Below are 288,358 nucleotides of genomic sequence, written 5' to 3' on the forward strand. Positions count from 1 at the left end.
ATGGAAGTGAGAGCTGGACCATAAAGAAGGCTGATCACCGAATAATTGATGCTTTTGAATTATGGTGCTGGAGGAGACTCTTGAGAGTCCCATGGACTGCAAGAAGATCAAACGTATCCATTCTGAAGGAAATCAGCCCTGAGTGCTCACTGGAAGGACAAATCCTGAAGCTGAGGCTCCAATACTTTGGCCACCTCATGAGAAGAGAAGACTCCCTTGAAAAGACGCTGATGTTGGGAAAGATGGAGGGCACAAGGAGAAGGGGACAACAGAGGACTAGATGGTTGGATAGTGTTCTTGAAGCTACTAACATGAGTTTGACCAAACTGCGGGAGGCCATGGAAGACAGGAGTGCCTGGTGTGCTCTGATCCATGGGATCACGAAGAGTCGGACACGACTAAGCGATTAAACAACAAATTATTATTATTTTAAGTGAAATGTTTTGAAATGTTTTCAAGGTTATTGTTCTTTACAATACAGAAAACTATTTTTTTCTGCTGCAAATACTTCCCAACTTTTCCATCATAAACATGCCAGAACCCCTTCACAGATAAAAGCAAACAAAGTTATGAACCGATCATATAACTTGCGTTACACCTGACATCTGTTGTGTAAGGCCACCCATACAGCTCTTTGTTACCCTTTATTCTGGTATTTCTGTTTTCCTCTTAAAAGCAAAGTTAATCATTTGGACAGAGGGACCGTCAGCTTTTGCAGTTCTAGGGAAGCATCTGGTGGGGACATAAGTGAATAATGGAAAAATGAGCCCCAGTGGACTTTTTGATTATTACTGTTAAGTGAAAGTCATAGATAAGTCACAGCCACTTGGAACAGATGATGGTGGTGCACTTTCAAGGCAGGGAAAGGCATGCTGGTACCTCAAGGAAGAGTAATTCAGAGACATATAGAGTTGGCTAAGCTGTAGAAATAAATACAGATAGATATTATATATAAATACTACTGTAGTATTTACCACCTCATATGTTGTGTTCATTATCCTCAATATTCTAGTAATATTTCCAGGCCTTAGTAGTCTAAGAAATTGTGATGGCCTAACCAATGCTAGCTGTTTGTTTATTTATTTACTTACTTACTTATTTAGCGATTGCCCTAGAACTCATGTGTTTTGGTTAGAAATGAGCAGGGACTTCCTAAGTGCAGGATTTCTTTGGCAGGAGAGCTTTGGGAATCACAACTAGATTAGAAATTATCCATCTGCCCTTCTCATGGGTTTGTTTAAGTGCAATAGTTCCACCCTGTCCATCATTGTCTTGCATGAGGTGGAAGGAGATCTTCCAAAGTGAGGGACCTCCTGGTTTTCTAGGGTTCTAAAATTCTCAGGGAGCCTCTGTGAGTATATGAAACTGTCTGCTTCAGAAGAGTGTTCTTCCAGCTGTGGGAACATCTGTGGGAATATCTAGACAACCCACTCTTACATGATTACTTAACACTAACCTAGAATGCATGAAGAGAGCTTGGGTTGTTCACAGAATAAAAACAGGAACAAATTTGCTATGTTTCCTTTAAAATTCCCTAGATGTTTACCTAGGAAGAAATCCCAAATTTAGGTTGAACTTTGTCAGTAACTTAACAGAAATTATTGGGGACCCTATAAATCTCAGCAGGGAGTCAAGATCCCTAGCACCACCATTTACATGTGGATATGCTTGATGAAGGAATAATCAGAGGTTTGTAACACCCAGAGATAGTCCTTGGAGGGATTTTCTTAACTTTAAAATTTGTTCTTATCTTGGATGCCTAAGTGATCCTTGTGAGTAAATGCAAAGCAAAACAAAACAGGACAATAACTGAAGTGTTATGAAAGTTTGTGAAAACTGGAGCCTCTGTCACTTATCTGATTGTGAGTTCAGAGTTTGTTAGCATCCAAAAACAATGAAACAAAGCAAACCCCAAAGAAACAGAGAGAAAATAGAAGGAAAGCAGAACACTCTTTTGTCTGTCATAGCTTTTCAGTATAGAATAAAGTATAATCACAGAGTGTGTGGCACACACAGAACTCCGTGAGCATTGTGCCAAACAGAACACACCACGGGATCTCTTAGCCCTCACAGCCGCAACACATAAGAGCCCATTCTCAATGTGTTTGATTCACTGTTGAGGGAAAAAAAGAAGAAGAAGCAATGGACGTAAATGAAGGCATAAAAGAACATTTGAGGGTGGGTAGTGGGTGGGAAATCAGTATCGTTCAAATTAACCGAAGCACAGAAATGGACAGCAAATCTGCAGTGATTTTGAGCTTGACTATGGTGGTAATTCATTGTGTTTATGAAGTACAGTGCCAAAGCAAAAGAGATTTAGCATGCATCTCGCTGGCTTCATTGGTACTGGAAGCATCCCAGAAGTGGTATCAGATTGAGCCTGTACCACTTGGAAAAGAAGCAAAAATACTAGTTCTGTGATGAAAATGTATACCGCTTCCCCCCTGATGATTCTCTATCACTTTGTGAGAGTGGCATTCTGTTTGGGATATTCTGTTCCAAATTAAAAGGGAAAACAATAGGCTGCTGAAGGCCTCTTTGGTGCTGTTTGCTGTAGCTACAAATCTCTCTCTCTCTCTCTCTCTCTGTGTGTGTGTGTGTGTGCATGTGCGAGCATGCATGTGTCTGTGTGTGCAAGAGGAGAAACATTTTGCTAACCCATTTTTAATGGTAAGCGATGCTCCCTACTCCCTCAAAAATCATCACATTCCTGACTCATTTCTTACCTCTCACCCACTTCCCAAAATCTATTGAAATGTCAAGGCTAAGTACTTTGGCCCAGCACCACATTACCCTGATGCCCACAAGTGCTCCTGCAAATTAGTAAAACACCACAGAAACATATAATTGATATAGTGGAGTAAGTTTGGTTTTTGGGATGCACATACGTAATTTAGGGGGGAGGAGATGAATGAACCAAAGATACAGAAAGCTAAGACAAACTGCACCTGCACCACCCTCTGTGGGAAAAGAAAAAAGGAAAAGAAAGAAAGAAAAGAAACCAAGGAATGATTCGGAAAAAGCAAGTTGGTTGAAATTGGACCTGATAGTTTAGAACACGAAGACCATGTAGAAATCAGGGGATAGACTCCACCTACCTCCACTGAAAATATTGCCCAAATTTTATGAGAAGGATCTTGATTATAAAAATGAGTGTGTTCCCCAAATTATTATTTCTATTCCAATAAATTTCAATGCTGGGTGGACGGATCGCCTCAAGGAGAGGCAGTGGCATATTTCGAAATTTATCTGGCAGGGGGAAAGACCTTGAATTAAACACCAAATCTTAACTGATATTAAGGACAGAGGAGTCTTTTCCCTGCTGGATCTAAGACTGTATTGTGAGGTGGCATGTCTCATCTGGATAAAGGAGTGGTGCACACTCAAAAATTCAGAACTGCTGGACTTGGAGGGGTACAGCAACAGGTTTGGCTGTCATGCGTACCTAGGCTACAGAAAGGTCAGAGTTCATAAGAACTTTTTGAATCACATCATCAGAAAATCCCTTTACACTGTTTGAGAAAAGTATAAAGTCCTTCAGGAACCAAAGGTGCCATGGTGGATCTCGCCAACTGAAGCACTTGCAGTTAAAAGGAAGAACACAAATGGAAATTGGCCTGTCTATACATCATTATTAATAGAAGAAGAGAACCAGTTAAATTTTTTAAAAAATTCAAAGAAATAAGAGACCAAGTTTCGGATTGGTTTCAATATCATCAATTATTTGAAACCTTTAAGGGTGATAAAAACAAAGGATTTTTGATGGAGAGTTCCAAATTTGAATTGTATCTAGTAAACTCTAAAACTAAAACCCTTTCTAAAACATATCGACTTCCCAGTCAAGGAGGAGATGGTCAAATCAGCAATGATTATATGGGCCCAAGACTTCGGTCACAATATAGAGATGAGCCAATGGGAACACCTATGGAAAGTAAATTGGAAGTTTAAGGCATGCTATACGTTAAGGGAGAACCTTCAAAAGATGTTATACTGTTGGTATTTAACCCCTAGTAAACTCTCCAAAATGTATAAAAGCGTCCCTAATACATGCTGGAGGTGTGGAGAACCAGGTGGAACCATGCTCCATATGTGGTGGGTCTGCAAAAAGATCAAAACTTTTTGGAATGATATATATATATATATATATCCAGCTCCAAACAATGTTAAATGTCTCTTTTCCAAAAAACCACACCCCAGAATCATTTTTATTGGGTGTTACAGGACCAGATATAGCCAGGAAGATAAGAAAAGTCTTTCTGTATGCCACCACCGCCACAAGAGTACTCAATAGCAAAACACTGGAAGAGCGACAAAATCCCCACCAGATCAGAATGGCTATTAAAGCTGGTAGAATATGCTGAATTAGATAGTCTCCTGGAAAAGTTCAAAGACAAGCCAAAACAGGAGTTCACTGATAACTGGGAACCTCTGAGTTATTTAAAGAATAAGTGTTGTAATTTAAATTTGGTTGCAGCTTTTGAGTAATCCCTGTAAATAATTAAGGTTAAAAGGGTAAAAAATAGATATATATACACACGTACATTATTTTTTTTAAAATGAATACATTGAAAAGTTTAGGCAATAGGTTTACTAGAGTGAAAAGATGCCGAAAAGTCAAATTTATGTACTAAATTTATACTAGGAAGACATATTATTTTGTTGGAATTTTTGTTCTGATAAGTTTGATTTACAGATGGTAATATGTCTTTGATGTATGGATGCAATTATGGATAATAGAGCATAATAATAAAAAAGAAAGAAATTAGGGGATACACTCCACCGACCTCCATGGAAAATCTTGCCCAAATTGGGGTGGGCACGTTCCTTAACAAAAGCATATTTCAGAATTTTTTACTTTTTTAATGCTGTATATGTAATGTGCTGTCAGATCAGCTTTCCCCAATGTTTTAGACTGCAACTTCCATCATTCTATGGAAAATAGTTGGAGATGGTGGGAGTTGCAGTCCAAAAGATCTGAAGGGCACCACACTGGGGAAGGCTGTGTTAAACCCTAAGAAGCACTCGTCTGTGGCTGGATCATGCCCAATGTTTTTGTCAAGGCAATAAACAACTATTTTACTTTTAAAAGACAACTGAAGGAAGCCCTCTTTAGGGAAGTTTTTAATGTCTAATGCTGTATTGTTTTTAATAATCAGTTGGAAGCCGCCCAGAGTGGCTGGGGAAACCCAGCCAGATGGGTGGGGTATAAATAATATATTACTATTACTATTACTATTACTATTACTATTACTATTACTATTACTATTACTATTACTATTACTATTATTTGTGGGGATTCATATTGCCTTTAATGGACCATGAAAAGGACTGCAACCCAAACCCATCTTTACACTGTAATGACTTCTGAAAGGGGAGATTATTTTGACGCATATCATGCAAAAACAGGAATTGTAAATTTTAAATTTCTAGCATTTTGTGCTCCCATCCAAATGTAAACATCTTTATGGGAAATTAATATGTTTGGGTTTCTTTTTATTTGTATTGTTTGCTTTCAAGCACTGCATGGTGATCTCCACCAAGAAAACCTTGCTTATTTGAATAATGAAAACACAAATATTCTATCCTAGCTCATTGCAGTTTAAGACACAATACTATCAATCATTTCAGCGGATCAGATTCTCCCAATGAATAATACAATTGTTTCTGCTGACTGGGTAGCTAGCTCCCTCCCCCCCCCAAAAAAAAGTGTAATGAAAGTAAAACAATGACATTTTTATTTTTTTATTTTTGGGTATATTATACACAAAGTGCAAGAGAACGAAAAACAATTTTACAGCCCAGTCTCTTCTCACTGCAAACAGCAGATATGAGAGGTTGTGCTTCAGATCAGAATGACCGTGGCAAAGGGTTAAGAAAGGTATAACATCAAAGCAGAGGGGAAATATGGGAGAAACACACTTTGAAAATGTTGTCTATAAGGATACAGGTGAAACTCGGAAAATTAGAATATCGTGGAAAAGTTCATTTATTTCAGTAATTCAACTTAAAAGATGAAACTAATATATGAAATAGACTCATGACATGCAAAGCGAGATATGTCAAGCCTTTATTTGTTATAAGTGTGATGATCATGGCGTACAGCTGATGAAAACCCCAAATTAACAATCTCAGAAAATTAGAATATTAAATGAAATCAGCAAAACAAGGATTGCAAATGGAGCAATATTGGACCTCTGAGAAGTTGAAGCATGCATATGTACTCAGTACTTGGTTTGGGCCCCTTTTGCATCATTTACTGCCTCAATGTGGTGTGGCATGGATGCTATCAGCCTGTAGCGCTGCTGAGGTGTTATGGAAGACCAGGATGCTTCAATAGCAGCCTTCAGCTCTTCTGCATTGCTCGGTCTCATGTCTCTCATCTGTCTCTTGGCAATGCCCCATAGATTCTCTATGGGGTTCAGGTCAGGCGAGTTTGCTGGCCAATCAAGCACAGTAATCCCATGGGCATTGAACCAGGTTTTGGTACTTTTGGCAGTGTGGGCAGGTGCCAAAGTCCTGCTGGAAAATGAAGTCAGCATCCCCATAAAGCTCATCAGTGGAAGGAAGCATGAAGTGCTCCAAAATCTCCTGGTAGATGGCTGTGTTGACACTGGACTTAATGAAGCACAGTGGACCAACACCAGTTGATGACATGGCTCCCCAAATCTCTTTTCTGATGAGAGCAGCTTTTGCATCTGTAGTAAAGTTAGTACTGTTTAGAAATTATTCTTTGGTCAAGTGAAGGGAGTGAAGCCTTGTGGGAATCTCATCGGCCACAAGGACCCTGGGAAAGAGGTTGTGTTTCTTTAAACTCCAGACTAGCAGGCTCCTTGGCGTGAAAGGTTTATTGGGATAAAGGAAGCCTTGATTTAATGAAAGGGCTGACACCTGGGTCTAAGAGAGTGAATACCTCCCCCCAATGATGTTATCTGTCCTTGAATTGCTTGGGAATGTATATCTGCGAAGTTTCCACGGAAGGGAGGAAACCCTTTGATTTGAGTTCTGGATTCTAAATTGACCCAGCTGCCAAAGGGTAGATTGATTGACTAGCAAGCCAGTCATTGGTGAGTTCAAAAATTAATTAAGACTTATGATTGGCTTGAGAGTTACGACGCCAAGTGTGAATTGTGAATAAAAGATCTGGGGATTGTCTGAGAAGTTGCTCTCTGCCTTTGCTCACTGCAATCCGCAAAGATGCCCGGCTATTGACGTTCCATCTAATAGCCGTCGTTTCGTCTTTTGAAATGGAGATCTACGAAAGCCTTCAATTTGCGGACTTTTGAAAAGGACTCTAACTATCCTATTTGTGTTTGACTTTGTGAGTATGTAAGTTAGTTAGACTATGCAATGTCTTTATTTTCTTATCTGTGAACTTCAAAAGATGTGCCTGCTTCTTTTAGCATGTTTACAAGTGTTATTTTAAAATAAACTTTTAAGAAAGAAACTGTTTTAGTTTGTGTGCCTTCCCGGGGGAATAGCTAAGTCCTAGCCTTACGCTTGGTACGCTCTACCGTAGAATTTCTGTCTGCAAGTCTGTGGAAACAACTTGTAGAGTGGGGGATAGCCAGTGATAACGGGTCACAGCCTTCTCCCTGGGTTGTGGTTCTGGGTCCCCTGGAACAGAGGGAGTGGTAGCAGCCCTACCTGGTCGATTTCGTTCTGTTTTGCAAAAAGTAATGTGCCTGCCAACCCTGCCCTAGGAGACCTAGTCTGGCCGGAGAGGAGAGACAGGCAAGGGAGGGGCAAGCGGCTGGGGGCCGACATTACTACAGCATCTCATTTGGAAACCAAGGAACCAGAGTCTGGAGGAAGAACGGGGAGGCACACAATGCCAGACGCTTTAAGTCCAGTGTGAAGTTTCCACAGTCTGTGTTGATTTGGGGAGCCATGTCATCAGCTGGTGTTGGTCCACTGTGCTTCATTAAGTACAGGTGCAAGGGCTCATTTTTTTATCTACCTGGAAACGCTCCATTTGCACCGACAAATTTTACAGTGCACGACTTGCAAGTGTTTGGCGACATTTTCAAGAGAATCAGACAATGTCAGAATTTTGGTGAAAACTGTGGTCAAGGTATTTTGGTGAAAACTGTGATCCATGTGTAAGGACACTGAGGGCTCATTTTTTGGTCTACATAGAAACACAGCATATGCAGTGCAAAACATTGCCATTTTGAAATGAATTGGACGATGCCAGAATTTTGGCAAAACTGTGACCTGTGAGTAAGGGCACAAGGGTTCATTTTTTGGTCTACATACAAACATGGCATTTTCTGTACATCCCCTCTGGAGGGGGCCATTCCGTACAGGACTTGTACGATACACATCCAGTGGAACCTGTGTGCACGTGTTAGCAAAGCTGAGCAGAAAGTCAGACTGTGTAGGAATGTGGCTTCAAGAAAATATTTATTAGTTACAGAAAATTAAAACAAAATAACATGGCTAGTGTGAACAGCATCTCACACACACGTCTCCTCTGTCGGAGAGCAGAGAACAAAGAACAGAAGTTCAAAAGCCTTACTTCCGTTTCCACTGATATAACAGTAAGGAATGTAAACGGGATCACATGATCCAGTGATGAGAGAATGCAATACTGACAGGCATATGTGGTGCAAAACATTGGAGGGGGCAATTTGCAAATGTTTGCCACTGTTTTTGAGAGAACTGGACGATACTGGAATTTTGGTGAAAACCGTGGCAGATTGAGAAGAGGATTGTAAGAAAAAAACTGGGGGCTAATTTGAATAGTAGAGTGCTTGGTAGTAGAGTGATTAGTAGAGTAATAGTAGAGTGATTGGTGGGCAATCCAATCCTTTATTTCCACATTGTGGCTCCAGACCAAATAATCTGTCAGGAGACTATGAACTATCGCCTGGCCAAATGCAAGGAGAAGGCCCCTGCAATGTTTGGTGTTGAAAACTCCACGTTTCACAGTGCCCTCCAAAATGAGCCCTCAATGCCCTAACCCGCGAGGTCAAAATTTCACTGAAAATCCATCGTCATCAGATTCACTCCAAAGCAGCATGAAACGTCGGGATAAGACCCCTGCAATGTTTGGTGGTTGAAACCCGATGTTTCAAGGCACCTCACAACATGGCCCCTTAGTGCCCTAATCCACAGTCAAGATTTCACAGAAAATCCTACGTCGTTCAATTCACTCCAAAGCATTGCCAATCACGGGGACAAGGCTCCCTTCAATGTCAAAACTCCTCATTTCACAGGAAAGCAATCAGAGCTTGTGTTTTGTTTTATATAAAAGCAGCACAAAGAAAACAATGCGTGTACAGGCATAAGTATAGTAGTGGAGCTGAAGAATGCTAAATGACCTATTAGATCAATCAGTCCAATCCTCTTGCCAGCATGAGCTCATTCTTTGCTGAACATCTTCAAAACACATTGTGGAGCAAATTACTTGACTGATGGGAACTTCATCATTGCAAATCTGTCCCATAAACTAATTGACTCTATAATTTAAAAGTATTCTATTTCTTTGTGTAGAAAATTGCCATTGTTTGCTCTCCTCTTTTCTAATAGTTGCATTTGTGGTCCCCGAAAAGCTAGCTTTATCCAACTTTTGTTTTGGGAAAAATTATGGAAGGAAGACTTAAAATTTACAGCGTGAAGGAAAACTATATGAAAATGATGCATAGTCGGTGTTTAACACCAGTAAAAATTAGCAAAAACGTATAGAAGTGCTTCTAATGTATGTTGAAAATTTTAAGATGGTGGTGGATGTGCAAGATAACTAAAGCGTTCTGGGAATTGATATATAATGAATTGAAGAAAATGTTTAAAATAACATCTGTGAAAGAAGCAGAGGCATTTTTGTTAGGCATTTTAGGTATAGAGATTCAGAAAGAGCAGAAATTTATGGATGCAATGACAGCAGCAAGAATATTACTGGCCCAGAGATAGAAAGAAGATAAAGTTCCAACCAGAGAAGAATAGCTAACGAAGATGATGGACTATGCCGAAATGGCAAAACTGACCGGAAGAATCAGAGACCAGGATGAGAAGAAGTTTAAGAAAGAATGGGGGGAAATATATAATTTATTGAAGAGAACACTGTAAATTAAAAACTTTGGCAGGATTAGACTAATACTTGTAATGTACAAAATACAAAATACAATAGAAAAAGGTAATAATATTGGGTTTCCCCAGCCACTCGGGTGGCTCCCAACAGAATATTAAAAACACGATAAAAAAAATTAAAAATTTCCCTAAACAGGGCTGGCTTCAGTTGTCTTCTAAAAGTCGGATAGTTGTTTATTTCCTTGACATCTGATGGGAAGGCGTTCCACAGGGCAGGCGCCACTACTGAGAAGGCCCTCTGGCTGGTTCCCTGTAACCTCACTTCTCGCAGTCAGGGAACCACCAGAAGGCCCTTGGTGCTGGACCTCAGTGTCCGGACTGAACAGTGGGGGCGGAGACGCTTCTTCAGGTATACTGGGCCGAGGCCGTTTAGGGCTTTAAAGGTCAGCACCAACACTTTGAATTGTGCTTGGAAACGTAGGCTACACCAAGTCAGGTACTTAAGAAGTACCTGCTCCTTCAGTGGAGTGGGACACCATGAGGAACAGATCATACATCGAGTTTCCACATCCAAGGATTACCTGCCTCAGTACATTCATCTTGTCAAGATTCACTCTCACTTCATTGACCCTCATGCAGCCCATTCCCACCTCTGGACACTGGTCCAACACTTGTGTGGCTTCACCTAATTCACATGTTATTAAAAGATGGAGATCACAAGGGGAAAGATGATTAGTCTCCTAGTCTCAGCCCTCCATAGCCCCAACCTCATTTGCATTTCTAAAAACATTTAAGCAATTCAAAGAGACACATTTAGCTTCAGATGCAGACAAAACAACACGGACTCTTGAGAAGCAGCCTTAGGGAACTGTACCCTGAAATAAACCCTACCTTACACAAAACAATGTTGTCCTTTATTTTACTTTCTAAGAACTTGTCACATATCAGAAAGAAATCTATCTCATGATGCAACAATAGGCGTAACTGCCACAGAAATAGATTAGAAATTGCCCTATGTGCCCCAGTGAATTTCTGTTATTATGGGCACACGTGCCATTGATGTTATATTTAACAGCATTTTTGCACTTTTTTCATCTCCCCCCCCCCCTCACATAAAGCACACCAATGCACACAGTAGATCATTATTGGTAATGCTGTCAATGGCATATACAATGGGATATATATATATATATATATATATATATATATATATATATATATGGGGGAATCCCAGTGGTGCAGTGGTAAGGCCCAGGAATACAGAAATGGTAATACCTGAGAAATAAGATACGTTCAAGGAAGATTTTATTATGCGAAAGCACAGGAGGGCAAAATTAATGTTCCTCAATCAACCTTCATTTACATTTCTTAACTTTAAATTCACAAACTTAATATTCATGTAAATTTTAATTAGTTTTCAAGTCAGATAAAAGTGAGAAAGACAATCCCTGCACACTTCTAATGAACCAGCATGTTGTTCAAACAACTCAGCAAGATTAGCTAACTCTGCCAGAATTTAGAATAATTCATGCATTGCTGGTAGACTTTCCAGAATGTTCAGACTATTTCCACAAATACTAGTGCCCTAATTATCTAATTAAATAGGATAGGCACTCCAATTATAAATCTTACATTCGCCCTAGGAGCACAATTTCTTTTTTCTTTTTTTAGAAGAAACTTTAGCCCGGTTTTATACCTTTGACTTTTCCATTGGAGGGTCCCAAAACGATTAGCTTTACTTGGTAATTAAGCCTTACAGGGTGATTTTGGCCTTCATTAAGGGCTTTAACTCTGATATTTAGTGCAGGCATGGGCTGGCAGAGAGGCGAAATAAGTCTGTGCATAGGTTCAGCAAAGCACATACCATTCTATAACTGTTCTCTCCTGTGTAAATTAATGCAGCAACAGTATCTCTATGTGAATACCAATTCAAGTCTTCCTGTGATTAGGACCGACCCTACCATGGGGCAGAGTGAAGCAGAAGGGGGAAAGTACTAGGGATGCGAGTCCCAGAAATAGCCCCATAGTAATTTAAAGGCATGGACTGTTGGATGGGTGGGGGGGAGGAAAAACACCTGGGTAGGAGGAAGCATAGAATGGCTGGAAAAGGAGGACAGCCAGCCAGCCAGCCAGCCAGCCAGCCAGCCAGCCACACACACACACACACACACACACACACACACACACACACTGTTGTCTGGATGGGCCAATTCCTGGTTCATGTTGAGAAGCTGTTTTGAAATGTCCTCATGTACAGAACTGAGAGCTACTCTTAGAAATCAATGGAGAAATCCAATATTTTAATATTGCTGGAATTGGGCCCCACATCTAATCCCACCCATCCCCCCTTTTTTAAAAAAAACAACTCTAAAAGGTTAAAGCAAAGATGAAAAAGTCTCTGCCCTTTCCAACTCAGCTCTAATGTAGTGTTAAATTTTCTTAACAAAAACTGGTCAATGCAAATTCTAAAGCAAATGTGATTCATTATCCCCAGATTCCATTGGAAGTAGCTGTTTCTGTAAGAGAAAGGCATATGGTGGTTCTGTGGTTTGTTCCACACTAAATACTGCTAGTGAGGCTTTGAGTGGTTTAAAATTACTTCACAGTGATGACCAGAGGTATGAGACCCCCTGTTGCAGGTTGGGCTGAATACAGGAAGGTACACGAAGCTGCAGTGTTATCTGCAGGTGGGACTAAAAGAATCAGGCAGGTTTGGATTCCAATAAAAAAACTCCAGACCTCTCAGGTTGGAACAAAGTCCACAATCTATTTACACTTCCCACATACCTCCTCCCTGCACAAATCAATTGTATTCAGAAGCCACGTGCAGATTCACTGTGTTTTTTAAATGTTCAAAAATGAGATGGGGGCTGAGATAGAGAAATGAAAGAAAAACAGCTTTCACATGTAAGTAAGGCCTAAGATAGAACAGGGCAACCTGTCTTCTGTGGTAACTTCTGTTTTTTTCCTCACCACCCAAAACTACAGACTAAGGTCACCCTTTTGTTTCAGAGTCCCACTTGCCTGTGTTAGCTCCTACTGTATATGTGGAATTGCCCATTACATGGTGGGGAAATTGTCCATTTCACGATGTGAGACCACTTAGTGTAAAGAAACACTTTTCTTTCATAACTGGATGGAATTTTAGTCCATTTCATGAAAAGGAGACCATGTTTCTCTCCATAATGCAACTCTTTTGGTCATAACTTTATTGATGTCGCCAAAGGCATCTTTGAGAAACTGCAGAGAGTGGATGGAGGTCCTCTCTTCCGGAGCCCAAAGACTCTCAGGAAACTGGAGGTCTGGACCCAGAGCAAATCAGAGACAAATTTCAGAGTTTCTCAGGCTTCTACGTGTTACTACTAACAGAATACAAAATAAAAAAAATAGATCAGTAAACACTCCCCAAGCTGTTCTGGAAATACTTCAGAGAAACTAGACTATTTACCTAGATGTTTTACCTTAGTTGGTACACTGGATGTCTAAAATGCCATACCTGTTGTTCAAAAACCTCTTGTAGCAAGGCATGAGGATGCTCCCCCTGCTAACTGAATCTTCCCTATATCCACCAAGTTCCACTTCATTTTTCATAAGTCTCAGTCCAGAACCATCTTTACCAAGCATGAATCTTGGGGATATGAAGTCTGTTTGGAGCTGGTCATCCTGCCGACTGCCTATCTAGTGTATACTGAACCATGGTGGCAGCTTTGTAAATAAGTGATCTACAAAATGTGGCAGTGCAGTTTCTCATAGGGCTTACAATCACCAACAGCCTTCCTCGGCTGCCCTCCAAATGCTTTGGACTGTAACTCCCATCAGTCCCAGCCAGCATGGCCAGTTGTCAGGAATGATGGGGCTTATAGTCCAAAACAACTGGAGGGCATCAGCAGGGCCAGAATAAGACATTTAGGGGTCCTAAGCACTGAAATGATTATGCCCCCCAGATCCCGTCAACTTTTCTCTGATAAAAATAGGGGTGGCTTTTTCCATTACAGTAGTACCTTGGTTGTCAAACAGCTTGGCTCCTGAACAAATTGGCTCCCGAATGCCGCAAACTTGGAAGTGAGTGTTCCAGTTTGCAAATGTTTTTCGGAAGCCAAACGTCCGACACAGCTTCCACGGCTTCCGATTGAGTGCAGGAAGCTCCTGCAGCAAATCGGAAGTCGCACCTTGGTTTTAGAACCGTTCCAGGAGTCTGTTTGACATAGCTGTCAACCTTCCCTTTTTTTGTGGGAAATTCCCTTATTCCAGCGCCGTTTCCCGCAGCTATCCCGGATTGTTAGATATCCCGTAGACTGTCCCCGGGACAGGTGAGGCTGCTGATCCCTTATTTTCAAATTTGAAAGTTGACAGATATGCTTTTGACAACCAAGGTACTACTGTATTATTATTATTATTATTATTATTATTATTATTATTATTGCTGCTGTTGTTGTTGTTTTGTTGTTGTTGTTGTTGTTGTTGTTATTGTTATTATTAATAGGGACATTCTACCATACCCTCCAACATTTCTCCGATGAAAATAGGGACATCCTAAGGAAAGCGGGACATTCCAGCATCAAATCAGAGACCAGGACAGCTTCTATAAATCCAGGACTGTCTCTGGAAAATAGGGGCACTTGGAGTGACTGTCCCTGTACGTGATTCAAAGTAAAAACAATACTAATCTGTAAATTTAAAAGTAGTTGTTTGCAATAACACAAAGCGTTCATTTCTGCTGAAATTAAAATAGCTTCTTTCTAGATTTTCTGATTGCAAAATTCTGGATAAATTCATCTAAGCTCAGTCAACAAAGCATGTCTATTTCCGCACACAGCAGGGAAAGTAAATTGAGTCTGTCTTGATACAATGTTGTTCTCTGAAGGTTTTTTAAAATATTCTTTTCTGTTGAGAAAATGAGTATTCTATGGAGCAGGTAGTAATCCTCAGTGTTAGAAAAACGATGATCACTTTGATGCTCTTTTGAAATATCAAATGTCAAATTCTTTTTTTTAAAAAAGTAAATCTCTTTGTACGTGTGTTCTTCTGCTTTGCTGGTGCCTTAAGTATGTGTTTGGTCTGCATGTTGGGTGACCAGTCTGTGAAGAGATGATCTGTGGCATATGGACCAATAGTTCATGATGGTTGACTCTGGGTAGAGATAAGGCTGCAACTTAACAATACAAAACTTCAGTTCTAGAATACCTGTAGGCATCATAGCAAACAATGATTGCTAGCAGTGGTGTAATATATTTTCTTGAATTTTAGATAACCATTTGTTACACAAATGCACCCAGAGCAACAAGTGTTAGTGATTAGCCTGGTCAAAATGCTACAATATTAGCAAAATATGAACTTTGGTTCATTGGTTGTTTTTTGCTTTATATATTATAATATCTTCAAGCAACGCAGTGAAAGCAAACATTTTTATATAAGAAGATGTGACCACAAAGGTCTGATTATTTCTCTTCTAGCAATTATGGTTTAGAAAACCACAGTAAATCGAAATATATTTGCTTTGCTCTATCTGCAGCAGATAGACTTTTTGAAAACATATTGCAGGGGGAAAATGATTTTCTTTACCTTATTTTATACACTTTAATTCCCAGTGGCATTAACACTCTCATTTATATTTATAATGTTACAAAATGTACCATCTGTCATGCTAGCTGTGGGAGGCCAGATTATAGTACAGAATAATATGATTCATTTTTAATAGAAATCACTACTGGTTAATTATAATGCGAAGTGTCTCTTGGAAATGGAGCAATTATTTCACTGGTATTTTTGAGGCTGGCAAGTCAGACGGACCCATACTTCCCTTTGTCATCTTCAGTTTTGCTGAAAATGGTACAATATGATTCAAAATTAGCTTTCACCTGCTCTTTGCAAACAGTTTTCGATTTCTAGAAGTGAGTGATAATTTCTATGTAAAAACATTCACAGTTGGGTGACTTCATTGGCTGTTGTTGTATCTGGTACTCTTGCCATGCAGATGAATCTCAACTCTAGCACTATTCAGCTATGACCTGTTCCTTTTCAACCAGTCTGCATTTATTTCTTCATTGTTTTCCTGATCTCTTTCATAGGTGAATGGCTGACTTTCTTCTGGTAAAATGTTACAAGAGATCAATTCTCCCCTTGCCACTTTGCTCAGTTCCCTCCCCTCCCTGCTCATTTTCACATTGCTGCCACTGCAAACACTGAAGAATGATCACTCCAGCAGGGGCATAGGAAGAAATATTGCAAACTAGGGGTGAGGGGCAAAAAAAGAAAAAGAAAAAGAAAGCACACTCCCTTCGGGCAGATGGCTCATTATGAAACCTGTTTTGTTAGGTCTCCTTTCTGCATGGAACCCTCACAGCGAAGTGCCCTGTTAAGTAGGAAGCAAAAAGCTTCTAGGGAGCACATCAGTTTCTTTTGATGATCACAGAAAAAAAGAGAGGGAGGGGTTGATGTGGGGGGAAATGGATAATTCTATTTTGTTTGTATTTTTACAAGAAACTAACACATTTTTCTTTCAAAATTTGCACATCTTCAAATTCTAATACAGCATAAAATGACTTAAAAATGAACCAATCAATGTATTTATTATGGTTAACCACCATTATTCAGAAAGAAACTTTGTACAAATATATAAAATAATTCAAAACGAAACAAAGAAAATGAATTATATTAGGGGAAATCCCTTGCAAGAACTTGCTTATTAGTCAAAACTGTGCACAAAAATGTGTAGGGGAAATTCACACAGAAATGCTGATGGATGAGTTTGTTTGTTTGTTTTTAAAAAAGCTCTGGAAAAAATGGAAACTGAGGGAAACCAAAATTGACTGACTTGTCAGGCCCTAATGTCTTATTATTTTCCCACATCAAAAACTAATGGCAAACTTCTTTAGACCATTGATAAACACTGCTTATGTCCATGGAATATTCTGATCTTACTTTTTTTATATATTGTTCTGTTTTCCCCATTTTCATTAAAATTATTTACAGTGACTACATTTGGGCAAGAAGGAGCCTAGTCTCCTGCTGGGCTCAAATGCTCCTCTCCATCCTTGACTTCTTGTGTAGCTACAAAGAGATCGGAATATTCTATTCTAGATTAACCACAGTTTAGTGTGTCATGCTTCTACTAACCATAGTCCAGAAGATTAACCACAGCTTGTCTGGGTTTGGATGCTGCAGCAAACTGCAGTTAATCATGAACAGAAGCAATCATGAACAGGGACTCATTCTTGTAACTGTAAATTATGGGTTAGCAGTATCTCTGAAGAAGTACGGCATGTGTCTTATCTCTCTTTGAGCTCCCTTGACGAATCTGGGGGCACCACACAAGATTATTTATGGATCTATGAATAATTTCTGCTCCCCTCACTTTCTTATCTTTTTAGTTTACAACCATTCATTTTCATGGCCGGTTTGGCACATGGCTAATCCAGAAGATAAACTTGAAATCCCTGCCATCGTTTATGGGAAAACAAGCAACAGTGATATTTCCCCCTGCCTAGAAGAACAGCTGATCACTTCAGACAAACACCAAATAAAGCACTCACCAGCAGATGGGGCTTCAGGAATAACTGGGTCCCTTTCATTACCTGCCACTCATCTGTCACATATCATTTCAAGATTTCCCCATCTGACAAATGGGGGAAAAACTTTCATATTGCTATATATAATTCAGGGATTGATGTGAGCAGCAATAATAGTTCCTGCAACATGTCCAGGGTGACCAACATTCCAAAATCCTCATGTGGTCACATGGTACATCTATTGCTGTTGTTGAATTGGTTCTTATTAGGGGCTCTCTTCAAAATCTGACACAATGACTGCTTCTGTAAAACAATGGGGTGTTGGAGGAGGAGCTGGATCTCCTGTTGCCATTGGTGGATTGGGGAACAACATGGGTATGAACGCATGGCAACAGGAGCATCCCTCTTGACACTGGTCCAACAGTGGAGATAGGGCAGGAAGCAGTAGGATGGATGGCTTGCCTATAGGCATTAAAGGCAGGCAACTCTAGACAGAGAATGACTGCATTGTGACTTCCGGTGCACTCTAGAGCACTCTTCTTCAACCTCTGGTCACCATATGTTGTTGGTCTATGAGTCTGATCATCTAAGTCACCTATGTCAAAGGTTAGGGATGATGGGAATTGTAGCTGACCACTTGGGGACACAAGGCTGAAGAACACTGCTCCAATGTGTTTATTTGCCTTCTTAAATTTCTATCTGACCACTCTTCCTATCATGGAACCCAAGATGGTGTACAGTGGTTCCCAAGCAGTAACCCATCCAGGCACTAACCAGACCAAGACCTGCTTAGCTTCAGCAAGGGAGTGGCCTCATGTGCACCCAGACCATCTTCTGGAAGAATAGCACAATTCAATCCCTGCCTTCTAAGAGCTGAGGCCTGTACTTGTAGGCTACAACAGTATTTCATGCCTATTGTGTGCTAGCAACTGTACAAAGTATTAATGCTACAACCGTACACACACTCACCTATGAATAAAGTCCATTGAGTTAGGTGGGACTTACTTCTGAGTAAATGCCTCCTTCTCCTTTATTTTCTGGCATGAGGTAGGGTGTGTGATGTCATGAACCCTTAAAATTCCACGTCCTAACCAGAAGTAGCCAATGAAATGGAACAGGCATGGGAAAGTGTGCAGCATGGTAATATTATATTATACTTTATACATTACTAATTATTAGTAGAAGAAAAAGGAAGAGGTGGAGATAAGGAGGAAAAAATGAGGCTTCTGTTTGCTACAGCAGCCACCCATCTCCCAGAATATCTAGTGTAGAGAAAGCACCAATTCAATTTTGTTCATGTTTAAAGTAGAACTTTTCTAATTGCACTTTCTGAAACACAGTCATTCCATGCGATTCACATGTCTCTGAATTTTTGCAATGGCGTTCTCCGCCCGAGCAACGTGTACAAAAAAAGTCAGTGTGCATCAAATTACACATATTAGCGAGAAGAAGGTACAAAAAATGTGTTATATTAGGGAAAATTGCCTACAAACGTTTGTGTATTGGGAGAAGTACATTGTTGACTTTGCATGGGAACTTCACAAATTCACAAACTGATGCAAAATTGTGGAGAACTGAATTTAAGATTGGAACAATGAGTTACTGAGAGAAATTGAAATGGACTGATTCATTCATCCTTCAGCTAGTGCCAGTTTGAGTTTATTCAAGATAAGAAAGCTACCTATGTAGAGAGAATCTCATTTGTTGTTCTTCGTTTTGCTGTTGTTGTTTTAAAAAATATTTCAAATAGCATATGACAACACAAAACTTGTAGTGCATTCACCCTGTGATCTACAATCAAGGGTCAAATGTTAAATAACACTGAACCTCTGTATTTGTGAAGCAGAGGCAGATGATTCTGAAACTTGAGAGTATATTGGTGGGGGGGATGTTCTGACTTGAAACACTTTTTGTGGTTTTGAAAAGCTGGACCCATGATGTAAAAGCTCATTTAGAACTGGCATTACCCTTCCTTCCTTCTCACGTGTCACATGATTTTCTTGGCATAACTCTTTTTGTAATGCTGGTACCCAAGCCATTTCATTTATCAGTGAAACTGGGCTTTTGTTATATGTAATACAATTAACATCAGTATGTTCATCAGTATTCGTATGAATATTCGTATGAATATTCGGATGAATATCAGTATTCGGTGTTCATCAGTATGCGGATGATACCCAGCTCTACCTCTCTTTTAAATCAGAACCAGTGAGGGCGGTGAAGGTCCTGTGTGAGTGTCTGGAGGCGGTTGGAGGATGGATGGCAGCTAACAGATTGAGGTTGAATCCTGACAAGACAGAAGTACTGTTTTGGGGGGACAGGAGGCGGGCAGGTGTGGAGGATTCCCTGGTCCTGAATGGGGTAACTGTGCCCCTGAAGGACCAGGTGCGCAGCCTGGGAGTCATTTTGGACTCACAGATGTCCATGGAAGCACAGGTCAAATCTGTGTCCATGGCAGCTGTTTACCAGCTCCATCTGGTATGTAGGCTGAGACCCTATCTGCCTGCGGACTGTCTCGCCAGAGTGGTGCATGCTCTGGTTATCTCCCGCTTGGACTACTGCAATGCACTCTACGTGGGGCTACCTTTGAAGGTGACTCGGAAACTACAACTAATCCAGAATGCGGCAGCTAGACTGGTGACTGGGAGCGGCCGCCGAGACCATATAACACCGGTCTTGAAAGACCTACATTGGCTCCCAGTATGTTTCCGAGCACAATTCAAAGTGTTGGTGCTGACCTTTAAAGCCCTAAACGGCCTCGGTCCAGTATACCTGAAGGAGCGTCTCCACCCCCATCATTCTGCCTGGAGGCTGAGGTTCAGCGCCGAGGGCCTTCTGGCGGTTCCCTCATTGCGAGAAGCAAAGCTATAGGGAACCAGGCAGAGGGCCTTCTCGGTAGTGGCGCCTGCCCTGTGGAACGCCCTTCCAGCAGATGTCAAAGTGATAAACAACTACCTGACATTCAGAAGACATCTTAAGGCAGCCCTGTTCAGGGAAGTTTTTAACGTGTGATATTTTACTGTATTTTTGGTTTTTATGTAAGCCGCCCAGAGTGGCTGGGGAGGCCCAGCCAGATGGGCGGGGTATAAATAATAAATTATTATTATTATTATTATTATTATTATTATTATTATTATTATTATTATTATTATAACAGGAAAGCTTTGTGAGGATGTGTCAACATATTCTTCTCCTTTCCAACCTTTCCCCCAATTCCTACCCTTAAGAACATTTTCACCATTCCAAAAGAACTCATTTTCTCTCTTTTTTTAACATAAACATTAGGAAGACTAGCCTGATTGTCTGATTTAGTAACAAATAACATCTGGACATTTAGCTCATCTATCAACCAAAGAAATAAAAATATCATCCTTATACAAGTATACCACTCATTATGGTAAATACCAGTCTCAATGATATTTACACTGATTTTGTGCTCTTATATAATATGATCTCTTAAGGCTGAATTCAAAGTCTACTATTTGCCAAACTGCACTCCCCCTTTTAAAAAAGAAATAGGGGCAACTGTTTATCACAGGGTTGCCATGTGTATTCTTTTTCCAGGACACATCCTCTTTCTTCAGGGGAAAAATGTGAGACAAATCATTGTGTCCTCTTTTTTGCTCTTCAAACTATGGCAACCCTAGTTTATTGTGGTCTTACAAAAATATTTCCTTATCTCTTAACCACTGAAAAACATTTAATTCTGTGTTAGCTTATGGAGTCAGTCAGCTGCCTTTTGGGGACTTCAGTTGAGAGCCCTCTATGTGTTGATCAGGAGGGGGGAAAGTACAAAGAAACTGGGGCATGGGAATAGTTTCTTGAATCCACCAGCTGCTTATACATCATGCCAAGCATTATATATACTTGCAGGTGGATATAATCCCCTTTATTAATCCCTTTAAACTTGTAAAGCAGCATCAAAGGCAAAGGCTGATGTAAAAGTGTTGTAAATATGTTTCTACCTATGACTCCACATAAAACTGTTTTAAATGACTCCTTTATGCAGGCATTGATTTTCAGGTGACTGACAAATGACATCATTCTTTGTTGTTAGTAGAGAGCAAAATGAAAGCCTGCCTGACTGCTGGCACCCTTAGTATGGAACAAGGTGAGAGGTAGTGGAAGTGGAATAACCTTGTATGCCACTCAGTTCTCATTGTTATTTAGCTATTAAGGCATGGGTAGGCAAACCAAGACCCGGGGGCCGGATCCGGCCCAATTGCCTTCTAAATCCGGCCCGCGGACAGTCTGTGAATCAACATGTTTTTACATGAGTAGAATGTGTCCTTTTATTTAAAATGCATCTCTGGGTTATTTGTGGGGCATAGTAATTCGTTCATTTTTATTTTTTTTCCAAAATATAGTCCGGCCCCCCATAAGGTCTGAGGGACAGTGGACCAGCCCCCTGCTAAAAAAGTTTGCTGACCCCTGTATTATGGTCATGAAGGGAAGGACTTATCTCCTGCAAGCACCATTATATTGCCTTAGCACAGTGATGGCCAAACTTGGTCCTCCAGCTGTTTTGGGACTATAACTCCCATCATCCCTAGCTAGCAGGACCAGTAGTCAGGGATGATGGGAATTGTAGTCCCAAAACAGCTGGAGGACCAAGTTTGGCCATCACTACACTGCCTTAGCCTGCCATACTGAAAGACAGATTATTATTTTTATTTTTGTGCTAAAACAGTTGGCAGCCCTTCTATTTACCCAAATAATTTTCCTATATAAGGCAACCTGGTGGGTGACTCCCATTACTGGATCCATTATGATTCTCCTGGCAGTTCGTCCTGATGCCACTTACTGGGAGAGAGGCCAGTGTAAGTCTCCCAAAAGGGGCATTTCAGGAGTCGGACCAGAAGACTTAGGCTGGATTCTGAGCCTTTTCAACTTGGTCATGTGACTTGTCAATTGTAAAGGCTTGTTTTCCCTCTGCCAGTCTTATGCCAAATAGCTGCAGGCACCCCATTGCTGAACGGGGATAGGATCCACAGTAACTTGACACAACTTTGACTTACACCAGCTTGCTTTATGCTAGAATGCTCCCTAGGTGTGCTTCCACTCTGTGCTGGAATGTATTCCCTCAAAGTTTTATGCTGATGTAAGCCTGCTGGATTAATTTTACTTTCTGCAGAATACATTGCTATATTGCATGGGTAGGCAAACTTAGGCCTGGGGGCCAGATCTGGCCCAATCGCCTTCTAAATCTGACTTGTGGATGGATGGTCCGGGAATCAGCGTGTTTTTACATGAGTATAATGTGTCCTTTTATTTAAAATGCATCTCAGAGTTATTTGTGGGACCTGCCTGGTGTTTTTACACGAGTAGAATGTGTGCTTTTATTTAAAATGCATCTCTGGGGCCATGGAGACTATTACTGCACGCTACTCCCTCCCAGATCTGGACACGCTGTCAGCTTGGGATCAACATAAAATCCGGGCCTGGATTCTTACTAGAGACGAGACCATGGACCGGGCACAGTCCACCACAGCTCGCCTCTCCATGTGGCTCCCTAAAGTGAAAGTGGTAAGATCACTTGCCAACTACTTGATAGACCTGACGGAGCCCAATTTGAGAAGAGTGTTTACCATGGCCCGTTTCCATTCTATACCCACGGCCTTCCTGCAGGGGATTTACTCTAAGACCCCTATTACTCAGCGTCTATGTCCATGCACAATGAATGAAGTAGAGGACTTCATACATTTCTTTTTCTACTGCCCTATTTATGAGCTAATAAGAACTAAGCTCCTCCTCTTGATCCCGTCCACCATCACATCTAAGGAAGACTGTTTGAAATCGCTTCTTGTGGACGCAAATCCCCAAGTTACACGTGGGGTGGCAATCTTTATAGTGCAGGCCTTGAAACTCAGGGTTACTCTGACGGGGTAGTGTGTCCTAGACCTGGAGCTGTCTTAATTCTTTTATTACCTTTTTAACCTAATGTCCCGAGCCTATTTTGGGGCCATTATATGCTTTATATACATTCGCAGTAATATCGCTTTGAATTTTGTTTGGTTGTTTGTCTCTAGCATTTTTATTTTTATTTTTATTTTATTTTTTATCCTGCTATGGCTGTATGCTAATGCAATAAAGGTTTGATTGATTGATTGATTGATTGATTGCATCTCTGGGTTATTTGTGGGGCATAGGAATTCGTTCATTTCCCCCCAAAAAATATAGTCCGGCCCCTCACAAGGTCTGAGGGACAGTGGAGTGGCCCCCTGCTGAAAATGTTTGCTGACCCCTGCTATATTGCCTGACACCGATCTTTTAGCTACCGTGAAACCACAATTTGCAGTGCTTTAGAAAGGAAGAAAGCACAGTAGTTCTGCAACCTTGTTTAGCCATGTTTTCTCGTACTAAGTGGAGAGGCATTGATTACTTTTGAGCATTTATCCAAGAAGACAAAGGGACCAAATTGCTTCAAAAGATGCTGTAAAGACGGCAAGAATAATTAATAAAACCAATGGAAAGACCTTAATCTGCATGTGTTTGTTCCCCGATATATTTAGAACGGTATGTGCACCACAAAGCCGTCAGCCCGCCATTTATCTTCTGACTAGCTCAAATGAATACTTTTTAAAAGGAGGCAAACCCATTTGTCAGCCAAATAAGAACCTTAGTTAGATCATCAATACAAGGCACATAACCTCAAACTACAAGATGTGAAGTTGCGTGGAAACCAATTTGATATTCCTTGCATTCATAGCCTTTAAATGATTGTTGCAATTTGAGGACACTCATTTGACTTCTTGCTCCCATTTAAAATGTATTAGATCCAATTGTGATGACTAAAGGTAAAAGTCATTAACTTTAAGTGGAAGACCAGACCCTATAATCAGGAGGTTAATTGTGTTGGTTTTATTTGTCCTCCATCCTTCAAATATTCTCTGGTACTGACATTTTTCAAATTTAAGTTAAAAGTTTTTTGGAACCTCAAATTAATTTATCGTGAAACCCGTCCATGCCCACTAGTTCAAGCTTTCCAAACTAGCCATTACCTAGTAACCCTGAACTCTTAGCAAGTATTTTGAAGAGCAAAGGTTATTAAAAGTGTAGTGAGTATTTTAAAACTCCTCAGAGCAAAAAGCATGTGAATATATTATAAAAGCCACATGTTAGATATCTCCACAGCTATCCCAAAAGACAGGGACGTGGGTGGTGCTATGGGTTAAACCACAGAGCCTAGGACTTGCCGATCAGAAGGTTGGTGGTTCAAATCCCATGGCGGGGTGAGCTCCTGTTATTTGGTCCCTGCTCCTGCCAACCTAGCAGCTCGAAAGCACGTCAAAGTGCAAGTAGATAAATAGGTACCGCTCCAGCAGGAAGGTAAACGGTGTTTCTGTGTACTGCTCTGGTTCGCCAGAAGCGGCTTAGTCATGCTGGCCACATGACCCGGAAGCTGTCTGTGGACAAACGCCAGCTCCCTTGGCCAATAAAGCGAGATGAGCGCCACAACCCCAGAGTCGGTCACGACTGGACCTAATGATCAGAGGTCCCTTTACCTTTACCTTTATCCCAAAAGACTAGAGGCCTGCTTATATAGGCAGAATTCACGCAGAAGGCATTGGATTTCTATACCACTTATTCAGTTGGAGATGCAGGTTATGTTCAAGAGCCCCACTACATCTCTCTCTCTCTCTCTCTCTCTCTCTCTCTCTCTCTCTCTCTCTCACACACACACACACACAGTGCAATCCTATGCATGCCTATTCAAAAGGAATTCCCAGTTATTTCAATGGGACATTTTGCCAGATAAATGTGGGCAGGATTACAAGCTAAAAATAGTACCACCTATACATTTATGAAAAAAAAAAAAATGTAAAAAATGTAAAGGACCCCTGGATGGTCAAGTCCAGTCAAAGACGACTATGGAGTTGCAGTGCTCATCTCCGCTTTCAGGCCAAGGGAGCTGACGTTTGTCCACAGACAGCTTTCCAGGTCATGTGGCCAGCAGGACTAAACCACTTCTGGCACAAAGGAAAACCGTGACAGAAGCCAGAGCGCACAGAAATGCCATTTAGCTTCCCGCCACAGAGGTATCTATTTATCTACTTGCGCTGGTATGCTTTTGAAGTGCTAGGCTGGCAGGAGCTGGGGCAGAGCGACAGGAGCTCACCCTGTTGGGGGATTCGAACCGCCGACTTTCCGATCGGCAAGCCCAAGAGGCTCAGTGATTTAGACCACAGCGCTACCCATGTTCCTTTAGATGTATTCATAGTAATTATTACAGAATACAGTGGTACCTTGGTTTAAGAACAGCTTAGTTTATGAACAGCTTGGATTAAGAATGCTGCAAACCCAGAAGTAGGTGTTTTGGTTTGTGAACTTTGCCTTGTAAGCAGAACATGTTCCGCTTCCAGTTTAGTGTGTTCTATTTGTAAATTGAGTCCTCCGCTGCTATGGGAAAGCACACCTTGGTTTAAGAACGCTTTGGTTTAAGAACGGACTTCCGGAACGGATTAAGTTCGTAAACCAAGGTACCACAGGATAGGAATACTTTTAAAACACTGTTCCCCATCCCATCCAGGGATCTAATGTCAGCTATTTTGCACACTCTGAAGAGCAGAGTTCTAAGTCATTATGTTCTGGGGCATCTCATCAACAGCACTGCTTTCCGTTGACTCTGGGATCTCATATCCTTTGATTATTATGGTCCCATCTTCCTGCTGTCAGTCCACTGTCAGACCCTATTGGCTCCTCCTTCATATGTATACCAAATGCCTTTCAGAACTAAGAAATTGATGGGCCTTGTACCATAGAATGGCAAAATTCACTCCCTCTCAATCCCAGATCTTAGGGTTTCCTATCTACCCTTATCAATGACCATTTCTGCCTTAGTTGGGCTTCCCTTTCTTTTGCAGACCCTCCAAGTGTCCCTGTTTTCCAGGGACATCCCTGATTTCCAGGGACATCCCTGATTTCCAGGGACGTCCCTGATTTAGAGAAGCCATCCCAGTTTCTGATTTGAGCCCAAAATGTCCCACTTTTCCTTAGAATGACCCTATTCTCATTGGAAAAAGGTTGAAGGGTATGGAGTTATCCAATCCCTAAGCCATCTGATGACAATCCTGCATAGGGAAGTTTTTATGTTTAATGTTTTGTTATGTTTTTATATATGTTGTAAGCTGCCCAGAGTGGCTGTGGCAACCCAGTAAGATGTGTGGGGTATGAATAGTAAAATTATCATTATGGAATGGGACGTCCCTATTTTCATCAGAGAAATGTTGGAGGGTATGAGAGAGATAGAGAGATGGTTTCACATCACTCTACATGCAAACTGAGTCTGACAATCTCCATTCTGCTTCATAACAGAATGTGATACTCAGTTGGAACAGTATCTCTCCCATAGAAAATAAAATAAAATAAAGCTCTTAGAAATCCATTGTGCACACACTGGGCACACATGCACTTTCCCATTGGTTTTGTATATGAGACAGAAGCACAACCTAGTTTTAACAGCAACAGTAGTGCTGTTGCAGACTAATAATTTTCCAACTGTACCTGATCATCACTCTTCCCAAATGAAATGAACACGCTCACCACAAAACACCATGCTAGTGCATTTCATTAGCTGTAATCAACTTGTCTTGCCTTTGCTGATTTATTGTGCCTTTTGCTCCTTTCTCTGAAAATGCTACGCATAGGTTTGCTGCCAGGGACAGTTTTACAGATTTCAGTAAAGGAGGCAATGCTTCTTCTCTTTCTTTCTATAGAAGTAACATTCAGATGGGGAAGGGAGATTACATGGCTGACTCTTGGATTGGAAGAATCCTCCAGGAATCAGGGCTTTGGAACTTGGTAGAAGAGGGTAGAAGTAGAACTTGGTAGAAGAGAGCATCTTAAAAAGCAGAGACATCACCTTGCCAACAAAGGTCCGTATAGTTAAAGCTATGGTTTTCCCAGTAGTGATGTATGGAAGTGAGAGTTGGACCATAAAGAAGGCTGATCGTTGAAGAATTGATGCTTTCGAATTATGGTGCTGGAGGAGACCCTTGAGAGTCCCATGGACTGCAAGAAGATCAAACCTATCCATTCTGAAGGAAATCAGCCCTGAGTGCTCACATTGCTCTGTCCCAGCTTCTGCCAACCTAGAAGTTTGAAAGCATGCCAGTGCAAGTAGACAAATAGGTATCATTGTGGCAGGAAGGTAAATGGTGTTTCTTTGCGCTCAAACCAAATACTCAGACCACACCTCAGGGCAAGTGGGTGGGTGGGGAAGGACAGTTCCCTTGCATTGCCAATGGCTCTCAATGGCCCTTTATTGTTTCTTAATGGCCCTGGACCATAAAGAAGGCTGATCACCGAAGAATTGATGCTTTTGAATTATGGTGCTGGAGGAGACTCTTGAGAGTCCCATGGACTGCAAGAAGATCAAACCTATCCATTCTTAAGGAAATCAGCCCTGAGTGCTCACTGGAAGGACAGATCCTGAAGCTGAGGTTCCAATACTTTGGCCACCTCATGAGAAGAGAAGACTCCCTGGAAAAGACCCTGATGTTGGGAAAGATGGAGGGCACAAGGAGAAGGGGACGACAGAGGACGAGATGGTTGGATAGTGTTCTCGAAGCTACCCGCATGAGTTTGACCAAACTGCGGGAGGCAGTGGAAGACAGAAGTGCCTGGCGTGCTCTGGTCCATGGGGTCACGAAGAGTCGGACATGACTAAACGACTAAACAACAACAACAGAAGAGAGTTGTTGAGTCCTTTATTCTTTTCACGCAATGTTCAGGACTCTCACTCAGCTCAACTCTGTACTTGCACCTTAAAGAAATCACCATGCAGACCTCTATGTCAGCTTTTGAAGTCCCCCTCCTTTTAAAACCCCACATCCTATATTCCTTTTCTGGTCACACTCTTAAACTACTTTGGGAATTGCAGCTCTGTGAGGGTATTGGGGACTCCTAACAACTCTCAACTCTTATGCGGCCTAGGACCCACGTATCTACGGGACCGCCTCTCCTGGTATGCCCCGCGGAGGACCTTAAGGTCCACAAATGACAACATTTTGGAGATCCCAAGTCGCAAAGTGGTTAGATTGGTCTTAACTTGGGCCAGTGCCTTTTCAGTGCTGGCCCCGCCTTGGTGGAACACTGTGACAAGAGACTAGGGCCCTGCAGGACTTGACATCTTTCCACAGGGCCTGCAGACAGAGCTGTTCGCCTGGCCTTTGGTTTGGACTCAGTCTGACCCTTATGTTTCCCTCCCCTTATGGTTTTGATTTATGGGCTACTTTTAAAATGAGGCTGCATTTTAAATTGCATTTTAACCTGTATTTTAAATTGGTTCCCCCCTCCCCATTATGTTTTTACTGTAATTTTACTGGTCTTAGCTGCCCTGAGCCCGGCTCTAGCCGGGGAGGGCAGGGGATAAATAATATTTATTTATTTATTTGTTGTTGTTGTTGTTGTTGTTGTTGTTGTTGTTGTTGTTGTTGTTGTTATTTATGGAGACTACAGTTTCCATAAATATTTAGAGGGAGCCATGACTGTTTAACGTGGTATGGCATTGTTTTAAACATATAGTGACAATAGGGCCTTAGGTAGCAAGCGATAAGTCGATTCCATACAACTACTTTGAGGAACACATTGTTACTGATAAAAACAACAACTAATTCCTCATTATTATTATTTTTCATTTTCTCGAGGTTACAAAGAATGGGAATTTACAAAGGTTGAGGGAGCTGTGTATGTTTAGCCTGGAAAATAGGAGACCAAGAGAAGATATGGATTTTTTTTAAGGAGAGGTTGGACGGCCATGAATGCTTTAGTTGAGATTCCTACATTGCAGGGGGTTGGACTAGATGACCGTGAAGGTCCCTTCCAACTCTGCAATTCTGTGATTCTATGAAAACCTCAAATGTTTGCACCTTCCTGTGCAAGGAAAGTTGTTCTGACCCCTTGATCGTGTTAACTGGCATTTTCCGTACGTTTTCCAGCCCAGTGGCCTGATCCAGCCCGACATTTCTTAGGCTACAGTGCCTCAACATTAGTAAACAAATGTGAATGTTTTGATTTCAATCACATTTCTATGATTATTGCACACAGGCCCAAAGTAAATACCCCCCTCTATCTTATTTGCTTGGCCATAAGTATACGCTGCCAGCTTTCGTTAAACTTAATCAATTCACTTTTGTATGGCTTATTACACATAGTTAAGCCCGTATTTTAAAAAGACGGGGGGGGGGGGCCGGTAAATAACCACACATACTTTAAAATGAAGATATCACGAAATGTTGTGTGACATTTCACGTTGTACTCTGTCAGGGCCCTTCCTTCCTGCAATCATTATTGTCTCTAACCTTTGCTCAGTTCCATTCTGTTTGGGAGCAGTCAAAACCTTATCAATTTGCCATCATTTCCCTCCAACTAATATATTTGCGAGAATCTAAATGGCAGGGACCCCTTCCAAGGAAACTCATTTGCTTAGAATCACAATGCCTGCTTACCATCCTGGCATACAGGAGAAAAGTGCAGTTGCCTCGAGTCTGTTTACAACACAGGTCACACCCCCACCGTACATTGAAAGCACATTTGAAGTGCATGGCTTCCTGCAAAGAATCCTGAGAACTGTAGTTTACCCCTTATGGGGCCTCAATACCCAGCACACTCAACAAACTGCAGTTCCCAATATTCTTTGGAGAAACCATGCAACTTAAAGTTATGGTGTGGATCAGCCTACAGTATAGAATCCACCAAGGCAAGTCCAGCCCACAAACCACAATTTGTGGCCTTCCACATGCTCAAACCACCCCACTCTCCTTATAAGGGTGGGCAGCAACAAACAAACAAACCACAATACCCCTCACCCCCCAAAAAGGACAGGGGTAGAGCTGTCCTGCATGACTGGTGGGATGTGTTTGGCTCAGCGGGTCTAGATCCATAGGAATTTTCCAAGTGATTGCTACATCGGTAGCCGCAGGCAAATGCTACCAATATTGTATTTTCAGCAACTTGCTCTTTAAATACAACATGATAGATAGAGAGCAATGACTTTCATTTGGCTGAAGCAATCTTGAAACCAAATAGCTCCCAGGCTGCTGATTATGGGCCCTGGCCCTGAGTGTCTCTGAACTCAATTGATGACATGGGAGCTTTTTATTTCTCCCGCCAAATGTTAGAGATTAATTAAGCTGATATATGTTATGAAAGTTGTATCACTCTACCCATACTATACAACACCACAAAAATATGAACTAATGCACTGAGCTTCTAAGTAGAGTATAATGTTACAGACGTGCTTCTGATGGTACTACAACAATTGCTTATATGTATCTTTTTGGAAAACGAAGAAACAAAATCCTCAATGGTTCTTTAAACCATCTATTCACCAATTAACAAATGGTTAAACAATCACAATATTTTGCAGAGAAAACCATGCAGGGTGAGAGAAGATCCAGCCAGCTGTTTTCACCTGTCCATGTATATACTGGAGGATTACCTCCTCATCAAATGCACTTTAACCAAGTTTTTCTGTATGCAAGTCCAGGATTATTTCTCATGCTACACTCTTAATAGATATAGCTCTAGTTCTGATACTCATTTGACCATGTGGATAAGAGCCTTCCAGCCATCTGGAATTCAAAAGTCTCTGATTCATCAGCATCTAAACAGTTAGCAGCTCAGGAGTGTGACTTATCTGATTATCTAATTACTTGCCTTGCAATCTCTCAGGTCTAGGGGCCGGCCCACCCACGAGGCAAGGTGAGGTGACTGCCTCAGGTGGCAGATCCACAGTGGTGGCAGATTTGTCCTCCAAAGAAAGCATCTCCCACTGTTGCTTCCATGGTAGCAGCAGTGGCTGCAGCACCCATTAGATCTGGTGTCTCCTTGGCAGACCCCCACCCAATGCCACCACTCCAGTGTACTGCCTCTCAGCAAATAGGAGGCACTGCACCAACCCTCACTTCTATTATGGTCTTTGATATAACCAGATAAACAATCAGGTAAGGTTGTTTTGATTCCCACCCACCCCCTGTTCCTGATGTAGATCTTCACTTACCCCCTGGGTGACAGATTTGGGGAGGTACAAGCAGTTTCCCTGCACAGAGCATCTAGCCAAGGGGGCACAAAATTGAGAAGATCCACAATTGAGATCTATTTGGGGGGCACCAAATTTTGGACTTCCATAGGACACCATATTATGAAAGATTACCAAAGTTTGCCCCTGACCCCTTTGTCCCTGATGCACATCTTTATTCCCCGCTTGTATTCCTGATGTGGATCTTTAATGGGGGACCAGCATTTTGTGTTTCACCTCAGGTGCCAAAATGTCCTGGGCTGGCCCTTCTCAGACCTAATCTACAGGCATGCACATATATACACAACAGGAGAATTCAAAAAGAGCAATATGCCCAACCTCAAGGTGAGCTCCAATTTTCAGGGAGCAGCTGTCGTCTATATTTCTCAGACTGCCCCCTGACATCCTCATTCAAGGGTACTGTGAGAAATTTAAATGATGACTGCCTGACTGCAAAAAACAAAACAAAAACAAAGAGAGGTCCAGACACACATTTTTCCAGGAATCTAGTAGCTGCATTTAGGGTGTAACAGGAAAGAAGAGCTTTTAGGAAACCTAGAATTGCATTGGTTAGTGGTGAACCAGGCGGGGAAAGGTGTCTATCATGATGCACTGCTATCAAGGGTTATTTTTCCACTTTTGGAGGCATTATGCTTCTGAAGACCATGGGTTGGACATCATAGGAGGGGAGAGTGCTGCTGCTCTTAGGACCTGCTTGGAGGCTTCCCATAGGATTAGATGGCCTGACCCAGAAGGCTCTTCTTAGGTTCTTTTGTTATTATGAATGTGTAAATCTGGCCTTAGAACACTGGGAGCACCAAGGTTTCCTAGGTATAAAAGGTAAAAGATCCCTGGATGGTTAAGTCCAGTCAAAGGCAACTATGGGGTTGTGGCGCTCATATCTCACTTTCAGGCTGAGTTTGTCCACAGACAGCTTTCCAGGTCATGTGGCCAGCAGGGCTAAACTGCTTCTGGCACAACAGAACACTGTGACATGAACCAGAGTGCATGGAAATGCCGTTTACCTTCCTGCCACAGCAGTACCTATTTATCTGCTTGCACTGGTATGCTTTCAAACTGCTAGGTTGGCAGAAGTTAGGAAAGAGCAATAGGAGCTGACTCCGTCACAGGGATTTGAACCACCAACCTTCTGACTGGCAAGCCCAAGAAGCTCAGTGGTTTAGACCACAGTGCCACCCGCGTCCTAGGTATAGTCCTCATCCAAAACCCATCATTATTTGGTCATAGTCTTTCCACATTAGGTAAAATTAAAATCCTCCCTCAACTCCCTAAAAATCCCAACAAATAAGTTTGATATTACCCAACTGAATATTATTGAATTCATTCAAAAAGTACCCTGATTATTCCATTAGGGCCCTTTGGGGATCCAAGGTCATCTTTCGCTAAACCATTTCCAGTGTCATCTCCCAACCTTATTAGAATATCTGAGCTTATGTTGCTGGAGCGGATTCCCCTCTGCTGCCATGGTGCCAGTGCTACCACTTTATGTGGCACTGAACTCCATTCTCCTGTTCTCATATTAAAGCTGCTTATTATTTATACTAAAAGGTTTACCCTTGCCGAGAATCAGAAATATGTGGCTTGTTGCACTACTGGAAACATTCCAGTAGGAGTGGATCGGGGAGCGAGGGCTGTTTACTCATAAAACAAACACGGGCATTTGGGCATTATTTTTTATTATTATTCATCTGCTTCAATTCTCTGAGAAAGTGTGTGGCTGTCCATATCCTATATTCTTTATTCTTCTTTCCTCAAGGTTTTATATCCACTAATTTGTTTCTTTTACGACAGCTGAAATTGGGAATGAGGAGGAAATTCTTTCTCCATCTCACTGCAGTATAGCTGGCAGTTATTTAATGTACTTACTGGATATGCATAACTTTCAAGTCACACTTCTGGGGATGTTGACAGTAACCATTTTCTTCCCATGTGACAGGATACATCAATAGGCAAATATGACCTTTCGCAGACTGTTAAAAATGTGATGAAAGCAAAATATTTTGGTTACAAACCTCTGTACAATGTCCAATGAACCACAGGATGCGTTGCTGTAATGTACATTTTGTCACTCAAATTGATTTGTTAGGACTTATTTATGTGTAAAGAGGAAAATTGTCTTTCAGTGCCCCTCTCCTCCACACCCCCCAACATACTCCTTTGAATCATTTTGTACAGATAAAACCATCTTTCCGAGGAAATTGGGCAGACAACTGATTTCATGGGTTTGCCAGGGTAAAATGGCAAGCTTAACAGGTTGTTGACGATTAACTGCAAAAAGATACAGTGGTACCTCGGGTTAAGAACACAATTCATTCTGGCGGTCCGTACTTAACTTGAAACTGTTCTTAGCCTGAGGTACCACTTTAGTTAATGGGGCCTCCTGCTGCCACCGCACTGCCGCTGCGTGATTTCTTTTCTCATCCTGAAGCAAAGTTCTTAACCTGAGGTACTATTTCTGGGTTAGCAGAGCCTGTAACCTGAAGCATCTGTAACCTGAAGCGTCTATAACCCGAGGTACCACTGTATGTGGAAGTAATCCAGAAGTAACTGCCTCAATATGCTAATGATATTGGCTGTCTGCTTGAAGGGTTGTTGCAAAGAAGGGGGGGGGGGGAGAAAAGGAAAGTGAGCTTAAGCACAAGAATGGACATTTCCAACTTGAAGTTAAAGATCTCCTCTGCACTGGGTTTTTGACACAATACATTTAAAGCACTCTTATGCCACTTTAACATTGGGACACGGGTGGCGCTGTGGGTTAAATGACGGAGCCTAGGACTTGCTGATCAGAGGGTCGGCAGTTTGAATCCCCGTGACATGGTGAGCTCCCGTTGCTCGGTCCCTGCTCCTGCCAACCTAGCAGTTCGAAAGCACATCAAAGTGCAAGTAGATAAATAGGTACCACTCTGGTGGGAAGGTAAACGGCGTTTCTGTGCGCTGCTCTGGTTCGCCAGAAGCGGCTTAGTCATGCTGGCCACATGACCCAGAAGCTGCATGCCGGCTCCCTCGGCCAATAAAGCGAGATGAGCGCCACAACCCAGAGTTGGTCACGACTGGACCTAATGGTCAAGGGTCCCTTTACCTATACCTTATGCCACTTTAACAGGATTGTCCCAAAGAATCCTGGGAACTGTAGAACATTAAAAGTGCTGAGAGTTGTTAGGAAATCCTTCATAGAGCTATAATTCCCAGCCCCCTTGAAAAAAACTCACAGGGCAAAAAACAGGACCTCCATACTTGGCTTTCATACATCAGGTATAGCATTCGAACATCGAAACCAGAAAGCAGATATTTAGGCAGAAGATGTTTGTCCAGTGGGGTGTGGCAACAATGCATGGAATCACTGCTTCTTACCAGGAGAGAGGGAAGAAGGGAAGATCGATGCTTAGGAGGCACATAGCAGGAGCCCCGTGTTGCTAGCATTGCAACTCTGCCCAACCGGTTGAGTCACTTCAGCATCAAGATGAATAAGATGTGCCACATACATCCTACAGGATAAAATTCATCACCAAACCCCAGTTCTTATGGAAGAAATGTTGGTACCCCCCATGCCTTGCTGTTATTACTAGTAACCATCAACTCTTTTCATGCGAGCTTGCTGTGCTAAAATTAGTAGGGCATTCTGTGATGGACCCATAGAGAACTGGAAACCACATTACACCTATGACAGAAGAGCTAGACCCAAATCTTAATTGAGCAGGAACTTCATAATGGGCTGTCATTATGTAGATACATATCTCTGTAATTAGATGGTACAAAGGACAGACCTTTTGAGATACTGGAAAGAGGAGGCATTGCTTGAAATCTGATGTCACATTAATGTGCTTTTCTCTTCAGCATGATCATTTAAGTACAATGTTTCCATAGTCACATCTCCTAGCTTTTTCCTCAACTCCCTTTCTTTTTCACATCACTCCCACACGAGGCAACAATTGTGCTTAAGGGCCAAAATGTGTTTTTTCTTCTTCAAAAAAAACCTGATGAAAAATCTGCAGTGAAAATCCACACAATCATCATTAACTTCACTTCCCAATACAGGTGTCCTCCAAACCTAAGAGCTGGGAGAACCTCCTGTTTCTATATTAGCTGGTGACTCCACTCTGGCTCCCAGTACTGTGCCATGTGATAACCTGACCAGTTTCTTTCTTCAACTTCCTTTCTTCAACTTCTTTCTTCAGCTGCCTGCTTCATCATAGCCTAACTCGACAGCCTTAGATAGGGCATATCTATCATGGCCTAAGGGTAGCTCCATTCCCACAACCCCTTGAGCTGGCTGGCAATGAAAAGTAGCTGTATGAGTTGCCCTGTTTAGGTCTGAGGAGCAGACAATGGGACTCTGTGAGAGATCCCATCACAGTGAGGGATTCTGAAGAGGCTGATGTGATACTCAGTTTCAAAGACATCTTCCCAACCATCTCTGAAGGGGTTGTGGTGGACTTGTTGGGAAATCCAGAGCCAACAGGGGAGCACACTTCTAGTTGATTGGACACCTCCACATTAGTTGCTTACTGAGGATAAGGGAGAAGCCAGAAAGGGGCTAGGTATACCTTGTAACCCAGCTAATAACTATGAAGAAAAGGAGTTGGCTATAGAAGTATAAATCTCTCAGTCTCTCCTGGACCTGTGCTGGGTTAGCAGCCTTCGGGTTTAGTGTCTCCATCATCAGGGCAACCATGCTTGTGGGCCACATCTGGTCCAGCTTCAGTTTAACTTGCCCCAATGTCTGGAAGGGCAACAAATGTAATGATGAGATTTTGGATGCCAAATGATGGTGCAAGTCAGTGCAGACAATACTCAGGTAGAAGGCCTGATTTTGGTATAAGGCAGCTACTTAACTATGACACGAAGGTGTGAGATGCATGAATTCAGTTTGAATATTTGAAAGTCTGGGGTAATCACAGTTTCAGTGATAGAAGATAAAACTCCCTTATGTAGTATGAGAGAGGCAGAATTGCAAATTAATGATGCTTCTTTCTATATAGAACTTAGAATAAATAAAAAGTTTTTGTTGCATTTGCCATTAATCTCACTTAGTTTTGCATCTCCCATTGCATTTTTTAGGGGTTGGGTTTTTCTTTCCTCCTACCTCCATCTTTGTTGATTAACTGACTGTATTAAGTTGCCAGAGAAAAATAAGATAGATTTAGCTGGCTCATAAGAGGGAATAATTCACAACCAATTGAGCCAATGGAGTTCCAGACTTAATGTTGGTACATAATTCTCAGCAGAGGGATAAAGATGATCTGTTGTGTTGCCAAGAGCTGTTAATCAACTTGTTTATGGTAACTTCTACAACATAAAATAGGAGGCTGTCAACAAGTTAAAATATTTTAAAATGACCCTTTGACAAGCAGATTGTAGTAACCCAGTGTGATTATCATTCTCTTACATTTCCAGTATTTCAAGCAAAAAGAACAATTCAAAATAGCAGTAAATCTACAGGTTATGCTCCCAGCTGCATACAATTCACAGTTATGGCTATGCCTCTTACATTTCCCCCTTAAAAAGTATATAATTTATTGCTGATATGGCTGAAGATATAAAACTGCTAATAAGTTTCAATATACAACTCTAAGAACACTAAGAGGAACAACAAAAAGTGATGAATTTTCACTGATGTGAGTTTTAAAGTGGAAGCCAAGTAAAAACACACACATGTGTGTCTTATGTTTGATATGTAGCCATCATGCACTCTGTCAGGTACAATATCAGGACTGGTGGTCTGGAAGCAAGCAGGTACTGACCAAACAGAAAGTTGAGCTGGGAGCCCATAAATGAAAACCAGCCAGTCTTATAACACAGTCCTATTGAAGGTGATGGGACTTAATTTGACTAAAGTTTGCTGGATTGTTGGCATTGTGATCTATTATAACTATTGTAACTGGTACAGCACACCTCTAGTATCATATCTACTCAAAGGAACAGGAAAACACACATCACTATACCAGTTACATTTAATATCTACCTTGCTTTAGGACAGAAGTAGCCAATATGATAAGGGACGCGGGTGGCGCTGTGATCTAAACCACAGAGCCTAGGGCTTGCCGATCAGAAGGTTGGTGTTAAGTTGTGGATTGACATAGCAGACGACACAGCGATTTCTCCAAAGCAGCTCTTTATTTTGTAAGCTGGAATAGAACTTACTAGCAAACAGCTCAGCCGGCCTGCTTTTATAGGCAGCCGGCTGTCAACATTGTAGCAACAACAAGCCAGAGTTTCCCGCCTAAAATAACTGACGTGGACCTGAGTGAAAACTATCTACAGTATCCCCCTGCTGGCCCAGGGTGAAACTTCACTACATAACAGTTGGTGGTTTGAATCCCCACGACGGGGTGAGCTCCCATTGCTCGGTCCCTGCTCCTGCCAACCTAGCAGTTCAAAAGCACGTCAAAGTACAAGTAGATAAATAGGTACCACTCCATTGGGAGGGTAAACTGTGTTTCCGTGCGCTGCTATGGTTTGCCAGAAGCGACTTAGTCATGCTGGCCACATGACCCGGAAGCTGTCTGCGAACAAACGCCGGCTCCCTCGGCCACTAAAGTGAAAAGCGCGCTGCAGCCCCAGAGTCATCCACGACCGGACTTAAGGGTCAGGGGTCCCTTTACCTTTACTTTTGGCCAATATGTCAGTCAGTCAGTGAGTCAAGTTTATTGTTTATAGCCAAAGGCTGCTGCAATGTATACAATGTCATTCAATAAAATATATACTAGTTTGATACAAAAACTTAAAACATTTGTATTGTCAAAACATGTCCTAATCTGCACAAAGCTATAGAAGCTCCTTAATATAAAAATTGAAACATTAGACAATAAAATTTATAAGCTAAAATCACAGCGGGGCCACTAATATATTAAAAGTAATGTTAAATAATACAATAGACAATTATATACAAGGTTTGGTAATAAAGATGCAGATTGATGTAGATGGGGTCAAATAAATTCATCTCCTTTACAGTTGATAGCTATCTCGGCTATATAATTTCTTCTAATTTTCCTGGCGGCAGTTGCAAAAAGTGCTACACACCAGGTCACATACTTACCTATGTCTGTGAGGAGATAAAGAATCATGTCAGAAGGATTCTGGCCAGGGTCCTTGTCATTATAGGTGTCAAAAACCATTCTCTTGCTTCATTATATAAGGGGCAGCATAAGGTATAATGCGTAAGGTCCTCTAATTCAGGGCACCCCCTAATACAAACAGTTTAACCAATATGATGCTTTCTTGATGTTTGTCCTGCAGGATGGGGCTGGTGTGAGTTGGACTCCAAAGACAGCTTGAAGGTGCTGCACTGACTTACCTGTAGGATATAAATAAATAAATAGCATTTTGATGATAGCCATTTCTCAACTATGAATGAACTGTATTCCCATACGTTATCGAAATCACTTCTGAAAATGCTCTTGCTCCTTTTTTAGGAGTGGATCTAAGTGGATCCTCAAAGGAACTAACTCTTTTCTGAAAATTTGCTCTGGTGGCACACCCTGACTGGAATTCATTCTTCGATTGCATGAGTAGAATCCTCAATTTTTGCTTAGTGTGTTGACTCAGCAAGGCCAACAGAAGAGAAAGCAGATGTCTCTGCATATCCATAGAGAACAATCTGCTGAGAAACAAGATGTCAGTTTGGGTAAGAACAAAGCTTGACATTCAAGGCATACTAAGAGTCATGTTGTGAAAGACCTTAGGATGTATGTATGTCTAGGGGGGTGGAATACAGCAGAGTCCACATCATCCCGAGCAAGTCATAAAGCAGACGATGTTGCCAGTGTTTCATCTGATAATGTGAATCAACAACAAAATATCTTTGGGACTGGCACATGGCAGGGTGGCCCGTAGCCATCACCAGCAGCCATATGTTTTGAGAGAATCTTAATTTCTGTCAGATCACGTTGCATGATATGAATGGTTATAAAATAATAATAGAGTGTATGCTAGTGCTGTAGCTTATGTGGAAAAACTCTTGATAACTCTTGATGAGCACTAATTAGATTGGATCCAGGCACAATAGCTAGCTGGTCTCTGATTTGAATGGTGAATGATGAGGAACTAATTAGACCAGATGGATGCACAATGAGAGAGAACTGCAAAACCTACCCAGACAACTCTGAGAAGGCTTCAAGGGTTGTCTAATGCAAATTCCATTGTGATCACAGGATATGCTATGTATCATCCCAAACAGATGCTCATTCGACATTATATAGTTGCTAGCTGGTTCCCTAAAGCTGCTCCCAGCCATATATAATGCATGGATCTGGTCTAGGCTAGTGTCCATCAATTCCTCATTTAAACAACAGGGCTTTTTTGTTTTCCTCTGGGCTCTTGCTCCTTGAGTACCTCTATTTTTCAAGAGGATCTGAGAAACCATAGAAAACCTGTGTTAGTTTAGGAGCAGAGGAGACTGGTCCATAGGTAAATAGGGACATTGCTCCAACAACATCAGTCTGTCCTAAGCCAGCCCTAAACAAAGGGGGTGGTGCTGGTGCTGGTTGTCACCTTCCTCCTCCTTAGTCCTCAGTGTTGACTTTGTAGACCTCAACAGGGAGGAGGAGGAGGACAAAGCCACAATTAGTTGGCTCTGGCTCCACCTACTGTTGACCTCCTTGCCTTTCAGCCCACCAGCCCCAACGGATCCCTGCTCCCATTATTTAGGACAATATTCTGCAGCTTCGAACATGTAAATAATAATGCACAACAGCAACCACATATTGGATTATTTCATTTCTGGAATTAAAAAAAAAACAAAGTTTCATATTGAATTTTGTAATATTTTGCGGGTACATTAAAACTATCAGTTCAAAGATCTCTAATCATGACCTGGTTCAGAGAGAGATTTCCCACCATTTTTTCTCCCTCTGAAGCATACTGACAATTACAGTCATAGCCTGAAAAAAGGGGTGTATTTGATGTTAGGGGAGGGTGTAGTATCTCTGGTGTGGATCATACCATGCTCCTTCTAGGGTAATTTGTCTGCCTTTTCCCTCCATCCAGTACTCAGCTCTTATCTATGGCTTCAAGAACTGTCAGCATGTGACAGTGCCACACTCTGGGAACAGCTTTGACTGGTTGGCTAAACCAGGTGGGGGTAGCTGATGGGTCTTAAATCCTTGGTCAGTTTGGGATTTGTCTATCTCCTGCATGCAAAGACAGGCTCCAGTGGCCTGACCAATGGTGGCTCCAACAGTCAAGGAGGTGGTCTCTGCACATGTGGTAGAGGGAAGTGAGGGGCAGATGGGGCTTGTCGATCTGGGAAGGTAGCCCATCCAGGAAAAGGAAAACTCTGATCCTAAATCTCCACTGCCTTGTGGGATATCTTCAGGAGAAGAAAGGGTTCAGGACTTAACCCTACACAAATCCAGAGTGGAGTCTCTAAGATGGTTGGCTGGTACCACATCCACCTCCTTCCAGCAACTCCTGCAGCCCAGCTCATGCCAAAAATATTGCTCTGCTTTCCTTTGGACCACATCTGTGAGGCCAAGACAGCAGGCGGTCTTGTTGTCTGGGCAGCCCAGGACCTCCATACACACTGCCCAGGCTTGCAACTCGAGGAGGGCAAGTGAATACTGCTAACACAGCAGTTTGACTTTACCCTGGAGGCACACTCCATTGTCTCTTGAGACAGACAGATGCCAACAACAAGAGCCTGAAAAACTCAATCTGAAATACCTTTGGTTCATACATCTTTTTCTCCCTGCAATCCTAGCCCATGGAGCAATGCCTTGGTAAATCAGACCTACTTTTGTAGACTTCTGAACTCAGCACCAGTAGTTAGCATTAGAATGCTTCTCATATGCTTCTCATATATTTTGTACCCAAACTAATACGTGTAAACCCACAAGTGTTCCTATAATTTTAACAAATGTTTATGCATTTATACCACAAAATTCCTATACACTGTCACATTATATATTCCAGGGAGTTACTTTTTAATAAAATGTCTGTCTTCATTAAAAGTGCATTAAAATGAATGAGGGTAAAAATGATGTTCAGTGAGCAATTAGGCTGATTTAAGTGTACTTGACAAGAGTCTGGGAAAAAAATAATAATGAAGCAGCAAGTCAGTGTGCTCTTGCATAGACATATCAAAACAGATTTGAATAGACACTAAAGCACAGGCACACACACAAAATACACATAGTTAAAGGAACAGCTCCATATTACTAATTGTGTTGTGTACTGCTAATATATTTTCATGATAATAGCACTCACACCAAGTGTGTGTTGAAGGGGGGGGAAGCAAGTTGTTTAAAGTGGCAGCTTTACATTAATATCTTTGAGACGTGGCTTTATTACATATCCACGCACGGTACCCGATTTTTAATGAACTGATTAAGTACGTAAAGGCAATTATTATGCTGCATAATGAAACAATATGCACTTGTAAAATGTTATTACCAGAAAATAGTTATAAATGGAGCTTCTGTTACCATCGCGCTGTTAATTATGAGGAAGCATTACTGCTTATTTTGCTCACATAAACCAGGAGCACCTCGCAAATGCTGATCAGTTACACTATTAATTATGTGAATCAAGATGTATTATAATACGCGGCAAAATTCTGTTACACTCAGGAGAGATTCAGAATTGCTTCGGTGACAGAATTCTCTCCACCGCCATTCCAAGCCATGTATGTTTATCAATGTGTGTTATATTATTAGTAGTATTAATTGAATTTATTAGATGCTTTTTCTTGCTGCACGCAACTCAAAGCATCCTTAAGAAACAAACAATAACCCCACACATTCATTAAAAACAAGGGGGGCATTAAGCACACACACACACATACTGCTTTAAAAGACCACGGGTTAGCTGTAAGGCTACACTTTGGGCTGAATTTCCCAAGGTAGTCTCTCTCATCTTACTCTCGAGTTTCTCCTGCCTCAAATTCTCCTTCAGCATAAAGTAAGTTCAGCTAGGGTTGCCATATTTCAAAAAGTATAATTCCTGACAACCGCAAAATTGTTGAGCCTTTTTTTTTAAGGAAACAACCAAAATTGAGATTTTTGGGGGGAACAAACCCAAACTGTTGAGCTTCCCCAAAAAACCTTTCCCTAAAATAGTGATTTTAAGCTTTTTGGAACTGTTTCCAGTGTGTTTTCCATCATGTTGCCATACATCCACATTGTCCCTGACTTTGCCGATTTGTCAAAATTCCTCCGACGCCATTTTTACACCCCAAAACCAGGACATGTCACAATTTTTTCTGGTGTAGGACAAACCTAGTTCAACCACCAGGAGTGAAAGAGCTAAGCACAAACATCCCAGTGATAGTGTTGATTAATTTGGTGACAAAACTGTGACATTTATGATTTACCATGATGTTCACCATCTGGCTCTAGGGAGAGTTGGCTCAGTTTCTGATCAGGCCTGCCGGCAACCCCCACAGTGTGGTTGGTGAACCTGACCTGTACTAAGATGCTTACAAGAGGCATTTGGAGAGACATTCTTGGCTTCTCTGGAGTTCCTCAGAGACTCTTCCGTGCTGGAAGTAATTTTAACCCCATCCTTATAGAAATGGAACCTTTGCTCTGTGTGGCTCCCAGTGCCTTAAATACAGGAATCCATCTTTGTTTGCCATTCCAGAAAGAAGATCCACTGTCAGCACCAGGGGAGAAGGATGTGGAATGTATGTAGAGTACTTTTGGGGCCAGTTCAGCAAATTCTGCTCATGCTGAAATGTGGGAGCAAATCTGTTGTTGTGTGATCCAACAGCTATACCTGTAAATCTAGGTTTGATGGCACCTTGCTAACATATTTCATCTATCACAAACAAGGGATGATGGCAAATATGCACATTTGAATGGGATCACTTGATATGTTATAAATACCACACAGAAAAGTGGCAAAATTGGGAAGAGGACCAATTTTAAAACCACTCTAAGAATTGTAGCTCTGTGGGGAGAATAGGGACTCTTAACAACTCTCAACATCCTTAACAAATCACGGTTTCCATGATTCTTTGGGGGATGCCATGTGTGTTAAATTGGAATAATTGGTATGCTTTGCATGTATAGTGTGGATGTGAACAGAGTGCTTTTCAAACCCCTCAACAGCCGATTTTTTGCTGTAAATATACAAAAGGGTTTGGGATATAGCTCTGTTTGAAAAAAAAAGTCAAATAAAATAAAATTTCCTGGGGGGATTAAAAAGAAGAGGGAGAGTTTCGGATTGGAATAGTTTGCTTTTGTAACACATGTGTATAAGAAAATGAAAGATGCAATGCTGTTATCTCAGTATGCTACTTTGTGGAACTCACTGTAGTTTGTTTAACAGTAAGTATGTTCTCCTTCATGGAGAGCACGTGTTGTGGTGGGGGCCACCAGGACACTCCAAAGTTGTGGGGTGGGCTAATTGATCGTTGGCCACTGATGCGATTGGGCTTCCCTTGTTGTTGGGAAGAAGTTGATGTTTCCATTTGTTGACTGACAGCCAGAAATGCTAAAACTCCTTGAACGAGGCTAGGGCTTCCTCTATTTGCCCGTTCCCCCCTCCCTATATTTAGGGTTGTTCGCTTTGACCTTGCTATGCCTGTCTTGGGGTCGTCTGCTCTTGGGGCAGGGGCCTGGTAGGAATTTTGTCCATCTGGCTGATTGGCTGGGGCCATTTGGTTTTTGCCTACTGCGTAGCAAATCATCACAGCTTGTAAGGTTGCGGTTAGGCATTGGTTTATGATTTGGTTGGTTGAGGGGCATGGATTGGCTGTGCCTGCCCCTCTAATGCTGCTGCCAGGGAGTCCGTTAAAGGAATCAGGGGCTAACTAATGCTTGTCCACCCTGTCAAGGGGGCTCGGGCCATTGCAAGAGTTCCTGGTTGCATTTGGGCTGAGGTCAGGTTCCCTGCTCTGTCACTACCCCCAAGTGTATTCCCCTTTTCTGACTTTTGCAGGCGTGCAGAATGTCAGTCTGTCCCCCATGGTGGGGGCATATAGTTGCAACCAATGCCTAAGCAACCACTCACATTTTTGTATTTTAATAAAGTTGTGGCCAAAATTATGCCAAAAACCTTAAACAAGAATTTCTGTGTGATGTGTGAGTTATTGGGGTGGCCCTGGGGACCTCGACATGCAAATAACTAAAATGCAAAGAGGGGAACATAATCAAGGAACAGTATTGTTTATTCCTTAAAAACAACATGATAATATATTTTTATGCATAAATAAATGCAAAATGCACTTAGGAAAGAATTACAATAAATATTGGTTCACAGGGCTAATGCTAGCTGACCAACAGCATGGAAATGATGCACCAGAGGTCTATAGAAGTTCAGTACGTAACTTTGGGAAAACAAAGAGGTTGATGGATTGGGATAATCAGTCACTTAACATACTTCAAAAGATTTTCATTATGAGCTGATTTCCAAACAAAACATCAGCAATCCATGGGAGGGCTTTACCCTGAAAGTCACTCTAGAAATATTTAATAATAAAGCACTTAATCATTACACTTCATTAGAGGACATATATTTTGAAAAGTGCAATAACTATACTGAAACTTCCCAGTCCTGGCAATGTGATCACACACACTGTGCGAGTGTTGTCAGCATGTTGTGGTGTGTGCGCGCACCGCAGAAGCACACTGCTGGATGTTGTATGTGCATGCTGCGGGCTGTGTATGCATGGTGTGCTGACACTGTGCAGCCCTGGCCTCATAAATCGTGGGGACAAAGTGGCACGCATGCGTAGGATAGTTTTGAGGGGATCACACTGATGTAGTGAGAAAGTCGGTCTGCCTTCACTGTACATAAAATGTCACATGTGATGTGTGCTTTCATCTCTATTGGCATTTGCTCAGTTAGTGTGATCTTTCCCTTCTTCTTTTTTGGGTGGAAAGATTGTGGAAGTCAGTTGTGTATGCGTATGTGCACTTGGCTAGACAAGCTATCCACCCAAAATTCCACATGATTGTTTGTTGAGAGAGACCTGCTTTCTCCACAACAGCCCATAAGGGTTCCCTGGTGAGTGAGATAGCTCTATGATTGTCATTGTGGTGGACCAGAAAGACAGTAAATTCCTGAGCTACGCAATAACTTATCATTTAAAAGTCCTTCAGAGAAAAAGTAGCTCTATTTCCTTGTGCTTTGCATAAACAAGTATAACCATGCACATTTCCCCCCTGAACTCGGCAGAGGAACGAAATGAGTTGAGCATTCATATTATTCTTCAAAGACAGTTCTCAGCAAAGTCCCATTATACTTTGGATATGCAGAACCCCCCTCCCCCCTCCCAAGCAGAAAAACAACACCCGGATGAATGCTTATTTTGGTATTTCCATTATGATTTATAAATTCCCCCATTCTCTCTCAACCCTGCACATATTTATTCAATTTGGGAAATGATCCCGAGTCTGTAATTGCCAGAGCTAGAAATCCTTCATGGGTCAAAGGACATTTACAACCAATATGCTGAATTTGGGAAACAGATAATACACCTGTGATGAGGTTTATTCCAATATTGTGCCAGGTAAAGTGAACAGTGTGCTAAAGCCTTTGTGATAAACAGAAGACATTTCAAGTATTTCTTGGAGGAAATAAATATATTTTAACTCTGAGGGGCAAAGAGGCCATAGAGTTTGACACCAAGATACCTGAGACTGGGTAAAGGAAAACTGATTATTTTCAGAATAGAAACATTTGAATGCTATTTCTGAGAAGTCACCATTCAAGAATTAAATTTTAAAATATTATTGCCAAAAGGTAGATCAACTTGTCCTTTCAAAAAGCCCACATACTTTGTCTTACACTGCTTGCTGCCTCTTACTCCAGTTCATTCCAAATTGAGGTCTTCTGAGCAGCAATTTCATTTGCAGCTTCTTCAAATAGCCCTGAATGATCAAATTCCATACTGAAAGCTAAGACTAGTAGGATGGTCTATATTGTGATCAGGCAGCTGGCGGGCAAGAGGCTAAATGAAGCCTCCATGGATTTCCATTGTGGCACCCAATGTAGCTGTCAAGGACTCTCACACCTTTATCTGTCACCTCCAGTATTTTCATAGAATCATAGAATCATAGAGTTGGAAGAGACCACAAGGGCCATCGAGTCCAACCCCCTGCCAAGCAGGAAACACCATTAGAGCACTCCTGACATATGGTTGTCAAGCCTCTGCTTAAAGACCTCCAAAGAAGGAGACTCCACCACACTCCTTGGCAGCAAATTCCACTGTCGAACAGCTCTTACTGTCAGGAAGTTCTTCCTAATGTTTAGGTGGAATCTTTTTTCTTGTAGTTTGGAACCATTGCTCCATGTCCGCTTCTCTGGAGCAGCAGAAAACAACCTTTCTCCCTCCTCTATGTGACATCCTTTTATATATTTGAACATGGCTATCATATCACCCCTTAACCTCCTCTTCTCCAGGCTAAACATGCCCAGCTCCCTTAGCCGTTCCTCATAAGGCATCGTTTCCAGGCCTTTGACCATTTTGGTTGCCCTCCTCTGGACACGTTCCAGTTTGTCAGTGTCCTTCTTGAACTGTGGTGCCCAGAACTGGACACAGTACTCCAGGTGAGGTCTGACCAGAGCAGAATACAGTGGCACTATTACTTCCCTTGATCTAGATGCAATACTCCTATTGATGCAGCCCAGAATTGCATTGGCTTTTTAAGCTGCCACGTCACACTGTTGGCTCATGTCAAGTTTGTGGTCAAGCAAGACTCCTAGATCCTTTTCACATGTACTGCTCTCAAGCCAGGTGTCACCCATCTTGTATTTGTGCCTCTCGTTTTTTTTGCCCAAGTGCAATACTTTACATTTCTCCCTATTAAAATTCATCTTGTTTGTTTTGGCCCAGTTCTCTAATCTGTCAAGGTCGTTTTGAAGTGTGATCCTGTCCTCTGGGGTGTTAGCCACCCCTCCCAGTTTGGTGTCATCTGCAAATTTGATCAGGATGCCCTTGAGTCCATCATCCAAGTCGTTGATAAAGATGTTGAATAAGACCGGACCCAAGACAGAACCCTGTGGCACCCCACTAGTCACTCTTCTCCAGGATGAAGAGGAACCATTGATAAGCACCCTTTGGGTTCGGTCAGTCAGTCAGTTACAAATGCACTGAGTGGTAGCATAGTCAAGACCGCATTTTACCAGCTTCTTTACAAGAATATCATGGGGCACCTTGTCAAATGCCTTGCTGAAATCAAGGTAGGCTACATCCACTGCGTTCCCTTCATCTACCAGGCTTGTAATTCTGTCAAAAAACGAGATCAGGTTAAAACAAAACAAATTCCTTCCAGTAGCACCTTAAAGACCAACTAAGTCAGTTCTTTTTTTCTAAGAACTAACTAAGACCAACTAAGTCAGTTCTTTTTTCTTTTCAGTTTTCTTTTTTCTAAGGCTCATACCAAGAACTGACTTAGTTGGTGTTTAAGGTGCTACTGGAAGGAATTTGTTTTGTTTTGACTATGGCAGACCAACACGGCTACCTATCTGTAACGAGATCAGGTTAGTCTGACATGACTTATTTTTCAGAAATCCACGCTGACTATTGGTGATCACAGCATTCCTTTCTAGGTGCTCACAGTGTTTGCTTAATGATCTGCTCCAGAATCTTCCCTGGTATTGATGTCAGACCGACTGGGCGGTAATTATTTGGATCCTCTCTTTTCCCCTTTTTGAAAATAGGGACAACATTTGCCCTCCTCCAGTCTGCCGGGACTTCGCCTGTTCTCCAGGAATTCTCGAAGATGACTGCCAGTGGTTCTGAGATCACATCTGCCAGTTCTTTTAATACTCTTGGATGCAGTTCATCTGGCCCTGGAGACTTGAATACATCTAAACTAGCCAAGTATTCTTGTACTATCTCCTTAGTTATTCTGGGCTGTGTTTCCTCTGCTGAATCATTTGCTCCAAATTCTTCAGGTCGGGCATTGTTTTCTTTATTGGAGAAGACTGAGGCAAAGAAGGCATTGAGGAGTTCAGCCCTTTCTGTGTCCCCTGTTTGCATTACACCATCTTCTCCTCTGAGTGACCCCACTGTTTCTTTGTTCTTCCTTTTGCTACGAACATACCCATAAAAGCCTTTTTTGTTGCTTTTAACCTCTCTAGCAAGCCTGAGTTCATTCTGTGCTTTAGGGATCTCACCCAGCACTTCCCTAAGTTTTATAAAGTCGGCTTTCCTAAAGTCAAGAAATTGAGTCCTAGTATGCTTGGCTGCTCCTTTCCGCTGTATAGTAAACTTCAGAAGAGCATGATCACTCGCGCCTAATGATCCTTCCACTTCTACCCCACTAACCAGGTCATCAACATTGGTTAGGACCAGATCTAAAATGGCTGTTCCTCTTGTTGCTTCTCCCACTTTCTGGACAATGAAGTTGTCTGCAAGGCCAGTGAGGAATCTGTTTGACCTTATGCTCTTGGCTGAGTTTGACATCCAGCAAATATCCGGGTAATTGAAGTCCCCCATTACTACTATCTCCCTTCCTTTTGCATGCTTGGCCATCTGTTCCAGGAAGGCATCATCTATGTCCTCCGTTTGGCTTGGGGATCTATAGTAAACTTCCACAATGAGGTCCCTGTTATTCTTCTCTCCCTTAATTTTGACCCAAATGCTCTCACTTTGGCTTTGAGGTTCTAAATCTTGGATCTCTTCACAGGTATACACATCTGTCAGGGTTTCTGGGAGAAGTGAGGAGATGGCAGAGGAGACGGAAAGCGAGTGGGAGGAGGGAGAGAGAGACGAGGAAGAAGATGACGGAATTCGAAGGGAATCTATGAGCCTAAGCAGTGAGTCAGAGGATTCCCAAAAGGGAGCTAGCATGATCAGGCGAAAAGCAGGAGAAGAGAGAAGCTGTGAAAAGTCAGGGAAGGAGGGGAGAAAGCCCAGTGAAGCACAGACGCTGTCAGAGGGGTCTCAGCCGGAACGGAGTAAAGGGGGTGGAGTTGTCAGCCTCTCGGAGGGAGGAGGAACAGGAGAAAACAGAGAGAGGGGGTTGGAGCAAGGTGTTCAGCCGGAAAGGGTAGAGAGTGGAACAGGGGGCAGTATAGAGGACGAAGGAAAGGTCAAAAGCAACGTACGCGCGCCAAGTTCAAACATAGAGGCGCGCGGAAGTGGGGAAAGCTCAGAGGAGGAGCCCGGCCCCAAAGCCAGAAGGAGGGGGCAGGAGGCGGCAGAGGATTCAGCCTCAGGCGAATCCCGGAAAGAGAGAACCCAGGGGGGCAGAAAGACCCTGCGGAAAAGAAAGGAGAGGAAGAGGTGGTCTAGAGCCAGGCTATTAAGTTGGTGTGGAGGAGGGGAGGAGTCAGAGGGGGACTTCGGCGGTCTAACGTGACAGACGTACAGCCACAATGCTGAACTGTGAAAGAAGCAATTATCTTCAATAAACTTTTCCTGTAAGTAAACTACAACGGAGTAAGGTCTCTCGTGAGCTGGGACCCACCTGGGTGGCTGTGACAGAAAGTCCCCCTCCCTCTGAAAGCAAAAATTTTTTTTTTGCGAAGCTCACGAACGGGGCAGCCATGAGTGCTGAGGAACAGCTGGCTGCACTCCGGGATCAGATTACCACTCTCACAACGGCAGTCATTGCTTCGCAGAAGAAGAATGCTGACTTGGAGAAAGCCTGCCAGGATTTGCAAGCAAGGTGGGAAAATGCGGACAAGGCGGGGACCCCGGGCTCCAGAGCGGAGGGCATTGCGCTTGGAAGGAGGGGGGGTGCCCTAGTTTCGCATTTTAATGGCAACTTGCAAGACTATCCCAACTTCAGGGCAGATGTCGTGTATGCACTGCATTTACTCCGTCATGATTTTAGAGATGAGGAGGAGAGAGTGGGATTTATTGTTTCGCACCTGCATGGGGAGGCCAGGGCTTGGCTACGCAATCTGTGGCGCGAAGATGGACCAGCCCGTCGCAATGCAGATGCGTTTATCAAGGCAATGGATGCTTGTTTTCAATCCTCTGTGGATAAGGACATTGCGCGCCGGCAGATGCACGGGCTGAGGCAGGGGAGAGCCACTGTACGCCAATATCATTCTAAATTTTTTGCATTGCTCACCGCCTTAGATTGGCCGAAGGACAGTCTACCGGTCAGGGATCTTTTTTGGGAGGGATTGAGCCCCTCCGTCAAGGATGAGATCGCAAGGGGGGACAGACCCCAGACCCTGGAAGACGTGGTGCAACGGGCTTTGGCTATAGGAATTCGACATGAGGGACGTCCGTGGCACGAGGAGGGGGGGCCCCAAGCGCGCGCGCAAGCAAAAGCTCTCCCTTTTGTGCACAGGGATTTCAGCCGTGCGCACCCCTCACCAATGGGGAAGGAAGGCGAAGAGCCAATGGAGATTGGTGGTGCTAGGGCTCAAAAGCCATCCCAGAGCCCCATCCCTGCTGCAGCCAAAGCGAAGCCTCCTAGAGGGACCAGGAAGTGTTACATCTGCGACAGTGCACACCATATGGCGAAAGAGTGCCCCCAGAGGCTCCAGAAGCACACTGCAGCACTAGCAACTGTGACAGCAGAGGTGCAATCAGAGGAGCAGCTTCAGGGAAACTGCAGTGCCTGGCTGGAAGCAGAGCTACTGGGGCTCAGCCAGGCGGATCTGTAGAGAAGTCCCCAGCATCCTTGCAGCGCATGGACCCTTTACCTCCCAAACCAGCAGTTTTACTCACAGCAACACTCCAGCTGCCTGATGGGCGACTTCTCGAGGTTCCAACAACCATCGATTCGGGAAGCAACGCCGATTTCGTGGGATTACAATTCGTCAAGCAGCATAACATAGCGCTCCTGCCTGCAACGACGCCTCTGAACGTGGTCACGGTAGACGGCAGGAAGTTGCTGGGGGGGCAAGTGGTGCAGCAAACCCCTCCCATGATGATGCAAATTGGAGACCATCGAGAGCTTATTAGTTTCAATGTCACCCACTTATCGGACACGCCCATCGTGTTGGGCATGAGTTGGCTGGACAGGCACAGTCCCGCGGTTGCTTGGTACCAGAGGCAGATCACCTTTTGTTCATCGTATTGCGCCCAGAATTGCATCCAAACCGATCAAGGAGGAGAAGCCGAACAGCAGCTGCATCTGAGTATGGTGCAAGCGGTTCCTCACAAGTACGCGGAGTTCTTGGAGGTTTTCTGCGAAAAGGAAGCTGACAAATTGCCGCCTCACAGACCTTACGACTGCGCGATTGACTTAGTGCCAGGCGCGCAGTTGCCAACTGCCAAGCTGTACTCCATGTCGGAAGACGAGCTGCAAGAGCTTCGGGAGTTCATAGAACACAACCTCAAGCGCGGATTCATCCAGGAATCTAAAGCAGCGGGAGGCAGTCCTGTTTTCTTTGTGAAAAAGAAAGACACGCCCCAGAAGAGGCTCATTGTGGACTACCGGTTCATAAACAGACTAACTAAGCCCAAGGCCTTCCCCATGCCCAAAATTGACGACCTTTTGGCTACAGTCAGGAGGGGGAAGATTTTTACCAAGCTGGATTTACGTGGAGCTTACAACCTCATCCGCATCAGGAAGGGCGACGAGTGGAAGACGGCCATGTTCACTCCTTTGGGCACGTACGAATACAGAGTTATGCCCTTCGGTCTACAAAATGGCAGCCATGTTTTCCAAGCATTCATGCATCACGTCCTGGCAGGTCTCCTCTACAAGAAGTGTGTCTGTTTTCTCGACGATATCCTGATTTTCTCGGAATCGCCAGAGGATCACGATAAGGACGTGAAGGAAGTTCTGCAGAGGCTGAAGGAACACAGGCTGTACGCCAAGTTGGAGAAGTGCCAGTTTGATGTGAGAGAGGTAGATTTCCTTGGCTACAAGCTGTCCGACGAGGGACTGGCCATGGACAAGACTAAAGTCCAAGCGCTGTTGGACTGGAAAAGCCCTCGAAATCGGAAGGAGGTCCAGAGGTTCATCGGCTTTGCCAATTTTTATCGCAAGTTTATTAAAGGTTTTGCAAACGCGACGGCGGCAATCACTGACACCCTCAGTTCCAAGAAGAAGAAGTTCGTCTGGACCGAACAAGCAGAGCGATCCTTTCGGAAGCTTAAAAGCCTTTTCGCCTCCGAGGAGCAGCTGCTGCACGTGAATCCTGGCAGGCCCATGCGGGTAGAGACAGATGCATCAGACAGAGCAGTTGGGGCCGTCCTCTTGCAAGAGGATTCGCAAGGCAACTGGAGACCGGGTGCATTCTACTCCCGGAAGCTCAGCAAGACGGAGCGCAACTACACCATATGGGACAGGGAGTTGTTGGCCATTCATGCAGCTTTCAAAGCGTGGCGACACTTCTTGATAGGAGCCAAGCACACGGTGCAGGTCCGCACGGATCACAAGAACTTGGAGTATTGGCGAACGGCTAAATTGCAAACCCAACGACACATGCGCTGGGCGGAATTCTTTGCGGATTTCGATTTCAAAATAGAATACATCCCTGGAGACTCCAATGTTATAGCAGACGCGCTGTCCCGAAAGCCTCAATACCTGGAGGAAGTAGCTCCAATCGCAGCGAAGTACATTTTCGCACCGCAGGCGTGGACGTGCGCTACCATCGCAGTCGACCTGGACGCGGTGCGACGCGCGCTGCAAGAGGATCAGTTTGCACAATCCAAGATGGAGGAGCTCCGCAGAGGGTCGCCTGACAACAATGAGTTTCAGTTGCAGGATGGACTTTTGACTCGCAAGGGCGCCCTTTACGTGCCCACCGACGAGCTTCGCGCCACGGTTTTGCAACAATTGCACGATGCCCCGAGTGCGGGCCATTTCGGCAAAGAGAAGACGATGGAGTTGGTGGCAAGGGACTTTTGGTGGCCCCAGATGAGAGGAGAGGTGGCGGACTACGTAGCCAGGTGCGATATCTGCCAGAGGTCCAAACCAGTGCATCAGAAGCAGGCGGGATTGTTAGAACCGCTGGAGACACCGCAGCAACCGTGGGAGAGGGTAGCGTTGGACTTTGTTACAGACCTGCCCAGCTCCAGAGGTAAGACGGCGGTGTTAGTGGTTGTGGACTTGTTCACCAAGATGGCGCACTTCATTCCTTGTGCCAAGGTGGCGACGGCAGAACAGACCGCAAAGCTCTTCATCGATCACGTCTTCAGAGTGCATGGACTACCGCAGTCCGTCTTGTCCGACAGGGGGCGCCAATTTGTTTCCACTTTCTGGCGGAAGCTTCTGGGTATCTTGCACGTCAAGATCAACCTGACGTCGGCGAGGCATCCACAGACCAACGGTCAAGCGGAGAGGGTCAACGCGATCATGCAGCAGTACCTACGGTGTTACGCCAACCAGCGACCCGCGGCGTGGGTGGACTACCTGCCGATGGCTGAGTTCGCCTACAACAACACGAAGCACGCATCCACCGGGGTGACGCCTTTCTTCGCGAACTATGGACGTCATCCCAGAACCTTCCCGAGCTTTACAGCACCTGAAGGGGGGGGACCTCAAAATGCCGACCAGTTTGCAGCAGAGTTGCAAGAGGTGCACGAGGAGCTGCGGAGACATTTGGAGCTGGCAAAGCAGGCGTATAAGGTGCAAGCCGACAAACACAGAAGGGCGGGGGAAGACATTCAGGTTGGGGACTGGGTATGGTTAGCAGCCCACGCGATGCCGGCCAGGTCGTTGGCCAAAAAGAAGTTAGAACACAGGCAGCTAGGACCATATCAAGTTGAGGCTAAGATCAATCCGGTGGCTTTTCGCCTAGCCCTTCCGGAGGGCTCCAGGGTGCACCCGGTCTTTCATAGGTCGGTGCTCACTCCCTACAAAGCCCCACACAGGTTTCAAGAGTCAGGAGCACCTCCAGAGCCACGTAGAAGGGCGCCTGAGAGAGGGGAGTCGCCAAGACCAGAACCTCTTAATGAGGTCACAGAGATACTGGATTCACGATGGGGGGAGGAGGGAGTTGAATATTTTCTCGCCAGGGAAGGCACTCCAGTCTCTGCAAATAGCTGGGTGCCGGGTTACGCTTTGGACGAACCCCTGTTGAAGGAGGAGTTTCATGCAATTTTTCCGCACAAACCCATGCCCGAGGAGTATTTTGATGATTGGCTTTTCACGCCCACTTTGTCGGGCAGCACGTTCGGGGGTTTCTCCTCGCCCGAGGGCTCTACGCCCAAAACAAGCCCGACCAGGGATCCCCGCCTGGGGGGGGGAGAGACGAACCCTTATTGGTGGGTGGATCAGCCAAGGGAGGTATGGAGTCAGAGGTGGATGATAGGTCCTTGGCAGGCAGCGCCAGGAGAAGCAGTGAGGGAGGAAGAGACTGTGATGCCTTCAGGGGGGGAACCCGAGTTCGAACACACGTATACGGAGCTGCCAGAGGAGAAGATTGACGTGGACACCCGGTATCCTGAACCGACCCAGGAAGAACCACATTTCCCTCAACCTGCACCCAGCGACCGGGAGGGGGGAAGGGGGGGCTTCGAGGGGGGGATGGATGTCAGGGTTTCTGGGAGAAGTGAGGAGATGGCAGAGGAGACGGAAAGCAAGTGGGAGGAGGGAGAGAGAGACGAGGAAGAAGATGACGGAATTCGAAGGGAATCTATGAGCCTAAGCAGTGAGTCAGAGGATTCCCAAAAGGGAGCTAGCATGATCAGGCGAAAAGCAGGAGAAGAGAGAAGCTGTGAAAAGTCAGGGAAGGAGGGGAGAAAGCCCAGTGAAGCACAGACGCTGTCAGAGGGGTCTCAGCCGGAACGGAGTAAAGGGGGTGGAGTTGTCAGCCTCTCGGAGGGAGGAGGAACAGGAGAAAACAGAGAGAGGGGGTTGGAGCAAGGTGTTCAGCCGGAAAGGGTAGAGAGTGGAACAGGGGGCAGTATAGAGGACGAAGGAAAGGTCAAAAGCAACGTACGCGCGCCAAGTTCAAACATAGAGGCGCGCGGAAGTGGGGAAAGCTCAGAGGAGGAGCCCGGCCCCAAAGCCAGAAGGAGGGGGCAGGAGGCGGCAGAGGATTCAGCCTCAGGCGAATCCCGGAAAGAGAGAACCCAGGGGGGCAGAAAGACCCTGCGGAAAAGAAAGGAGAGGAAGAGGTGGTCTAGAGCCAGGCTATTAAGTTGGTGTGGAGGAGGGGAGGAGTCAGAGGGGGACTTCGGCGGTCTAACGTGACAGACGTACAGCCACAATGCTGAACTGTGAAAGAAGCAATTATCTTCAATAAACTTTTCCTGTAAGTAAACTACAACGGAGTAAGGTCTCTCGTGAGCTGGGACCCACCTGGGTGGCTGTGACAACATCCCTGACATATAACGCCACTCCTCCTCCTTTCTTGTCTGGTCTGTTTCTCTGAAATAGATTGTAACCCTCCATTATTACATTCCAGTCGTGGGACTTATCCCACCAGGTTTCAGTGGTGCCTATTATGTCATATTTAGTTTGCTGTACCAAGAGCTCAAGCTCATCTTGTTTATTACCCATGCTTTGCGCATTAGTGTACAGACATTGAAGTCCATTAATCATTCCCCCGTGTCTCTTATTTAAGGATTTTTTCCTCCCACCACTAGGTCTGCGTGCTGTTTGCTCCATTTGGTCTATGACATTTGGATGATCATCTTCATCAATTGATAGACTCCTACCTTCAGGAGCACTGTCTCCCTCCCCTACATTAGTCAGTTTAAAGCCCTCCTGATGAGGTTTCTGAGATTTTTGGCAAAAACATTCCTCCCAACCGTTGTGAGGTGCAGCCCATCTCTTGCCAGAAGTCCATCTTCAAGAAACTGCAGTCCGTGATCTAAGAATCCAAACCGTTCCTGTTTACACCATTTGCGAAGCCAGCTGTTCACTTCCACTATTTTTCTCTCTCTCCCTGGGCCACGTCGTTCAACTGGGAGGACAGATGAGATGACAATTTGTGCATTTAATTGCTTCAATTTCCTGCCCAGAGCCTCATAGTCTCTTTTGATCTTCTGGAGGCTATTGCTTGCAGTGTCATTGGTTCCCACATGAACCAAGAGGAAGGGGTATTTGTCAGTGGGTTTTATGATTCCTTGCAGTTGTTCAGTTACATCTTGGATCTTAGCCCCGGGGAGACAGCACACTTCCCGAGACATCTTGTCAGGCCCACAGATCACTGCTTCTGTTCCCCTCAGTAGGGAATCCCCTATCACCACTACACGCCTCCTCTTAGGTTTGGTCGGGGTTCTTCTGTGATCTGTCCGTTCCAAGGTCGCCTGCACATTCCCTGAGGACTGACTTTGCTGCTCGTCTTCATATACCTGATCGACTGTAACGAGGGAGAGATCCTCAAATGGAGTCTGCTCTTCGTCTTCCATTCTAGGGGAGAGGACCTCAAAGCGATTGTGTATTTCTAAACAATCAGAGCGAACCCTGGGCCTCCTACTTCTTTTTTATTTATTTTTTTCTGTGCAGGGCAAAAGGCACAGGCAAATCACTGTTTAACAAACACACACCAGCTGCTCACAAGTGGTTCACATGCAAAATTAGAAGAGTGCTCAGTTAAAACATCTGTTCACACCAGGGAGGGTAGGTTAAGGGATTTATATTATATTTTTTTGCCCACATTTAAGCTTATGCGTGTTTAAAAGAAGCCTGCTTCTTGGGGGAAAAGCAATGACAAACCTAGAGAGCATCTTAAAAAGCAGAGACATCACCTTGCCAACAAAGGTCCGTATAGTTAAATCTATGGTTTTCCCAGTAGTGATGTATGGAAGTGAGAGCTGGACCATAGAGAAGGCTGACCGCCAAAGAATTGATGCTTTTGAATTATGGTGCTGGAGGAGACTCTTGAAAGTCCCATGGACTGCAAGAAGATCAAACCTATCCATTCTGAAGGAAATCAGCCCTGAGTACTCACATTGCTCTGTCCCAGCTTCTGCCAACCTAGAAGTTTGAAAGCATACCAGTGCAAGTAGACAAATAGGTATCATTGTGGCAGGAAGGTAAATGGTTTTCTTTGCGCTCAAACCAAATACTCAGACCACACCCTTGGAACCACTCCCATGCAAACATCACTAGTGTGCGAGAGTGTACTGGTGTACTGAGTGTGCCTTGTTTACCTCCCCCCCCATGCCCTGCAGGCAAGGCAGAGAGCTTAAAATCAGTGCTTCATTATATTCCACCTGCAGTTTCATTATCAGTTAGTTTTATTATCTCCAGCTCTTCCAATACCTTCCCAATCAATTTGACTTCAGTCAATTTTCTGTTGTCTTTCTCACCTTTAGCATATAATATCCACACTATTGTGAGTAGACATAATACCTGCATTTGGGGTTCATTTTTCATACTATATTCAATAAATAATAATAATAATAATAATAATAATAATAATAATACTATACTTCACATATTTTTTAATATAAAAAATATGCTCATGGATTCATTGAAAACCCTCATTTATCACTTTAGTCGCCATTTCTCCAAAACTCTGGGAGATCACTTCGTTTTCTCAGTTTCTTATTTATCCAATCTAAAGGAGCAATTGTACAGCAAGATTTGTTGGAATAAATAGAAAAGGATCCAGCTGAGCCAGGAGTTCCCCAATGTAGTCAGGCTATGCTGACCTAACTCCCTTATTTTCTCAGCCGGAAATAAACCAGCATAACTCCCCTATGCCAGCGCAGCCAGGACCTAGGTGGCTGAGCCAATCCCTGTGGATTTTAAGATGGCATAAGCCCTGAAAAAGGTCTGTTCTGTAAGTCAGGTGGGACCAGAGAAGATGAACTTAGGCTGGATCCTAAACCAGTTCACCGCAGTCATGTAAGTCTAGCAACCCAGCTTAAGTTAAGCTGAAAAAAGGGTGGTGTAACTCCAGCACTAGTTTAAAAACCGGGTTTCTCTCTGCCAACCTTAGGCCAGCTCAACCAGGAGTAGCTCTGCTGCTGAACAGAGTTTGGATCTGCAGTAACTTTGCTATGTATAGTAACTTTGCTATACATGGTTTTTTGTATGCAACTTTTGCCTAACATACACATTTTCCCTAATGTGATGCATCTGTGTATGTTATTTTCATAAATATATGCATCTTAAGCAAACCTTATGCAGATTCTGTACAATATACTTTTGGACAGATTTCTTGGCTAGAGAACTGCATTACAAAATATGGAGAAGTGAATTTTAAAGGATAGCTGAAGTTTGGTTCACATATGTTTTTGAAAGTGTGAAATAGTTAGGTTTCCCTTTAAATGCAAACTGAGCCGAATTTCTCTCCCATCTGTACCAAAGCTGTTTATTATGAAAAAGACCTCCACTTTGTGACAATTTCTAGAATCATAAAAGTTTACTACAACCTCTATGGCTTCAATCAGATATATTAACTCCCTGATGTATAATTTGTAACGAAGACTTGTGGATAACTAAAGGATATGCCACACGTTGGCCAAAGAAACTCAAATAACAAGTAAGGCACTCAAGAGGAATAATGCTGAAGAGTGCTCAAAACATGTCTATTTTTATCAACCACCAAAAGATCCAAACGAGTCAATAGAATTCGTAGCTGGAGTTTTCATTTTGAAAGATTGAAATGAGATATACTGTGTATATAAAACCAGCATGGCAAGAAATATACAATCACTTTTCAACCAGAAAAACTCCAACCGTTGATTAACTTTTGATATAAAGGAGATCTGCTAACAATTAACACTGAATACAGTTGAATTTTCAAGCAGTGGTTTTTAGACTGTATTCCAGGGAATCTAGAGGTTCCATAGAAACTTAGCAAGAGTATCAAACTCAGGTAAATATCAACCCTTTTCAGGTATTATTATCTGAAGATAGTAAACACGTGAGAGGGAGCTGCAGGGATGAATATGCCAGCTTCCCCACTGTTACCATTTCTACCCCCTTCCAATTCATGGAAGATGACAGTCTGAATGGGGAACATTTTGCATCTCCCTGCATCCTGGAACCAAAGATGGTATTCAATGGTCAAATATAGGAGTCATGTAAGCAGCTCACTCTTTTCCATGCAGCTTTATTTTCCTGTGACATTCTTTATGGTACAATGTGTGTGTGTGTGTGTGTGTGTGTTTGTTGGTGCTGTTTTCTGCAACTGGAAAAGAAGGGGTGCCAGATGATGCAGAGTTCCTGCAGCATGAAAATCAGATCGCAAAAGTGTCAGGTAGCGTGGTCAGTCAGAGAAATTCAGTCCAAAGTTCTTTCAGTTCAACAAGTTCTGGGAAGCTGGAATGCAGAAAGGCAGGCAGACATGTTGAGCATGCCGCCCAACTTTTATGAGCATAGAGTTGGCGCCATACATGCTGATTCCTAGAGACTGAGGCAGTCCCCCCCCCAAAAAAAGATTTTTTTGAAGGGGGTAGGCCCCTCCAATATTCAAAGGATGTCACACAGCATCACGTGATATCACATCGGGCTCCCTAATCCTCTCAAGAAGCTGGCACCTCTGGTTGGCACTCCTGCAAAGACTTACCCCCTTTTCTGGCGAATAGTGGGATCCTCATGCACTGTCAGCCTTAAATATTGCATTTCAGGTTGTAAGAGATTTAGAAGATATATTGGTGACATATGGAGGGAAGCTATTACCATAGCTTTTTTTAAGGCAATGGGTTGATGTTCACACAGAACATAAAAGACAAAAGCTGTCTATAAAACCTCAGGAACACATTGTGATTAAAGAGGTTTTAGTTGAGGGACAGTCCGTTTTAGGTAAAGAAGACTTCAGAAATATTGGTGCTTAAAAAGAAAAGAAAAGTGGCCAATGCTTGAAATAATAACTAGAAAGCTTAAAAGAAGCCGTTGTGGAAATAAATATGTTATCGTGGGTGTCAGTTGCCTTAAAGTGTGAGGACTTCATCAAATTAAAGCCACTTGCAGAATGTTACGAAATGTGATATAGGTAGCATGGAAAGCGAGGTGAAACTCTTGCCAAAAGCAATTAAAAACTATGTAACGATAAAGAACAGAAGTCCAAGATTGAGAGCTTGCCTCTGTTACATTAAAAACAACACCACAAATTAATACACACATGCCCCCCATGTGTTATATAAGTTATTTATTTAGAATGCTTATAGCTTGCTTTTCAGCAGTGCTCTTACACTTTTGAGAAAGCGTGTTCTCCTTCATAGAGAGCACGTGTTGCGGTGGGGGCTGACAGGCCACCCCTCTGTTGCTGGGTGGGTTAGAATGGATGACCATCCACAGTGATTGGGTGGTTGGGTTACTGGGCAAATTTTGGTGTTGCCATTTAGGGGGACAGACCAAAGGTTATAAAATCAAGTCACGCAGCACTGACTGGGTGCTTTTGCTGTGTGCATCAGATCACCTGCCCACCCTCCACAAACTAGGGCTATTGCGTTGACCTTGCTATGCCTGTCATGGGGTGGTCTGCTTCTGGGGCAGGGGCCTGGTAGGAATTTTGTCCATTTGGCTGATTGGCTGGTGCCATTTGGTTTTTGCCTACTGCGTAGCAAATCGTCACAACTTGTAAGGTTGTGGCTAGGCATTGGTTAAAAAATTGGTTGGTGGAGGGGTAAGGATTGGCCGTGCCTGTCCCTCCAATGCTGCTGCTGCAAGGGAATTCCATTAAAGGAATCCAGGGGCTTGCCATTCTTTCATCCATACCGCTGAATGGGGCTTAGAGCTGCACAAGCCCCTGGGAACATGCAGTGGGGGGGGGGCAGATGAGGGTCTGGTGCCTGGCTCCATGCTCTCCCCAATATTGTTTTCCCTTACTGGCTTTCACTGGAATCCGGAAGTCAGTTGGGTGTGGGGACAGACAGTCATAACCAATACCTAAGCAACCACTCACATTTATGTATTTTAATAAAGCTGTGGCCAAAATTATGCCAAAAACCTTAAACAAAAATTATGTGTGAATTGTGAATTATTTAGGGGTGGCTTGGGGGACCTCGATACGCAAGTCACAATTTTTTTTAAAAAAACAAATAATCATCATTGTAATGATCACAACAAAACATCACACAGTAGACCAATGAAATGAGAGATAGATATAAACCCAGACACTAAAAGGGGGCACGCACATGCACACATACACACACACAGTATTTTCACTTGGAATGGAAAAGAAACCAAAGAAGTTGCTTGGTGCACCTCATGATGGAAGGAATTCTAGTTATTGGCTGCCACAACAGAAAAAGCCATGGCTGGCATTCAACCAAACAGTTTTGCTAGCATCCCTGTCTACTCCCTCTCCTGTCTTTGCACCCCTCTCATGTGCCCAGTACATATTCTATGGGGTTTCCAGAGCAGACTTAGGGACCATGCACTGGGCATGCAAGGAGAGAGAGGGGAAGTTCTATTGCGCAGAAATGCTTTCAATAGCGGAACTGCCCCCTCTTTTTGACACCCACTCCTCCTCAGAGGGGGGGCGATTGGCTTGATCATTGCTACATCATCTAGGTCTTAGCACACCCAGTTTTAAAAGTGAGTAAATTGATATTATTTAACTCCACTCTACAATGCATGCCTTTAATGTGCACAGCTAGAGGAATTGTCGCTTTCATAATGGTCACCACAGACCACCCTTCGCCTCTTCATTTTCCTATAGTTATTCACAATGCTTGGTCTGTGCTCTAATTCCTCTTGAAAACTAGCTAGATATTTCCTAAAGTGAAAAGTTTGCAGAGCAGCATTCCTCTTGAAAGGGTCTATGTATCAATGGGCATAAAAGATACTGAACAATATAAGCACCAGAATGAAAGGATCAGTAGTGCGGCACAAATTTTCTCACAGTATCCAGCACAATAGCTTAACTTTGTATTATGGCGTGATATAGCTTTTGGAATCCCATAGGCTGTTATTAGTTGAATTCCTCATCTATAGTTTAATTTCACTGTATGTGGTTGACAAGTATGTGGATACAATCAGAAGTCATTCACTGCAATATTTTGGCATTTCTCCTTTGCCATGCCAAGGACATGGCATATATTCAAACTGAGTGCATCTGAGTTCATTTTGTCTCCCCTGATTCTTACAACTGCAGACAGATATCCTTTCTAAATAACTTTAATATGTGACTGTGTGCTGTAAACAAATACCAAAGTTCTATTCCACACCATTTTCTAGTTTCATTAGAAACTTATGACTTTTGTAGCACGAGCTTGACTTTAAAGAAAAGATTAACCAAATTGTCCAGGAAGGTGTCAAAATATACCTAAACGCATCACTGCTAGGAACAGGTCCTGGGTGGATTATAGATAATAGATAATAGCTGTCATATGACTAGTTGATATATGTTAGGCAATCACTGGGTGGTGTGTGAGAAATATAGAGTTGTATGCTAGACATGCAATTGATTTGATTTGTGATTGCAACAATGTTTTCTTTGAAATTAATAGCAATTACCAGCAGGAGAAATTTCCTCACTCAATTGCCTGATTTTTGGTGCTACTTGAACATTTTCCCTTTGGTCTTTTCCAGGATAGAATATTGCCAATTACAAAATCTGAAGTCTGTCATTTCCACAGATATTTCCATCTTACTGTGACACTGCATGTTCAATTACAGATATGCTGTTTTCACCGCAGAGTTCTGGATCTGCAGCTCACAGCTCAGGTTATTACCTGCAATAGAGTCAGCTGTGCATTATGCACCCCACTGAGAATGCAGGCATCCTTGTAAACAGTATAATGCCGATCTGGTTAACTGTTGCACATCACATGCTTAACTGTGAAACATCAAGTACACCCAATGCTGCTTGATTTCTCTCCCACCCACCAGTTTGCAAAAAAACACCAGCCAGAATAATTTTTTTGAAATCTGCTGCCCATTTAACATTCCTATCTGCGACGGCAAATGCAGTTTTCACATCAGGAACAGAAAGTCATGGATATTCACTGCATTCCCTTAACCCCAGCTAATCTCTGCTTGACATCTACAGTTTTTTTGCAAGTGAAGTTAATATCACCTCGATAACATCCACATAATACCATCCTAACACTTGGACATGAAGCAGAGACATCAGGGCTTCTTTATTGGGGGCAGGAGCAGGTGTCCAAATGGCATTCTGCCTTGAGCTTGTGATTATTTTCCAGACAAATTACATTCAAGTATTAGATGAGCTCATAGCTCTGTCTATCACAGAGGCAGGATGAGATTAGGAGAGAAGTGTCTCAGGAGCGGCATGCACGCCTGTATTTTGATTGAAGGAGTGTGTGTGTGCAGGGTGGGGAGAAAATGAAGCAATAATAATCCTTCTGGTCCTCTCTCTTTCTGCAAGATGTTTTGGAAGAGCAACACCCCCCCCCCACTCTAATGAAATTTTATTTATCAGATTCCACCCTTCCTCCGAGGAGTCTGAAGCAGCAAGGTCAGCCCTGCTTTAGACTAACACTTGGCGGGAGTGCATCCCGTTTTGCTGTTTGAGGTGTACAGGAAGTGCCACTTTGCCCTGCTGCTGCCATGACCTCCTTGCTGGCACTTCCTGCCTGCTCTGCTGCCAAGATGTGCCCTGTTGCAACTGCCCCCCGGTCAAGAAGCAGAACCACCATCAGTATCGAGGTTGCGTCAATTTGGGCCAAACCCTTGCCAGGGGCAGAGCAAGGTGGGTGCGGTGGGGGAGGTCCGCCCCGGGTGCCATCCCAGAGGGGGTGGGGTTGACAAAATCCTGTCCGGCATGATTGCAGCTGCGCTGGATCATGCCCCCTGGCTGGGCCACTGCACCAGATCGCACCCTCTGGCCTCGCCGCAGTGGCGGATCACACCCCTCGGGCTAGCCACCGCAGCGGAGCGCACCCTACGCCGGGCCGCTAGGCCAGAGTGCACCCCCTGGCTGGGCTGCCGGGCCCGATCATGCCCCCTTGCTGGGTGAGATCGCCCTGTCCCCCTGGGTCAGGAGTCGTGGGGGGCAGCGCACCATTACCCCTGCTCCTGGCTGGCAGGCAGGAGAAAGGACAGGAAGGAGGCTGGAGAGCAAAAATGGAGGCGGGCGGGAATGGGTGCTGCGCGCCCCCTCCTGTACCTCCCTATGGGCAGTTTGCCCTGCCCCAGGTGCCAGAGAGGCTTTGTCTGCCACTGATCCTTGCCTGCTGCGACTCATTCCCCGCCACCACTGGTAACCTGAGTTGTTTGTGATGGTGCCTGAGTATTGATACAGTACGAAGGAATTACACAGGGGAGTCAGAGCATTTGGAGATTGAGCATCTTGCCTTCATCACAAGGCCTGGCATGCCAACTCTAGGGGGGAGAGGTTTCTTTGACCCCCTCAATATTTGTTGGAAGGGGTCCCGGTGTGTGTTGCACACATGAGTGACATCACATGCATTGCACATCACAGCTTCAGCGGCCAGCTCCTCCAGAGCACCCGGCCTCCTCCAGACGACATGAATTGTGTGTGACATCGCATGTGTCAATCTTGGGGGCAACCTGGTGCCTTGGCACAAGGTTGTGTGTATGTGAAAGGGTGGCTCCTCCTTGAATCTGGCACTGCATTCCCTAAGCCCTGAGGGTGGGTGTGTGTGTGGACCCTGCAAGCTTTAATCATTTGTGTGAAGATCTGAAGCTTTGAACATAGCGCTGCATTCTAGGAAAACAATCTGTTCAAGTTGCACTGGTCACCACATGGCAATCAGAGTTTACTCTCCGATACAAGGCTATCACCAGATTATCAAGGGCCACAGCAAGTGCACTGACCTCAAATTGTGCTCTGCAGAGACCCCCCCCCCCATTTTGCTGGTGGCATAAATAAAGCAAACTTTGGCAATCAACTGGATAGAATCCTGAGGGGAGGGGGGGACTGACTGTGCACTGTTTTCATAGTTATCACCTGAGCAATTTCGATAACATTAAAAAATCAAATTACTGAAAGTGTCTAGATAGCCCCAAGAGAACAAATCAGCTTCTTAATGGTTCTCATGGCAAAGGTGATTTGCATATCCACAGCTAATCAGAAAGTGGTTATAACGCGTCTAGACAAGAACAAGATTGGCTAGCTGTTCAGCAGCAATAGATAATATTAAAAAATCTCTCTCTCTCTCTCTCTCTCTCTCTCTCTCAAAAAAAAAAAAAAAAAAAAAAAAAAGGCTGAATGCACACAAGAGCACAGCGTTCTACATATTGCAAAAACTGCTGAAGCCAGAGTAGTTGACTCATTGTCACAGGAGGTGTCAACCTTGGAAATGATGAATACAATGCCGTGTAATGTAACTTGTAGCTGCAGCATGTATAACTGTCACTGTATGAGGTGCCAACCCATACAATTTATAGAAAGAAAGCTGTGCAGAAAATTCTTAGGCATGCATAGCAATATGAACAGGGTGAGGATGGTGATGTGTTTGGAGCTGATATGTTTCTGATAGAACTGCCTTCCTTAATGGATTAATTTACATATCTCCCCCCCCCCCCAAGTATCCATGGACACCAAGAAGGGACTGGATAAAATGATCCTCACCATGTGAGGGTATATTAGACTACGCTGGACTTTTTAATGGTTCTACACTCTGGGTGAGTAGGGGTGATCAAAATGGTTAGTTTCTCATTTTTTTCCAAAATCAAATTCAGTTTTCCGCATTTCTGCAGAAGTTTTCAATAAAAAAACCAGTCTTCACCAAAATTTATCAGCATTTTACTGTACTTCTTCAAATACACACTTTTTTTTTTGCAAAACCCCCATATATAACGCATTTGTCTATTTTTTTTTTACTAATATTTTTATGTACACATGCATATTTGTATACATTATTTGCAGAGCTCCATCACAAAATTTGGACAAGTGTCAAAAGTAGCCCTCTATACAATGCATTAGGTTAATCAAACATAATATGCTTCCCAATTTATGCACTACTAATACAAGCAGTATACATTATCATTAATGTATATGACACTTACATGCCAAAATAGCTTCTGAGTGGTTAGTAAGGAGCGATCTTACTAATGCATACCGCACAGCTGTTCCGTTTTAAGTGGGACTTCCTGGATTTACAGAAGTCACCCCAGCTTCTGATCCCAACCCCACAGAGAACCGAAAGACACATGTTTTATGTTCCCATATTGTGGCACAAGTCCATTGGCTCACTCCAAAAGACATGCCAACGTACCTTGCCCCGGCATGTCTCCCACTCTACTTCCTCCTTCTACCATGGCTTTCCAGCTGGGCTACATTCTCAGATAGCTCAGGCAGTAAAGCATGAGGCTCTTAATCTCAAGAGTTTTGGGTTTGCCTCATGTTTAGCCAGTGGTGTACCGTAGGTTGGCAGCACCCGGGCAAAAGTTTCCTGCATTGCAGGTGGTTGGGTTAGATGACTCTCAGGGTCCCTTCCAACTCTACAATTCCATAATACTTCCAGAAGCCCGCACCACACTTCTGGAAATGGCACTAGCTTTTGGAAATGGGGCACCAGCTTCTAGAAGTATAGCTTCACCGGCAGCGGGTGAAAGTACGAGAAAGGGAGGAAGCCAAGAAGGGGCAGGGACAGAGTGAAAGGGGGCACGGCCTCTGTTGAGGTGTCAAAGGGTCCAGGTTATCCCTGTTCTGCCCAGACACTGAGGTCCAGCTCCAAGGGCCTTCTGGCGGTTCCCTCACTGTGAGAAGCTAAGCTACAGGGAGCCAGGCAGAGGGCCTTCTTGGTAGTGGCACCTGCCCTGTGGAACGCCCTCCCATCAGATGTCAAAGAGACAAACAACTACCTGACATTTAGAAGACATGCTCAGGGAAGTTTTCAATGTGTGACATTTTAATGTATTTTTAATCTTTGTTGGAAGCTGCCCAGAGAGGTTGGGGAAATCCAGCCAGATGGGCAGGGTACAAATAATAAATTACTATTACTATTTCTATAACTGTTCTGGAAAAGGGTTCAGTTGACACACCACCCGAAGCTAATGATTAGGCTGTCTTTATCACAGAGACCGCCCAGTTCTTCATGGCCAAAGATGGTTCCAAGAGCACCTCAAACTGCATACCTGTTCTTTCAGAGAACAGGCAGGCTCCCCAGTTATTAAACCTGGGAACAGCTCAGTGTCTCTTTCTTAGCAGGATTTAGATTCAGTCTACGGACACGATTTTCCCAGTAGTGATGTATGGAAGTGAGAGCTGGACCATAAAGAAGGCTGATCGCCGAAGAATTGATGCTTTTGAATTATGGTGCTGGAGGGTACTCTTGAGAGTCTTATGGACCGCAAGAAGATCAAACCTCTCCATTCTGAAGGAAATCAGCCCTGAGTGCTCACTGGAAGGACAGATCGTGAAGCTGAGGCTCCAATACTTTGGCCACCTCGTGAGAAGAGGACTCCCTGGAAAAGACCCTGATGTTGGGAAAGATGGAGGGCTGAAGGAGAAGGGGATGATGGAGGACGAGATGGTTGGACAGTGTTCTCGAAGCTACCAGCATGAGTTTGACTAAACTGCGGGAGGCAGTGGAAGACAGAAGTGCCTGGCATGCTCTGGTCCATGGGGTCACAAAGAGTCGGACACAACTAAATGACTAAACAACAACAACAACAATGGACACGATTTTCTCCACCACTGCATCCAAACAAGAGTTTGCTTCAGTTTCTTAAAATGATTGCCCTTGGCTTTTAGAGTTACCCTTTGCTCATTCTAACAGTAACATTTCTGAAATGGATTTCTCCTCCCTGCTCCAATTAGATAGCTATTTTTAAAAACAAAACAAAACAAAAACAACCAAACCATTTCAAGATTTATCAGTGGGGGCAGCTAGCCATTCTTTAGATGGATCTGTAGGGTAAGCCTGCAAAGGCTTCTGCCACATTTGGGTGGTGAGGGAGAGAAACCAGATGTTTATTTTTAATGCACTTTTAAATATTATGTTCCATCTTAATCTATGCTATTACCAGTTCTTCCCAGGACCAGTAAAGAATGCTTGGAAATAGCTTGACATTTATGCATTTCCCTTTTGACATTATCAGGGTTAATTAAGTGATAACCTCCCCAGCAGTGGAAATTGTATGAGGCAATAATGTCACCTAGGATCGTAAGAGTGGAGGCTGTATGGGCGAGTGCTTACTGCGGTGTGAAATATGCTGGGCACCTATTATGGAGCAATTTTTGAAAGAGTAAAAGGAAAACAGAAAGCTGGTGTTTTGAATAACTTTAGGATGGTGAACTGCCAAGTGAGAGAGTCAAGCAATATAGTGGTATTGGATTTTCCCCCCACAAAGAACTGTGTAAATACTGAGAAGTCTCTCTTAGCAGCCTGGTCTAAGCTGTGATTCTATAGTTCAGGCCCTTACTTTCCTTGAATAAAGAAGATGCACTATGAGAAAGAAAGCTTGAAAATGCATAGAATCATAGAATTGTAGAGTTGGAAGGGACTCTGAGGGTCATCTAGAACCACCATCTGCAATGCAGGAATCAACTAAGGAATCCATGGCAGATGGTGTCAAAGGGCTGTCAGGAACGCAGGTACATCCACAGGTCAGGAAGAGGACTTGAGACAAGATATTCAATCAGATTTTATTCACAAAAGTGAAGTGCAGCCCCCTGCAATGCAGAAATCTTTTTGTCCAATGTGGGGCTGAAATCCATAACCCTGAGATTAAAAGTCTGTTGAGCTATCCCTGCTAAATATGGACTCCTCACATGGGGATATAGTAACTTTTAAAAGATATTTAAAAATATATGTTGCACCCGCTCCAATTTCTCTGCATTTATACTGCACTGCCACCTCTGCTCACATTGCCTCCCAACCCCAACTAATACCCCCTAATGCCGTGTCAACCTTGCCAATCCCAACCCCTCCCTTTATACCTGACCCAAACTCCCAAATCCCTCACAAGCATTTCCAAGCTATTTCAGTGCTAAGGAATTTCTCCTAAACATTACAGTGAATAATTTTGGTCTAGTGCTAGATTAGAGCTCAGTGGCAAAGAACATACTTTGCACTCAAAAGATAGTTGGCATAATGTTCTGTTGTGGTATCTGTGTAAGAAAGAGAAGATACACACTCTGGATTGCTGAGTAACAAAGAGCTACAGTGGTACCTCGGGTTAAGAACTTAATTTGTTCTGGAGGTCCATTCTTAACCTGAAACTGTTCTTAACCTGAGGTACCACTTTAGCTAATGGGGCCTCCCGCTGCCGCCGCCGCGCCACTGCCGTGCGATTTCTGTTCTCATCCTGAAGCAAAGTTCTTAACCTGAGGTACTATTTCTGGGTTAGTGCAGTCTGTAAACCTGAAGCATCTGTAACCTGAAGCGTCTGTAACCCGAAATACCACTGTACTTCATGTGGTATATCTTATACAGTTATCACTACCGTCAACTAGTGGCAAACTTAGGGTTGCCGTACATCCGGAAATTCCCAGACATATCCTGCATACTGCAGTCGGAAGCAATGAGCACTTTACATCATGGGTGGCCTTTGCGGGATCACGCAGAATGCCACAGTTCCCAGGGAACTTATGGCAAACAGGGGCTGGCCTGCCTCTCAGTGTTAATTTTGAAGGTTTTGGAGGTTCAGTAGTCAAGTTTCATTGCTGGGAGGTGGGGCCAGTCCCATATATATAAGAGGGTAGAGCCAACAATATCCAGGAAGTCGGCTTAGGAGATTCACCCTCCCTCCCCTGCCTTACTTTAATGTTTTCTTGTTTGCAGGTTAACCTTTTCTTCCTGTTTAGCGGGCACTGCTGTGGTCTTTGACTGGTTGCTGTTGAAGGACCGGGATGAAAATTTCCTGCATTGGCAGGTTTTGTCTTCCCCGTAGCAATTCGTCACAACTTTGGCGGTTATGGCCTTGGGTGGAATTCTTTAGTCTTTTCCTCCCAATAATGCGGGCGGGGCGTGAAGTGGTGACTAACCCCCCTGTGGTGGTGATTCCAGGGTCCCCTCATAAAGGGGTTATATATAATGGGTGTCACTGGCCATACACCGAAAGGTAGTATATAATAATAATAATAATAATAATAATAATAATAATAATAATAATTTATTATTTATACCCCGCCCATCTGGCTGGGCCTCCCCAGCCACTCTGGGCGGCTTCCATAGAAACCAAAAATACAGTAAAATATCACACGTTAAAAACTTCCCTGAACAGGGCTGCCTTAAGATGTCTTCTGAATGTCAGGTAGTTGTTTATCGCTTTGAAATCTGCTGGAAGGGCGTTCCACAGGGCGGGCGCCACTACCGAGAAGGCCCTCTGCCTGGTTCCCTGTAGCTTTGCTTCTCGCAATGAGGGAACCGCCAGAAGGCCCTCGGCGCTGGACCTCAGCGTCCGGGCAGAATGATGGGGGTGGAGACGCTCCTTCAGGTATACTGGACCGAGGCCGTTTAGGGCTTTAAAGGTCAGACCAACACTTTGAATTGTGCTCGGAAACGTACTGGGAGCCAATGTAGGTCTTTCAAGACCGGTGTTATATGGTCTCGGCGGCCGCCCCCAGTCACCAGTCTAGCTGCCGCATTCTGGATTAGTTGTAGTTTCCGAGTCACCTTCAAAGGTAGCCCCACGTAGAGTGCATTGCAGTAGTCCAAGCAGGAGATAACCAGAGCATGCACCACTCTGGCGAGACAGTCTGCAGGCAGATAGGGTCTCAGCCTACGTACCAGATGGAGCTGGTAAACAGCTGCCCTGGGCACAGATTTGACCTGTGCCTCCATGGACAGCTGTGAGTCCAAAATGACTCCCAGGCTGCGCACCTGGTCCTTCAGGGGCACAGTTACCTCATTCAGGACCAGGGAATCCTCCACATCTGCCCGCCTCCTGTCTCCCAAAAACAGTACTTCTGTCTTGTCAGGATTCAACTTCAATCTGTTAGCCGCCATCCATCCTCCAACCGCCAACCAATATGTGCTGGTATGCTACCCTACATGCAGGGATATGTGCTGGGCTGCCTGCTACACTTATGTCTCACAAAGCACCCCCATATCCCATTTACCCTGATGTGCCCCCGTTCCCCTGGCTGGGGAGCTGGGAGGGATACACGCCCAAGGCCTTTGCCAAGGTCTTTCTACATTTGGAAATTTAATAAAGTTGTGGCCTAATTTTAATTCCATATAATATTGTCAGAGTCTTTATTCCTTCCTTATGATCCCTGGGGGTTGGGGCTGTTGCTGCCTGGTCACAAATTGTCAGGTGGAAATTGGAAAAAAAAGGTCTGTGAAAATCCAGACCTATGGCAGTATTTTTCCTTAAAAACAGCTAAAAAACTTCTCTTTTTTTCCAAATTTGCCAGAAAAGCTCAACAACTTTTCTGTCCAAATTTACACTGTTTGAAATATGGCAATCCTAGGCAAACTGTAACTGTACCTACTTTACAACTATCAGATCACATATATAGGCAACTCTCAACTTACGCTGGGGTTACGTTCTGCCTATAAAGCCTAAAGCCAAAATTGGCATATAGCTGAAAAAATTGGGTTCAATGGGAAGTGAAAATGCCAAAAAGTTTTTTGTTTCCTCCCTGGATGCCAGTCCCCCACCCCTTTTACTTATTTATCTGTTTTGCCAAGCACATAAACCTGAAAACACACAAGTTAAATATATTCATTCCAGTAGCACCTTAGAGACCAACTAAGTTAGTTATTGGTATGAGCTTTCGTGTACATGCAAACTTCTTCTGATACCAAACTTAAAACCATGGAGAGACCTGGTCTGAATAGAGACATTGGATACTTACCTCATTATACATGATAAAGCTATTTTTAGCCATCTCACCCCTTGCTTTTTCCTGTAAGACCATTGCAGTTGTTAATAGTCATCAACAGGTTTACCACACCTATCAGCCAATCACCCTTTCCCACTACCCTTCTGAGTAATACCCCTACCCACCCTCTCACTATATATAAGGGTCTGGTGGCTTCTGTATCTGAAGAAGTATGTAAGGTATCTGAAGAAGTGTGAATGCACATGAAAGCTCATACCAATAACTAACTTAGTTGGTCTCTAAGGTGCTACTGGAAGGGATTTTTTTATTTTGTTTCGACTGCAGCAGACTAACACGGCTACCTACCTGTAACAAGTTAAATGGGCATAAGTTGTGAGTTGCCTATACTGTATTAAACTGAGCACCCCCAGGTCCTACTAAGAGTTACCTCTTAGGAGAAATAGCTCTGGTGGCACTGCCACTGGAATAAATAGTCAATATAAGACTAGGTAGAGCAGTGGTCTCTCCAGTTTAAGGCATGCCATGTTCAGAAACTCTCAAATAAAACAGCAAATTGGAAACTGCAGAGGCCTACTTTTCTGTTTAGAACTGATTGCGTTCTGGCAGGTGACACAATAATGAATTGAAATGATTCTTGGCTGGTTCTCTAAATCATTGTTTTCCAGGGATACAATGAAGAGACTTAGCCATGAAACCTTTAGTTGTGACATGAAAAAGACAGGTAACTATTATTGTGGAACTGTATAAAACTCTGAATGGTATCACTTCTCTTTGAATAAAACAAGCCATATTGTGCTGCCTTATACATTGAATCAAAGGGAAATGTAGGTGCTCGAATCTGGTTATAGAAATGTTTCCTGAATACACACATCTTATTGGCCCACTTGATACTGCCAAAAACAACAATTTGCGACCGTTCTTCAACACTGAATTGAATTAGAGTCTATATCTCTGTATAATGCATACACTATCCCGGGTTTCTAGTACCTTTGCACACAATGTGCTTTATAGATGCAGCCTTCAGCTTCACATATAAGAGATTTGCCATTCCACAATTGAGTTGATCTTTAAATGGGTTACCATGATTTTTAACATGTGTCCCACTTCCTGTTTTGTGTGTGAATACTGAATAGGCATATGAGTTGAAAGGCTGAATTGGCTCCTGCCCCATCACAGCCCACCCCCATGCACAAAGCAAGGCTGGCTTTCCTGCAACAAGACATTCCCCTCTCTTCTTCATTAATGTTTAAGTAGTTACCACACTATGGCTACTGGATTGTAGTGCTAGAGAGAAGCCTCTGCAATTGGGTGGGTCCTTTTCCACCCTCTAAAAAAGACGAACGAAAAACAAAACCTAGAAAAAAAATCTTCTTAAAATATTTTGCCTTCCTCTGACATTCCTGCAGCACTTACTTCTCAGTGCAATATCAAAACTCAACATGAATTTCACTGTAGGGTGACATTTGGTGCCAATTCTATTTCTTTCCCATTTGAAATAATGGACACCTTTTAAAGCCATAAAATGCAGGTATGAATCTTCCAAACTAATGATTTGAAACAGACTGGTTTTTATTTGCCTTATATATGAAAAGTGAGCCTCCCCCCCCCCCGCCTGCCCGTACTGTTGGATTTTCTGAAAAATGTCTCAGCAGAGGCAATCCTAGGGCAGTACAGCCTGTTCCTTGCGCAGAGCACTGAGCTGAGGAGGGCACCTTCCTGCCTCCTTTCCAAAGCCTAGTAAGTGCTTGCTTGGGGAGGGAGGTGTGAGGGCTGTGACAGGGTCCTAGAGTCCTTCACCTCCTTTCCAAATGCCTAGTTAGTGATTCATCTTAAAAAGTAGACACATCACCTTGCCGACAAAGGTCCGTATAGTTAAAGCTATGGTTTTCCCTGTAGTGATGTATGGAAGTGAGAGCTGGATCACAAAGAAGGCTGATCGCCGAAGAGTTGATGCTTTTGAATTATGGTGCTGGAGGAGACTCTTGAGAGTCCCATGGACTGCAAGAAGATCAAACCTATCCATTCTTAAGGAAATCAGCCCTGAGTGCTCACTGGAAGGACAGATCCTCAAGCTGAGGCTCCAATACTTTGGCCACCTTGTGAGAAGAGAAGACTCCCTGGAAAAGACCCGGATGTTGGGAAAGATGGAGGGCACAAGGAGAAGGAGGACGATGGAGGATGATGGAGAACGAGATGGTTGGACATTGTTCTTGAAGCTACCAGCATGAGTTTGACTAAACTGCAGGAGGCAGTGGAAGACAGGAGTGCCTGGCGTGCTCTGGTCCATGGGGTCACGAAGAGTCGGACACGACTAAACGACTAAACAACAACATTAGCGCTTGCCCAACTTTGGGAAGGAGATGGGAGGGCTCTAAGACCCTGCCAGAGCCCTCCCATCTCCCTCCCAAAGACTGACACACATCACTTACCCAGTTTTGGAAAGGTGGCACAAGAGCTGGGGAGGGACAACAAATGGAATGTGTGCAGAGAAGTGTGAACAAGATGATAAAGGGCCTGGAAACCAAGCCTTATGAGGGAATTGGGTAGGTTCAGCATGGTAAAGAGGAGACTGAGAGGAGATAGTAAGAATATAATAATTTATTATTTATACCCCGCCCATCTGGCAGGGTTTCCCCAGCCACTCTGGGTGGCTTCCAACTGAATATTAAAAACAATACAGCGTCAGACATGAAAAACTTCCCCAAACAGGGCCGTCTTCAGTTGCCTTTTAAAAGTAAAATAGTTGTTTATTGCCTTGACATCTGCTGGGAGGGCGTTCCACAGGGCGGGTGCCACTACTGAGAAGGCCCTCTGCCTAGTTCCCTGTATCCTCACTTTTTGCAGCAAGGGAACCGCCAGAAGGCCCTTGGTGCGGGACCTCAGTGGATGTTGGCGGTGGAGACGCTCCTTCAGGTGTACAGGACCAAGGTCGTTTAGGGCTTTAAAGATCAGCACCAACACTTTGAATTGTGCTTGGAAATGTACTGGGAGCCAATGAAGATCTTTCAGGAACATCTTCAAATATGATAGTCATCTTCAAATATCTCAAGGGCTGCCACAAAGTCAGAACAATAGTTACACAGGTACAGGGGAAGTTTCAATTTAGCCTCAATTCCACACTCATTCTAATACAATTGCAGCCTGTGACATGTTTGCACCCTGTTGACCCAGGATTCTATTGTTACTACTATGGCATCATCAGGGAGTGATGGACGAGCTCTCCCCTCCCTCTCCCTCTCTCTCCCTCTCCCTCTTCCCATCTGCCCCCATCTCCCTCCCACTGGCCCCATTACAACAACAAGGAAAGAGAGCAGTCAGAACATATATTCATGGGTGGGTGAAGGGGAATGGTTAAACAATGTCTCCCAATGATGTGTCCCAATGAGAATGTGAAAGAATCAAGTTTGACTCATTGGATTTGGAATAAACCAATCTATTTCCAGGGACGCAGGTGATGCTGTGGGTTAAACCACAGAACCTAGGACTTGCTGATCTGAAGGTCGGCGGTTCGAATCCCTGCGATGGAGCGAGCTCCCGTTGCTCGGTCCCTGCTCCGGCCAACCTAGCAGTTCAAAAGCACATCAAAGTGCAAGTACATAAATAGGTACCGCTCCAGCAGAAAGGTAAACGGTGTTTCCGTGCGCTGCTCTGGTTCGCCAGAAGCGGCTTAGTCATGCTGGCCACATAACCCAGAAGCTGTACGCCAGCTCCCTCGGCCAATAAAGCAAGATGAGCACCGCAACCCCAGAGTCGGCCATGACTGAACCTAATGGTCAGGGGTCCCTTTACCTTTACCTAATCTATTTTCACTGGAGGGGAAATAGTTGGGTTATTCCAAACATGAATCAAACCTGGGGTAGGAGTTATCATTTGCCCATCCATATTGTGTACTAATTTAGGCTGGAAACAGTGGCCCATTCCAGAGTGCTGAAGGGGGTTTCAAAGAGGTAACGATGGCTGTGGTATTTATATTCATCTCACTTTGACTATTGGTCAAAATGGTTTTCAGGACATGTGCGTCATTTTGAAAACCTGCTTGAGCAGAGGAGAAATGGAACAAAAGAAAAAAAAAATGTTTGTGGGGCCACAGGATACAAAGCATCTCTTGTGCCAGTTTCAACTCTCTGAAAGAAGTATTGTCTGTCTCCATCTTAAAATGCACAGAGATACAGATAACAGTAGGGAGAATGGAAATAGTTACAGCTTTCTTATTAAGTCATGTTGCAGAAACCTTATTCAGTCAGTACAGATCAATGTTGACAATTCCTTAATGATTGGAGGCTTCAAGGCATTAGAAAACTGAGCTGACTGTCTTTTCCAGCTAATTTCATCTGAGTACGATTCCCTCATCCCCACCCTTCCGTACAGTCCCTACATAAGGTGGCAGTGGAAACAACTGATTAAGGCCACACAAAAAGAATCCACACTCTTAAACCAGAACATAATTGCAAGAGAACGAGCACAGGGGGTTATAGAGGATGCCTTGGAGCGTGTGTTTTTTAAACAAACAAACAAACAAACAAACACAAGCTTTTATATGCCATGTTCTGTTACTTTCCTTCTGCCTTGTCTCACACTGCACCAAGGGAGGCCAGACAAACATAAGAAAATCCAGCTCTGCTGGATTAGGTCAATGGATTATCTAGTCCAGTATTCTGTTCTCACATTGGCCAATACAATGCCTATGGAAGGCCTGCAAGCAAGTCTTGAGTGCAACAGCATTCTCCCCTCCTGCCATTTTCAGGAACTGGTATTGAGAAGCTCTTCTTTTCTTCTTTGGCAATCACTTGTATTTTTTTTTTTTTTTAATATTTTTATTGGATTTTCAAAAATTTTTTTAAACAAACACAAACATATATCATAAACACAAAACACAAAACAGAATATCTGTAGTTTCATACCCTTACAATCATTACCCTCTTTCAGTGACTTCCCCCCACCCCCCCCAGCCACCTTCCCATTTCATTAAATATCTCAGCAAGTTATTTGTTCAAATCTCTTAAATATTATTCATATCTTTTCTTATAATTTATCCTTTATCCATTTTTACTTTAAATCCCATTATACATATTAAGTTGTTTCTCTAAGGTCGGCCTAATTTCTCTCCCACAAATTCCTTACTCTTTATATTAAATCAAAAAACAATAATATTTCTATTCTAAACCCCAGACTTTTACCACTCTGCACTCCCCTCCCCCTCTGTCCCGGTATTTGCCCCTTCCCACATTAATATCCCAAAGAAAAAAAAGACAGATTTAACCCGGATTTCTCACATCAGAGGCCCTTAGGCCCCCGTTAATCACTCTCCAGCAATTTTGTTTATAGTCCTTTTTATTGATCTTCTCTTCTCGAAGGAATTCTGTCACCAGTTCCTCATATTTTTCAAACAAAAACAGTCTTTGTCCAGGATCAACAGATCTCCCATGTTGCAGCTTAAAGAAGAAGTCTCCATCATACTTATTCGTTCTTTCGTAGCTTAATGTTTCAGTTGTTCCAGGGACTTCCATCTTTCTCTCTCTTTGCAGATTTATGATCCATTGGTTGTCTTTTTCACTTCTTTTCCTCCCAAAAGTTACAGATATTTGATTGCTCTCTTCCTCCTGAACTCCTTCTTCTTTTTCTTCTTTTTCCCCCAGTTCTGAAGTTGTCTCTTTTTCTGCAGCTGCAGATTCTTTTTCCATCCGGTTAGCTCCACCAACAGATTTGTTTAGTTTAAGATTGAAGGTCATCAGTTGATCTCTCATGGCTAAGCTCTGCTCTTGCAGAGCTCCCACCAGGGAAAACATTTTTTTTATCTCTGCCAGTAGTTTTCCTTCCGCAGCCATTGCAATGTCTTTAGTTCCCTCCAGGGGGATTTCCATCATAGTTCTTTTCCAACAGTTCGCTACTTTGTTATTCAGAATTAGTTTGTTTCCAGTCAATTTAATGTAACACTTTTAGTCCCAACAATATAGTTATAACACAGTTTTAACTCAATTTCCAAGCTGACGTCCGTTTGACGGCTCTTTTGACAGCTGTCAAACACCTTGTTTTTTCTCTCGGGTTCCCAAGCAGGGCACTGCCCGGGTTCGGGGGGGGGGGGTCCGCCAAAAGCAAAACCTCTGGGATTCCCCTCTCTTCACTCCAGCACAAGTAACTTTTTCAACCAATTTATGAAAGTGTTCTTTCTCCTTTCAACACCAGAGTCTTTCCGACTTAGTGCTCCTCTCCTTGCTTTAAGTCTTTTGGTGGGGGGGGGAGTGTGGACTTCCTTTTTAACACATCCCCCGCTCGTACTCAAATTCAATGATAAAACTTTTAGTGCCAAAATTTCCTTCTACTCACGAGTTGTTTTTTCAGTCCAAATTTCAGGAAGAAAGATAGCGCTCTCCGGTCATGGCTCGCGGCTTCGCTCCGCCAAGGCAGCCATCGACTCTCAGCTCCACGCCACTCTCCGGTCCCCTCCGTAGCCTTTAAAAAGGCTCTTCGCGGGTCGGGGAGGGCGCTTAAGGTGCCCGCCGAGTCTCCATGTCCGCAGGCTTCAGCGCCTGCGGTTTCTAAGGGTCCCCGTGTCGCCGGCACGGCAAGACCCGTCCTTAGCGGAGCCGATTCCCTCCAGAGCTCGGAGGGAATCCGCCATTACCCGTTCGCGCTATCCCGGAAGTCTCACTTGTAGCCAAGTAAGATTGTCTTCCATAAACACAATTTTAAAAGTGAGTCTGTAAGTGACTGTGGAGACCAATTCTGGATCCACAAGTCCTTCCACAGTGGGGACATAGGATTCCAGGCAGGAGTTGATCATGGTGAGGGTTTGCCAAGTGTGTCTTCCTCTTATTGCATTTTCTCCTCTCGTCCTGAGTTTGAGCATCTTCAAACCCCCTGACACCTTTGGCAAAGGCTGTTCTACAGTTGGAGCACTTGCAGGCCAGTGTTTCCCAGTTGTCAGTGTTTAAACTACATTTTTAAGATTTGTCTTGAGAGAGTCTTTGAACCTCTTTTGTTGACCATCAGCATACTGCCTCTGACAGTTCCATAAATTTGTCGAATCCTTCTTTAAAGCCATCCAAGTTGGTGGTCATCACTGCCTGCCATGGAAGAGAATTTCATAGTTTAACTATGAACTCTGAGAAGAATTTCTTTGTGTAGTCTGTTCTGAATCCTCCAACATTCAACTTCACTAACTCACTCTGAGTTCTCATGCTAATGCCGTGTCTAATTTTATATGCTTCTATCGTGTTGCCTTTTCCCTCGATAAAAAAGCCCCAAATGCTGTGGGAAAGAAGATGAATTACTCATCCTTGAGGAAGCCCACCCTAATAAATAATAATAACAACAATATATTTGCATCCTGCTCTTCTAATAAGAGCAGCAAGACTGGCTTACAAGATAACCATAAAGCCATATAATAGAATCCATAAAAATGCCACTATACCAAACAATTTCTAAAATCTATGACAAAATATAACCTACTGTTAAAACAAAGTAAAACACAAACCTGGAAGCAGAAAGAGGAAAATACATTATCGACAACAGAGCCAAATGTTACACATGGAAAACCCACTGAAATAAAATATTTACACTTTCGTGTGAAATTCACCCAAAGCAGTAACCTGATAAACTTCACTTGGGAGGAGAGCCCCGAGTCACAGATAGCGTTGTCAGCTTGCCTCCGCAACAGAGGGTGCCTGGGGCTGTGTCATGTCATCACACCATGTGTGCTTGAAGTCACCCCACAGCAGGCTGGCCGCCACACTTTGGGGTGGGGGGCAGCCCTTTCACTGAATTTTTTGTGGGGCCTGGGCACCCACAGCCCCACATAGATGGCATGTATGGTCACAGGATAACTACTGAGAATGACCAATGGTGATGGAAAGAAAATAAAGTCCCGACCAGAAACGAATGGCTGATGAAGATGATGGACTACGTCGAAATGGCAAAAATGACCGGGAAAATCAGGAACCAAGAAGAGAGAAACTTTAATAAAGAATGGGGGGAAATTACAACTTACCTAAGGGAACACGGTAAACAACTAAAAACGTTGGCAGGATTTGACTAATGCTTGTAATGTACTAAAAACTAAGGTAAAAATGGATTATTTTAAGAGAACTAGCGAAAATATATGATGCAGTTGAAAAAGATTGAAAATGGAAACCATGGAAGGGTGGAGGGAAGTCTAAGGATTCAGGGAATCCTAAACGTTGATGATGATGTCTAATGTTTGAATTTAAATGTGTAGTGTAAATCTGAATAAAAAAGATTATAAAAAAGAGAATGACCAATGGTCAGTGATGGTGGTATTTGTTGCTTAGTAGGTTAGTCACTCTTGCTTTGGACGTCTGCTTCTGGAAAGCTCACATGCATGACAGGAGCAGCTTAGCAAAACAAAACATCATATCTCCTAAAGTTCTCTGAAAGCATAAAGAAATCAAGAGGAGACTGAGAAGAGATATGATAGCCATCTCAAAATATGTAAAGGGCTGTCCCATGGGAGCTTGTTTTCTCCTACTCCAGAGGTCAGGACCCAAACCAATAGTTTCCAGTTTCAAGGAAGGAGATTACAACAAAACACCAGGAAGAACTTTCTGACAGTAAAAGCTATTTGACAGTGGAACAAACTCATCTGGGAGGTGGTAAACTCTTCTTCCTTGGAGTTTTGGATGTCTTGACTATCATGGATGCTTTAGTTGAGATTCCTGCATTGCAGTGGGTTGGACTAGCTGACTCTTCAACTCTGCAACTCTATGATTCTATAGACCCAGGCCATAGATTTTATTGATTTATTATTTTTAATGACAATATGGTATTTTATTTCTAGTCTCCTTAATTTGGCCTTTTCACTCCTGTAGCACATTTCCCCCCCTTTACCTTAATGAAGATTCTTACATCATGTCTATAATCAAACTATTTCTGCTGGAAAACTTTGGAAAGAGCCGCAGGGCCTCTAATATTCTGCTGTGGTACTCAAAAGCATGGTTTGGTATTGACTGTGGTAAAATTATTGCTTAAGCAACCTAATTATTATCCACCTTTTACAACTTTGAATCAATATATTGAATTCTTATCATAGCATGGTGCCCAGTTTGTAAATTTCTAAATGTATCCATTTTTAAAAAGCATCAGATGCCTATAGATAAAATCAGCTATATATTTTAATCCACTAGGCAAATTATGTCAATAAAACTGAGCAGCTATGGTTGATAAAGCAGTTCTACCATGACATACCCAACTAATTATTACCACTTTCAAACTACCTGAGGTTTTCACTGAATATACCTACTCAATGTCCCAAAGCAGGACTGATTTACACTTATTTATTAATATTTTCAACCTCTTCGCTAAGGTTGCAAACCTTTGCCCACTTACCTTACCATAAGATCCCAATGGGGCTTTCTTCTGAGACACATGTGGAATTGTATTGTATTCCCCAAGAATTTAGACAAGCAAAAGAAGTACAAATAAAATACATAATACATAAGAGAACCAGGAAACGTTTCTGACCAAACCAATCAGGCAAAAGATTTGCACATCTTTAATGCGATACTGCAACCTGTCATCACTAGAAAATGGAGATGGAACACTGAGAAATGATTGACTGCAGTTATCAATGTTTATGATTCTTTGTTTGTCTGCAATTAGTTCATAATTCATTGGTTTGGAATATCAATCTCATCAACACCTAAACTCAATTTCTTGGTCTTCCAGGGTTCCAAAACACATGGAGAGCCTATATGATGATATCAGGCTCCCACTGTAAAAGAACTAAATTTAAGACTGGGGGGGAAATAAGAAGCTCTAAAATTGTAAGATTTGTCTATCCCTATTGGTGAAATGAGGGACGCGGGTGGCGCTGTCGGATAAACCACAGAGCCTAGGCCTTGCTGATCAGAAGGCCGGCGGTTCGAATCCCCGCGACGGGGTGAGCTCCTGTTGCTCGGTCCCTGCTCCTGCCAACCTAGCAGTTCCAAAGCACGTCAAAGTGCAAGTAGATAAATAGGTACCGCTCTGGCGGGACGGTAAATGGTGTTTCCGTGCGCTGCTCTGGTTTGCCAGAAGCGGCTTAGTCATGCTGGCCACATGACCCGGAAGCTGTACGCCGGCTCCCTCGGCCAATAAAGCAAGATGAGCGCCACAACCCCAGAATCGGCTACGACTGGACCTAATGGTCAGGGGTACCTTTACCTTTCCCTATTGGTGAAATGCAGAGGACATGGCCCCTGAACATGGTGGGGTATGTGGCCTGAATATATAGGCAGTCATATGAATCCCTCTGATGTTTCTTTTATCACATTGCTGAGATGGGAAATCTCAGGTAAGAGTTAAATAATACAAGCCAAGGATTATTTTTGGAGCATCCTTTCCTTTTTGAGTCATCAACATAATAACACCCTGTTCTTTATAAATACTACTGGTCGGAATGATGAACATTTAGTAGATCTGCCCTTTTTTCGGGGTCTTCTCGCGATTCCTTTTACCACTTCAATTCTTTAGCTAAGTGGAAGAATCTGCTTATGCATTTGTATTCTGCCCAGATCTACAATTTTTGTAAAGGCCAGCTTTCCCATAAAAAAGGGATTATAAATAGTGCAGAAAAATGATGATCCAAGCTGGGCACTTAAAAAACACAACAAAAGCATAAAAGTAAAGGTCATTTTCACAGTTTTTATCTTGAAGGACTACCCAAAGATTATAGTGAGGATTCAAGTCAATTCCATTTATTAGGATACATTTTGCTAGGCTTGTGGGGCCCCCTCCCCATTTCTTACAGTCAAAGAGGTTGTGTTCATCAGAAAACATGATCTTTGAGTCTGCTAAATGAAAGCACTTATTCATTTAGTTCTGACTGGGCCTAAGCAAGGCAAGAGAGTGTCGAGGGGACAAAATTGGCTTTCATTTTTGCAGATGTGGGAATATCTTTATGCATATGTATATATCCTACAGGGATATTCCCTGCAGATTGAAAGATAGCAAATCAGGGACTAAGCTTCTAGTTCTATTAGTCTGCAATTTGGAAAGTTTCTTATTCTTTCAGGTCTAAATATTTGTGAACAATAGCCTTTAAATGCCATCCAATTGTGAGTCCACGCGATAAACCCTGTCCGTGGAGCCTACCCCCCAGAAATGAGACATGACAACAATGTATAGGTTTAAATTAGGCCACAACTTTACTGAATTTCAGGTGTAAGAAACCCTGGCTTAGGCCTTGGAAGGTATTCGTCTCAACCCAATAGGGACTGAGGATGTGCAGGGCAATCAGGAGCAGTGGGAGGGGACAGTTAAGCACGAACTTACACAGCATGCCCTCCCACTTCACCAAGCCAGGAGTTTTACCTATATGCCACCGCTCTAGGGCCAGTGACTCCCACAATCAACCCTTTAATGGGCCCTGCAAACACTGCTGCATGGGGTGCCTGAAGATGTTACCCCCCCATCTCGAAGATAGACTATAGGATACCAAACAAGGCCCAAAACTGCCAAAGTTGTGATGAATGTTCAGTTAAATCATGGGTAGGCAAACTAACGCCCCGGGGCCAGATCCGGCCCAATCACCTTCTAAATCTGGCCTGCAGACAGTCTGGAAATCAGCATGTTTTTACATGAGTAGAATGTGTCCTTTTATTTGAATTGCACCTCTGGGTTATTTGTGGGTCCTGCCTGGTGTTTTTACATGAGTAGAATGTGTGCTTTTATTTAAAATGCATCTCTGGATTATTTGTGGGGCATAGGAATTCATTCATATGTTTCTCCCAAAATATAGTCCTGCCCCCTACAAGGTCTGAGGGATAGTGGACCGGCCCCCTGCTGAAAAAGTTTGCTGACCCCTGAGGATACCGGCCAAGGTCTAAAACCGCCAAAGTTGTGGCAAATTGCTACGGGGAAGGCAAAACCTGCCAATGCAGGGGAATTCCTTCCTGGTTCTGAATTTGCGTGTTGAGTTCCACAGTACCACCCCCCAAAAATTCACACATCACACGTTAATTTTTGTTTAAGGTTTTTGGCATAATTTTGGCCACAACTTTATTCAAATACATCAAATGTGAGTGGTTGCTTAGGCATTGGTTTGACTATCTGTCCTTGCCCCCCAAGGACAGAGCTGGTACTTCTGGGCACCACCAGAAGCCAGCATGGGAAACAAATATTGGGGAGAAATGAGGCTGGGAACCAGTCCAACACCTCTCACCCTCATGTTCCGGTGGGGCTTGCACGGCCCAAGTCCGGCTCCACGGACAAGGACGAAAGAATGGCAAGCCCCTGGATTCCTTTAACGGAATTCCCTTTCAGCATCATTTGGAGGGGTAGGCACTTACCCCTCCAAGAACCAATTTAACCAATGCCTAACCGCCAACCTTACAAGTTGTGACGATTTGCTACGCAGTAGGCAAAAACCAAATGGCACCAGCCAATCAGCCAAATGGCAAAATTCCTACCAGGCCCTCGCTCAAAGGCGAACGACCCCATGACAGGCATAGCAAGGTCAATAAACCAAAGAACCACCCTATAAAAAGGGAGGGGGGGCGGGTGATCCGTTGCAAACGACCAAGAGGCCGTCCTAACCTCTGGCTCCTATATTTATAGCCTCTGACCCCTCCTCCAAATTGGCAACACTCAAAAATCCCCAGCAACCTAATTAACCCTTTAAGGCTTAGGTTCCCACCAAATATGCCTAGTCATGATGGTGGTCTGTTCCCCAACCGCAACACGTGCTCTCTGCTAGTGAGAACACGCTATAGCAACCATCTTATGACCGTAGCAGTGCCCGCTGACCTAGGAAGCAAGAGGTTAGCCTGCAAAAGAAGACCATGTTATATTTTAGGGAGGGTTGGGTGGGTGAATGTGGAAGGAAAACAAAGTGAGTCTTGGCCAAAGAGCATTGGCCCTTTTCCGGGGTCTCTCCCCACCCCCACCCAGCAGCCCATTGTCCTGCCGAGATAGGGGCGGGGCAACAGCCACCGTGCAGCATGGTGGGTGGCACCTGGAGAGGTAAGCCCGCACGGTGTCACAAACCCCGCCCATCTCTTGGAGGGGGTGAGCAGAAATTATTCCCATAAATAATAATAAAGCCTCCTACTTCAAGGACCGTATGATATAGGGGATGGGGTAGTAACAATACTGGTAATAATACTGATTAGTATTAAAATTGTTACTGTTTTTCATTATATTGTTGTTGTTGTTGTTATTTAAACATTTGGTACAGGAAGCAGCAGGAATGGCAGATGACACACGAAGACAATAAGAGTCATGTAAAAAAAGGCAAAGGACCCCTTACAGTTAAGTCCAGTCACGAACGACTCTGGGGTTATGGCACTCATCTCTCTTTACTGGCCGAGGAAGCTGAAGTTTGTCCGCAGACAGTTTTTCCGGGTCATGTGGCCAGCATGACGAAGCCGCTTCTGGCAAAACCAGAGCAGCGCACAGAAATGCCATTTACCTTCCTGCCAGAGCAGTACTTATTTATCTTCTTGCACTTTTGACATGCTTTCGAACTGCTAGGTTGGCAGGAGCTGGGACCAAGCAACGGGAGCTCACCCCGTCGCAGGGATTCGAACCACCAACCTTCCAATCAGCAAGCCCTAGGCTCAGTGGTTTAGACCACAGTGCCACCTACGTCCCAAGAATCATGTAGGGGAACACAAAAAACCCTAAATATTGTGAAGGATGACTGAATCTATATTTTAATTCAGCATCATGGCTTGCGTCTGTTATATATGTATATTCATACACACATACCATTTTGCTCCTGGATCTAATTTGATCTTTAGCTAGCAAATTAAACAGTTCCAGCTTAAGCTTTCAATTTAAATCTTAAAAGTCTGGGACAGGATCCAAATCCGTGATATGCACATCTGTGTGTGTGTCTGTTGAGGAGGAAGAGAAAAAGGCATGCTTAGCCTGATATTCATCTATTTCCCCCCTGTATAGCATTTCCCTCTGCTGAAGAGATAGGCATTTTCATATTTTTAAACAGCACTGGGAATTGCTGCAGGGACAACAAGTAGCAAAGCCCAGCTGTACCTTTCCTGAGCACACATATCACTTCCCTGGATCCCGCCCAGCAATAGAGGGAACAGTAATTGCCAATATCTAGGAAGAATATGACGAGAGACACCAAGGGCAGCTTGTCATGCTGTGTGTGCTGTGCTCAGGTACAGCTTCTTAAGAACAAAGCACAACTTTTAAAAAGTGAACACAGACATGCAGAGAAAGGAAAATGCTAATCCCAAGCCTTTCTTCCCTCTGAGTTATTTTCTTCAATCAAGATGAGATTTTTGAAATTTCCTTTATTTATTTATTTTGAGGTTGGAGGAGGGCAAGAATTCAGCCATGCAATCCTCCACTTACAGTCCTTTGAAGGGCTTCACCATGTCACTTGGTTCAAATCATAGCTCAGTTTTCTGAGACCCAGTGCTCTATTTCTAAAAACGTTGGGGTCTGAATATTCTATATGTGAGGGGCTTGGTGAAGAAAATCTGCAAATGTGTGAAGCTACTCTCTTCTTAAGCATGGTCTCAAAAGGCAGGGTTTTTTTGTTAAACTCAAGTTCTGGCTCAAATTAAAGGCCTGATACTATCCCATGGCTCCATGACCATGTCCAAATAGCAGAGGACCTGGAAAGAACGAACAACTTTTTTGGATTCATGGGCTTCATTCCTAGCATATCTAGACTAAAAAGTCATATTCAGGTGGTAACTCTGCTCCCAGGTTGGGGCTAGTTTGCAAGGAGAGACCCCCTTGATTAGATGCTGGCTGGCGAAGGGACTGAGTGTTGCCAAGTCCATCAGGGGAGCACAACATTTACCGGCAACCCATGCTACACTCCTGGCTCCAGGTAGGACTCAGAGAAAATTCTGACTGATGCCCCAGTGGAGCTGCTGCCAGTTAGCATAGGCAGGTAAAAGGTAAAGGTAAAGGACCCCTGGGTTGTCCAGTCAAAGGCTACTATAGGGTTGCGGCACTCATCTCGCTTTCAGGCCAAGGGAGCCTGTGTTTGTCCACAGACAGCTTTCCAGGTCATGTGGCCAGCATGACTAAACTGCTTCTGGTGCAACAGGACACTGTGACGGAAACCAGAGTGCACGCAAACGCCGTTTACCTTCCCACTGCAGTGGTACCGATTTATCTACTTGCACTGGTGTGCTTTCGAACTGCTAGGTTGGCAGGAGCTGGGACATAGCAACAGGAGCTCACCCCGTCATGGGGATTTGAACCACCAACCTTCTGATCAGCAAGCCCAAGAGGCTCAGTGGTTTAGACCACAGTGCCACCTGTGTCCCAAGTAGCATAGACAACACTGAGCTTGATGGACCAATGGTCTGACTCAGTATATGGCAGCTTCCTATTTTCCTAAGGCCTGGAGTGGGAAAAGTCAAGTCTGGGAGGTTCCAATCACTTATAAAGGGAAGGTTTCATATTAAGTCCTAAAACAAAATATTGTCATTTTAGAAAAATAAAAGAAAAAAGAAATATAATGACATGATATCTGTAGCCAAAATGAAAGAATGTGGCTCCTATCTAGTTTCAGCTTCAGAGAAGAACTACAAGTTCTGTGTGAGGAATATAAATCCCCAGCCACAGCAAAAGTTACTGTGACTTCAATGGGGTGCAATTGGATGGGGATATGAATTTAGATCCACATTCTACTGGGAATAAACAGAGAAGTTTGCTTTTTCACTCATGACTGAATCAATGCAAACATGTTTATTTAATAGAATGTTTGTAATATAGTTTTTAAATAAAAAATGAAGTTTAATAAAAGAACACAAAGAAATGCAGAAAAGGTGGCATGTAACAGAAAAGTCTGACAATATTTCAGTTTTAAACTTTATGTAGTTTCATGTCTGGCCCTACTATTAGGCAGAATGAGGTGGCTACTTCAGGAGACAGATGCTGGGAGGTGGGATGGGGGACCAGCTACAAGGTGATGGATATAAGAGCGGTGTGGCTACATTACCTGGCCTGGGCTCTTTAAATTACCCTACTGTCAATGATGCATTTGAAGCTGCTGTTCCATAACCAAAGTTGAAATATATGAAACTGCCATTCTGATTGGATTTATACATGGAAGGGGTGGGCACCATCCAGTCTTTTGCCTCAGGCAGAAAAATGTCTTTGGCTAGCCCTGCAAAGTTTAATTATTGAAGCACAAAGCAGGCTAGCCACAAACTAATAGAGCTAAGTTTGTTGTTCATTTCCTTCCTTCCCAACATCTCCCATGGGCTAGCACTGATTGGCAGGAAGGACCACCCACCTATCAATCACATAGCATCATTACGGTGTCAGGGGACAACTTCAAAACCTGCTGGCACAAATCAGCTGATCGGCACTGTTGTGGAACTTTTCCACTTAGACATTTGTTCTCTAGCAGAAATCGATAACTAGGCAACAAGTAGCAAAGCAAGAGGATTTTATTCATGTCCAAGAATGGTATTTCATCCACTTCATGGTGCAGACTAGAGACCCTGATAACAGATTACACATGTGCTTTTATAGTTTCACATAAGCAACCTCCTGATGCCCCCGTTCCTTCCAAACTTGTCCCATTTTTATGCAATACGTATAACCCAATCATAACCTTTGATAGGCACCTTAACTATGCATTTTGGGGGAATTTCCACTGCCCTACTCTGTCCCCACTAAGCCGTTTCCAATTTCCTGCGTTCTACTTGCAGTGAGCATGATCTAATGTTTCTGCAGACACTTGCCTTTCAAGCTTTTGACATCCATCTTAACCTCAGGCTTTGTCTGGTACTCTGTAGTTAAAAGAGTTTCCTGTTGTCTGGAACTCCAGTTTCAGAGATGCAACTGTTAACAGTATACTGAACAAGTGTTATTACATTTTCCAGAAACATGCTCAAGATTACCCCAGGGCACTTAGCCTTTAAAGGTAAAGGGACCCCTGACCATTAGGTCCAGTCGTGAACGACTCTGGGGTTGCGGCACTCATCTTGCTTTATTGGCCGAGGGAGCCGGCGTACAGCTGGTCATGTGGCCAGCATGACTAAGGTGCTTCTGGTGAAAACAGAGTAGCGCACAGAAACGCCATTTACCTTACCACCGGAGCGGTACCTATTTATCTACTTACACTTTGACGTGCTTTCGAACAGCTAGGTTGGCAGGAGCAGGGACCGAGCAACAGGAGCTCACCCTGTTGCGGGGATTCGAACCACCGACCTTCTGATTGGCAAGCCCTAGGCTCTGTAGTTTAACCCACAGCACCACCCGCACTTAGCCTTTAGACTTAGCTAATTTTTGATTTTTGTTTTTTCCTCCTTGGCTTTTTACTTAGCCAGAATGACTCAATTTTCTAACGCAACATTGAGTGTTCTTTTTCAAAGCGAATGGCTCTTTTCCCACCAATCAGCTGGATTTCCCCAATCAGGGGATTCAGAGTCATCCCCTCTGAACTCCATTTGTAAGTAATTTGAATAGAAACTGGATGCAACACAAGTTTATTGGTTGACTCTCCATGGCAACCAACTCATCAACAAGGAGAGCCATCCCCACTGAATACAGTCTGAATACAAACCACAGTGGTACCTCGGGTTACATACACTTCAGGTTATATACGCTTCAGGTTACAGACTCCGCTAACCCAGAAATAGTACCTTGGGTTAAGAACTTTGCTTCAGGATGAGAACAGAAATCGTGCAGTGGTGGCGTGGCAGCAGCGGGAGGCCCCATTAGCTAAAGTGGTGCTTCAGGTTAAGAACAGTTTCAGGTTAAGAACGGACCTCTGGAATGAATTAAGTATGTAACCAGAGGTACCAATGTACCTGCAATTGAAGTTCAGCTTATGAGAGTGAATAGCCAGCCGCTTGAACTTCATTTGCATGCAGTTGTATTCAAACCAGTTACAAACAGCCCCATTGGCTGCACTAGCAAGTTCCCGATTGGGAAAATCCCTATTGCAGTTGATCCCAGAGGGACCCCCGGTCAGTGCTGATCATTGCACTGATTAGAAAGCTTTCTTTATAAGGCTTCTTCCTTCTTCACAATGCAGTCCCATCCAAAGAATTACATTGTGAATGTGATGACATCATGGCACTATGGAACCAACTCAGGGTTGGATACATGATGGTTTCTACCTTGCTACTCCGTGTTACAGCAGTTTCAGTGCAGCAAAAGAGGTACAGTGGTACCTCAGGTTACATACGCTTCAGGTTACAGACTCCGCTAACTCAGAAATAGTGCTTCAGGTTAAGAACTTTGCTTCAGGATGAGAACAGAAATTGTGCTCCTGGCAGCAGCAGGAGGCCCCAATAGCTAAAGTGGTGCTTCAGGTTAAGAACAGTTTCAGGTTAAGTACGGACCTCCAGAACGAATTAAGTACTTAACCCGAGGTACCACTATAGTGTCAAATGGGTTACTTCAGCAACAGAGACATTCCCTGTAAGCCATTTTACAACTTCTCTAGACACTCCCTGAAAAATCACTGCACACACAAAAATGTTTACATTTCTCTGTTTCAGCTCAGTTTTGCATTATTTCAATAGGACTTCTAACACTGGATTGTGGCCCGTGGGTAAGGTAAGATCCAATCACACTTAAATCCACTGAGTTCAATGGGATTATTATGTGTTTGCTTGACTTTCTTTCCCGCTGAAATTGACAAGACTTAGTGATGCTGCAGCAGCTAGACTGGTGACTGGGAGTGGCCAATAAGACCATGTAATACCGGTCCTGAAAGACGAACATTGGTTGCTAGTATGTTTTCGAGAACAAGTTAAAGTCTTAGTGCTGACCTTTAAAGTCCTAAACAGCCTCAGTCCAGTATACCTGAAGGAGTGTCTCCACCCCCATTGTTCAGCCTGAACACTGAAGTCCAGCTCCGAGGGCCTTCTTAGAGGTTGGTTCACTGTGAAAAGTGAGGTGACAGGGTACTAGACGGAGGGCCTTCTTGGTAGTGGCACCTGCCCTGTGGAACGCCCTCCCACCATATGTCAAGGAAATAAACAACTATGTGACTTTTAGAAGACATCCCTGTTTAGGGAAGTTTTTAATGTTTTATGTTTTATAATGTTTTACATATCCTGTTGGAAGCCGCCCAGAGTGGCTAGGGAAATCCAGCCAGATGGGCAAGATATTATTATTATTATTATTATTATTATTATTATTATTATTATTATTAGGCTGGGTTTTGCCAACTCATCATAATCATTTATTTATTATGGGCAACAGAGCAAACATAATACCAGGAATAAAACCATACAATGTAACATAATCATAAGTTTAAAGCAAACCACAACGCAATATATAATATAAATGCTACTGGCTTAAGTATGCATGTATACAATATAACAAATGGCCTAGGCAGCGTCTAAAAATAATCCTTCCAGCTTCAGATATTTAATTGCCTCACTGCCACTGTTAAATTTTTGGCCTCTACTAATGACACCCATGGGATTTTATCTCCCAGCAAATATTCCACATAAAACTGAGCTGAACTCCCTGGTAGTTTGGCCAATAAAGAGGCAATCATTTGCTGAAGAACTGCAGCACTTAGAAGAAGAAAAAAGACAAAACAAACAAACCAGTTTCACACATTTGACCTCCCAGTTATTACAAGGACAAAACCTCAAGGAGAAAGGGACATCGACATATCTACCCCAAATCAGTTGAGAAGACAACACATTAAATCTGGCCAGATGGAAGTCGCATGATGTTTAACTACAAGCAAACTCCGAAAATAAGCAGCTAATTCAAATGGATCATCATAGGAAATGCATGAGGAATAAGGTGGACAGGTATATTCATGCACCAAAACATCCTGGGGAGGGGAGGACAGACGGACCACTTAGTCTTTGCTTTGCCATAGCTAATACAGAGTCAAATCCCAATTGTAGAAGGAAGGAGAGGGACCACCTGATGCAACAAACTTTTGGGAGCAACAAGCTATGCTCAAGCACTGCAAAATTGTGTCCACCACCAGTAAGTTATCACACGTGTTCACTTGTTCTAGGTTCACATGCAATTTGTCCCAAATCAGCTTTCTGAAAGAGTAGCTACAGATTTATTTGTGGGGCAGGTACATTAGGCTGTCCCAGAGATGAGGGTTGGGCAACAAAATGATCAGAAACACATGTGCAGGTTAAAACAGGCCACAACTTCATTGATTACAGCAAAACAAGTGGGGTTGGCATGGCATTGTGGCATGGATCTGTTACAACTCTGAACTTCAGGTGTTTAGTTCAGAAATCACCCATGCCAGTATTTGTATTTGTTGTTGTTGTTTAGTCGTTTAGTCGTGTCCGACTCTTCGTGACCCCATGGACCAGAGCACGCCAGGCCCTCCTATCTTCCACTGCCTCCCGCAGCTTGGTCAGACTCATGTTTGTAGCTTCGAGAACACTGTCCAACCATCTTGTCCTCTGTCGTCCCCTTCTTCTTGTGCCGTCAATCTTTCCCAACATCAGGGTCTTTTCCAGGGAGTCTTCTCTTCTCATGAGGTGGCCAAAGTATTGGAGCCTCAGTTTCAGATCTGTCCTTCCAGTGAGCACTCAGGGCTGATTTCCTTCAGAATGGATAGGTTTGATCTTCTTGCAGTCCATGGGACTCTCAAGAGTCTCCTCCAGCACCATAATTCAAAAGCATCAATTCTTCGGCGATCAGCCTTCTTTATGGTCCAGCTCTCACTTCCATACATCACTACTGGGAAAACCATGGCTTTAACTATACGGACCTTTGTTGGTAAGGTGATGTCTCTGCTTTTTAAGATGCTGTCTAGGTTTGCCTAAGGGTAAAGGGACCCCTGACCATTAGGTCCAGTCATGGTTGACTCTGGGGTTGCGGCACTCATCTCGCTTTATTGGCTGAGGGAGCCGGGGTACAGCTTCCGGGTCATGTGGCCAGCATGACTAAACTGCTTCTGGCGAACCAGAGCAGCGCACGGAAACGCCACTTACCTTCACACTGGAGCAGTACCTATTTATCTACTTGCACTTTAACGTGCTTTCGAACTTCTAGGTTGGCAGGAGCTGGGACCGATCCACAGGAGCTCACCCCGTCGCGGGGATTCAAACTGCCGACCTTCTGATCGGCAAGCCCTAGGCTCTGTGGTTTAACCTACAGTGCCACCCGCGTCCCTTTGAACTTCAGGTGTTTAGTTCAGAAATCACCCATGCCAGTATACCTGCAGACAAATCGGGGATCCCACTGGCAACCTGAGGAGTGTGACATCAGGACTAGTACCCACCCATGCTGAGGACTAGAGCTGATACATCACCACCTTATGGTCCCCTTTTATGTCTGAGATCCTGCCCAATGCCATTTCCAACCAAATTGTGGCAAGGTAAAAAAACAACAACTAACGTCTAATAAAACGAAGAAACAAAGACAAAACCCTCACAGTCAAGAGCAAATTGTGATTGAGAGTAAAATTCAGTCTGCTCCTAAAATCCAGTGAGCATATAAGCCTCATCTAGTGCAATGTTGTGATGCCACTGCAGCAAAGCCAGGAACAATATTTACTTGCTGTGAGCCAATTTCAGCGGTCAGTGGTGATCTTATCACAATGCATAACACATTTCATTTTCAGACAAAGATTGATTGTCTCTCCTTTTAGTTTTAAAAATCCATAGTTGAAGTTACAATTCTATGGTTTGTTACCCTTGAAATCCCAAGAGGAGAGCTGTTTTAAAGATGTTAATAGTTTCTGAGATCTACCACTTTTAAGGTACGCTACGCTAGAGGATCAATGTGGTAAATCTCATGGATCCGTTCTCAGTTTGGGGTGAAGTTCATCTGACATGGGACCAAGATTAGATTTACCCAACATATCTCCAGATTCCTCCATGGTAGCTCCATTCTTACTAGGAAAACAGCAGACATGCCTTGGATATCTGAATCTTTCAAAAACTGACCTGGAAATTACTCTGTTTTCAGTAACCATTATGAATGGCTAATTAAATGATCTATGGCATTTTAAACTGTGGGGCAAGGGGCATTGGCTTGTTTGTTACTATGCGATGTATTTTTGTATTTTTATATTGCAAACTGCCCTGATATCCTTGGATGAAAGGCGGATAGATTTTAATAAAATAAATGAATGAGTGCTCAGGCAGTGGCGCCTAGTTATTCATCAAGGTGCCATCATGCTTAGGTATGGAAATACTATAGCAATATTGTCAATATTGGAGTTGTGTCCTGCAACTTAAGTTATCTAGCAGGAAAAGCAAATCAACAACAACACTATTCCCAACTAAATGCACAGCCTAAGTTGATGAAACATGTGGCACTTAACATTTAGAGATAATTCTACATTTCAGTGTGGGAAAACTTGTAACCCACAGCCAACTTTTAGCATATATTTCCCCATATGGTACATAGGTTCATAATTCCATAGCTGTAAACGTTTCCTTTTTTTAAAGGGAAATTCCCTTATTCCGAATAGGATTCCTCGCAAGAAAAGGGAAGTTGATAGCTATGTAATTCTGAATTAAGGAATATTAGTTTCTGGTTTTCAAGTTATCCCAAAAGCAGAGGTTTCCTCTGGTTAACATTTCCTTCTAAGTTTTGGAACGGCAAATTGAATCTTGATGAACCATCTAGTATAGTATTGTATCTAAGGATCAATATTGATAACAGCTCACATTTGCTATTTACTAGGTGATGGAATAGCCAAGTAAGGTCCAACCAATATTTGAGTGAGAGTGAAATCTCATCCATATATGTCCAGATGAAACCAACACATCTGAAGGATAATGGTTATTTTCCCATTCGATTCTAGCTTAGTTGCTTCCTCCTTTGCTCAGTGTCCTTGAAGCAAAGGTAATTGGTTTTTTCCTCTACTGTGAGCATAATGTGGGATGTGACTGCTCTCACCCCACATGGGATTCACAATGCATCACACATTAATTGTATTGGCAAATCAGGATCAAAATGTGTTAAGATCTGCAAGGGTAACAGCCAGTCTTTAGCTTCCGAAAAAGCTTTGTCATATTCATCCGTCCAAGTCTTTCATCCTTTCTTCTAAAAGGAAATCCATACAATAACTTTTACAAGTGTGCTAAGGGATGAAATTAATAACCTTGAAGAAAACAAAACACTATGATCACAATCCAATGCAGTTAAGTACAGTTATAATAAAAGCCAGCGTGTCTTCAAATTATGTGTAAAGGGCAATGGTCTCCCTTCTGAAAATCATTAACATATACATGTGTAGGGGAAATGGCTTTGATGTGAGAGGCAATGAGCACAACTTCCAGACAAAACCAAGATCTAGCACCATTTATTTAGAACTTAAGGCCTTCCACATGTCATCAGTTCTTGAATCTATGCATTGTTAGACATTGTTATACATTGCCTAAAACCAAAACAACAAAAATACATCAAAGATGTCAAAACATTGTGGGGCATTTTCCTGGTTTGGTGCAGCAGCACCCCATGTAGTCCCCCCAAAATTATTCAACTTTACAAAAATCAAACCCCTTTTTAAAAAAAAAAACCAAAACAAATACCTAGATAAAACTCTATATATGAATACACCCCACCCCAGACACATGGAAATATTGAACTTGAGCCATTGCCTCCCAATGCCCATTTTCACAACCTATCTTCAATGTTATGGCTGAATCCTTGAAATGTAAATTTAGATTCTCTTGCCATTGAAAAATATCTCTCTCCACTCCCAGCCAGCTTTGATATGGCTAGGATCCTCATAATCAACAATATCATCAAATTTATATACCACTTACATGCCAAGACGTCCTCTAAGTGGCTTCTAAGTATAAAATCAATCATAAAATGTCTGCACATAATGACCGCTCCCCACTTAAAATGGGGGGCACCCTTTGCGTGGACGTGTGCAGCCCCTAGATCTGGAGCGGCCCCAACAGCATAGGCTTGGCTTTGCCTCCCCCCAGGTGGGATACCTGGAGGTCTCCGCCTACCTCAGTCAGTTGTCCAATCCCACCTGGGGGAAGTGTTGCCAAGGAGACCAGGCCAGGTAGGGGAGGGATTACCTGCCCACACAATAGAGGGAGGATCTTACCAGGGAATCCTCACTTGGCTCCAGAGCTTCTCCCACCCTCAGTTAATGTCTTATTTTGCAGGTTAACTTTTCTTCACAGGTTTTGCAGGTTAATTTTCTTCACAGGTATGCGGGCGCTGCTACGTTAAGGTCGCTGTTAAAGGGCCAGAAAGGAATTTCCCTGCATTGGCAGGTTTCGCCTTTCCCGTAGCAAAACGTCACAACTTTGGTGGTATCAGGCCTTGGGCGGAATCCTTTAGTCCATCTTCCTCTTTGCGGCGGCAATACCAGGGTTCCCCGTTAAAGGGGTTTTTGAAGGGAGGCTTTGGCCATACGCCGAAAGGTCGTAATTGCTCTCCCCTGCGGCAGCGGCGTAACGGGGGCGGCTATCTCTGCTTGAACATATGTTCTCCAGAGCCGGCCCATCCCCCCCCACACACACTGGATAACCCTGATGCTCCCTAGGTCCCCGGCTGGGGACTGGGGAGGGAGAACGCCCAATGCCTGAGCCAAGGTCTACCCACATTTGAAATTTAAGAAAGTTGTGGACAATTTAATCCCATAGCACGTTGTCTAGAGTCGTTATTCCACATGATGGGGGGGGGGGGACTGCTCGGGATCTGGGACTCCGCCTGTCCACGCAATTAAGATACACAATCAAAAATATGTCAAAACATCACCTATAATTAAAACATTTGTTTAGTCGTTTAGTCGTGTCCGACTCTTCGTGACCCCATGGACCAGAGCACGCCACACATACAACAAAACAAAAGCATAATAATTAAAAATGCTAAAGGGACATGTAAAGCAATTAGGTCAGAAAGTTCAAGTTCAAGAAAATGCTTGCCTTGAAGACCCAGCAGAATGCCAGCCCATATTTCAGCAGGGAGAAAAGGGACTGAATCCCACTAAATCTCTCTCCTCCCCCTGCATGCTCCCTGCACCAACCTCAAATCTGACCTGAAGGTTCAGCATGGGATGTTGGATGTGCGTAGTTCGGTGTGGGTGTGGGGAGAACTCTGAATGTTGGAAGGTTTTCAGTTTGAGGTGGGATATATGGAGGCAATTTTTGTGTGACATGAGGGATAGGTTTCAAGCTCAGGTATCTGCAAGTAGCTTGGGGAACAGAATGTTAGTGCGGGGCTGGTTATTTGCGTATGATTCAATAGGAACAAGGATTTGCAACTACCTGGTGGACTTGTAAAAGGGTAAAAGAGTATTGGGGAAACAATATATAATGGATTGCGAAAAAAATGTTTTAAAGTACCTTTCAAAAAAAACCAGAGTCCTTTTCGTTGGGGATAATTCAGAGGGAAATTCCCAGGTGTTAAGTTGTGGGTGAACATATCAGACGACACAGCGATTCTTCAAACAGCTCTTGTTAATCACAGACCAGAACAGAAACTGAACTGAAGGGTTCAGCCAGCCTGCTTATATAGAGCTCCACTAGAACACAACAGTAACCATTTTCTGTAACTATCCAATCACTGAACGTCACTTTCAATCCCTTATTTGCATATGTGGACCTGAGTGAAAACTATCTACAGTATCCCCCTGCTGGCCCAGGGTGAGAACTTCAGTACATAACACCAGGTGTCAAAAAAGACTATTTATGTATGATATAACTGCGGCTCGTGTTTTGTTAGCCGCCAAATGGAAAACGAGCAAGGTTCCAACCAAAGAACAATGGCAGCTTAAACTGATGGAATACACATAGCTTGCAGATTTAACATATAGAATAAGAGAATAAGAAGAATGTACTTTTAAAGAAGACTGGAAAATGTTTACTGAAGATATGGGTGAAAATTGTGTTTCTTTAAAAACGCTGGTAGCACTAAGATAAATTCAACAGTGTAAATAAGTTTCGATGGATGTAACCATTGATTACTGAATGGTTTATTTCATGTAAAATATGCAGGGATGTATGGTATGCAAAATGAACCATGCAAAGAGAAGAAGGGAAGGGAAGTCATTGATTTAAGGTTGTTTAAATGAATATTTTGAAATGTAAATTAGAAAATTTGATAAAAAAAATATATATAGAGTGCATTTTTCTGGTGGGACACATACCCAAAACATTTTGTGAATCTAAGTTTGGCCTCATTGAGGGGCAGTATTTCAATATTAGTAGGAAAATGAGAGTACCTCTAAACATTTTTTTTTAAATAAGCACTCTCTCTGTGTGTGTGTGTGTGTGTGTGTGTGTGTGTGTGTGTGTGTGTGTAGATTTGAAACACCAACTATCAGCTGATTAGATCATCACTGGTGCCTGCAGAGCCCAACTGCATACTGCTCAACCATCCCAATTTAAGCGATACATCATGGAATTACAGAAACCATTCCCGGCTTCTGATTGGTCCCTGGAATGTCTCCATTTTTGGTATGGTGCTTTGGCATGAGAAGCTGGATCACAGCAGTGTGTTGTACCCCAAGGTGCTATTTTTTTCAATCAGCTGTGTCATGCCAGAGAAATGGACCAAAATATGTTTGGTTTTGGTCTCATGCTCTGGTGTGGGTCAGCTGGCTCCCGTGAGAGTTCAGGATAATTACAATAATAAATGAGTGTTCCGATTTGGATCACCCTGGTGTTGGAGGGTATGCAACTGACTGTTGCCACTTGCAAAGTATTGTCTCTTTGCCCATATGCTTTGATCGCAAACCACACAGGCAAAGGAAAATGAATCACCTGAGGGCAGGTGGCTGACCCCATGGGGTGTGTGGGGCTGAAGGATCTTTCCCACTTAGGAGTTCCAGTCCCCACATCCAAGCTGCTTAAAATACACATTTTAATGCATTTTGAATTGGTTTTTGTTTTTTTGGGCTGATAAGTACATCACAAGATCAGAGAAGTGTGAAATCTGAATGCTAATTATGTTCTGCTTTTGTATTAGTTGGTGTGGTGCAAATTAGGCTGGTTCACTTAAAAATGTGGATGGAACATATTCTGTTCCACATCTAGTTTCTGGGGAACAACAGTGGCTGTCAGCAAATGTCCTCATGTGCTGCTTATGAGTGTCTTTGATATTTGATCTTTTATCGTGTTTTTAATATCCTGTTGGAAGCCTCCCAGAGTGGCTGGGGAGGCCTGGCCAGATTAGTGGCGTATAAGTTATAAATTATTATTATTATTATTATTATTATTATTATTATTATTACTACTATTACTATTATTACTATTATTACTATTATTACTATTATTACTATTATTTGCTTAGCCAATGTGGGAAACCATGTGAAGAACAATTCTTTCTAATGCTGCATTTTTGGATGAAAGAAACAACAGATACATGTATAATGGCTTGCTTGTGGTTACAGACTGATGCTCAAAGACTCTGATAAGTTGCCCAACTTTTTCTTTTTTCTTTTATTCAGCCCCACTGAAATAAAAAAAATAAAGGAAATAATTTATGCAAGGGGAGTGAAAACACTGATAATGGATAATGTGCAATAGGGTTTCCCCTCAAACCATTTATTTGTGGCTTGCCATTTACATTTGAAAGTAAGTCAGGGACAGCAGTGAAATGTTCTCCAGATGTTGCTGGACTCCAACTTCCATCAGCCCCTAGGACCCTCGTACCTACGGGACTGCCTCTCCTGGTATGCCCCACAGAGAAACCTACGGTCTGCAAATAATAACATCCTCAAGGTCCCAGGCCTCAGAGAGGTTAGGCTGGCCTCAACTAGAGCCAGGGCCTTCTCGGCTGCAGCTCCAATCTGGTGGAACACTCTGTCACAAGAGACTAGGGCTCTGCGGGACCTGACATCTTTCCGCAGGGCCTGCAAGACAGAGTTGTTCCACCCGGCCTTTGGTCAGGGCGCAGCCTGACTCCCTCCTCTGGCAACCTGCACAGAATTTTGCTTAATCGGTTGCCATTAATTTGATTTTAATTAATTTTTATAATGAAATATTTTTAGAATGTGTGATTATTTGATTGTTTGATTATTTGATTATTGTTAGCCGCCCTGAGCCCGGCCTCGGCTGGGGAGGGCGGGATATAATTATATTATTATTATTATTATTATTATTATTATTATTATTATTATTATTATTAGTCACCAACAGCAAGGGACGATGGAAGTTCTCATCTAAACATTTAGAGGCTGTCACATTAGCTATTCCCGAAGTAAGTGAGAAACTGCCGAAATAAATCTGAAAAACCCCCACAATATTTTGCTAGATTTATCTTCTAGCACATCCCCTCACCAGCACACATGCATATCTTTCTTGGTATACAGGATAAAAAAGAAGTAAGTTTGTGGGTGGTTGTTTTTTTTTTTTTATGTAAATGCTGACTAGTAGATTTTTCTGAAATAACTATCAGTGGTGTAATACACTCTGCAGTGAAGTGAGAGCATTCAGATATATTGACAGAAGAGTGATTCTCTGTAATGTTAGATAAGAAATCTGCCATGATCTGCATACAGTGACAAAAATTACTGCTGTCTGACCTCATTGTAAGGAAACATCCAAAAAGTAGAAGCCAATAGCAACTTTTTTACCACAAGAGGACTGCTGGCTGACCACACACAAAAGTTCTGATCTCTTTCATCTAGTCCATGAATCTTAAAGGTTTGTAAAAGTAAAAAGCAGGCAGAGAGAAAGAGCTGCCAGAGGGGGCTTAACACTCTACACAGAGACAAGAACATATAAAAGAAAAACAAATCGCTTTGCATTTCAGTCATGATCAATGGACGGTAAGAATATGGCCGCAAGGTTAACTTCTCTTTGCTCAGAGCATAATCACTGCTACCCAGAGGTGTCTAAACAATGAATTTTTCCCCATTCACCCCACCCCAGTACAACACAGCCCTGTAATGCATTAAGGCACTCAGACAAAATTAATCTACATTTCTTCACTAAGCCATGGGCAGGGGAAGTGATTTTTGTGTGGACTACTGGCATTTGAAAGTGGGCACTCGCAAAGCTTTCAGAATCTCCATTTTCTCTGGTCATTGTTCTTACACTTTACTGTTTTTGCCCAAGGCATGATCATTAGATAAAACACACTGAGAGCAAGAGAGGAAAAACAACAGAGTTGCAACTGTAAAGCAGAGCGGCTGGAGTTGTTGAAAGAGTCATAAGGCATGAACTTGACAGCAGGAATTGCAATTAATGGGGTGAGACTCATCTGCCCTCAGTGGGCTTATAAATCCTTGTAGGAGAGAGTGGGGGTGTGGAGAGAAGAAATGGAAAAAGAGCGATGCTCACATTTCTGTTGGTTGCAACAATTGTAGCAGTAACATCAGATTTAAGGACAAGGTAATTGTTCAACTAGGCCAGATCATTGGTACATAAGATGAGCCCTGTTGAATCAGGCCAAATGGCCACCTACACAGATATTGCGCTTCTTACAGATCTGAGCAACCCTCAAACAGCCCCAAAAGTCAATAGCCCTCTCCAACCATTATTCCTCAGCAGCTGGCATTAACTGGTGTATTTTCTTCAAGTCTAGAGGCTGTGTATAGCCATCATGACTAGTAGCTCTCCATATACATCTGAGATAGAGACCATAACCAGACCTTGTGGCAACAAGTCCATACATTATTGATGTACTGCACTTTCTTTTGTCCATATAGCTTTGCCTCCATTCTTAAGGAAATCAGCCCTGAGTGCTCTCTGGAAGGACAGATCCTGAAGCTGAGGCTCCAATACTTTGGCCACCTCATGAGAAGAGAAGACTCCCTGGAAAAGACCCTGATGTTGGGAAAGATGGAGGGCACAAGGAGAAGGGGACGACAGAGGACGAGATGGTTGGACAGTGTTCTCGAAGCTACAAACATGAGTTTGACCAGACTGCAGGAGGCAGTTGAAGACAGAAGTGCCTGGTGTGCTCTGGTCCATGGAATCACGAAGAGTTGGACACAACTAAACGACTAAACGACAACAACAAGCTTTGCCTTGAAAGTTCCAGATGGTATAGTCTCATCCATAGGATACCTCAGGGAAAGCCTTCTCTCATATGGCAGGAGTGTGTTGTGAGTGGAGGCCAGCCGAGATGGTGGAAGCTCAAAGAGGGGCTGGAGTCTTGCTAGACTAGAGCAACTCATGACACCTTGGGCCTTCCAGTCATAATTGCATCTCAAGATGTGGTGGTCTCACCATCATTAGCTTTGTAAAGTTAAGGACAGAAAGCCATGAGGTGTAATGGATACATCTCAAGATGTGGTGGTTTCACCATCATTAGCTTTGCAAAGTTAAGGACAGAAGGCCATGAGGTGTAATGGAAACAACCGAAGACAACTATGAACAGTTCTAAAAGGAATTTCATCTGTGAAGTGAAGTCTAATTACATTTTATTTTTTAACACAAAACATTCAGCAGACCAGATCCCCAAAGCATGCTGTTTTCTCGGTACATGCACAAAAGCTCTTTAATGTTAAAACCCTTAATCTCGGTATAGTGCCCATTGATGGCTGCAAAACTACATGCATTTCAAAGCCAATTGCTTTGTAGAATTACAGAGTTAATTCATATTTACCCTAGTTCTCAAAGAAGCTCTCACTGATTGCCAAGAACCTTTTTTGTTTGATGGGTACTTGATTGCGTCTTGCAATTTTTTTGGGTGATTGGTGTCCCCCGTGCACATGTAAAACTCTCTCTGATTCTTGGGTGAGTTTGATTTTTAGAGGAGGAAGAGCTGAATATATCAACCATGGCTGGTTCTGAGAACACGGTTGTGCGTGGTTCCCAGATAACAATGTAAATACAATGTGTATGCACACAACACAGACAAAACACATTACCAGGATGATGAGCCAAAAGAAAACTCTCAGAAAATATATGCCTTTTTTCTGTTCTTTTAAAATAAATTTCTGAAAAAAGCTCAGAGATTCCAAATCAATCCCTATTCAAGCTAATGGGATTTTGCCGACAATTCTTTGTGCCTAACACGGAAGCAACCTGGGGGCTTTAGATTTTAGAAGCTTTTTCCTGGATCCAGAATGAAGGAGAAAAGAGCACAAGGCGAGTGAAGCCTGGCATAAAGAAAATAGTGGAGCTTCTGCTTCTTCTTCTTCTTCTTCTTCTTCTTCTTCTTCTTCTTCTTCTTCTTCTTCTTCTTCTTCCAAACTTCCCACATGCTTCACTGTGGCTAATGGTAAGGAAGACCCTTCCCCATCTCAGAGCCTCAGCATTCTGAAATTCCATTCAGAACTATTGTATTGGGGAAAGGGACCCTGGCCTTTAGATCCTCCAATTCATCTTTGTCACTAGCCCGATCCTCACACCTACTCTGGTTTAAAGGACTGCAGGGTTCTCCCCTCCCCCCAAGGTGGTGTCATCAGATGGAAATAGCCCACAATCCCATTGCCTCTCATTGCTCTCCCAATGCTTGAATGTTAAGGAATGACTTAATTCTTCACAAGCTGGTAAAAAAGTGTTTGCACAAACTATTTTCTAGTTTTGATTTACAGGCAATATTTTCTTATTCAGATTCACCGACTGGTATTTAAAGTTACGGTATTTCCAGGTCACCTTTTACAAGTTAAAAATCTCGTCAATGCAGTTCATGAAAGAAAAATATAAACACACACACACACACACACACACACACACACACACACCAGCATTAAAGGAGCTTTCCAAATTCAAAAGAAATATGTCAGTAAATTTCAAAGCTATAACTTTAAAATACAGAACCTATCATTGAGCAAACATCCAGATTTGTAAGGCTTGCTTCCCACCCTTTTAACACTTTTTTTTTTTAAAAATTTAAAGAATGTATATTTATTAATCTGCATGTGGTTTGTCTACAATGGGTGGAGAACATTTTTATTTTGGTGGGATACAATCACTTGATTCTCAGGATAATCTGTCAGGGTCAGGCTAAAAATAATAGGTGAGTCAATATTAGGTGTTCTTGTTCGTGTTCTCTCTCTCTCTCTCTCTCTCTCTCTCTCTCTCTCTCTCTGTGTGTGTGTGTGTGTGTGTGTGTGTGTGTGTGTATGTGTGTAATCTATTCCCAGTTTTTGCTTCTTTGCTACAGTTTATCCATTCAGCTAAGAAATTCGCATGAATGAAGCAGTTCTTAGGTGGCAAAAACATACACTTCCTGTAAAAAGCCTGGACTAGCAGAAGGAAAACCAATACAGTGGTGCCCCGCAAGATGAATGCCTCGCAAGACGAAAAACTCGCTAGACGAAAGAGTTTTCCGTTTTTTGAGTCGTTCCGCAAGACGAATTTCCCTATGGGCTTGCTTCGCAAGACGAAATGTCTTGCGAGTTCTTGCGAGTTTGTTTCCTTTTTCTTAAAGCCGCTAAGCCGCTAAGCCGCTAATAGCCGTGCTTCGCAAGACGAAGAAACCGCAAGACGAAGAGACTCGCGGAACGGATTAATTTCGTCTTGCGAGGCACCACTGTACAGCTACACACTACAGCAAGGCCCCTTGAATAAGTCACTCTGCTACCAGTTCAAAAGAGAAAAGAAGCCCGGCTTTGAAACTAGCAGAATAATGCCAGATAATAGCAAGGTTTTTTGGTTGTTGTTGTCTGTTTGTTTTGCTACTAACATTAATTTGGCAGTTTTTAATAGGACAGGAAAATGCAGTTTTATGGTTGAATTAGTTTTTCTTTGGTTGAATGAGTTTTCATTAGAGCTGGCCTTTAGGAATTTGGAAGATGGGCAAATACTTAGGAAAATTAAATTAGTGGTTGCCCACTACACTTTGCTTTGACAGGGAATGATAGTGGATTATTATGGAAAGCTGAGGGTGCCTAATTCTGCAGTTTATCTAAACAGGGAAGAAGGTGAAAAGGAGCCTACATTTTCTCAAGCAAAAAGAGAATAATTAGTGGCAAAAATCTGACTTTCCCCACCCTTTAAATTTACTGGAAAAATACAGCTATCTGATGAACATCTGGGCGGAAAGGCCTTGTTTTTCAGCTTTCCATCTAAAATGGAAAGTTCATTCTTTTTTGTAACACACTTTCACACAGATCAGAACTAATCAGCTGACTCCCCCCCCTCCCATAGGAGGGAAGGCATAACTGTGTCTTTCAGGCACTCCAGATGTACCTCATGGACAATTTGGGATAACTGATGAATGAATAAGTGGCAGCTGGTTACTACCAGCATAATAATTCAGGATATAATTTGGGATCCCTGTAGGTGTTGCAGGGTAGTATGGAAATGCTGAAACGCTACTATAATGTGCATCACTTTAAACCTGTGGTACTTTGCTAGAGGTAGATAAAACTGCTCTCAGTTTCCCATTTCCCCCACACTTACATTCACGACTCCACATTTCCACACCAGATTGCATTTTTTTTTAATAAAAAAAACACAATTGAAATTTAACAGCATTTCATTGCAATTTTCTCCTAATAAACACATTTTTATGACATTTTGCCTAATGTAGGGTTTGGTGTTTTATTTGTTTTGTTTTTTGCAAAGCTATTTCCCTTACTATAATGCATTTTTGGCATCTTATTTTCACACAAATATGCATTTTAAACACACTTTACCTCAGTATATGCTTTAAAAAAATATTGTCTGGAGAAAGGCACCGGAAAATTTGAAGAAGTGTAAATTTAAAAAGATGGCTGTGTTCCAGTTAGTGTATTGTTTTGGAAAATATGACGCTAGGTATTCTTAAATGTGAGCTGTGCTGAATTTCTCCCCCATCCTTACATTTTGCACATCACAGCCTTGTGGCTCAGGCAGTAGAGCCTGAGACTCTTAATATCATTGGTTCAAACCCCATTTTGGGCAAAAAAATTCTGCATCTCCCCTTTCTCCTTTATGGGTATGACAGCAAAGATGGAGATATTTTGAGGAGGGGGAATATAAGTACACTAGGGTGCAGGTTGTCCATATAATCCCAGCTGCTGCCTGAAATCTAGAGTAGATATTAGTACAGCCATCAAAATGATGAGAAGTTAGAATTGTACCAGTGAGAAGTTAGAATTTCATGCTGACAGAAGCTTTTTTCACAACTGCAGCTATGAGACCTCATATATGTTCATCATGGTCTCAGCAGTGAAACTCTAGTTCAGGAAGAAAAATAGTTTAAAATCTGGCTCTCCGACAGTAAATGTCCAAATGACTCAGAAGTCTAATTTTATGCCTTTGGTTTATAGAGGTTTTAAATGCTGCTAAATGTCCACACTCTAATAAAAGAGATTAAGGGGCCACCTCTAAGCTCATTTGAGTACTCCTTAACCTTATTCTTGTCTCTGCTTCACCTTTTTCTTCCACTTCTGAGCTATCTGAGGATTTACTCCAACTATATATCTAAAGCTCATTTGCAGAGTTCTTTTCCCTCAGCAAATTAATGGACAATGGTAGCAAGAAAATAAATTTTCATCTCACAAAAAGAGATTTGAGAGGGTAAAACTAAAAGTTTGGCATATTTAATTTGCCAGGATAACTTTGAAATATGTTTACTAGTCACACACACGGAGAGAGACACTGCATATTGTTTAACTTCCAATCCTGCTTCATTGCATTTAACTTAAGTCAAAGTGAATTATAAAACCAAAACTCTATGCTGAATGTGTGGGTTGAGTCAATCCTGATTTATCTGTTCCTGCTTGCTGTGAAGTGGACGACTGGCAGACAAATGTGTGAAATGAGTGAATCATGACTGAGGTGATATGAAGTTCTTTGTGTGCTAGTAGTATATCTGTGCCGGCCTGTTAACATGTACTTTCAGTCACTAAGTGTGAACCCTATATTTATGAACCAGTCCATGCTGAAGCAGCCATGTGGCTGCTTTAGCACATCTCTAACTTACCAGTGGGCACATATTCTTCAAATTGTCATGAATGGATGGTTCACATATGCATGTCATCAACCATTTGATAACGCAAAATTTGCTGACCTTCCGATGAAATGTGTCAACTGATACAATGTGAGAAGATATCACGATTCCATTGCAGTCACCCATGCAAGTCAGTTAATGCTGTGGACTGAGAGTATTTTTTTTTTTTTTTTAATGTACATAATGATAAAGTTTTAAATTTAAGCATTTTGTTTCCCCTAAAATCCATATTTTTAAAAGTATTCATTTCCCCCTTAAAATATGCATTTGTTTTTGGAACTGAAAATGTATGACAAAAGTCAGTGAACTGTGCAATGAGCTATATTCTGATCTGTGTGGAAGTCCAGAAACTTGTGAATTAGGCAGGTTCACTTTTAAGATACAGACCCCAAATGAAATGTTCCTCCGTCACTAATATTTATTATTTATTTAGCCATTGCTGCAGAGAACTCAAAACTCTTGGAGATGCTGAAATGGCAAGGAATACCATTGAAACCAAGTGCCACATCATAAACTGCTTTCTGGTACACCCCCAACTCTCGGGGTGACTTTCAGGGTTTAGTTAAAGGGATGGCAATAAGATTGATTTATACCTGAAGGAGAATCTCCAGCCCCATCGCTCAGCCCGGACACAGAGGTCCACCTCTGAGTGCCTTCTGCTGGTTCCTTCACTGCGAGAAGCAAAGTTACATGGAACCAGGCAGAGGGCCTTCTAGGTAGTGGCGCCCTCCCTGTGGAACGCTCTCCCATCAGATGTCAAGGAGATAAAGAACTACACAACTTTTAGAAGACCTCTGAAGGCAGCCCTGCATAGGGAAGTTTTTAATGTTTGGCATTTTACTATGTTTTTCTTTGTGCTGTAAGCTGTCCAGAGTAGCTGGGGAAACCCAGCCAGATGGGTAGGGTATTAGTATCAGTATTATTCCTAGGAGAGTGAGCGAGCAGAGATTGCTTCTTCCCCATCTTCCCTGTCTTCTTCTCAGATTTCAAGCAGCCCAAGAAGGAAACCTGATACATAATGTGCAATCAACAATATCAAAAATATGCAAATTATCTTTTGTACCTGCATATGCTGCCATTTCGGCACACCTAATTTTTAAGAGAGGTTTCCCACCCACCATCTCTAGGCAGTGCCATTTAACCCTCAGGTTGCTCCCTCACCCTACATTAATAAGCTAATCTACAAGGACTACCCTGCAGAATCATTTGCATCTCTCTCCACCTCTCTTTGTCAGATCATATAAACAAATAATGCAGGTGGTAGGTATCTTCTGTTTACTCAGAGTGGGGTTTTTTTGTGTTGTTGTTTTTTAAAGCAACAGCTTCATTTGCAATTCAAACAGCCAAAGCCACAGGAGAGGCTTTCCGCATTCATTAGGGGACTTGCTTACCTAGCAAGGAGATTTCAGCAACCAGCAGTCACTCTGTCTAAATCCAGAGGAAGTCCTCAGAGACACACAGCTCAGCTAATAAGCTGCACTGGGACACTGGACACTTCCTGCTATCTGAGCTACTTTGCCTTCTCTCTCTCAAGTATAGTTAAGTTCTTTGGCCTGCAAATGAGCAGCTACCAGATGATGTTTGTGTACTTGCCAGAGGGGAGAAAGGGTATTTTCACCAGGTATTACAATGTCTTCCATCTCAGTAAAAGTACCATGGTCTCACAAGATTTTTGTTGTCTGCCACTCCCTGTTAAGATCATCAAGTAAAACGTTTCTCTCTTAGCTATATGGAGGGGAAAGCTGTCTAAAGTTCTCTGAAGTTTGGGCTATAGAGAGTGGCAAAAAATGAATGCATGCAGGTAAACTCTTATCAGGTAGGATCAAGTTAATGACTCATTAAGATTAGACTTCTGCCGCTAAAGGTAAAGGTAAAGGGACCCCTGACCATTAGGTCCAGTCATGGCCGACTCTGGGGTTGCGGCGCTCATCTCGCTTTATTGGCCGAGGGAGCCGGCGTAGTTTCCAGGTCATGTGGCCAGCGTGACTAAGCCACTTCTGGCGAACCAGAGCAGTGCATGGAAACGCCGTTTACCTTCCCGCCAGAGCGGTACCTATTTATCTACTTGCACTTTGACGTGCTTTCGAACTGCTGGGTTGGCAGGAGCAGGGACCAAGCAACGGGAGCTCACCCCGTCGCGGGGATTTGAACCGCCGACCTTCTGACTGGAAAGTCCTAGGCTCTGTGGTTTAACCCACAGCACCACCCGCTAAAGGTGGCTAATAAATCAGATGAAGACTATAAAAGATGGATTAACTGTGGTGTGGTGTTGCTAATGCTTAAAGACCTTTTAAGAAAGATACAATGAGGGAAAGTTCACCTGGTCAGGTTTTGTTTCAGTGTGATGACCCACAAGTTCCCTTGGTACAGATCAATCAATCTGCAAAAATATACCTATTGCTTCTTAGCAGTGATTTTAGAGGTTGTGGTGGGGAATTTGTAAGCCACTGCCTTCAAGAGGATCAGGCGAGAGAAGTGGTGGACCAGTTCATGCAAGCATAAAAAAAAAATGGTCCATGTAAAAAACTAACTGAAAAAAACCTTAGGAGGAAAAAAAGTAAGATATTCAGATCAGGACGTAGCACCATGAGGCTTTTCTGAACAAAACCAAAATTACGCAGGTATATTTTTTCATAAAAGTGGAACTAATAAACAGGATGAATACACACAAAAAGTGAAACTATACTTGGATCAACTCATGGTTGGGATTTAAAATAATGGAAACAGACAAAAGTTTCAATTAGCTCTTCTTCAAGTAGAAATAATCAGATCAAAAATGAAAATCAAAATTGCTATTTAAGGTTACCTAGTTTTAAGGTTTGTTGGCTACTGCTGTTGCCATGGGCACAAAGTAGCTTGGGAAACACAATATTCTGATGTCATGTATGATGTCACAAACAGGAAAGGTCCCAAGTCCAGGCAGAGATTGTTGAGACAGTTAACAGTCAAGACTGTGCCTGACTTTTGCTTAGATGGATCCTTATGGCAGGTAATAAAAATATTTCTCTTGGGTTATTTTAACTTTAACCATAGGGGAAATGTACACTGAATGTACATTGAGTTTCCACCCCCCCCCCAAATGAGGACAATCAGTTCCCATTCTGGACACCTTGACCATTTTATATAATCACAGGAAATCCATCTAAGAGTTATTAAATAACTCAAATGTGAAAATGCTGATCTTCTAATCTAATCCGGTTAGCTTAACATTTGTTCCAGGAAAACTGGTGGTAAGCATTGTTAAAGATTTAATTACAAAGCAAATAGTAAGCCTTGATGAAGTATAGCATGGTTTCTTCAATTGCAAGTCCTATCTCACCTAACATTTAAAGTTCTTTGAGTGTGTCAGCAGGCAATAGATAGCAATGATCCAACAGACCCTTGGTAAACTTCGCAGCAGTGCTTTTTTCTGGGAGGGACCCTGGGGTACGCATACCCCTAAACATTTTGTGAATCTAACGGGAGAAGAAACTAAAACTACTTTTCTGAGTACCTTTCAAAAAGAATATTCCACCAAGACCATGCCAATTTCAACAAGTGAGTGTGGACGTGGCTTCTCTCAGATGAATTTAATACTGATTGCAACAAGAGCATTTAAACATTGTAGCCAACTTAATGTTTATAAAATTGGTAGGCCTTCTATTGAGATTGTTTAAGCCTTCGGTGTATATAAATTCATGGGTTTTGAAAGGACGATATCTGGCAACAGACACCAACAGCAAGCAGAGAAATCGAGAAGATGTTAGTGCACACAACCTCATGCCAATGTGAGCTGTCGGCTGTGTAATATGAGGTAATGCATGTTCTTTGTACTTTTGCCCATTTACTGTATGTATTTTCCCCAAGTTGAACTATAAAATGGTGATTTTCTTGAGTCAAAATGAGAGTACCCCTAAACATTTTTTTTTATTATAGAAAAAAAAAACAACACTGCTTAGCAGTAAGCTTGGCAATAATTCAATAAAAGGGGAGGGATCCTCTTGTAGATCAGTAAGTGTTTAAGGAACTGGGAGCAAAGAATAAAAACAAATGGACTTTCAGGGTCTCTTCCACCTCTACAGTATATCCACTTTTATCAACAGGCTACTCGGCCTTTTTATCTGATCCAGCCGCAGTCTTCCCACTTTCTTAAAAATTCAAGAATTCCAAAAGGAAACCAAAAACTGCTATGAAAAACCTTAATAATTGCTTTTGTAATGTTTGGTTTGAATGGATCTCTGCATAGCCTATGCAAAATGGCAACCATGTTTATTATCTATTAATGAGCAAAGGATAACCAGATAAAACAAAGAGCCCAATGAAGAAAAATAATCTCTCCCAGTTTGATTTGTCTAAGTAAATCACTGAGGGACCTATGAGGACTGTAGTGCATTTTGTTTGCCTTTACTTTCAAAGGTCATTACTGAACCAGTTTGAGGTACAATCTTTATGCTTATCAAAGAATACAAAGTATTAATGGCGCAAACTCCCCTCCCGAAAAAATGCCGCAATCTTGTAAATAAGAAATGATGTAGGTGAATGACTTGCTGATGATGATTAATGACCCGCTCAATCTTTATATATGTGAGAAGCAGGAAAGACTCATGACTGTTGACAAAATGCATTACTGGGTCTTGAGCTACATTCTGCATCATGAGAAATGAAGCCATCTAACTTAGGCCAAATGTCACAAGTGTATGTGATATTTATTTATTTATTTATTTATTTATTTATTTATTCATTAATTCATTGAATGAATGAATGAATGAATGAACAATGACGAGTGCCTGGTGCTGCCCAGGAATCCAAAGAAACAAAAAGGAAAAGGAAAAGGAAAAGGAAAAGGAAAAGGAAAAGGAAAAGGAAAAGGAAAAGGAAAAGGAAAAGGAAGGAAGGTAATTTTCATATAGATAGTGTAATTTGTCAGTTTCTGGACTTTTCCCAGACACAACACATGCACACACACTCAGGACTTTGACCTGACCCAGGAAACACCTGATCAGGACACAAATGATATCTTTTTTGGTGTTGGGGGTGGATGATAGAGCTTAATTATGGTAAATTTGGTCTGCCATCTTAACTGAACATGGAACCTCAAATCCAAACATAGACGAAGATTGTTGCTTCCCCCTCAATGCAGAGTTGGGTGACAATATCTTCAGATATTGCAGAGCTGGGTGACAATATCTTCAGAGGCATTCCAAGTGGCACTTGTTGGAATTGTCACACCAAATTGGGTGACAATATCTTTAGATATCTTCACTTGCAGTGAATGTAACATCATTGGATGACTTACATGAATGCATGATCCATCTCAGATATCACACGAGAGAGAGTCTTTCATCACCTCATATGCAATGCATTGCAGTCTACACATTAAGCTGCTTGTTACCAAGAAGATATGGGATAAATAATATTATGAGTGAAGTCCACATTATTAATTAGTGTCTTCCTAGCATGCACTGGGATGCAGGTGGCACTGTGGTCTAAACCACTGAGCCTAGGGCTTACCGATCGGAATGTCAGCAGTTTGAATCCCCTGGCTGGGTGAGCTCCCATTGCTTGGTCCCAGCTCCTGCCAACCTAGCAGTTCGAAACCACGTCAAAGTGCAAGTAGATAAATAGGTACTGCCCCGGCAGGAAGGTAAAAGGCGTTTTCATGCACTGCTCTGGTTTCGCCAGAAGCGGCTTAGTCATCCTGGCCACATGACCCAGAAGCTGTCTGTGGACAAACACCAGCTCCCTTGGCCAGTAAAGCGAGATGAGTGCTGCAACCCCAGAGTCGTCCGTGACTGGACTTAATGGTCAGGGGTCCCTTTACAGTTACCTTTACAATACATGTTCAGTTCCCATGCTTTGGTATTGGTTTGCCTCCAATCTGCTGAACAGGTAGCAATGGAAAAGAAAGCAGGCATACAATTCAGAATCTATGATATAGCATGTCCCACAAGCCCTCTATGGCATTGAGAGTGCCATGTCCAATGACCCATATTCCGTTCAACTAGTTCCTCACCTTACTTTCATCCAAACCCACTTGAATGTAAGTTAGAGTTGCCATATTTCAAAAAGTGAAAATCCAGAAACAAAAGTTGTTGAGCTTTTAAAGGAAATCCACCAAATTCTACAATTCCTACATGGGGTGCCAAACACCTGGATTTTCCTAGACATTAAGCAATTTTCCGCCCAGATGTTGTTTGCAAGGGCAGAATCTGGGCTATGTCCTTGACATTCCATTATTAGGTCAAATATCCAAATTGTGAAATTTGGATAAACTCAATGTGCTTTCTGCAATAGAAAGCATTTGAAACTATAGGTTTAGAGTTCCTCTCCCTTACACACTAACAGCACCTTCTAATGCAAGTTTATTTATTTAGAAGAAAGTGCATTTAATGGAACAGTGGCGGACCTTGGGATCTCAAATATCAGCGGTGCCCTGAGCATCACCAAAATTTGTCCCCCCCCCTCCGCCTCTTGTACTCCAGTCTAAATAATAGTTGTGGTGTTCCCTGTGGCACCCTTGAGTGCAGTGTGACTGAATCAGTCATGCTCCCCTAAATCCAGCTCTGAATGCAACTTACTCCTAGGGAAATGCACAAAAGCTTGCAGCTTTTTCCTTACATCTGAAGAAAGAGAGAGCTAAGATATTCAGTGTTATGTTCACTCCTACATAATTGCAGGGTTACCCTTTGTGATAACAAGCATGCATTAGCCAGCTTGGAAACACTGTCAGTCGCAAAACTGTCTCCTTGATAAATGAACAGCCAAGTGCTATTTATTGTGTACAGCTGCACAGGCCTGACAAAGAAAAGCCTGATGTCAGTGCTCCTGCCAACTCCAGAGATTCCCCCTTTCAAAGTTGCTGTGCACAAGCGGAGCCAGTAATCCAGGAAGCAACAACGGTCCCTAAGTGCCAATCATGCAAACCTCTGTAGCCTCTCCCACTCTTCTGGGCAAATCAGGATTCAGACTGTTCAGCTTGACCCATAATGACCAGTGAGACAGAAGAAGAGGAGTTTGGACTTGATATCCCGCCTTTCACTCCCCTTAAGGAGTCTCAAAGTGGCTAACATTCTCCTTTCCCTTTCTCTCCCACAACAAACACCCTGTGAGGTGGGTGGGGCCGAGAGACTTCAGAGAAGTGTGACTAGCCCAAGGTCACCCAGCAGCTGCATGTGGACGAGCGGGGAAGCGAACCCGGTTCACCAGATTTTCCCTGCAATTCTAGGGATGGGTGGGGTGTTTTATCACTGAGGGCTTATCCACACTTATCTTTCCTCCACTCTTTCCAGGCACAGTCCATGCTCTAAACCTCCTTGTCCGAGCGCTACCCACTTTTGCTCCGGATCTTTCCCTGTGAAAACCCACTCTTTAAAGCTCAATGAAAGCAAACAGCAACCCATGGGAAACCCGAATTGATGTTTGCTCTGACTGAGTGCTAAAGAGAGGATTTTTGTGGGGAAAGCTCTGGGGTAAGGGGAAAATAATGCTCGGACACAGGAGCATTCTATTGGTTTCCTGAACCAACCCAGGACGGGCACACAGGTGTGCACCTGGCTGGGAGTGTGCATGTGCTGGGAAGGGAGGTGCCAGCTTTGCACTCACCACTGATGCCACTGGAGCAAACCCACTGGAGCAAAGTTGGGCCGTGCTGAGCCACCTGCCCACCCATGCAGAGGGGAGCTTGGCCAGCTGGCATGGACCTTGGTGGGCAGAGAGGGGCACCAAGCTGGGCCAGGCTGCACTGGGGTTGCTTGCGGGGGGGGGGGGGCACCTGGTCTGTGCCCACTCAAAAATTGTGGGCCTGGGGCCACAGCTGCCCTCCTCCAACACTTCCCCCACTATGTCCTTGCTCAGAAACGGAGCTTTTAAGTGTGGACCTGTGCCTGGAAAGTGTGGAACAAAAGGCAAGTCTGGATAAGCCCTAAGTTCTAATACTATACTATAGTATTATACTATACTATTTTTTCCAGTTCTGAAGTGTCTGAAATTGTTATGATAACCTGTCCATGGTTTATGCAATGAAGGATGGACTAAAAATATTGGGTTGCATCCAGTGCTGTCTGTGAATGGAAGAGATTTTTACTCGTGTTGCAGGACTCCAGCTTTCTCTCCTCCCCACTCTAAAACTGCTCTGGAAAATTGAAGGGAGGTGAGACCCATTGCAGTGGTGGAATAAATGGGCGAAAGCAGAAGGAGGTGAAAAGGCAACTTTCTGAGATAGGGAGAGTGGGGAGAGGTACAGAGTTTAATATCAGATGCTCTACCTCCTTGCAGAAGGAAAAATACTATAGGATGCAATGTTGGAGAACATTACACAATCTGGGTTCCCATCTGCATTAGAAGTCCTTAAATTTGTGTAGTTACACGCATGTGAAGGCCACTTTCATGAGTTCAATTGCGCTACCGTGTAGCATAATCAGAGGAGTGTGCCACTGATCAGGTTGGTCAAATACATCCCCACTCCCAACTCAGTTATTTACACAATGCATAAGCCCTTCTAATCACTTCCCTTTCTTCCTGGAAAAAAACTTGCATTGAGTCTCATTTCTCCTGCCATGTGCTTAATATTTGAGAAAAATAGTGTGCTGTTATGCAACCAGGTTTCACAGCAGTGTGTTCAAGAATAGAAATCTTAATGCAGTGTTGAACTCCTGAGGTGCAGTGATGTAACATACCAGGGCTGTAGCCTCTCATATTTAATATTCATGACGTGGAGGCAGAAAGAGTCCCACGATTTTTGAAAATCATTTGAGTGTGCGAGCTGGAGTAATTAATCTTCCTTGCCTGATTGCATTTTTCTTTCCACACCTTCCATTTTTAGTCCTCACACAGCACAGTACAGAAACCCTACTTACACTCCTAAGTACAATCAAAACACAGCAGAATGAAACAAAGATATACACTCACAGCTCACAGATAATATTGTGCAATTTCCCCCTCCCCTGTCCCTACTGCCCAAATTATGCAGGAAGCATCTTACTTTATTAATCAGCTGCCAGCCTAGAAATATGGCTGTTTATTGTTTGGTTTGCTGCAACAACTGAAAAGCATAGAATGGCTGTCTGAGAAACAAACTAAAATCAGTTGTGGAAATTCCTGGGGAAACTGGTTATGGTGTAGGCATTCAGGCAGTGAAAGAGACTCCAAAGAGTTTGTTCATTTGCTTGTCAGTGGCTGCTCCCAGACTGCAGCTCCCTCCCTGGAGAAGCTATACTGACTCCTTTCTTGTTGTCCCTCTACCCACAGATGAGGACCTTCTTGTTCAAACAGGCTTTCAGGAATTTCAATCTCCATGAATGCATTCCCAAGAAGATCACATGCACACCATGCTGGTTTTTTATATTTTGTTGAAAAATACCAGATACTGTAAAATAAAAGAATTCCCTGGATGCATAGATCCAGGTTGGGGAAAGCAATCTTTGGTGAGAAATCCCAAACAGAGATTTGAAATCACAAAACACACACCAAAGTAAAGTATGGAAATATAGACTGTTAAACATGTCAGTTTGCATTTCTTAATACAGAAAGTATTGCTCTGGTGTGTAGATCTTTCCTATTCTACTTAATTCAAGAGGTTTCTGGAAGCTTCTGTGTATGAAAGAAACAAGCAAAAGGTTCATGATGTTTGGGTTATTCCTTCAGAGAAGCTGAGTAGAGTTGGCTTAAACTGGTTTTGTTATCTCTTCTGCCAAGGTCACGCTGACTATAAAAGTAGGGTCAGAAGGAGCCTGAGTTTCTCTTTCTCTTTCTATCTCTCTTCCTTCTGGTGTGGTGTTCTGTACATAGTATACTATACAGTGGTACCTCTAGTTACGAACTTAATTAGTTCTTAACCTGAAACCGTTCTTAACTAGAGGTGTGCTTTCGCTAATGGGGCCTCTTGCTGCTGCTACGCCGCTGGTACACGATTTCCGTTCTCATCCTGGGGCAAAGTTCTCAACTCGAGGTAACATTTCCAGGTTAGCGGAGTTTGTAACCTGAAGCGTTTGTAACCTGAGGCGGTTGTAAGTAGAGGTTCTACTGTAGTGTTAAGGTTTAGATTTATTATAAGTTATTGTAAGTTTAAGTTAAGTCTGCTGCAACTGGATTTCTTATGGACTGTGCCAATCCTGAATTTATTGGATTTGTGACCATTATGCTCATTTGCCTTCAGTAGCAGTAAAACTCTGCTGAATGAAATATTGTCTCTGGTCTATTTTTGGGAATCCTACAACCTGTTTAAGTTGTTACTCTGCTAACTATACATTGGTATCTACTCTGGATCAATATTGAGTAGAATTCCATGACAAAACATTTAAAATAGCCCCTTCTAAGTTGCTTCCAAAGCTCCACACACATTTGGTAAGTTAAAATTGGTTTCCTTACAAACTCTTCAAAGGTCAGGTTCATGTGCTTTTCAATACAGCAGCAAGAAAAGAAAGACAGCAAAACTTAGGCAAGTTCCCAAAAGGTAAGTGTTTCTAAATTATTTGTATTGAAAGACAAAGATAGCTTGCTTAGGCCATATAGTCTAAGCTTGGAGTGTCCAGCTTAGACCTCTTGACTGGAAGGATTCACAATGGTGGAAAGTGGGAAAACAAAGAGTTTGGTAGCCGTCCACCCCAAGGTGAGGAGGTGTGACCTATCTAAGTCTAGCAGGACAGCTTGCTCTCTGGTCTTAACCCCTTCATGCATTAATTGTAGTTAAGAATGTTAGTTATATGAGACTGAATATTAAACACACAGGCAATAAGACTCAAAAACAGCTTTCCACTGACACCAACAGAAGCCTCTGTTCAAGCCTAATTGCTGGGGAAGAAGAAAGAATATTTGTGTGTATGTATGTGTACTACTGATTTTTATTTTTATTTTCCCCCCACTGACTACTGTTGAACATTAATTGACCAGTTAGTGGATAGTTGTTAATATGCAGCATTTTATCTGCCCAGCTGAACACATAACTCTCTTGGAAATGAGGGTATGATGAAACTGTGCAAAGAATACAAAATGTCCTTCTGTTTGTATCACTATTGTTAATGTTTGTGGGTCTGCATGTTTTCTTTCCACTAGATGTTAATACAACACAAAGCCTCTGTTCTTAAAAAAAGCACAGAATTCATGCTAGTTTGAAAGCATATGGAGAAACTCTATTCAAATGCAACTTTGTTACCTAAAATGTTACATATTTGTCTGCCACTCTTGAAAAGCTTATCAAGCATTAATTTGTGCATACTTTAACTTTATTCTTCCATCATTCAGAAGGATTTGAAACTACTAAATCAACCTCATGCTATCCATATGTTACAGTGGTACCTTGGGACTACACCAGGTGAGGGTGGCCAATGGGTCTCAAACCCTCAATGAGTTAGGGACTTCCCTTGCATGCGAAGACAGGCTCGAGCGGATTGAATGGATGAGGCCAATAGTGGGTCCAACGGTCAAGAAGGCAGTTTCCGTATGTGCTGTAGAGGGACGGGAGGGGCAGATGGGGCTCATCATCCTGGTAAGGTAGCCCATCTAGGAGAAGGAAAAGCACTGCTGTCTTGTGAAGTATCTTTGGGAGAAGGAAAGGCTTAGGCAGGCATAGGCAAACTCGGCCTTCCAGATGTTTTGAGACTACAATTCCCACCATCCTTGACCACTGGTCCTGTAAGTTAGGGATCATGGGAGTTGTAGGTCAAAAACATCTGGAGGGCCGAGTTTGCCTATGCCAGGGCTAAGGAATAAATCCTACCCAAATCTGGTGTGGAGCCCCTAAGACAGTTGGATGATGTCTTGTTCATCTCCTTTGAGCAACTGCTATAGCCAAGTTGTTGCCAGACATATTGTTCTGCCTTCCGTATTGTTATCTGAGCAGCCCAGAGACTCCAAACGCATTGCCCAGGCTTGTACCCGGGGAGGTCACTTTGGTGTTGTGCACACAGTGGTTTGATTTCATCACCAGAGGCATACTCCATTGCCTCTTGAGACAGATGGACGCCAACAACCAGAACCCTGGGGCCATTTCTTCATAGGCAGATCCAATTTTCTAAAGTAAAGTTAAAGGTACCCCTGACCATTACGTCCCTTCATGGATGACTCTGGGGTTGCATCCTCATCTCACTCTATAGGCCGAGGGAGATGGCGTTTGTCCACAGGCAACTTCCGGGTCATGTGGCCAGCATGACTAAGCCACTTCTTGCAGGGACAGAAGCCAGAGCACACAAAAATGCCATTTGCCTTCCCGCTGGAGCGGTACCTATTTATGTACTTGCACTTGATGTGCTTTCGAACTGCTAGGTGGGCAGGAGCTGGGACCGAACAACGGGAGCTCACCCCGTTGCGGGGATTCAAACAACCAACCTTCTGATTGGCAAGCCACAGTGCCACCTGCGCTAGTTCTAGTTAAATCTCCTAGTCCATTCACTACAGGCCCGGCAGTGATCTGGTGAATGGCAGGGGTTGGTTGGCCTTCCTGCTGGTGATTAGACAGAGCCAGCAGGTCAGTTGTGGGGCAGTGAGAAATGTCCCTATTTTTATGTGAGGAATGTTGGGGGGTATGTTATTTTAGCAGTCAAGTACTTTTTGTTTGTTACATGCTTGTATAAATGTTGTCTTTCCTCAGCAATAAGAAGATGGTTTGATAAAAAAAAAAAACACAGAATAAAATAAGTAGACTCTTTAGTGTCAAACAGGTAACTCTAGCACATTAGGTTAAGCACCATGTCCTAAGAAAGAGGCTGAGAGCTTTAATGCATTTTCTCTAAATTGTTTTGCACAGACTGTTCTGCATGTACAGGCATATGGCTCCTGTGTTTAATTATCCTTTCGTTTGTACGTTTGCTGCATAACGGACATATTTATATTACATTGTGTGCTGTCATCTCTCTGCGTACTTTCAAACATTTATTTTAATGAAGTACCTGTAACCCTGAATTTGTCTAGCTGCTGATAAGTGTTTATGACTGTGTTTTAAAAAATGCTCCCCCCTCTTTCACAGCCAATGGTAATGAAGCTGTTTGTATTTGATTCTTTTCAACGTTCCAGTTTGATGGGGGGAAAGAGGGCTTTACATTCACAGTTTGTGAATGGGATAGCAGTTTTTTTATTGGATTGATTGATTGATTGATTGATTGGTTGGTTGCTTGTTACCTAGGGAGGTCTCCAAGTGACTGATGTTTAGAAACATAAACATAGATTCATCCTACCTTAAAAGAAAATAATACAAAGCATTAACATTGTTATAATTTGAAACAACCTCATTGAAATGTGACAGAAAGCCTTGGCAGCACACAAGCAACAAAACACAATCAACTCAGTCCCTCAAAGGCGTGGAGAAAGGGGTGAATTTTAGGCAAAGGTAAAGGGACCCCTGACTGTTAGGTCCAGTCATGGACGACTCTGGGGTTGCAGCGCTCATCTTGCTTTACTGACCGAGGGAGCCGGCGTACAGCTTCCGGGTCATGTGGCCAGCATGACTAAGCCGCTTCTGGTGAACCAGAGCAGCACATGGAAACGCTGTTTACCTTCCCACCAGAGCAGTACCTACTTATCTACTTGCACTGCGTGCTTTCAAACTGCTAGGTTGGCAGAAGCTGGGACTGAGCAACGGGAGCTCACCCCATTGCAGGGATTCGAACCGCCGACCTTCTGATCGACAGTACCAAAAAAGGTGTCAATGAAGGTGTTAGGTGGACCTCACTGGGGAGAGTGTTGCACAGGTCTGTTGGGATACATCCAAGGAAATGGGGGCAATCGGCAGCCCCCCCAGCTGGCTCCAGCCCATTGGCCAGCAGCCAGGTGAACTCCGGTCCTTGGATCAGCATGTTTCTGCGACCCAAGCTTCAGAAGCTGTCAGAAGCTGGGCACGCAAGCCAGCAGAGATAAGAATTCTTCGCAGTGGAAGGGCAGAGAGAGGCTGTGTAAAAGCGTATTTACAAGCATTTTATTCAGCATCGGGACAAAGGAAAAACATGTCTGCTCCCCTTCGTGTCCAAGCAAAGAGCATAAGGAAATGCTATACACAACGGAAGTTCCCAGCAGGCTGTGCTGGAAGTAAACAGACACATGACATACAACAATCCACACATCTGTTCCTCTTAAGGTGAAACGGAACATTAATATCCTAACAAGGTTGGGAGCAACAACTGAAAAGGGCCTTTCCCTTGTCACCCTCCAAGCCTCACACAGAGGACAGACCTAGAGAAGGGCCTCAGATATCCATCTTCTGTTTCAGGTCTTCCCAGAGGCATCACGTTGACCACTGTGAGAACAGAATGATGATGTATTGTTGGTATTTAACTCCTAGTAAATTAGCAAAAATGTATAAAATGGGGTCAAATGTATGCTGGAAATGTAAGGGAAAAGAAGGCACCTTTTATCATATGTAGTGGAAATGTATGGTAGTAAAATAATTATGGGAAATGATATATAATGAATTGAAAAAATGTTTAAAATAACCCCTTCTAAAAAACCCGAAGCCTTCCTTTTAGGAATTCTAGGTGCCAAAATCTGAAAGGAGCAGATGAGACTATTTATGTATACGACCACGGCTGTACGGATGTTATTGGCCCAGAGATGGAAAGAAGATAAAGTCTCCACCAGAGAAGAATGGCAGATCAAGTTGATGAATTATGCCAAAATGGCCAAAATGACCAGAAGAATCAGAAATTAGGAAGACCGAAATTATAATAAGGAATAGGGAAAATTTATAACTTATATTAAAAACCATTGCAAACAGTTAAAATTGTTCGTAGGATTGGAATATCACCTTTAGTTTAATGGTGAATTTTGGACACAATGGAGAGGTAGAAGATTTTGGATTATCATAAAAGATGCAGGACAAAATGATTAACAATAAGACCCACAAAGGGGAGGAGGGAAGCCCAGGAGATTCCTTGGAATCATGTATTTATGTTGTAAGTTGGACATGTGAGTGTAAAATTTAATTTGAAAAACCAAATTAATTTAAAAGAAAACAAAAAATCCAAAACAAAATGCTGGGCTAGATAGGATTTTGGTCTGATCCAGCAGGACATTTCATATTTTTTTTATGGACAGTGTACACATTCTTCCATTATTTCCTTTGTTTAGAATTCATCTTAGTTTGCCAGTCGTCAAAGCCAAAGCCTTGCTACAGAGCAGAGTTTTCCAAACTTGGGTCTCCAGCTGTTTTTGGACTACAACTCCCATCATCCGTAGCTAGCAGGACCAGTGGTCATGGATGATGGGAATTGTAGTCCAAAACACCTGGAGACCCAAGTTTGGGAAACCCTGATATAAAGAATGCCTGTGAGGTTAATTTTGGACAGGGTGGGAGAAGTGAATGTTTCATAAGAAAAGGTTTTCCTAGAGATGGGGAGAGGATATGCTTGGTCCACTTGAACCAAGCAGATGTGACACTAGGAGCGATGGAGACATTTGACTCAGCTCACATTTCAAGGTGAAGCTACCTAATTCACGTTTTCCCAAACAATATATGAACAAAAACAGAGCCATCATTTGAAATTTCCTTTTCTCCAAATATTGCAATATAGTTGTTCTCTTAATTGTTTTTATATGTAATTGTTTTCTATGTTTCTATTATACTGTAGATCACTTTAAGATGCTTCATAAGCAGTGATTCATAAATGAAATGAATTTTTTTGAAAGTATCTGATATGGGCTGTTCATCCCCCCCCCCACCAGGTGGCTTTTGTGGTAATCTTTGCAAAGCAACTTTTGTGAGAAACGGATTTCTTTGAAACTCTGACCCAGTGCCATGGTTCCAAATCTCAATACATCAATTAAAATAAAAAATGAAAAGCAACACATGGCATTTCGTAACCTCCAAAGAATGACTGAACAGATCCAGGCTGTTAATAGTAATGCTTTGTGCTATCTATTCTCCTAAGTCAACATTCAAGCCACAGGAAAAGCCCTAGGCTCAGCATTATATAAAGCACACACTACAGATTAAGCAATGAGAAGCATATTACAAAGCTGAATACCAAGCAGGCGTCTCTGCTGGGGGTGCTCCAGGTGAATAACTACCTGGTGCAATCAAAATGGAAATCATTTGTGGGTGTTGTTTCTTGTGGGATTTTATTTTATTTGCAAATTTTATTGCCAGCATTTCTCATGTAAGCACCGCACAGTTTTCTTTGAAATACAGTTTTTTTCCAGGTGTGAATGAAAAAAGAGCAAACAGATTTCCTGTAACATTTTGTAAAAATAAATAAATGTTTACACACAATACATTACAGTTCCAGAGGATTGTTCAGAAAGGAAGACGGGGAATGAAAGCTTGTCCAGTGTATTGAGAGATCACTGTTAAGGCTGCCAGCAGTTCCTCTGGCTATGTATCTAACAGGAAATGAAGGTTATCATCTTCTCCGGTGGAGAGGGGAATTGTAGGACAGAGTCTTATAATAAAAGTTCACATTTTGTTTATGTACTTCTGCCTCACTATTCCGTTCACTAACAGGGAAATCATAGCAGGCTGAGTGAGCAAGACTCAAAGGTGAATGAACTACCAGATCCAAAGCCCTGATACACTTGCAACTGTCAGGCAAAAGTTGGAAAGGGGCACAATTCTCCTTCTTCCACCAGCATTAAATAAAAGATTTTCCTATATAACTATACCTGCACCAAGACATGATGAGGACTACTTGATGGATGTGGAGATTTGATGGAATTCTACATCCATGATTGGGGAGTTGGTGTTAGCCGACAACTGTAGTTTTTTTCTCCAGTTGGGTGCCTGCCAATAAAACAGGAGAACTTTGGAATCAGCAGAACCAAAGCTTCTCCTATGAAGTATCAAACACACAGTCTTCCCTTTCTGCCAGAGAAGCGTCAACAGCCAAGGGTGAATAGTGCCTTTCAGTACTGCCTGGGAAGGTGAATCCAAGCTTGGTCCCCTCTCTCTAAGGATATACCTCTGGCAATATGCAAAATCCTGTGTCTGACCCTCAGACACCCTCAAAAGAACCACAGGATCGTGATCTAACAGGCTCATGGAATTTAAACACCAGAAAGACAGGGGCAATTTTTTGGGAAGCCACGTTTAGCAGGACAATGATGCCCTAACCTATAGGAGGAAAGTGCTGGGAGACCTTGACTCGGGTTGCCAGGGTTCAGTGGAAACCCACATTCCATATTGCCTTGGGAAGTTGGTGTCAACCACCCACTAAACGTGGCAACTGGACACCAGACATCTCCCACTTGTTGGTGGCCCACAAGTCATTCCTGGAAGCTCTCAGCATTGCTGTTTCCTGCCACAGAGGCTGTCACAAAGAGCGATGCAGAACACTGGAACAGTTTCTGACAAGTTCACCCAATGTCCCTCACAAAGCACCATGTATGAGGAGGAGACTGGCACCTAAACCTCACAATGAGCCTGAGTGGAAGTAAACATGGTCATTGTGGAAGTGATACATCACAGCTGGTTGGTGCATGTGGCAATCACACAGGGTCTCCGGACGTTTGACGGTCTATTGATCCCTGTGCCACCACTATGATCACTTCCCCGCTGCCACCAACCCATTTCTCTCGGCTACACATTGAGTCCAGACAGTTGTTAACATTAAAACAAATAATCAAGTTTATTTTATAAGCAAGAACAAGGTTATGGTTTCAGATAATTTTTCTTGTCAGTTTCTTATCCTTAGTTTCTATACCGGCCTATACCTTCCTATTAACTTCTAACTGATTATCCCAACTGTCTATCTGACTCCTCCTAACAGTTTCTCTCACTCTCTCACAACAAAACTCGACCAACCCACAGACTTATCCTCCCTCTTCCTTCTCCAACTCCCAACTGACTTCTAAAACACTCCAACTCTAACTCCTCCCCTTGGGTTCCCACTGGCCAATCACTTCACACTCATTTAACCCTTTCCTTATGACCCACCTAGGAGGGCAAACGCCACAGTGCATTCCAGCCACTTCTTTGGCAGGTAGCATAAAGAGCAGGCCCACCTAACAGAGGAAGAAAAGGCAAATGGAGGAGGTGTGGGAACTACTTTCCCAAAAGAGACTGAAGCAAGAGAAAGATTGTGGAGAAGAGGAGAGCTAGGACCCTGAGTTATCTGGGTCTAGTACCCAGTAGTGAGCCAACAGCAGCAGGAAACATATGAGAGGCAGCTGAGAGGTAAAATGGATCATCGGGTTTCAAATGGAAGCAAGAGAATGGGATCTGAACATGTTTTATTGTATAAAGAAGGTTTGCCACTGAGCAGAGTGCCCAAACCTGCTAATTAGGATTATGTGAACCATCATATCTCCTCTAAAGAAAGGGGTGGATGTGAGGCTCTCAGGATTTTGAGCTCTACGGCACTCTCATCTTCTTTAGGAACATCTAACATTATGGCTGTAAGTTAAAAGTAGAAGCTTACGGTTTGGAAGCTACAGCTGTCAATCACAATGGCACACCTCCTCCTCCTTTCTCTCTCCCTCCTTGTTGCCTGATGTTTTCCTTGTATGGAAAGCTTGCCTGTGGGAGATTCAGAAATATATCAGATCTGAAGCTTCAAGATCAGTCTGCTTTGCTTTGATCTGCTTGGAAGCAGAGCTGTTTCACTTCAGAGGCAGCTGAAAACCTCTGAAACAGGCCACCTAGGCCCAGAATTTTGCCACTGTCTGAAAGAGAATATCCCCCCCTTTTTTAAAAAAAGGATGTGGCCTACAAAATTGTGTGTGTGTGTGTGTGTACACCAAATGGATACAGTTCAGTGTTTAACAGACTACAATGGCATTATCTCCCCAAGTTACATAGGAGAACAGAAGTGGGAAGAAGGGTCTAATTAAAGAGGGGTTCTCATCTTGTTGTGGGGTGGGTAGGATTTTTCTTCTTTATAGGCAATGATGGGTGAGCACTTTGGGGGATGTTATTCTAATGCCAATCTCATACATGAATGTTATGCTACAACATGAGTTGTAAATCTCTGAGAGACTCTTTTTTGTGTGAAAAGGGATGAATAGATATAATGCATAGTAGTAGTAGCAACAGCAGTAATAATAATAATATTTTCTGCTGAGGTACCACGTCCCCCAACATTTATCCAGTGAAAATAGGGATGTCCTATTCCATACCCTCCAACATTTCTTTGATGAAAATAGGGATGTCCTAAGGAAAAACAGGACATTCCAGGATCAAATCAGAAACCAGGACAGCTTCTGTAAATTTAAGACTGTCCCTGGAAAATAAGGACACTGTTTATTTGTAAATGCTTACTTTATTGGCTTCATCTAGATCTTCGTATACCATTTTGCAAACATGCTTTAATGTTGCAAAACTGACAAGAAAGCTTGATGCAATTTAGCATTCTTTTGACAGCTTTGTACTCCATTTTGGGTCTCTGTCCAAGCTGCACTTGGGAGCAAGTGTCCCAGTCATCCTAAATTCCACACCAGACTTTTGGCTAGGGGCCGAGTCTGCCTCGCTCGCTGGCGGAGCTCAACTATTGCCCCTGACAGGAGACAAAACAGTTCTGAGCACTTCAACAAAACAATGAAACTGCTGCTTACTCTGCAATCACTACGATAGCTTTGTAGATTCAGTTGTAAGACGGCTGGGTAGTCTCAGAGGTGCCTGGGAGTTTTTTTGTCTTCATACAATAAGGCAGACAGTTCTGAGCATTTCAATAAAACATGCAGAGAATTCTCTCTAAATTCTAAATTACCGTGCCAAAGCCTAAAGCGCTAGAAGTTTCCTCTCAGTAATCCAAATGATTTTTCTCTCTGTGTGTGTATGTATCTATGTGTAATGCTAAAGAATTTTGATATTACCATTTTAGTTAGTTTCCATAGATACTTGCAATAAGAGTGACATGTTATGGTAAATATTGCATTACCCTGTGAATGCAGTGAGACAGAAACCTGCAACACAAGCCTATCTTTAAAGAATTTCAGAAAAGGGGGGAAACACAAGAAATACTTTTTCCGTCCTCTGGGCCTAACTAGCCACCATCTTATTGATTTTATTTATTTAAGAAATTCCCATCCAACCTTTCACCACAAAGTCCCAGGGTGAGTTACAACAACATTAAACTTCAATAAAACAATTTAAAACAAACCAAAATGGTTGCTTATCCAGTCACAGGATGGGCGGCTGTTGTGGCTGTTGCAGCCTGTCCTGCCGGACCCCTTCCCCTAGGGAGCAATGTCAGGGCTAGGCAACCAGCCATTGGGAATTCCCAGGCCTGCTGCTGGAGATTGGTGGGCTATCACACCATTGGTTTATTTGAATCCTGGGCTGGGACCCTATAAAGACTGATTGCGGCTGACCCCAAGGACCGCGTTCAGCCAAAAAACAACTCTCTGTACCCTCCCCCCCATGATGTTGCGGGTTTATGTATGTTAACCTTTTCCTTCTAGGGCACGGCCTTTTCCTTCTGTGCTCAGAAAGACCATTTCCATTTCCATTCCTTTCCATTCTTCCTCCATCTGAAATTGGACTTGAAAGATGTCTTTTGCTGTAGGGCATAGAATAGGCTGGTGTGTGTGCTTGGTTGTGTTGTGTGCAGTGCTCTTTTTTTTTTTCCTGGGGGGACGCAAGGGTACGCATCCCCCTAAACATTTTGTGAATCTAACAGGAGAAGAAACTAAAAAAAAAAAAAGATTTTTAGTTCCTTCTCTAGCACGATGAATCATCAGTTCCATTGCTACCCCCGATGGCGGCCTCATTCCCTGTCACAGTGTTTCCTGAGTCTCAGATGGAAGCAAGCGTTTAATGTGTGAAGCAGGAGTTGGACTCTAGCATGGCGATTGGTCAGTTTCATTGTTTCTACTTCCAATGGCGGCTTCATTTCCTTTTCCAGTATTTTTCTTGAATCAAAATGACAGTACCCCTAAACATTTTTTTTTTAGAAAAAAAGCACTGTTTTTATGTATCTGTGTAATGACCATGACAGTTTCTCAGATTTGCAAATGAGCCCGTGGGTCTAAAAAGGTTGGTAACCCCTGCATTAAGAGCTCGTATCTCAGTGCTAGAATGTTTACCTTGCACGGATAAGGTCCCAGGTTGAGTCTCTGACATCTCCAAGTAGAGCAGAGGAATAATCTTGCCTGAAACCATGGGATGCTTCTCTGAGTAAGTCTAGACTATAACACACTAGAGGGACCAACAATTTGGCTTAGTATGAGACAGCTTCCAATAATCCTAGTTTATTATTTTTACCTCAAATCATGATCTACTGCAAGCGCTGAGCCATCTCTGCCACACATTACAAAAACTGAGTGGGGGCATGAGATGGGGAGGCACAATATGTTAACAAATACCAAATGTTCCATGATTTTTGAACTTTGCTTTGCCCACTTCCCAGATGTAACTTATTAGTCACTTGCCTTCATTTTTATATTTTTTTCAGGAGGTTGCCCCATACCCAGGGAGAGACATTAACTAAAGACAGCAAGTGACTAACCATGGTGTCCCCGTTTATATGGAACTTTCTCATGAAATTTAATTATTGGTTTGAATTATTGATTTCTTGCTTGGATAAACTAATCCTGCCATAATCACGAGTAAAACTAATACATTATAATTAGGGGATGAGATAAGCAATGGAGATTGGTTTCATCAAATAATTATGCCGCTCAGTTTGAATTATATTAAAGTTGCGTGTTTGCCACCTAATGGGTGACAAAAGTGATCATTTATAACAATGTAGATCTCATTTGCAGCTGCTGTATTATTTAGGGTGGGAAATAGAATATTACTTCCAGAATCTCCCTGTGCATTTGGGAAATGAACAACAACTTTCTTGCCATTTAATCAAGCTTCCTATAGATAATCTTTAAGAGCAATTCCCACAGGAAGTTATTACAAAGTACTCAATTCTGAAGGTTCCCCATGATTGAGAGGATCCCTTGTGGTTTCTCCTTTACTTTTCTGAAGTTTCCTTCCTGCAGCCAATCAGAAGCCGCAATTTGGTTTTCGAATGTTTTAGAAGTTGAATGGACTTCCGGAACTGATTCCGTTCGACTTCCAAGGTACAATTGTATTCTGAATTTGTACTCTATCCTGCAGAGTTGTATGGCACGCAAGGGTTCCATAGAGGATACACAGAAGGTTGCTGGCAGACAATTTCCTATGGTTCCCCAGGACAGAAAATTTGAAACCCACTAAATTCACTACTTATTGAGCAATGTTATCATCTGACAGGGAGGGAGGTTCTGATTGACAGGTGTGAAATATCTAAACAGGCAGATTGCAGTTTACAGTATCCAATGTTGTCCATTGCTGCAGATCAGCAGAAAAGAAAAAAGGCAAATGTTTATATGTTTCATGAAATTTTATTATACATTGACCCCTAAATGTGCACCACCAGCATTGCATTCCGATCTCAATTGCTGGCACTGCTGAAACCTCAAATCCACACCAATGCATTGGTAGAAACCCATTAGTAGTCAAGAAATGGCAGAAATACAAAATGAATGGTCAGTAATAGCATGACTCTCCAACTGCTGGGATCTAAAGGCTTCTGACAGATTAACAAGGACTGTTCGTAGGGCTAGCACAAGTGAATGAAACTGATGTTTCAGTGTTGGGTGTATATTTCATGTTTTTCCCACTGAAACATGCCCATACGAATGTGCAGCTTGTTTTGCATGTCATTTTCTTAAAAAATCTCTAATTCCCCCCTCTGCAGCAGTTTAAAGACAAAGTAGCCTTTCCCAGATTTGGGCTGTGTGCCTGCACAATTAGATTAATTCAGTTTATTGGCACCTTAATAACTGACACAGCAGAACTCATTTCTATGACTTGATGCTAACTGGGAGAAGAGGGGGGCATTAGTACAGCTTTTCTGTACAGCATTTTGAACATGCAATAATCAATGCAGGAGGGAGATTGTCTGCTGTCTTCCAGTTGTCTTGGATTAAAAACTTTATAATCCCTGATGATCAGCCATGTTGCGTGAAGCTGATGGGAGTTGTAGCACAACACATCTGGAGGGTACCATGTTGGAGGAAGCTGAGGGAATTCCCCATTTTCTATTTTAACACCTGGTTCTGAGCCGAAAAAAACCTGTATTTTCATTTCAATGCCATCATGCACAGGAACTTGAAAAGTCTTGGCTATTTCTAAAGGTTGACCAGAGGTGTCTGACTGTATCTGAAGTAGAACTAAGCCTAAGTTTACCAGAATACTTTTTTTCTGAGAAAATTCTGAGATGTTCATTTCTCTCATTCACCCCTATCCCTTCACCCCCAAAGAAGGACACTTTGCAGAATTTTCTCACAATACTCTCCATTTTGGGGGTGGGGTGGGAGCCCCTGCTTTCCACGCCCAATAATGGCACTAGGGGCAGGGTATTGTTGATATAAATGGTGATTGGATTGCTAATGCAGTTGCTGCCATTTGAAACAGCAGCAAGGGGGCAAGGGAGGAGGGTTTGGGAAAAACTATGCTATTCACACTTCTAAACCTTAACCCCAAAGAAATTGTTGGAAAGCATGCGATCCACTTGGAGAAACTTGGTGTGATGCCCTTATGCCACCTTCACACTTGAGAGGCCAGTTGTACAATGTTCTAATCTAACTAACCTTGATTCACCAAACCAAAAACAGCAAGGCCCATGCAGAGCTTGTCTTGTTAAGTGGGAGTCTTGTTAGAGAGAAGAAAGAAAGAAAGTTTAAAAACATTTTATGCACTCTTCGATTCTACACTAATCTATCAAGTATCTGTCATGCACTTCTGAAGGCAGCCCTGTTTAGGGGAGTTTTTAATGTTTAATGTTTTATTGTATTTTTAATATTCTATTGGAAGCCGCTCAGAGTGGCTGGGGGAGGCCTGGCTAGATGGGTGGGGCATTTATTATTATTCTCAGCTATCTTGCAAAACTAATTCTACATGCCTCATTCTAACTCAAGGTCTGCCAAAGCACGATAACGCTGGTACCAGATATTTGGCTCCAACAGATTCACAGTCCATGAGACATGCCATTGCAGCACCACTGGCTAAATTAACTTAGCATTGTGCACCAGTACACAGTACACACAGGTTATGGTCAGGAATCAGACTGAACGGTATTGCCCTGAGGAAGAATGGTGGGAGCCTGCCTCTCTCCTTCTGTGCAAGGGCCTGATCCTGAAGCTTCTCTGGAGCAGGAGGATAGTATCGACCTAGAGCAGGCTTCCTCAAACTCGGCCCTCCAGATGTTTTGAGACTACAATTCCCATCATCCCCGACCACTGGTCCTTCTAGCTGGGGATCATGGGAGTTGTAGGCCAAAAAATCTGGAGGGCTGAGGAAAAGAGCAATGGTTCATGGAAAGACACTGCTCGGAAACTTATAGTTGCGCTGAGCTGGGAGAAGAGCAACCAAGGGGAGAGGAACAGGAAGAGAGAGAGCTTTTTGAATCTCCCTCGCTAGAAAGCGTGCAGCCCATGAGCCCGAGAGCCAGGCGTCTGGATAGTGTAGCCTCTCAGAAGGCTCAGAGGTGAAGAGATCACGTGGTGAGGAGACAGGAAGACAGACGTAACTAGAGGGAAGTGGGAGGAACTCAATTGGGAGCACCTGCACAGTGAGAACGGACACTGAATGTTTGTGCTGTGTTCAATGAGCCTCTCTGTTGCTGCAAAAGACTGCTTTAGCCTTTTATCTACAGATAGGGGGAAGGGAAGCCTTGCCTGGCAACCTGACACTTGCTGTTGAAACCTGGGAGTGTGTACAGACAGGCATGAGAGTTTCATCCATGGCCGTTTTGCCCATTAAGTCTGTGGTTGGCTGGGAGGCATGAGGCATTCTTGGCATGACAGTGTAATTCATGCAGGCTGCTAGTGGGGGTCCCCAGATAGCTTAGCCCTCCAAACCCTGGGGCAAGTGTACCCACCTGCCTCTGCCCAAATGCCTTTGAAGGTGGTGGACTCTCATTCATTGGAGGTTTCTCAGATGGCCATCTGTCAGGGTCCAGCTGGATGATGGAGTATGGTTGGAGACACTAGCCCAGGCATAGGCAAACTTGGCCCTCTAGATGTTTTGGGGCTACAGCTCCCATCATTCCTGACTGCTGGTCCTGTTAGCTAGTGATGATGGGAGTTGTAGTCCCAAAACAGCTGGAGAGCCAAGTTTGACAATCACTGAACTAGGGCATATAAGCCTAGATGAACTCTTGTGTTTTCACTTTTTGTAAATTAAACTTGATTGCACTGTGTGTCTCCTCTTTCTGACCGATGGACGAACCTGCATTCCTGACAGCCCTTTGACACCATCTATAATGGACTCTTTAGTTGATTCCTGCATTGCAGAGGGTGGGACTAGATGACCCTCAGGGTCCCTTCCAACTCTACGGTTCTGTGATTCTATGAATCTAAAAAGCCTGACTCAAAAAAAGAAATGGGAAGAGACACTGAAACTTTAGGCTTCAGGTTTAATTGTAGCACCATACTGGTGCAACATCCATAGCATCTTGATTTTATGCAAACACCCATTGACAGCTAAGAATAAGTTTCTGTCTGAGTTCTTTTGTCCCTGGTGATAGAGATGTCCTCAGACAGAATTTGATAGTTAATAGGACCAGATTATTCATAGAAAAATGTGTAAGTCTTTGACCCAATACATGGGTCAGAAGCATGATGATCCAATTGTAAAATTCAGATGCAAATATGTTAATAGGAACACACCATAATTAGATATTGTGATATGGTAAATCAAATTAGAGCCCTGTGCACCTCCATTTCTTTCCCTCTTCCATATCTGACATTACATTTTGTAATTAAAAAAATGGGAGCCTAGCTAATTAGAAAAAGTAAATTATCTTTCAAGAATTTGTCACCGGATCAAGTATCATGCGTTTGATAGCAACTTACAGCTTTGCGTTTTTAATTAGCATCACCACCATTAGATCAGACGCATCAAGTTTGACATATTACAACATCCCTTGATGTTAGCAACCTGATCCAAAAGAAAATGCCCTCTATTTTCTTGCAAAAAGCCAGCACCTCCTATTTTTATTATTCCACTTATATTTATTCCTTAGTTGCTAACAAGGTAATCAGGATGTCACTGCTTTAAATCACTCCTCTACCATGAATCCACTAGGGGTTGTATTTAACAGTAGCCACACTCAGAGTAGAAACATGCAAGTTAATGAACCTGTTGGTCATGTCCATCACTTTGAGTGGGATTAGCATTAGATACAACCCTAGGCCATCTGAGACAAGCCAATGACAAGCCATCCCCTATCAGTGCCCCCTCACCCCGACTGTAATATATGGTAGCTAGAAATATTGGCAAGCCTTGCAGGCTTGTTGTAAGGATGAAACATGCAGAACACTTTAAACAACTGAAAGCATTCTACAGATGTTCAGTGCTATCATTTTATTTATGCATTTATTTCATTTACATATGGCATTTCATTCAATGAGGTCAAGGCAGCATGCATAGTTCTATCTCCTCCTTTTAGATAAAAGGTGAAGGGACCCCTGACCATTAGGTCCAGTCATGGCCGACTCTGGGGTTGCGGCGCTCATCTCACTTTATTGGCCGAGGGAGCCGGCGTACAGCTTCCGGGTCATGTGGCCAGCATGACTAAGCTGCTTCTGGTGAACCAGAGCAGTGCACAGAAACACCGTTTACCTTCCCGCCGGAGCGGTACCTATTTATCTACTTGCACTTTGACGTGCTTTTGAACTGCTAGGTTGGCAGGAGCAGGGACCGAGCATGCCTTCAGATGTCTTCTAAAAGTCTGGTAGTTGTTATTCTCTTTGACATCTGGTGGGAGGGCATTCTACAGGGAGGGCTATGGTTGATGGTTACTGGTTGTCAGGGACTGGCTGAATGAGGAAGGGGGGTACAGACCACCCACTCAAGAGCTCCCCAAGGAGGACACAGATGATGACTTAGATCCCGGGTCAGGGTGGTGGGACACTAAAGAGCAGTCTGCAGAAGGGACAAGCTTGGAGGTGCTCGAAGCAGAAGGGTTGAACCATCAAGGGTCAGGAGAAGGAAGGCCTTCCAGGACAGGGTTAGAGGCTGAGAGTCACAGTGTGAGCACAAACTCAGGCAGAGAGGAGTCAGAGGTTGCCCTTGCTACCCAGCAGCAAGCCAGTCCCAGTTCTGCTGGCTCTTCACTCCCTCTGACACCCTACTTGAGGAGTATCCTGCACATTGCCAAGGAATGGGTCAGACAGGTCCAGAGAAGGAGCCTTTGTCTGCTTGGGAGGGATCCAGAGTGAGAGGTTAGAGGGTGGAGGGCAGAGCCAGTGGTCAGTTTCAGGATGTCTCAGCTGAATAAAGACAAGGCAGAGCCCTCTGCTGTGTAGTTATTTTCTGTTAATAGAAAACACATTGCATTCTGTGCCTCCCTTTCCTTCCTGCCCTGTGGATGACCTGGGCTTGCTAGACAGCTCCTTGACACCGGCCCAAGATTTCTCAGTGAGGTTTATGATGAAGTAGGGAATTGAATCTGGGCTTCCACAGCCTTAGGCCAGTACCCTTACCACTGCCGCACACAGGTTCTCCTGTTGTTGTTGTTGTTAAAATTCACCATACGTCAGTGAGAAATAGACTAAATTTAAACCATCAATTGTAGAAGAATGAAATGAACCAACAAAACCGGATACCTCTCTCAGTTGCCTCACATTTAGGCCTAATTAATGATAGGGTTGCCAATTTCAATATGACAAATTATGGGCGGCAGCAGATGGCATTGTGGGGTGGAAATATTTACCTGACCTCAGGTGAGCCACTGCTGATTACCAGGACGGAGAGATAGTAGGCAGTAGGTGGCAGGGAGAGTGGCACAGTGAAAATACATGGGCAAGAATGCTGGATTGCCTCCACTGGTGTGTTTGTACCACACTGAGCTTACCATCTCCTCACCACTCCCACTCCCAAGAAGAAGAAGCAACTCTCTTTCTGGGAAGCTGGGTAAACCCCTCTGTCCCATCATGACATTTACTATGACTTATTTGTGGTCTTACCATTCCACTGGCCACATGCACATAGTCCAGTCGTACCTTGTTTTGCAACTGGGATCCGTTCCAGAGCTCCGACCGCTAGCCAAAAAGGACGCAGGACAAAGCGCCATGTCTGCGCATGCACGAGCAGCAAACCCGGAAGTAACCCGTTCCGGTACTTCTGGGTTTGCTGTGAATGTTCGCCGGAATGGATGCTAGACAAGGCAGACATTCACTGAGGTATTACTATACATTTAAAACACTTAGCTTCCCTCAACGAATATGGGAAACTGAGACCTGTGGGTATACGGCAGCATACAAATTTTAATCATCATCATCTACCCCTCATGGAGCTAAAATTCTCAGCATCCTTAACAAGTTAAAGCTCCCATAATTCTTGTGGGAAGGGGAAAACATGCATATTAAATGTTCTTTAGATGTGTGTTGTGGATGTGACCAAGCAAAATATCAAGCACCTTCTTTTTATTATGGCAAAGTGTTCAGTTAGTTGTTTCTCCACCTAGTAGGCTGATGGAAAACACATCACTAAAATAATAATATAATAATTTATTATTTATACCCCGCCCATCTGGCTGGGACATTATGGCTGCAGGTTATCCATTTCAATGACCATAGTGGGTTATCGTGCAAAGTAATAAGTAGACATCACATCCCTATAAAGCAAAACAAAATTATTTTTTTAAGAATAGCTGCTATTATCACTTGGTTACTTCAGGAAAGACCTGTCCACCCACCCAGTAATAAGTATGCAGTCAAACCTCGGCTGTTGAATGTAATCCATTCCAGAAGCCCATTCGACTTCCAACGTGTTTGACAACCGAGGTGTGTCTTCCTTTTTTCTTTTCTTTTTTAAAAATGATTTTTATTAAGTTTCCATTTACCGAATTACCAAATTACACATATCATACCAACTAGTCCAAATTATATCAATCCACATCATAAAATCCAATTATTTTCCGGATTATAAATTTTTGTGGGGGGTACCCATGCTTCTCGATTGGCCGGAGTCCATACATCTATATTTCTGCTGCTTTCCTGCCAAGGTGTGTCTTCTTATTGGTTGCAGTAGCTTCCTAAACTCAAGCGGAAGCTGCTTCGGACATTCAGCTTCCGAAAAACATTTGAAAACCGGAGAATTTAATTCTGGGTTTTCGGCGTTTGGGAGCCGAAACATTCCAAAATGGAGGCATTAGGGATTCAAGGTGTTGACTGTAGTAGGCATTTATTGGAAGGAAATCATATATGCCAATTGTAGTCAGAGATTTAAAATATTAAGCGATAAATACTATTGCATCATTGTGCATTTTATTGCATTTAAAATATTTTGTAAGCTTCCTTTAGAAAAAGTGGGGAAAGTTACTGACTATCCCCATAGTAACAGGACAGGGGATGACACGTCATTTTTCTAAAATGAATTTGGTCTCGGATTCCGTGATAAATAGGGCAGCCCCTCCAAGTGCTTCGAATTAAGGTAGACTTTTTAAACAAGAGCAACAATGAATTGAGGTTCAAGCTGAATCTTGCTGCACAACCCTACAGTACGTCTTTGTCACCAGTAAATAAAATATGGATGGTTTACAACCTTAATGTTATTATCTTGCCTATGCGTACCTTAATATCATCAGTGTTATGTAAACAAAAAACCAAGTTCCTTCAATGTGCCATCATAGTACATGGAAAAGTCCTTTATAGAAAGAGAACATCCAACTCCATTAGGACTATCAACCAAAATCAGAATCGACCAGCACCAAGGGGGGCCTTAGAAGAGCAAGGTTAATGGGCTCCCTGCAGCCAGTTCTGTGAGTAGCACCGGCTTAGGGAGCTGATCGATAACAGTCCCAAGTAAACGTAACACAATGCTTCATTACTGCTGGTTACAGATGTTCTTTTGAAAGAAATCTCCCATTTACTCTGCAATCCTAAACACAATTTCCCATGTGCCGCTTAACAAAATGCAACTTGCGGTGCAATCCTATGCATGGCAACTAACAAATAAGACCCAATTAACAGGTGAGTTTGTAAGTGTGTATAGGATTGCAGCCTTACTGTTGAGTTAACCATTCAAAAGGAATAGACCAAACAGGAAGGGAGGAGGTGTAGCATTATATGCAAATGATGTGTCCATTTGGGAAGAGATCCATGACCTGGAGCATTGAAGGCAGAGTAAAGTATGGTTAAAAATGGTAAGGGAAACAACAGTGACTTTACTGTGGGTGATTCCTATAGACCTCCAAGTCAGTTTGAATACTTGGATGTTATGCCTTTCTACAACAGATCACGAAAAATTCAAAAAGGAGAGCCATAGTAATCGTGGGAGACTTACTACCCAATATTTATTGGAACTCAAGCTCTGCCAATAATGTTAGGTCCAACAAATTCCTCCATTGCCTAATACATAATTTCATTTCCAAGAAGGTGGAACAAGGGGATCATCTATCTTGGACCTGGTCTCACCAACCATGAGGAATCGATTTACAAAGTGGAAGGACTTTGGGAGGAATTGATCATGTTCTCTTGCGTTTCACGATACAGAGAAAAGGGAAAGCTAAGTGTAGTTGGACACGCACGCTGGACTTTAATAAGGCTGATTTCAAATAGCTTCAAGAACAACTGGGTGAGATCCGACAGTCAGAAAGGGGAAGGGAATCCAAGATGGATGGGAGTTTCTTAAAGGCTGTGCTTTTTCCCCAGGGGGTACTCAAGGGTACAAAGTACCGGCACCTCTTTTTGTTGTTGTTAAAAAGTGTGACACTTACTGCAACAACTTCTTGGTGAGTACAGACACTTAGTTTTCTAGAAAAAAAGCATTGCTTAAAGGTGATATGTTGAAGGCACAAATGCAGACAATTCCAACAAGAAGGAAAAGTGGGAGACGCCTAAAGAGACCAATATAAGAAATAGAACAAAGGGGAAAGAAAAGTATACACAAGTAGTCAATAGTTGCAGGCAGAAGGCCAGGTGGGCCAAAGCTCAGAATGAGCTCAGGTTTGCAAGAGAGGTTAAAAATAATTGTCAAAAAGTTTATTTGGCTAGGTTGAAAGCAAAACGAAGTACAAACAAGTAGTAAGTCCTCTATGTGGAGAAGATGTAGAAATACTATTGGGTGACAGAGAATTTGGAACTGCTCAACACCAACTTTGCCTCTGTCTTCACCCCAAGCTGTTTGGTGAAACATCTGCTCAGTTAGTGAATGATACATTTCAAATGACATCGAAATAAACATGTCCATTTTTCCATGCTCCTCAGTAAAAAAAATTGCATATCATTTTCCTAACATGATTCCTATATTTAAGCGTAGAAGAAAAACATAATGTGTGAAGGAGTCCTCAGTATTTACAACCCTGCTCCATGCTTACTCACTTATTAACTTTTTGCCCATTTATCTTGCTTTAGCTGACTGAACCAACTGAAGTGAATTGGAGAAAAGGCAGCAGAATTAGACCTTATGTTAACATTTCCATCTGACGTACACTCCATAATTGCACTTAATCTAAAATGGCTGCAAGCAAGCATGAACCAAGAACAATCCTCATCACTAAGCCAGGATGCCAGATACAATTATACACCTGCACAACTTCAATCTATTATTGAGAAAGATTGTCCATTCCTCCTCTTTTTGTGTGCGCCCATATAATCTGTATCAGCATCAATTAATTCCTGCTCTAACAGCACACCAAGTCGAGCTTTTGGCATTCACACATTAGATCATGTCAAACTGAAGATCCAACAGTTTCTGGCTCTGCAAAAGCTTTGATCCAAATTAATTTAATATCATATAGCAGGTACCCCGGCTAGCTGCTGGCAGGCTTTAAACTGATCATTTGATTATACCCATTCTTTATATTTAAAATAGCAGGGCTTTAATTGTAACAATTGCACACAGCCTGTACCCAAAGCGGCATTTCCACTTGGAGCTGACATTGATATGACAATCAGAGTGATAGCATAGTTCTTCTTTTACAACGAAAAGTGCTAACAATATTTTAATCCTCACACAATGAATATTGCTAATATTTTTTTCTGCATCCTGTATACTTTTCACCTACATTTTTACCAGGCTTTAGAGAGAAGATCCATGAAGATTATCCTCAAATTTTGTGTGATGGGGAGTGGAAAAAATCTATTACTTTGGGTCTTCTGAGCAGACTTGTATAGAATTACACTGGTAGAGACTGAAATCCCACCCAATATCCCAACCATAGCTGTCAACTTTTCCCTTTTCTTGGGAGGAATCCTATTCGGAATAAGGGAATTTTCCTTTTAAAAAAGGGAAACGTTGACAGCTATGATCCCAACTAGCCTTAGGCAAGAAACTCTCCTTCATCCTCAAGATGTGGATAACAATGCTGAACTACCTTACACAGTTGTAGGGATTGTAAGAAACTACTATATGCAAATGGGACACGGGTGGTGCTGTGAATTAAACCACAGAGCCCAGGGCTTGCCGATCAGAAAGTCGGTGGTTCGAATCCCCGCGATAGGGTGAGCTCCCGTTGCTCGGTCCCTGCTCCTGCCAACCCAGCAGTTCAAAAGCACAAAGTGCAAGTAGATAAATAAGTACCGCTCCGGCGGAAAGGTAAACGGCCTTTCCACGTGCTGCTCTGGTTCGCCAGAAGCAGCTTAGTCATGCTGGCCACATGACCCGGAAGCTGTACACTGGCTCCCTCGGCCAATAAAGCGAGATGAGCACCGCAACCCCAGAGTCGTCCGCAACTGGACCTAATGGTCAGGGGTCCCTTTACCCTTTACTTTATGCAAAGTCATTTCAACACTCTAAATCAGAGGTGCTAACCTGTGACCCTCTAGAAATTTGTTGTACTACAACACCTTCGATCTAAGAGGTGCTAAGATCTGTCACCATATCAATTTATAGTTTTCCTATCCTTAAAATATATTCTCTGTTAAGTCAACTCACATGCCTTTCTTTCTATCCCATAGTGCTGTAAAGGAAAGACAAGAGCTCTCTCTCTCTCTTTCTCTCCCCTCCATGTTTATGCTGCTCTGCACCCAGAGCAGAACAAGTTTATCTTCATAGGAGCCTAGCAACAGTCTGCACTGAACTGATTTTTCTCCTGCCATCTCTTCAGTGGAAATGCCAGTTGATGCCAAAACCATGCTGATAGCTTTTAAGTGTAGAAACATGATATGAGGCTGCATGAAAGAGCTTACAGCTCATAAATATATCCCATGAGAGCTTTACATCTGAAATGGAGTCAATTAAGGCAATTTCACCTTCATTAATCAAACAAAGTACATTATTGTACAGAAAGTGAAGAAACTGCACGGGGAAAGAAAATCAAACATGAAGTAAATGTATATATGGATTCTCCAAGCTAAAAAGGAGAACTGAGAAACGAGAGGTGGAAATTGTATAGGGAATTGAACAAATATAGGAAGCTATTTCTGATTCTGCTCACATACTATGTGGTGGGTGGGAAATAAAGAATCCCAAATTCCATTTCCCTCATCAGCACCAACATGGATTTCTGGGTGTGTAAAATCTGGCCAGGCTCCTGGGGGGTAAGAGTCATCTCTGAAATGTAATTTGATGTCCTTCCTCAAACCACTTCAATTGGTTTGGTCAACTGGGGGCAAAAAGGAAATTGCAGCTGTCATAGATTGCTGCTATGATATTGCCCTCAAGACTCAAGAGATCACAGAAGCCTTTAATAATGACACAACTTTACTGGGCACACAGCTACATAGCAGTTTTGAATGTGGCCATGTTGTAAAGCAAACAGGAAACACTTGTGCCCTCTCACTTCCTGTTTCTCCTGAAAACTGGTCCCATTCACACAAAACCTCGCTTGCATTCAGGGAACCTGTGAGGTGGTGATGGGAACTCACCCACTGACCATGCCCCCCTTATGTGCCCACTCATTATATCTGCTAGTGGGTGCATATTTGACATGGACACACATTCAACATTAGTAGAATGTGATTTGTAGAAAATGGTCACACATTCGACATTCGCTGTGTATCCACGTGAAAGAGGTCCTGCATGCTTACAGCTTCTGTATAAGAGGGGGAGCAAATCTCTGTGAACCGCTGTGATGAAGCCTTTGCAAATATTTATTTAAGAGGGTGATCCCTGCCTCCTGCTCCTTTTATCATTGGTAACTACACTTCAGCAGGGTTTGTGTGGATGTGTTGTGTGACTGAGATCTCTTGCATAAATGAAATAAATTGTTTTTGAAAACTGGTACCCTTGTCTTGGTCTCTGTACTTTCCAACCTCTAATCCTGGATTGCATTCACCTTTAGGCTTCTGCCAGCCTGATGGCAATTCCTACTCACTCACAAAGCGGAAAAACTTAAAGACTGACATAAGGTCCCTACTGATGTCCCTTTTATTATGCTTTCATGATGATTTGTGCTCACAACGCTATCTGGGCAGTCATACATGATCACACTTTGAATAATATTTGCACCCGTGAAAGTGTTGGGGCTGTCACCCTGCTTCCTTTCCAATCAATGCATATTCCATAGTTTCCTGCTGAAATGGCATAACTTTTTATACCACAAAAGTTCTGATTTATTTTTGTCCTCCTGCTGCTCCACAGCCCCTCTCCGGAGAGCAATAATGTGGTAGCACTGGGAAAGCATTGCAGAACAAACCAAAGCAGAGCAAATCCATCACTAATGCACCATTATTATGTCAAGGGACATGTTTCAGAATACACTTGCAATTAAACACCACTCTGAAGGCTCCCTTAGAACCTTTCTGCAAGTGTTTTATTGAATAGTCACATTTTATCTCACCCTTCCTTAAAGAATCTCAGGGCAATGTGTATTGGTGAAGAAGGGCAGGAAGTCTTCTCTCCAAAGAGTGTCTACACCTACTAAGTTTCAGAGATGGAACATTAGGGTTGCCTGGTCTTGGTGGATGACCCATTGTTGCTGGATTGCAGCAATCTCAAGGGCTTCAGGGAGTCTATCATGTGCATCTCAGATATTCCTTATACAGTCACACCTTGTTTGTCAAACACCCCGGAACTCATACATTTTGGTTCCCGAATGCTGCCACCCCGGAAGTGATTGTTCTGGTTTGCAAATTTTCTTTTGGAAGTCAAACATCTGATGGGACTTCTAAAGCTTCTGATTGGCTTCAGGAGCTTCCTGCAGTCAATCAGAAGCCATGATTTGGTTTTGGAAGTCAAACTGACTTCCAGAATGGATTCTGTTCAACTTTGAAGGTACAACTGTATTAGTTTTTTTTATTATTATTTCTTAAGGATGTGGCAAGTATATTGCCCAAGAGCGTGTAGGTATGTGAGCACCCCCACTTGAGTTGCTGTGAGGACAATTAGGAGCAAATCTTCTGAAGGGATCAGTCATAGAATTTGTGAACTTAATTCCATTGAAGAAAACGATGTGCTTGAATTGATGGATAACATTCAAATTTCTGCCTTTAACACGTGATGCTGAAGCCACCCTGTGATGAATGTGCATATTTGGCCCAGCCTTTTGCTGCTGCAAAATTGGCAAAAGCACTTTTTCAAGTGGGGGGGGGGGATGTTTCACAAATGGAGCTAAGGAAATTGCTGTTGTCGCCACTAATATGCTACAGCATGATTTCCATTTCAGCTCAAGCCTGTGTTATTTGCATAATTTCTTATCGACTTCTCTGGACAGCAAGATAGAGGAATATTATTTTGTTAGTAATGCTGAAGTTCTGATTGAGCTCATCAAGCTTAAGCCATTTAGCAACTATGCACCCCGTCTTCATTATACCCTTAAAAATCAAATACATCAATACAAAATAGCAATTTTGACTGAACTGAAATCAGATCTGTTTGACTAAGCTTTTAATTAAATGGAACATAGAGCCGCACAATGGTTGTCAAATTAAGGAGCTCCTGCATATAGGCAGCTACGTAACTGTGATTTGTTTTGTATATTGGATTTTTATTGAAATGGGCCTGTTATTCACTTCTGATGATTAATCGGTACAGACAGCAAGAATGTATGAGCTTTAGTGGAACAAAGAGATCTAAAGGGAAAGAAGCATCTGTTTGTTGCCATTGCCAATGGAGCGCATTTTTTATCTTCTATTTCCACTGGAAGTGTTAACTTTTCGGCAAATTATTTTTTTTCCTGTTCTGCATTAAATTGTTTGTGATGTTGCTTCTTCCCTTTAAGAAAGCCCTGTGAACAAAAACAAAAAAGCCCGCACTTTTATGATTGGATGGTAGACAGAGATAGGTCAGTCTAAGCACAAATTTAACGCTGATAAGAGTTTCATTATAAAACATTTCATGCTCCAGATCCTGTGAACACTACTTTCTGAGCAGAATTTCATCTATGTGCTCTAACCCAAGTGGAATGGATGGAGTCAAAGCAGTACATACACATAAGCCTTAAGGCCAGGATCCGAGAGTCATGAACATTTTATTTGCAACCACAGCTGAGTTGTTTCTAACAAAGCAAGAGAACTGTTATGAGTTGTTACCAGGAACATGTGAGAACAATAAAGGAAGGGAGTTGTTCTACCAGATGTTGCACACTGAGGTGAATTTGGAGTTGGAAGAGTATTTGGCCAGCCTTTGAGAGACAGTCAGAGTTATCAGCAAAAGCAAGTTGGACAAGACTCTGAACTGGGACAAAAGCACACTTATGCCATGAGGTGAAAATCTTGACTTTGCAAAAATTAGCTCAAAATGGAAATGCCACACACATTGACAATTTTTTTTTTTTAAAAAAAACATTCATTCTTTTCTTTTCTTTTTATGGATAAGATTGAGAGAAAATGTTGTATGCTGTCCTGAGCTCTTTCGAAGAAAAGTAAACCAGCTACATCTAAACCAGCTACTGTGCACATTCACCAGGCCTCAGGGAGAATGTGTGCATAATCCTTCCACGAAGAGGTTATTGTCCACATTTCCCAGTCATTATACATAATCTCCAACAGGCCTTGGGAAATGGGACTGAATTATATACATTTGCTGGCTATTATGCGTAATCTCCAACAGCCTTCCCCCTAAACTTAATAGCCGTATTTCGGATGGAGCTTTGCATGTTCCCTCGGCCCTAAAGGTGTTCAAGGCAAAAGTGGTTGCCGTGCTTGCTTATGCTGCCCCACTTTGGGCTGTGATGACAGATCTTGCTCCTCTCGAGACACTGCAAAACCAATTCCTACGTCGGCTCCTAATGCTCCCCCTGTGCGTAAGCAACGCAGCCATGCGACTAGAATTGAAGATCGCATCCTTAGAAACTTGCCTGTGGAAGCAAGTCTTCAATTATTGGTTATCAATGTGGCATAGACTACCAAACCATTACATTGTCCAATGCTTATGGCGAGATGAATTCTCTAGCCTTTGGACTAGTAGAATTCATGCCAAACTCCTGAGTTATGGAATCTCTCCTTCAGATTCCCTAAAACTAGACCAAATTACTGCTCAAAGACTGATCCGCCAAAGACTGGATGACATCGATCTACAGCGAAATTATATGCTGGGGGGAGGTGTTTGTCCGCCTCAGAACATTGGTATCACATTAACTTACTGCGTTCCATCATACCTCTCCTCCCTTTCGACTGTTGCCCATAGACTGGCCTTCACCAAAGCGAGGTTCAACGTTTTTCCCTCCAACGTCCTGAGACATAGATTCTCAAAGGGCCAAGCCCCCGCCATGTGCGAATGTGATAAGGAGACACCGGAGTCGCTCCAGCACATTATGTTCACTTGTCCCCTGTTCAATGTGCCACGGGCAAATTTGTTGGGATCAATCATACAGAAACTAGAGGGTACCCCACCAAAATTCCACCTTGCCCAAATCTTGCAGGATAAGGATACTCATACGACCCTGAAAGTGGCAAGGTTCCTGGTCGCTGTCCTTACCCAAAAGCGACGCCAAGGAGCACTACAAGCTAACTAAGGCGTAGTATGCCATTCTATCTTATAGTATTTTATTGTTATAGTGGTGCTTTAGCGGCTGTTTTCCCCACATGCACAAGTTGATATTTATGTGTCGTTTTTACCTGTATGGGCCTATGGCCGTAAATAAAATTACTTACTAAAATTACTTACTTACTTAATAGCCGTATGGAGGACGGGAGTTTCCATCTGTATTGTATGAGGGGCTGGGAGGTTTAAAACTTTCTTCTCCATAAAATCCTACTTGCGCTGCTCAGCTAACTGGGGAGCAGCCGGGAATGGTAAAAAAGGAACAGAACTTGGTTTTGGGCGGGGGGGGGGGAGGACAACTTATGTTTATCTGAAGCCCCTCTTTCTTCTTCTTGCTGCTTGGTTGACCAGTGGGAGGGCATATTGGGGTCGGGTAAGATTAGGTGACAGCAGTCATGAAATTAAAAGATGCCTGCTTCTTGGGAGAAAAGCAATGACAAAATTAGACAGCATCTTAAAAAGCAGAAGAAGAGAAGAAGAAGAGTTTGGATTTGATATCCCACTTTATCACTACCCGAAGGAGTCTCAAAGCAGCTAACATTCTCCTTTCCCTTTCTCCCCCACAACAAACACTCTGTGAGGTGAGTGAGGCTGAGAGACTTCAGAGAAGTGTGACTAGCCCAAGGTCACCCAGCAGCTACATGTGGAGGAGCGGAGACGCGAACCCGGTTCCCCAGATTACGAGACTACCGCTCTTAACCACTACACCACACATCACCTTGCCAACAAAGGTCCATATGGTTAAAGCTATGGTTTTCCCAGTAGTGATGCATGGAAGTGAGAGCTGGACCATAAGGAAGGCTGATCGCCAAAGACTTGATGCATTTGAATTATGGTGATGGAGGAGAATCTTGAGAGTCCCATGGACTACAAGAATATCAAACCTATCCATTCTGAAGGAAATCAGCCCTGAGTGCTCACTGGAAGGACAGATCCTGAAGCTGAGGTGTCAGGGAACTGCCATCGGAAGAACAGGTGGCGGAAAGGCTCCAGGAGAATAGGAGAGACTCTGCAGCAGAAGAGGGAACCAGTAGGGGGGGGAGCAGGAGCTCCAAGGGAAAGGAAAGGCTCCAGGAGAATAGGAGAGACTCTGCAGCAGAAGAGGGAACCAGTAGGGGGGGAGCAGGAGCTCCAAGGGAAAGGGAGTCGGAGGGGAGGCTCTGGGATACTTCCAGTGAGAACAGTGAGGAGGTATCAAGGCCCCCTTTAGGAACCCCCACCCCTCGCCGGAAACTGTCACGCAGAGAATCCAGGAGACGCGTTTCCGTTAAGCAGCTTTTATGTTGGAAACGTTTCCGCAGACGCCCACTGTCGGATCCTACCAGTGACTGACGGAGCCATGCCAAAGGGCTCCGCTCAAGGCAGAGCTTTGCTACGCTGAGCAAACTCTGAGGGACCAAGCTTTTAAGCACAAGCACAAGCAGCTCATTATCCCATCACATGAGGCTTCAATACTTTGGCCACCTCATGTGAAGAGAAGACTCCCCGGAAAAGACCCTGATGTTGGGAAAGATTGAGGGCACAAGGAGAAGGGGACGACAGAGGACGAGATGGTTGGATAGTGTTCTCAAAGCTACGAACATGAGTTTGACCAAGCTGCAGGAGGCAGTGGAAGACAGGAGTGCCTGGCGTGCTCTGGTCCATGGGGTCATGAAGAGTCGGACACAACTAAATGACTAAGCAACAACAAGATTAGGCAGTGGGCCAGAAGCACTGGACTGGACTGGATCAAACACTTCTAAACAAGAGTGGAGGGGGGGATGTTTCTTGGAAACTGGATAATGTGCTCATTTGCCCAGATTAACCACTCAATTTATGCTACCCTTAACAGATATAGATAAACGTGTGTGGATCAAAACAGCTACAAATTGGATTTTGCAGTTCTCTGAATGTTCTGGACAATTTAAATATACACAATTGGTTGGCTACTGTGAAAAACAGGATATAGGACTAGAAAGAGCACTGGTCTCATCCAGTAGGCTTCTTCTTATGTTTGTAATTTGTATTTTGAAAAGTTTTTTTTAAAAAAGAATTTAATGAATAAATTGAATGGAACGTAATTATGGAGAAGATATAGTTAAATACAAAATTATCACAGGCTGGAAGTGGATAGATTCATCCATCTTTCTTACAACTACTCAAGTAAAAGCAGTTGAGCTATTGAGGGGGTGGGCAAAGTTTTTGGATGTAGGGGAGCCCTACTATTTATTCTCCCATTTGTTTGCTCAGTAGCAGGCAGGCAGGGAAGGACTAACTTTGTCAATGATTTCATACCTCTATGTACACATTTTACTTATTTTCTTCAAATAAAATCCAGCATGATTTGCAATGCTCTTCTGAAATTCACAGTTGGGATACTTAAATGCATCTTCCTGTAGATTTAATTTAGAGAAGCCGATTAACTCCCTTTATTTTATAATAAATAGTGACCCTTTATCTGCTTTATCCTTGCTTTAGTTTTGAAAATAACCCAGTAGATAGAGGTTGCAGGGTCAAAATGGGAAGAAAAGTAATTATTTCTCTTTAGAAATGGATATTGTGTGGATTCTGTGGAGCAGTCATGTTCCAATGTCTTTATATTAGGGCAGGGCTGCAGAACATTATCTCAGCCTGTGGACAAATATCTAGGTGCCTCATGACAGTGATGGGTGGGGCCAGAGATAAAAAAGTGGGTGGGACAAGTGATCCCAATTTTACCTTTGTAAACTTTCAAAATATTCAACAGTATTAGGTATTGGGCCATGACTCTTAAACAGGGCCGGATTTCGGTTTGATGAGGCCCTAAGCTACTGAAGGTAATGGGGCTCTTTAGATGTCCAGCTGTCCTTTGTCAACAACAAATTGTTGCTTTTTTGTGTTGAATATATGCTATATGGTATTTTATAGACCTAATAGGTATCTAAAGCCATTTGCCCATGTTGCCATGCAACCAGTCCATGCAGAATGTAGGCACCCTGTATACAGAAATGAGCAAACCAGTGATATTTTAAGGAGCAGGCTAGCAGGTGGAGCCCATTACCTACATCATAGGTGCCTACACAACATAAAACATTGCTGCTGTATGCCGGTTTTATTTTATTTGTTTTTTATCTTATATTTTGGAAATGTACATCCAGGTTTGTTTTCTCCTTCAATTTTTTTGGGGGCCCCCAAGAGAGCAGGGCCCTAAGCTATAGCTTGTTTAGCTTATATGTAAATCTGGTACTGCTCTTAAAATGAAGGCTAGCAGGCAACACTAGACCACTTACTTTCTGCTGTTTTCATCCTTAAAGGTGGGTTGTAGCTATGAACGTCATTGATAGGCTGAGCCTCCAAATCAGGCTCTGAAGATATATTTACTGTAAATGGCTCAAGCCCCAACCTCACCCTTCTAGTACATGAACATGAAATTTATTACGGTCAGAGACCAGCTTGTGAAACACAAATGGAACTACAATCCCAATAGCAAAACAAACATTTAAAACAATATACAACAATGGATTTTTAGTTTAAAAGTGCGATAGGCGTATAAAAACATAAAAACTTTAAGATAGACTACCTTAGATAAATGACCCAGAGTCACCCATGGATCCGAGTTTGGGAATTTTCTTAACAAACTAGATTGAATCAGGGGATGGTCTGTGCCTAGAGATCTGTGCGCAGAATCTGGCCGCAATCTGGGTCGTCTTGTGGTCTTTGCCTAACAGAAGATCGAATTTTTGCTTTACCGGGAGGTCAGCAAGCCTCACCAGCAGGGGGTCAATGATTTCTCTACATGCCTCATCGTAAAAGGGACATCTAAAAAATATGTGTTCAGGGCTTCCTATATCCCCCAGTGGACAGGCACAAATTCTCTGGTCATATGGGACTTTTTTAAAGGATCCTTCCAAGACCGGCGAGGGCAGAGCCAAGCATCTGGCAAATTTAAAAGCCCTTCTTGCATTTTTGGATACAAGAAAAAAGAGGTATGCTGCTGGAGCAGCTAGTGATTTCTACAATTTTGTAATCGGAGCACCTTAAACAGTCCTGTTGTCTCTCGGTGTCTATAATTCTTTGCCTAACCATAGCTTTTACTTGGCCCAAGCCCACACTTAGAACACCCTTCTAGTATTCTCCAGGTCACCAGTATGGCAGAAAAGAACAGCCCCATGTCATGTATATAGAGCCGCCAATATATTTATATATACCCTAATATGTGATATGGGTGATAGGCATAGACTTTGTGGCATGGGGCTGCGCAGATGAAAAAAGGGATGTCCTATTCATCATCATCATCAACAACAACAACATGATTATCTTTACTCCACCCATTTGACTCAGTTGCCCCAGCCACTCTGAGCAACTTCCAAAATATATAAAAAAATAATAAAACACTAAAAAAAAAAACCTTCCCTATACAGTGCTGCCTTCAGATGTCTTCCAAAAGTTGTATAGTTACTTATCTCCTTAGCTCAACATTTCTTTGATGAAAATAGGGATGTCCTACCATACCGTCCAACATTTTTCTGATGAAAATAGAGACGTCCTTAGCAAAAGTGGGACATTCTGGAATCAAATCAGAAACCGGGATGGCTTCTGTAGATCCGGCACTGTCCCTGGAAATTAGGAACGCTAGGAGGGCCCATCATTGTCACTTCTGATACCACAAATCCAGAGTCATTATTACAAAGCGTTCAGAAGCATGGACAGTCCTGGGGATGCTAGGCTCTTAGGGGTGGGGAAATCAACTTGAATGTCAGACAATCACACTTGTGTCTCTCTCAGAGAATGGTGAAGTGCAGATAAAGAAGGAGACAGATTTTTCCCCCTTAATGAAAGGAGAAAGATTTAGGGTACAAAAGCTTCCGTGGCGCTTTGCCCTTCTTATCGTGCTGAACATAAAAAGGCAAGCCCTACAGCTCCTACATGCTATTTCAGAGATGCAATGAGATAAGGGCTCTCTGAACGGCTGGTTGGAACTAAGCAGAAACATGCCATAGCAGGGGACTGAATACCGTGAAGCATTCAAAGAGAATGTCAAAATGACTTTCGGAAATGGCTTCATAAAAACAGTAGCAAATGGAACGAAATAAGTGTGCTTCAGTAGAGCAATGGATTCTTCTATTTTTCCTTCGGTCTACTTAAAAGCATTTCTATTATTTAGATTTCCTTCCTATATGTATTTTAGTGTTTTCCTACTGGAATCACAAGGATGAGGTTATTTAGGTACGTATTTTGAAGCACCCACCCAAACCTGTGATTTAGCTTCCTTGGAACTGCTAGAGAATTTGATAATTAAATATGATTTATGTTTAAAAAATCCCAGCAAACAGCATCCGACATATTGGAGAAAGGCTGGTGCTACACTTAAGCGTCATCACAATAGCAATGGCAAAGGACAAGGACAAATAGTCTCTTAACAATGCTCCCCATGCACCAAGATAGGATATAAGGGCAGACCAAGAAGTGCTCTGGGTTGTTCTTTTCATCTGAGAAACTCTTTACCACTGGAGACACATTAAAAGACTCTCCACAGACCTAAGTCATGACTGTTTTAGCAGCACATGGATACCCAAATTATGGATTAGTTTACTTCTGGTAAAGATGGTGAAGTGATTGCCTCATATGCCTTCAGATTTGGGGAAGGTTGGTTGAAGATTTTTCACCTAAATAATGCCTTCTACCTTACCTGGCATTCAGTCACAATGTGCTAAGGTCCTATATAGTAAAGGTAAAGGGACCCCTGACCATTAGGTCCAGTCGTGGCCGACTCTGGGGTTGCGGCGCTCATCTCACTTTACTGGCCGAGGGAGCCGGTGTAGAGCTTCCGGGTCATGTGGCCAGCATAACTAAGCTGCTTCTGGCGAACCAGAGCAGTGCACGGGAACGCCGTTTACCTTCCTGCTGGAGCGGGACCTATTTATCGACTTGCACTTTGGTGTGCTTTTGAACTGCTAGGTTGGCAGGAGCTGGGACTGAGCAACGGGAGCTCACCTTATCGTGGGGATTCGAACCGCTGACCTTCTGATCAGCAAGTCCTAGGCTCTGTGGTTTAACCCACAGTGCCACCCACGTCCCTAAGGTCCTATATAGCATGAATTAAATCACTGATCCCCCTGATAATGGTCCTTACCATTCCTCTTAGCTCTAGAGTTTTCTAGAGTTGTCCCCCACTTTGAGGTGATTTTTATTGGAAAAGGAGCACTGGAGAAACAGTGAAACTCCTTCCCATGTACCATAGTCCATAGTACCATAAGACCACAATACCTCAAGGACCATCTTTTTCCATATGAGCCTAGCCAGATCCTGAGATCATCTTCTGAGGCCCTTCTTTGTGGCCTCCTCATTGAGAGGTTTGGAGGGTTGCAACATGAGAACGGGCCTTCTCTGCAGTGACTCCCCATCTGTGGAATGCTCTCCCTAGGGAAGTTCGCCTGGTGCCTTCATTATACACCTTTAAGTGCCAGGCGAAAACGTTCCTTTTTAACCAGGTCTTTGGTTGATCCGATTTACACCCTATGCCCTTTTAAAATGTGTTGTTGTTTTTTGTGTGGGAGGAGGGTGGGTGGGCTATTGGGTTGTCTTTATTTTTATTAGGTATTTTTGTAGTTTTATATCTTGATTTTATTTTGTGAACTGCCCTGAGACCCCCGGGTATAGGGCGGTATATAAATTCAATTAATAAATAATAACAATAATTTATCCCACCCCAGGCTGCTATTACTGTTTATAAATCACCACAGATCTCCTACTGTAACATCCAGTTTGGCCCACACTTTAAGGGCATAGTAAAGTGGTATGGAACCAGCATGAGTTTGACCAAACTGCGGGAGGCAGTGGAAGACAGGAGTGCCTGGCGTGCTCTGGTCCATGGGGTCACAAAGAGTCGGACATGACTAAACAATGACAAAGTAGTATGGAAGACTAACTTTACACAGATGGTTTCTAAAAAAAACTCAGCAACACCCCCTAAAAGACACCTCTTGTGCTCCTTTCTAGATTATAGTTGTGCCACCCCCTGTGGCACCCCCGAGGCTCTGTGCCCATTGTGACCACACTGGTCGTGCTCTCCTAAATCCACCTCTGCACATGTACCTCTTCAGAAAAAAGAATGGAAGGAAATTCTTCCTCTTTGGTATGAGAACCTTGGGCATGTGAACCTGCCAAGTGCATTTTGCCCCGCTGGCCAGTGCCCAACAGCTCCCACAGAGAAGGCATTGAAAGGTGACCCAAGAGTGTCTTAAATCCCAAAATGCCTCAGGTAATTTCCAACCAGTTCTCAAAATTCTCTTTCCTGCCTGGACTAAAAGGGTAAAATGCCCCTCCAAACAAACAAGAACTCCCAACAGTGTGAAGTAGGTGGGGTGGAGGGAGGAAGCCCAGGGCTAATCAGGGTCTCCTCCAGAAATTCCTACTCAGCCCCTGAACAAGGAACTAGCAAAGTCCATCCTACAAAGGCAGGGAAGGAGGGAGGGCAGTACAATGAAAAATACTGGAAGGTTTGGGGAGAAACCAGCTTATAAAGCCTGTTCCTTTTTCCTGACTGACCTTTTGCCCCCCATTGTGCCTATTCTCAATCTTCCTCTGGGTTAAACCACCTGAGTCTTCTTTTGAGGGGAGTTAAAGGTAAAGGGACCCGTGACCATTAGGTCCAGTCGTGACCGATTCTGGGGTTGCAGCTCTCATCTCGCTTTATTGGCCGAGGGAGCCGGCGTACAGCTTCTGGGTCATGTGGCCAGCATGACTAAGCCACTTCTGGCGAACCAGAGCAGCACACAGAAACCCCGTTTACCTTTCCGCCGGAGCGGTACCTATTTATCTACTTGCACTGGTGTGCTTTCGAACTGCTAGGTTGGCAGGAGCAGGGACCGAGCAACAGGCGCTCACCCTGTCGTGGGGATTCGAACCACCAACCTTCTGTTCGGCAAGTCCTAGGCTCTGTGGTTTAACCCACAGCGCCACTCTTGAGGGGAGTTGGGGTGCTGCAAATTCACCTCCACTGAAGGATGGGAGCAGCGTTGGCTAAGGTAAGTGTGAGGATAGCTCTTGGGCTCAGCACCTTTGGTTGTGGAAAGCAAAAATTGTGATGACGTGGTATTTTGAAGACAAAGTGCTCTCTCATTGGGCTTTAAAAGAAATCATCAATGATGCAACAGAGTCAGCACACCTGCTTGTTTTGCTGCAAAGTACAAAACCAACTGTTAGCAATCTTTTCACAAATGCTTGTTGTGGAGCAGAACAGCAAACTGCTGGAAGGGCAACATTGGCATTGCTCTCTCTCTCTCTCTCTCTCTCTCTCTCTCTCTCTCTCTCTCTTGGGTGAGTGGATTCACTCTATTGTCTTGTACTGTAATTACAAACAGATGGTGACTGGTAAGCAAACTTTGGCCGTGGAGAAGGAAAGCAAAGAGGTAAAATGTGGTTCCTCAACCACATTAGCCTTATTTTTTGCTCACCCTTGCTAAACAAAAAGAGATTATGAGGAGCTCCAAAAGAACCTCTCCAAGCTGAGAGAATGGGAAGGGAAATGGCAAATGCATTTCAGTGTAAACAAGTGTAAAGTCACATATGTTGGGGCAAAAAAACTTCAAGTTAACATAAATGCACATGATTTCTTCACTGCCAGCGACTGACCAGAAATAAAGCTTTGGGATCATAGAGGACAGCACGATGAAGATATTGACCCAGTGTGAAAAAGGGAAACCCTGCGAATCATTAGGAAAGATGCCGCTAACTTCAAGCCATTATCCAAATCTATGGCGAGACCACATTTTAAATACTGTGTATAATTCTGATCTCCCTACCTGAAAAAAAGATATCATAGAGTCAAGGCAAGTAAGAAGTGACATGATAGAAGTCAGAAAAGATTAGCGTAAGTCCAACCAGAATGATCAAAGGGATGGAGTGAAACTCCGTGAGGAAAAGTTTCAGATTTTGAGAATTTTTAGTTTAGAGACAAGGCAAGCAAGAGGTGACATGACAGAAGTTTATAAAATTACACATGGCATGAGAAAAAAGTTTTCCTTCCTCTCTTGACCTCACGGGCAGGCAATGAAGCTGAATGTTAGAAAGCTCAGGACAGATAGAGTACTTCTTTATGCTGAATATAGTTAAGCGGTGGAAATTGCTCCCACAGACCAACAACTTTAAAAGAGGATTAGACAAATTCATGGAGGGCGAGGCTATTAATGGCTACTAGTCATGATGCCTATGCCCTGCCTCCACAGTTTAAGGTTTTTGGAATAATTTTGGTCACAACTTTATTAAAATACATAAATGTGAGTGGTTGCTTAGGCATTGGTTATGACTGTCTATCCCCACGCCCAGGGACAGAACTGACTTCCGGATTCCAGCGAAAGCCAGTAAGGGAAAACAATATTGGGGAGAGCATGGAGCTGGGCACCAGACCCTCACCCCCCGCCCCGCTCCCTGGGGCTTGCACGGCCCTAAGCCCCCTTCAGGGGTACAGACGAAAGAATGGCAAGCCCCTGGATTCCTTTAATGGAATTCCCTTTCCACAGCAGCATTGGAGGGGCAGGCACCACCAATCCTTACCCCTCCACCAACCAATTTTTTAACCAATGCCTAACTGCAACCTTACAAGTTGTGACAATTTGCTATGCAGTAGGCAAAAACCAAATGGCACCAGCCAATCAGCCAATTGGACAAAATTCCTACCAGCCCCCTGCCCCCAAAGTAGGTGACCCCATGACAGGCATAGCAAGGTCAAGTGAAATAACCCTCATTTCAGGGAGGGTGGGCGGGTGATCCGGTGCACGCAGCAAAAGTCCCTAGTCAGAGCTGCGTGACTTCATTTTATAATCTTTGGTCCAACGACCTAAATGGCAATACCAAAATTTGCCCAACAACCCAACCGCCCAATCACTGCAGATGGTCATCCAAACTAACCCACCCAGCAACAGAGGGGTGGCCTTCCAGACCCCACCACAACATGTGCTCTCTATTAATGAAAACACGCTTTGGAGCCTGTTGAGTTAAGCCAATGGAACATTTAGCCTAGCATCCTGTTCTCAGAAGGAACCCTGAAGTAAGACCTGAGCACAACAGCAGTCTCCCCTCCAGCTGTTTTCAGCAGCTAGTATCTCAGTATGAGGTTTTTCCTCTTCACCCATTCCGTCACTCTTTTTTCACAGCAGATTCCAGGATCCAAATGGAGAGTCATCTGTACACAAGGCACATTCCCTGCTACTAAGCTGTACTCCCTGACTTGTCATTTAGCATCCTCACTGCATGTAGTTTCTCTGTACACTCATGGCTCCGTGCAGGAATACACAACTACAAACAACATGGCACATTGCAGATTACCGTGTAACCTCAACTCCCTTCTGTGGCACCCACAAAAGGTCTCCGTAAATGTCCTCTAAGCAGTCTGCAATGCACAAGGGACTGTTTATTCTCCCTATTCCATTCTTCTTTGCACTGGCTTGGCCTCTCCTACATTGAACATATTCCCTAAAACATGGCATTTGAAAGGGCCAGAACTGGACACAATCCCTCCCTCCCTTCTGCTCTGATTAGAGGAAAATTGGCTGAGGGTGGGGACATGCCCAGCATATTTTGTGATCCATTATTTACTGTTCCTTTAGATGTTGTGGCCATTTTGTGTTATGCCACACACCCTGGGGTAGCCATCTTGTGACTGGCACCCACAGCACTTCCTCCATATTCCAAGTGTGCCCAATGGCTCCAACAGGTTGCGACCACTGGTGTATTGAATATAGAGTTAATCTAGAACTCAGGTTCAAATCCCTGATCAGCTATGAAGCTTGCTGGGTGTCCTTAGGTAAGTGATCCTCTCTTCATCTGATCTCCCTCTTACATTGATAATATGGGAGGATGAGTGGATAGATATATGCCACACCAAAGTCCTTATACAAACATAGGGTAAAAAATGCAAAAAAGAAAAGAACACACTGGGAATATAGGGAGTATCCCAGGGAAAAGCTAGCATCTCTTTCCCCTAGGACATTCCCTTGGGCGATTTTGAAAATTCAGCAGTGTGAGGTTCACAAAGCCCACTCTGGCAAATGAATATTAAATAGTACTGGTGCCATCCAGATGAGTTCAAAACTCATTAAAACAATTTCACCCTCTCCTGCGCATAGCCCTCGCACAGCATCGATAATGACTTCAAGATATTTCCAGTGCCTTCAGCAGCAAATGCCGTCAAAGTTTTATAATCAGTTTTCCCACGGGTCTTCCCATCCCACTCGACAGAAAATCTTGGCTGCTTTCAAAGTCTTAACTTTTCATTTAAAAAGCTATCTCTCGTAACGTGGGAGCAGAATAAAGACGCCAAACTTAGCTTCTTAAGTTAAGTAACTGCATCACACACACCCCTCAAGAACTTCCTTGTGGCTGCTAAGGGAGAGAATCTGAACAATTCTTCCCAACGATACTTGGCAGTGAGGTATATGTTGCAGGAGTCTTTTCCGGTTTTTTAAAACAAGCAAGCAAGCAAGCAAGCAAACAAGTAACCATGAAAGCACAGTTATTATCCATGATGTTTAGATCAAGTGAGAAAACATAGAAAGCATGGGTACACCTTCCAATTTTTAGTCATTTTGTTTTGTTTTTGCTTTTGGAGTAGAGGGCAGCTGTGGTGATATCCCAGCCACCAACATTTGCACGTCCTTACAAGACTCTATATGTGCTGTACATTTAAAGCAGTATCATGCTCCTCTCTTTAAAACATCTGACTGGCTTCCACAAGCATTGGCTGATTGATTGATTTTTCCACAGACAGTAACTCAAACAAAGCACAGCTTGGGGAAAAGTTTCTACATTTCCGGAATATGGTGTATGGGTCAGAAATCAAGCCGACAAGTTTGCTGAAGCACCCTTTGTTATCACTAAGGCTACAAACATGACATATGTTAGGGTGTGATCTAAACCGCCAAGCCTTGGAAGGTTGGCTGTTCGAATCCATGCAACGGGGTGAGCTCCCATTGCTCTGCTCCACCTTCTGCCAGCCTAGGAGTTTGAAAGCATATCAGTAGATAAATAGGTACCACTGTGGCATGAAGATAAACGACATTTCCGTACACTCTGGTTTCTGTCACGGTGTTGCATTGTGCCAGTAGCAGTTTAGTGATGCTGGCCACATGACCCAGAAATCTGTCTGTGGACAAATGCCAGCTCCCTCAGCTTGAAGCGAGATGAGTTCCGCACCCCATAGTTGCCTTTGACTGGACTTAACCATCCAGGGGTCCTTTGCTTTTGTCCTATAAGTGGGATCATCTTAATAGATGGTCCTGGTTGCGGGCAGGCCCTCAACCCGGTCCCCCCCCACCCTGGCATGGGTAGAGCCATCACCCTCATGCCAGGGTGGCACTATGATCAGCCAGGGCTATTGCCCAATCAATTTGAATGGGTGATCATGGGGGGAATGTATAAAAGTGGCAATGTGACGTGTGCCAAGCACCTGAATGAACTTTATTACGGTCACAGACGAGGATAAAAAATGATGCTAGATTATAAAAAATTGGCCACCACTAAATTAGATTTAAATTTGATGATAAGTGAGACTAAAAGAAAATATAAAATTTTTTTTAGAAGAAGTGCTAGATTATATTTGAATGAGTGGACATGAGATTGTAAACAAGTTGATAATTTGTTTGGAAAAAACTTTTAACGATGTAAATGGGAGCGGGAGACGTGAGGGAGTCCAAAGAAGTGATGAAATTATGTTTGTGACAGAAGTAAGATTGGTTATTGTTTGTGCATCTATATTTAAAAACTTTAATAAATATTTATTAAAAAAAAATAAAATGATGCCATCTGCATTGGTGGTTCAGTGGTAGAATTCTCGCCTGCCAAGCACCTGCTTCGCGCTGCCGAACACCCGCCCACCCTCCCTTTAATTTAAGTGTCCTTTGGACTCACTTCGGACTTTGGTTGGTTGCCTGTCTTGGGTCAGGGACCGGGTAGGAATTTTTCCATTTGGCGAATTGGCATGGGCCACTTGGTTTTTGCCTACCCCTTAGCAATCGTCACAACTTTGTAAGGTTTGGTGGTTAGGCATTGGCTTATTGTTGAGTGGGGGAGGGGAGGTCAGCCATCACCTGCCCCTCCATTTCAAGGGTATTCCGTTAAAGGAATCCGGAGCCTGGATCTTGTCTGAAGTCCTCTTGAGGGGCTAGGGCCATGCCAGGCCTCTGGGAACACCGGGGGAGATGCAGGTGGGTTCCCCCGAAGCCGTTTCCCTTTGGGTGGTTTACCCTTACAGACTTCCTGCAAAAGGGGGCAGGAGACAGATATAGTCTTGCCAATGCCTAAGCCAATAACGCTCACATTTCCTGTAATCAATAAAGTTGTGGCCAAAAAAATTGCCCAGTAACCTTAAACAAAAATTCTGTGTCTGTGTGAATTTCTTTATGCTGATGGGGGGTTGGCTTGAGGGTCTTGCCACGCAACCTCTCGGACTGGGAATAAATTCCATTGAACTCAAATGGATCCCCCCCCCCCCCCGAATAGACATACAGAATTGCACATTTCTGGTGCCAGTTTCTCTGGAGCTAAACCAGGTGATCTGGTCATTTAAGCATTACATTTGTACTCCAGAGGGTATTGGAACCACTGCACAGAGAAGGTAAGCCAGGACATGATGACAGTTCAGAATCCTCCTGTTCAGATGGTTTCAGAAAGCCAATTTTATGCCACTACCTGATATAAAGCTCCCAGCTTTGATCCTTTAGTCTGAGCACCTCAGTGCTGTGGGAGGCCGCTAGGCTATCCTCCCACATCCTCCTGCGTACTCCAAGGTATTTACCTCTGTGTAGAACTGAGATCTCAATCAGTCTAAGATTTTGGACAACTTTTCCTCCACTGTTGATCATGGAAGCAGCTAGGATTTATGTTGCGGGGAGGGCAAACACCCACCTGTCATCATCCTCTGTCTGGCTCTGTCTAGCAGATTCAAAATGAGACGTCCCAACAGGTTGCTTTAAATTATTTTCTTTTGACCCCCCCCCCCAAGTGCTCAGAAAAATCTGTCAAAATCTTTGTACAACGTCTACTTTTAGTTAAGTATTTTTTTTTTACTTGATTTTTTTTTGGGGGGGGGCAGCCCTCCCCTGATTACATCCATGCTCCTGATCTTACTGAGGAACATTCTGATATACAGTGGTACCTCGGGTTACATACGCTTTGGGTTACATATGTTTCAGGTTACAGACTCTGCTAACCCAGAAATAGTGCTTCAGGTTAAGAACTTTGCTTCCGGATGGGAAAAGAAATCGTGCTCTTGCGGCGCGGCAGCAGCGGGAGGCCCCATTAGCTAAAGTGGTGCTTCAGGTTAAGAACAGTTTCAGGTTAAGTACGGACCTCCTGAACGAATTAAGTACTTAACCTGAGGTACCACTGTACTTCCAAAGAACTCCAAGATCCTGTGCCCTAAGCCAGACAACGGAAATAGCTCGAAGCTGCAGCAAGCACAGGGAGGGAAGCAGATTTCGATACTTCAAAGTTAAGTTACCTTACGTTTGGAGAGCAGGCCACAGAGAGGCTTTATCCACATCAACACCTGTGGCAGGGAATTGATAGCTGGCCGAGCCTTGCATTGACTATCTCACACTGCAGCTTTAGACTTGCTCTGTCCCTGGAATGAAAGGAAACAAATCAGGCAGATGGTACCACATGCATCTTAGTCCCAATAGTTCGATATTAAGTAATTCATTCCAAGCATATCACAAGTCCAGAACAAAGCAAACAGCTAGGCTCCCACCTCCCCACTTTTCAATGACATATATATATATTTGAGCAAAGAAGAAGGAAGATTCATTCTGTGTCGAACTGGGTGTGATGCTCAAACCAACCTTCGCGTGCAAGAGTGTGTGTGTCCCAAGCGACACAAGAATGGGATAATTCCCCACCCATGGCAGCATCTGCAATTGTGCAACTATTTGTGACCCACAAGTAGCTGCATCCCCCTAGATCAGTGGGACCCAGCTGAATATCACTATATAGGTAAAAGGTAAAATGTTTATCGCTTTGTTTATCACGGTATGTTTGTCACTATACAGTGGTACCTCGGGTTACATACGCTTCAGGTTACATACGCTTCAGGTTACAGACTCCGCTAACCCAGAAATAGTGCTTCAGGTTAAGAACTTTGCTTCAGGATTAGAACAGAAATCGGGCTCCGGCGGTGTGGCGGCAGCAGGAGGCCCCATTAGCTCAAGTGGTGCTTCAGGTTAAGAACAGTTTCAGGTTAAGAACGGACCTCTGGAACGAACTAAGTACGTAACCAGAGGTACCACTGTATAAACATATAGAGGCACAAGCACATCGGCCAGAGAATGTTGGGTGGTGGTGGTGATTGTTATTGAGGAACAGAGGGTCTGTGACCCTCCATAAACTGCTGAATGATAACTCTCACAATCTCTAAGCCTTGTCCATTGTGAGTAATAATAATAATAATAATCTGATCAATGGGCTACCACTAAAATGAGGCTACATTTTAAGCTGTATTTTAAGCTGTATTCTAACCTATATTTTAATCAACTGTTTGTTTGTTTAATGTTTTTACTGTATTTTATATTTGGTGTTAGCCACCCTGAGCCTAGTTTTGGCCAGGGCGGGTGGGGGTATAAATAATTTGTTGTTGTTGTTGTTGTTGTTGTTGTTGTTGTTGTTGTTGCTGTTGTTGTTGTTGTTGTTATTGTTACCCTGCCCATCTGGGTGGCTCACAGCAAAATATTAAAAACACAGTAAAACATCAAACGTTAAAAACTTCCTTAACAGGGTTCCCTTCAGATGTCTTCCAAAAGTCAGATGAGTGTTGATTTCCTTGACATCTGATGGGAGGGCATTCCACAGGGCGGGCACCACTGCAGAGAAGGCCCTCTGCCTGGTTCCCTGTAACTTCACTTCTTGCAGTGAGGGAACTGCCAGAAGGCCCTTGGCACTGGACCTCAGTGTCCGGGTTGAATGATGGGGGTGGAGATGCTCCTTCAGGTATACTAGGGTTGATGGGAGTTGTAGGGTGCTAGATCTAGACTTGTCAAAGAAGTGATTCAGTTAAATGCATTGTAAATTCATACAGGAAAATCTGGTAGGGAGAGGCAGGCCTCCACAGCGCCCTCTGGTGTGACAGTGCTATATTGCATATACAACACACCTAAAACTCTTTTTTCTTCACCAATGTAGCCGAGTCCATAGTATCTTGCTGTTGGGGGAAAGGGGAATCAATTATGGTGATGTGCTAACCCTGTACAAAATTCCCTTGATTATTAGAAATAAGCTAATATTAGGATCATAACGTAATGTGCTCCTTCAAAATAAAATTGAATTCCAAGAAACCAGAAGCTTTTTTTCTGGGAATAGTAACAACGTAAGTCATGTGTGTGTGTGTGTAAATACATGTCTAAATACATATACAAATGTATGCCACTATGGCAGCAAGTAGTACTGACCAAGAAAGAATGTCACTTTAAGTTGTTGGAATATGCAGGTCTACCTAGTTAGATAGGAGAACAAGATGATCAAGAATATAAAAAGGATTGGAAAATGTTTGCAGAGTATTTTAAAAATCAGTATAAAAAAGTGAACAGTTCAGCAAGACTTAATTAATCAGTAAGAAGAGTAGAACTTGGTAACTTAGAATATGCGGAAGAGAGGGAAAAGAAAAGATACCAGAGAAGGAGAGGAAGAGAAGTTTTCATGTCCCCCCTTTTACCTTTACTTGTTCTTTTTATTTGTGAAAATGCAAAAAACAAAACAAAAATCACTTTAAATATACATACAGTGGTACCTCAGGTTACATACGCTTCAGGTTACAGACTCTACTAATCCAGAAATAGTGCTTCAGGTTAAGAACTTTGCTTCAGGATGAGAACAGAAATCGTGCTCTGGCAACGCGGCAGCAGCGGGAGGCCCCATTAGCTAAAGTGGTGCTTCAGGTTAAGAATAGTTTCAGGTTAAGTACGTTCCCCCGGAACGAATTAAGTACTTAACCCGAGGTACCACTGTATAGGGTACATTTGTTAAACCACTCTGGAAACTGTAACTCTGAAGGGAAAATAGGGGTCATCTAACAACTCTTAGCACTCTTAAACAACAACAACAACAACAACAACAACAACAACAACAACACTACCACCAAACCTTACAGTTCCTGGGATACTCTGGCTGAAGTCATGTCTGTTTACAGTGGTGTAAGAGTGCTTTAAAATTAAATGTAAAGTGTAGATGGGACCTGAGTCTACACAAACTGTTTTGGTACCACTTGAAGAATTGTTGTCTATTCTGTAAACTTGGAGGTTACCCCAAGCCCACCAATACAACTGTCCTTTGTACGGGTGGTACCATTTTAGCTATGTCTACACAAGGACATGGAGACTCGAATTGAGAACAGAGAGAATAATAGAACCATGCCATAAAGCAGGCATATTAACTGTATGCATAAGAAAGGGTGGGATACTGTAAGAACACCTAATTTGATGTGGCACAAATTTTCATGGACTGCAGAATTCATTCTTGACCTTATCAGAAGGATTCCCTCCCCCCTTGAAATCTATCTTGTAATCCAATTTTAATTTGAAAGAGCACATTACATTTTGATCAAATATTAGCTTAGCCTAAATTCAGCATTTCAGTCCAAATTATCTCTTATATAGCTGGAGAGGTTCATTTTTGGTACTGTATCTTAAATGTAAACATCTTTCGCAGGGAGGAGGAAATGGGATTTCTAACAATCAGGGAAATTTTGTATTGGGTTAGTATATGACCATAATTTATTCTTCTTTTCCCCAACAGTAAGATGCCCAGTCCTAGTGCAACATTCTAACCATTAAAGCATGTTACTTCTTTAAATATTACTTATTCAGGACGTAGAACCAGTGAACTAGCTAGGGATGCAGCGACCACTCAGGAATGAACATGCATAGTAGCCAGAAAGAATCAGCACATAAGCACATCTGAAACACAAAAAAGGCACCCACTGCCTCCCTAAAGTTGAGTGGGCTGTAAAAGGGTTAAACTTTTATTGATTTTGGTGAACTTGACCAAGTGCAACACAGCATTGGATTTGGTTGCTATTTGAATTTGCCTGTGTGTTTTTTATACGTCTCATTTACTCATATGTAAATGATAGCCCAATGTACACAAATACAAGTAAATAAAGTCATCCATCTTTGTGCTCACTGCTTATTCCTGTACAAAATTCATTTCTAAGGGCAGATTATTTCGATATTTAGAAGCACAGTAACCCATAGCTTTGTGAATACTGAAATGTACGATGGAACGTAGTGGAGCATTCATAATATAGAGAAAGGTCACCATTAGATGAGATCTAAATAGTCTGCCTTAAATCTCTGGAATAAGAACTAGAGGATAATAAAGCAGAGGAAAGGAAGACTCAAATACAGGAGTTGCATAACCAATTCAATTTAAACTAGATATTAAAATGATTACTAATGAGCATGGATGTCAGTGAAACGGGCTATGAAGAATTGTGATCATCAAAGGCCAAAGGAGAATGGGCACAGCTATAGCTACTAATTACGAAATGGCACTTACTTGGCGGTAATAGCCCAAATTTTGAATTGGGAAAAATGGCCTTTTCATAGCTGGTCAGTAGAGCAAGTCATATGTTTGAATAGGATCGTCTTTCACTCATTATAAATCAGACAGTGGTACATTTCACACCGGCGAGCAGGATACCCATGTGATAAACCGTTGAAGGCATTCAACACTGGTCATGAAACAACTTCTGCTCACACTCATTTCCTGGCCCTCAGGTCTCTTCCCAGACACATCCATACTCCCCAGGCTGCATCTTTCACTGCCCTTGTTTTGCACCCTCCTGGTAGGTTTTTGCCCAACTGGAATGTGTCCTTGCAGGCTTGGAAGGAGGATAGAGAAGGATGTTTGAGGATGTGCAGAAACTAGCCTGCTGTATATAGGTAAAATGTACATCCCATTGCCCTACCCACTTTTGTCTCTGGCCATACCCACCAATGCCATGTGGCCCTCAGAACTTTGGCTAGAAGGAAACTTGGGCTCTGAAAGGTTCCCTATCCCTCATATATACGGACATTGAAGTCAATTATCCAAATGTGAATCCTGACCCCAAATGGCAGTATCCAGGTTTGTGGAAACCTCACTACTGCAGAAATATAAAGTGAAGATCCTTCTAGAAGGGAGGAAACATCAAAATAACCCAGTGATAACTTAGCAAGCTCAGTGGCCTTGAAATTCTGGTTGGTGGAGGGGAAGTGGATGGAAAACCAGTGTTGTCAGATAATGGTATACCACCTTTTGGTAAACATCATTATTGATATTTATAGGCAATTTTTTTTCCAAGAAGCTCACTACACTCCATATATACTATGCTCTTAATCATTTAATCATTTAACAGCCCTAGGAGATGATGTTTATTAACTGCTAAAACACCTACAATAACTGAGTGCTGGAAATGAAATTATTAAAACGTGGTTTGAAAAACTTAAAATAATTTGAAGATTATGTTTATTATATGTTGAAACACCTACAATAACTCAGTTTTGTAAATGAAATGATTAGAATAGGCTTTGAAAAACTGAAAATAATTAGAGAAACTCAAGGATTGAGGGGGAGAGTAGCATTTAAGTAAAAAAAAATGACAAGGGAAGGTAGAATGAATGCATCAAAATTAATAAGAGAATCTTGAGCTAATTGCCAAAATGATAAAACATCAGAGAACACAGAGAGAAGATGAATAATGAGATCAAATTTAGGGCATTAAAATGTTAAGGTGAACAGTTATGTGAAAAGTGATAATAATAAAGGAGATAAAGGATTACACAATTTTTAGAAGACATCTGTAGGCAGCCCTGTAACAGGAAGTTTTTAACGTTTGCTGTTTTATTATTTTTTATATTCTGCTGCAAGCCACCCTGAGTGGCTGCGGAAACTCAGCCAGCTATACAACCATAGCTGTCAACTTTTTCCTTTTTTTAAGGCAAATTCCCTTATTCCAAATAGGATTCCTCGCAAGAAAAGGGAAAAGTTGACAGCTATGTAAACAACAACAACAACTGCTATTATTATGGCAATCCTAAGCACACTTTGCCTGAACACAATGGGGCTTATGTCTTAGTAAACCTGCACAGCTAGACATCAATGACAAGATGGAGGTAGTAGCAAAAGGAAAACAGATGTTAATGAAGATGAAAATCAAAGTATAGAAAAATAAAAATGGATTTTATAAAGTTTTAGAGCACACCCACACCATACATTTAGAGCACTGTTATACCAGAATATCCTGGGAAGAGGGGTTGATTATTGAAGCACTCTGAGAATTGTAGCTTTGTGAGGGCGATAGGAGTCTCTTAACAATTTTCAACCTCCATAATAGACTACATTTCCCATGATGGGTGGGGTGGGGTGGGAGCAATAAGTGATAAAGTAGTATCATGCTGCTTTAAATATATGTGTAGATGTGGCCCTAAAAGTTGAAAATTTCAATGTTTAGCAACATAAAAATGTGGGAGTAAATGAGAGAAGAATCAAATAGAACACCCGCATTTGCCAAAAGTAATAGAGATGCTATAAACAGCCAACAAAAAAGGGAGAGAAATATATGAAAGAGGAGACAATAAAAGTTGAAAATTTCAATGTTTAGCAACATAAAAATGTGGGAGTAAATGAGAGAAGAATCAAATAGAACACCCGCATTTGCCAAAAGTAATAGAGATGCTATAAACAGCCAACAAAAAAGGGAGAGAAATATATGAAAGAGGAGACAATGAAAAATGAGGAATGTCATCTTGCCTAACTTAAGATAAGATGAGTGGGTAGCTAAGAAGCTACAAATAAGAATATTAGAAAATGGGCAATGATGAAAGATCAAGAACAGAAAATTGTAATTGGATGCCAATAGTACAAATATGATAATCAATGCTATAATAATCAATCAAGCAAACAAGTTTATTTTTCTAACCAAATGCCATAACAAACCCCCAGCAACAGTACAAGACATTAAAGCTCATATATCTATACCATGAGCCAACATCCAGAGAAAGGTTACCAGAGACACCAGCAAACTCGAACCCAGCTTGTTTTCAGATCAAACCTCTGAATCGCTGCAATTTATAGCAATTTTGTATAACTTTTCTCTGATTATTTCCACACACACCCCGGCCCGTGCACAGAGGGCTACTCTCTGTGTTACAAAGCTATTATTGCCGCTCAAAAGAAACCAAACCATTTATGCCAGGGTGTACTTTTGTGAGCAAAGGTTTCAGAAAGCGATCTCTTCGTTGAGGCAGGCTAACAGATAATGTGATGTCTTTCACCTGAGGCTGCCCACCAATATAAAGTTTGTCTGTTTATGGCACCTTGTTGCAGTGGCCATTCAAGGCGGCCATCACCTGGAAAAACAGCTCAATAAAGGCATTTTTTTAAAGGAAGCTGATGGGAGTTTGATCGGAAAAACAGCACTAAAATGTTCTGTTCTCAAGTGTAGATACTAAGGGGGGAAATTGGCATTTCTAATTAGTCGCAGGTCCCTTCTGGATTCTACCCAATCCCTCACTTGACGCTTACTCAAGGTCAAAGCAGAGCTCAGTTCTGGAAAATAATAATAGTCTAAAACGTCTTGACAAGCTGCTTCCCAGAGTTGCTTATTACCCAATTCTATATAGCACGGAGCAGGAAAAAAGTCCAATAGGCATAGCAGCAATTTCCAAAATATAGTTTAACTGAGTAGAGTCTGCTCTTGCCAAAATTGTTGGCCACCTGGCATTTGTACAAAGAAGAGCTGCAGATACTCTTGGTGGTAGAGAGCTTAGCATATTGTTCATAGAACTTCATCACTGGTTTTCTGTGCCTTTGCTTTCTCTTATTCTGTATGACACTTCCAAGAGACGTTATCATAAAATCATGGAATCATAGATTTGGAGGAGTCTGTTCTGCTCAATTCACTATGTCTCCCCATGGAGACCCATTTGTCTGCCTTTTTCCTGTCTTTCAACAATGTGTGCCCAGATTTTGCTGGAGTACAACTCTCATCATCTTTGAGCATTGGCTAAGGTTTCTGGGGATCATGGGAGTTGTACTTGAACAACGAATTGGGACTCAGTTGTGAATAACATATTCCACCTCTCTACTTGCTTGCTTTGGCAAACAGGTAATCCTTGCAACTCTATGGCAGCAAGGTCCACTGGGAAGAATGGGGTTAGAATCCAGTGGATCTCCCAGTATAACCAGGCTCACTGGCTTCACTCCCCTATGCTCAGCTCAGGTGGAGATACAGCAGTATATTTTTCCCATCTCGGATCAGCTGCAACCCAGATTTCATCCCTGAAAAGGAGGTTTCTGGGAATGTGGCCATGGTGGGAACAGGGACTGGGGATGTAGGACGGATCCTAATCCCAACCAGAACAGTTGCATGACCTGGCAACCCAGCATAAATTAAGCCAGCAAAAAACGCAAACACAAATTTAAAGATGTCTTCTCTTTGCTAGCTTAGTCCAAGCTCAATAGTCCCATTGCTTGACAGAGTTGGGATCTAGTGTAATTTTATGCTGCCTTAATTCACACTGTATTGCTTTATACCAGTGTCTTGCGTATAGGATTGCTCCCAAAGAAAGTATTTTGCCTGATTTCATAGCTGTTGCCTGTTAACTCCTGGCTTTCCTTTGCGACTTAGTTTTTTTAAAGTACCATTTCATTTCATAAACTATTTCTTCTTATTTTTAATTTTTTTTGTAATGGTGGACATTTTTCAGTGGAACAGTGGGGCTGTAAGCATTGAAATGAATGAAAGCATGAAGAAAGCAGAGCTTATATTGCTGTTTTGGAAACAAAATTATTTAGCAAGAATTAAACGGGGGGGGGGGATCAAGCGAATTACAGGGGGAAGACCACCCAAAAGACTTATAAACAAAAAGGCAGAAGAAAACGGGATAATCCATTCACTATTATTTCACCCCATAGTCCTCAAAATGTACATATCCAATCTCATTGTGTCATTTCAGTGGGAGGAAGTGAAGCAAATGCTTAACTTTCGTATTGAAATTAACAAAATGCCTAAATGCTTAACTTTGGCTGAACTGTGCCCATAATATCAACACAGGGAAAACAGCTTTGTTTCATTGGGTAGATTTCTTGGAAATCATTGACGATCCTGTCAACGTAAATACATTTTGAGTAAAAGGAAAGGTTGGGCTGGGAGGTGGGGGATGGATGGATTTTACATAATAATAAATTATATAGCCATTTGTTGTTTAGCCACTTAGGGAATGGCAATAGAGAGCTCTAATGTTAATTAGCAAATCACTCTATTACTAGCAAATGGCCCAGATTTTTCTATGCTGGCAGAAAATTGGCATGTCATAAATGGGGAATGGCACCATCATTTACATGGCCGCCAATTCTCTAATCGCACAAAAGAAATTGCAATCATTCCTAGAAACCTATTCATTAAATGGAAACAGGGTACCATATTTATGCCAGTCCTAGGTGGAAATATGGAAAACGACGTATGAAATTTCAGTTCATTACCAAGTAGCACATTCGTGAAACGAGGAGAACAATGGCAAACAAGGAAGGGGAGGCAGCAAATGACGTCCTGCGACTCTTCCACATCTTCTTACATCTGAGTTCTAATTAAAGTGTCACTACCATCACATGAGACACCCTGACTGTTTTTAAATGCGGCTGTTTCTGTTGCTTGCACTTTGATGTAAACCAGTTCTGAAATCTATGTACCTTGTCCTCTCATATTCTAGGCATTCTCTCAATGGTTTGGAGATCAGGACACTAATGGTTTTGACATTGCTGCAGGGCCATTGATAAAACATGCAGTATTAAAAAATATGACTTCACAATAGTGCTTTATACAGTAATCAGACCATGTTGTGGTGAGAGCACAAATAAAAACAATCAATGGGCAAAACCCCATTGATGTTTGGTGTTGTTGACAATCACTTTATATTGACTACCTTGTGAAGCCGGTGGTTGGGAAAAGGGCATGCATGGTATAATTTCATTGTGCACAGTAATGGTTCTCTACTACAGTGGTACCTCGGGTTACATACACTTCAGGTTACATACGCGTCAGGTTACAGACTCCACTAACCCAGAAATAGTGCTTCAGGTTAAGATCTTTGCTTCAGGATGAGAACAGAAATTGTGCTCCGGCAGCGCAGCAGCAGCAGGAGGCCCCATTAGCTAAAGTGGTGCTTCAGGTCAAGAACAGTTTCAGGTTAAGAACGGACCTCCAGAATGAATTAAGTATTTAACCCGAGGTACCACTGTACTGCATATTTGATAAGATGAAGTAGCATTCATACCTTCCAACATTTCTCTGATAAAATAACGATGTCCTATTCCGTAATAGTAATAACAATCATCATCACCATCATTTTATTCTTTATACCCCACTCATCTGACTGGGTTGTCGCAACCACTCTGGGTGGCTTCCAACATATATAAAAACATTTAAAAAGTTAAACATTAAAAACTTCCCTATACAGGGCTGCCTTCAGATGTTTTCTAAAGGTTGTATAGTTACTTATCTCCTTGGCTTGGGGGGGTGTCACATAACTCCATACCATCTGTAGTAATGTTCACCCCCAACCACTTGCCCCTCCCTTCTCCTGCCTCTGCTCTCCGGCCAGGCTAGGACGCCCAGGGCAAGGTTGGCAGGCTAATTACTTTTTGCAAAACAGAACAAACACGACCCGGTAGGGCTGCCACCACTCCCTCTTGTCCAGGGGACCCAGAATCACAACCCAGGGAGAAGGCTGTGAACCGTTTAACCTGGCCATCCCCCTACTCCACAAGCTGCATCCACAGACTTGCAGGCAGAAGTTCTACAGTAGAGCGTAACCAAGTGTAAGGCTAGGACTTAGCTATTCCCTCCGGAAAGGTACACAAACTAAAACAGTTTCATTCTTAAAAGGTTTATTTTAAAATAACATGAGAATCATGCTAGAATAGCAGGCACTCTTTTGAACGTTACAGATAAAAAAAATAACAAAGGTACATAGTGTAACTAACTGTACATACTCACAAGCTCTAACACAAAATAGGATAGCTGAAGTCTTTAGGACTCTGCAAGTTGAAGGCTTTTGAAGATCTCCATTTCAAAAGACGAAACGACGGCTATTAAGATGGAACAATAGAGCCGGGCATCTTTGCGAATTGCAGAGCAAAGGCAGAGAGCAAAGATCAAGACAATTCCCTGATCTTTTATTCACAATTCGCATTTGGCGTCGTAACTTTCAAGCCAATCATAAGACTCAAATTATTTTTGTATACACCAATGACAGGCTTGCTGGTCAATCAATTTACTTCTTGACAGCTGGGCCAATTTGGAATCCAAACTTTAAATCAAAGGGGTTCCTCCCTTCCGTGGAAATTAGCCAGACACACATTCCCAAGCAATTCAAGGACAGATAGCATCATTGGGGGGGGGGGATGTTTACACCAGCGAACTCAGGTGTTAGTTCTTTCATTAAATCAAGACTTCTTTGGGTTCAATAAAGCTTTCACGCCAAGGAGCCAGCTAGTCTGGGTTTTAAAGATACACAACTTCTTTCCCTGGGTCCTTGTGGCTGATTTGAAACTCCCACAAGGCTTCACTCCTTTTACTTGACCAAAGAATAATTTCTGAATAATACTAACTTTACTACACCATCCAACATATCTCTTATGGAAATAGAGATGTCCTAAGGAAAAGTGAGACATTCCAGGATCAAATCAGAAACCTGGACAGCTTCTGTAAATCTGGGACTGTCCCTGGAAAACACTTGGAGAGTTTGATTTGTGACAGGTAAATCTGCAAGATCTGCTGGGATCAGTATCATTGAGCATTAAACAAAGAGTTCAGGAACACCTTTCACACAGGTTATTTCTGAGCAGACCACTAACCCAGAAATAGTGCTTCAGGTTAAGAACTTTGCTTCAGGATGAGAACAGAAATCAGGCTTCGGTGGTGCGGCGGCAGCAGGAGGCCCCATTAAGTAAAGTGGTGCTTCAGGATAAGAACAGTTTCAGGTTAAGAACGGACCTCCGGAATGAATTAAGTACTTAACCTGAGGTACCACTGTATTTGGTTAGCAGACATTGATACGATACGATATCTTTATTGTCATTGTCCCTTGCGGAACAATGAAATTGAAAAACTACATAAAACTACATAAAAACTACATAAAACTACCACCAAACTACATACAACTATATAAAAACTACATAAAACTACATAAAACATTCAAAAACCCCTACAAAACTCTAAAACCCCATTTTAAAATACACTATACTACAGAGACCCCTTATGCTGCGTTTAGAACCAGAATTGCATTAGCGTAGAAACTGTTTTTCAGGCGGCGAGTCCTGGTCTTTATAACCCTATACCTTCTTCCAGAAGGCAGAAGCTGAAAGAGATCATTTCCGGGGTGCATACTATCATGTGCTATCTCTGCTGCTTTCTTATGGCACCTGGCAGCATAGATTTGATCTAAAGTGGGAAGAGTGCACCCAATAATTCTCTCTGCAGTCTTTACAACCCTGGATAGCATTGTTTTTTCCCTGGCTGTGCAGCTCCCAAACCACATGCACAGACCATAACTTAGTACGCTCTCCACAGTGCAATGGTAGAATGCCATCAACAGGTCCTTTGAGAGATTGTTTTTCCGGAGGATTCTCAGAAAATATAACCTCTGCTGTGCTCTCTTCACCAGGTCTTTGCTGTTCTCTCCCCAGGTTAGGTCGTCTCTCAACTTCATTCCCAGAAATCGAAACACTGAGACCTGTTCCATGCACTTCCCCTCAATAATAAGTGGCTGAATATTCAATTTACATTTCCTAAAGTCCACAATGATCTCTTTTGTTTTCTTTAAGTTAAGCAGTAAGTTGTTTTTCCTGCACCACTCCCCCAACTGCTCAACTTCCTTCCTATAGGCCGTCTCCCCCTCTCCAGCCGTAATTAAACCAACCACCGTTGTATCATCTGCAAACTTAATGATCTTATTACTGGGGTATTTGGGGGCACAGTCAGCTGTATAGAGCGTGTATAAAAGCGGGCTCAACACGCACCCCTGCGGCGTCCCCGTATTCGTGATGAGATCTGCAGAGACGTGGGAACCCAACCTGACCCTTTGGGAACGGTTTGATAGAAAGTCTAATATCTACCTGCACAAACATGGTGGAAGTCCCAGGTCTAATAATTGTGGATGGTATCAGGGCCTGGATGCAGATGTAAGTGGTCTGGCAGTGAGCATTCTGCTCGAGTGGTGGTTGGGAATTGGGCAATCCTTTGTCTTGGATGGAGGTGAGGTTGTAGTCTCCACCTGCCCCTCCAAACACCGGGTATCCCGTTAGCAGCCTTTCTCAACCTTGGGTCCCCAGATGTTGTTGAACTACAACTCCCATCATCCCTAGCTAGCAAGGCCAGAGCTCAGGGATGGTGGGAGTTGTAGTCCAATAACATCTGGGGACCCAAGGTTGAGAAACACTGTGTTAAAGGTATCTGGGGGGAGTGGTCATGTCCACGTACCCAGGTGGGGCCAGGGCTGAGGATGTTTCCTCAGATGGCGGTCCCTGTGGGGGTCACCCTATTTGATCTAAGTCTTAGGAACCCCCCTGCCTGGATTGACTTACATGTGATTTCCGGTGGGCGGGCCGGAAGTATTTTGATGGCCTCATGCCCATCTGTATTCAATAAAGTTGTGACCTGTTTCGATCCAAACCAGTCTATGTGGTCCTTTATTTGTCTGTGGGTTGGAGACTGGGGAGCACGATGCCTGGAGCAGCAAGACTTTGCAGGACTGCAAGCCCTGATAATGCAAATTCTCCAATCTTGTGGAGGCTTCTAAGTTTGTTCAGCTAAAAGCAATTATAAGCCTCCTTGGGACTTCCACATTCAACACATGAAAGTTCCCTATGGATTTAGAGACTTTGGAACTGGGGCTTACATGTTTGCCTCTGCTGCCTTTCACATGTCTTTAATGTAAACACATAACTGCACACAAATGGCTTTCGAAATGCACAGTATGGGAGTGGAAGTGTTACCATTCTATCATTTTCACATCGTTTCTGCTAATAAAGAGTTTCATTTTCTACATGGTACTGGATCTAATGACCTTTTTTTGGAGACGGTTCTGAGAGTTACCCTAGTGCTCCTTTAGCTTGTTTCTGATGTGTTGAAGCAACCCATGCATGAATCACATGGAGACTTTCCCCACCTTTTTTGCATAATCTTCATTTTTCAGTTTCTATCTTACAAAAGGCGAATAAATGAACATCAACATTCTTAACCTCTCTATTCCCCCAAAGGAAGGGAGTCTCCAGCTGCAATCCTATACCCACTTACCAGGGAGTCGTCCCAGTAAACTAAATACAACTTACTTCTGAGTATACATGTATAAGATTGTGCTGTCAGTTACTTTCCCCCCAAAGAGCAGAATAACCCATGATGGAATGCAGTGAAGAATTTATTGACGTAGAACAAAACCCATTCCCATCAAGGGAATTGTGGATGAAGTTTTATTCTAAGACGACAAACCATTCTGTGCTTCTTGGGATTTGTTCAATATTAAATTCTTCTCTACATCTCATTACATATTTTTTGTATTTGTGTTTCACATTGTTTTTGTGAGCTTCCATTCTGTCTTGATTTCAAGAGAGGGAGAACAAGGACTTGGATCTGAGCAAGGACTCACTTTCAATTTTTTTAAAAATATATATATTGTTTTTTGCTCAATTTTTATGTTCAACACACACACACACACACACACACACACACACACACACACCCCACATAGTTTGATGAGTTTTCAGTCGGAAAGATTAGGTACCTCTAATTACTTATCCCAGAAAGCATGTTGTTTCTTGAAATCTAATGAATGCATGAACATTTTGACATCCATACCACTATGGCAACCACAGTTCCATTGATCTCATTTTGATTAGAGTGTCATAAACAAAACAAAAATGAATTAGCCCTGCATTTGCTCAAAATGTTAACCCATATATTTAGATATTAATTTATTCAGAGTGGTAGCACATTTATTTATTTTCAGAGGTGTTGAAGTTATGATATGTTGTGTGTGTGTCTACAGTATATAGACTAGAAGTTGTGCCTCTGCTTGCTCCATTTACCAAACCCTCTGCCATTCCCCCTGCCCTTAGACCCCTAGAAAGTCCCCTTCCCACACCAGGCAATTATGCTTGCTATTCACCTTCCCAAACCCATTTCTGAAGCCATTTTACTCTTCTGTTCTACAGCCTCACTTTTCACCCTTGTTTTCACCCCCATGTATATGCCTCCTCCCACTTTTTTGTGCAACTCCGCTTGTAAACAAAGCACTCCCACGATGGAGTTGCCATATTTCAAGAATTAAAAACCAGGACACCCTGAAAATTGTTGAACTTTTTTTTTTTTTTTTTGAAAAAAAGGAAACCACCAAAATTGTTGTAAACCCACCCTATCGCCAAAAAGAACATTTGATTGACTTGTCTAAGATCCAGGACAAAGTGCTGCCTTTCAGAAATTCATCCCAGACATCAATTCTGCCTTTGAAATCCCAGTAATGTCTGGGAAAATCCAAACGTATGGCAGCCCTGAATCATGGTAAACTTCCTCCCCGCACATACAACTACTAAGCACCTTTTCATCTTCTGCTGACCTATGAAACCATCATCCCCCCTACTCTTCAGATCTTTTTCATGCCCTTGCCTTCATCTTCATCTTCAACTCCATCCCCATGCCTCCTACTTCCTGCTTTTTTGCAACTCATTTTCACCCACATTCTGCTTTTCTCTCCATCCTCCTCTTTACTTTTCTCAACTCTCTCTTGGCCATAAAGGTAAAGGATCCCTGACAGTTGTCCAGTCACAAACGACTCTGGGATTGCGGCATTCATCTTGCTTTACTGGCTGAGGGAGCCAACGTTTGTCCACAGACAGTTTTTCTGGGTCATGTCGCCAGTATGACTAAGCCGCTTCTGGCGAAACCAGAGCAGTGCACAGAAACATTGTTTACCTTCCCACCGGAGTGGTGCCTATTTATCTACTTGCACTTTGATGTGCTTTCAAACTGCTAGGTTGGAAGGAGCTGGGACCGAACAACAGGAGCTCACCCCGTCGCAGGGATTCGAACCGCCAACCTTCCGATCAGCAAGCCCTAGGCTCAGTGGTTTAGACCACAGTGCCACCCGTGTCCCACTCTCTTGGCCATAGATCATTCCAAATTGCATGCCTTCCCCTCTCTCTCTTGGCTCTCGGGGTAGCAAAGTCCTTCATGGGAATATTTCAGGAGGAGTCTTTCCTAAGGAGGAAACTCTAGTTCCTCTCCTCCATTCCCCTCAGTGTTTTCTTTATATAGTGTCAGACTCCCCCCCCCCCCCCCGCGCCATTTTATAAGCACTTAACTGTCTGGGAGTGTTTTTGGGTGGTTGTTGTTTTTAACTCCAACTTGCCCCAGACACACATATATACATAAAAATATACATACACATACACATATCCACATACTGTAGTCCTAACCTGGCACATTGTTGCAAGCCTGAAATGTTTTGCAAATGTCCATTTTTGATTTTCTGCTTTATGGATTGTGTTTTTTTTTTATCATTATAAACTGTCTAGACCTTAAAGATACTTTCTTTTTGAACACAATCCCTCCAGTTCACAGCACATTAGCTCACTATTTAGCTATACATGTCTAATTGATGTTTTCCAGATATATATAGAAAATATTAACTGACAGTTCTGAAGGGAAAATAAAGCCTCCCAGATATGTAAAAAGTACTTTACTAATCAGATATCAGAGACAGATTGATCCCACTTTGGTCTTAGGTTTTTGTTTTGTTCTTTTTTAAAAAAGGAGACATCTCATGACAGTTGCTGCAAAGTAATATAACATACTCAATAACACTAAAAGTTATTGTTTGTAATTCAGTGGTTCAACAACTGCATGGATGGTAGCTAGGACCTTAATGATTCTCATGATTCTCATGATGAAACATTATTTGTGCATTTTGCTTCTACTTAAAATCTATTAGATGTATGACTTTTAGAAAATGGCAAACACTTTCTTGGCTTCACTTCTGCATCAGAAACAGTGTCCTCCCCCCCCCCCCCCCCGTTGGATCTCCTCAATACATGAGACAGGTTGTGTTGGATTTTCCCCCAGTCACATTATTAATTAGAGGCTAACTGCTCCCAATCTTAGAATGTAGAAATAACGTGAAGGGAAGGGAAGGGATTTGATACGCACAAACAATCAACCCATTTATCAAAGAATATAAGTAGCATGAAGTGACAACAAGAAGGAGTCGGATGTCTGCTTTTACAGGCAGTGATAATTACAGAAGCAGAAGAGTAAAAGATTGGCCCAAACATTTGCTCACCATTTCAGTTCAAAAATGGAAGATGGTTAGGATCCTAATGCCCTTTCCCAGTATCTACATCGCTCGGTCCCGGGTATGTAAGAGTGCAGGGGACAAGCTGAGTGCAGCAGCTGTTATTCTCATGGAGCCCAGACCTCTAATTCTTCCCTGCTAAGGGCTTCTGTACACAACTGAGCAGCCCATCTCATTTATTTGCTACTGTGCTATATCATTTCAGACTGCTATGCTAATATGATTGTGTGACCGTCTAACACTGAATCGTTAAACCTTGTTCCGAATACAGAAATAGAGAAATGTCTTCATGTGCTAGGTTACCATGGCAAATTCCCATTGAAATAGGCACAATTAAAATACTTGTATTCATCATTATCCATTTTGAATTATGTCCTGGAACTGAGACAGAGATAAAGTCATTGAAATGGTAGGGAATTGGATATCACAGAGACAACTTCCATCATTCAAGTGTTCAACAAACAAGGCAAAGGGACTGAGGAACGTCAATGACTTAATTCCAAATGCTACACTTTCCTTTACAGCAAATATTTTTGCCTCACTGGCCTTGCAAACAACTTCATTGTCCAGAAAGTGGGAGAAGCAACAAGAGGAACAGCCATTTTAGATCTGGTCCTAACCAATGTTGATGACCTGGTTAGTGGGGTAGAAGTGAAAGGATCATTAGGCGCGAGTGATCATGCTCTTCTGAAGTTTACTATACAGCGGAAAGCAGCAGCCAAGCATACTAGGACTCAATTTCTTGACTTTAAGAAAGCCGACTTCATAAAACTTAGGGAAGTGCTGGGTGAGATCCCATGGACAGTAATACTAAAAGGAAAGGGAGTTCAATGATGGCTGGGAGTTTGTTAAGAGGGAGATAGTAAAAGCACAACTTCAGGCAATACCAATGAGACGGAAACATGGAAGGTGCCTAAAGAAGCCAGGGTGGCTATCTAAAGAACTTTTAACTGAGGTAAGATTAAAAAAGGATGTGTACAAAAAATGGAAAAGGGGGGAAACCACCAAAGAGGAATTCAAACAAATAGCCAGCACGTGTAGACACAAAGTCAGAAAAGCTAAAGCACAGAATGAACTCAGGCTTGCTAGAGAGGTTAAAAGCAACAAAAAAAAGGCTTTTATGGGTATGTTCGTAGCAAAAGGAAGAACAAAGAAACAGTGGGGTCACTCAGAGGAGAAGATGGTGAAATGCAAACAGGGGACACAGAAAGGGCTGAACTCCTCAATGCCTTCTTTGCCTCAGTCTTCTCCGATAAAGAAAACAATGCCCGACCTGAAGAATTTGGAACAAATGATTCAGCAGAGGAAACACAGCCCAGAATAACTAAGGAGATAGTACAAGAATACTTGGCTAGTTTAGATGTATTCAAGTCTCCAGGGCCAGATGAACTGCATCCAAGAGTATTAAAAGAACTGGCAGATGTGATCTCAGAACCACTGGCAGTCATCTTTGAGAATTCCTGGAGAACAAGCAAAGTCCCGGCAGACTGGAGGAGGGCAAATGTTGTCCCTATTTTCAAAAAGGGGAAAAGAGAGGACCCAAATAATTACCGCCCAGTCAGTCTGACATCAGTACCAGGGAAGATTCTGGAGCAGATCATTAAGCAAACAGTCTGTGAGCACCTAGAAAGAAATGCTGTGATCACCAATAGTCAGCATGGATTTCTGAAAAATAAGTCATGTCAGACTAACCTGATCTCGTTTTTTGACAGAATTACAAGTCTGGTAGATGAAGGGAACGCAGTGGATGTAGCCTACCTTGATTTCAGCAAGGCATTTGACAAGGTGCCCCATGATATTCTTGTAAAGAAGCTGGTAAAATGCGGACTTGACTATGCTACCACTCAGTGGATTTGTAACTGGCTGACTGACCAAACCCAAAGGGTGCTCATCAATGGTTCCTCTTCATCCTGGAGAAGAGTGACTAGTGGGGTGCCACAGGGTTCTGTCTTGGGCCCGGTCTTATTCAACATCTTTATCAATGACTTGGATGATGGACTCAAGGGCATCCTGATCAAATTTGCAGATGACACCAAACTGGGAGGGGTGGCTAACACCCCAGAGGACAGGATCACACTTCAAAACGACCTTGACAGATTAGAGAACTGGGCCAAAACAAACAAGATGAATTTTAACAGGGAGAAATGTAAAGTATTGCACTTGGGCAAAAAAAAAAAATGAGAGGCACAAATACAAGATGGGTGACACCTGGCTTGAGAGCAGTACATGCGAAAAGGATCTAGGAGTCTTAGTTGACCACAAACTTGACATGAGCCAATTGTATGACGCGGCAGCTAAAAAAGCCAATGCAATTCTGGGCTGCATCAATAGGAGTATAGCATCTAGATCAAGGGAAGTAATAGTGCCACTATATTCTGCTCTGGTCAGACCTCACCTGGAGTACTGTGTCCAGTTCTGGGCACCACAGTTCAAGAAGGACACTGACAAACTGGAACGTGTCCAGAGGAGGGCAACCAAAATGGTCAAAGGCCTGGAAACGATGCCTTATGAGGAATGGCTTAGGGAGCTGGGCATGTTTAGCCTGGAGAAGAGGAGGTTAAGGAGTGATATGATAGCCATGTTCAAATATATAAAAAGATGTCACATAGAGGAGGGAGAAAGGTTGTTTTCTGCTGCTCCAGAGAAGCGGACATGGAGCAATGGATCCAAACTACAGTGGTGCCCTGCAAGACAAATGCCTCGCAAGACGAAAAACTCGCAAGACGAAAGAGTTTTCTGTTTTTTGAGGTGCTTCGCAAGACGAATTTCCCTATGGGCTTGCTTCGCAAGACGAAACGTCTTGTGAGTTTGTTTCCTTTTTCTTAAAGCCGCTAAGCCGCTAATAGCCGCTAAGCCGCTAATAGCCATGCTTCGCAAGATGAAAAAACCGCAAGACGAAGAGACTCGCGGAACGGATTAATTTCGTCTTGCGAGGCACCACTGTACAAGAAAGAAGATTCCACCTAAACATTAGGAAGAACTTCCTGACAGTAAGAGCTGTTCGACAGTGGAATTTGCTGCCAAGGAGTGTGGTGGAGTCTCCTTCTTTGGAGGTCTTTAAGCAGAGGCTTGACAACCATATGTCAGGAGTGCTCTGATGGTGTTTCCTGCTTGGCAGGGGGTTGGACTCGATGGCCCTTGTGGTCTCTTCCAACTCTATGATTCTATGATTCTATGAAATATTAGTTCCAACCTAAATCCACAAGTATGGCTGTTTTTTTTTAATGCAGGATTTCCTCTTACTCTGGATTGTAGTTTTTTCTCTCTTTTCCCTTAGAAGCTTACTTATTCATAAAAGATTCTGGTGAGACATCTTTCCTAATAAATAGTCCAATAAGCCATACAATGCATAAAAAGTAAAACTCTTAATACCAATACCCAGTGGGAATGAAACACTCCTGGATAGCAACAGATTGCAGCCTAAAAAGCTTTTGAAATATGTATTTACCATTAGGAAAGGGCATAAAGAGATGAAGCATGCTGACCCCATTCAGAATACTGTCCAACAAACAGAGCTCTTATTTCAAATAATGAGAAAATATCTTAAGTTATTCTCAAGCTACTTCCAAGTTGGCACTACTGACACAGATCCCTCCCTGGTGGCATGCAAGAGCTATCTCTAGACATAGGGTCCATAGCACAAAGCATAAAGTGTGCCCTCACATCAACACTGCCAGAACAGCCATACCTGAACTTTGTGAATACGTCTCTCAGTCCATCACACATGCTCTACTGAGCTCCCCTGAGATAGCATCAGAGCAAGGTGGAACCACATCAAAGAGGCAATATACAAAACAGCTATGTCCTCCTTTGACAAAACAGAGCAACAGACCCCAAACTGGTGTGAGACCAGCACAAAAGACATGTGTGAGGCTCTTCTGAACTACAGTGGTACCTTGGTTCTCAAATGCCTTGGTTCTCAAATGCCGAATACCCAGAAGTTAGTGTTCCGGTTTTCAAACATTTTTCGGAAGCCGAACGTCTGATGTGGCTTGTCAGCTATTGTTTCTGGGGGAACTTGCACCAATCAGAAGCCACACCTTGGTTTTCAAACATTTCAGAAGTAAAACGAACTTCTGGAATTTATGAAGTTTGACACTTTTGTTTTTGCTATTTATTTGCCATTTTTGTTTTTGAGGCCTTTTCAGTTAATTTGTTTTTGTGACTGTGTGGAACCCAGTTCAGCTACTGATTGATTGATTGTGTGACAGAGGAAATGGATAAAAAAAACCCTATCCAAACAATGATTATCATCAGTGCAGGGAAGAAAAAAAATACTCATTTTATTTTTTATCATCTACAATACTGTCTTATTTATTTTATAGTACAGTACATTGATCATTGCTTTCATTTCATGAATCAATGGTCTCGTTAGATAGCAAAATTCATGTTAATTGCTGTTTTAGGGGTTGCTTTTAAAAGTCTGGAACGGATTAATCCGTTTTGCATTCCTTTCTATGGGAAAGTGCGCCTTGGTTTTGGAATGCTTTGGTTTTGGAACGGACTTCTGGAACGGATTAAGTTTGAGAACTAAGGTAGCATGCACCCTGCAAAAAGACACTTGCTATGCTCATTAACAATGACAAACCTAGACAGCATCTTAAAAAGCAGAGACATCACCGTGCCAACAAAGGTCCGTATAGTTAAAGCTATGGTTTTCCCAGTAGTGATGTATGGAAGTGAGAGCTGGACCATAAAGAAGACTGATTGCCGAAGAATTGATGCTTTTGAATTATGGTGCTGGAGGAGACTCTTGAGAGTCCCATGGACTGCAAGAAATCAAGCCTATCCATTCTTAAGGCTCCAGTACTTTGGCCACCTCATGAGAAGAGAAGACTCCCTGGAAAAGACCCTGATGTTAGGAAAGATGGAGGGCACAAGGAGAGGGGTACGGCAGAGGACGAGAGGGTTGGATAGTGTTCTCGAAGCTACCAGCATGAGTTTGACCAAAAAGCGGGAGACAGTGTAAGACAGAAGTGCCTGGCGTGCTCTGGTCAATGGGTTCACGAAGAGTCGGACACGACTAAATGACTAAACAACAACAACAACAACAAATGCTCATTAAGGCAAGGAGCGATCTCCAGCGGATTGCCAGACAATGTGCCAGTGAAGACGAAGGTTTCGGCAAATGTGACCTGAAGGCTGGCAACATTACCCCTGCCATGCCTTGCTTGGGGATAGGCAGTCAAGTTGTGTATCCATAGCAGTGACCAGAGGAGACATCACCCCTGGGAGCAGCACAGAGAGTAGAAACTCTATGGTGCATCTGCAGCGGCACAACTGCAAGCCTTCATATGCCCTAACTGCAACAACATACGTCTCTCCCACATTGTTCTCTACAGCCACAGCAGGCGCTGTAATCTTCCAACAGTTTGACCCCCCAAAGGCACACTCTTCCATTGTTTCCTGACACAGATGGATGCCAACACTATATTTCAAATAACGGGTACCAAAAGAGAGAAGGTCTTGCTTCATACAACCTTCCCCAACCTGGTACCCACCTCTACACTCATCTCCTACTACCCTCCTGAGAAAAACCCCACCCCACCCTCCCACTATATATAAGGGTCTGGTGACTTCTGTTTCAGTGTATCTGAAGAATATTTCAACTGTTTCAGACCAACATGGCTACCTACCTGAATCTGGTACCCACCAGATTTTCAGCCTATGGCTCCAATAATTCCTGGCCGTTTGCCATGCTGCCTGGGACTGATGGGAACTGGAATCCAACAAGGTTTGGAGTGTACCAAGCTGGGGAAATCTGCTCCAGTCAATATTATTTCATGTGCATATGGGCACTTATTTTATATATTTCTATCCTGCTCTTCAGCCATGGAAGAACCCCCAGAGCAGTTCGTATATGACAGTAAACAAGAACAAATACAGTAAATAAATATAGTTCAATTTAATTTTACTGCTTATAATCTTTGGTCATAACAATATAAAACAGGGGATAAATGTGATGAGAAATAAAATTAAAGTTAAGCATAAATCAATTGAAATTGTTTAAAGCATGTCAGTCAACCCACTGAATAAAATTACTAAATCCATTTGTACTGAGGTTTAAAATTCTTTCAGGCCAATTTCCAGCTTTAGTTTTTTTTATAAGTAACTATTAGTCATAACTAATAAAACATACAAAAATAGAATGAAAAGAATTGAAATGATTATGCTTCCCCAATACAAATTGTAATTTTTGCCTCATAAAATTTGGTTTTTGTGTTAACCGGTGCCTTTAAGAATTTAGAAACAGATCTCAGTATCTTAATATTATTATCGCAAAGGAGAAATCTATCTTTGGCACACTGACCTATTGATACCAATTTTAAACTGATCAGTCCCCCCCCCCCCAAATATCTTGGGTCAAGAAATAATTAAAGAGATAATGAGGAAGATCCTCTTCCTTATCTAATCCACAACAGCAGAGGCAAAGGTTGTATGTTATCGTTGCTAAAGAGGTGTTAATTGGAACCTAGCAAAAGTGAGTTCCTTCCTCAAACAAAACTTATTTATTTTAAATGAGTAGTCCACTGGGCCTGGATTATGTTTAAGCAAATTACACCAAGGTGGTATCTTTACAGACTTAAGAGATGCAAAATCTTCCTACATAAACAACTGTACATAATGTGAACTCCTTCTTGGCTATAACAAGGTCTCTGAAAAATGTTGCTCTACAAATAGCCAAATTTCTGAAGTAAGCATCTGTTTTGATGCCAAAATTTCTCCCTCAATAGACTGAAAGCTAACTTTGTTCCAAACAGCATAATTTTACAATACAATGCTCTGGCATTCCTTTGCATTTTAGCTAATAAGCAAAGATCTGTTGAGAAACCATCATGGACTGAACAGAGGATACTGTTTTTGTCTACAAATACTGTAGTGGGGTATATCTAGAAGTCCCAGTATTGCTCTTCAAAGTCCCTTCAGGATGTCTGGGGTTGGGTTATGAAGAGTCCTGGTCTATTTCAGGTCAGCACCTGGCTCAACCCTGAGAGAACCAAAAGGGACAGATCCATCCTCACTCAGAAGTAAAGGAGGTGTCAGTGCAGCTGAGTGAGATATGTTCTGTGTGTCTGGTCTCAGTCTGTACTAAACAAGGTGCAGTATATTGGACCAACCAAAGTTTCAAAGTTTTCAGTGACCGCCACAAAGCCAAAAGGATCCCAAGTGCAAGTTGGAACAGAATGCCTCCCACCAATCACAATGCATGATCATCATGTATGATCAGACACTCTTTTAGATATGTGAGCCCAAGCAACTGAAGGTTTTAAAGGTGGTGATGACCAACATCTTGAATTGAGCCCATAAGCAAATACAGTGGTACCTTGGGTTACAAACACTTCGGGTTACAGGCTCCGATAACCCAGAAGTAGTACCTTGGGTTAAAACCTTTGCCCCAGGATGAGAACAGAAATTGTGCAGTGACAGTGGGAAGCCCCATTAGCTAAAGTGGTACCTCAGGTTAAGAATGGACCTCCGGAACAAATAAAGTTTGTAACCAAAGGTACCACTGTAGGCAATGAAGCACAGTTGAACCAATACAGTATCAAAACATTCCCTACAATTTGATTTGGTGCATTTTGCACCAGTGGCAGTTCTCAAATCTTCACCACCAGTCCCACACAGAGTAAATTGCAATACAGTAATTGACTTGGGAGGTTATAAGTGCCTGAATAATAGTGGCCATATCCCCGTATCCAGGGATAAGGAGAGCCAGTGTTGGGGTGCTACATTGCCACTTATAAACGCCATCTTCAACTCCTCAAAGGATTCCATCAACGGTGTCCCCCCAAAAATTTACACATCATTTGGGAAGACAGGCAAACTAATACCAGTGTACTGGAAGAAGCAAAGATCACCAGTGTGAAGGCAATGATTCTTCAGCATCAACTTCACTGGACTGGTCATGTTGTTCGGATGCCTGATTATTGTCTTCCAAAGCAACTACTCTGAACTTTAAAATGGAAAGCGTAATGCTGGTGCTCAACAAAAGAGGTTTAAAGAGTCTCTCAAGGCAAATCTAAAAATATGTAGTATAAACACCGACAACTGGGAAACACTGGCCTGCGAGAGCTCCAATTGGAGAACAGCCTTTACCAAAGGTGTCATGGGCTTTGAAGACGCTCGAGCTGAGGATGAAAGGGAGAAACATGCTAAGAGAAAGGCACGCTTGGCAACCCCTCACCGTGATCAACTCCTGCACGGAAACCTACATTCCCACTGTGGAAGGATGTGTGAATCCAGAATTGGCCTCCACAGTCACTTACGGACTAACTGTTAAAACTATGTTTATGGAAGACAATCTTACTTGGCTATGAGTGATTGCCAAAGAAGAAGAAGGTGGAAGCTACATTGGTAAGTGGAGTGAAGGACAGGCAGAGGAAGAACAAAGCCAAGGATGGGAAAATTGTGGCCCTCCAGATGTTAGATTAGAACTTTCATCAACCCCAGACAAAATGGCCAATAGTCAGACAGGATGGGAGTTGTAGCCCATCAACATCTGGTGGGTGGTCAGGTTCCTGATCTTCAGGCAAGGCAAAGCAAATGAGCCTGAAACCCACTTTCATTCCCATCACACATGGAAGTAACAAATGTGTGTGGAGTAATGATTCAAAAGGCCCTTAGCTAGAGGGAGTTTGAAACTCAAGAAATAACAAAAACACTCTGAAAATATTTTGCCTGGATTATAGACTTGAATATTCTCTACAGTGCAGTACCATTAAGCCTATTTTCTATTGACATTTTAATAGGAAGTGTACATGTGCCAACGTAATTTAATGGATGCTTTTGCAGTGTTTTGAATGCAGCAATTCACAATTTGTTACTTGCGTCAAGGTCCTTCAGTGGAGAGTGGGCTGTTTAATTTCTTTTACAGCTACATAAGTAATATTAACAATGTCAGCTCTCAAATCCTCCCTTCATATATTACAACAGAGGCATACATTTCTGTTCAGTGTCCTTGATTCTCCATTTTTCTAACCCATGATTTATACAATGCCTCGCCACAAAAGGAGGTACATAGTTCTGCTGCATTCTCATCTTCATTATTAGTAATGGATTCGTTTTCAGTTTCATCTCTATTCAGTTCATTATCTGTAAAGGCAAAATTATGTTCTTATGCATTCAGAAGTAATTGATTCCCTCAATTTATTATTCAGAATAAAAAGATTTCTCTCAAAGTGTGGGAATGAAAATGTATCCTTTTTAAAGAGTACAATGGTACAATAGTGATTCTTTTTTTAAAAAAAAAAAGAAGAAGAAGAAGCCACACAACAATGTCATGCCAAGATTAACATAAAAAATATTTTGAGGAATAAAGCAACCTAAATCACTCTAAAAATATGTTGAATTCTCAAGTAATACAGTCAGTGATAGGAAAAGAAGTTTTTGTTGAAGGAACTGGACATGGAGGAAGGGGGTAATTTCCTTCATGAGCACAAATTACTCCATATATTATACAAGCCAAGAGGTACATCATCAGCCAAGCCAGTTGCTGTGGCAATAGCCCAGTGATGGCTATACAGTCATACCTTGGATCTTGAATGCCTTGCGACTTGAATGTTTGGGCTCCCAAACACCGCAAACACAGAAGTGAGTGTTCTGGTTTGCGAACGTTCTTTGGAAGCCAAACGTCTGACGGGGCTTCCACGGCCTCCGGTTGAGTGCAGGAAGCTCCTGCTGTCACCAGAAGCCGCACCTTGGTTGTCAAATGTTTTCGGAAGCCAAACAGACTTCTGGAACGGATTCTGTTCAACAACCAAGGTATGACTATATACGTAAGTGATTAAGGCACGTCAGTCAGTGTGCCTGTCTGTGAGTCGGAGTCTGTGTTATGCCTTGAAGTTGGAACAACAGATCCTTTGTGCTTGTATGTGTCTGTGTCTGCAAAGCCTACAAGCTGTATTACTGAAGCCTTAGCTTCTACAGCAATAATCTATTTTGGACCTTAAGCTGCTTCTGTGTGGTGAGTGGAACTGGGGACAACTGCCACTGTGTGGGTACTCACCTCAAATTCCCAACAGTTTTAAATGAGTCTTCCAACACCTTTTCCACTATTTGTGGCTATCTCTTGCCCTGCATTGTAACCTTTTCCTCTACCTGGAGTCTTTCGTCTTTCATGAACATCTACTTTCAGGAAAGGAATTTAGCACCTTACAATCATGAATGATTTTGTGCTGCCATATTGGATATTGCAATCTCTATTAGCATTATTTTTGTTCACTGTGATATAAAATGGCAGCCTACATTGCAGCAGGAGGAGTGGAATTGTTTTTGAAAGATTGTGTTGAAAAAATGGCAATATAATTTGGATTGTTTTCACGGCCTAAAGGATGCATCCTGATTTTTAGTACATTCTAGCCTACTGGACACCACAATGATAGAACAATGTTTTATGGTTCCCTTCCACCTGCCCACAGACTCTAAAACATAACCTGTTCTTATTTTGTCTGGATTCTTGTTTGTTTTAAATTATTTTAAATGATATTGTAACCCAATGTGGGATCAGATTATGAAGGTTGAGTTAAAAATGGCACAAGAACACAAGATGAGGTTAGCACAGACTGTTCCTAGGTCAGGAACTTCAAATCTCCAGCCCTCAAGGTGTTGCAGTGACCCATCAGGTACCTATGAGAAGTCCACAAGCAGGATGTGAAGACACGAACACTTTCCCCTGTCCTTATAAAACATTGTATCCAGTTTGTTTAAGTAGTGCTATTCTCCAATTTCTCAGAAATTTGCTTCTACAGTCGTATCATGGATCCCAAACGCCACGGAACTCAGACGTTTTGGCTCCCGAACACCTCAAACCCAGAAGTGATTGTTCCAGTTTGCGGAACCCAAACGTCTGATGGGGCTTCCGCGGCTTCTGATTGGCTGCAGGAGCTTCCTGTAGCCAATCAGAAGCCGTGATTCAGTTTTCGGACATTTTGGAAGTCAAACAGGCTTCTGGAACGGATTCTGTTTGACTTTCAAGGTACAACTGTACTGTGGAAGAGGCTTTCATTTTTTCCATCTCTCTCTCAGGTTCTTTAGAATTTCATTAGCATTTCTGGAGTATGTGGGATTCACCCTACTTTATCATTGTGGCATAACTGTGGTGTGGGTGGGTGGGTGGGTGTGTCATCAAGCATTTCTCCAATACTATCCAACCTCTCTATCTGCCCACATTTCCTGATTTGAAAAAGCAACAAGAGGGAAAATTGCCTCAATATGTCTTCACTTGATTTTAATGGAAGCTGGGGAGGCTGACTACAGGACATCTGATATTGGTTCCCTTCCGGATTATTATTATTATTTTTTTAAGAAAAATGTTTGGCTTTCCTTCCACATGGATTTCTTGTAAAAATACAAAGACTTTATATATGTGGTGTTAGTCACACAATAGACAGCCTCCCCAGCTTCCTATGCTTATAGGAAAACCCAGTTCTGGGTGTCATGGCATTTACAGGAAGCAACGGCACCTGGGAAGGCTGCAGAGTGTAGGCCAAAAGAGAGGCGTTTTTGTGTGATGTTTTTGGGGGTGTTTTGTTGTTGTTGTTGTTGTTTTGTTGTAGTAGTAGTAGTAGAATTAAAGAAAGCAGTCACACAAATGTCCCTGGGCTATCTTGAAAGTTAGGAAAGCACAACAGAAACATTGCACCCCACCCAAGGACATGTGACAATTTTTTTCTCCCTTTTGATAAGTTTTGAATAAAATTTCTTTTCTTACAAATTGATGGAACATGGGCCAGAAAAATGTGGGACACAGCATTGGTTAATAACAGTGAGCATGATGCCTATTACTTCTTACTAGAGGACATCTATTGCTCTGCCTTACTCAGATTGATTTTGTAGAATCTGGGTCACTGTGACTTCATTGAAACTAGGATATAATGTCCAAATTTGAGAAGGAAGGACAATACAGAACAAATTCATTCAAAAATGGACTATGGGGCAACGTTTTGGAATGATAAATTTCATGACAATATTTGACCATATGCACTTTCCTTTGTCATTTGCAGCACACACACACACACACACACACACAAACACACACTCCTGTAGCTGTATTAATCAATTTAAACAACATTTTAAAAGGAATTTATGAGGACTAATTCACAAATATAGACTTCTGCTGAACTTCCCTCTTCTACACAAGTAATAAAGATGCAGGAATCCTGCCTTCTTTTTCACTTGGTTACCAAAATGATCTCCTTACAATTCAAGGACAAGATTTATCTAACCATATACAAAACTAGTTATAGGCTGCAACCCTATACATACCAGAAAGCAACAATGCAATAATATACATGCTTATTAAAAGAAGGTTTCACTGCACTCAAGAGAATTTGCTCTCTAGTAAGTGCCTGTAGGAATGCCGCCTCAAGTGCCAATCCCAACCCACTTGTTCTAAGTCATAATGAATTCAACACAATTTACTTCTCAGTAAACATGTTTTTGACTACACTTCTAGTTTCTATTGACTCAGTGGAACTTAACCTCTGAGTGGACAGCCATAGTCTTGCACTTTTAAAGTCGGAGGAGATAAACTTGTTTAAAGCCATATTATAAATGAACTGGGGAGGTGGGATCCTGAAGCAAATATGCCTAATTGGAATTTGTTGCAAAAGTTTAGCTAAGATCTGATTATATGATGAAAACAAGCAGAAGGATTTGTTTGATTATTTTGCACCATTCATTGTGCTCCAGCTAAGTACAGTGGTACCTCGGGTTAAGAACTTAATTCGTTCTGAAGGTCCGTTCTTAACCTGAAACTGTTCTTAGCCTGAAGTACCACTTTAGTTAATGGGGTCTCCCGTTGCCGCCACACCGCCGCCAGGTGATTACTTTTCTCATCCTGAAGCAAAGTTATTAACCCAAGGTACTATTTCTGGGTGTATGAGGAACTGTAAGTGACTATGTTGAAATTAGCAGCACTGTTTCCATTCTGCTCTCCTGCCAACCTAGCAGTTCAAAAGCACGTCAAAGTGCAAGTAGATAAATAGGTACCGCTCTGGCGGGAAGGTAAAAGGCATTTCCGTGCACTGCTCTGGTTCGCCAGAAGTGGCTTAGTCATGTTGGCCACATGACCTGGAAGCTGTACGGCGGCTCCCTCGGCCAATAAAGAGAGATGAGCGCCACAACCCCAGAGTCAGCCACGGCTGGACCTAACGGTCAGGGGTCCCTTTACCTTTTTAGCTTTTCCGTTCTGCTGCATTTCATCCTTCATCAATTCAAAAACATTGGTTTTTTGCTGCCCTCGGTGGGGCAAAGGAAACAGATCTCAAACAGGATGATGTAAGAAAGAAATCAATTACATACTATTTGCAGACTGAAGGTGACAACAACAGTGAATACCAATTGTGTTTGTTGGATTGATTTCCATTCTGAACAAGAAATGAGCAAGTATACATCAGAAATGTTCACCTATGTTTTTCATTTTCAACAGAATTCCCTGGCATGCCTAACTGAAGCCTACCTCTGGACCACTTAAAAGATGCACGGGGTTTCTCTACATGTCATGGGGTCACAGGGGAGCTGTGCAAGTCCTTTTTTCACATATTGGCATCTATGGCGGAAAAATAAAAGCACAGGTCTATTCAATCATCATTTTGCTCACCTAAGTTATAAAGGCAGCAAAGCAGCCCTTGATCTTTCTGCTCTTGCCGTGTGACCTAAATGAACTCATACATTACAATACTGGGCCTGTTTTCTTTGGCTTTGCTTTAAACCAAAGGAACACAACCATTAGCACTGTGGGATGTGGATCATTATCCACAAGGCCTGTCAGTCAATTTCAGAAGAACTCTTGTTTCATATGGCTTCCATCTTCCCATGCTTCACAGCTGCAGACATTTCTGTATTGACCTTTCAAATCACGAGGAGAGAGAGAGAAAAAAACGCAGCTCACAAAAACACTTTCTCAAGGTGTTGGCAGGAGAAAGCTAGGGGAGACCGTAGAAAGTTGCACAGATGTGTGTGACACCTTAGGGAATGGGAAAGAATTGAATGAGGAAGATGGAGAGCTAAGCGGAATCAGAAGGACACATTCTGCGAATGGTAATTATGAAACAAAACATCATGCACTGAATTAATTTTGGGAAACTTTAGTGCTTCAGTGTTATGACAACATGAGACACACGTGTCTATTCTGGTATCTCAAACCTCCTAATTTATAAAGTTGGCAGCCTATAGCAGTTTCTGAGAAGTGCTAAGGTCAAGTTTCATCAGGCCCAAGGTGTTTTATAGCTCTTAGAATTTCGAAAAAGAGCAGTCATTAGTTTCCCACAGGTAACGAACTTTGCAAGGTGAATCTTCTTAAGCAAATCAAGAAATTATGAGAGAAGCTAAAAGTGTTTCGCTGAAGCTCAAGGAATTTCTCAGTGCTCTTCAACACATCCCTGGTAGGATCCTGCCCATAAAGTCCCCTTAATACTCCTGTAGCTGCCATTTGCTTCTGGCTGACACTGGCCATCATATTAGGAGTCTTGGCTTGGTGTTGGAGAAATGCTCCATACGTCTGGTAAGATTTGTGACTAGATTTGCTGTTGGATTTAATGAAAACAATACGTTGAGGTGCAATAAAATAAAATCGAGTTTTGTTTTTTAAATAATACTTTCAGAAAGGCTTGTGATATTCTCAGGCATTTAAAGAACAGGTATGTGGGCTGCTTATAATGGGTTCCTTTCCTTCCTTTTTAAAAAACCCTATGTGTTTTTAATTGATTTTTAGGTTAAATGGACCCTCAAAGTGAATGGGTCACTTCTTCTATTACTTGCCTAAAACGATAATCCAACTACGATTCCCAGTGCAACATTACTCAGTCACCATAGAAACATTTCAGAGGCCTGATTTTAAACCTGCCTAAGTATATGAAAATCCTCTCATTGATTACAGAGAGAGAGAGGGGGGGGGGGGAAGGTCCTAGGAGGATGTATGAAATGACAAAATTTCAAATAGATATTCTCCTAGGCATTTTTTTTTAAGTTATCTTTTTTTAAAAAGCCCCTTGAATAATTCCATGTAATTTTTCATTGCCAGCTATAAAAGTTTTCCATTTAATTGTCAGCATTTTAAGATACAATTTAACCTGCAGTAATTCCAGTCTTAAAGGCACAGAAATTGCCACCCTAAACAGCCTGCACCATTTTGAAACAATCACTGCCAGAATACACTCTCTTATTATTTTCTTCTAAGAAGCTGGCAAGCTTTGAAGCGACGCAGATACAATCAGTCATTCCAATTATACAGAGGTAATTAGCATTTCTGTAATCCAGGCTGGGGTTTTTTTGTTTTGTTTTTTGCCACCTTAGTAAAGTACATGGGCATGTGGAGAGGGAGTAAACAGTAGGCCAGAGACACAGATTTCAGCACAGCAGACTTTATGAAGCCCCATCTGAAATTTTGATGCACCAGCAAATTAATTCATATACAGTGGTACCTTGGTTCTCGAACTTAATCAGTTCTGGGAGTCCGTTCGACTCCCAAAACCATTTGAAAACCAAGGCGCAGTTTCTGATTGGCTGCAGGAGTTTCCTGCACTCAGTCAGAAGCTGTGTAAGCAGCAGATGTTTGGCTTCCAAAAAATATTCACAAACCGGAACACTTCCGGGTTTGTGGTGTTCGAGAGCTGATTTGTTCGACAACTAAGCCATTCAGGAACCAAGGTACCACTGTATTGTTTGACGGAAGTGTTTTGGGGTGCTTCTTTTACTTTATCTTTTCTTCTGAAGGTATGCTCCAGTATGGAATACAGACAACTTTTGGGGGAGCTTCAACTGATGGAGAAAGAATATGATGATGCAGCAGGAATTTAATGGAATGAAGTGTTAAAAATTCAGTGTAGACCTGAATCTTCAACATAGGCAATGGGAAATGGTGGCTTCAAATGTTTTTGAATGCTAACCCATATGACATATGCTAGTGGAATGGAACTTTCCCCTCATCTCATCTCCCCTCCAGAACTGTGTATGCCCTCAAAATCAGCTCTAAATGGTTGGGCAACCCTCCACAGAAGATATTGGATGTGGGGAGGGGGCACAGGGAAAGTTCATCACATATTCAGTTGAGAAGGGGTAGCGGCACAGAAAGAGGAGAGGGAATGAGAGACAATAACAACTGATCAAGCTTTGAGTATCAGCAAGTGGGAAGGAGTTAAAAGAATGGATGAGAGGGGAAGTGTCTGAGAGCCTGTGAAGTGTTCCCAGATGAGAAGGGAACATTGTATCTGTATTAGGATGAAGTAGAAATTTACTTTACTTTACTAATTATTACTTTATTCATCACATTTGTTTTTCATGTTTCCCCTCCTCCAAGCCCTAGATTTCTCCCACAAGAAACACCTGGATGAAAGAGGACTGTAAGTCATAAAGTGAGGGCATCATGTGTTGCACCCAATTACTGCCTGTCCAGCTGAGTAGGCCATGTTTTTGATACTGCACGTGTTACATGTCATGGGTCACCAATATGGGGGCCTATAAGAAATACACCCCTAAGAAATCCACAATGTAGGAGAGACTGTTGGCTTTTCCTGCTCAGTTTCTGTTTACACCAGCTCGGCCTCTCCTACATTAAACAAATGCCTGGAAGAGGGAAAACTTCCTTAAAATATTGTTCTGTGTCATGTTGCCAGGTCATGCAATTGAGCTGAATGGATTTAGGATCCAGCCTCTTTGTCCCCCACTATCTGATTCTGTCACCACCAGGAACATCTCTTTTTCAGAACCTACACTGGCCTCCTACACTGAGCTGGGATGAGCAAGTTACTCCAATACATCTCTGGCTGAGCCAGAGATTCACCGCATCCTAAATTGCTCCTCCCAGTGGATCCTGCCATTGGATTGCCTCTGGCATTACAGTGGTACCTCGGGTTACAGACGCTTCAGGTTACAGATGCTTCAGGTTACAGACTCTGCTAACCCAGAAATATACTTCGGGTTAAGAACTTTGCTTCAGGATGAGAAAATAAATTGTGCGGCAGCTAAAGTGGTACCTCAGGTTAAGAACAGTTTCAGGTTAAGAACAGACCTCCAGAATGAATTAAGTTCTTAACCTGAGGTACCACTGTTTTTCACAAATATGACAAATACATGGGAAGAGGGGAATAACATGTTAAAGAACAACATGTCCATCAACCTTATTCATATCTACAAGCATCCCACATAATCAGAAAGCACTCAGACACTGTTTTTATAAATGCACCAGCAATTATTGTCATTATGAAGATTTTAAATAAAAGCATGAATATGGCAACAGACAGCCCTGTCGCTGATCTTTTGTCATTTTGGCTCCAACTAAAGCATTCATTTGACTGAAGCTGTGCCTTGCATATGGGGGGTTGGTGGGTTGGTTGTTTTTTTTCCAATCCAATCCAATTCAACTCAACTCAAACAGGGCATCAGCTTTCCTAGGTTTTTTTTTTGTTTTTAAGATAAACCTCTTGTTACTAAACAAGGAGGCTGCTGGCACCCATTTATATCAGCAGAGTAGAAAGTATAGCAGGTGGCAGCAGGAAAAAGTGGGGTCACAGTAGATGGAATCAACAGTAGATGGATCCAGGGGGCACAGTAGGTTGAGCTAAGTTGCAAAGTTGTTGTTGAATTTAAGCAATGCAGTATAGCTGCTGCCTTAATCCTGCAAGAACTTGACTCTTTCTAGTCTACAACTCTCTAGTCTGCTACTCACTGTCCAAGATCTCAAATCCATAGTAGTTCGGGTTTTTTTAATCAGCTTTACTTCCAGGGAATCTGAGAATTTCACTTCTAGACATCTGTATGTGAAACATGCTCTCCTACAGATCTATGGCCTCTCCTCTATATTATTAAGTGCAGATAAACAAGCACACTTCTTTTTAAACAAGAAGAATTAAATGCATAAAAATCTTATATGGGACCTCCAGATTCAGAGACAGACTACCTCAGAGTACAGTGGTAACTCTGGTTGCGAATGGGATCTGTTCCACCCAAAGATAGATCCACCCAGAGATAGATATACATATAGATATATATGAGAAGACACCCAGGACAGAGGTAATTCATGCCTGATGTTGATTCCAAAAATGTATTGTTATAAATGAGTTGAGAAGTAGTCCTTATCTTCTGAAAACAAAGGAACTGGGGGAACACCCCCCTCCGTGTGTGTGTGTGTGTGTGTGTGTGTGTGAGAGAGAGAGAGAGAGAGAGAGAGAGAGAGAGAGAGAGAGATATTACTACAGCCCTAAAGCAATTGTCTCAATAAGTCTACCTGTACATGGCAATAAATGAACATAAAAACCTCAACTCCAAATACCACTATGCAGCAAGAAAGGAAAAAACACAATGTTTTCTGTTCAATCATTCTCTTGATCACCCTTCCCCAGTCTGGTGCCAACTCCAGAAAAAGAGGGAGAAAGGAAGCTGCCAACTGATTCAGCAAATTGGACCCAGACACAAATGAAACCATAGGACTGCAGCTCGGTGGAGGAGCCCTGGGAGTCACAGCAGTTGTGCAGCAACCAAACCATCATCTGGGTCCAGAGAGGGGGGGTTATCAAGATTAACTCACTCCTAAATGAAACTAAATGGCCCCTTACACCAAACATTAACCCTACACAATCATGATTCCATCATAGTCCATAACATTCTACACACACAGTAACAATATGCAGAACTATGGTTTTATTTTGTTTCTGAAGCTGCAAAAAAAGAGAAACCGAATTTGAAAAGGTTCTGTTGTCTCAATAAAATAGTACTTCCACAAATTATGATGATTCTCATTTGCCACTATATAAATACCCCCCCCCAAAAAAAATACCTTATTGGCCTGAATATAAGCTGCACCCAAATATAAGCTGCACCTTTAAAATTCGGGGGGGGGGGGAGAGAGAAAAAAGACAATACCCAAATATAAGTTGCTCCCTTAAAATTTTGCAGGCATTCACACTTGTTCCGTTTTACTGTATGTCTGTTTCAGCAGCGATATCGTAAAAGCCAATTTTTGTAAGGTCACAAATTTAAGCAGCACTTTAACTTTTCATGGTCAGAATTTTTTTGGGGGGGGGGGAGTGTGGCTTATATTCGAGCCAATACAGTAATGTGAATGAACAATCTAGGATGAAACTAAACAGTATTCTACCTTTTTCCCTAAAGAAGGACTAATGCTGAAACTTCAAAATGGAATGCACATATACTCCACTAGTAGAATTTCAAAAATAGAAATGAACAAATCAAAGGACTCTTTCCAAAGAGAATCAGTGATCACAAGCTGGAAATAAGAGGTGTGGGCAAAGTCAAAGAAGGTCTGAGACCCTTTGCTCCAAAGTCCTATGGTGCTTCTGTATGAGGAGAGTAGATCCTGTGAAAATTCCTCTCCGGGTGATGTCCATGTTATTGTCTTGATCAGAACACCATAGCTAAACACCCTTACACAATGACACAGTGAACACCCTTTAAAACGAGCCATTAAAAAGAAAAAACTAATCTAGCACTACAAAACACTCTTCATGCATTGCTGCATGCAAATTGTAAGACAGGGTAACCTGTCATTCAAGATAAAGATCAGAATCAAGACTCTCATCTTCCCAATTTTTCTAGGGAAAAAAAACCTCTTGAGTTTCCTGCTTTTAAAAGGAAAAAAGGTAAAGGACCCCTGGACAGTTAAGTCCAGTCAAAGGTGACTATGGGGTGTGGCACTCATCTCGCTTTCAGGCCAAGGGAGCCTGCATTTGTCCACAGAAATGTGGGACATGTGGCCAGCATGACTAAACCATTTCTGGCACAACGGTACACTGTGACGGAAGCCAGAGCGCACTGAAACGCCATTTACCTTCCCGCCACAGCGGTAATTATTTATCAACTTGCACTGGCATGCTTTCGAACTGCTAGGTTGACAGGAGCTCACCCTGTCGTGGGGATTCCTGCCTTTATGACTATGATAGGTTTGAAAATCTGTTGAACTCTCAAGCATAATTTACACTTTGTCCCTACAGAGCGGTTGCCAGCCTAACCAAATCTTGCCAAGTTCTGAAACTGAAAAGGCTTACCTTTAATCTAACCCCATCAATGCATCCCCAAGGCCCTCCTTTTCATACAAGCATTCAAGTTATATTCACTTTTGGGCCATGTACAGGATTATTTCAGCAGCAAAGCACAGAATTACCAGGATGCCAAGAAGAACAAGCTTCGTCCTCCACTCCAGTGGCATAGCGTGGGGGGTGCAGGGGGGGCCAGCTGCACCGGGCGTAACATTGGGGGGCGCGCTTGCACTCGCAGCTCTCTGACCCTACCTGGCTCACTCACTCTCTCACACTGCAGTGCTGGCTGTGTGAATCCGATCCGAGCTGCCGGGTCGCCACCCACTGTGGAGGGGGAGGGTGCCAGGCGTGCGTTGCGGTGCGGAGCGGAGAGAGAGCGAGGGAGGGACTATCTGGGGGAGGGACAGTGCAGCGGCCACCCAGTGCAGCGCTGAGCATGGGAGAGAACCACACCCGACCAGCCCAGGCAGCAGCAAGAAGAAGCTGGCAGCGGCGGCAGGTTAGGGGTTAGGGGCGCAAATTATTTGCCTTGCCCCGGGTTAGGGGGCGCAAATTACTTGCCTTGCCCCGGGTGCTGACAACCCACACTACGCCGCTGCTCCACTCCAAGGCACAGACTTATTCTGTTGACTATACAATGCTATATGGACCTACACCAATTTCTGTGCTGGATCTTATTTATTTATTATATTGGTTTGCTCCCTTACCTGGGTAACTCAAAGCGACTTATAATGTATAAACAAACAAACACTTACATAAAACCAACATAAAAGAAAACAAATAAAATTCTAAAAGGCAATTCTATCTTTAAAAAGCTGGATTAAAAAGTCCCTCCCACTCAAGGAGGCCACAGATAATTAAAAGCCAAATGCCTGTGGAAAAATAAATGTTTTTTCATGTTGCCTAAAGATAAGTAAATGATGTTGGCAGGCAGGCAGGCCTCCCTGAGGAGAGCATTCCACAAGCAGGGAACCGCAGCAGAAAAGGCCTGTGTTTTTTTCCCAAATCTCAGCAGCGGGTTGTATTCAATGCTAGTCTGATACAGAATAGACATACAGAAATTAATGGATGTGTCTAATTCCAGTGGATTACTTGGGAATCAGAATTGTAGAATTGGAAGGGACCACAGGAGTCATCTGGTCCAACCCCCTGCAATGCAGGAATCTTTTGCCCAACGTGGGGTTTGAACTGATGAACCTGAGATTATTATTTTTTAATTTATTTATTTGGTTTTTCAAATTAAAATTTTACAGTCACATGTCCATCTTACAACATAAAAACAAGACTACAAGGAATCTCTTGGACTTCCCTCCTCTGCTTTGTGGGTCCTATTGTCAATCATTTCCTCCAGCCTCTTTTATGATAATCCCCCCAAAAAATTACCTCTCTATTTTGTCAAAAATTCACCATTAAACTATTAAATGGTCATGAACTTGAGAGTCTCATGCTCTATGAACTGAGAAATAAAGACAGGATGATGATGATTTCATATATTCCTGAAAATAGCATAAGAAAATGAGTGTTAGGGGTATTTTTTTTGCAATAAATGTGTATATTAAACTATACTGTATGTGTCTATTAGTAGAAATGCACACTATAACGTTGGCAAATTTCCATGAAGATTTAAAAGGAAAACAAATGCAAACAGATGTGGAAATGAGAAACCAAACCAAATCAAAATGGACCGTTTAGTCAATCCCTACATTGTACATAATTTGCAACCAGGATGGAAGCTATTCGGTTATGCATTTAATACACCATGAAAGTTAAGCTGCCATTGAAATTCATCTCATTGAAATTCTGCTCAATATTGATTCAGAGTAGATTCCAATGTATAGTTAGCAGAGTAAAGACTTAAGCACATTGCAGGATTCCAAAAACATGGACCAGAGGCAGTTGTATTTCATCCAGCAGAGCTTTACTGATACTGAAGGCAACATTCAGGATTGGCACTATCCATAATAAATCTAGTTGCAGCAGACTTAACTTATAATGAGTCTAAACCTTAACACTATAGCATACTGTGTACAGAACACCACACCAGGAAGAAAAGAGATAGAAAGAGAAATACACATATGTAAAGCCAATATGGAGGCACCTCTGGTAGAACATTTTGTTTCTCACCATCATTCAGACACAAATTTATTATTTACAGTTTTATGGGTGAATCAGAAGACAATTGGTATCAGAAAAGATTATGAGTGACAGTTAGGGCAGCAAGAAACCCATTTTATTTTTATGTTGAAAACTATTCATCCAGGGGGACTTAACTCTGAATTAGACCTCAATTGTTTTATTGGATTATCTGTATCTTTGCTGTTACTTTGCACTGTGTCCTTAAACTCAGTCTCCTTGTTATTAGTATCACCTGGGGTTGGCCATATATATTTTCCAAAAAATATTGTTAGTAACATAATTGCATGAGCACTGGTCCAGAGTATTTTTCATTCTCATGTATATTATATCTATTTGAAAAAAGATTGGGAATGTAACTTTTTTATGTTACAGTTTATAATTTCTACACTATTTGAAGTTGTTGTTATGCATTTGCAGGTCATCGTTTGAATATTTTATTTTCAGTTAATGAAAAAAGTTACATATCTTTCTACTTATGAGTGTTGAACTAATTGGCTGATGAAGAATTCAATGAAACAGTAGTTGTCATCCGGAAACACTGTTTAGCAGAGTTCAGAGTTGGGCATCAGAATTGGACAATTGCTGATTATACAAAGCTTCACAGCTTGTTCTCCGCCAGGTAAAGTCTGGCACCGTGATTCATTTAAGGATTTTCAGAGACTTCAGTTTGTTAGTTTTGAATTATTTCATAAAGTTTTTCACATTGTAATTGTTTCTGGCCATCGTGTTACTTTTGATATTGCTGACTTTTATTATACTCAGCATGACCTTGACAGAAGAGATAAGAGAACCAGTTGAAGCTGTACTCAGCTTCTCAGAAGGAATAACCCAAACATCACAAACCTTCTGCTTGCTTCTTTCATCCAGAGAAGCTTCCAGAACCCTCTTGAATTAATTAGAATTGGAAAGATCTCTACACATCAGATCAATACTTTCTGTACTAAGAAATGCAAACTGACATTCCCTTCCCCGACTAAAGATACCAGAATATTTTTAGTAGCAGAACCCTTTCTAGGAACTGTCAAGATATCAAAAAAGATGAGAAGCAAGCATTATTTGTAGAAAAATATGAAGGAAACAATGTCAGTGAGTCCCAGATCTGGGCATCAGTCATGCTTTTGTGTGTGTTTCAGCACTTCAAACCATACACAAATAGAAAAACCCACTTTCTTGATGAAGCTATAGCTGTGAGATTCCACAAGACCTTCGTAGCTTACAAGTGTGAGATGAGAGGAGCTGTATGCTGCTAAAAACATTGTTCGCCTACCCTCAGCTAGCAGAGATTCTCTAGCCATCTCAATACCTTTTTCATGTGCAATAGAGTTTTCCAAAGCTATTGTTACTTTTGAGACTCTTGACCTAATCCAGCCACTTCAGGTAAATCGTAATGCCGTAGCAGTCACTGAAAGAAACGAAACTGAATTATTTGTCCCTTTTGCAAAGAAACAGGAAACGGAATGTGTGTTATTTTTGTGGTGCTTTATGACGAAATGAAACTGTGCTGTAGAAGGCAGACAAATTTATTTAGCTAGCTGAAGCATTTTTTGCCCCACTCTTCAACAAAACAAAAATAAAATAGTAAGTCCTCGCAGGGCATTCTGTTAACATTATTAACAAGAGAGCTCCAACCTAAAGGCTTAGAATCTAAAAGGCACAGCACAAAAGGTAAAGTGATCAGGAGGGAGGAGGGAAAAAAACCAAACAAATTTCACCTCTCGTTTTAGTACAGAGTTATTGTAATGGCCAACTGCAATGGCAGGGAAATTCATGCAAAGAAGAAGCCAAAAGTTCCTGGTCGCTCAGCTGAGCTTATGAAAGGACATTGTAGTTATGTCTCCCACTCTGCTATAGACTGATGGAATGGCTGCTATGTGTGACTCCATATTATTTGCTTACAAAATCCATTTTGAAGGTGAATATCCTGTGTGTTTTGTCATCCTTTGTATTAATGCTTCATTTCAGGACTCCATTCAAGAATGCATGCTCTTCCAATGTTTCACAGCAAAATTAAGTCAGGAGACCTGCTTATACGCAGATGCATGCAACTGTATATTAGGGTTTGCAGCTAACTGGATTAATGAATTAGTTCAATGCTCCGGTGATGTCAACTCTTCTCCATGGCAACTTATTGGAAGGACCTAGCTGCCTTAGTCTAAGTTAGACCCGTCACACATCTCCCTGGGTGTTGTCTACACTGACTGGTAGCAGCTGTCCAGGGTTTCAGAGATGGTTTCTCTCCCAGTCTTACATGGAGATGCTGAGGACTGAACATAGGACCTTCTTCATAGCACTGAGCTATGGCCCTTCCCCAAGTTAAATAGGTGAATATATTGAATTCTGTAACTCTTTATATTAACCCACCTCCACACAGTCAATGACCCCTGTTCAGAAAGTAGATGATTACAATGGAATCTGGATGGGGACTGGCCCCACCTCAAACAGAAGGACTCACTCCATTTGCTGAAGAGATTGGGGTCCAGAAAAGTCTCCCTGCTAGACTTTACTGAGTCTCGCTTTGCCAGTCCTCTTCTAGTGCCCCAGAATCACTCTTTTGGGGACAAAGGGGGCTGCACGGAGAAGGAGGAATCTGCAAAAACTGTCTTGATTTATTATAAGTCTGGATCCAGCACATTCTGTTTCCTTAAAAATAAATAAATCCAGGCATCCAAGGAAAAATACATGCAAGAGTCTCTGTTAATTTTCCAAACAGAGGACTATTGCAAATTGCTTTTCCATGTCCCTAACTGGAAGAGAAATACAGCCGTGTGATTGACTTGGAGCAAACAGCAGCACTCAATATGGGTGCAATCTGGGCAAGGGTACAAAACTGGCATCAGTTAATAGACGGCAATCAAAATAATGTTTCGTTGTGTTATGTTTCTATTTTATACAAAGTATTTAAGCACATTGTCAATCTGGCAATCAAAAAAGTAAAGGGTTCGGTCAGAGATTTAGGAAGGGCAGTAAGCCAAGCAGTGAAGCATCATTGCAGCTCGTCATCAGCTATGTCTGCAACACAGCACAGTACATTTGCCTCTTAAAGCAGAGAGATGTGAGAAAAAACTGGGGGGGGGGGAATAGATATTGGACATCAGCAGCCAGCTTGTTTTCTACACAACAGATTCTGAGCAGGAGCAGCTTGGGCAGTAATAATCTGGGGTGTCAGCAGCAGTAACCATGTAAGTCCAACAGAATTCATCAACATAGTGATTCAAGGTTAGGTGTATAATTATGTGTCTTGAGCACAGGCCCTATTAGATACAGCAATCCAATGGGACTTACTACAGGTAAGCCTTTGTAGAATTGCAGCCTTAATTATCTCCTATTGAAGCAAGCTGCAACTGCTGGGCTCACATTTTCCATTTACTTTTTCTTCTTCTTGCAGATGGGCTAGTAAATGGGGGGTGGGGGGATGTCTAGCATTCCTTAATATAGGGGAAAAACATTCAGTTTATTTCATTCAGTTATCTCACATTTGCTGTATTTTTCTGCTAATTGGTGTGACTTAATGAGTTCTTTGAACCACTTCAAAATGTGAACATCTGGAGTATTGTATCAAAAGACCTCATTAGTAAGCTTTCGATAAGGCATGCTCTCTACTTACTCTTTTCAAGTGTGTGTAGGTGTGGACTAAGTATACATGAAATGATACTGCGTTCCAAAGCTAAACAACATTACATGCTGCCTTGAAAACCTATCCACCACAGAACTGGGTACTAAAAATAGTGATAGGAAAGAGAGGGGAGAGATGTAAAGAATTGCATAGGGCCAAAACCCAATCTCAATGAAGTTTACGATGAAACAGCTATTGAAGATAGTGGAAGAAAGATCTAGCCTACCTTGTTTTTCTTTCTTTTTAATAAATAAGAGATAGCAGCAAAAGAAAAGAAACCGAGCACCCATTTTATGATCAGATCAATGGAGAGAAAGGCTGGGGTCATTAAGTTTGTAGAGATATAGTATTGTGTTGTTGAAGGAGTCAATTGTCAAGCCCAGTCTGAAAGAGATGTTTCAGAATGACCTGAACACCTCTCCGTTTTGTGATGGCAATGGTAGAATGGTCATATTTATTTCCCATAAATTCCTTGGGAACGATGCTGTGAGGTAGGCTTTCAAAGGGGATTATGGAAAATAAAATGGCAGCCGATAGCTGTGTCTTGGAAGAGCTGTGCTGAAAGTCAGATCCCCACCTTGCTCCCCACCTCCAAAATTGTCCATATTGCTTACTCTCAACAAGGTGGCACAAAGGAAAGGTTATTTCAGGTCGTCCCTATCCTACACTGGATATGCCAGTTTATAGCAAGGAAGGAGCAACTGCCAAGATGATAAGATGCCAGAGCACTGTCTTTTTCATTTGAACCTTACAATTACAATTACCTGACTGAAAATTGATAGCAGCATGGATCTGCTGGCTTTCAGGATTCTAATGCAAAAACCAGAACTCTCTAAGGAGTTATTTTGGAAAAGAAAAGGAAAAAAACAGAGTGGAAGAAGCATGATGTACATTAGTCAAGATTAGGCTTCAAATAAATTGAAAAGGATTCTCTCAAACACTGTTTTGATTAGCTTCCTTTTAAAAATGAAACTTTGCAGTGGCAAAAGTCGGGGACAAGATTTATCCTACAATAATTCAATGGCTTTCCAAGCTGCAGTGTGCCAAAGTGCCCACTGTTACATCTAGGTGAATTTGAATAAAACCACATTTCTTATTGTAAAGATTAGGAATGGAGAAGGAAATTGTGCAGGTTGCATTCTAAAACAATCTGACTTCATGCACTGGTCCTGGATTTATATACAGATTATAATGCATTTGGCTGCCTGCAACCCTGGTTTAAGGAGCCATTTGGCGCCTAACTTATATGTGTGAGTTTCTAACACTGCTAGCAGGGCAGAAAGCATGAGTGCCGAAGGTAGGTGGAGCCAAAGCCCATGACAGGCAGAGCCAACTACTTCTGATTTTGTTCCTAGCCTCTTCCCTGCTAAATTCTACAAGGGCAACACTGAGATGGAGGAAGAGGAATCTGGCAGGCAAGGCCATACCCTGGATTGGTTGTAAGTAAGAAGATGAGTAAGTGGGGTCTGACGGAGGGCAAACAGAGGCTGGAAAAGCAGTGCCTCTTTTGCCCTGATAGATCAGCCTCTATTGGGTGCAGAGGACACTTTTCTTGTCTTGTTTAGTCCTTTAGTCGTGTCCAACTCTTCGTGACCCCATGGACCAGAGCATGCCTGTCTTTCACTGCCTCCCGCAGTTTGATCAAACTCATGCTGGTAGCTTCGAGAACACTGTCCAACCATCTTGTCCTCTGTCGTCCCCTTCTCCTTGTGCCCTCAATCTTTACCAACATCAGGGTCTTTTCCAGGGAGTCTTCTCTTCTCATGAGGTGGCCAAAGTATTGAAGCCTCAGCTTCAGGATCTGTCCTTCCAGTGAGCACTCAGGGCTGATTTCCTTCAGAATGGATAGGTTTGATCTTCTTGCAGTCCATGGGATTCTCAACAGTCTCCTCCAGCACCATAATTCAAGAGCAGAGGACACACAAACATACAAAGTCAAGTTGTTTTGTACACAAGGCTGCTAACCAATTTTTTGGGTATCGAAGAAGGAGATTCCAAGAGTGCTACTTTTCTAGAAAAAGAGGTGTCGAAACTCACCATGAACGCCTCGCTTGTTCTCTTATAATGTCAATGGTGCCCACCTGAAAGGTGCTAGAACTTAGTTCCAATGAGTTCCAGTTGAAAGGAACAAAAAAGCCACAAGTATCTCTTCTTGGGACAAAAAAAAACACAATAAATATGAATTTGCTGCCTTTTTATGACACCCCCAAGGCAAGGGCCAACTCTTTTTTCTGGAAACAAAAATGTTGAAGTCAAAGTTGAATTCCAGCACAACCGAAGGTGGGGGGGAAATGGACACAAAGATCAAAACAAGAGGACAGGAACAATGGGGGCACTTAGAAGCAGAACCATACTGAAAGCAAACAGGAGACTGAAGCAAACAGTGGGATACATAGCCTTGCCTAAGGGCTCCTCAAAGGAAAAACAATTGGATTGTTATTGTATGTGGCTGTTTTATATGATGGTGGACGTAGAGAACATGTTCTCAGAGGTTGCTGCTCGGCCAGAAAAGCAGGGTGAGTGAACTGTTGGATTTACATTATGGGTATCAAGAAGACTAACAAGACATGTTCTCAGAGTTACCGGAGAAAGCTTCTTAGCTCCTTACTCAGTTCCGTATACCCACAAACCTACATTGTTGTGTGTATATGTGAATGCTGATATATATGTGTTTGTTGGCACATATACAATAATAGTGTGTTAACTTCTTGAAGAATTGGTGCTTATATTCAACAGCACGACTCCCCAGTTTTAAGAATGTACGGCAGGGGTAGGGAACCTCAGGCCCAGAGATCAACTGTAACCTCCCATCTGCTCTGTCTGGTCCTCAGGACACTTTCCATATCACACACCCCTCTCCCCAAGCCCCACACCTTACTTTCTCTGCTTCACACTTTCCTGGAGTGTTTTTGCCCATGGGCATAGCCAGGATTGAGGACACCCACCTGCCATCATCCTGTCTGGCTCCATCTAGCAGATGCGAAATGAAATGTCTCAATGACAATTGTTTTAAATTACTTTCTTTTGACCCCAAGTGCTCAGAATAAATCTGTCAAAACCTTCAGACATTTGAAAACTTGAGTGTTAAAAATAATAACACCAGGGAGTACCTTTCGTGTGGTTAACGAGTAAAGGTGAACGTAAAGGGACCTGTTGAATAGTGGAAAAGGATGGACGAAGGACACAGCTCTGTTGGATTCACAGCTCTTTATTGCAGCAGTTAGAACTGCTCCTGGAATGAGACTGACTGCAGCCTAGCTGGCTGCTTTATATAATACTAAGTAACTTGAAACAGTAACAACTCACAACTAGCTAACCAATCAGGAGGGACATTTTTCAGTCCTTCATTTACATACTGGTGGCCCTGAGTGAGAACTGCAACTTAATCTTAATACATAACAGGACACCTGACCATTAGGTCCAGTTGTGGACAAGTCTGAGGTTGCGGCGCTTATCTCTCTTTATTGGCCAAGGGAGCCGGCCTACAGCTTCCAGGTCATGTGGCCAGCATGACTAAGCCGCTTCTGGTGAACCAGAGCAGCACACGGAAAAGCCGTTTACCTTCCCGCTGGAGCGGTACCTATCTATCTACTTGCACTTTGATGTGCTTTCGAACTGCTAGGTTGGCAGGAACTGGGACTGAGCAATGGGAGCTCACCCCAGCGTGGGGATTCAAACCACAAACCTTCTGATAGGCAAGCCCTAGGCTCTGTGGTTTAGACTACAGTGTCACCCATGTCCCCTATGGTTAATGAGTATATTTTGCAAAATACAAAGGACACACCTTTTCTTATCTTATTTTAAATCTAAACTAAAATAAGTTTTCTTGGATTTGCTAAAGACCTTTTCAGCAGTCAAATTTCTCCATTTCCCCCCAATGCAGTTTTCCTGTGCACATTCGGTAAGCATAGCTCATTGAGATGCTCCTGTCATTGTTGACATTAGCCAGGTCTTAACTCTCTGCAAGGTACTGAATGACTGTTCCAGGGTACAAATGGTGAGTACCCTGAGAGTAAGAGAGATGAGCAGAGCCTTTTTGTGGTAGGGTAAGAGAGTTCTGCTTCTTTTACTAGGTCTGCCACGTTCAGCTCTTTTAATGCTCTTTGTGATAAAATAAATAAATAATAATAATAATAATAATAATAATAATAATAATAATAATAATTTATTACTTATACCCTGCCCATCTGGCTGGGCCTCCCCAGCTACTCGGAGCAGCTCCCAAAATATTAAAAACACGATAAAACATCAAACATTAAAAACTTCCCTAAACAGGGCTGCCTTCAAATGTGAGCATTTCAATTTCAAATATTCTGATTATTTCTACTTTTATTAAGTATTTATTTACTTGATGGGGGGCAGCTGCCTGCCCCACCTCCATTGGCTTATGCCCATGTTTCTGCCCCAGCTGAAATGTGTTCTTGTTTGTCTGCACGGAGGAGAGGGATATGTGTGTGTGTGTGTGTGTGTGTGTGTGTGTGTAGAAAGTAGATCACTGAACATAAGTAAAAATTTGCTCTGGCTACTTTTGCCTCTGCCCCCACCCATCTCTGGAAAGTTTTCCAGACAAGAACGCAGCCCTCACGCTAAAAAGGTTCCCCACCCCGAGGTATGAGAATGGCTATTTGAACAGTGGTTTGAATGGTGCGAAGAACAACTCTTAAGATTTCTTTCCCTAGCATAGAATGTCTCAGAAGTTCACTCACACCATGAAATCGTGGGTAGCACATGATGTAATCCCCCCCGCACCGGAATTGCAAAAACTGCAGGAGGGCAGATTCAAATTAATACTGAAAGAGGCCTTGGAAAAAACACAAATTCGAAGCACCTGGCTATCAGTGAAATAAATTGTGTGTCGATATCCAGTGGTGACTGTCCACTGACAAAAAAGGAATTCATAAGAAGGACAAGGAGGGCAGCAATTTTCAGTGACCCTCTCTTCCTTCAGAGCCTCATCCCGACCTCCAATCTGTTCCAGAAAGTTGGAGAATTTCCTTCCAGGCATTAAGAATTCTGCATTACACAGAAGAACCATCAAATATGAGCTGGAGAGTAAGCTCTAGAATCGCTGAGAAGGCCTAAGACCACCAAAGTAATTTTGACCTTGGTGCAGTAGGCTAGGTTCCACAAGCACATGCCCCTCTCTATCCTTCATCAAGGGAATCAGAGTTCAAGGACACATTTGAATTTGGCAGAAACACTCAAGGAGAGTGCATGCCAGGGCTTGGGAAGAGTGTGGTCTAGGAAGAGGGGTTGCGGCCTGGGAAAAATGGCAAGAGCCAGATAGGGAGCCCTGGAGGGGCACATTGAGCTTCCAAGCCCAAGGCACCTCACCCCTGCTAGTAATTATGCTAAAGCATGTCTTTCCTAAAAGAGGGTGTGTGTTGTGGTGAGACCTGGAGACTGACCTCCTGGTCATGGGTGGGTATACTGGACAGTCGCAACACCCGATTGGTAGGTCCCTCGTTGCTGGGTTTAAACTGGCCAATGGGGAGCTGTCTAAACGGACCAAGTGACCTATATATACCTATGCACGTGGCCCAGAGCTTCCTCTTTCGGCTCGTGCATCGGAACACCTGCCCACCCCTCCCTATATTTAGGGCATTTTGCGCTTGACCTTGCTATGCCGTCATGTGTCGTCTGTTGTTGGGACAGGGGCACAACAGGAATTTTCCCCACTTGGCTGATTGGCTTGCAATTTGGGTTTCACCTGCCGCATAGCAAATCATCACAACTTGTAAGGTTGCAGATAGGCATTGGTTCAGGTGATAGAAATGGGAGAACTGTCTCACCATCCCTATGTGAAGGGTATTCCATTAAAGGAATCCAGGGACTCAATTTGGCTTGGTCAACCCCCAAGAGGGGGTTGTGCCCATGCCTGAGTCCAGGGGAGCATCTGGGGAGTGGACATAGTTTGTTCCTGGGCTTTCCACCTACCTCAAGTGTTCACCCTTGGCTGACCTATGATAGAGCTCTGGGTCAGCGCTATCTGCAAGGGTGCAGGGAGCTAGTCGAACCAGAGCCTATGCAACCCCTCACTTTCTGTAATCAATAAAGTTGTGGCCTAAATTCTGCCAAAACCCCAAAACTAAAATTTGAATCAAATGTGTGTTTATTTAGGGGGGAGGTCTCTGGGTCTGAACACGCAAAACATGTTGATGTGACTTCTAGTGGCGGCTGTGTCTCAGCTTTTCTGTCAGGGCTCCAAGAAGGTTAAATCAAGATGTACCTGGGATGACCAGATTATGCAGGAGATAATGGCATATTGCATTATCCAAGCATCTTGCACGGGTATGCATAACTGGTGAGAATTTCTCATTTACCCTTGTAAATTGAGGTAAGCCGATTCAAATTGCAATGTTGCCCTTGGCGTATCAGGTCTCTTTTTGACACACCATTTACAGGCAACATGGATATTTCTGGAGATAAAGGTACACAGCTTAGAATGATCTCCAGTATGATTCTGTGCAAAGGCATATGAGCCATTTGGGTCCACTAGGAAAATGTCAAAACCAGATTCAGGCAATGATTCTGTGAATCAGCTCTGATTGGCACACATACAGAAGATTCAACGTACAGAGTTGGCAACTCAATCTGAATTAGCCTGAATCCAGGCACAGCCTTACTTATTTTTCTAAAGAACGAGGTGCTGGGACTCACCATGAACTTCTCCCTTGTTCTCTTATAATGGCAATGGCACCCACTTGAGAGGTGCCAGAACTGAGTTCTGGTGAGTTCTGGCTTAAAAAAAGCCCTGGCCTTACTGTTAACTGTCTCTCACTTTGTAAAGACTTGAAGCTTATCCTGTTTGTGACATCATGCATGACATCAGACTGTCATGTTTGCACTCTCCATGTCTCCATGCCAACTATATTGACCAGTAATTCTCTGTAAGTAGGTAACAGCATGACTACTCAAAACATGTAATAAATCTATTTATCCTCACCTGTAGAAAGGTTCCATCCTCATGTGTTCAACTACACCTGTTTCTTTAACTTTCCCCCCAATATAATAACATACCAAAACCAATATGGCCCCAATGTTGGCAACATTTCTATACTGAATATTATGTACTGAGATGGTGGGTGTGAACTACACAAGAAAAAAGTATTGAATTATATGGCTGCTTTCACAATACCATAATGGAAAAGTCACAATATGATAGGCCTCAATCTAATACATGTGCTGTCCAAAATTCAGAGGAAGTCATACGGTCCATTAGAAAACTGTCAACATCTAGTCAGAAAAGACCTTTACAAGAAAGTATAAACTTTCCACAGCTCCTATAAACCAATACTTATCATTACCTGTCTTGGAGACCAGTCTTCACAGTGTCCAGACTCAGTCCTACTGTTGACTCTCACTTTGCCAAGTCTAGCAGTTTGTCCAGTTTGTGACATCATTCATGCCATCAGAATGTGGTGTTTATGCTCACCTCAGGCTATCTCCATGCCAACTACATTTGAATCACAGAATTACAGAACTGGAAGGGAAGGCCTAGGGTCATCTAGTCCAAGCCCCTGTAATGCAGGAATCTCAACTAAAGCATCCATGACAGGCGGCCGTCCAACCACTACTCAGAAACCTCCAAGAAAGGAGAGTCCACCACCTTCTAGGAGAGTCTATTCCACTGTCTAACTGCTCTTACTGTCAGAAAGTTCTTCATGATGTTTAGTCCGAATCTCCTTTCTTGTAACTTGAATCCATTGGTTTGGGTCTTACCCTCCAGAGCAGGAGAAATCAAGCTTGCTCCATCTTCCATGTGATAGCCCTTTAGGTAGGTGTAGATGACTATCTTGATCTCCCCTTACCTGGGCTAAACATACCCAGATCCCTCAACTGATCTATGGGTATAGGGCGGTATACATTTTTATGAAGGAGGAGGAGGAGTGAGCCAAGGGTCAGACTAGAAGGCTGAATTTGGCTCCTCAGGCGTGAGGTTCCTCTCCCCAGGTTAACGTCTGCCTTCATGTCTGCTGTGGAATTTATCAGTGTGAAAGACCTGGATAAAGCTATCCCAGGGCTGAGTGGATTGCACTAATACCTTGCAGAAGTAGTAAAGTTATTTTCATTCATTTTATTGTCTGTTTCATAAAAAATGAGGTTTATAAATTACATGCCAAAAGGATAATGGAACAGGTTGACCTTTTTGGTAATTCTGCATTGCAATTAGATTGATATCCCCTTCTCATACAACCTGGAAAAAGTGAAGATCCAGTGAGAGAAAAATTCATTATGACAGTTCAGAAAGTTGGGAGTAAAACAGAGAACGTGATGGGCTCTGTGGAACACCATGGAAGGGAACGTAACAAGAACATAAAGCCACAGAAAAGCAATACAGTAAGGGGAAAATGGGCTGGATTGTACCCACCCTATCCTATACATCTTGAAAAGCATTTAAAAACATCTCAGTTTAAAAGTAATCAAAAAGACAAGCTTCACTGGCATTCCGTAAGCAACTTTCCATCACTTTGTCTCTAAAATTGCATTAATAATATGATTTAATTCAGTTGTGTCTGCTTTCTGGAATAGTCTGTGGGTAGTTTAATTACAAAGTATGGCTTTAATTAATCTTTCCTTCTGTCTTGTATATTGCCCTGCCCACTCATTCCAAACTAATGGAAGATGATCTATGATACGGCCTCAAACATATATACTCTTCAAGCTGTCAGGCTAAAGTGTTGTGATCCTTGGATTTCACATAGCAAAAAATGGTTACAGCTTTACTTCAGAGATGTGACTTTGATGCACACACAACATTAATGAAACTGATAGAAGAAGAGGAAAATTCTATAGCCTGATACTGATTACAAACCTGGGTGCTTATGTAAATGAAGGGGTTTGGAACCTCCTGCTATTCGGAACCTCTCAAAAAGGTTCCGATAAAAAGATATTTTTGTGAGGGTTTTTTCTATTTAAAACATCTTTTTTGTAAAAAAAAAATCGTTTACAGTATCTAAACATGTATTAGGCTAGTTTTGATAAGCACAAATATAAGAAATACTGGGCTGTAAGATCTGGTGATAATAATGGATGTATATGTATCTCGGCCTCACATTGAGCTCCTGTAAGCCCCAGCCAGCAAGGTAAATATGGTCAGAGATTATGGGAGTTGTAGTCCAAAAACATGCACAGGGAACCACACTGGTTCACAGAAAGCACTATGGGCAGCTGTGATGGCAACTGCATGATGAAAGGGAGAGCAGAATCGAAAACATCCCATTCTTGGCCTTCAGATACAAATTTGCCTGGGCATTTTGCCACTTGGCTACGGAAATGCTTATTGCCACAACTAGTCTTTGGGGAGGAAAAACATACTTAATAATGGAATTTATTGAGTTGTGTCTTGCATAATTACATGTCTAATTTTGAAGATATGGCAATTTAATAACAAATTGGCTACGGGTGCCATTCTTTTTGTAAAACAAGATCTGTAGGTACATCCTAAGTGGCGCAGTGATAGATCTGATGCCAAAAGTAATTAGTGAGTAAAATGTGCTCAGAGCATGTTTGTGTGATCACATGGAGGGGCAAGCACAGCTTGCAGTGGGCTGCCCATATCTCAAAACTGGAGCACAGCATGGCAAGACATGGTTCCCCTGGTGTGTTAAGTCTGAAAGCTGGGCAAAAAATAAATTTTAAAAAATTGCTCACCCGGAATGACATTGATCTTATCCTGGTGGTGATTTCCAACCTTGAGAAACTGTGTACAGCGCAACCCAACCTCAAAATAATATGGTCAGAACTCCTGCTGTGGCAACAGTGATGGGGCGTTGAAAGAACCAGCCCACATCAATCACACTCTCTGGAAAGAGAACAAAGTGTTGTGGCGAGTGATGGAGTGCTTAGGTGGCCGGGTCATTCTGCACCCAGGCAGGCTGTTTGACAAAAGAGACTTTAACAGGCCTGACAGCGTACATTTGTCTCCTGGGGGAAACGAGAGCTGACTACTTGATGTGCATAGGGAGAAAGGAGGATTTGTTGCAGCCAGTGGCATGTGGTCAGTTGACATGGGGGACTAGGCTAGTCTAAGAGGTCCAAGAGCCCTCCCACCACCTGCCCAAAGTCTGTGGAGCTTTGGGAAGTAGGCAGCAGGGCTCCAGCATCCTGTCAGCATGATGTTTGGGTTATTCCTTCAGAGAAGCTGAGTACAGCAAGTTTAAACTGGTTCTGTTATCTCTTCTGTCAAGGTTATGCTGACTATAAAAGTAAGGCCAGAAGGAGACTGGGTTTCACTTTCTCTTTCTATCCTTTTTCGTTCTGGTGTGGTGTTCTGTATACAGTGGTACCTCGGTTTACGAACTTAATCCATTCCTGAAGTCCGTTCTTAAACCACAGCGCACTTAAACCGAGGCACGCTTTCCCTAATGAGGCCTCCCACTGCCAGTGCCCTTTCACTGTTCGGCTTCCGTTCATATACCGAGGTAAAGTTTGCAAACCAGAACACTACTTCCAGCTTTACCTAGTTCATAAACTGAATAGTTCATAAACAGGACTGTTCGTAAACTGAGGTACCACTGTATAGAGTTAAAGTTTAGACTTATTGTAAGTTTAAGTATTCTGCAACTGGATTTCTTATGGACTGTGCCAATCCTGAATGTATTGGATTTGTGACCATTATGCTCATTTGCCTTCAGTAGCAGTAAAGCTCTGCTGGATGAAATATAACTGGCTCTGGTCTATTTTGGGGGGAATCCTGCAACGTGTTTAAGTTTCTACTCTGCTAACTATACAATGGAATCTACTCTGGATCAATATTGAGTAGAATTTCAATGACAGACACCTCCTTCCCAAAGCCTGGGAAGCTTCTGCTCAGCTTAGAGAGGGAGGTGTGTGGCGTTGTGATGTCATGCACGCAAGGTTGCCCCTTCCCTGTAACACTCACAAGCTGGCTGTATTCTTCTACAAAAGGGGGGGGGGGAATCATCACAAGCCACTGCTTAGCAGCTATAGGTTGGTTTGCTGGAGAGCCGGCAAGAGATGGATAAGGCATTGGATGGAATCCTTAGTCCAAACCCAGGTTCAGGGTGAATTGGTGCATCACTCCAACCTCAAGCAGGTGTGATCTCCCAATAGAAGGGTCAAAGTGGAAACCTTTGTCCAGAAACCAAGTGTGGTGCAAATGGGTCCTAAAGCTTCCAGCAGCAGTCTGAGCTGGACCACCTTAGTTGACCTGCATCTTGAGGTGGTCCATATCCCAGGCATGACCCTGCCCTAACTTCAGCCTTCTGCCAGGAGACTGATCATCAATACATACCCAGTGCCTGAGCCAAAGCCCACCAACATCTGTAATCAAGAATGTTGTGGGCCAATTTTCAAACCTCAGAAATAAGTTGTGTCAAGTTTGCTCCATCTTGCATTGCTTAATGTCTTTGCTTGTGGAGGTGGGATGAAGGCACTAGGTGTGGGTCTGCAAATAGCATTCTGTGCATCTGTGGTGGTGACTGCATGATGAAAGGGTGGGGGGGACAGAAAACATCCCAGTCTTGGCCTTCAAATACAAATTAGCCTGGGCATTTTGCCACTTGGCGATGAAAACACTTATTGCCACAACAAGTCTTAGGGGAGGAGAAGCATACTTAATAATGAAATTTATTGAGTTGTGTCTTGCATAATTATATATGTAATTCTGAAGATAAGGCAATTTAATAACAAATTGGCTACGGGTACCGTTCTTTTTATAAAACAACAAGATCTGTAGGTACATCCTAAGTGGCGCAGTGATAGATCTGATGCCAAAAGTAATTAGTGAGTAAACTGTGCTCAAAAGCATGTTTGTGTATGTGTGTGTTGAGGGGGATATTGTCAAGCCATGAAAACAAACTTATATTGTTTGATTGAACACTGACATGAACAGCCTTCCTTTAAAGTGAGCTGGGTAAAACAAAATGGAAAGATGAAGCCAATCTTCATTAATCTCCTCATGAGGAAAATCCATCAGTATTCTTTATAAAACTGATCAATTGCGGAAAAGAACATTCTTCTTAAAGGGAGGTAGAGGACCTGTCCCCCACACCCCAAGTTTGCTAGCCTACAATCCTGACACCTCTTTTAACTAATTAATTCCATTTATTTCCCATAAAACATCACCAAGTGATTTCACAAAAAGAAAAAAGAAAAGCCCTCATACACATCATTAATAAAAACATTTAAGGACAATTCCGTATAAACAACAAAGAACACACATCTTATAATAATCTGATGCATTACAAAAACTCATAATAAAACTTAACTTTAAAATGAATGATTTAGATCAAATAAATTAATACTTGGTTCACATGTGGTTCACATCTAGGAATAGTAAATGGAGGCTCCCAGGTGTGGTATCACCTCTGCAATTGTAAAAGATGAGGAAATGAAAAAATGAATAGAAGGGTTTCGTTCCCCTCCTCCATTTAAGAAAAAAAAATTGGCTCAGCTTTTGTTTCACATGACTCTAAGTTGGTGACAAGTTTGACACAAGACAAAATTTCCAGGTTCGGTGGAAATGGGTATGGGTTTTTTTTGGGGGGGGGGTGTGCCTCATATCCATAACTATTTTAGATATCAATTACTCATCTGAAAAGTCCTCAGTGTACTCTGAAGATATCAGACGGGCATTTCCAGGACTAAATATCAAGGACCATCCCTGTGCCATGCCAGTAACTCGCTGCAGAAGAAATTGCCTTTGAGCATATGACGAGTAGCACTTCCTTACAGCCAGACCATTCATCTTGAACTAGAATGATTCTTAATTCCCTTTTAGTCCACACACTGCAGTCTTGAGACTATTGACCAGTTTGATAATTACTTCCAGCTGCTCTGCATTTGGTTTGTTTTAATTGAGTCCCCTGTCCTGTACCAACTAAATTGAAACCATTGATCCTTTTTTAAACACATCAAAAGTCTTAAGGAGATAGAAAAGTTCAGTCACTCTTCCTTGGGGTGTGTTCCAGTTTCGGAATAAACGAACAAACTCCATCTGCCTCAGACAGTGGATTTTGGTTGTCATGAAAGGGCAACAATTTGTTATTTATTGTGATGGTATATTTACTGATTGGTGGGAGGGCACTTACTGGATTTTCAACCACGGGTGCAAAATTGGTGGCCATCTTAACTTGGGGGAGGGGGAGGGAATGACAACACTTGCTGCTGTGTCTCAGGCAGCAAAATTTCTCAGTCTTGGCCCTTTGGGGACTCTTATTCAAATTTGATTTCCAGTGTGAAAATGCCATATGGACCTGCAACAAGATGGGCAGATGTGGTCCTGATCTTCCACTATGCATAGCCTAGAGCAGGCATCTGGTTCCACAGATGTTTTGCTGTAAGCCAGGCATGGCCAAACTTGGCCCTCCAGCTGTTTTGGGACTACAACTCCCACCATCCCTAGCTAACAAGACCAGTGGTCAGGGATGATGGGAATTGTAGTCCCAAAACAGCTGGAGGGCCAAGTTTGGCCATGCCTGGCCTAGAGCAAAACATCTGTAGAACCAGATTCTTATTTATATTGTATAGATCTAATATCAGCTGATGAAGCCCTTCGGGGTGAAACAAGGGGAAACCTTGTCCTGCCCAAGTTAGCAGTTTGTACCTGCACCAGTCAGCTTGTGCCAGCAGTCAACTAGGCCCAGGGGCTTTTCAGTGCTGGCCCCAACTTGGTGGAACGCTCTGTCACAAGATACTAGGGCCCTGTGGGACTTGACATCTTTCCGCAGGGCCTGCAAGACAGAGCTGTTCGCCTGGCCTTTGGTTTGGACTCAGTGTGACCGTTATATTTCCCTCCCCTTATGGTTTTGATTTATGGACTACTATTAAAATGAGGCTGCATTTTAAATTGCATTTTAACCCTTATTTTAATAAATTGGTTCCCCCCATTATGTTTTATTGTAATTTTATTGGTGTTAGCCGCCCTGAGCCCGGAGAGAGGTGGGGTATAAATAAAATTATTATTATTATTACAAGAAGAAACAAGAAGAAAAGATAAGAAAAGAAGAAATGTATTAATATTGGAATTGGTCTCATAGGTTATAAACCGTACATATGAACTGTATATGTTGCACATACTGGGCTAGACCTTTACATTAAGAAATAACCAATAAAATGTTACAGTTGCACTTTGTGTATTGTGATAACTACAACTTCCAGCAGCCCCACCAAGCATGGCTATTTGATGGGAATAATGGGAGCTGTAGTTCAGAAGCATTTAGAGGGCCAAAAGTTTCCCACACCTGGCCTAGAGTTACAGCCACATAGTGCTAGTGTGTCAAGGACTGCTACTTTTCTCGGGTTTGAGGAATACCAGATCTTATCACTTGCGGGCATATTCAAGCAAAATATTAACTCAAGTAGTAAAGTTGTATTACTTCGCAATATTCAAACCAAAGTTGATTACCACGTTCAAACACCACAAGTCAATATAGAAGAGGGCATTATTTCCTGTCCATTGGGAAATGTATACTGATAGGAGTGAGAGGAAGATGATTCTTCCATTTTGGGATTGTATGTGTGTGATCATGAAGCTTGTATTCCATTTTCCGTTCCCCCCTCCCCCGCACTTGAAATTTCTCTCTCAAGCTTGATTGCTTGTTTCCAATAGTTCACTTTGAATCTGGATGGGCTCGAAAAATGTGACTTTGCTTAATTTGTTTGATCGGCTTGTTTAACCACATCTAAATGTGCTTGAATTAGTTCAATTAAAACAGGCTAACTCAATGGAATAGGCAAAGCACGCCACACAAATTAAGGTTGCATCCAACTAATCAAATTTCTATTTTGTTTGAACAAGAGGACTGATAAATTTAGCAAAGTTTTTGAAAGACATATTTGCTTCTGCTGCTGGAACCTTTTCTTCTTTTTCTTTTTACAATAAGCTCTCTTCAGACTCATGTCCATTCATTCAATGAATTTGTGAGAAGGAAAATAGATTGTGGTATTTAGCCATTCCCTCCTACCACATATTTGCTGTTAGTGTGGAGGGGGACTACCATGTGGAAACGGCCATGCCTCGGCCACTCTATTGTGTAGAAAGCCTGGCTGAGCGTATTCCCCCTTAGACAAAATATGCCTACCCAACACGCATGTGCTCCCTTCATACTACTTGCGAACTCCAAAGCACTCAGGGTCAAGGCGAAGGCTCCTGAAATGAGGGGAGGGTTCCAAAGCCGGGGAAAGAGACTGGCAGCAGAGGGCTGCAGGACAAAGCGCTACTCACAGGAAAAGAAACAGCTCCTGCTGGCAAACAGCAGCTCTTAAGGGGGAAAGCAGCAGCCAGAAAAGGCAGGCAGCAGCCGGCACAGCAACTAAAAGCAAAGGGGAAGATTAAAGCAAAAGAACAAGCAGGTGCACATGCTCCAGAGCAGGCAATGCAGAGATAAGATCTCCAACAAACTGGAGCAGCTGGAGGTGGCAAAGAGGGAGATCCCAGGCCGCCCCTGCATCAAATGGAGCAGGGCATGCCCCCCAGGCCAGCCGATTGGCTGGCCAGAGGATGATGCGATCGGGATTCCCTCAATCGCATGGAGGCTGAGAGCCAGCCCCCGCGCGCATGGTGGGAGGGTGAAGCCCGCAACCCCACCTCCTTCTACGTCGGAAGTGGCTTTGCGAACACGTCTGAGGGTGTAAGCAATCTTGGTGGTGGCTGACACAATCTCACTCCTCCCTCACATGTTCACAAAATATGTTGCAGGCCCTTAAGAGGCGAGTACAAGGACAAGTTGTCTGAAGATCAGGCAATATGGTGCCTTCAGTTGTTGCTGGCCTACCGGTCCCATCATCCATAGCTACTGGCCCTGGAGGATGAGATTGATGGGAGCTGGAGACTTCTGGAAGGTGTCAAATTGGCTTCCCCTTCTGTTACTAGTGTGAAATAAAATACGAGCTTGTTAAAGCCTCAATGACACACTCGGCAATAGATATAGGACACAATATAGATTTTAACCTCTGGGGAAAAACTCTGGAAAAGTGATTTGAAGTTCACAGCATGTTATTCTTTGAAGGAGAACTACTTGAAAATGATTTACAGACGGTGTTTAACTCCAACTAGGCTTGCTAAGATGTATAAGACTGAATCAGATAAGTGTTGGAGATACAAAGAGCTGGACGGAACCTTCTTTCATATGTGGTGGACTTGTAAAAGGGTAAAAGAGTATTGGGAAATAATGAATAATGAAAAAAAAAAAGTTTAAAATCACTTTGCCAAAAAACCCAGAGTCCTTTCTGTCGGGGATAATTCAGATTGAAAGTCCCAGGTGTCAAAAAAGGTTATTTATTTATGTATGCCACTACTGTGGCCCATGTTTTGTTAGCCCCAAAATGGAAAATGAGGGAAGTCCCAAACAAAGAAGAATGGCAACTTAATTTGACAGAATATGCACAGCTTGCAGACTTAACATAGAATAAGAGAACAAGAAGAGCATACATTTAGAGAAGATTGGAAAACATTTATTGAATATATGGGAAATAACTGTACAGCTGAAAACACTGGCAGCAATAAGATAAATTCAACAGTGTAAATAAGTTATGATGGATGTAATAATGGAATGCTGAGTGGTATAGTTTCTGTAAAATATGCAGGGATTTATGATATGTAACATGAACTAGGGAAAGAGAAGGGAAGTCATTGATATTTTAATGATGCAAAATAAGTACTTTAAATTGTAAAACAGAAAATTTAATAAAAATTATATATACACATTGCCTGCCCCTGACAGAGAATATTAAATGGGTAACACATGGGTATGACCTTAAATTAAATTTTGTAATTATGCCAATAAAGGCTGAATGAATGAAAGAAATTTCTGGAATGGTCAAATGTATTTAGAAATTTGATATGAATATTATTGATCTGTTAATATTGCAATGCCTTTTTATTTCTCATTTAGACATTTGCTGGAGTTTTTATCATATTTCTGTGGATGGGTGGGACAAATGCCTTGCAATTTTTAGGTTCTCTATGTTAAGATGATCAGGCTTGGTGGTGCTACCCCCTGCCTCTAGCAATACTTTACAGGTCCAGAGAGGACAGGCATCCTACAGCAGGCATAGGCAACCTCAGCCCTCCAGATGTTTTGGGATTACAATTCCCATCATCCCTGACCACTAGTCCTGTTAGCTAGGGATCATGGGAGTTGTAATCCCAACACATCTGGGGGGCCGAGGTTGCCTATGTCTGTCCTACAGTATATCAACATGGAGGAATAATAATGCATAATAATAGTAAAATAAAATAATAATAATAATAACAATAACAATAATAATAATAATAATAATAATAATAATAATAATAATAATAATAATAATAATAATAATAATTTATTTATACCCCGCTCATCTGGCTGGGTTTCCCCAGCCAATCTGGGCAGCTTTCAACAAAAGATTAAAATACAATAATTCATCAAATATTAAATCCTTCCATAAACAGGGCTGCCTTCAGGAAGGGGAGGAGCGAGACAGTGACAGGGAAGTAGAAGAGAAAAATGTGTGAGTGTCACTTTTCAATTTATGGAACATCTCACTACATTTTTGCCTTTAATCCCAGAGAGGCTGAAATTACTCCTGATAGATCATTGGCCTGCTCTTTTAGATAATACACTGCAACCAGTTAGATAGATATTGGCAAAGCTGAGGCAACGTATCAAAATCTCATTTTTTGAAAAAAGAAAAATGAAAGTGTTAGCCAAGTAAAGCCCTTCCCCACCCCTCACAGGGTTAAGAGATTATACTACCATTCATAAAAATGTTGCAAGCATTGTTGACTATAGTCAATAATGGAACCTTCTGTACTGCCAACCGGGTGCAATGAGTGAAGGGATCATAATAAATCAACCAGATCTACTTGAATGCTGATGGTGGTGTTTGTTCCTTTTCTATTTAGTGCAATCCACAAAGGGTCTATCCACATCTTTTGCCCCATTCTTTCTAGGCACAGGTCCACACTTTAGAGCTCAATGGGCACAAAAGTCAATTCAGGTTTTCCATGAATTGTTGTTTGCTCTGATTCAGCTTTAAAAAGCAAATCTCCACGCGGAAGTCTCTGGAGGAAAGAATAAGTATGCTTGGGCATGGAGCTATAAAGCACAGAGGAAAGGTAAGTGTGAATAAACTCTAAAGTCAGAACAAATCCCTCATATTTCAGCTTCACATGACCCTCATGACTCATTATTATTTTTTTTCCAATCGGCCCATTTCCCACACAACTTGGTACCAATATTCCAGGTCTGTTCCATCATTGGACAACTCTAAGGCATTGTTGTCATTTTTTTTCAAACTTGCACACCTCTTTGGAATATTAGCAAGGGTTCCTCAATGAAAAAGGACAGCAACAAAATAACTTCCATGGAAGACAGCTTGTCCAACAGTCCTCATCTTCCTCTGCAGCCTGTAGCTGCAGTGAAAGGACGATTTGTTTTCTAGGCCATATATGATCCATGTTTGTGCAATACTCCTGTGCAGAGCTCTCGCATGTTGCAGCAAGAGTGGGGCTCCATGGCTGGCCTCAACCTCAGTGTCATAAAACCAGGCTAGTCCCATTCCTTGACATCCACAGACTGAGAGGACACCTCTGAAAAGATTCCACTGTGTGAGAGCAACTGCTCAAATAAGGGCCGTCTTACCCATAGGCACTAGGGGTGCGGGGCATCCGGGTGCCGGGCTCTCAGAGGCACCAGGCCAAGAGTCTGAGGTCCAAGAGGTGAGTCCAGGGAAGAGCCCCGCATGTTGGTCGGAGTGCCGCAGCAAGTTCGGGGGTGACCGAGCCAGCAAGATGCTGAGGCGGGCGGCTGGCTCCGCCCTCCTGTGCGCCTGGGACTGGGTAACCTGGGGAGGGTGGATCTTTGCACCCCGGCGCCACATATGCTTAAGACGGCCCTGGCTCAAATGTACACGTTCCATGTAACTGGGATGTTCACAGAACTGTATGGTTCCTTCAGGTGCTCAACACATTGATATCTGGGGTGGGGGGAAGCCTGGTGAAACAGAATCAGGAGCAGATCCAGCCTTGTTTCAGCATGAGAGTGCCAGTCATTTAGGTAGCATGGGTAAGGTTTGCCTTTTTATGCATGATGATGGCTATGCTCAATAATCTCTCTCAGCATCCTCTGTGAACCGTGTCTGTGCACTAGACACTCCAGGATCTTCTACAATGATAGTAGCCTACAGGGCAGATGCACAGCATTACCACTACAGCTAAATCCGTGTCAAAAGGTTATCCGGAAGGCTGAAAGTCTGAAAAGCATTTCTCTAGGAAATTATCTTGGGCCAAATATATAAAGAAGGTAAGCTTGCAGCTACACATGACTAAATGCAGCAGCTAGATTTATTCCGAGCAATCAGGAAGACAAGCTATATTTAGGAGAAACCCTTTTTTTGGTATGGCCTTTTCTGATCCAAGGATTAAAAAAAGAGAGAGAAAGCTTGACCTGGCTGTGAAAATATTGTAACCTATCAGGCCAGAAAAGATTTAGGGAGTATGACTGATATGCTCAAAGTACCAGCCCCAGAATTCAGATATATTTTTGAAGTCGATTGGCTACAGGATTAAGGCTCCATGCTTAGTTTAACTAAAGAGCTTCTGAGTCAATTCACCTTTCTTTAAACAGTGTGCTCAAGGGCAAAGTCACGTAGAAAGGCAAACAGAGGTTGGCCTCCAGTTTAACACTTGAACAGTTCATACTGTCAGGCAGTCTATAGACTGAATTTATAATCTTATGTGCATTTTCAATGTTTATTTTGATAGTGTCACACTTCATTTTGATGACATGGAAAAAAGTATCTACAGCTGGACTTTTCCCAGAATTTCTTTTTCTCTTCTTTTCTTTTTTACACAGGGTTAAAACTGCAGCATCTCACCACCATTTTCAACAACCGGTACTCTATCCTTATATCTGTACAATAGAAATACACAGCAGCGGGGGGTGGGGGGAAAGAAATAGTTCTTTCAGAACATTCACACACAGCATACGAAAAAACAAAACAAAACCCTAGATCCACCAGTTCGAGCAATTTAGGATGTGGTGGATCTCCAGATTCCTAGATGAGCCCAACATATTGGTGTAAGTCATCAACCCTGGCTTAGCAGGAAATTCAGCAGTGTAACTCTCTCATGGGATGTATGGAGTGTTAGGGGAGTGGTAGTACCTCTGGTGGGGGGACACATTGTGCTCCTTCTGGGGTAGTTTGTCCACCTTTGGTCCCCACAGAGCACTCAAGTCTCCTAGAAGCTATCAGCATGTGACAGCAGCCACATCCTGAGAAATGGTTTCACCTGGCCATCTGAACCAGGTTAGAGTAGTTATGGGTCTCAGTGATTTATGGACTTCCCCTCCATGCGAAGACAGAATCCGGCAGATTGAGCGGATGAGAGAAATAGTACATCCAACAATCAAGAAGGTGATTTGTGCATGTGCTGTAGAGAGAAATGAAGGGCAGATGGGGCTCATCAACATGGGATAGTAACACATCTAGGGGAAGAAAAATTATGATCCTAAAGCTTAGTTGCTTTGCAGGATATCTTCAGGAGAAGAAAAGCGTAAGGCGTGAACCAGGCTTCCTCAACCTCGGCCCTCCAGATGTTTTTGGCCTACAACTCCCATGATCCCTAGGTAACAGGACCAGAGGTCAGGGATAATGGGAACTGTAGTCTCAAAACATCTGGAGGGCCGAGGTTGAGGAAGCCTGGCATAAACCCTAAACAAATCCATAGTGGCCTCCCTAAGATGGTTGGATGGTACCTTGTATACCTCCTTCTGGCAACTCCTGCTGGTGCCAAACATACTGCTCTGCTCTAATCTGACCACATCAGTGAGGCCAAGAGTGGGGTCCTCTCATCTGGGAAACCCAGAACCGCCATGCGCGCTACCCAGGTTGGCACCCTGGAGAGATCACTTCGGCACTGCAAACCTAACAAAAACAACACAGGAGGCAGCAGTTATGAGTTATAAGCTCATAACTGATCTGTTGTCCTTTACACCAACTTAACTTTAGCTGTTGTAAATGTACTCTGGCTTTCCATGCTTAAGATTGATCCCTAAAACAGCCGTAAGGCATTTTAAAATTCACAAAATGTTACGAATGAAATATTTATCACATGTTTTAATTCTGTCTCAGGCTTCATAGAATCATTAGAATTGTAGCGTTGAAAGTAACCACAAGAGTTATCTAGTCCAACTCTCTGCAGTGCAGGTTGTGGGGCTCAAACCCACAACCCTGAGATTTAGCATCTCATGCTCTGCTAGAACACCCTATATTCAATGTTTACACTTGTGGGGGAAATAATTACCTTACCAGCCAAAGTGAGGGTGGAATTTAACTCATAACTAGATGAATTCACCAATGCTCATAAAATGCATTCATTGCCACTGAGGCTACTTGAGCCTCTAATGACAAAGATAGATCCTGGAAAATCCCAAACCTTCTTAGCATCTACACTGTGCCAACCAACCAACCAACCAACCAACCAACCAACCAACCAACCAGAAGAAGCAATTCAAAAGTTCAGTAGCATGAAAATTGTTAGGGTGCAAAATTTCAACACCCAGTGCTGCCTCAATACAGCTGCACACATCCATTGCTGGACTCTGTTGAACCAGGAAAACATAATGACTCTTATCTGTGGCTGTGATCTCCTGGGTGACATGTGCTCTGATAGGCAGTTGAATGTGCAGGCATACTCTGTTTCCCTCCCACCCCCCTCCATGTGGCCCCGGGCCCTGGCAACCCATGCTGCGCCACTGAGTGACATTTTGGGGTTCTTTTAGAAATGCATGGCAGACTACTATGTCAAGAATACCAGGGCTGCTGGCTCCACACACTAAATCCGACCAAAATGCAGTCTAGCTGACCCAGAACATATTTGGGTCATTGCCACACATCAGAATGAGCTGACAAAAATCACCAAGCTGAGCATAAACACTACCAGGAGAGTTTGCATATCAGACTTCAGTCTGGATGGTTTTGATCTAATTGCAACCTGTTTGAAAATACCCTTCAGTTCTTCGTTGCAAACATTAGGAGGACAAATTGCATTGCATCAGTCAGCACAAAAACGAGATAGCCTGATTTTTCATTGAACAAAAGATGATCCCTGAAAGTCTGTTTTACAGCCAAAGAGAGTTCACAAGGGGAAGAAAATACACACTTTACAAATTCTTGACTGGAGAAAGAGCATACTCCAGGCAATTAGTCCCCACTCTTCATTAAGATTCCATATGTCTCCAATTATACAAGTGTCATTAAACACAGAGCTAGTGTAGCTACATACACAAACCTCTGCGGAGCAGATCAGCAAATTATAGCTTTTGCTCAGAAAGAGCAAGTGCTAGTCTAAGAAGAAAGCATTCAGTGCAGTGACAGACGAACAAATGCATCACACAGGGTTAAAATCAAGGACACATCTGCATCCCCCTTCCTTCCAGGGCTTGAGTCAATGTGTTCATCTGTGCTATACAAGCAACACTGGCCATGAACGGAGTCGATGACTAAGAAAAGGTTTTGAAAATACTACAACTGCAACAATTACACAGGTCATCCTTATTGAGAAAGTGCTTTCAGATTAGAATGTTACTCTCTGAAAAGGCTGAGAAGGTTTGGTTTACATGTTATACATATCACACAAAGGCTCCAAAAAATTATAAGAGCAGCTTTCATAAATTCATGGTCAAGGTCAAGTCATTCTGTTGCCAACAGCGGTCAGCAAGATGTCTCGGAAAAGCATACAAGCAGGATGTGATAGTGATGACCATCTCCTGTTTGCCCTTGCTCCTGGGACTCAGCTACATTTTCAAAGCTGATCTGTCACAGGATTATGAAAATTCCACCCACATTTAGATCAGCTAAAGAGTTTCAGGGTCAATATGTCTTTACTCAAACTGTAGGCCCAAAGCAGCATCAGGGAAAAGAGAAACACAGGTTGCCTTCCAGATTTAATACCTTGTCCTGGGACAAAGCCCATGGATAAGCTTTTTGCACACAGTTTTTGAACATGGTGATTTGCCTGAGCATACAAAGGTTTAAAATATAGCAACAGTGGTGAACCTTTGGTCCTCCAGATGTGACTGAACTAGAACTTCCATTGGCCCTAGCAGGTAAGGCCAATTGGCAGTGATGACAAGAGTTGCAGTTCAGCAACATCTGGAGAGCCAAAGGTTCCCTATACCTGAAATATGGAAAGGGTGTGCATGCAAGCCCTTGTTCCCAATGTCCTCAAGAGCTTAAGGTCCTCTCCAGACCTTGTCAGCATTCCCGATCTTGGGGAGCTTTTAAATTCTGTTCAACCAAATATGCTTAGACATCTTCTTTGCCCATGGGATGTTAAAGGAAGGGTGTCTCTCTCTGTGTGTATCCCTGATATGTTCCACCTTTTAAATTCAGGTGTATGTCTGAACAGGGATTCTGTTTCCATGGCTATTGGTTTATTATTTAGAACATCTCTCCTACCTAATCTCCAAAGAGCTCAAGGCAGCTAACAACAAAGATTAAATCGTAAACCAGCAATTTAAAACACCCCTTGCAATTGAATAATTGAGTCGGACAATGCAACCCACCCCACCCCCCACCTGCCATGCTGGAGGAGGTTGAGGTCTCTCTCCACCCAGCTGTGCACGGGGATCCCCTCCATCAAGGAGTTCCTCAATATGCCAGCCCAAATGATGGGTGTAAGTAGACACTGGAAACACCTCAAATGGAAAAGCCTACTGCACACCTGTTATACCTGTGTTAAAGGAAGTAGTATACTGACTGCAAATCTACTACTAATACAAGTTTAAGTTCTTGTTACTAGCTTAATCTTTAAAGCCCTATGTGATTTAATACCAGTTCATCTCTAAGAATGGCTTCTCCTATATAGAGCTGCCTATTCACTAAGAACTTAGGAGGGGGCCCTATTAGTTATGCCATGATGTGCATAGGCTCACATTGTAGCACCTTATAGGAGTGTCTTCTCCCCTTCAGTCTGTGGAATGATCACTGCATCAAGGTTTTACAATCACTTAGCCTGTTCAGTTAATTAAATAATAATAATAATAATAATAATAATAATAATAATAATAATAATAATAATAATTTATTTATACCTCGCCCAGGGCCGGGCTCAGGGTGGCTAGCACCCAATATAAATTACAATAAAATGTAATAGAAAAAAACAAAAACAGTTAATTAAAATACAGCTTAAAATGCAGCTTAAAATGCAGCCTCATTTTAGTGTAGCCCATAAATCAAGACCATAAAGGGAGGAAACATCAGATATTCACCCAAGACAGCTATCCATGCTGGTCCTACATGGGCCAGCAAAAAAGCCAAGGGAAAAATTTATATGCCAAATCCCATATAAGGGGTCAGAGTGAGTCTAAGCCAAAGGCCAGGCGGAACAGCTCTGTCTTGCAGGCCCTGTGGAAAGATGTCAAATCCCACAGGGCCTTGGTCTCTTGTGACAGAGCGTTCCACCAAGTCTTGACAGCTGTTGAAAAATATCTGTTTACTCATGCTTTCTTCAGCCCCTGACACAAGTTGTACAATTCCCTGCTAAAGTAATTGTGATACACTCTTTTAATAGGATTGCTTTGATTGCATATTGAATTGGGTTCAAATTGTTTTGTATTGAATTGTCCTATGCTATACTGCTTTGGTATTATTTTAATGAGAGGCAGTCTGTATTATATCTATTTATTTAAAATATTTACAATGTTGCTCAAAGGAATGCAGAAACTAAACATTTCCTTTTCAATACTAATTAACACTTAATTAAGGTTGGTTCACCAATCTGTGCCTTCATTACTGGAATGATCGTAACCCTGGATGTTGGTGTGTTAAACACAATACATCTCTTCAGGGCATATATGAAGTTGTGGTGTGTTTTTTTTCCCAGTTTGTGCAGGAAACTATCACACACACACAAACACCCAGCCATGCTGGGTCTTCAATATGGATTTACATTTCACATTCATAAGATACTGTGGTACCTCAGGTTAAGAACTTAATTTGTTCTGGAGGTCTGTTCTTAACCTGAAACTGTTCTTAACCTGAGGTACCACTTTAGCTAATGGGGCCTCCCACTGCTGCTGAGCCACCGCTGCACAATTTCTGTTCTCATCCTGAAGCAAAGTTCCTAACCCAAGGTACTATTTCTGGGTTAGCAGAGTCTGTAACCTGAAGCATCTGTAACCCGAGGTACCACTGTAACCAGCTTATAACTTAAAGGCTAATTGATTAGATTTTATACTTGAGGTGCCATGGTTCTCTAAGTCAATCTTGACACATAAATGGGCACAGTTATCCCTGACACAGGTTAAACTGCTGCTGAGACAAGATATGGAGATTGCTTCTCTGTGCAGCTAGCATCATTTATTGCTGTTGGTGATTTCATTGGCATATAGATACACTCCCATTGTTAAATGTCTGACAGAAGAAACAAAACACAGTATTTTGGAGTACATAATTTAGGAAGTGGAGTTTCAGCCCGCTCTCTTGGCTTGAAGATCATGTTCAAAGCCTGTTTCCTTTTCTTGTTTCTCCTGAACACACAAGCTTCCCATCACTTCAGGCCTGAGGTTTTCTGCCCCTGCAGTATGGGATTCTACTGTACAGTATTTTCCAGCAGCTGAAGTTCAGAGGGAAGTTTAGGAATTACTTACAGGACCCATGTAATGTGTCATCTTCATCTTCAGATGCTACCAGCGTGGAGCAGGTCACAAGAGAAGATTGAGCCATTCTGTAGAGCAGGCATAGGCAAACTTGGCCCTCCAGATGTTTTGGGACTACAACTCCCATCATACCTAACTAACAGGACCTGTGGTCAGGGATGATGGGAATTGTAATCCCAAAACATCTGGAGGGCCGAGTTTGCCTATGCCTACTGTAGAGCTGTCCCGAGTGCACCCAATGAGGATGAGCAAATGGATGCAAGTGATGCACATGACACTGACTACTAACTAGAGGCTTATCCACACTTATCCCCTCTATTTCCAGGCACAGCTCTATGCTTTTCAGCTCTGTGTCTGAGCGCCCTATCTTTTGCTCCGTAGCTTTCGCTGCAAAAACTCGCTCTTTAAAACAGAAGCTTCACAAACAGCAACGTGGGTTTCCCGCAGATTGCCATTTGCTTCAATTCAGCTTTAAAGAGTCAGTTTTCAGGGTGGAATAAAAACGTGTAGAAGCCCTAGCTGCAGACCTGTGCTCTGTCTAGGACAGTTGGAGCAATATTGTGGCCCTGCCCCCTCCTGCTTTCTTAAACTCCTTTTAAACACCTGACGGCTCCTCTCCAATGGCAGCTCCAGTTGCTCCCATTACTTTAAGCCCCTTGTGGTGTTTGCCTTCTGGGGTGGGTCATAAGGAAAGGGTTAAATGAGTGTGAAGTGATTGGCCAGTGGGAACCCAAGGGGAGAAGTTAGAGTTGTTCGGAAGTCAGTTGGGAGTTGGAGAAGGAAGAGGGAGGACAAATCTGTGGGTTGGTCTAGTTTTGATGTGAGAGAGTGAGAGAATCTTTTAAGATAAGTCAGATAGACAGTTGGGATAATCAGTTAGAAGTTAATAGGAAGGTATAGGTCAGTAAAGAAACTAAGATTAAGAAACTGACAAGAAAAATTGTCTGAAACCATACCCTTGTTAATGCTTATAAAATAAACTTGCTTATTTGATTTAATGTTAACAACTGTCTGGACTCTGTGTGTACCCGAGAGAAACGGGTTGGTGGCAGCGGGGAAGCAATCACAGTGGTGGCACAGGGATCAATAGACCGTTAAATGTCCGGGGACCCTGTGTGATCGCCACACCCCTCCCTGAAAATGGAGACAGCGGAGGGTGGGGGCAACTGATGGGATTCCAAAGATGCAACTCTTTCTGGGGACGTCATAGGTTCTCCAGCCTCTGAACCCCCCTGCAGCTCTTCTCCTGTCTCCTTTCCCTGAGTCTAGCTGCCTGGGCTCTTCCTCCTGACTCCCCGCATCCACCACCCCTGGCAGCTGCTACACAGGTGCCACAAAACCCCACAAATCACTGTCTTCTTTCCCTGGGCCTCATGTGCATCCTTTGCCAACACGTTCCCCCTCTCCTTGGGCTCTTCCCTGACAAGAACTGTCATGTAAATCAAGCCAAGATGTCTGGCTACTGTTCCGGAATCCACCTAAAATGCTCATGTGCATTTAAAAAAAAAATCACTTTCCTTTCTTGTCACAGGGGGACTTAAAGCATGAACTGACAATTCCAAGGACATCCCCCTTTTTCTAATCAGCTGTAAGTATGGACTCAAAACACAATGGATGACTCTTATGTGCACTGCAGGTTAAATATATATGTCAGAAATCCAGACTTCTGTTTTTCTTTTAATAGACAGGTTCAACATTTACCTTTCAAATGTATCAAAATGTCAGCCAAGTTTTGATTCGTCATGCAGCACCGGCTTATTAATTGCCCCCAAATTATAAATTAAGATTAAATTAATAGGCTAAACTAAGGCTCAAGGTCTACTGACATCAGCCTAAGATATCTGGAGCTAAATCTTTGTCTTTTCCAAGACAAAGTTTCCCGAGTAGCCAATCTCATAGAGAATTTCAGTCAAAGTGAAATGTCCTTTTTTATAGCTTGTGGGGATTAAGTATCAGAAACACATTAGCGAAATGCAAATGGACCTGAAACCCTATAATGGACTGGTGAATAAATGCCTGTGCAAAAGGAAGATATACGGCAAAATCAAATATATCTCCCCCAAGCAAATAGCTTTTAAAGGCAACTATACAATTTGCTTACAAACACTTCACTTTTCAACCTTTAGACAGTTGAAAGCAATCTTTCTGTAAATCAGTCTTATTGCCACTACAAAATGTGGCATTCCATTCAAAATGTCTGTTAACAGTCTAGTCTCTGCATAATGTGCGGGCACAAACCACCCATTCTTAACCATTTCTACATTTGATGAGAAAAATACAGGCATATATTATTATTCACTTACTAAGCAACCTCATAACCAGCATTGCTTGGGAATTATCAAGAAACCCCAAAGACCACTGCAGTTTTAAAATCAGTGACTAAATTCAGGACAGTTTTGAAAGGTTCTGCCAGCTATGTGGATTCAAAATGGTGCCTCACTGTATCCCATAACAGACCAAAAAACAAAACCCACCCCTGCCCTTTGATCTCAGGAATCATGGCACAGAATTTGGTTACAATATCATAAGAGATATCCAAATACTTAGCAAACGACTTTCCAAAATTACATTTATATCCCACTCTACTGTCAACCCCACTTTCTCCTCACACCTAGACTGTGATGTATGTGAGAATGAGTTGTGGTGACATGACAAAAAATGAACATAGAGAAGCTATGGTGGGACAAAGAACCAAGGCCCAATTCAGCTGGCTCCATCTTCCCCCTTAAGTCCTTAAAAAATGGCCTGGTGCTATACAAAAAAAGGGAGGGCAGGTCAAGCAGCTACTACTGCCATCTTTATTCCCAATGCTTCTAGGCCCCATAACTGATGTACACATTTGAGTCAGGATCCATAGACTCTGGGGACAAGGAGGTTTATTAAATAGGGATGTGTCATAGTCCTGTTCTGCCAACCATAGCAGAGCCCAGTGGAGGGAGAAGCCAGCCAACTGGCCAAGGCTCAGAGGGGTACTTGCCTGGAGGCAGAGTCCGTAGGCAAGGTCCAGTCGAGTCCTAAGATCAGGAGTATGTCAGTTCACGTAGTCAGACGATCTGGGGGTCAAGAAAGTCCAAGGTCACAAGAAGCAACAAGGTCTGGCCAGGAAGGACAAACGTTGTTTCCAGCAACTGACTGAGACTGGAAACCCTGCTAAGAAAGCTGGAGCCAGCTAGTTCTCATCAGGAGCAAGAAGGCTGATCAGCAGCAGGTGGAGTCAATTCTTCTGCTCCCTCAGGCTGCTGCTCAGCAGGTGAAGCCAACTCCTAGCCCATGACAGGATGGTGGCAGCAGCAGTCTCACCCAGAATTTTCCTTTACAGTGCTTGACTGAAGGAGGGTCTGTTATCTGCAGCCACTGCTTCCAGCACTACCACCTGTTCCCATTATTACCTGAGGTCTTCGTAAGCTTGTGGGGCTTACTAAGGACGGCTGTTCAGAGGGTGTCAAGCCCAATACATCATTAAACCTGGTGAAGCAACCTGTTACCACCAATATGGATGGATGACAGAGTGGAGTGAATCTCAACCATTGCCCGTCCTGTCCACTCCTTGCCACGATTTTTAAGCGTTTGCTGCTCGCTCCATTTTAAAGCACATAATCATCCGTTCCCTGTTCTCCACTTGCATACGTCGGCTTTTAAATCCTATGCAAACCTCCAGAGCTGAATAGAAATTTACATTGCAGAAAGGGAAAGGAGAATCAGGCCATCGCGCTCCAGAGCTTATCTCCTCCTGCCAAGCCTTGCACTAAGGATCCCATAATTGCTCTGCTACTGCTTACACCAACACAACTTGCTTAAACAATATGCCCTAGATTGCTGTTAGCAACGTCAGCTTTTCCAGGGAAATCGAGGAAGCTAGAGGAAGACTCAGCAGGTACCGGATAGAAGACTAGCTTATAGCAAACTTTGTTTTCAAAATGCACGCTATTAGGTTGCATGATGGTGTGCTCAGTTTCTAATTCAGAACCCTGTTGTGTATAATATATTTTATCAATAGTGGGAAGTAGCTGAGACATTATTCTACGGTAGAATAAATATGCCCAAATTAGCCTAAACTAACAAAACTTGCCTCAGAATAAAAGAGAACTTTACAAATGCCACTACTGCAGTCAGAATTAACTTCAGTGCTGCATTACTTGTTTCTAATGGGACAGGGTATGTCCACTATTTCTCATGGACAAGAAAAGAGTGGGGTAGACAAACCTAATTCTGGGGATAGCTCAGTAGGGATGGAAAAATCAAACAGTATCACTTCCTCTCAGGTTCCCGTTTTTCTAGGCTTAAGTTCAATTCATATTTGTTTGTTTGTGTTTATCTCTAAAGAAAATTCATCAACAATTCCAAATGCAATTTTGCCTAATACACACATTTTGTGTAAGTAATTTCCCCTAATGTTGTGTATTTTTGTATGCTTCTTGCACAAATGTATGCACTTTAAAAAATCCTTTCCCTTAATATACATATTTTTTGTACATGCATTTTGGGTTGGAGAACCTGAAACACATTGGAAAATGCTCTGGAAGATAGTGATGGCTTTGCAAGAGGCTTGGGCCTCAATCTGCAAGCTGGAACTTTGCAAGGCACTCTACAAGTGCCTATCATGTGACATTCATTGAAGGAGGCTTCAGATCTTCTGAGTTCATCATAACTCCTTAATCTCTGCATTCATTCCTCTGAAGTTTTGCAGGGAATGTACTTGGGGAATGACTAGGTTCATACAGATTGCCCACAAAACCACAGAGATGGAAAGGCATCTTCTTCCCCCCCCAATGCAAATCTCTAAAGGCTGCACACAAAAATTACAATTTTCTTTCCCCTCAAAAGAATCGTGGGCATAGCCAGGGGGCGAGGGTGGGGCAACTGACCTTCCTAAATCAAGTACAGTGGTACCTCTGGTTACGTACTTAATTCATTCCGGAGGTCTGTTCTCAACCTGAAACTGTTCTTAACCTGAAGCACCACTTAAGCTAATGGAGACTCCTGCTGCTGCTGCACTGCAAGAGCATGATTTCTGTTCTCATCCTGAGCTTGCAGGGCAGCAGCTGAAGAAGGAGCAAAAAGGGTTTTCTTGTGTGTGTGTTTCTTGTGGCTGATTAGCTGCTCTCCCTGTGCAAAGGTCAGAGGGGGCAGGGTTTCTGTTGAGGAAGGTGATTAGCTGTGGGAGGAGCTTATCAGAGCTTGCAGGGCAGCAGCTGAAGAAGGAGCAAAAAGGGTTTTCTTCTCTGTGTGTTTCTTGTGGCTGATTAGCTGCTCTCCCTGTGCAAAGGTCAGAGGGGGCAGGGTTTCTGTTGAGGCGGTGCGTGCAGTTAGATCCATCTTTTAGATTTAGGGGAGCTAGTCTCAAACGTTTGTTGGGGGAGACCTAGGGATTTTGGGGGGAGTTATTTGTCCTGTCTTCAGGCTTTTTATGATGGAGGACCGCTGTAGTCACCCCCAACGACACGTTCTCAAGATGGAGGGTGAGGGAACAGCTGCAGTTGCCTGCGGTTCCTGCGCAATGTTTGCCATCTTGCCAAAGGTTGCAGGCAGCTTTACCTGCAGCAATTGCTTGTTGATTGCCCTCATAGAAGACAAAGTCCAGCAACTGGAGGAACGTGTAGCTACGCTCCAAAGAATTAGAGAGCTGGAGCTCTTCTTGGAAGCAACAGAGCACACCGTCTCCACCAAGGAGGAGACAGGGGACTCCCCTGAGAAGGAGGCTAGTTCACCAACACAGGAGCCAAATATATGGAGAAACGTGACTCAAAGAAGTAGGAGGCCCAGGGTTCGCTCTGATTGTTTAGAAATATATAGTCGCTTTGAGGTCCTCTCCCCTAGCATGGAAGACGAAGAGCAGACTCCATTTGAGGATCTCTCCCTCATTACAGTCGATCAGGTATATGAAGACGAGCAGCAAAGTCAGTCCTCAGGGAATGTGCAGGCGACCTTGGAATGGACAGCTCACGGAAGAACCCCGACCAGACCTAAGAGGAGGCGTGTAGTGGTGATAGGGGATTCCCTACTGAGGGGAACAGAAGCAGTGATCTGTGGGTCTGACAAGATGTCTTGGGACTTCCGGGTTGGAGCCTCCGACAATGGCGGAATTCCTCTGATTGGGAGGAATTTGCTCCATGGAAATCAGGGTCTGGCCGCCACGGCAAAGGCGGAGACCCACTAAAAATCACAGGCGGGAGAAGCCTGTGAACGTGGGATTCGGCTGGCACCTTTTGCGCCTCCCCTACTCGTGGGGAGACCCGGTTTCGGAGATCCGGAGCGACGTGGGGTGAGCGGCGCGGTGCTTCGAATTGACTGCTTCTTTCACGGAGTGAAGCCGCACTGCTGTTGCCGGAGAGCGCTGACTTTTTCCTGTGGACAATTTGATCTTAAACAACTACCCGTGAGTAGAATGAAAAATTGGATTTTTAAACATCTTAATTTGGCACCGAAACGGGGAGGTTTCAAACAGGAAGTCTGCCTTCCCCTTTTGTAAATAGTTTGAAGCAAAGAGCTTGCAAGCTAAAGTCTTGGAAAGTCCTCTGTAAAGGATTAAACTTCCATCGGTTAAAATCATTAAACTCCCCTTGGAAGCAGGAGAAGAGGGGAAAAAAATTGGGATCGCGTAAGCCTGCAGGAGTGAAGAAAGTTAAATTACCACCGCTCTGAACCTGGAAACGGGCTGCTAGTAAGACTGACGTTTTGGGAAAGTTCATTGACTGTGAATAAAAACGTATCTTGACAGCTAGTTAAATACGAGAAATACATTGTTTCCATTGTCTCCTTCTGCGTTTAAAAAGGAGTAAAAGTAACTGAAAATTGAAACTAATTTTATTGCTTGAATTGTGCTTAAAAGGATTGATACAAATAGAAATTGTTTCCCTCTAGAGGGAGCCTTTGAAACTGTTACAGGAGTTGAGCTGGTGGAATCTCCAGCTGCAAGATAAAAAACCGTGAGAACCAGGGATTGACCTTGGATAGGTTAAGAATGTCGACAGAAGAAGCCTTAGTGATTGCATTTTGTTAGATAAGTGATTCATTGGAACAGCTCCACAAGAAGACGGATCTGATGACTATCAAAATTGATAACTTGGGACAAAAAGTGACTAATTTGGGACAAAAAGTGAACATCTATACAGGAACCATTCAGGAATTGATACAGGAATCTACATTGACATGGCAAACTGTGGAGAAGGCGAGGGAGAAAGTTGTTGTTGTTGAACCTAAAGTAATACGGGTGGAGAGGGAGAGAGCCCCAGCCTTACAGAGGCAATTTGATGACTATAAGTCGTTGCCTTCTATGATTGAATTCAGAGAAAGTCAGATTTTGAGGATTGGAGCCCTGCTTGGACTGGAGAAGGAAAGTTGGATAGATCACCTCATGCAGGGATTTACTGACCTTTGGGACCTGGACCTGGGTCAGGAGGAGATTGGAGTTGTGGGGACTTTCAGATTTGGAGGGATTTTGGTACACGTCCTGAAATATCTTTTGGATTTTAGTTTTAATTACGGAGATTTGGCTGACCTGTCGAGAAGGAATAAAAACATTGCTAGGTCGGAGCTTCCCTGAGATCTACTCTTCAGCATCAAAGGAAGGAAAGCAGAAGACAAAGTAAAGTGCATGTATAAATATGAAGAAGACCTGCAGAAGGGACTTGAAAAAGAGTTAAGAGCCTCGGACTGAAGATCACCAGGTTGATGGACTATATGGAATTGACGGAAATGACTGGCAGAATCCAAGACCAGGGAGAAGAGACGGTGGAAGAAGATTGGAAAAAGTTTAAAGTTTATTTATAGAAATAATGTAAAATTAATGAGTGTCAGAAAAATGTTGGAATGAAATTATATGGCTTTAGTAGAAATGTCATAAGGAGTTAAGCATAAATAAGTATTATAATATTAATGGAAAACAAGGTTAAAATAAGTTAAGATAATTATATGACAGAAAATATAGAAAGATGGAAAGGAATTGCTGAAACAATTAATAGAAGTGGAATACAAAAAGGGAGGTGAGAGGAGGTCGATGAAACAAGGGAATGAAAGATAAGGCATTGAAATGGTATGATGTATGTTTTTAAATTGTTTTTGCTTTGTTTTGTTTAGTCTAATGTGTTAATGTTGCGTTGTGTACTGTTTATATATTGTATTGTATTGGGTTTTTTCCTTTCTTTTGTTTCTTCTTTTTTTCTTTTTCTTCTTTTTTGTAAGATTTAAAAGTAATAAATATTATTATTTTTTTAAAAAAAGACAACATGTCTCGGAAAGTGTGCTGTCTCCCCGGGGCTAAGATCCAAGATGTAACTGAACGACTGCAAGGAATCATAAAACCCAGTGACAAATACCCCTTCCTCTTGGTTCATGTGGGAACCAATGACACTGCAAGCAATAGCCTCCAGAAGATCAAAAGAGACTATGAGGCTCTGGGCAGGAAATTGAAGCAATTAAATGCACAAATTGTCATCTCATCTGTCCTCCCAGTTGAACGACGTGGCCCAGGGAGAGAGGGGGAAATAGTGGAAGTGAACAGCTGGCTTCACAAATTGTGTAAACAGGAACAGTTTGGATTCTTAGATCACGGACTGCAGTTTCTTGAAGATGGACTTCTGGCAAGCGATGGGCTGCACCTCACAACGGTTGGGAGAAATGTTTTTGCCAAAAATCTCAGAAACCTCATCAGGAGGGCTTTAAACTGACTAATGTGGGGGAGGGAGACAGTGCTCCTGAAGGTGGGAGTCTATCAATTGATGAAGATGATCATCCAAATGTCATAGACCAAATGGAGCAAACAGCACGCAGACCTAGTGGTGGGAGGAAAAAATCCTTAAATAAGAGACACGGGGAATGATTCATGGACTTCAATGTCTGTACACTAATGCACAAAGCATGGGAAATAAACAAGATGAGCTTGAGCTCTTGGTACAGCAAACTAAATATGACATAATAGGCATCACTGAAACCTGGTGGGATAAGTCCCACGATTGGAATGTAATAATGGAGGGATACAATCTAATTCAGAGAAACAGACCAGACAAGAAAGGAGGAGGAGTGGCGTTATATGTCAGGGATGTGTATACCTGTGAAGAGATCCAAGATTTAGAACCTCAAAGTCAAAGTGAGAGCATTTGGGTCAAAATTAAGGGAGAGAAGAATAACAGTGACCTCATTGTGGGAGTTTACTATTGATCCCCAAGCCAAACGGAGGACATAGATGATGCCTTCCTGGAACAGATGGCCAAGCATGCAAAAGGAAGGGAGATAGTAGTAATGGGGGACTTCAATTACCCGGATATTTGCTGGATGTCAAACTCAGCCAAGAGCATAAGGTCAAACAGATTCCTCACTGGCCCTGCAGACAACTTCATTGTCCAGAAAGTGGGAGAAGCAACAAGAGGAACAGCCATTTTAGTTAGATCTGGTCCTAACCAATGTTGATGACCTGGTTAGTGGGGTAAAAGTGGAAAGATCATTAGGCACGAGTGATCATGCTCTTCTGAAGTTTACCATACAGCGGAAAGCAGCAGCCAAGCATACTAGGACTCAATTTCTTGACTTTAAGAAAGCCGACTTCATAAAACTTAGGGAAGTGCTGGGTGAGATCCCATGGACAGTAATACTAAAAGGAAAGGGAGTTCATGATGGCTGGGAGTCTGTTAAGAGGGAGATAGTAAAAGCACAACTTCAGGCAATACCAATGAGACGGAAACATGGAAGGTGCCTAAAGAAGCCAGGGTGGCTATCTAAAGAACTTTTAACTGAGGTAAGATTAAAAAAGGATGTGTACAAAAAAATGGAAAAGGGGGGAAACCACCAAAGAGGAATTCAAACAAATAGCCAGCACGTGTAGACAGAAAGTCAGAAAAGCTAAAGCACAGAATGAACTCAGGCTTGCTAGAGAGGTTAAAAGCAACAAAAAAGGCTTTTATGGGTATGTTCATAGCAAAAGGAAGAACAAAGAAACAGTGGGGTCACTCAGAGGAGAAGATGGTGAAATGCAAACAGGGGACACAGAAAGGGCTGAACTCCTCAATGCCTTCTTTGCCTCAGTCTTCTCCAATAAAGAAAACAATGCCCGACCTGAAGAATTTGGAGCAAATGATTCAGCAGAGGAAACACAGCCCAGAATAACTAAGGAGATAGTACAAAAATACTTGGCTAGTTTAGATGTATTCAAATCTCCAGGGCCAGATGAACTGCATCCAAGAGTATTAAAAGAACTGGCAGATGTGATCTCAGAACCACTGGCAGTCATCTTTGAGAATTCCTGGAGAACAGGCGAAGTCCCGGCAGACTGGAGGAGGGCAAATGTTGTCCCTATTTTCAAAAAGGGGAAAAGAGAGGACCCAAATAATTACCGCCCAGTCAGTCTGACATCAATACCAGGGAAGATTCTGGAGCAGATCATTAAGCAAACAGTCGGTGAGCACCTAGAAAGGAATGCTGTGATCACCAATAGTCAGCATGGATTTCTGAAAAATAAGTCATGTCAGACTAACCTGATCTCGTTTTCTGACAGAATTACAAGCCTGGTAGATGAAGGGAATGCAGTGGATTTAGCCTACCTTGATTTCAGCAAGGCATTTGACAAGGTGCCCCATGATATTCTTGTAAAGAAGCTGGTAAAATGCGGTCTTGACTATGCTACCACTCAGTGGATTTGTAACTGGCTGACTGACCGAACCCAAAGGGTGCTCATCAATGGTTCCTCTTCATCCTGGAGAAGAGTGACTAGTGGGGTGCCACAGGGTTCTGTCTTGGGCCCGGTCTTATTCAACATCTTTATCAACGACTTGGATGATGGACTCAAGGGCATCCTGATCAAATTTGCAGATGACACCAAACTGGGAGGGGTGGCTAACACCCCAGAGGACAGGATCACACTTCAAAACAACCTTGACAGATTAGAGAACTGGGCCAAAACAAACAAGATGAATTTTAACAGGGAGAAATGTAAAGTATTGCACTTGGGCAAAAAAAATGAGAGGCACAAATACAAGATGGGTGACACCTGGCTTGAGAGCAGTACATGGGAAAAGGATCTAGGAGTCTTGGTTGACCACAAACTTGATATGAGCCAACAGTGTGACGCAGCAGCTAAAAAAGCCAATGCAATTCTGGGCTGCATCAATAGGAGTATTGCATCTAGATCAAGGGAAGTAATAGTGCCACTGTGTTCTGCTCTGGTCAGACCTCACCTGGAGTACTGTGTCCAGTTCTGGGCACCACAGTTCAAGAAGGACACTGACAAACTGGAACGTGTCCAGAGGAGGGCAACCAAAATGGTCAAAGGCCTGGAAACGATGCCTTATGAGGAACGGCTAAGGGAGCTGGGCATGTTTAGCCTGGAGAAGAGGAGGTTAAGGGGTGATATGATAGCTATGTTCAAATATATAAAAGGATGTCACATGGAGGAGGGAGAAAGGTTGTTTTCTGCTGCAGCTCCAGAGAAGCGGACACGGAGCAATGGATCCAAACTACAAGAAAGAAGATTCCACCTAAAGATTAGGAAGAACTTCCTGACAGTAAGAGCTGTTTGACAGTGGAATTTGCTGCCAAGGAGTGTGGTGGAGTCTCCTTCTTTGGAGGTCTTTAAGCAGAGGCTTGACAACCATATGTCAGGAGTGCTCTGATGGTGTTTCCTGCTTGGCAGGGGGTTGGACTCAATGGCCCTTGTGGTCTCTTCCAACTCTATGATTTTATGAAGCAAAGTTCTTAACCCGAGGTACTATTTCTGGGTTAGAGGAGTCTGTAACCTGAAGTGTATGTAACCTGAAGCATATGTAACCCGAGGTACCACTGTAAATAAATAGAAATACTGAACTAAAAGTAGAAATTGTAGAAAGATCTTGACAGGTTTTCCAAGCACTTGGGTTAAAAGGAAGTAATTTAAAACAACTGTTGTTGAGACATTTCATTCCAAATCTGTTAGACAGAACCAGACAATGTATAATGGCACGTGGGTGTCCTCCCCCCCCAAAAAAAAACATAAATCCTGGTTACGCCCATGAAAAGAAGCCAATATACTTGCAAATTTCATCAGTTCTGGTTATGGACCATTGTTGATTTCCCCATTGTAGTAAACAAGGAAGCAGAGCTTCTGCAAACCAACCAAAGCAAAATGTCAGTCCAAAGTGACAAACAGAACTGATTCCCCACCCAAAGCAAGTTCCAAAATATTTTGTTTTTATTAATGTCCTGTTCATGGACCTAACCTTAGGTTGGAAATAGATGTCGCAGCCTATTTACAATGGCCATAAAAAGCAGCAGCTATGCCGGCATCTCTCTCTTTTTTAAAAAAAATTATAAAAATATTTTTATTGGTTTTACCGTAAATACATCCTCTAACAATATTTCTCTAACAGTTTTCCATATTTTCCTCCCCCCTTCCCCAACCTGGACTTCCCTCATACTCCCATTTTGTTTTATTTCCATATTGTTCACCTTGCATATTGTTTTCCCAAAATTTCCCCAATACATATAATCTTATTTTTTATTATATACAATTGTGATTGTTTACTCAAACTCTGCCAATGAGTCTAAGCCAACATCTCTTTCTTTTCTTCCTGCACCATTTAGAAATGCAAAATGCATGGAGCGGCACCCCTATGTTGCAAAGTTTCTCCAACCCCAGCAGAAAGCAGCTAATGAATCTGAGAAGGGAAGCACAGCACAATGTGATATCTCACCATGCAATTTGCATTCTTATTTGTTAGGGTCGGCCAAAGCCTCAAGTGTCGCTCCAGCCTCAAGTGTCAGAAAAAGTTACTTGCAAAGTAGCTCTCAATACTTCCTCTGTCCCATTCTCAAACATCCACATTCAGCTGGATTGAATTACCAGTCGAATTCTTCCCATTATTCTACCCCCCACAGAAGAGGCCCTAACCTCCAGCCTCTGATATGTACTGAGCTTCCATCTTATTTTTAGAGACATGACCCATTTTTTTCTCTCTCTCTTCCCAGGCATCTCAATATAGGCGCCATAAGATTCTTTTGGGAAATGCATTGCACTGGCAAGCTGTAATTAGGCTTTTGATGTGCCTGGGACCCACAGGCTTTGTGTCATATTCTCCTGTTTAATTCCTTCTCGAAAAGAACCAATTTAGCAACATGCAGTCTGTGTTCTGCAAGAAAACATTAAATCTTTCAGAATGTCACTCTACCTTGATCCAGAATGCTTTTAGGGCTATTTCTCACATTCGATTCTTTCCCTCCCTCACTGCCCAAGACACGATATAATTCCCGTAAGCCATTCCCCTGTGACCAGGGACAAGCTGAAATGTATTGTCTTAAAAAACTTGGCCTGAGAAACCGCTATCAGCCACTTATGGGAGAGAATAAAATATATTGCCCATTAACAGGTGTGCTGTGGCCAGACCACAATGTCTGCTTTAAGTTACTTCTGAGACTTCGCACTCTGCACGTCAAATCCCATGCGACTTAGGATGTCAGATATAATTGACTTAAAGTGACCCGAACAGGGAAATATTGCTAGAAAGTAGCCATCGGCTCATAGGTCAATCATAAAGAAGCAAAATTAATAAAGGGTTGTTCACACTAAACACTGGTAGACACATGTGCAAGCTTGTGCAACAAGACCTTTCCTTATTTATTGTATATATTCATAAAAGGATTTGCAAACCACTGTGGGAGTCATAAAGCCAAGGCAGAGGCTTGTAAAAACTGCAGGGGCCCCCTGACATTCCTCTGGGCAATGATTACTTTATACGGAGAGGGGAGTGTCAAGCCTTGACCGGATGAGGTAACAGGAGACTTTGGAAAACGGCCATGAGGCTGGGAGTACAAAGGAGATAATAAAAAGTTGCCGGAGGAGAAAGGCTGAAAGGAGCAGCACTCCAGTATTATGAAAATACTCGCTGCCTCATTGTGTCTTCTTTCTATGCTATGCTAAACCACTTGACTGGCTGGCTCCAACAAACCACCAATTTATTAAAAAGATTATGTTGGTATGCAACAGAATACCACAAACTTATAAAAGCATAAAAGACAGACCAAACGGCCAACATTAAATCAAATCTCTAAAACAGAAATGCTTTCAACAAACTGACAAAACATCAAAATTGGAGGTGTCTAGTGGATTTCAATAGGCACAGTATTCCATAGTAGTGGGGCCATTATGAGAATAGCCTTAGCTCAGGTAAAGACAAAATGGATATAACTATGGAACACCTAGGAGGACTTCTCCAGATTATTTCACTGCAACTGGGGAGAAAGGAAATAAGAGATCCCATTGAATAAGTGGATTTCCAGGCAGACATCACTGGATTTTGTCTATTGAAAGGTGTCTTGAGAACTTCAGGTGGGGTAAAAATACTTCCAAATCTTTTTCAACCAGAATATGGTTGGCAGAATACATGGCATTTCCTCAGGCATTATCTTATCTGTCCTTTTCTAAAGCTCATTTCCCATGGCACAAAGGGAAAGAGGAAATCCAGCCAAGGAAATACTTAGCTGCAATCTTTACAAATTATACACAGGTGGTGCCCTCCCTTGTAATCCTTTCTTAAGGCCATTACGAATTCCATTCTCTCTGAACTCAGTGGGAAATGACTTTTCAAAAAACCTTTTAGCATTTTGTTGCCCTTCCTTCAGAATTCCTCCAGTTTAATAATGAATGATGATACATAATGAATAAAACAAAGACAACATCAACAAAAACTTTGACAAATAGGGAGAAAAAGGAAAATATCAATATTTTAACAGCAACTTGGGCAAAACCTCTACAGCAGACATTATCCTGAAGTATCATATTGGAAACATGAGATGAAAAAAAAAAGTCCGTGCAGGCTTGCCCTAAAACAAACGAGCACTTTGTGTTAGAAGCTATGTAGAAATGAAATGTTAGTCCAAGACCTCCATTTGGAAAGACATACATATGGATTTGAATTCAATGAAATGGTTATATCCAGTAAAGTTGTACTCAGAGTAGACTCAGTGAAATGAATGGGCGCAAGTCATGTCCATTCATTTCAATGGATCGTCTTTGAATAGGACTAGCTTTGGATACAACCCTTAGGATGGAATCTAATATACTTCTTCCACAGACTGGGGATAGGCTTCAATCTCACACTGGTTTAGACACTCCTCTTCTCCCTTTAGAGATAAGTTTGCTCTCTCAAGCACTGTATCACTTGAAAATGATATTTAAATATAAATAAAAAATAAATAAGAGAGAAGAACTCAAAATTTTTCAGAGCCAATTCAAAATTTGGGGGAAAATGACCCTGTCCTGTGCTTGTCTCCCAAACCCTAGGGCTTTGCACCCCAGTACACTACTAATTAGGGAGCAGGTGGTGCTGTGGTGTAAACCACTGAGCCTCTTGGGCTTGCCGATCAGAAGGTCGGCGGTTCGAATCCGTGTGACAGGGGTGAGCTCTTGTTGCTCTGTCCCAGCTTCTGCCAACCTAGCAGTTTGAAAGCACACCAGTGCAAGTAGATAAATAGGTATTGAGGCAGCAGCAAGGGAAACAGCATTTCTGTGTGCTCTGGTTTCCATCACGGTGTCTCGTTGCGCCAGAAGTGGTTTAATCATGCTGGCCATATGACCCGGAAAACTGTTTGTGGATGAACGCCAGCTTCCTTGGGCTGAAGTGAGATGAGTGCCACAACCCCACAGTCACCTTTGACTGGACTTAACCATCCAGGGGTCCTTTAACTTTAACTTGATAACACTACTAACTGTTGCACCAAGTAAATAAAGATGGAAGACTGTTCTCCTACTCCTCATACCTCGCTGCTCCTGCCATACTTTACAAGGGAATGGAAGGAGGGATTTGGTGATGTGGAAGGCTGTAAGGAACCAGGGAAGAGAAACTAAGAATTCTCCCCAAGCTTTTATTTTGATCTGAGCTGTTTGTGGAATAAACGAGAGGCTTTCAAATGCCACCTTTCATTCGTGTCAGGCTTTCCCAAAGGCCCTGCAGTTTTCTGCACCTGACTCAGGAATACTTTGCCGATAACGCTTTTTAGTAAAGAAAATGGTGAATTCATCCAAACTGGAAAATCTCATTTTTTTGGGGGGGGGGGCACTAATCTACACTGATCAGTTATAACATTAAAAATGTGTTATAAAAATGCGACACCAGAGGGTGCTATAGAGCAGCGATCTGTCATCAATGGGAAATTGCATTGAGAGCTATTTTTTTAAATAAATAGTGTTTTCACAGATCAGTGTAGATCCAGTCAGAGAGAGAGAGAGAGACCTTGGAAGATTGAACCCTCTTTCAAATTAAATGAATTTCTAGGGATGCAGAATATCTGAATAATAGCAGCATCTCCCCATTTGGACATTGATCTCTCCCCCTGACAAGAATTTTGAGGAATAAGATGGAGAGGGATAGATGTTAAGAGCAAGGAAACCAAAAGCTTGCATCCCATCTTTCTCTAGGAAGGATTTTTATATAGGGAATACTCCTAAAGCAGACTTCACCATTTTTACTCCTATGGCATATGTACAAATATTTCCAATACCTATTGTCACTGTAAAGGGACGTGGGTGGCACTGTGGGTTAAACCAGAGCCTAGGATTTGGCGATCAGAAGGTCGGCAGTTCGAATCCCTGTGACAGGGTGAGCTCCCATTGCTCAGTCCCTGCTCCAGCCAACCTAGCAGTTCGAAAGCACGTCAAAGTGCAAGTAGATAAATAGGTACCGCTCTGGCAGGAAGGTAAACGGCGTTTCCGTGCGCTGCTCTGGCTCACCAGAAGTGGCTTAGTCATGCTGGCCACATGACCTGGAAGCTATACACCAGCTCCCTCAGCCAGTAAAGCGAGATGAGCACCGCAACCCAGAGTCGGTCACGACTGGACCTAATGGTCAGGGATCCCTTTACCTTTACCTTATTGTCACTGTGGGAAAATAAATGCTGCTTTAACTCTGAGGCTCTTTTAACCCTAATAAAGAGATGTTCATTGGATTCCAAGATTTATTCAATTCAAATGAGTTGATAATAATCAGAACCTAAAAATACATAATTTTTGTTGTTGAAAAATGGCTAAATGCACATTCTTCCCCACAATCCAGGAGTTTTGAGAAGTACAATCAAAAGGCACAGATTGAGCTTAGACATTTTAAAGATGCCTGCATTTTAAAATGGTAAGCAATTAAGAGTTTCAAAAGCAAAACAGAAAACAAAAGAAGTCAGCAAATATGTATTCATTTGCTGTTTTCTTCAGCACCACCTGGATTTCCCAGCCTCAGCACAAGTTATTGTTCAAAGTTAAGAACCTATCGAGAAGCAAAAGCTCTTTTCCAGAAACCCACCATTTAAGAGGGTTTGCAAGGTGCGGAAAGTCTCCTGAGAAACTGGACTTGTGGGCTCGGGTACAGGAAGCAAGTGACTCATCATGAAGCCAGCCCAGAGTATAAATAAGACGCATAAGATCCGAATTGGGTTGAATTCAGCCACAACTTTATTAACTAAAGATGTAAGCTGGTTTTGGCAAAGACACTGGGTATGTATGCTGGTTGATCATTAAGGTGGGTCAGCCCTGACCTTTGACATACACCAAGTTGCTAAAATTCTACGTATTTGGACCTCTATAGTAAACCAGAAGAGGTACTGGAAGAGGTGATAGAAAACCTTTTCTAAAAAACAAAGCTACCAAGATGAGAAAACACACAAAACAACTACAGTGGTACCTCTGGTTAAGTACTTAATTCGTTCCGGAGGTCCGTACTTAACCTGAAACTGTTCTTAACCTGAAGCACCACTTTAGCTAATGGGGCCTCCTGCTGCTGCCGTGCCGCCAGAGCACAATTTCTGTTCTCTTTTTTTTAAAATAATTTTTATTGATTTTACAACATAAACAAAAAACAAATAAACATAACACGACTTCCCCAAACCTCCCCTTCCCTGCATCCATATTTTAAAATTTTTAGCAATTCTTCATCCCATTTTTATATTTAATTCTCTTTAAAAAAATTCTATTTTATAAATTTCAATTTATAGCTGTAATTCTTTGTATCCAATCCCTTGACATCTTAACATTCCGAAATTTTACAACAATTTTTAAGATAGATTTTAAATTTTTTCCAGTCCTCCTCCACTGTCTCTTTCCTCTGGTCACGAATTCTGCCGGTCATCTCTGCCAGTCCCATAAATTCAGTCACCTTGGTCTGCCATTCTTCCAGAGTAGGTAATTCTTTAGTCTTCCAATACTTCGCCAAAAGGATTCTTGCTGCTGTTGTTGCATACATAAAAAAGGTCCTATCTTTCTTTGGTACCAATTGGCCGACCATGCCCAGGAGAAAAGCCTCCGGTTTCTTTACAAATGTCCACTTAAGGATTTTCTTAATTTCATTATAGATCATTTCCCAGTAGGCCTTAATCTTTGGGCAGGTCCACCAAAGGTGATAAAAAGTTCCTTCACATTCATTGCACTTCCAACAATTGTTATTGGGCAAATGATATATCTTTGCAAGCTTGACTGGAGTCATGTACCACCTATAGATCATTTTCATTATGTTCTCTTTCAGGGCACTGCATGCCGTAAATTTAATACCTGTGGTCCATAACTGCTCCCAGTCAGCAAACATAATATCATGACCAATATCCTGTGCCCACTTAATCATAGCTGATTTAACCGTTTCATCCTGTGTATTCCATTTTAGCAGCAGATTATACATTCTAGACAAATTCTTAGTATTGGGTTCTAGCAATTCTGTTTCTAACTTTGACCTCTCCTTCTGAAATCCTAGTTTTCTGTCCCACAATTTCTGTTCTCATCCTGAAGCAAAGTTCTTAACCTGAAGCACTATTTCTGGGTTAGCGGAGTCTGTAACCTGAAGCGTATGTAACCAGAGGTACCACTGTATTGATGTCTCCAGTATCAGGAGCCAAGATTCTGAGCACTCAGAAGCAAGCATTGTTGAGTTCAGTGGTACTAACTCTCTCTTTTTTTTTTTTTAGGTTTTATATATAAATCTTTATTAAAGTTTTTAAATATAAATGCACAAATAATAAACAATCTTACTTCTGTCACAAACATAGTTTCATCACTTCTTTGGACTCCCTCACGTCTCCCGCTCCCATTTACATCATTAAAAGTTTTTTTTTCCAAACAAATTATCAACTTGTTTACAATCTCATATCCACTCATTCAAATATAATCTAGCAATTCTTCCAAAACAGTGGTACTAACTCTCAACCAAGGGTGCATATTAGGGTGCAGAAACTCACCCTCTGGACCATTCTGCAGAACTGTCCTCAAAACAAACACACCCAATTTACTTTGCATTGCACCCCAAGCATCTATGCCAGGCTAGGATTTTTCTCTGACCTCTGATCATTCCTCTGGTTGATCTGGATGGACGTGTGTACAAACTAGCCCACAGTACAAAGGTAAAATTGCCCATCTACGTTAATGGGATCCTCCTAATTGAGGGTCCTGGTTGCGCACGGGCACTCAGGGCACACCAAGGGTAAATTTAGAGGGAGGGGTGTAACCCAAGTCCTAGCCATAGCCCTGGGATCATGCCAGGCTGTCTGGAGCCAATCGCCTGGGGGTGGCGTGACCCCAGGGGCTGTTAAGAATGGCAGCGCGACGTAATTGGGGGCACTTGCTTCATGCTGCTGAACACCCGTCCCGCCCTTGTCTTAGGCAGTGTTGCTTTGGCTTTGGTTTGGTTTGGGTCGCCTGTTTTGGAACAGGGGCTGGGTAGGAATTTTTCCATTTGGCAGATTGGCTTTAGCCACTTGGTTTTCGCCTACCCCCTCAGCAATCGTCACAATTTGTAAGGTGGCAGTTAGGCATTGGCTCATTGAAATGTGGGGGAGGGGAGGTGCAGCCATCACCTGCCCCTCCAGGAACAGGGTATTCCGGTAAAGGAATCTAGGGGTCCTGGATTTTGTCCAAAGTCCACTTGAGGAGCTAGGGCCATACCAGGATCACAGCAACCCCGGGGTGAGCTTCGGTTGGTCTCCATCGATGTCGTTCCCTCGTTTGGCTTACCCTTTTAGACTACTAATCAGAAAGGTGGAGCCAGTTTTAGTTTGGAGCCAATGCCTAAGCCAATACCACTCACATGGTTGTGTTAAATAAAGTTGTGGCCAAAATTTGTACAAAAATTAAACTAAAGTAAGTGTCAGTGTGAAGTTATTTCAAGGGGGGTGGGATCCTGGGGGCCTTGAAGCACAACCTCTGGCCCCACCTACCACTGGCATGTGCCCACCCCCAGCAAGGTTGCTCAGGAGGAAATACTTAAAAACTTTGCAGTTTAGGTCATTTTCCTATATCTTTCTCCCTCTCAGCTATTTTACACAGACATTAAATAGCAGCAAAACTCAAAAGCAGTCCACAGCCACACCCGAGCTCTCCGATGGAAGTCCTCGAGTGATGCAGGTATTTTCAAAACCTTACAAAGAGTCACATTTGCTCTTTAATTTTTAGAAGAGCAACAACAGTTTGAATGCAAAATCCAAGCAACAGACATTGGCAGCAAGTAGGGATGGGTGAGACATTTGATTCAGTTCACATTTAACAGTGTATCTACCTACATCTTCAGTATGCAAACTGAAACACAGCCACCCTCCAAAATCCACATTTTCCGAATTCTGCAATGCACTTCTTCAGCCAAGCAGTGTGTGAAGAAAATGCATGTATTTGGGTACAGATAAATGCATATATTGGTGGAGATAACACAAAAATGCATCATATTAGAGGAAACTGTTTGCCATAAAAGGGTTCTATTTATCAGAACTGCACACAAAAGTGTGTATATTGGGATAAAATGCTGAATAGTTTGCTTTCCAGAAGAATCATAATCAAAAATTGCTGCATAATTCAGTTTAAGATGGGGGGGGGGGATCTGAAACCGAGCGGATTGAAAATGGACAGATTCATCCATTCCTAGCAGATCGTGAACATGATTCTTCATAAAAGGGACCCTGTGATGAAGCATTCCTCTGAACACAGGACACTGCAAAATTCTAATTGGATCACTCCTCTCACTTCTCTTTGTATGGGTGTGGATGCTTGCCAAGTACAAAGGGCTTGTGTGCAAATTTTTCATTCAGTCTCCTTTAAAATACGCACAGATGGATGCTGCTTCAGTGCATTTTCCACAATTAGAAGGAGGGGGAGGAAAAGATAAATAAGATATTCCTTCCCCTTTCATCTCATGCCCACCTGCTGCGGTTCTTTTCTCTTATTTCCTGCCATCTGAAATGCCTGTTCATTAGAGCAGAGCCAAAAAACAAACAAACTTGCTATCCCATTTGCAGCCTATGAAGTTGGTGAGTATCGCAAGGTTTGGTGGGGGGTAGATGAACAAAGGCAAAGCTGTGCCAGGCCAAAATTCAGTGCCCCTCCAACCTCTTACCTTCTATTCTGTTCAGAATAGGCGCCAGACAAAAAATGTTCCTTTTTAACCAGGCCTTTGATTGATTTGATGGGGGAGGTATTATTGGGTTGTTGTTTTTATTTTGATTATATATTTTGTGGTTTTAAATTTCGATTTTGTTATGTGAACCACCCTGAGACCTCCGAGTATAGGATGGTAAAATAAAAATAATAATAATAAAATAATCTTAATACAGTGGTACCTCGGGTTACATACGCTTCAGGTTACAGGCACTGCAGGTTACAGACTCCGCTAACCCAGAAATAGTACCTTGGGTTAAGAACTTTGCTTCAGGATGAGAACAGAAATTGTGCTCCGGTGGCGCAGTGGCAGCAGGAGGCCCCATTAGCTAAAGTGGTGCTTCAGGTTAAGTACAGTTTCAGGTTAAAAACGGACCTCCGGAACGAATTAAGTACTTAACCCGAGGTACCACTGTATTACAGCAAAGAAATTGACAGGAGTAAAATTTAGCCTGTAAGTTGTTACCATTCAAATCCAAATTAAGGGCTGATATTTCAGCTTTTCAAGGTTGTGGATTCACCTTCCTTGGAGGTTGGATGGCCATTTGTCATGGATGCTTTAGCTGAGATTCCAGCATTGTAGAGGGTTGGACAAGACGACCAACTCTATGATTCCGTGTTTCTATGTTTATCTGCAGGGAGGGGGAAGGAAAAGGGGCTATTGAAATGATAATGCATTCATACTAAAAGTGTATTTCCACGTACCCTTTTTGAGTGTTCAACGTGCTCCATGTAAATAAAAATTATTATTATTATTATTATTATTATTATTATTATTATGTAATTAGCTGAGTGTCATCCTCACCATAAATGATAAGGTTAGCTTGGTTTCATTGCTGCCTCCATCTTGAAGCTGCTGGCTGCTGCAGCAAGAAGAATGACCGCTCCCACATTAAATGGGGGGCGCCCTTTGTGTGGTTGTGTGCAGCCCCCTGGACCCGATGCAGTGACATTAGCACAAGCTCAGCTTTGCCCCCCCCAGGTGGGATACTTGGAGGTATCCGCCTACCTCAGTCAGTTGCTCAATCCTGCCTGGGGAGGTGTTGCCAAGGTGATCGAGCCAGGTAGGAGGAGGGAGCACCTTGCCCACACAATAGGGGAGGATCCTACCTGGGAATCATCAGTTGGCTCCGGAGCTTCTCCCACCCTACTCACCCTCAGTTAAGACTTCTTTTGCAGGTTAACCTTTTCTGCACAGGTACACAGGTGCTGCTAAGTCAAAGTCGCTGTTGAATTGTTTTGCATTGGCAGGTTTGGCTTTCCCATAGCAAAACGCCACAATTTTGGCGGTATCAGGCCTTGGGTGGAATCCTTTAGTCTATCTTCCCTAAATAGGGGTGGCCGTGTGGTGGTGGCCCACCCCCTCTTTGAAGCGGCGATACCAGGGTTCCCTGTTAAAGGGGTTGTTCGAGGGGAGGCTTTGGCCGTACGCCATTGCTCTTCCCTGTGATGGCAGCATAATGGGGGCAGGCTCTCTCTGCTTGAACATGTGTTCTCCAGAGCCAGCCCATTCCCCCCCCACACACACACTGGATAACCCTGATGCTCCCTGGTGGGGGACTGGGAGGGATAAACGCCCAGTGCCTGAGCCAAGGTCTACCCACATCTGAAACATAATAAAGTTGTGGCCAATTTTAATCCCATAGCATGTTGTCTTGAGTCGTTATTCCACATGGGGGCTGCCCAGGGTTTGGGGGACTCTGTCTGTCCACGCAATGGATGAAGGAGCTCACAGCAGTGGCAAGATTTGTGGTGGAGACTCACACCCGTGTTCTCAAGCAAATTGCTATTTAACTGTTTTCTGTAATTAAACAATTCCTTACTACTGGCTTAAAACAGCAGGCTAATATTATGTGCTTCCTTTACTTTCAGCAAAGTAATGGGCAACAGTTCCTTTAACTTCACTTATTTGGGATATACATTAAGCTTTTATCTGGTTCCCTGCTTGTAAAAGTAATAGGGTGGTGCTAAAGGATGTGATCAGTAAGTAAGCTTGTCACTTAGCAGCCTTAAGTGGCTCTTTGAAGCTACCTTTTTTGTTTTGTTTTGAAAATTATCATTAGACTTCCATCTCCACTGCCACTCAAAGGAAGGATCCTTAGTGCTAAATGTAGTGGCTTGGGTTGTTGTTTTTTTGTGTGTGTGTGTGCAAGAAAGTACTCTCTTGTCACTAATGGCTTGCAGTTATTTACCGGCCTCCAGCCGTAAAAGGTGAAACTATTTTAAACTCATCAAGACTTCAGCAATTGCTTGCAGAAGTAGAAGACAAGGTGAAATTCCTGCATCTTGGTAGCTTGGCGCTTGTCTTATTTCTTTACAAATGCATCAAACACAGTGAAGATATTCAGAGAGACAAAGGCCTTTGGAGAGGCAGAAGACACTGAACCCAACCAGAGGCTTCTCCACAGGAGTTACTTCACCTCTACAAACTGAGACAGCAGGCAACATCTTGGTGCCTCTGACAGTGGAGCCAAACAGAACACCTCATGAACCCCTTTCATACCTGAACACAGGGCTTTTTTCCAGCCAGAACTCCCCACAACTGAGTTCCACATAACACCAGTTCTGAGAGATCTGCATTGTCTCCCAGTACGTTTCCAAGCACAATTCAAAGTGTTGGTGCTGACCTTTAAATCCCTAAACGGCCTCGGTCCTGTATACCTGAAGGAGCGTCTCCACCCCCATCGTTCTACCCGGACACTGAGGTCCAGCTCCGAGGGCCGTCTGGCGGTTCCCTCACTGCGAGAAGCCAAGTCACAGGGAACCAGGCAGAGGGCCTTCTCGGTAGTGGCGCCCTCCCACCAGATGTCAAGGAGAACAACAACTACCAGACTTTTAGAAGACATCTGAAGCAGCCCTGTTCAGGGAAGCTTTTAATGTTTGATGTATTAGAGTATTTTAATAATTTTTTTTGGAAGCTGCCCAGAGTGGCTGGGGAAGCCCAGCCAGATCGGTGGGGTACAAATAATATATTATTCTTATTCTTATTCTTATTCTTATTCTTATTCTTATTCTTATTCTTATTCTTATTCTTATTCTTATTCTTATTCTTATTCTTATTCCAGAACCTCTTTGGTGCATTTCAGCACGTTGCTGCGCTCAGGGCAGTGCTGTGATTAGCATGGCATCGTAGGGTGACAGAAAGTGGCTGTGGGTGGATGTTGCCCCCCAAAAGCATCTCCCAAAAGATCAACAACTTTGGTTCCCCCCCAAAAACCTGAAAACTTTGGTGTCCCTCCAAAAGCTCTACAACTTAGAGCTGTCCATCCCAAAAGGTGGGAGTTCCTGCACGTCTTTTTCTAGAAAAAAAAAAAAAAAGCACTGCCTGTACATAGATTGGGGTTCAGGGTCACATTACTATGCCCAACTCAGCATTGTTATTATAATCATCATCATTAATTTCTTAGAGTCATTTCTCAAAAATGACCCAAGGCAATTTAAATAAGTATATATATTTGTCTATAAGAATAAAAGAAAATTATTATAAATTAGTTTGGAGATGGTATTTAACACCAGTCAGGTTAAATCAAATAAACAAGGAATATTTGGTGTTATGTTGCAGGGGATGCCAGGAAGCAGGGAATTATGTTCACATGTCAGGCTTGAGGAATTATCTCCCTCCCACTGATGATTTCCAGAATCAGGGAGGAAACAAGAAAGCTCTGACTTAAGATTTATTCAGTCAATACGTTAGAAGACAAAGAATTCAATTCTTTGCTCACTCTGGCTCCTCCCCCTCCCTCTTTCCCAGCAGCATCTGACCCTATGGAAGCCCCCCATGGTCAAATGTCTTGGCGTTCTTTGCTCTTGCACCCTTAACGAACATTGCGTTCTAGGAGATGGTGGACCATCTACTCCAGGGTTCTCTCAGTTGATTGCGAGAGTAAAAAACGAGATTGCCCGGCTGCTCCTGAGTGATCGTGACGTGCCCCAGAGCTATGTCCCATTGCCGCTCCCGCCACCACTGTGAAAGCTTTTATTCCCTCCATTGGTGGCTGAGTGGGGGAAGGAGGGATGGCTGCGGACTGTTGGGTTAGCGATTTTATGCAACCCTTTCCAAAAAAAAAAACTCAACAACTCTGGGCAAAGACAATGGGTAGATCACTGCAGTTTAATTATACTGGGAGTAGATCGCAGACTCTATAGAGTTGGGCGTGTCTGATCTATGCTTTCTAATGAAGTGTCTACTGACTGGACTATTTTCCCTCCCCCATGCTTCTTCTAAACTTCATAACTTGGCAGCTCACCAGTCTCTGCCTTGTTATCTCCCTCATAGCTCAGCTGTAATTCAAACTGACCTACCTGTCAGCTACAGGAGAAATCGGAAGCAATCTCCACCATACCTCTTCCTCTTGATTCCAATCCCCCAAATTACCTCTTGGTGGGGTGAATTCTGCCCAAAAGCTTGTAAGTGTTGCATGAGTGCCATAAAGGTTCCAAGAGAAGGTACTGGGGCTCCTCAAAGGGACCAAAGGAACTCAGAGAATGATTCTATTGTCAGGTTTTACAGAACTGTATTGGGAATGTCCCTGTAATTCAAAAGTGCAACTCTAATAGGTGTTAGGATCATTAACTACAGTAGGCCAATCACTTTGCAAAATTCACTTCATCCACCAGGACAATACTGAATATGCAAAGAATTTCCAATTTCTAGGAGACCAGCAGAGCCAGATCTTTCTGTACTGCACATGACATAAAATGTGGAAGCCTCAGACTGAGATCTCAATCTTTATCCCTTTTCAGAAAAGATAGAGTGCTTATAAAAGCTTCTTCCCCGTCCATTTTATGGGTTGCTTTTTTATTTTTATTATTTAACCAACATCTACAAAAACTCCATATCACTGCTTGTCTATTTGTGAGGAAAAATAAGTGCAGAAACAAACAGAGAGATACTGCCAGATATAAAATGGCACAGCAGAGACGAGAAATTAAAAGTGAATAGCAAGGCAGGAGAAACAATGTTTTGTACTTATATTCTTTTATAATATTACTAGCCCACCTTTCCTTCAAGGAACTCATGAATCTGAAATGCCTCTTCTATGTGACATATTCTTTTAAATGCTAGCGAAAATTGTTAATTGTCACATAGAGAACATTGTGTACTGATCAATGTGAAGAAAGCGAATAAGGAGTTATTCTCCTCTCATAATATTGGAACCTAGAGATACACAATAAAACTGAATGTTGAAAGATCCAGGGGAGATGAAATACATTGCTTCTTCAGACACTGTATAGTTAAACTATGGAATTCATTCCCGCAAGGTTTAGTGATGGCCAATAACTTGGATGGCTTTAAAATGCACTGGGCGAGTAATTTGAAATGGAACAATTTGGCTCCTCTGCTCAGCACCCCACTACTGTAAAAAAATATCTTTCTCTTCTCTCCTCTGTGCTTCAGCTGTTAGCTGACAGCTCAGAGGAGCATTTTCTTCTTATTCCACCCTCCCTCCTCCTTTCCCTTACATGGCAGCATGTTGAAAAGTTGAAGGAACAGGGCCAGAAGAAGCTAAAGCAAAATGGAGCAGTGAGGACTGTCCTGAGTGGTGCTGTGTGTGAGAGAGAGAGAAGGGTTATTCTGTGTATCATCCAGTCCCCTTCTTCTCCCCTCCTGTATAGCAAGAACAGATTTTGGCTCATGCTGTCCCGAAGAATAACTCTCCTATCTTTCTTCCCCATACTCAATCAGCAAGTGACATGGGTGGTGCTGTGGTCTGAACCACTGAGCCTCTTGGGCTTCTCAATCGGAAGGTCAGCAGTTTGGATCTGTGCAAGAGGTTGAGCTCCCATTGCTCTGTCCGTTTCTGCCAACTTAGCAGCTTGAAATCATGCCAGTAGATAAATATGTACCGCTATGGCGGGAAGGTAAACAGTGTGTCCGTGCACTCTGGTTTCCGTCACGGTGTTCCGTTACACCAGTAGCAGTTTAGTCCTGCTGGCCACATGACCCAGAAAGCTGTCTGTGGACCAATGCCGGATCCCGTGGCCTGAAAGCGAGATGAGCGCCACAACCCAATAGTCGCCTTTGAATGGACTTAACTGTCTAAGAGTCCTTTACCTTCACCTTTTACCTTACCCAATCAGTGTTCATTAGAAATGATCAGATAAAACTTCCCCATTAATACCCTATGCATGTTTAGTCAGAAGTAAGTCCCCCTTACTCTTAGGTAATGTGTCTAGAATTGTGCTCTATGTGGGACTACCTTTGAAGGTGACCCGGAAACTACAACTAATCCAGAATGCGGCAGCTAGACTGGTGACTGGGAGCGGCCGCAGAGACCATATAACACCGGTCTTGAAAGACCTACATTGGCTCCCAGTACGTTTCCGAGCACAATTCAAAGTGTTGGTGCTGACCTTTAAAGCCCTAAATGGCCTTGGTCCAGTATATCTGAAGGAGCGTCTCCACCCCCATCGTTCTACCCAGACACTGAGGTCCAGCACCGAGGGCCTTCTGGCGGTTCCCTCACTGCGAGAAGCCAAGTTACAGGGAACCAGGCAGAGGGCCTTCTCGGTAGTGGCGCCCACCCTGTGGAACACCCTCCCACCAAGAACAACAACTACCTGACTCTTAGAAGACATCTGAAGGCAGCCCTGTTTAGGGAAACTTTTAATGTTTGATGTATTACAGTATTTTAATATTTTTTGGGAAGCCACCCAGAGTGGCTGGGGAAGCCCAGCCAGATGGGCGGGGTATAAAGAATAAATTATTATTATATTATTATTCATTGGGGGTGGGGACCATCTGATAAATTTCTGATTGTGTTTGTTTCATTCTTAGAATTATGATGGATTTTTTATAGGCCCCATTTCTGTTTTTACATATCATAGAGGTTGGATGCCAATTCTGAACAGCTTCAAAAGGATGTATATAACATGCTGTGTGAATATAGAGTTGGAGCTATGTTTTTGCCTATTTTACATTATTTTATACAGCAACAAATGTCCTATTATAAGGATGTTTGGATTAGCAGGGGAGCTGTCCAACGAGTTATAAGGAACACTGCAAGATAGATTTTGCTTCAGCAGTAGTTAGGTTTCCAATTATCAGCTTTATAATTAATGCCTCACTCCTTCCTGGCCTGTCATCAGAACTCTTATCTGGAGCACTTGAAAATCAAGTATACTTCTCAGGGGAAGTTGACTTAAGGTTTCCAGATGCGACTCCATTGCTGGGTATGCTGGAACTGATCAAAGGGGTGAACTGCTGGTTTTATAGGGAAGGGAAGGAGATGACCCATGATGCAATGTTTTCTCAAAATATGTGCCTTCTTCAAGCAAGGTATCTTCCTGGGTGATTTTCCTGGGATGTTTATTGCTTTCCACTGACTCCCCTAGTACTTGCTCAGCACTGGGGCCAGCAACCAAGTTCTTCTCTGGGATGGTCCTGCCAAAAAGGTGTTGGAGCATGACACTTACACATCTTAATGGAAAGGTAGGGTATAAATTTCTTAAGAATTAAACACATTTCAAGCTCCACGGTCTATCACAGAATTATGCAATGGGAAAATATATGTTCGTAACCCCAAGGGTGTTGTTTTTGCCCATGGAGTTTTGGCAGGGATACTGGTAAAAAGCAGAGATATCACCTTGCTGACAAAGGTCTGTATAGTTAAAGCTATGGTTTTCCCAGTAGTGATGTATGGAAGTGAGAGCTGGACCATAAAGAAGGCTGATTGCTGAAGAATTGATGCTTTTGAATTATGGTGCTGGAGGAGACTCTTGAGAGTCCCATGGACTGCAAGAAGATCAAACCAATCCATTCTGAAGGAAATCAGCCCTGAGTGCTCACTGGAAGGACAGATCCTGAAGCTGAGGCTCCAATACTTTGGCCACCTCATGAGAAGAGAAGACTCCCTGAAAAAGACCCTGATGTTGGGAAAGACTGAGAGCACAAGGAGAAGGGGACGACAGAGAACGAGATGGTTGGACAGTGTTCTCGAAGCTACCAGCATGAGTTTGACCAAACTGCGGGAGGCAGTGAAAGACAGGAGTGCCTGGTGTGCTCTGGTCCATGGGGTCACAAAGAGTCGGACATGACTAAATGACTAAACAACAACAACCCCAAGGCTACATGATGCAAAATATTCAGATATCGAAAAGCAAGCTCACTCTTGTGGCAGCAATCGTGGCACAACAATTTTGGCAATTTATTTCTATGATCACGCAGAACAGTGCCAAGTTCTACTCCTCTCTGCTAGCACATTTGCTCCCCAGTAATGCTATCAATAATTTCCCCAACCATTGATGTGGATATGCGGTAGAGAACACTTAATATAACACATTATAACATGGGCTAACATGGTACCGATTACAAGAGAGGGAGGAGAATACACCATAAGCATAACCTTACGTTCCATGTTTTCTTCATGGACCCAGGTCATTTACATTACACTTTATTTTTTACTGTGCTTTGATAAAGAGAATATCAATATAAAGCCAATAAACTCTGACAAGATTTTGGAGGAGGCATAATCATTTCTGAACAGGTGCACAATTCTGAGGCTTTCCAGGCAGCTGGTTCACCTAGGCACATGCCAAGGTACGACCATTAAGCCCTCGTTGCCTCAGACTTAATGAGCAGATTCTGTAAATAGCAGCAATATTTTGTCTCATTTATCACCCATGGGTCTTCATGCTGCTTCTAGCTGAAATTACTCTTTTTAGTCAACTACATCAAGGAACCCAACTCAATGTTTTTGGCAAGAAAAGAGCAGTTGCCGAATTGTGCCAAAGAAACACAACAGAGAAAATAGGTATTGCAATGCCTTGATCAGATCTGTCTCTGTCTGCATGCTGAATATGCAAGCTTTAGGATTTCTGGAGTCACTTCTGTGCTACAAAACTAGATTGGTCTGAATTTGACTTAACTACCAGTGGTCTTGAGAATTGTATTGCTGTGAGGATGCTGAGACAGACAATCAGGTCTTGCACCCATAACAGTGACCAAAGGAGGAATGACCACATGAAGAATACAGAGAGAAAAACTGCTATCTTGCATCTGAATCATTCTCTCCCATATTAGTCCATACGGCTGTAGCTGACACTGACTTCACTCCCAGAGGCTCACACTCCATTGTCTCCTGAGACAAACAGATGCCAACATTTGTAATTATAGGTCTGTTTTGATTCATTCATGAATGCAGACAATCACTTCATATGAAACAAGGTATGAACATGGATGTGTGACCCTCCCCCCCCCAAAAAAAAAGGCTGCCTGGAAGAGGGACACAATAGAAATGGCACAAATGAATCACCCTTGCCTAACACTTCATTCTTGTCCATCTAAGTATTGGTGGGCTTGTGCAAGCAACATTCTTTGAAGCTTCTCATCTGAAACTATTTCTTGTTACATTTTTAGCAAAGAAGGAAGATAAATGCCATAAACCTCGCCCCCACTCCTCTCCAACCCCTCTTCACATCATTTTCTCCCATTTTCATTAAAATTCGGGGCATTACAAACTTGACTGCTTGCTCGGCTTTCATTATACTCAGGGAACTGTCCAATTTAGAGCTTCAAGAAAGACTTTTGCAGCACATCTCGAGCATTCTTATTATTTTTCAGAGAGTAAGGCTCGTCTCTTCAAGCTGACTTCAAGTTAATTTTTGCAGGCTTTTGAATGCCAAGAGCTTTATTTTCATGGTTTTCACACACACACACACACACACACACACACACACACCATTCCCTCTTCATTTCAAGCAGCAGTTGAGCGGCATGGTACCACAAAAGGAAGCAATTCTCCTCTAAAGTCACTGCACTCCACATCCCACTTGAGAGATAAAGATAAAGGAAAGGAAAGAAAAATTCCCCTTCCAGTTCACTACCTGGAATAGAAAGAAGAATATCAAGCTACAGGCTTCTGCCAAGTGAGTTAGAAGGGGAGAATTTCCGAAAGGTGGCGCCTTGTCCTGGATCTTAGGTAAGTCAATTGAAAAATCACAGGGTTTTTGTTTTGCAACATGTGACCCTAAGAGGGACAAAATACTCAGATTTGCCCCTCATATAGGGAGTCACAGCTACTGATAGACAAATCTATCAATTTTTCTCAGTTTCTCATCCCTCCCCCCACTGCAGTTTTTCACATTTTCACATTAGATTTGGTATTTTTAAAAAATAAAACCAGCAAGTCCTCATGAAAATTCAGCAGTATTTTTTTACTGCACTTCTCTCATTGTAGGCATATTTGCCTAATGTATGCATTTTTGCAAAGCGACTTTCCTTATACAGTGGTGCCTTGGTTTTCGAACATAATGTGTTCTGGGAGTCCGTTCGACTCCCGGAACTGTTCAAAAACCAAAGCGCGGCTTCCGATTGGCTGCAAGAGCATCTTGCAGCCAATCGGAAGCCGCTGAAGCCATAACAGACATTCAGCTTCCAAAAATCGTTCAAACACCGGGTTTCCCTCTTCATTTCAAGCAGCAGTTGAGCGGCATGGTACCACAAAAGGAAGCAATTCTCCTCTAAAGTCACTGCACTCCACATCCCACTTGACAGATAAAGATAAAGGAAAGGAAAGAAAAATTCCCCTTCCAGTTCACTATCTGGAATCGAAACTTCCGTGTTTCGATTGTTTGGGAGCTGTTTTGTTTGGGAGCCAAGGCATTTGGCTTCCAAGATACGACTGGATAATGCATTTTGCAGGCTATTTTCACTAATATATTTTTTAACATCGGCAAATACACACGTTTTTGCAAACATTACTGGGCTGGAAAACCACACAGCAAAACTTGCAGAAGTGTAAATTTTAAAGGACATCTGTGTTTCGCTTCACATATTGTTTAGAAAGTGTGAATTAGGTAGGTTTGCCTTTAAATGCAAACTGGATTGAATTTATTCCCCCTCTCCAGTCACAGCAAGTCCTGGCTCTCTAATAAAGGAATATTGGTGTGCAGAAGAAGCGGGTGCAAAACATGGCAGTGTAAATTAAACTGGCATAAGGTTACACCTGATCCAAACTCAGTTTGGCGGCAGGGCTGTTGCTGACTGAGCCAGCCTAAACACGACAGAGGGAAAAGCAAGGGAGCAATCCTACTGAAAGATCCACAAGGACCATCGGATTAAAATCCATCAGATCTGTGGCCTAGCTGGGAGATTACCAGTGCAGCTTTCATATCCTCAGCACCAGTGTGAATCTTTGCTTTAGTGCAAAAAGGGGGTGCAAACCAAACACTATTTTAATGGCTCATTTCCCATTTTGCACCACTTTGCTTTAAGTCAGTTTTTGTGCTCCCTTAAATAACAGCTGGGGATCCAGTGGATCTTAACCACTCATCCAGACATAACTTGCTATAGGATTGCTTCCAAAGTGCCTTTATAAAAAATATGTTTTTCAAACAACCTCACTGCATTTACACTTCAGAATTTCAGGTAAAAAAAAAAGCTAACAAACCCCTTAGCTTAGCTCTATCACACAAAGGCTAATTGGAACATGTATAATTGAAGTGGTACAGTCCTCCTATGCAGACTATTCCATCTCAAGTTTCACATGTGTATTTATTAATTTAATTGTTTCTTTTAGGAATCACTTCCTATAAAATATCTCAAAGTGATTTAACATTAAGAACATCAACCATAAAAATAATAATGGCTATAAAATACAATCTCATATATACAAGCAATTAAAACAATGTTAGGTACAAAATCAAGTAAAGCAATTTCGGATCTAATCCAGTTACAAGCATATATATGTGTGTGTGTGTGTGTGTGTGTGTGTGTGTGTGTATGCATACATACATACATATATGGGTCTTTATATAAGTGAAAATAAAGGAGTGCACTTGGTAACAGCCTTGATTTAGGAAACATGTTTTACACAACAATTAAGATGTGGTCTGTCTCCACCTGTATAATTCCACAAATTCATCAGCATAGGCCTAACCTCACTCTTGTTTCTTGGTCACTCTACAGTGTAACAAAATGTTGGGAGAGTGGGACAGAATCTCGTCCTCTTACGCACACAAATGAAGGATGGCAATGTGTAAATGACTCAAGGGGAACAAGATTAATATTCATAATCTCCTGTGCCCCACTTCCATCAGCTGTTCCCAAGACAGACAGTTTCAAACAGGCTCCTGTCAGCAGGAATAAACAAACATCATATCAGTTTACTTGGCTAAAATGGAGTACATATGGGAAGCTTGCCCCAGTGGAAAACATCTGGCTGCCCTACAGGAGGTTTCTGTCTAATACACAACCAGATTTTGCAAGCGCCAGGACTGAAGATGGATGTGTTAAAGGGTTCCAACAATAATTGCTTCAGGGAAATGCTTGATGTAACTTTTAACTACCATACAGCTACAATGATCAAGATGGGAGTTGAAGTGTTCTGTTACACGCAGCCTGGGTAAGTAGAACTCCTCTCAGACAAGCCATGCGCTCCTGTGAATGACGCGGAAGAAACATCTCCAATAATTCCGTCATAATTCTCGTTCCAAACTCTTTTCTATTGCATTGCTGAAACCCACTCTCCCCTCTTTCACACACCTTAAAGTGAAAGCAGGATTGAAAGGAAGGACAAGTCTATGTAACCAGAGCAGTTGTTACTTGAAAGTCTGTACAAACATATGAAAAAAAGAGAAGAGATTCACTACTAGTAAGAAGCAAATGCAGCCGACCTAAGAAACAACCCTTGAGTACCAGCAATGCTAATGTTTGCTCATCTATGACAAATTACCTGTCATTCTGTAAACAGTAGGGGCCTTAGAGATCTAGGGTTGAACAGCCTACAAAAGAAAGGTATACTGAAAACACCATCTATTTTAGTCATACCTAAGGAGTCTATAGTTCTTTGGGGCTTTGTTCGGAAATCGCAGGCAATTTGCATTAACATTTCTTACAGTTTGCTGTTTTCTCGTCCAAGACCTAAAAGGGAGAAAATGGATAATTTCAGTGGTGATCAGCCTCTTCCCGCATGCCTGTCCCAAATGCCCAAGGATATTGCCCAGCAATGCAGCTCCTACCCCATTTGGATATGGTTAACTGGATTAGTGCATGAAATGATCTACTGTTTCTTAATGGTTTTTATTACATTGTGAAATTACTTCTGAAGAAAGTGATTCATAAATGAAATAATAATAATAATGCCATGGCCAAGGTCATAGCAAGTTGTCCAAAGTCCAGTAACTGCGCTAGTATTTCAGATCCAGTTTGATGTCAACAAATAACAATGGTGATATATCTCTTCAGTTTACCAAAGGTCTTGCTGGGCCATTGTTCCATCATCATCACCACCACCATCATCATCTGTTGTTGCTGCTGCTGTTGTTACATCATTAGATGTTCTTATGATTTCCCTGCTGCCTGTTATCAGGTTCCAAAGTTTCCCACAAAACAAGCCACCCCAGTTTTAACAGAAGAGAAATATATTAATTAACGTGAGATATACTTAACCTGTGTTCAGTGTGCAATTTGCTTGTAATTATGGTTATCTGATTATTTTTATCTAATTAAGGGGCACATAAACAATTGCATTTCGTGAGAAACAATTACTGTTTGGACATGCTTTATTACTTTGGTTGCCAGAAAGAAAACGTCATGATATAATCAGCTAAGCAGTTTAGCAGATTGTGAATGGTCCTGTCAATGAAGGAATGCAGTGTGCGTATTTATGACTTCCTTCTCCTTCTCCAAACAATATTGCAGAAAATTACATCAGGATTGAAAGAGAATGATTAAGAGCAGAGTTGAGGGTTCTTTGCATACAGTCACACAGGATATCCTTCAGAGTACCAAATGACTAGTGTGGGGGAAATCAGGCAGTATTGTGGCCCTTTTGGATCTTCTTTTCTTTTCCTATTATTTTGCTTTGAGTCCTGGGGCAGAAAAGCTATATAGAGAAGCTTCTCATTTGTAAAGATGATATTTATTAAATCTCATTGATGCATTGCATCTTTGTTTTTGTAAGCTGCCTTGGAAACTCCACTAATTGACAGCTTTGTCCACATCAGACCATTCAGGCAAAAGTGATCACTGTGCCTTCATAAATGAGCACTTTCAGTTTGGGTGTTTCCTGTCCACAATAGTGAGCAGAACTTGATGGCATATAGTGGTACTGTGAGTTGTTGTACCCAACACTCCATCAGTACTGCCCCCCCCCCACCCTAAAAGCTCCAGAAACATCAGGTCCATTATGGACATTTATGCAAGAATTTGTTTATTTGTATACAAGCACATATTATTATTATTATTATTATTATTAAATGCATGTTTTTCAGTACAGTGATACCTCGGGTAACATATGCTTCAGGTTACATACGCTTCAGGTTACAAACTCCGCTAACCCAGAAATAGTACCTTGGGTTAAGAACTTTGCTTCAGGATGAGAACAGAAATCGTGCTCCGGCGGCGCGGCAGCAGCAGGAGGCTCCATTAGCTAAAGTGGTGCTTCAGGTTAAGAACAGTTTCAGGTTAAGAATGGACCTCCGGAACAAATTAAGTACTTAACCTGAGGTACCACTGTATACCAGATTTTCACAGAGCAATGTTTACTTTTATTTTTAATATACCGGCTTTGTGCAAGATCTCTTCTTAACAAAACCACCGTTGCTTTAAATAATAACGAAATGATGTTATAATTATTAAATGCAACATTTTAGAGACACTCTGTCTGGCTTTCTGAGAGCCTGTATTGAGCTACAGATTGGCACAAGTCTCCACAAATCGATTTGGGGCTACTCCATCTGCTCTGTAGGAAATTGTATCCACTTCAACTTGACCTAGACAGTACACAGACTTGGTCAATTTGGTTTATGATTTGCACAAATCTGGTGCACAAATCTGTTAAACAACTGTTGCTTTTTCTAAGCCCAAGGGGGCCTCAGGATCCTCTGACAGCCAAACACATAAAGTGAAAATATACAGCTTTCAACAATTTCCTTAGATGGGGCATTTATGGATATTATAATAAAATTCAAACAAGCATTATTATTTGTTACACCTCCTTCACAAAGCTATTTTTATGTAGTGGCTTTATCAGATTTGATGTTGGTACTCACATCCAACCATACATACAAAAGTCTGTTTCTAAATCTGATTTAGCACATAACAGATGCACAGATGCACCTTTGGGAAGATTTATTATGAATCAGAGCTGTTACTTTACTCCTTAAGATTATGCCATCATTTGCACATGTGGCTTCTGTACAATTGAGACTTTCCCAGCGATGCACATGTTTTAAAAAGTGTGACTCTTCAGCTCTCACTTAATCAAATTATTTTCCATTGCATCTGCCTCCTGTTATATTTATCTCTTCAAAAATCTATTCTTTTTGTCCCTTTCAGAATGCATTAAATATATCTGCAGATATGGGAAGCTATATTTGGAAATGTATTTTATGCATATAGGTTGCAAGGGTGAGGATGAATAAAACACCCCATCCACCCACCCTTAAAAACCACACCAAACCCTTAGAGAGTTTCTATTTAAGTAAAAAATTGTCATCAGAGGCCACGTTCCAAAAAGTATGATTGGAATAATTATAAAACCTTTGGAACAATGGCAATTCCATATAAACCTATTTCCTTGAAGTGGGATCATCTTTAGAATGGTCCTGGTTGTGGGCGGAACAAAGCTTTCATGCCAGGGTGGCACCAGGTCTATTGGCCAATCATTTTTAGCCGAGTGATTGGGGGCGGGGTTAAAAGCGGCAGCGCAAGATGTGCTGAGCACCTGCTTCGTTCTACCGAACACCCACCCTCCCGCCCTGTAATTTTATGTGTTCTCTGGCCTTGCTTTGGATGTTGGTTGGGGGCCAGGGGCCAGGTAGGATTTTTTTTCCATTTGGCAAATTGGCACTGGCCACTTGGTTTTCGCCTACCTCTTAGCAATCGTCACAACTTTGTATGGTTTGGCGGTTAGGCATTGGCTCATTGATTTCTGGGGGAGGGGAGGTCAGCCATCATCTCCCCTCCAGTGACCAAGGGTATTCTGTTAAAGGAATCCAGGGCCTGGTTCCTGTCCGAAGTCCGCTTGAGGGGCTAGGGCCATGCCAGGCCTCTGGGGACACCGAGCTGCAGGCGGGTTCCCCTGATGTGGCTTCCTCTTTGGGTGGTTAACCCTTATTGACTTCCTGCAAAGGGGCAGGAGTCCAATATAGTCCTTTGCCAATGCCTAGCCTAATACCACTCACATTTCTGTAATTCAATAAAGTTGTGGCCTTTTTTTTTTTTTTTTTTTTTTGCCAATAACCTTAAACTAAATATTCTGTGTCCGTGTGAATTTATTTAAAGAGGGGCTGGTCTGTGGGCCTTGCCACATAATAAACTCAGCACAGTCTAAACAACACTCCATGCATTAAAATGCCCATATCAATTACAATACATTTTAGTTCTTTCCTACATAAGGCACAGTGAAAATCCTATTTTTTTTCAATTAACACAAAAATGGGAAGGAAGAGGTGCAATCCTTCTCTCTTGCTAAGCATGACACAGGCATGGGCATCAGTCTAAAACACAAATGACATTTTCTTCCTCTTCACAACAACTGTTCCTGTCTCCCTTTTACGGCTGCATCCCTGGACCAAATATATCAGGCATGTCCAACTTGAAGTAGGGATGCGATCAATGATCTAATATGAAAACTGGCAGTGATCTGTCACCCAGGGATGGGTGCAGGGCGGGGGGCACACATGGCGCCTGCTTCCTCCAAGGCTGGCTGCTTCCCCGACTGGGTGTGCATGCATGTGTGGCATCGAAACAGCCCCTTAGGCACGTCTCTGGAAGAGGGAGGGACGCAATTGACTGATCAATCCTGATCAACTCATTGGACATGACTGAAATATATGTAGTCTGTACCTACCAGTTTTTAGGCTCAGAATCTATAAAATATGTCATTAGGAAAAAATGATTGGGGGTGCAATTTTATGTATGCTTCTCAGAGAAAAAGCTTGTATTGGTTGTCATTTCTGAGTAAATATGCATAGGATTTTATGATCAATAATGTTTCTGTCTACTAAATGCCCATAATAAATATTAACAGTTCAGTTGCAATGATCAGATGCTCCTGTTTTGGATTCCATCAAGGTGGTGGTTTTCCATGCTTATCCACAAGATACTATGTGGCCCCTACTAGTTTATAGAGGAAGGACCATAGTTCATTGGCAGAGAATCTGCCTTGCAAGCAGAAGGTCCTAGGAACAATCCCTGGAATCTATAGGTAGGGCTGAGAGAGACTCTTTCTGGAAATCCTGGAGAGCTGTTGTCAATGTAGGCAATACTAAGCTAGATTCACCAATGATCTGACACAGTATAAGGCAGCTTTCTGTGTTCCTATTCATTTCCTTCAGAGCTGAGGGCTCTCAGGGATAACAGGCAATGTCTGGTGAAGGAGAGTCAAAGTCAGGTCAAATCCACAAGCAACATATCTCCACACGTGGTGGGAATGCCCTAAAATCCAACCCTTCTGGACAGCAGTCCTACAAGGGATAGGCAAAATAACTAATCTGATATTAGAACTCACCGCAGAATTGGCCCTACTGAACATCTTCCAAGATCATAATGACCACTCACATCATAGAGAGCTTATATAACCCATCTACTCTCAGCAGCCAGAAGCCTCATAGCCAGACACTGGAGTGACCTGTCAGGAGTAAACACGAGCCAATGGTATCAAATTGTATGGGAAACAGCCTTCCTAGAAAAGCTAGCCAATAAACTGAAACTGACTTGGGGACAAATAGAAGAGGATGCCTCACTCCAGTATGGTTCCTCTTTATCACATACACAGCCTGACAAGATGACGACAAGAATCCACCAACAGCATACAAATCAATCTGGTTTACCTGACCCAACAAGCCCTTCCTCCACAAATGCAAACAAACCCCACTGTAGCCAACCACAGACAACCAACCATATTCTACCCCCTGATACATCTCACTACCAAGGAAATGTAATAAACAAATAGAAAGAGAACCTACCCAGTTGATGCTGACACAAAACCCAACACATACGCTATATCAGGCATCCCCAGACTCAGCCCTCCAGCTGTTTTGGGAATACAACTCCCATCATCCCTAGCTAACAGGACCAGTGGTCAGGGATGATGGGAATTGTAGTCCCAAAAATGCTCTTGCTGGAATCAGTGTACGCATCTACAAAGGACAAGCTTAAAAATGTCTCTATCCCTTCCTCACATTTTTCAGTGCGGTTGAAAAATGGCCATAATTAGCTTCGCACTGTGCCTGACTGTATTCCAACCTCCTTGAGCTGTTCTGCAAAGAAAAGAGCCCAGAGTTCCGATTTTATCCCACCTGGCACCATCTTCAGCCAAGCAGGCCAGATAGCATGATCTTTACCAACTTCTGTGAAATGCTGCCAAGCACATCTGTACGGGTTGAGTCCTTCTGATACACTTTCAATGTCATCAACTTGCTCATCTCTTGTTATTGGGACAAATGAGAGAGTTTTTAACTATTACTCATTCAGTCCAGGTGCCAACACACCCAAGTCACATCTGTTGACTGAGCAGATGGGAAGAGTTCTTTCAGCAAAATCATTTGGCAATCATCATTATTAGCTGAGTGGGTCAAACCACATGCCATAAATTATCCATTTACAGCTGTTTGTATGATAAAATATTTGGGTTTAGATATTTTTTCCTGCCTTGACCCTTAGCTCCAATGTGCCATGGGAAAGGAAAGTCAAATTAGCATTCAAAACACTTTTTCTGTATCTTCAAGGCTTCCTGTGGCCTATTTAATAAGGAACAAATGAATGTCTAAAACAATTCCTTTGCCCATTTCCACACAACCTGTCTCACACAGTTAAAAAGGCAGCCAAAGGAAAATATTTTACTAATGTCTATGAACAATTTATTCAGTAATGATAAGCTTGATAAGCCTGATCCAACTCTTTAGACTGCAATGCATCTCAAAGTTTTAAATTTAATTCTTAATCGTATCTGACCACAGCGAGGATTCATTTAAACATGTGGATGAATCTTTTTATAAGTGTGAATATCACCCAATTCAGATTGGAATGACAGTATGTAGGAAGGAGGCCTTAACCTCTTCTGCCTCCATTGTGGTCCCAATGAAAATGCTTCCTTAACCTGCTGGTTGGCCATTGTATAACTTGGAGGTGGGGAAGGAAGACTAATCCTTTCCTCCTGTGCAATGGTCCTGGTGACAACCCCCTCTGGCACCAAAGAGAACTTCCCTCACATATGAAATAGAAACCAGATAGGGTAGGATGGGAGATTTTCATCACACCAAAAGGAAAAAAGATAAAGCCACTCTGTGTGTATTGTGGTTCCAGACATTATATTGGGATCAGCTAGGTCCTAGACGGCATCTTAAAAAGCAGAGACATCACCTTGCCAACAAAGGTCCATATAGTTAAAGCTATAGTTTTCCCAGTAGTGATGTATGGAAGTGAGAGCTGGACCATAAAGAAGGCTGATCGCCGAAGAATTGATGCTTTTGAATTATGGTTCTGGAGGAGACTCTTGAGAGTCCCATGGACTGCAAGAAGATCAAACCTCTCCATTCTGAAGGAAATCAGCCCTGAGTGCTCACTAGAAGGACAGATCCTGAAGCTGAGGCTCCAGTACTCTGGCCACTTCATGAGAAGAGAAGACTCCCTGGAAACGCCCCTGATGTTGGGAAAGATTGAGGGCACAAGGAGAAGGGGACGACAGAGAACGAGATGGTTGGACAGTGTTCTCAAAGCTACCAGCATGAGTTTGACTAAACTGCAGGAGGCAGTGGAAGACAGAAGTGCCTGGCATGCTCTGGTCCATGGGGTCACGAAGAGTTGGACACGACTAAATGACTAAACAACAACAACAAAGGTGCTATTTACATTTTACAAGGGATGCATGCAACCTTATGCAGCATGGCTAATGTCATGTGAACTTTAGCTCTTAGATCCACAGGACAGACCAAACCAGAGCTGAAATCGGGGCAGATTGGGGAGAGGAAGGGGAAAGGAGATTAACACACATGCTTAAGTCATGTCATTTTCCTAAAGCAAAACCTCAAATTGAGGTTGGGGATAACTATTTCACATACATAATCTAAAGGAGGAGGGAGGAGCTAAGGATTTTCTAAGGGGAATTCTAAACCTGACTACATTTCCCTGCGAATCTTTGGCACAAAAGCCATTCTCACCTGGTTTAACTGAGTCAGATCTAGCAACTGGGTATCCTTCCTGGGATGAAGAAAAAGGAATTAATGAGAACAATATCATTTTCTGTGTAACCTATTCTGTGCATTTGCATGCAACACATTTATTATTTCTATTTTGTTGATGGTTTTAGCATTGTGACTTCTGCATAGTTTGGGGATAAAATTGGAGGTCAGTTCTAACGTGGTGCATGGACTTGCTTTTGTAACAAAACTTCTTCCAATGCACATGAAAAGGTTCTTTCTTTCTTTCTTTCTTTCTTTCTTTCTTTCTTTCTTTCTTAGAATGGCTCATGCACAGATTATGATTCTGTGGAATGAAGTTTTCTAAAACACTGGTCCAGCTGGGAGCATTAGCTGTAGGTTGGCTGAGTACATTGTTTGTGTCTCAATTCCCAGCATCTTGAGCAGCAGGAATCCAAATGATCAGGAACACTGGAGGGCTTCAGACAGTTAGGGCTCGACAGTAGGGAGGTTCACACAACCCCCTCAATGCACTAAGAGCATACAGGAGGGGGTCCCTGCCCCACACCACCCACAATGAAGGAGTCCTAAATGCAAAAGTTCATGGCCACCAAAGGTTCTGGCTGCCCCTCATGCCATTGGTAAGGACAGGTTTAGTTAGTAAGGCTGTGCACTGCATCCAGCTAGAAACAATATATTGAATGAAATTCAGGTCAACCTGGGTTTCAGGCAGATTGGGTTGAGTCAGTCATGGATTTCCCCAGGTTGAATTGTGCCCACCTGCAGCGATCCAGGGCTGCTGAAAGTAGTGAGGATGCTTGTGACGTTTGCCTCCTAGGTGGGTCATAAGGAAAAGGTTAAAATGAGTGGGATGTGATTGGCCAGTGGAAACTGATAGGAGGAGTTAGAGTGAGAGTGGGTGTTTTGTGGAAGACAGTTGAGAGTTGGGAGTTGAAGAAGGAAGAGGGAGGTTAAGTCTGTGGGTTGGTCAAGTTGTGTGGTGAGGGAGTGAGAGGAATTGTTAGGTGGAGTCAGATAGATAGTTGGAATAATCAGTTTGAAGTTGTCAGGAACACATCACATAGGACAGTTAAGGAGCTAAGATTAAGAAACTGCTAAGAAAAATTAACTGAAACCATAAGCTTGTTCATGCCTATAAATAAACTTGATTATTTGTTAATGTTAACAACTGTCTGGACTCCGTGATTAACCGTGAGGAGAAATGGGTTGGTGGCAGCGAAGAAAGCAATCACAGTGGTGGCACAGGGTCAATAGACCGTCAAACGTCCGGGGGCCCTGTGTGATCGCCATGCTTAACCAGAATATTAAACCCTGATTAAACATGTAGTTGGCAGAGAAAAGATGCACAACTCCCCCCACCCCCGGTTGCAGATTATTTGCAATCTGATCTGGTGATCCACCCTGATATGATTTGGAGTTGACGCAACGTGACTCCGATCCAGACCCTAAACAGAATGGGGAATTTGCACAGTCATGCAATGCGGTGTGGCGGGTGAATGGGAGAGAAGGAGACATGCCCCTCCTTTTCTCACCTCCCAACCATAGGTTAAGATAGGGTTTGAAACAGTGGGGTCACTCAGAGGAGAAGATGGTGAAATGCAAACAGGGGACACAGAAAGGGCAGAACTCCTCAATGTCTTCTTTGCCTCAGTCTTCTCCGTTAAAGATCAGGACAAGGGAGCACACACAGCTCTACTAGCTAGCAGATTCCCCTTACATTTGCTTTCTTATGCTTATTAAAGCTGATTCTGACAATATCTTCAATATTAAAGTGGGAGGAGCACAGAATGTACTCTGTTGAATTAATTCACAAAATGTATAGCAAACAACATAAGCCAAAATACCTGCATTTTGGAGAAAAAATGAAAATGGTTTTAAGAAGTTGTATGTATGCTAAGTAGATCCTTAACGGCAGTAAGTGCATACAGGCTAAACATCAAACAGGATTTTGATATTTGAAATAAAACAGCACTTAAGCCACAAGCACTTATTCTAAGCTCATAAACTAAATTCATAATAAAGTCCCAAGCACATCCAAGAGAGAGGTCTAGATGTCTCCAGTCTCATCTATCCCATAATTGCACTAATGGTTTTTACTTTGAAACCAGGCCAATTCTGTCATCTGCACAGCATTCCAATGCACTGCATTCTAAAATGTGAAAACAGTACATCAAGAACCTCCTGGGTTTTTCTCATTCAAACTTGATTCTCACTTCCTAATTGTTGTTCAGTGCATGCCGTGTAAACTTAATTAAATCTCACTTTAATGCATCAATTAAAACAGCAAATTACAATGGACAGCAATGATTTCAGGAATGACTGGCAATACCCCAGTTGCAGATATCCAGATCTTCCAAAACAACCTATGCCCTACCCATGTTTCCCCTAAAAATGGCAAGCACTGTTATATTGATTGCACTAGTTCCACCACCTTTATATACAAAACTAAGTTTTCAGCATATGGATGTACAGAGTCAAGAACCATGAAAACCTCAGGTTCAGGTTGCTAGCTCTCATGGCTGTGGGCAAGGAGAGTCTATCAAAGGTTCAGAAAACACTCTTTGTAATAATGATGGGAGTGCAAGAATAAGTTCAGGCCATCCTTTAAAGCACAATGTGAGAGGAGACCCATTAAAAAGAAAATGTAGCAGCATCTTATACTGACCCAGTTTTAACACCCCCTTCACAGTAGATGTCAACGATTTGGGATTGTACCATAGTCTTCTACTAAGGCACAGGATTCATGCTGCGATGCCATCTGGCTTCCCTGGAGCAGATTCAAAATCAATTTTCCACTGCCTCAGAAAAAAAGTACTACTTGGAAGCATGCACCTTAAAACATATCTATATACACCAATGGCACATATCTGTTTTCACTACCAATCTGTAGTGCTAATCCTCAGAATAGAATCTAGAATTCACACACATACCCCTTTTAAAAAGTATCATTTTGCCAGTGGCTTCTGTTTAAAGACTATTTGCAGGCAACTTTTGCTTCTCAGGACACACAGCGCAAAAACCATTTTTCCTTCTTCTGGTGTGATGGGGGGTCTGCCAAGATTTGGAGCTCGCGCATTTCCTTCTCCAAATAGGGAAACATGAAAAGCAAATAGGCAGATATAACACGCATCCAAGCTTCATTTCCTATAGCACCTGAATCATGTCTGAAGATGCAGAGCAGCTCCTTATGTTTGTTATCTGCTGAACACTCAAAGCCAATTCTGACATGCTAATTTTCCTCTATTTTATGAACGACCCCTTAGACAAATTGAGGCATTTATTTAATTCCTTATCTTGTATACCGTCCTTCATCTGATGATCACAGGGTGGTTCATGACATGAGAACACAAAATGAGAACACAAAATATGTAACATATGCAAACCAACCAAAATTCCTCCCTCCAAACGAATGGTAATGGCCTGGAGCTGTGAATTTGTGCCTTCCAGGCCCCCATTCACATGTCTTGTGCCTTCCTGTGATGTTGATGTTTTGCTGCTTAATAATAATAATAATAATAATAATAATAATAATAATAATAAATGATATCAATCAGTTCTGTTATTAGTCCAAACTAAAATGGCTTACTGACAGTGATGGCCGGTGCCCATTGGGGCTAGTAGGGTGGAAGGAGGGTATGAAAAGCCAGTGATGGGCAGAATCAACTATTTCCTCTTCCTTGTTGAGTTCTTCAAGGAAACCAAGGTCACTGTATTTGGCAAGAGGACTACCAAGTCCAGTTGGACTTTAGACGGTCACACCCTAGAGGAAGTACCCAGAATTAAATATCTAGGATTGATGGAAAGTCATAATGGAAACCCCATCTGGAAGCAAGCTAATATCTGGTGGTTCTACTGGGCAGATATATATGTTCTTCCATTCAAAGGGCGGGCAGTTAATCAACCCAGCTATTGAGATCTTTGTCTCTAAAATCAAATGCTCTACAGGGCTGAGATATGGGGAATTGGTGTTAAATCTGAAATGGAGAGTTCTACAAGGGCAGCACTGTTTAGGAGGGGGAGGGGGAAGGCAAGCAGGTGTGGGTTGGCAGACTGAACTTAGTGGGACAATAACCAGCCTAGACTGCTCATTCATCTGAATTTGTGATATGCAACTGACATTTTCTGGTGCATTTAATGCAGCCCTATCTAACCTGGTACCCTCCCAGCCACATGGCCCAATAGCCAGGGAGGATGGGAGTTGCCGTACCAGCTATCTAAAACAGGGGCAGGCAACCTAAGGCCCAGGGGGCTAGATGCAGCCCAATCGCCTTCTCAATCTGGCCCATGGACAGTCCGTGAATCAGCGTGTTTTTACATGAGTAGAATGTGTCCTTTTATTTAAAATGCATCTCTGGGTTATTTGTGGAGCATAGGAATTCATTCATATTTTTTTCCAAAATATAGTCTGGCCCCCCACATGGTCTGAGTGACAGTAAACTGGCCCACGGCCGAAAAAGGTTGCTGACCCCTGATCTAAAGGCCCACAGTTGTGGAATGTTGTTTCAGTGGAAGCAGGCGGAATGCCACAATTCCAAAATGAATTGTGGAACAAAATACATCATCCACTACCATATTACTGATAAAACTAGTTTGAAAGGGTAAAAGTTGCTGGTGGTCTAAGCACAATACACACATGCAAATATATGGCTACCTTAAGGCTAAAAAGGAAGAAAACAGGTGCAGTTTCCTGAGAATGTTAAACTGTTTTTATACCCTGTTTTCATCCCTATGATAGTGGTTATCTTTCAGACTCAGAGAATTGGTCCAGTGGCAGGTTATTTTGCCCTTGGAATTTATCTGCTTGGTGCCAGGGCAGGCAATTTAAGGGAGCTCCAACACTGCTATTAATGCAGTCTGAATTGACATGTCAAGGCAGGGAACCCCAGCTTAATGGCAAAGCAGGGAGCATGTGGTGAGGGGGTAGATTGGCATCACTGACAGCCACGCTCCACTTGGCTTGACATTCACCGCCAATGACTAGCCTATTATCATTTGCCTCCTTAATAGCGTGGAATATTTAGGGCCCTATTCAAGCATGATAAATCATGTGGGGAGTTGCAACTCTTAAAGGGGGGAGTCCAGGATAGCTGACAGGAGCTGCTCAAACTTCACCTTCCTGACCCCTTAGCTTGTAAGATCAGTTGCAGGGGGAGAGTAAAACAGCATGACGTTGATTGGCAAGGGGAGCGAGAGAGCATCTTTGCATGCTTTGGCATGCCTTCTGGCTGCTCATACTCAGTGCATCTCCAGTGCTTGGTTGTTTGTGGGAAAGAGATCTAATTCAGGGCTGGAGCATGGAGAAAATCTCAGGTTTTATCTCCAGTTAAAATGCCTTGCCCATGTGCCTGTCAAATTAGTCCACCCTTCCTGAACCTGGTGGTCTGCCAGATGCCATTAGACTGTAATTCCTACCAATCTCTGACGATCAGCCAGTTAAATGTAGTGACTTCATTTACTGAAATTGGGAATGTTCAAATGCATTACTGTGTTTAATTCTGGAATGTTCCCCAGTATCTCTCATGTGATTGGTTAATTTGGGTCACATGAGAGGCATCTCATTACATTCTCCATATTGTTTTGTGCGTGAGGGACTTCACTGCAATGGCTGCATCTCCACAAATACTGAAGAAGAGAAAGTGTTTGATAACTCTCTTGTCGGAATCTCCACTTGGCCAACCTGATAAAGCTCCATTTTCCGTCCGAGTCTCCGGAATCGCCTCCGACGAATAATTAACAACCTTGAGCCTTTGATGAGGCTCCAAGGCACATTCTCCAGCAGAGTATCCAGCACAGGGAAGAGACGAGAGGTTTGGCTACATGCTATGCTTTATTTCTAAGCTAGGCAGAGAGCAAAGAAAAATACATCCTCTCTCTATGAAAGCAGAGAGAAACTGAACAAACGAAACAGGAAACCACTAACGTCAGATCCCATCTCCCTTTCCTGTGAGACTGGATGGTCTCTGGAATGTAAACAGAGTCCTGTGACTCCAAGCAGCTGCTCAGTGGCAAACAGAAACTAACATCTCTCTCTAAACAATAGAGGAGATCTGAGCTAATGATTCTCTGTGAGTGTAAGTGGCAGAAAGAAGTACAGAAGTTGATGTTCTCCCAAAGAAGCAGTAAGGAGAAGTCTGCCAGAAGGAGAATGTGGAAACCTCTCAGAAGGAGCTTCATGGCCTGGCTGGGTCATGTACAGAAGGCTGAGAGCGAGGACTGGAAAGAGAAAAAGACACAGTTTGTTTGAATGTTTAAGGAAGAAGCTGTAACCTTCTATTAAGTAAAACAAAGCCCATGCGATGAGCCCCTGCCATCCCGCAATGCTGCCTCACCTGAAAGGGTGAGCGGACGTGCTGAGAGACCAAATCATCATCTTTTTGCGACACAATTTTAAAGACTCAACAGAACCCACAGACAACCAGCTAGTGATTCATTGTTGGTGGCAAGCTACTCTTAGAGGCGAAGGGGCCTGCCTGAGCCAAGTTACTGTATTTATAGTCCAAAATCTACTTTAATATGCCACAACTACATTTGTCAAAACAGACATAGTCACGATTCATCTGTGATAGACCAGCAGGTAAGTGCAGTGGAAATACAAGTGTAGAGAGCCATGTGAGATGGAAGCATATAAATCAATTACAAGAGCATATATGCATAGCTATATTATTTTTACAAATGCCTGCCTTGATTGATGTTCTGGCTGAGCTGATGAATACCATTGGTTTTTGCAAATGTTTGTATGCTAGTTCCCCACCCGCACCCCACCAGAAATCCAGAATGATAAACTAGCTTTAGCAATATTTTTACCAAGGTAGAAATAACTCAAGGAAATGGTGGGCACCCAACAGGAAAAAATATATTCTAAAATTCTGGAAAGTATAGGCAAACAGTCAGGACTGAAATAAAAAATGAGCGCCCCTTCCCCTACCAAACCTTACTTATTTTTTAATATCTTCTGTTCCTTGGCAAAATATCTAAACTTCAAAAAAAACTCAAAACCTTGAAGCCATCCAATCAAAATTATCTATTCAGTCACATGACCTTTTAAAAGTCATTGAGCAAAGCCTTATTTATTTATTTATTTGCAATTTAGCAGAAAAAGGAACCAATCCACCTAAATTAGTAGGAAACCAACCTATTGTATTGTATAGGGCCTGTTAGATCACTCACTTGGGACTTTCTGAGAATGAGGTTCAGAATGTCCCAAGTAGCTGAAACTCTTTACACTGTGTTTTCAGACCCTGGTTTGCACCAATTCTCATAACCATAGTTTCCCCATTTGAGTGTAATGAGAAACTATGGTTAATTAGCCCTATAAATCTTCAGCTGCAACACGCCAAGAAATGAGAAGTGAAATGGTTGCACAAGGCATAACGTTCGTGCATTTCTCAGCTTAATACACTGAGATAAGTTACGCTGGTCAGGAAGGTGTATAAAATATAAAATTGAAGGGAACAAAACAAAGTATGCCAACTAATTAATTATTCACTTGCACAATTTTCCCACACTAAATTGTGCTTTCTAATATAAAATGGATTGGAGAGAAGGGCACAATTATCACTTATGCATACTCCTGGATGAATTACTTTAGCTTTAAAAGATAATACGTCAGGGCACTCTTACAAACATTGCTTGTAATGGACAGCTATTCCCCAGAGTAAACAGAATGATTCCTATTTATTCATTCATTTTGCAATTCAGGAGCCAGGCATTAAATCCTAGAAAGCCCCAAGAAGCTTATGAGGCACTTAGCTCTGCCATAGACCGTAGCCCAATTAATATTACCATGTCACTCTGCTAAGCTATGTATCCCCCTTCATGTGGTTGAAGGCATTGTGTTCTCTGCCTTACCTTTGTTCCACCCTTGATGTCCACACATTAGGCATGGAGGCTAGAACTGGAGAATATGTGCATGAACCTCTGCATGCATACCCTGGAGTAGGGACCCTGGATAATCAAGGTTCCATCTGCTGGACAAGTTTATACTTGGAGGCCACTGCAGCTCAAACAGGAACACCCTATGCATGGATGCTGGAGGTGAAGAAAACCACATGACCTCAAGGATGTTGCCAGAGGTGTGCTCCCACTGTCCCTTTAATCCCATGATGCCAGTTTGCATGCAAACATTATGAAGGGGGCTTCAATGCACAGGTCAAGGAACAGTGCATTACCTTGCAAATAATTTGTGCTGCTTTGTGCATTATGGTCCATCCATAGTTAAGTGTACCTAATCCTATAGAAATCAATAAGGGTGAAACCCCATTCGCTTTATGTTGCAGGTATGAAGTGCAGTGCAAGTGCTTGCTTTGCTTAAAGAGCACACATTAAGCAGCCATATGTGTGTACATTCCACCATTGTCTCAGAGAGAGGAATGCAATACAGTGCATTCCTGGGTCTTAACTCTCCCAAGTGAGTGTACATTGCACTGCAGCCTTAGGATGCAATCCTGGACACACTTAACTGAAAGTAGCACCCATTGAACTCAGTTAAATCATAGGAGCCAACTCCTAGGTCCGAGGTCTCTTCAACCCCTCAACAAAATAGGCCTACCCCCCACTAATATAATGGGCATTGCCATTCAAATGGGGCATGTCTTGTGATTGATTATGTGGGGTGGGACTTACTCCCCCCCCCAATATTTCATTCAAGTTGGCACCCCTGAACGCAATTGACTTCTGAGTAGATGTGTGCAGAATTGCATGGTCAGATTTCAAATTCATAGGGCCCATCATTAGAGCTGGTGGTCCCGGTGCAATCATTTCTGGGGACTATATGCAGAACCCCCAGTGAGCTCTCAGTCTGGTGCAGCATGATGTACTACAATGAGAAAATACGTGTGATTGCAACAATGCCATCCTCTCCGTTTATGGGGAAGGGGGGATAGATGAATTTCACACACCTCTTCTTCCTTGGAAGTTGAGGAAAGATGGTATCTCCCTAAGAGAGAACATTATGGCCTGAGAGTGATTTCATCCAAGGCGGAGATATGGCGACAGGCTATTTAAGCCGACTCTACCCCTTTATTTGGCTCCAAACTCTTTCACAGTATGGGCCTACAAGCTAGTTGTCAGTTTTCAAGGGGCTGAGTAGGCATTCTTTTGGGAGACCCCGCTTGGTGTTGGATCTTTTCTCCTACTGTATGCAGTTGGGTGATGTTTGTCTGTCTGAGTGCTGTTCCTTCAGTCTGGCTAACCAGCATGTAGTCTAGGGAGGTGAGAAGATTGCAGGAAGAATGGAACCCTTATCTGAAGCAGTGTTGAATTGTGGGCATCCCTTAGTCACTGTCTTCAGTCATGGTCTGCAGGAGCTGGGGGTACCCTTTAGTCTGATGGACACTTTGGGATGAACGTTGACTAAAGGGGCCACAGCATATCTGTTGGACTCTTACACCCAATGTGTATGCAGAGTGGTTGAGGGAATTTTAGGAAACCCTGTTGCATGCACACAGTGTGTGGCTGTTAACTCGCCCAAATGACTGGGATATAAATTACCCCATGCATTATGAACACTTGCTCAAACTAAATTGGATTTGGTTACATTGGTTGAATCTGACTAGTTAATTTGTTTTGCTGATCTTCAAGTTGTTACACTTAATCAATATAATCTGTTTATCTACATTTGGTGGTCTTGACTATTCTTCCTGGCAAACAGAAAAAAAGCCAGCTGTTCAAAATAAGAGAATCTCCGTGGATTTTTATGCAGGTATAATCCTTTTAGGGCTCAGGCCATCATTATTGCACTTCCCACCTATGCAAAACTGAAGAACATGATCTTTTTGCTTGCTGTTTGTTATAGAAAAGAAATGAGGATTTTATTTTATTTTTTAAGAAAGAGAGATTAGCTTTCTGCATGTCAAAGGAACATGTTTGAAGTCACAGTTTGTTGGCATTATGCTGAATATTCCAAGAGTTCCTGTAGCCTTTAGTTCTTGCCTATAATCTGTGTGTCAGAGGTCTTTCCTTTTCTCCCTGCATGGTTTAGAATACTTCTAATGCGCAATTCACTTCCTAGATCACAAGCTTCCTTACAATTGATGTCCCCAACCCCAAGTTGGTTTAGATGTTTTATTTCAGCACTCTGACCTGGGGGGGGGGGGCACAAGAAGCAAAATGTGGCTGAATATGAAACTCTTTGGGACAGAGTGGGTTGCTCATGCCCCATAACATCAAAATGCTGAGGTGTAGAATGGGCAAGGTGAGGGGGGCTGTTGCCCCGGGCACAGTTTTTCCATGGGCATATTTTGTTCCTCACAACACCCCTGCCAGCCCCGAACTGCATTTTGAATCCAATCCCCCATCCCAGCCTTGCCAAGCAGCATGGGGCTGGCAGAGCATGAGGAGGCCACAACAGGCATGCATGCTTCCACTCAGACTGATTGGAAGGGCACATGCCTGCCATGTTGCATTCTCATGTGGCTCTTCCAGCCCATGCTGGCAGGGCAGCATCAGGAGGATGCAACAATCATGCGACTGGACCAGTTGGAAGGGCGCTTGTCCATCCTGTTGCGTCCTATGCAAGTCTCCCTCCATGCCTAATAATAATAATAATAATAATAATAATATTTATACCCCGCCCATCTGGCTGGGTTTCCCCAGCCACTCTAGGCGGCTTCCAACAAAATATTAAAATACAGTAGTCTGTCAAACATTAAAAGCTTCCCTAAAGAGTGCTGCCTTCAGATGTCTTCTAAACGTCTGGTAGTTGTTCTCTTTGACATCTGGTGGGAGGGCGTTCCACAGGGCAGGTGCCACTACCGAGAAGGCCCTCTGCCTGGTTCCCTGTAACTTGGCTTCTCTCAGTGAGGGAACTGCCAGAAGGCCCTTGGCGCTGGACCTCAGTGACCGGGTAGAACAATGGGGGTGGAGACGCTTCTTCCGATATGCGCATCCACCCCACCAGCATGTCACAAAGACTGTGTGGCTAACTCCTAAATCCTGTTGGAAAAGTGCTATCACCAACAATAAATATTAATAATTATGTTAAGGTGTTGTTTTCATTTTTCAGCCGAAGGGCCACATTACCTTCTGGGAAACTTTCTGGAAGGGGGGGTGCATAACAGTGGTGGGCAGGGAAAGAGGCAAGAATGGGTGCAGCAATGAATATGCAGGTTGCCTTTGTACAGAGTAGGCTGGTTTCAACGCACACTCACACACCCCTCCCCAGTGAGCCAAACAAGAGTAGTGGTAGCTGCAAATTTATTTTCTTAGCTATAAGCCATGACAAAAGTAGAAGACCATCAGAGCTGAGCTACAAATTTGGCTCTTAACTTTCTAGCTGCCTGTGCAAATAGAGAAACATGCAGGTGACATAATTCTCCTTGTCTAATAGCAAAAAGCACACAAAACTCATTTCGTTTAAACAAAATCATTCCTGTGCTAAACTCAAGTAGGTATTTTCATGAGGATCTTTATATAAAGGACACTGGTTAATAATGTGGACAATATTCTCTATAGCTATTTTACTAAACACAGAGAAATGCTATTGCAAGGATAGTTGGGGTTTTTTTAAAAGCAGTCACCCAGAAAGGCAGAGGGCATAACATTAAGTCATTATTTTTTAAGAGCAATTCTATGTGCAGCCAAAATAATTGACTAGATAGCTTTCTGATGGGCTGTCCTAATAAGTGGGTACAACCTAGGAAATCTTGTAGAATGGATACTTAACATGTTGGTCACAGAAGCTGTCTCATACACAGGAAATTTTGACTGTGATTAAGACATTGATTGGATCACAGTCAGCTACTATCACATTCTCTAACAGGTGTATATAAATCAGTGACTTGCTATGGAAAAGTGAGCCATAAGCTATAGGAACCAAACACGAAGATGGCAGAGTTAGCATTCCATTATGTAATTTTAAGGTCTGGAATTGTATTCTCAGTGCCTTTTCTCTCTCTTAAAAACATGCTTAGGGGTACTATCATTTTGACTCAATAAAATCACCATTTTATAGTTCAAATTGGGAAAAATAAATACAGTAAATGGACAAAAATACAAAGATTCACAAAATGTTTAGGGATATGTGTTCCCCTGCATCCCCCCAGAAAAAAGCACTGTGTATTCTAATTTGGACAGAAGACCAACATACTTCTGAACAGACATACGCAGTAGGAATAACAGCAAGCATGGCCAATTATTTATTTAGAGAGGAATTTTGAACCCTCATCAATTTCTGAACTAATGTTCAGCTGAGACCCTAAAGCTCTACACCCTATAGCAGGGGTCCCTAGTCCATTGTCCGCACATTGACTGTCTGAAATATTGGGAGGGGACCAGACCACTTGTCATCCCTACAACAGCACTCAGATTTCAGAAATCCCTTCCTCTACTTTTCTCCTTCCAATTTATTTCTGCAATCCTTAAAAAAGTGAACTTTGGGTTTCTGTACAATAAGCACGATTTGTCATAGCATGTCCCACTGAACCTGAAGAATCTTTGATGGTCCTGATTCAGCAGGTGATTAGTCTTGTACTGAAGCTTCATGAACTTACCTTCCCCAAAACATTTAACATGCAACAGATTACCTGAACAAATAATCTATTGCAGGGGTGTCCAAAAAGTTGACCGTGATCGACAGGTTGATCCCTGGATGACCGTGGTTGATCGCAGTCACCTTATGGCTCTCATTGTTCAGTACCATGTTTCTGCTCCCCTTCTGTCTTTCCTTGCATTGTGTTTAGTGTGTGTTCCATTGTTGTCTGTTTAGAACTTCTAAAAGTTCTTAAAAAAGCTCAACAACAACAACTTTGGTCTGCCCCTCCCCCCATGGGTAGATCACTGCCAGTTCTTTTTCCCGGGAGTAGATTGCAGTATATTGGAAGTTGGACGTCCCTGCCCTATAGCATGGAGGGAGCAACCTTCACCTGCAAAAAATTAAGGGTTGGAGCAACCAGTTTCCTACCCTTTGCAGAGAAAAATAAATAAAAAACTTCAGGATAGCGCTTACAAATTGTCATCATCAGACAGGCATTTTTGGCTGCCTTGAAGACTGTCCAGTACAGAATTGACTCATTTACTCTGGCAAGATATCCATTTCACTTTGAACAGGTAAAGAAACCTTTAAAAAAGCAGCAATTCAAGCTACATCACTACACTAGAAGCAGATGGAGTCACAAGATAACTAAAGTGTGATTTCCCCAAGCCTAAAGAACCATAGAGGGAGAATGAAGAGAGCTAGATGTTACTGCTGTATACTATTCATTTCTTTCTTTTATCTGCACTAACGACAAATTAGCAAGGGATGCACCTAACCAAAGATTTTCCAGAGCGCTGCAGAATACAGCTTTTACAAAAAGCCTGATGTTGTAGAATCCATCTACAACGAAAGGAAAGATGGATGCTCATTTAGAATGGCAGTACCGTACCCATCTGTACTGCTGAAAATTACTTGTTTCTCTGCAGTTTTGCTCATTTTATGCAATATTGTGGCGCACACACAAACATAATGTTTTTAGGCGTTAGGGGAAGGGCAATACTGAGTGTCTCACCCTGTGCTCAGCTCTCATTTTTGGCTCCTAGAAGCTGTCAGCATTCAACAGTAGCCACACCCTGGGAAACAGCTTTGACTGACCAGCTAAAGGTAGTTGATGAGTCTCAAACCCTTGATGACTTAGGGACTTCCCCTAACTCACCCTGCAGGCTGGCAGGGCTTTGTGAGGAATGTGTCCCCCCGCCAAAAAAAAAAACTGTGCCCAGGGTAACAGCCCCTCCATGCTACACCTCTGGCTAGATCCACTTCCATATAGAGGAGATTCCACAAATTGGGGTCTGCCACAGATGAATCAAATTAAAATATGTACTATGTACAGTGGTGCCTCAGGTTAAGTACTTAATTTGTTCCGGAGGTCCGTTCTTAACCTGAATGTTCTTAACCTGAGGTACCACTTTAGCTAATGGGGCCTCCCGCGGCCGCCGCGCCGCTGGTACACGATTTCTGTTCTCATCCTGAAGCAAAGTTCTTAACCCGAGGTAGCTGGTTAGCGGAGTCTGTAACCTGAGGCATCTGTCATCTGAAGCATCTAACCTGAGGTACCACTGTACTTGGAACTTGCAAAAATGACTGGGAGAGTAAGAGGAAACATAATCAGAAAGTGAGTAAAGAATGGATAGTATTTAAAGAATATATAAAACAATATTGTGAAAATGCAGATCTCCTGACAGGTTTAGATCGAATCTTGAATATTAAGGAATGCTAGAAACTTAAAAATTTATTTGTGATATGCAATAGATATAACAGGAAGTGCGTATAGGCTAAGAATATGTAGAAAGCACAATAAGGTGAATCGGAAGTCAAAAGTGTGTGTGAAGTTAGAAGATTTGTTGTTAGTGTGTGTGTGGTTGTTATTGACGTACTGTTCTTTTTTTTGTCTGTGCTGTTTTATGTAAACTGTTTTGCAAAATAAATAAATAAATATGTACTATGTAGATATGCAGAAGAACTTAGTTCAAAAGTCAAATAAATATATAAGATAAGTGAACTGAGCTAAATACAGTCAGCATTCTTGGATGCTTCTATATCGATTGGTTATCAGCGCTCTCTCTTCTGTCTTTTGCAGTGAACCCTCCCTAGCCACTGGCTCAGCTGCTGAGGTGCTATGGAATGTTGGCAAACATTGCTGCCGCTCATACATTTTTAGAGAAATCTGCCAACACATTAGATTTAGAAACCAGATGGAGTTGTTTGTGGAAGGTTTGCAAAGAAGGGAGTAGCCTGCAACATCACACTGAAATTGCTTGACTTAATGTGTGAAGGGTGTGCACAGTGCCAGATTTATGTATAAGCTAAACAAGCTATAGCTTAGGGCCCCACTCTCTCGGAGGCCCCCCAAAAAATTAAAGGAAAGAAACCTGGATGTACATTTCCAAAATATAATATAAAAAACAAATAAAATAAAACCTACATACAGCAACAGTGTTTTATGTGGTGTAGGCTCCTATGATGTAAGTAATGGGCCCCGCCTGCTAGCCTGCTCCCTAAAATATCACTGGTTTGCTCATTTCTATATATAGGGTGCCTACATTCTGCATGGGCTGGTTGCATGGCAACAAGTGCAAATGGCTTTAGATACCTATTAGGTCCATAAATTACCATATAGCATATATTTAACACAAAAAACAGCGACAATTTGTTGTTGATAAAGGACAGCTGGACATATACAGTAAAGGGGCTGATTACCTTCAGTAGCTTAGGGCCTCATCAAACCTAAATCTGACCCGTGTGCATGAAAGAGAGATAAATGCGGGAGAAGTGAAAGTGAGAGGATGAAAAAAAAAAAAAGGGTGAGCACAGGAAATTTTACAAGCAAACAAAAGGGAAGGGACTGAGTTGAAGTGAAGGCCCAAGACAGGAGTTGATCATCATGTGAGCTGCGCACAGGTGGGCTGAAGCGAGCTGCCGGCCATTCCTGTGGAGCCTCCTTTTATTGAGACAAATATGCAAGCTAGGCAGATACATTTTGGGCTGTGACCTTTACACATCTTCCAGCCCCGAGATCGTGGGGTGGTACAAAGTTATTTTGGCACCTGTTTCCACAGCGTCATTTTCTCCTTGCAGTGTGTGATGAAGGAGACAAAAGGTCTCAGGGACAAAGGTTACAGACAGGACACCACAGACTACTGAGACCGCAAAAGGTCAGACCGAGGGGACGATGTTCCGACAGCCGTGGCTTGTCTGAGGGGGAGTTTGCCCTGCACCCCAAGGTCACGCGTGCAGGCAGACTGTGGCTGCCTGCTGGTGGGGAAGTGTGCTCCCTCCGGACCCCACTCTGTGATATCCCTACACTGAGTATTTCTGGATCTTCAGTTCTCAAATTACACATGTGATAATGTAGCCGGATTATAGCAGAAACAACATTTGCAAAGCTCAGTTATCTGATCGATAAAATATTTATCTTGAGGCTTTAATTCATCCCTGATTTTAAACACGGGAGAAGCACAAGATATAAACACAGTATGGGCATCATTCATTATTCTAACAGAAACAAAAATAGCTATATTTTGGCTTATTACTTTTGCGGGCTCATTTGGATACAGGCACAATTTGGAGACAACACTTATTGGTCATGGGAAATTTATTTTAGATTATAGTTAGGCTTGCACAAAGCTTGAGACAGTTTATGGCCCTATAGCACTTGATGATTGCTGGCTTTTTTCCTGAGCTCTCCATAGGGATATGAACGTTTCATAAACAAACCCCAATTCATGCTATTAGCAACAAGGAAGAATAAATAGGTAGGCACTTGCTATCTTTCCCCTTTATTCCTGAGATCCGCACATATTGAAAAGAAAAAACCCCTCTCTTTTACTCATTCCAGAAAAGTTTAAAATAAACCAAAAAGCTTTTAAATACTCACCAATACATTCTAACAGTTGACCCAGTTATTTAAAAGTCAAACATTGTTAGGCTTGCCATATTTCCTTTTCCCCGAGGACACATTCTCTTTTTCATGGGTATGTAAAATGAGAGTCGACATAGCAGTGGCGTAGCGTGGGGGGTGCAGGGGGGGCCGGCCGCACTGGGCACAACATCTGGGAGTTAGGGTTAGGGGGCGCAAATTACTTGCCTTGCCCCGGGTGCTGACAACCCACGCTACGCCACTGTGACATAGTGATCCATAGTTAAAAGTAAAAGGTAAAGGTAAAGGGACCCCTGACCATTAAGTCCAGTCGTGACCGACTCTGGGGTTGCGGTGCTCATCTCGCTTTATTGGCCGAGGGAGCCGGTGTACAGCTTCCGGGTCATGTGGCCAGCATGACTAAGCCGCTTCTGGCGAACCAGAGCAGTGCACGGAAACACCGTTTACCTTCCCGCCAGAGCAGTACCTATTTATCTACTTGCACTTTGGCGTGCTTTCGAACTGCTAGGTTGGCAGGAGCAGGGACCAAGCAACGGGAGCTCACCCCGTCGCGGGGATTCAAACCCCCAACCTTCTGATCGGCAAGCCCTAGGCTCTGTGGTTTAACCCACAGCGCCGCCCGCATCCCTATAGTTAAAAGTAGAATTCGGCAAATGTGTCCTTTTTTTTTCTCTTCAAAATATGGCAACCCTAAACTTTATCTTAAAACAAGATGTTATTTCCTGTCAATTAAATATTTTCTTTTACAAGAAAAATCTACATTGGCTTTTGTTTTCTGTTAGAATATACCGTACCGAATTCCACCACATTCTGCTTTTCTTTTCTTTTCAGTTTGCAGTATTTGTCAGGGCATTTTGTATCATAACATATCACCAACTGGAGAAACATTTCTCCCATAGGTGAACTACCCTATTCAACAGTTGCAACCTCTCTGTTTGCTTTTACAGTGAATTTGACACCTCAAAACATTATCTTGAAGTATTTGTCCAGTGTCTGACTCCCTAGATGGATGGACCACATAAATCAAATCATTTTTTTTCTCATGCTTGCCAAATAATATTTGAACCCACCTTCTGCCATCTAGAATATAAAAATGTCATTTGCTCCAATGTCCTGTGGTGAAGAAATAAGTAGGATAGATAATATCTGCTGAGCGGAAAATTAAATTCTGAAGGCTTCTTCAAAACACCCAATCTGATTTGCAGCAAAACCTGATTGGCAACCTTGCAGAGAAATGTGAAGACAACTTTGCAACTGGCCACACTCTTGCTGATTTGTAGCATTCAACTGCAAATAGTCAGGGTACCATTAGCCAGACATGGGACTGACTACCACCATACAATACTAACTCTGTGTCATCTATCACTGGCTAATGGTCATGGTAGATATCTTCTGCCTCTTGCACCCAGGTCCTGCTTACAGTCTTCCCATAGAGATCTGGTTGGCCACTGTGAGTACAGGGTGTTTGCATCTCATCAAAAGAGCTCTTCTTGCACTCTTATCAACAGATATTTTATTAGTTGTTACTGAGGAAAGAGTAAGTGTGAGAAATTGGGCTGTCATTTTTAATGGCAACTGTGTTTCCACTTGTCAGGCGTGGAGAGTCCTCCTCTCCCTTCAGTAACTTCACACATAAGAATTAATGAGCAGTTGATAGATTTATAGTCCTTTTATTACAGCATCATGTTGTGAGCACAAATACACAGCTCTCCGCAAGGAGGGCAGTTGGCCAGTCTAATCCAACTTCCGACTTCCGACTTCCGCAACATTTTGGGCGCCAATGGGAAGCTCCTTCCTCCTTCTGACTCCTTTGCTCTCTGATACGTTTGGACCTCCAAGTCTGTGGTGAGGGGCAGGGGTCCCCCACGCTCTCAAGTGACATCTCAACTAGCTGTCCCCTCCCTTCTGGTTCTCTTGTCATTATCTCAAAACTGGGTAACTCCTCCCTAAGCTCCAGTTACAAATGGGTAGCCATCTTGGTCTGCCATAGTCAAAACAAAATAAAAAAATTCCTTCCAGTAGCACCTTAAAGACCAACTAAGTTAGTTCTTGGTATGAGCTTTCGTGTGCATGCACACTTCTTCAGATACACTCTCCTCCCTAAGCTGTTCAGCTTCTGTCTCTCTCTCTCTGTTTCTGAACACGCTGTGGACAAGGTGGGTGACTCTTCCCCATCCAGCTCTCCATTGGAGAGAAGCTGGTTGACCATAGAATGCATTCCCCAGTCCTCGTCTTCAGACCATTCCCTGACACCACTATGATGTCTAGTTTCATCACAGTGTCAATAACTATTGGGGCACAATGGACAAAAGGAATCCATTTCAAGATCGGAGACACTGGGACTTCCCCTCCCTTAAAATGAAATTCTGCTCAAGATGCTCTCAGTGGCAGAGGGGGGCGGGGAGGAGGAAATAAATGCTTGCCAGTTTCCCCCTACAACCCCCTGAACCTATGCTGTTCTGAAAGGTCTCCTGAACCTCAGGAGCAGACATATTGAGGTCATAGAGTGCTTCAGATGGAGGAAGGAATCAACAAATATCTCTTCTTCCCTCTTCTTCCCTCCTTTCACTACAAGGATTCCTCCAATGGATCAAAAACCTTTTGCAGATGGAAATAGTCCCCATTCATAGGAAGCAAAGTCAGGATCTAAACCAAACATGAATGTCACAAAGGACTGCTCTGCCACTTGGCAGATCAGACTATGAATAGGTCAGCCATCATATATAAAAATACAAGAAAGTGATAAAACAAGTTTGATACTGTTTGGTCTGCTCTTTCAGTGTATGTTAAAATTCTGTTGCATGAAGCAAAATAGAATAACCGGAAAAGAGATGATGCAAAAGAACAATGTTAGAAATTGTGTTTGTTATCCATTGTACCAAATGTGTGCATCTAGTGTTCATCACACGATTCATACTGGACATAATAATTACTGTCATGTTACTGTCTTCATTTTCTGGAAATCATTATTAATTTTTATTTGAAAGAAAGACCTGAACATTTCCCCTCTTTTGAATAATGGATGAGAAATACCTTCCGCAAGCAGCACAATTAATGGAGCTGGAGAATGAGATCAGCATAAGATTCAGTTCAGTACGCATGTGCTGCTGGTCGAGACACAGTTCATTCTCAAGAACTCTGCATTTCTCCTCCAACAGCATCCTGATCTAGATACTTAAGAAAGCATCGACGGGACTGATTACTAATCTAGCACTCAGTTTATCATTCACTCTGTGTTTCTACCGGTTACAAGTTAATTGACGGATTAACAATGAGGATGGATCGTTCCAACTATTTGAGCAAATAGATGTTGATAGTGTTGTCCTCCTTGAATTAGCCCAGTTCTTTGAAAATAACCATTAGTCCTCTTTTCTCCTGAAGGTAGGCTTTCCTCATCGGCTCTATACTAAAGGAAATACATTTTAAAAGCCAGAAATATACAGTGGTACCTTGGTTGCTTGTCGAGG

General features: G+C 42.7%; 2 long non-coding RNA genes across 11 annotated transcripts; one reads left to right on the forward strand and one right to left on the reverse strand.

Annotated features, from left to right (window-relative positions):
• Positions 1–27,126: 27,126 nt before the first annotated feature.
• Positions 27,127–208,842, reverse strand: LOC309348126. Of its 10 annotated transcripts, XR_014159198.1 has the most exons (7): positions 208,782–208,838; positions 199,165–199,263; positions 158,867–158,984; positions 86,472–86,543; positions 38,615–38,867; positions 33,445–33,548; positions 27,127–27,247 (listed from the first exon to the last, which is right to left on the reverse strand). It is a non-coding gene; the product is annotated as an uncharacterized lncRNA (long non-coding RNA). The 10 variants fall into 10 exon arrangements; XR_014159199.1 differs by lacking the exon at positions 27,127–27,247 and having other exon boundaries at positions 33,238–33,548; XR_014159202.1 differs by lacking the exons at positions 27,127–27,247; positions 33,445–33,548; positions 38,615–38,867; positions 86,472–86,543 and adding exons at positions 142,295–142,649; positions 146,662–146,778; positions 147,945–148,085.
• Positions 208,843–219,436: 10,594 nt separating this feature from the next.
• LOC309349320 lies at positions 219,437–221,367 on the forward strand. The gene is made up of 3 exons (XR_014159844.1): positions 219,437–219,538; positions 220,542–220,724; positions 221,277–221,367. It is a non-coding gene; the product is annotated as an uncharacterized lncRNA (long non-coding RNA).
• Positions 221,368–288,358: the final 66,991 nt, after the last annotated feature.

This window comes from Podarcis erhardii (genome assembly GCF_964252035.2).
Source record: "Podarcis erhardii genome assembly, chromosome: 8".
Taxonomy (NCBI): Eukaryota; Metazoa; Chordata; class Lepidosauria; order Squamata; family Lacertidae; genus Podarcis; species Podarcis erhardii.